The sequence below is a fragment of the Ambystoma mexicanum genome, chromosome 12 (assembly GCF_040938575.1).
Source record: "Ambystoma mexicanum isolate Mex_15411 chromosome 12, UKY_AmexF1_1, whole genome shotgun sequence".
In the NCBI taxonomy this organism is placed as follows: domain Eukaryota; kingdom Metazoa; phylum Chordata; class Amphibia; order Caudata; family Ambystomatidae; genus Ambystoma; species Ambystoma mexicanum.
Window position 1 is genome coordinate 663,291,683 of NC_090936.1, and position 288,358 is coordinate 663,580,040.

At 43.6% G+C, this 288,358-nt stretch overlaps 1 protein-coding gene across 1 annotated transcript; it reads right to left on the minus strand.

The window, feature by feature from the left end:
• Positions 1 to 73,520: 73,520 nt before the first annotated feature.
• Positions 73,521 to 183,435, minus strand: SLC26A3 (solute carrier family 26 member 3). Its single transcript, XM_069629154.1, has 21 exons — positions 183,359 to 183,435; positions 180,371 to 180,598; positions 158,947 to 159,086; positions 152,967 to 153,077; positions 152,465 to 152,634; positions 142,071 to 142,235; positions 137,697 to 137,849; positions 133,269 to 133,351; positions 130,605 to 130,752; positions 129,067 to 129,180; positions 126,392 to 126,469; positions 114,518 to 114,613; positions 108,587 to 108,693; positions 107,715 to 107,784; positions 106,797 to 106,889; positions 103,312 to 103,407; positions 100,799 to 101,038; positions 80,715 to 80,769; positions 76,274 to 76,419; positions 75,569 to 75,640; positions 73,521 to 75,039 (listed from the first exon to the last, which is right to left on the minus strand). The coding sequence occupies exons 2-21, from the start codon at positions 180,499 to 180,501 to the stop codon at positions 75,016 to 75,018; spliced, it is 2,292 nt and encodes a 763-aa protein (XP_069485255.1). The 5' UTR covers positions 180,502 to 180,598; positions 183,359 to 183,435; the 3' UTR covers positions 73,521 to 75,015.
• Positions 183,436 to 288,358: the final 104,923 nt, after the last annotated feature.

A 288,358-nucleotide genomic window follows, 5' to 3' on the forward strand; every position in this document is an offset into this window, starting at 1 on the left:
GCGAATTACAGTTTATCCATGTGCACGTGGTCAAGCTATAGTGACGACTAGGAAGGGAATCAGCACACTCGGATGAAGGGATTCAATGCAAAGAAGCCTTACAATTTTAGTGAGTAGTATAGTCTGACGTCATATGATTCAGCCCTAAGGTAGAATGAAAGCATCACACCAGTCTGTACTGGAGCTGATTGGATTCTTGAGGGTGTACCCTTGAGATATTTGGCAACATGTAAGTATATCCAAAGGTCTTGTGCTGCAAACAAGGGCAAGTATGGAAGCCCGCAGCCTTGGAATTCAAATGGATTCCCACAGATCTTTGAAAAATATTATATTATGAGCGCTCTTGCTCTGTTATGAGACATGACACATAAACCTTTCCAGAAGCCTTGTGTATTTGTTCCTACTCTACCTCATCCACCGCCCCAACAACCCTTGCTGCAAATGGGGCCCACATTTTCGTGCAATCCCTGGACACAGAGAATTATTGCCTGGCATCATGCTAAAGTCTCGTGGGTTTGCACGGAGGCAGGTAGCTTTCACTAAATCTGTCCTGCTGTCCTGGGAGTGTTCCTTAAAATGGTCCCATGCCCCCTAGGTAAACCTGCAACTGTTTGTCAGTCTGTAATCTGCCAACACCATATTTAGACTTGCAGTTAGCTACTTGCCAGCAATACATTCTAAGTTTGGGAGTCATGACAATCAAATTTAGCTCTTTTCGCCAAAGGCCTCACAAGTACCTTCTCTAACCTACTTTAAGTGGTGTTTTCATTTTATTTCTATGAAACATACTCATTTCCCACCAGAGTTATAAAGACAATGGGCCTCATTACGACCCTGGCGGTACAGAGTGAACGGCGCCGTAAAAGGTGCCGGCGCCGTTCACCCCGTACCACCGCATCACGAGTTCCCCTCGCGGGACACGGTAAGCATGCCTGGGAAAACCAGTCGTGCTTACCGGGTCCCGCGAGGTAAAGAGGGAGCAAAGAACGGGCCATCTCGTAATGGCCCGTTGTTTGCTCCCTCTCCCATTTCCATTCAGCCCTATGGGGGCTGAAATGGGAATGGGGAAGGACCGTGTCCGGCTCCTTGGAGGGAGGAATTACCAGGCCTTCCGAACTCAGAATGGCCCGGTAAGTACTCATTCCGAGGACCCGGACCCCGATGCGATTTCGGCGGCAGCCATGCCGCCAATAGCGGCATGGTTACCGCCGAACTCGTAATGAGGGCCAATGAGTACAAGAGAAAATGTCTGATTTTTTTACTTGTTTTTCTCTTATTTTTGGAATGGTTTCCAGGGAAAGGGTCCTACTGGTCCCTACTGGTCTACCCGTCTCATAACAGGTATGTAAGGTACATTTTCCATCCAGACAACTGATTGAGCACCTTGTGTAATTGTCCCTGTGACATGTTACAACGCTGCCTGGGTGTGGGAGGTGCGGTTTGTATCACACTTGTTAAAGTCGTTTGTGATACTTCCCATCAGGTATTGTACTGAACACACTTTTCTAAAGTACAACACATTTTTTATATACAGCACATTTTCTAAAAAAAAATGTCAAAGTTAGGATGAGTGTGTTTGTTGTCCATCTACACAGCTCTCACCGTGCACTCTTTGCAATCTATCCTAAGCAAAAAATGCATCCTGATTTACAGGAAAAAAAGCAGCTGTGACTAATCCAAAAAAGCGGGATTCGTGGGTAGGCAGACGAGACCATGCTGATTTTCTGGCACATGCATGAAAGGTACTGGCCATTGATATATTCCTCAGGTTGATTTTGCACATGCAGCCCCAAAATAAACAAATGAAATAGCCTTGTTGTAATCCTGGGTGCAGATGCAGGTGCAGGTGCACCATCCAACAAAAGGCAAAAGATGTACCATCTCTTCCAGCATAAAAAGAAAATGTGCAATCTACAATTCCCAAGTTACAGTGGGAAAAAAGAGTAATGTTGAGGGAGATTTTGCAATAATACACATACATTATGATCTTCCCAAAGGAATCTGTCTGCGATCCTAAATAGTAGGTAAACTAAACCCTGCATTGCAAATGATGTTACACAGGCATCCTTCAAAGTTGCTAATTATTTGATGAAAAACAAATGTACATCTATGGATGGTTCAATTGCACAGTGCGCAGTGACTCCCGTGGCTGAGTCTGCTGTAAGAGATTTTAAAAACTACCCTGAATGTATATCTGCCACGTCAGGTGCACAGTTAGGTGCAAACAGTATGGCACGGATGATATCTGCACTGTGATTGCCTATCTCTGCGAATCTGCTCTTTTCAGACATGAACTTACTAAAATCCAAACCTTGATCCTGTCTGACAGCATCTGAGTTCTGTTGCTGTTTCAAGCTACACACCAGATTACTGAACACTGGTGGATAGCGTGCAGTCTCAGCCTTCAAATTGCTTGTTCCGATTGGTTTCCTGCATTCTGATATGCTTGACAATTTCTAAGAGACAGGTACTAATAAGAATAATGAAAAAAATATTTTTGGAAGTGATGTTTATCATGGTAAATGCATGTTATTCCTTTTTTATATAAATAGCAAAAAACTTGCACAAAGGATTGCTGGTCAAAATTCTCCTATTCCTGGACATCATGAGTATACTCATGATGTCCCCGTGCGTAGCTTTCGCAGTAGCCCTCGCCTATTGACCATTAAGCAAGTCTCTCTTGATAACGTAAAGGTTGGAGACTCCTGGTCTAGACAATGCCCTGAATTTTGACATTTTATCACTATTACAAGAACTCTCAAGGATATCAGTCCAATCTATTTATATGATATGATAGTTTATTTATATAGCGCCTATACATAATGTGTTTCAAAGCGCTTCAAGGCAAGGGAAAAAACAATGACATTCTTACAAGCCATGAACAGTAAGGATGTAAAATTAACTATCGTACTCGGCCTGACGACATTTCAGATAGTGCAAGAGCTAAGACATAGATAAGGAAGGGAGGGGGAGAGTGGGAAGGAAATGGAAACAGACCGGTGACTACCGTACTAGGCCTGACGACATTTCTGGTAGAGCCAGAAAAAAACAAGAGGTGAGGGAGAGGGGTGCAGAAAGGTAGGGGAGGAACAAAACAAGCGACTATCATATTAGGCCTGACGACATTTCAGATAGTGCTGGACGGGGGCGGGGGGAGGAAAAAATCAGTAAGGGGAGGGAGGAGTTTACAGACGAGGTTGCTATCATACTAGGTCCAGGGACAATTCTGATAGAGTAAGTGCATAGAAGAAAGTAAGGGGAGGAGATAGGAAAAGGAAGAAGGGAAAGGAGGAGAGAACAGAGAGTTAGCAGTCAAAAGAGTGGAGAAGCAAGAGGGGAGAGTGAATACAATTGCAGAAGTCAGTAGTAACACATAATGTTGCAAGCCAGGATACAAGATGAAGATGGGAACAGCATGAATCAGGGCCACCATGAGTACAGGATGCAAAAGAAGTTCACCATGAGAGTTGAGAAAGGGTGACGCATCATGAATGAATGAAGTCCATAAAAGTCAAATCCAGCATTGTCCACAAGACGGTGATGGTGAAACCAGAATGTATCAGGACAGACTCCTGCAGAAGTAGGCTTGAGTGCGATGAGGGGAGAGCAGGGTAGGAGAATCAAGCAAAACAGGCAACACCTGCGTGTGAGAATGGGAGGCACAAGGGAACATCACAGGGGGACCAGAGGGAGTAACACATGTTGGTGCATGCCTACCTGCTGTCTGAGCAGGGGGTTGGGCCCTGGGTCCTCCAGGTCCAAACAGGAATTCCCCTTTTCTTCGTCTGCCCTTCGCTTAGGACGCCCGGGCGAGAGACGCCCTTGATATAATAGTTAAGAGCAGCAAGGAAGAGGCAGGGCTAAGAAGGTGGGTGGTGCTTGCTAAGTGGTGAAAAGGAGCGGCAAACAGGAAGGCACCAGGTGGGTGGGGCTAAACCCAGGTGACCTAGATCCACTTGCACCTGCTCCCCATCTGCAAAGGAAAAGAGGCTGGAGGGCTCCTTAAGTAGGGAAAAAGAGTGGCGAACAGGAAGGCACCAGGTGGGCAGGGCTTGCTAAGTGGTGAAAAAGAGCGGCAGGCAGGAAGGCACCAGGTGGGCGGGGCTTAGGCCAGGTGACCTAGATCCACTTGCACCTGTTACCCATCTGCAAATGAAAAGAGGCTGGAGGGCTCCTTAAGTAGGGAAAAGGAGCAGCAAACAGGAATAGGGCCAAATTATGGAATAAACTGAAATATATGCTTTGTCCAATCTCACCAATTAACATATTGAGGTACCTACACTCTGGCACAGAAATCCAGGTCCGTCTGAGTGCAGATGGAATGCTGTCAGATGCATTGCCATCCTACAAATGTCTTCGGCAGGGGTGTGTACTCAGCCCAGCGCTGTTTCATTTATACATTGCTCAATCTGAGACAGCTTTACCAACTCAGGGAGTTTTTCCACCAAGCCTGGATCAGCATCAAAAGAAATATTTGGCATATACTGACGATATGATATTGCTAGACCTAGCACTGATAGGCCAAAAAAAGTCAATTAACGCTGTTTACAGATACCCGAACGAGCGGGGTTTAGAAATAAATGCAACTAAAACACAAATATTGATCTTCAACCCAAATAGGAAATCTCTTGGAAATTTTAACTGGTATTTAAATAACTCACAATTAGAACGGTTAACCCAAAGCAAATATTTGGGGATTAATTACTACCAGAATCTTTCATTAGTAGCGTTGTATAAGGAATTTCAGATGAAATGCCTATCTTTTACCTCGCAGATGAAAAAAAAGAGAATACATTTGGCAAATGTTTCATTTGACCGATTATGAAATATTATAATGGGAACATTGTGCCAAGTTTAACATATGGACCTGGAAGCAAAACAATAATGCTCCTTTGGGATCAAATTGAGGGTATGTTGTGGAAAGACACCCTGAACCTATCTTAAGGGGTTCCTAATCCTTGCATCTGATATAAATTGGGTTTGAAATCCCTAGAGGTTTATATTAAGTGGAAATCGACTCTTTTATTCAATAAGCTTATCCTACCACCTGCAGGCACCTTATTTGTAAAACTACAGGAGTTATGCCATGTATTAAACATCTGGGCTGGACAATGCCTAATATACTGAACAGTGTTGATAGTTCTGCCTGTGAATTCAGAGAGTATCCACAAGTCAAAAAGATTCCACCAGAGGGACTGGATCTAAACTAGAGAGTAATGTCTCAGTTATAAACTGTATAGATCCACTCATGTTCCAGAGAAAGGCTTAGGTTTCTTAAATACTTATTGAAGCCGATCACCAAGTAAACAGTGGAGACATTATTTCTTACGCTTAAGGCTTGACCTTTTTCCTACTCATGATATTACGTGTATAGACGCGACAATAACTGACACTCCTAGTACTTGTAGGTATTGTAAAGAGGGGTCCACGGGTGAAACTTCGGAACATTTACTAGTGTTTTGTTTTGAGCTATTCCAAAAACACACTATGCACTTTTTCTAGATTTTTAAAGTCTTTCCGCCATAAAAATTCTATTGACATTTTTAATTATCTTATGGGTGGAAGTAAGATTTCTTTAAGTATAGCAATGCTGATATTTTTAATTATTTTATGGGCGGAAGTAAGATTTCTTTAAGTACAGCAATGCTGAATTTCATACGAGATATTTTAGATATGAATGAGGTCTTTTTTAAATGTGAGTTGAATTGAACTTTAAGAATGACGTTTTTATGATGTTTTAGTTTTTTTTCTCTTTTATGTAATTTGTCAATTGCTTGTGCTCTGATGTATGACTTAATTGGTTAAGAACATGTATTTGGTATTGGATTAAGATGTTCAAGGTTAATTGTAAAACCAAACACATTAATCATTTTTTAAAAAAATATTAAAGTTATAACCCAGGTACGCAGGATATCCCATCTTATGTGGGAACGAAAGACAATTAGCAAAATAAGTTGCAGAACTGAATGTAAATCTTTTGACTTTTTATCCAATTGTTCTTCCAAAATAGAGATGTAAAAAGCAATATTTTAACTATTGTTTAAATTACTTTATTCAGAGGAGGAACACACCCTAGCATCTCTGGTCAAATGCAGGCTCGCTCGTAGAAATTCAGAGAACATACTTTTGCCCTACTACTTTAACAATTACACGGCCCCCCAAAACTATTACAGAACATTTTAAGGCAGTCGCATGTGAAGCAGCAGATTAAAATAGCGTGGGAGCAATGCACCTCACTGATACCCAATACCGGGCTGTGATCTTAATTGCAATATTGGGATCAGCTACTTAAAGCAGGATGAAGGATTCTTGTGTAAATTTGACTGGTTCAATCTTCAAATCACACAAACATTAAAGCTTCTTAAACACTTGAAATATTACCACATTTTGTTAATACTAAACACTTTTTGCATCTTTTGAATTTTGTCAAATAGTAATCATTAAGCGGTGGTAGCTCGAAACGTGCCTCTGAAAACTTGAAGTATGTGAGATCGGTCTCTTAGTTGCTGGACCCATTGTGAAAATGGATCAATAATGTGATATTTTGCACCCATTCCAAGGGCTGGAACGGGTGATAACGGCCTGGTGGCCCAAGTTAAAGGCTCGAGTGAAGCGAGGGCTTTTAACGAGGCCTGCGTGCCCTTAGCACCCATTCCAGTCCTTGAAATGGGCGCTTAACGCCATTAGAACAAGTCCCATGGCTTGGACGGGGCAAATTAAAAGTATTTTCTTCCTATGAACGGGTCGCCTCGCGCCATCACTTTCACAGAAAGAAAAGACTGTTCCAAGATGGCCACCATGTAATGGGAAGGGGGGGCTGTTAGGCAGAATCCAGGGCAGTTCCCTTAGGGAGCACTACCCCAGATTAGGACTACAGGTGAGAGCAATAAATCCCCCTTGGTATCAGTCTGTACCACAAAGATTTAGTTGGTAGCTGTGGCTGAGCAGTCAGACCTATCTCAAGAGGGAGATGAGCAGTATTCAGGGTTGACACAATAGGTAGTACAGTACCATGGAGCAAGGAAAAACTGACCAAAGTTTTGTATTAAAAAGAGAATATATATTTATTTTATACCCTTCTAAGTCAACACATAGAGCATAGTTCAGCAGCAAACATGTTTATTCGGTTGTATAAAAACAGCCATTAAACGACAGAGATACACATTATTACACAGATCCAGGTTACAATTTCATAAAATGCAGTTCCATACAAGATAAGGGAACAAAAAGGAGAAACATAGGACCACATCACCCTCTGAATAACTCCCCATGCCAGGGCCTGGCCCCCAAAAAGCCTAACCGAACACGGCCCAGGGGAGTGAGGTTTGCCCCAGACAGGGGGAGGGGCCTCCTGACTGGCCTCAAGGGATATTTAGAGCCTAGATATAAGTGTGGGCTGATTACAATTCGCTCCCGGGCGTCCCTCCCGTCCCCCGCCATTGACCCAGGACCCTACTCACCAGTCTCCAGTCAGAGAAGGCCAGTTCCACTATGTCCATTGAGCTATTGCCCAAACTGGCCATTCTCCGACAGCCCACCAAGGATTCCCTGGACACAAAGGAACAACCTCTCACGGATCGTAACCAGTGAACGCTTTTATTTACGAGGGACTCCCTGGACTCCAACAAATTCCTTTCCATTTTTGGTACCCTGTGGAGATACACTGTAGCTCGGCCAGTCTGGCCTTGAACAGGAGGCTGAGATGGACCGTCTCTGTGTCGTTGACCACAGTCGATCATCCCCCCATGATGAGGGCTTATTGAACCTACTGGATTTGGGGCAGATTCTACCGCCCCACTGGGTTCACTATGCTTGGATCCCCCTACCCTGGGAGCTTTTTCAAAGACCGAATATATCATCCCAGACAACAGGCTAGGGCCAGAAGAAGTTGGGGCTATAGTCTCGGGACAAGGAGGGTCGAGGTTCTTAGGGTGTGCCAAAGAAAAGTCAGAGAGACCCTTACAAACAATTGGGGTGGAAAAAGACTCCCCCTCCCCTTTCCCCTTCCCCTGAATGGCTATTAGTGTTGTAAGCAGATTTCTAATAGCAGCCAACTCTGCCAGAACTTGATTACACTTACACCCCCCGAGTGACATGTCCACCTCAACTGATGGGTTGACAACCGGCCCTACCGCCGGGGGGGTTTCACAGTTTGGTTGTTTGGACACCTTGAGTGGGGATGTATGAAGAGAGGGGCTAGCCAATAGGCGCACCGTAGACAAAGGTACACTCCCGAAACTTATATTGCCCAGGGGGAGGTTCCATACAAGAACATCGTCAAGCGAAGGGCTGCCCCCCGCAGTTGGGCTGGCCAGAGCAGAGTTGGAAGGAGTCTTTCCCGGGCTGGCACGAATGTTAGAGCCAGATGGCGGGGTGGAGGCCCTGATCTTGCTGGTAGGAGAGGAGCAAGCTGAGGGACATCTGCTGACTAGTGCTCCAATTCCTGCAGTGACTTCCTCATTGGACTCCGACATCTCCGTTCCGGGACCAAGAATTCCAGAAAAGGATAACACCTTGGGGAGGCTGACACTCAAGGTGGAAACATGGGGAGAAAGCACAACTGCGGCGGACGGGTGGAACAGCGAGCTAGGAGGTCTTCCTCCGATGGAGTCTGTGGTAGCCTGAGGCTCAAAGGTACATTCCCTTCCTTCACAAGGATCAGACAGATTGCCAAGGTTGATAGGTATTGGGCCTTCCCTGATCCCTTGACCTGCGACTATACTGTTCCCCTGCGGTGACCGACAACCCCCTTCTTTCAACTCTAGTGGGGGTTCGGGGGAACAAGTAAAGTGCTCACCCGCATGTACTAGAACAGAGTTTTGTCCATCCAGATTTAGGGCTTTGACTGGCACTCCCTTCTGATCCCGGGCGTGGGACCTCTTCACAGCCAGGACCTTCCGCTTGGAGATAGGGCCACTCTTTTGGCGGGCGAGATGGACCTCTGAGCAAAAAGGAGGAAGGTGGAAGGGTGAGAGCGCTGGTGACGGAGGGGGGGGTTTCCTAGGGGGGCCATGGGCTTTCAAGGATCTGAGGGACTTGAGGAGTGACATTACGGGTTTGGTGGATCCACACCAGTTTTCACCAGTTTTCAGCCCCTATGTCCAGAACAGACAACAACTCCTCTTACAGTCCCTCGCCAACACTTACTTTCACCCTTTTTCTCCAGGCGGCCGGGCCTTCCTCTTCACCTCCTGAACACTGCGTCCTTGCACCGCCTTAAGGTCAGAGTGACAAAGTCCTGAAGTCCTGAAGGTACACCTCCACGGGACCGCAAACACCCTTCGCGGGACGCCAACACCCGCGCCCTTGCTCCCCCGCGGGCTTCCTGCCCTGCGGGGATGATAAGGAGAAGAAATAGGGAGGGGGCGTGGCCTCCCCTCCGGCAGTACGGTGGCCCTCCTGGGCTAATGAAACACCCTTCGCGGGACGCCAACACCCGCACCCTTGCTCCCCCGCGGGCTTCCTGCCCTGCGGGGATGATAAGGAGAAGAAATAGGGAGGGGGCGTGGCCTCCCCTCCGGCAGTACGGTGGCCCTCCTGGGCTAATGAAACACCCTTCGCGGGACGCCAACACCCGCGCCCTTGCTCCCCCGCGGGCTTCCTGCCCTGCGGGGATGATAAGGAGAAGAAATAGGGAGGGTGCGTGGCCTCCCCTCCGGCAGTACGGTGGCCCTCCTGGGCTAATGAAACACCCTTCGCGGGACGCCAACACCTGCGCCCTTGCTCCCCCGCTGGCTTCCTGCCCTGCGGGGATGATAAGGAGAAGAAATAGGGAGGGGGCGTGGCCTCCCCTCCGGCAGTACGGTGGCCCTCCTGGGCTAATGAAACACCCTTCGCGGGACGCCAACACCCGCGCCCTTGCTCCCCGCACAGTTAATAATGTAAGTTAAGTTTAGTCAAAAGAAAAGCATATACAACTCCCTATTCATTGATAGATACGTTTGCGGTAGAGTGAAAATTGAGCAAAATGGCACTGTGAAAACCAACTACAAATGGCACTCTAACAATGTACCGAAAGGGAGGGAAAGCACAAGTTACACCTAAATACCTTCAGACACCCCTTAGCAACACTTCCCTGAAGTTTTGTGAACAAGTAATGCACAGTAACACTTTAGCCAAAAGGTAAGTGAATATGGCACTCCACAAGTTAAAACAGTAGGAAGGAAGAGGGGTTTAGAAGATTTAGGTGCATCCACACATTTCTCATTGAAAACTAATTTAGTGAAAGCAGATCTGACAAATCAGCCAGAGTCAATAGGCCTGAGCCAGAGTCAGTGGTACAGGACCAGGAGCTTAGGAGCAAAAATGTTCTTGTAGCTGCAATCAAGTCTTTAGTAGAACATTATTGAAGAGGTAGATGCGAGGCAAAAGACAATGTTAAGAGAGAGGGCGGCCAACCCCACAAGTAGTTAAAGGATTTAAAACACCTTTAGGGCTACCACAGAAAAAGGGTGGCCTGGCGGAACAATGTACCTTAAACGTGAAGATGTGGCTCCTGCGGTGGCGGTTGTTCCTGGTAGTTCCTGCAGGTCGAGGGATCCAACAGAGGAAGAGAGGCTCTCGTCGTGGAGGAAGGTTCGAGTCGCTGCACTACCCAGGGATAAAACCAGCCGCGGTGCTGCCAAACAAAGTTTAAAAGGTACGCTCCTTTTAATTGCGGTCCGGGTCGATAGCTGCCTGGCTATCTGGTCTCCAAGTGCTGGGCACTGCCGATTCGACCAAGGCAGGTCCGAGGAAGCGATTAGTGAACTGGTTGACCCCACCAGCTCAAGGCAAGGGCGCGGGTGTTGGCGTCCCGCGAAGGGTGTTTCATTAGCCCAGGAGGGCCACCGTACTGCCGGAGGGGAGGCCACGCCCCCTCCCTATTTCTTCTCCTTATCATCCCCGCAGGGCAGGAAGCCCGCGGGGGAGCAAGGGCGCGGGTGTTGGCGTCCCGCGAAGGGTGTTTCATTAGCCCAGGAGGGCCACCGTACTGCCGGAGGGGAGGCCACGCCCCCTCCCTATTTCTTCTCCTTATCATCCCCGCAGGGCAGGAAGCCCGCGGGGGAGCAAGGGTGCGGGTGTTGGCGTCCCGGGAAGGGTGTTTCATTAGCCCAGGAGGGCCACCGTACTGCCGGAGGGGAGGCCACGCCCCCTCCCTATTTCTTCTCCTTATCATCCCCGCAGGGCAGGAAGCCCACGGGGGAGCAACGGCGCGGGTGTTGGCGTCCCGCGAAGGGTGTTTCATTAGCCCAGGAGGGCCACCGTACTGCCGGAGGGGACGCCACGCCCCCTCCCTATTTCTTCTCCTTATCATCCCCGCAGGGCAGGAAGCCTGTGGGGGAGCAAGGGCGCGGGTGTTGGCGTCCCGCGAAGGGTGTTTGCGGTCCCGTGGAGGTGTACCTTCAGGACTTCAGGACTTTGTCACTCTGACCTCAAGGCGGTGCAAGGACGCAGTGTTCAGGAGGTGAAGAGGAAGGCCCGGCCGCCTGGAGAAAAAGGGTGAAAGTAAGTGTTGGCGAGGGACTGTAAGAGGAGTTGTTGTCTGTTCTGGACATAGGGGCTGAAAACTGGTGAAAACTGGTGTGGATCCACCAAACCCGTAATGTCACTCCTCAAGTCCCTCAGATCCTTGAAAGCCCATGGCCCCCCTAGGAAACCCCCCCCTCCGTCACCAGCGCTCTCACCCTTCCACCTTCCTCCTCACCGCAGGGGAACAGTATAGTCGCAGGTCAAGGGATCAGGGAAGGCCCAATACCTATCAACCTTGGCAGTCTGTCTGATCCTTGTGAAGGAGGGGAATGTACCTTTGAGCCTCAGGCTACCACAGACTCCATCGGAGGAAGACCTCCTAGCTCGCTGTTCCACCCGTCCGCCGCAGTTGTGCTTTCTCCCCATGTTTCCACCTTGAGTGTCAGCCTCCCCAAGGTGTTATCCTTTTCTGGAATTCTTGGTCCCGGAACGGAGATGTCGGAGTCCAATGAGGAAGTCACTGCAGGAATTGGAGCACTAGTCAGCAGATGTCCCTCAGCTTGCTCCTCTCCTACCAGCAAGATCAGGGCCTCCACCCCGCCATCTGGCTCTAACATTCGTGCCAGCCCGGGAAAGACTCCTTCCAACTCTGCTCTGGCCAGCCCAACTGCGGGGGGCAGCCCTTCGCTTGACGATGTTCTTGTATGGAACCTCCCCCTGGGCAATATAAGTTTCGGGAGTGTACCTTTGTCTACGGTGCACCTATTGGCTAGCCCCTCTCTTCATCCATCCCCACTCAAGGTGTCCAAACAACCAAACTGTGAAACCCCCCCGGCGGTAGGGCCGGTTGTCAACCCATCAGTCGAGGTGGACATGTCACTCGGGAGGTGTAAGTGTAATCAAGTTCTGGCAGAGTTGGCTGCTATTAGAAATCTGCTTACAACACTAATAGCCATTCAGGGGAAGGGGAAAGGGGAGGGGGAGTATTTTTCCACCCCAATTGTTTGTAAGGGTCTCTCTGACTTTTCTTTGGCACACCCTAAGAACCTCGACCCTCCTTGTCCCGAGACTATAGCCCCAACTTCTTCTGGCCCTAGCCTGTTGTCTGGGATGATATATTCGGTCTTTGAAAAAGCTCCCATGGTAGGGGGATCCAAGCATAGTGAACCCAGTGGGGCGGTAGAATCTGCCCCAAATCCAGTAGGTTCAATAAGCCCTCATCATGGGGGGATGATCGACTGTGGTCAACGACACAGAGACGGTCCATCTCAGCCTCCTGTTCAAGGCCAGACTGGCCGAGCTACAGTGTATCTCCACAGGGTACCAAAAATGGAAAGGAATTTGTTGGAGTCCAGGGAGTCCCTCGTAAATAAAAGCGTTCACTGGTTACGATCCGTGAGAGGTTATTCCTTTGTGTCCAGGGAATCCTTGGTGGGCTGTCGGAGAATGGCCAGTTTGGGAAAGGAGGCTCTTTCGCTGAAGATCTCCTCTCGTCGTGTGGAAGAAAAGTGGTGAGACGATCCGGCAGGGCTTCACCGGTGGTGTAGATGCTGAAGCTGTCTCTGGCTTCTCTCCCATTTGGTTCCGTAGTTCCAGTGGCAACCTCTTGCTCTTCCAGTCCTCAGGACCCTGCTTTTATGCAGAAAGAGACCCATTCATACAGCCTAGCTGTCACTCACACGGTGGAGTGGTCATCTTGGCGGGAGACCCTCCAGCCTATCAGGTTAGAGTGCGACCTGAGTTGCTGTGGCAACTCTTTCCAGGGGTTCTACTCCCCCTCCCAAACAACAGACAACAGACCCACCCCAGACTCAGATGTGCCAAAAGGAGGGCTTCTGAGTAGAAGCCCGCCAAAAGAGCGAACAAAGGATCCCCGACCTGGGTTAGAAAAATAGAGTAAGACTCGAGAAAGAAGTTTTATCAAAGTTCTGGCAAATTAAACCTACCGGAGTAAAGTTAATAATAAAATAAACCGGAGGTATGTTAGAGGCTGTCAGTAAAAGTATTAGCCTCGAACAATGGGAAAATCCCATAGGAAAATATTCACGGTCGAATATAAAAGGTAGTAACCACTGCCACCTGCCAGAAACTTTGTAGAGGGGGACTTTAAGGAACCCTCTCGAAAATGAACATAGGGGAAAAACTATTAACCACTTCCAGTACTTCCATATTAAGATGGGGTGTACTGGTTTAGTTCAGAGGGATTGACTCGTAAGGTCAATGGGGACTTTACATGCCCTGGGAGACAGTAGTCAGTGCCAGGGAATGGAGTCTATGTTTGGGGGTCGCTACGACACCCCTGTGTCACTGCGCGGAGGGTGCTGTGTAACACATGTGCATAAAGATGGTTCCTATGGGTGAGAGAAAAGATCCCATAGGCATTAAACACAAAAAAATAGCCTAGAACACACATAGCAAAGATGCCTAAGATTGGGAAAAAGAGTCTCACCCTTAGCAGGTAAAAAGAAATAAACCCTTCAAATCCAGCAAATCTGCTGGGGCACTCGATAGGTAAGGGAAATTAGCCATAAGTGAGAATTCTCCCTAACAGGGGCTCCATATGGAGCCCCTCTTCCCTTTCCTTGGAGGCCATCATGGGCAGTGTGCAAGGAAACCTGGGGAAACCGGCGGTTTCAGCCTGCGTTCCTAGCCACCTGCTTGACTGGATTTCCCAAGCAGGGTGCTAATGTGCACTTCTTTTTCCTAATGCTTTCAATGTGAAGCGGGATAGCTCAGGAATCGTGGTAGTTTACATAAAAAAGAAAACATTAGTATAATGTCTTAATTGTGCAATTCATTGTATATAAAAGTTTATTCGTAACAGGTGCGTGAGAAACAAATCTTCGGCAATTTCCCCCTCAGTGCTGAGTGGAACTTAGCCAATGGCGAATATCCCGTCTTGAAATCACTGGGCGCACAGGCAGGTTGTGTGCAATTCCACATCATTTGTAAGGTAGCGCTTACACAGTGTTGTATGTATAGAAACTTAGAAACTGATTTGTAATGCCATTTCACTCTAGGCTCACTGTAAAGCTGCCCCTAGTGACACCATCCAGTCAAAACTATAACATCCACTGGTAATATACCCATCAATATTCCAGAATTGTGGAGGATCTACTTTTTCTGCTCATATTGTAAATTTTGGAACGTGATACTGATCTTCTGAGACTCAAACTAAAGGTAGTTCACTGGGGTATACTTTATTGTCCCTCTGTTTATTTTTGTTTTTTTTTTACTCCTTTAAGTTCTTAACTCTACTCCTGAAGGTCTGATATACCAGGTTTGATGCTTCAAGAGCAAGTACACAGTAAAAGCAACAGCAATTCAATAGGGAGTGAGTTATACGGTAGCTATTCAATAATTGTACCTGTATTTGGTTATGGGGTGTCATGGGTGCCATCCTTACACAAAAGTGTCTGCAACTTGGCTCACCCAATGTTTTGGACTAAAACTCCCATGATCCCCCACCATTCTCTATGCTGGCTAGGGCTGATGGGATCTGTCGTCCAAAACATCCGGAGAGCCTAAGGTTGCACAACCAAGGCCACCTTATGTTCGCTCGCCTGTTCTCTTAGCCTGGCCATTGGATGCTGGGTGCTAAAGGACCTGCCTCCTTGTCATGATAACTGTGAGATCCACAGTAGGGAAAATGCGCCCATCATCAGAAAGAATGATTGATGGAGAACTGCTTTGCTGTGCTGTCTTGTGTTACACTCATTTCTGTTACTGTGAATGCATGTGTGCTTTTTATATCACCAAAGTTCGACAAGGCGAAACCTTCGGGTTTTAAGAATGTTTAATTCACATTGACATCAAGAAATTAGGATTATATTGGGAACAGGCACGTTTTCAGAGTTCGCCTAAAGGTGGAATTTTAATGTGGGGGGGGAGAGAAGGAGAGAGAGTTCAATAGGTGGGGCGCCATTAAGGAGCGAGCAGACCCACCCTCCCTATTCCTCTGGAAGGGTGGGAAGCAGACAGAGAGCTAGAGAGAGCATAGTAGCATGCTTTTTCAAAGAGGAGGAGGAAGCGAGGTACACTGCATACACCCATTCCCTGCAGACTTGCATCATTGCAGACACTATAAATGATTCATTTAAATTTCCAGAAGCTGCTTGGAAAGCGTCCAAATGACTGCTGATGGTCTAACGGGACTCGGGTTGGGCGTTTCAGGAAAGGCAAACAGACCGGTGCTCATACCCCCCTTTGCCTATGCATTCCAGGTCAACAGTAACTAGGGACACACAGCTTTATCTGGGCGCCCAGGGTGGATAGCACGCAATTGTATTTTTTAAACCCTCTTCCTTGAGGTGGAGCAGCAACATTAGAATTGCTGGGCATGTCGTCATGCACACATTGCTCTGCAGTGTGTCCAGCCAAGGCTCAGTGGGCCCCGGAGGAATTCGTTTCTACAGGATATTTTCAGATGGGGAACAGTTCATGCACCATTGTGACTGTGGGCCTTATGCCACAGAGGGTATATAGTTACGCTGTCTTCTCGGGGGGGAAATAGTATCATCTGGGGGGTGCTGGCCAAGCACACAAGGGCGAGGGTCTCTGAACATACAACATGTGATGCTCATAAGTGGTTAGGATCCGTGGCCGAAGGATACAAAAAGAAGTAGTGGAATTATGCTCCCTAGCAGCCCGCGCCCCACAAACCCCATCGCCACGTCCCGTCTGACACGCAATAGAAACCTCATACCCGGGCCATGCTTTTCCTCCATTCCACCACCCACCATTAAAGCTGAAAGAAATACGGGGAAACATAATGCAAAATGCATTTTAAACGGCCCCATTACCTTTATTCATTGTCCCCAACAACATGCAGCTTTACGCACGCTCCCTATTCCAATCACCCGCCATTAACATCTCTTAAGGGGCATGCAAAGATTAAAGCCACCCCTCCCACCTACCCATTAATTGCACGTACAGCTGTGCTTGCAGTGTTTTCATGTTAAGTTGCTTAAATGCAAAAGAAAAATTCTGATTACTGCGGGAGAAGGGCTATGATGGGGCTTGGGAGTGGGCTTTGTCCCAATCAGGCCACTGAAAAAACAACAGCAACCCGGCAGTTCTACGATAGAGCACCGTGATGTGAGGCTGGAGCTGATCCAGCAGGCACCAGGTTCCAACGCAGAAAGCTAGAAACAAATGCGCCTGCTGTTTAAGGGGACGTAGTGCACGTTTCAACGTATTCCTTACTTTAAAACAAAAACCATTCCAGAACGGTTTCATTTTAAAATAAAAGTAGAGGAGCACCGCTCCTGCACACTTTGACCGCTGGTTAGGATTTGAGAGCGCCATATAGCCTATGTGTATTTGGAAGTTGTGCCCAATAGCCTCTCTGAGAAAGTTGCATTTAGAAGCTGTGCCCAATAGCCTCTCTGAGAAAAGTTGGACTTAGAAGTGTACCCAATAGCCTATGTGTATTTAGAAGTTGCGCCCAATAGCCTCTATGTATTTAGAAGTGTACCCAATAGCCGCTCTGAGAAAAGTTGCATTAAGAAGTATACCCAATAGCCTTTGTGTATTCAGAAGTTGTGCCCAATAGCCTCTCTGAGAAAGCTGCATTTAGAAGTTGTGCCCAATAGCCTCTCTGAGAAAGTGACATTTAGAAGTTGTGCCCAATAGCCTCTCTGAGAAAAATTGCATGTAGAAGTGTACCCAACAGCCTATGTGTATTTCGAAGTGTGGCTGGTTCCAGTATGGTCTGGAATGCAGGGAACGTTTGGAAGAGCATGTAACCCACCATATCACACCCCACGCTTACTCTCTCCTCTACATCACCACCCAAATAGAACACGGAGATACTATGAGACACCATTCGGTATAACTGTTCTCATACCAACACTTCTCGCTCACTCCCCATCACTCTAAGTAAACATCGCTGGTTACAAACCCCCCAGCCAGGCGTTTTCCTCAGGCCTAACGCAGCCACAGTCGGTCTGGATAAATCCTGCCAGAATGAACACATACCCCTGATATCAACCACCACACCTACCGCTAAGAAGCAGCTATTTCACGAATACCGCACCAGCTGCACACATACCCGGTGCGCACACGCGCCGTTTGACCCTACCCACTCTCTCTACTGACCTGAACTTCGGTTCCCAAGGGCGTTCAACCTACCAGCGCCTTCAGACCATACCAATAGTATATAAGGCGCTATATAAGTGCAAAATAACATAACATAACATGATTTCGTCTTCAGCCAGCAATCCCGCTGCTGCTATCCAGGCTGCGTACTGTTGATGATTTTCCTCACTGTAAGGCTATCTGCCTGCCCTCAGCTACTTAAGCCCTTTATTCCTCCACCCTAGTGGATCAGCACAGCGCCCCTGTCAGTCAAGGAGAGACCACGCGCCGCTGCTACATAACATTGGATACCCAAGGTGTTAACTTCTCATACTTTTAGAATATATGAAAGCGTATTAGAAGCAGTTCTTGTGGGAAGCAGTGGCCTGCATTCCTAAAATAGACTGGCAAATATCCAGGAATATAAAATTATTCAAAATCGAAATGAGTGTAAATAATCCCTGTGAGTTGCTGGCACTACTAGTGCAGTATACAGTATAAAACATTGAAATCTTACAAGCAGGAGCGAGCCCAACTCCCTGTGCTCAGACTTGCCAACTGGATGCAGTTATAGAGATAAGCAGTGAATGCAGTAGTTTCATTTGTGTTTCTTTTCAGAAATGTGCAGGTCTCCTAATTCTCTAAGGTGACCTGTGGATCTCTTGGGGCCCAATTGGCAGCGCAAAAGATACACTGGCCAGCCCCCTTGCATGCATTAGTATCGGGAGCACACTCCTGATGCTAATGTCAGACTGGCTCCCACTCACATACGTATTGGGAGCACATTTGTCAGTGACACCCATTAAAGGATCTGCCACTGTAAAATGTCAAGAACAAAAAAAGGATTTCCATTTCTGTTCAGGGGGACAGAAAAACAAGTGTGACAGTCACGGGTTAAACCACAACCAGAAAAGTGATGGGTGGAAGGTTTTGAATTAATCTGAACCACTGGCGCTACTCTGGGAAACCTTCCACACCAATGTTTTTTAGCCTGCCTGCACCATTGCAAAGGAGGTCCAGCCACATGCAAATCAGTCATGTACTGCCACCAATGGGAGCAGCCCTACCCAAACTGCAAGGCCAGGTGCCCTCTGCATGAAACACAAGCAACCCCAGACATGTTTCTGCTTTTTGGGGTGGGACCTGATTTGTAGATGCTCTTTCCCCTTTTGTAATGGCTTGGCAGGCGAAGATCTGTGGTCTGGAGGGTTGCCCAGAGCAATGCCAGAGATTAAGACTAATGCTAACCCTTCCAGCACTTCACCTAACTCAACGCCTAGCGTGTAATGCACAACTGAAATCCTTATTAATTGATTTGTGTCTAAAAGTTCTTTCACTCTGAACGATGTACCACTTATATCATGCCCCCCTCCCCCGCTCACACTGAACCAGGAATCAGGCTGGTTTGCAAAGTTAAAATATTTATTTATATAGTCACAATATAATCACACTATTCTTAATGGGGATACAATAATCACCAATGGGGTGATGTCACACTAAGCAATCTCTTTAATCACAAGGAGTAATAATGATCAAAAACAATGCAGCACAGCAATAATACTTTTGTGGGTGTGGGTTCAAATCAAATAGCAATGTGGTTACTTTTTCCTCCTGTACGCCCCTCTACCCCCAATATGCAATGTAGAGAGATAGGAGGAGAGAGAACAGGTTTCAGGAATGCAGAATTCAAATACAATGTCAATCACAATTTCCCCCAGCAAACACAAGAGAAAAACAGAATTGATTGGCAAACTGTCAAAATGGTTTTTAAAGTTGGCTTTGAATGGAATAGGTAAAACACTAAATATGGTTTAAATGACTGAAATTGTTTAAATTCTAATGGGAGCCGCTGTATCTGCTTGCAGACAAACACTAGCAATGATTTGACACCAATAAGCAATGTGCAAACTGAAATTTGAGGTCGGGTGCAATGAAAAGCTATTTTACACGTGTAATATTTTGCCAAAACAAAAATTTGTGGCAAACTTTTCCGTGCGCGGTAATCACACTTGCGGGAAAACTATAGGGATTTGAGATGCGGTTTTTAGTTCTATGGAAAGCTGTGGATGTTAGCTACAAGCAGACATTTTGTTTCTAGCATAACATTTGAAGGAGTTATGGACATTTTTGTGGCGGTCGTTTTTTTAAATATGCACCAAAAGGAGAGAACAGGTATGTGCTTTCAAAAGACAAACAGGATTTCTTTACACTAGGGAATGACTATGAAGAAGCAAATACTACACAGGAGCACAGCCACTAGACCATGACGCCAATGGATCAAGTTTTTGCCTGCCGAGGTGCTTGCCTTCTTCAGATGAAATATATCAGTGCAAAGATATGTTTAACAATACTATTACACAAGGAAGATAGTAGGGATGAGATAGAGAGTTCAGGAAATTCAAAATAATTCTAACAATGCAGTTCTGGATATAAGAGAGGATGGATTTGAGATAGGGATTGACTATGGATAGAACATAGGCTAGTGACAGTCCTATACTATGGATACTCACTATATAGGTTTGAATGGAACCATCAGGGATTCTGGTCAGGGATCAGACTGCTGGGCACACCGGACTGGATGGTGTCTGCAATCAGCAAGGCGCTCTGGTCACCGCATGACAGGACTGGACAGGATTGGCACAGCACAGCACAGCACAGGATTGGGTTTAATCTGCCCTTCTCAGTTCTGAAGATAATTATTTAGCAGGAAGGAAAGCAGTTATAGCACAGCCCGGCTGCTTCTTTGATTTCCCATTTAAGTTTGTGGGATTATGGTTCTAGAAGTTTAAGGCCTAGCTGAGAATGGTTCAGCTATAGAGTGGGCTTTTCTGCTTTGCAAGTTTCTGGAGTCTGGAGCAAGGAATATTGATGGATCTCCTTCAGGGTTCTTCGCCAGGATCGGGTTAGTGGATGAATCTTTGTGTCCTCTAAGTCCTCAGCTGTCTCTTTTTATGCATTTTGTAAAGGGGTGTGTGTGCTGGATTGTCCTAAGTGTGCCCCCTACGCTGGCTATAGGTTAGAATCGGTTTATAGACATAATTTCGAAATCAAAAATTTCGAAAGTCAAAAAGTCGAAAAAAAAATGTCGAAAAAATAATGTCGAATTTATTTTTTATGACGTTTTTTTTCGAAATGGGGGGGTTCCCCTCCAACCCCTGTTTTTTTTTTTTGTTTTTGTTTTTACCTTTTTTTAACTATAAACTAGAGCCCAAACAAAAATATCGAACAAAAAAATAATTCGACATTTTTTTTTTTCGACATTTTTGATTCGACTTTTTTGACATTCGAAATTTTTTTTTCGATATTATGACTGGACACCGTTAGAATCTCCCCTCTCCCTTGATTGGAGAAGAAAACAGGCTGTCACCATGATGATGTGGGTTTTATGGGTCAAAGAATCCTCCCCTTGCCTTTTGAACATGAAATCTACTTTTAGTATAGTACATATTTACAATTTTGCAAAATTGATAACAATAACATATCTAGATCACATATTTTGTGGAGCAAATGCTCTTCCAAGCCCCGTCATTGTAGGATCTTGTGTCGGCTTTTGACAGAATTCTGCCCTTTTGGGCCGGAACACAATATCTAGTTTATCCAAAAATGTGTACAACTGTGCACATTGCATATGGGCATAAGCATGTGAAGTTTCATGCTTTTGACATAATTACATTTGGTAGAAAACCACAATTTCGACAGTTACTTCCCAGAACATAGCACAGAGTTCTGGCTTCTCTTAAAATGTGCAGCCAAAAATTAGGTTCAGAAGTCCGGGGTTTCTATATTTTTTACAATTGTACACAGTAAATTATCAGTCTATTTAGAAATATGCTTTTTGTCCATTGTGGATCAACAAAAGGTTGTCTGTCCCCGCCTCCTTCTCCTTCTTGCAGCTCAGAAGCAATCTCCGCCCCCTTCCGTCTGGCAGAGGCCATTTACGATCCTTCCTGATTAGCATCTCCTTGCCTTGGATGAAGTCCATTGTGCTCTTCCTTCAGCAGCCCAAGTTCTCCTCCCCTCTTAATCAACACAAGGATGTGAGTTCCTGGTCTAGAGAGCAAAAGGGAGGTGCCTGGCCCTGTGGGGGAAGTGGTTCTACTGGTTTTGGCTTGGAGTCAGGCTTAATTTAAATATCATTTTTTTAAAACATTTTTCTTTTTCTAAAATAAACTTGCAATTTTCAAACAAGCAGCTAGAATACTGATTCCAGACTTTAAACCATGAAGTTTAAATAGTTACAACCTAGATTACTCTTGATAACAGGTCACTTAGATCTTAATGGTACAAGTTAACAGTTTTAATGCAGGCTTTTGAAACAGTCATTCAGGTGGCCGCTGGTACTGGACCCACATTTTGACAGATCCCACAGGCAGGCAAACTTGTGCTGTGGGTGTTTTGATGATAAATTCAGCTTTCCAGGATATTGCAATTTCACAATGATTTCTTGAATTCAGTAAAATGTGACACTCAGCAAGAAGATTGGATATGTGTGGGTGTTTTGGACCAGCTTCTATATTTTCAGCAGCCAAGAAAAGATTTAAAAACAAGATTCTCGATTCCTTTCAGTAAGCACTGCTTTTCATGCAGGCTCCTTTTTACTGGTTGTGCAGCCCAATGACATGTTTCAGAAGTGAGGTCTCCGTTCCACTACTGACAAAATGCATGGTAGATTTGGCAGCCATCTTTTTGTGCTTCGTAGAGTGCAATTTTCATAGCTTTTGGCGTGCATAGGGGTTTTGCGGCCATTTTGATGATTCTGGCACCACCAGGACACAGTGATGCCGCAGGGCTGAGCATAAGTGGGTTAATACATCCCACAAGGCCTCCCCTCACAACTTGAAATTTGACTGCCCGTCAAGGGGAAGTCGGGAGATTGGGATGTTTAGTTTTCCTTTTGGTCTGCTTCTCCCATCAGTGCTGTATCGACAGGTTCTCCTCGCTGGTTCCAGGTGAGGGTATGGGGCGATACCCCAGGCCCCCTTCAGTCTTTCCTTCCGGTCCCTGAGTGGTCCTCCTTGGTGCTTAGCATCCATGGTTTCAGTCCTATGATGACAAAACAGAGCATATTTGTGGACATTTCCCCACCACTATCCATGTAGTGGGGCAGACACATACATTTTACATATAAATGACAACCTTTCCTGCTTATAATTATTATTGAGTATAACAGATGGAATGGTTTTTCCAGTCAGAATTTTCTAGCAGCTGGAATGTCCCCCTCAGTGTTTCCAGATGAATCCTCTAGTTGCTGCAGCGTATGCCTAGGAAGGCAACACTTCAGCTGGTTGATTTGGGCCCACTTATCTTCCCCTTCTGCCAAACTGCCTTTGGGGATACGGATTTTGTAGGCGACTGGTGAGATTGTGTCCACAATTTCAAAAGGACCCCACCAGCTAGGAAGAAATTTGCACTGTTTGGCCTGGTTCCTTTGAAAAGTGTACATGTTGACCCGGTCCCCTACTTAGTATTGTTTTCTAGTTGTCTTCAGGTCATAGTGGGTCTTCATGCTGTCTGCAGATCTTTCTAGATTACACTGAGCAAAGCATGTTGAAGGTGTTTTCTCAGATTCTGAACATACTCATGAGTTGTGGAGGCATTTATCAAGGTCTGCTCTTGGGTTCTGTAGAGCAGATGCTGGGGAAGCACCATCCTTCGTCCAGTCATCAGCTCAAACGGCGACATTTTAGTTTCAGAAGAAGGGGTAGATCTGATGGCCATCAGGACAAAAGGTAATCGAATGTCCCAACTTGGCCCAGAATCTGCCACAAACTTTTTTAATATGCTCACAATTGCCTTGTTGTATCCCTCAGCTCCACCACTAGAGGCTAGCCGGTAGGCCATGTGTAGTTTCCTTTTGACCCCAAGTATCTCCCACATTTTTGTCATCACTTCGCTAGTGAAGTGACCACCTCGGTCTGACTCAATCCTTTGGCGTAGTCCAAAACGCGAGAAGATGTGGTTGATCATCAGGGCAGCTGCTGTTTCTGCCTTGCAATTGGGTGCCAGGAGACATTCCACCCATTTAGTGAACAAGCATGTCACGGTCAACATGTACTTGTTCCCCCTAGAGGAGTGAATCACGGGCCCGATAAAATCGACTTGTAAATCTGACCAAGGCAGTGTCATCCCCCTCTTTTGGAGAGGTGCACGGTATGTGAGTGATGTTGGCTGAAATTGGGCACACATAAGACACCCCTTCAAGTATTGGTCGAGGTCCTGCCCCATGTGTGGCCAGTATGCAACCTCTCTTAAGATTTCTAGTGTCGTATGAAACCCCCGATGACCGGCTGTGACCGCATCATGGGCGTGACTCAGCATCAGGCTTCGGAATGAGGTGGGACCACCCACTGGTCATGGCCAGCTAGGGATATCCTCACCAACAAACCGTCTTGGATTCGTAACATTTTTGGACATTTCATCAACACTCTGAGGTCCTCTTTCCCTATGTAATCGGTATCTGTCAGGGGAAAGTTCTCAGGGTCATCAATGTGTAGATAAAACTTACCAATTATTGGATCACCTTTTTGAGCCGTAATCAAATCAGCATCTGGGATCTCCTTACTCCATTGTGCAGTTGAGAGTTCATTGTGAGCATTTGTCTGGGACCTAGTGATAGCAGTGACCTGAATTTCGCCCAACAGGGACTCGATCTCAAGTAGATCCCCTTGGATGGCTCCGGTTTTGGCCAGCTAGGTCATTTCCAGTTTTGTCTGGTCCCTCTACTTTAGAATGACCCTTGATCTTTTTCCAGTAGATGGTCATCCTATTCGAGGTGACCAGATCATCAATATTTTGGATTAATTTCCCATGTTTCAATGGTTTATTATTAGCACATAGCATGCCTCTGGTTTTCCAGTTAACCAGGTGCTCCACAAACCCGTTCCGTACATAATCCAAATCAGTGATTATGACCAGTTTGTGGAGTTGGTGTTGGACAGCAGTGAGGATGGCTTGATGCACTGCCATCAGTCTGCCACTTGACTACTTCGGGGACCGATTCTGTACCCAGCAGAGGGTTCTGGGGCATCATTCACCCATGCATTCCCTACGCCGGCCACAAGTTATTTTTCCCTGTTGTTGTCAACATGGTAGTAGCACCCATACACATAGACAGTGGGCATTCCCTCACACTGGTCTTCTTCTTAGATTTTGTGTGCGGAATTAAGGTATGCCTCCATGTTGTCCTTGATTTTAAGACTTTAGTCCTCGAGACAGTTTTCTCTGGCATAATCATGCAAGTCAGCCAGACCTTGCGCGAGGGGACTCTTTTTGTTTTGGCCATATCTGACCTCCACAGGAAAGCCTTGCATTGACAGAATCCAGGAAGTAATTCGGGAATTACTCATATTTCCGGCCTGGATTCTGTCACTTTGGAGATATTGCAGAGGCTGGTGTGGAGTCTCCACTATGATGTGTTCCCCCTGGTTAAACGGGCGGTAATTCTTCAATGCCCACACCTTTGCCTGGAGTGCCTTCTCACAATTGTAGAATTTTCCCTCCACAGAGGATAACGTTTTACTCGCATAGGAGATTATTTTATTGACCTTATCATGCTTTTGATATAACACTGCAGTCAAGCATGTATTTGAGAACCCTGTCTCCAAGAAGAACTCCTTGTTTTTGACAGGATAAGCTAGGAAAGGCACTTGTAAGAGGCTTCTTTTGAGTTGTCTTACTGCCTCGGCTTGTTCTGGACCCCACTCCCACTTGACCCACCCCTTCAAAAGATGGATCAGGGGTCTTGTGATCTCTGCGTAATCCTCAATGAACTTTCTACTGTAATAATTTAGTCCAAGGAGCCTCCTTAGTTCCCATAGAGTTGTGGGTTCTTTTAATTTCTGAAGTGCATCCACTTTCTTTTCCTGGGGACAGAGACCCTGAGGAGTAATCTCATGCCCCAAGAAATTGACACGGGTTCTGCACCACAGTGCCTTTTGAAAGGAGAGTTTTGCTCCGGCCGCCCTCAACTGTGTCAGAACATGACGGATCTCCGCTATGTGTTCCTCCACAGTTGAGCTTTTGACTAGAACATCATCTACATAGGCCCTGTTACCCCTTTCACCCAAGTCGGGCATGGCCTTGTGTAGAAAAATGTTAAATTCATTGCCAGAGTTAATGTATCTGAAGGAGTCTGGGTCCATGTGTACTGCTGCCTCCCGAAGGTGAAAGCCAGCTTGTATTGGTCCTCCCTACTGACAGGTACAGTCCAGTATCCATTGGGCAGGTCTATTACAGTGAATACCTGTGACCCCTGGATCTTGGCCAGCGCTTGGTCAATGTAAGGAAGAGGCCATCGGGAAGTATGGACCCATTTGTTGAGCTCCCTAAGGTCATCACAGAGTCTCCACTGGCCGTTTGGTTTCAAAATCCCCAGCACCAGATTATTGAAAGTGCTGTGGACTGGACGAACTATCCCACAGGACTCAAGGTTCTTAATTATTTCAGTAAGGGACTCCATTGATGCGAGAGGCAAGCGATATTGCTTCACAAACACTGGAGTCATGCCAGGGTCCGTGGGAATTGTTGTTGTGTGGATGTCGGTGCGACCATAGTCATATGAGTCCACCACAAAGAGATCTTGAAAATCTAAGAAAACTTGTTTCAATTTTTGCCTTTGCTCCAGAGTCTCACAGGCATTGGCTAAGTTGACTCTCTCTTCAACCATCTGCCTGAAGCCTGGAAAGACTTCCGGTTTTGCTATTTCAGCGGCCTCCTCCAGCTGGGTAGAGAAGTCCCTGGTCAAAGTGCTGATTTGGACTGATGGCTTCAGGTGGGGAAGGCAGTCCTCACGGACTTGGAAGATCACCTCATCCCTCCTGAAGTCACAGGTTACATCTTCCTTACCATAAGGGCAGGAATTGTACACCAGGATATTCCCCTCATGCCGGGTGAAGATCCTGTCTGGTGTTGCGTCATCGTCGCTATCACTGTCAAAACAGTCCTTGGGGATTGGTCCTAACAGTTCATTACCTAAATCTATGGAAAATGTTGGTCATCAACCGCCTTTCCAATAATGATGCCTGCGGCCCGAGTGATACTCTTTAGGTCGCTGTTATCCACCTCTATTGGAATGGTGTCTGTTGACTAATGGTTGTGGGTTTACCCCCAACCCTTGCTGTTGGAAGTGAGCATTCAGATGAATATAGGCGTCAGGGTTTTTCACTTTCTGTCCTCTTTTAATTTTCACTTCCAGTGAGAATTGGCAGATCCGTTCTGGCATGGTGACCTCCTCTCCAATCTGAATTTCAACTGCATAAGGCAGCAGTTGAGCTGACCTAAATGCTTTCTTTGGGTCAACAAAGTCCATGGGATTACCCGCTAATCGGGACCAAGCTTTGAAGTTTATTAGGTCCAATCTAATGGCAAAATGATTGAGAATGTCACTGCCTAAGTAACATGCAGCAGGGACATCTCACACGACCCAACAATTATGGACTATGCTCTTGTTGCCTATGGAAATGTTGAGAATACACCTGCTAGGCAGGAGATGTTTGGAATTGGGTGTTTCAAGGTCCATTTCCCATTTGTCTATCAGTTTAAATGTTGGAATGACTGGATCTTTTCGGAGTTTGCGGAACATGGCTTCGCTGATGAAGCTCTTACCGTTGTTCACACACATTCGGGCGAGAACAGAGTCCTTCCCCTCATTTAACTGAATAGGGTTCAACAACTGCTCCTCAATTTTCTGAATATCAGCCAGGCTTTGAGCTGATTTCTCATCTGTCTGGACTATAGGAGTGGGATTTTCTGATTGTGAATTTGTAAAGAATTTCAGAGTGTTTCCTTCCAGTGTGGAATGCCACCTTAAACTTGAAGGAAGGTTGATTTTCAGAAATAGAGAGGACTCCCCATCTCCAGTTTGTTGTCCTACTGCAATTACTGTCACGCCTGGGATTTGATTATTCTGGAAGTGAAATTCTATTTGGTCAGGTTTTTGTTCAACCATGTGGCATGTGCCGTTTAAACTAACATCGTTGACACTATTTTCAATTTTATTGGTCAGTTAGTCTGGGTCCAGAGGATCTTGTTTACACAATTTCTGAGGGGAGACAACCTACGCAGAATGTCATTCCCTAGTAAACAAGGGGTGCCCTGTGGAGTCACAGCTATGACCGGGTGCTTCACCTTGTGTCGGCCAATTTTAATGTCCAAATCCGCAGTCCCCTCGACGGGAATTTCCTTCCCGTTGAAGTTCTGAAGTTGTCCAGGAAGAGGGGTGAGAGGAATTTGGTATTTCTCCCCCTTCCCGAATTCAGTTGATCAAAGGCCCTTTTTGACAGAAGGGTAGCTTGGGATCCAGTGTCCACCAGTGCCAAAATTGTGCATTGCCCCTGTATTTGGACCGGGGCATAGAATCTTCACTCATTTTCCTCAAGGGGGCAGAGATAATGTACATTTTTGGACAACTGGTTGGTTAGTTTCTTGGCTTTGGACACTGACAGGAAGGTGATTTGGGCAGAATTCTGTTCGGAGTCTTGGGAATCTGGAAGAAAAAGGTGACAGCTAGATATGGGGAAGTTTTGGGTTCCCCTGGTCTGATTCTGGGCTCCCCCCCCTTTTTGGAGGCAGTCACCAGGATGGCTTTGAACAAGGGGATTTTCGTGCTGGTGATTCTGGGGTTGATGATGGGCGGTGCTAACTCAGTCCCCACATCTACCCAGTTTGGATTTGGATCCTTTGGCACCCATTTTTCTTTGGGAGGAGTTCCCCCATATCTGAAGGCGAAGATCCTTTTCCCAGGATACTCTGAGGATCCATCTCCTTCAAACTGGAAGATTTGTACCTCCTCCTCAAAATGGATCTTTTTGTGCTCTTTATTTCTCCTTACCCCCTCTCTGCTTCTTGGGTTGCAGACTTTCGGGAGCAGGAGATTTTGGTTCCAGTTCCTGGGTTTCCAGGGGCTTTCCACAAATGGGGAAGGAAGCTTCCTCCAAGGCTTTACACCCCCCTTCCCCTTGTGCCTCCTCCCTGGGAACCGGTGGGCTGTTGGGGTTCTTCCCCCGTCATTGCTCTAGAGCACCAGATCCTGGATTTGAGGCATTCTGAGCCACTATGCTCATCTGAGGGTTCTGTTGAGCCCTCAGCATGTGACCCAGATCCTGTGCCATGTTCTGGACCTGGCGCTCTAGTTGGGACACCCGCTCTGGCTGGTATGGGGTCCTCATGCCTCCCCTGGGCTGATCCCGGGAAGGATAGCTATCCCTTCTCCCAAAATACCCTGGGTTAGGAAAGTTTGGGTACCCCTCCACCCTTGGCCTCCCCTCTCCCGGATTGGGCTGTCTGGGCTCAGGAAAGTGTGGCAAGAAGGATGGATTGTTTTGGGGGTTAAAATTTTGCGGGTACTATGGAAAGAATTTTTTTCTGGTTTTTGGGGGATTACTGCCCTCCTGGGGAAAGTGAGGAGGGAATTTCCCTGGTTTTCCTGCTGTCTTGTTCGATCCCCCCCCTTGAGCTGGAGGAGTCCACACATAACCCAGGATGGGTCTATTGCCCTTGTAGCGTGGGCTGATGTAGTCAGGGGAGTTAGGGGTCCCATTTGTGGGATTACCTCCCTGGCTCCCTGTTTGTGATTGGCCTGAGGGCCTTCTGGGGTTGGGGTTGTTTTGATTCTGTGCGGGCAGGTTTTTAGGCCCCCCATCTCTAAATCTAAACTGGGGGCAACCTTCACCTCCACCACTTTAGCAGCAGCGGGGGTGTTGGTTGTTTTGGGGCTTTTGCTATTGTTTTTATTTTCCACTGGCTTTTGCACCTCATAAATGCACGTGGCTTGTTCAATGACCCATGTCTAGTGATCTTTTCTCGTGAAAGTCCCTCACTAGCTGGGTCATGCTATACTTAGGGAGAGCATGAAAGAAAGTGTTTACAAATTCTTTGCTGTCAGTGCGCACCCTTCTAGTGGTCTGCGCAAAGGCACGTTTTAACGTTTGAACAAATTCTTGTGGGCCTGATCTTCCCCACAATGCAAGTTGTAGGCTGCCTTGCGAGCCTCCTGCAATTGCTGTGAATAGAAAATGTTTCAGTATGGCTGCCCTAAAGGTGGACCATCTGGAAAGATTCTGATCCTCCAGCCCTGCAAAGAAGCTGGAGTACTCAGGAGAAAATGTACACTTTACATATTGAATACAGCTTTGGCTGTCCTTCAAATGGAAAGTTTCCATGATTTGTTCAAATAGATCAAGGTGCTCCCACACCGAATATTTTGCATTCTTGTTTATAGGGCATGATGATGCGCCTAATGGCTTTTATTTGTTTCAGGGGATCTTGGGCAAGGCCCTCCTGACCTTGTTGGCTTTCTAAGTTTGGGTCACCCTGGTCCACTCATCCTCTGACTCAGAGGCACTGCTACCAGAGGTGCCTGTCTGGTCTTCTAGGCTCTCCCGGATTCTGCAAGCTTGGGAATGGCTGGCAGAATGTGGGGGCCTAGTTTCTTGAGTCCTGTGGCGCCTAGAAGAGTCTTCTGATTCTTCCTTGCTCCCAGGATTGGCTGAGTACCCCCCCACTGTCCTAGCTGGGAAGAGGTTTACAGGATGCCCTTAGTGGGCCTACTCTTGTGGAGTTCCCCACCAAAATTTACCATCTGGTCTCTGGGTGAATTATATTTTTGAGGATCCATTTCTCTGACCCTCCCCTCATTGGAGTCTCCCTGGTCAGAGAAGATGGCCCTAGCACTTGGGAACCCGTACATAGATTCCCGCCCATCCATTCCTGGGAGGCACTGATCTTTGAGCCCCATATTCCTCATTAGGTTGACGTCTGCCATCCCCGTGGCCCTTGGCTCCTGTGCGCCAGTGGACATGGGGGTGGCAGAGTCCATGGAGTTGAAGAGATGAAAGTCTCTGGTACCAGGGTTCCTGAGGTTATGCTCAGGTGTTTCCCTCTCCCAGCGGACCTCATCTCTCTCAGCCCCTACTCCCTGTTGCCATGCAAGAACCTGACCCTTTTGTTCTTCTATCAAGGCCTTACTAATCTCTATTAGTTGTTCCTGCATGGCTACCTTTCTGTAGAGCCTGTCATTGTTCTCACAGAGAGCCTCATTGTCTCCCTGTGCTTCCTGTGTAATTGTGGAGTATTGGGCCAATTTCTGCTGCAGGAGGGTTACCTTCTGAGTCCTGTCCTTACTGGCCTGGCCATTCTTTGCCAGAGCATCTTCCACCTTCATGGCGTGCTCTAACAGTTTTTCATAGTCTTTTTGGAGCTCACCCAGTCCTTGAAGGGCCAGGTGATTTTCTTCCATCTTAGTTTTTAAACAACTGACCTCCTGGCCAAAGTGTCCCTTTCCTGAATTAGAGTACCCCTCTGTGCAGCCAGGTCATCCCTTTGTTTTTGGAGTGCACCAGCTTTCTGGCGCTCTTCATCAAATTCAGTTTGGGAGTCAAGGTCTTTCAGAATGAATTTATTATTTTCCTCTTTTGAGGATTCTAGGCAATTTTGCAGGGTGACTATCTGCTCTGCACAGACTCTATTATAGTTCAATTGCTGCTCTAGCTTTTGTTGGCTCTCTAGTAGGGATTCCAAACTTTCTTGGCAGTCTTTTTGCAGCGCCAGTACTTTGGTATCCTGCTCTACCTTCTCTTGCTGCAGGATATCCAGATCTCCTTTTACTTTTATCAGGTACTGTCTGGTTTCATTTTCTGATTCTAGGCACTTTTGTAGCCTTTGCTCTGCAGAGTCCAAATCAGTTTGGGTTTTTTCTAGTGATTGTACTTGTCTATTTGCCAGATCTAGGTTTTTTGGCATATTTTTCCTGTATTGCTCCAATGTGGAGGTAAAGATATGCCGCTTTTTTGGCAATTTTACCTTGCTCTTCTTTTACCTTAGGGGCCATGTACAATTCACTAAGTGCCATGTGTAATGGATCCTGATCCTGCCATATATCTAATCCGGTGGAAGTGGCTTGTTCTTTGATTTCCTGCAACCAAACATTCTGATCCTGCTCTGTCTATTCATCCCTGACAAATAATTTGTGCAGTATGTATTCTTTTGCCATATTAATTTCTACTGCGGTCGCCATTCTGGAAATATTAATTTCCTTTCTGACTTACAGGAGTTATTTTATTTTTTCAAAATAGACCAACTCCTTAGAGCATTTCTATTGAGGGGTGTTTTCACAGTGTAAGTGTGGTAGCCCAACAGGGTTTATGTACCCCATCAGTTAGCACGCTGTATTAGACTGTCACAAGTGTTATGTTTAATTCAGAAATCTCGTGATGAGCCCCCAATCTGTAAGTGATTTCAATCTGGCACTTCACCTAAGTCAACGCCTAGCGTGTAATGCACAACTGAAATCCTTGTTTATTGATTTGTGTCTAAAAGTTATTTTATTCTGAACGATGTACCACTTATATCATGCCCCTCTCTTGGAACCTCCCTCCTGGTCACACTGAACCAGGAATCAGGCTAGTTTGCAAAGTTAAATATTTATTTATATATTCACAATATAATCACACTATTCTTAATGGGGATATAATAATCACCAATGGGGTGATGTTACACTAAGCAATCTCTTTAATCACAAGGAGTAATAATGATCAAAAACAATGCAGCACAGCAATAATAATTTTGTGGGTGTGGGTTCAAATCAAATAGCAATGTGGTTACTCTTTCCCCATGCACGCCCCTCAACCCCTCAATATGCAATGTAGAGAGATAGGAGGAGAGGTTTCAGGAATGCAGAATTCAAATACAATGTCAATCCCAATTTCCCCCAGCAAACACAGAGAGAAACAGAATTGATTGGCAAACTGTCAAAATGGTTTTTAAAGTTGGCTTTGAATGGAATAGGTAAAACACTAAATATCGTTTAAATGACTGAAATTGTTTAAATTCTAATAGGAGCCGCGTTATCTGGTTGCAGACAAACACTAGCATTGATTTGACACCAATAAGCAATGTGCAAACTGAAATTTGAGGTCGGGTGCAATGAAATCTATTTTACACGTGTAATATTTTGCCAAAACGAACATTTACGGCAAATTTTTCCGTGCGCGGTAAACACGATTCCGGGAAAACTATAGGGATTTGAGATGCGGTTTTTGGTTCTATGGAAATCCGTGGATGTTAGCTACAAGCAGACGTTTAAATTTTGTTTTTTAAATATGCACCAAAATGAGAAAACAGGGATGCGCTTTCAAAAGACAAACAGGATTTCCTTACACTAGGGAATGACTATGAAGAAGCAAATAATGCACGGGAGCTCAGCCACTAGACCAGGATGCCTCTGGATCAAGTGTGTGCCTGCCGAGGAGCTTGCCTTCTTCAGATGAAATATATCAGCGCAAAGATATGTTTAACAATACTATTACAGAAGGAAGATAGTAGGGATGAGATAGAGAGTTCAGGCAATTCAAATTAATTCTAACAATGCAGTTCTGGATATAAGAGAGGATGGTTTTGAGATAGGGATTGACTATGGATAGCACATAGGCTAGTGACAGTCCTATACTATGGATACTCACTATATAGGTTTGAATGGAACCGTCAGGGATTCTGGTCAGGGATCAGACTACTGGGCACACTGGACTGGACGGGGTCTGCAATCAGCAAGGCGCTCTGGTCACCGCACGACAGGACTGGACAGGATTGGCACAGCACGGCACAGCCCGGCACAGGATTGGGTTTAATCTGCCCTTCTCAGTTCTGAAGATAATTATTTAGCAGGAAAGCAGTTACAGCATAGCCCAGCTGCTTCTTTGGTTTCCCCTTTAAGTTTGTGGGATTCTGGTTCGAGAAGTTTAAGGCCTGGCTGAGAATGGTTCAGCTATAGAGTGGGCCTTTCTGCTTTGCCAAGTTTCTGGAGTGAGTCTGGAGCAAGGAATATTGATGGATTTCCTTAAGGGTGCTTCGCCAGGATCGGGGTAGTGGGTGAATCTGTGTGTCATCTAAGTCCTCAGCTGTCTCTTCTTATGCATTTGGTAAAGGGGTGTGTATGCTGGATTATCCTATGCGTGCCCCCTAGGCTGGCTATAGGTTAGAATCTCCCCTCTCCCTTGATTGGAGGATTAAACAAGGTGTCACCATGATGATGTGGGTTTTATGGGTCAGAGAATCCTCCCCTTGCCTTTTGAACATGAAATCTATTTTTAGTATAATACATATCTACAATGTATATACTTGATAACAATAACATATCTAGATCACATATTTTGTGGAGCAAATGCTCTTCCAAGCCCCGTCATTGTAGGATCTTGTGTCGGCTTTTGACAGAATTCTGCCCTTTTGGGCCGGAACACAATATCTAGTTTAACCAAAAATGTGTACAACTGTGCACATTGCATATGGGCATAAGCATGTGAAGTTTCATGCTTTTGACATAATTACATTTGGTAGAAAACCACAATTTCGACCGTTACTTCCCAGAACATAGCACAGAGTTGTGGCTCCTCTTAAAATTTGCAGCCAAAAATTAGGTTCAGAAGTCCGGGGTTTCCATATTTTTTACAATTGTACACAGTAAATTATCAGTCTTTTTAGAAATATGCTTTTTGTCCATTGTGAATCAACAAAACGCCTCCTTCTCCTTCTTGTAGCTCAGAAGCAATCTTTGCCCCCTTCCTTCTGGCAGAGGCCATTTACGATCCTTCCTGATTAGCATCTCCTTGCCTTGGAGGAAGTCCATTGTGCTCTTCCTTCAGCAGCCCAAGTTCTTCTCCCCTCTTAATCAACACAAGGGTGTGAGTTCCTGGTCTAGAGAGCAGAAGGGGGTGCCTGGCCCTGTGGGGGAAGTGGTTCTACTGGTTTTGGCTTGGAGTCAGGCTTCATTTAAATGTCATTTTGTTACATTTTTCTATGTTTAAAATAAACTTGCAATTTTCAAACAAGCAGCTAGAACACTGATTCCAGACTCTAAATCATGAAGTTTAAATAGTTACAACCTAGGTTACTCTTGATAACAGGTCATTTAGATTTCAGACATTAGATCTTAATGGAACAAGTCTACAGTTTTAATGCAGGCTTTTGAAACAGTCATTCAGGCGGCCGCTGGTACTGCGCCCAGATTTTGACAGATCCCACAGGCAGGCAAACTTGTGCTGTGGGTGTTTTGATGGTAAATCCAGCTTTCCAGGATATTGCAATTTCAGAATGATTTCTTGAATTCAGTAAAATGTGACAATTAGCAAGAAAATTGGATGTTTGTGGGTGTTTTGGACCAACTTCTGTATTTTTAGCAACCAAGAAAAGATTTAAAAACAAGATTCTGATTCCTTTCAGTAAGCACTGCTTTTCATGCAGGCTCCTTTTTACTGGTTGTGCAGCACAATGACATGTTTCAGGATTGAGGTCTCTGTTCCACCACTGACAAAATGCATGCTAGATTTGGCAGCCATCTTTTTGTGCTTTGTAAAGCGCAATTTTCATAGCTTTTGGCGTGCATAAGGGTTTTGCGGCCATTTTGATGATTTTGGCACCACCAGGACACAGTAATGCCGCAGGGCAGAGAATAAGTGGGTTAATACATCCCACAGCCATCACCCCTTTTGTTTTGCTTGTCAGGTGTATTGACCCACGTTTGAGTCATTAAGCTGCAACATTTGGTGCTGTGGGCTTAGAAAATCCAAGATGGCCAAAAAGCCCACACGTGCGCCAGAATCCAGGAGAACCGCGCAGTTTGTGCGCACACCAAAATGGCCGCCTAACCTTCCACCCACCAGTGCGAGCGTGATGGGCCAGGGGACCCATGAGTGGAATGTGTGCCAATGGAAAAACAGCAGTGCCCTTTAGCTTAAAAAGCCCTTTGAAATCACATTGGTTTCTCTGAATGCAAGCTAAAAATGCCTATGTCAAACATTGCAGGATATTCAAAAATCTCACTGAACACCAGCAGTCGTTTGGCAGAATGAAGTTTTGTGTGCATACAAAATCTGGAAGGAAAAAGAGCCCAAAACCATGTTCATAACAAAACTGGCTGAGCTGTGGAGGTCAGCAGCTTAAGTTAAACTGAACTGAAAACCACTAAAATCGAAATGTTTAAAGTAAATGAGGGACCTACTTTTGAGTATCACATAGTTTGTAACTGTTGACATGTCATAGTTTTGAACTTAGAATCAGCACTCTAGCTGCATGTGTAAAAATTGTCAGTTTGATTTGAATGTAGAAAACTGGGAACAAAAAGTGACATTTAGCTGAAACCTGGCTTAATGAAACTGGATTCTGCCTGACAAGTACCCCCGACAGGAGTTGAAACTGGATCAACAGCTGTGTTCCCAGGCCTGGCTGCATCCTGCTTCCCCACCAAAAGGAATTAAACACCTCTCTGATTGAATTACCTGGGGACTGCAGGAAACTAGACAATGGGCCTTCTTTGGCTCAGGCCGTAAAGTGGCTTCCTCTGTGGGGAAACTGGGAGGGGCAGTGCCTCTGCTAGCAGCTGAGCTTGGGGGAAGTGGATACACCAGTTATTCCACCATGTGATGTGGGAAGCCACACCCCTTTTTGACCAGGGCAATGGAAGATAGATAACTCATAGTGCGGACTGGTCAAAATTATATAATTAATATCATTGTTCTTGTGATTTTTCTGTGCACATTTTAAGTTGCGTTAGGACCCTGTGGTGTATTCTGGGGGGTTGCTAGCGGAAAATAGGGTCTTACTCCAAATGTCTGCATGTTAAGAATCTGACACTTTATCATCTGAAACCCATATCCCTGGTGCACATTTGTGTAAAATCTGGAAAGGTTTAGAGGTCGTTATCTGGATGAAAAGGGGAGAATTCTGTCATCAGTGGACACGACATTGTACAAAGACAGGGATCGGATGGTTTGGTGCTACAGAAAATATGTTAACTGGACCTATAATATGAGAAAAATGGTACATAGATAAATATGTATTTGGATCAGAAATAGATTTGTGTGCAATTTGACAAGGGGAGGTTCCTCTGACCATAAAACCTACAGCATCACTCTGACACTCCATTTCTTTCCCCCAATCAAAGGAGAGAGGAGGAACTGGCCAATGACAAGTAAAGAGGGGCAGGCTCAGTTATGCCACGCACACACCCACTTCCAAAACACATAAAAAGAGACTGCTGGGACAGGTAGGGACAGGCTATTCCATTTTCTGCGGGACGCTCTGCCGGGAGACTCCAGACTTCACATCCATCAATCTCCAAAGACCAGAACTTTACTTCAGAACTTAAAGCAAGTGCCTAAAACCCACAAACTGACATCTCTTCTCAGCAGGCCTCAGCATCCTTAAAATCATTTGCAAACTATTCCACAGCCGGGCGAGCTGTTTGAATTCTTTGCCAAGAACAATTGCCAGAGTCCAGACCAGAGATCCAGAGAGACCCAGACCGCTGTGAGCAGAACCGGTGCCTGATTGTCCCGCCGAGCAGAGAGAACCGAAGTCCAGTCCAGTTGACCAGATCCGTGACGAGGCCCATTCATTTCAAAATTAGGAGTGAGTATCCGCCAGAACTGTGCAGAACCCAATCTCTTAGTTAAAATAATCTAATTCAAGCTATTTTAACCTAATTAGAACAGCCTCCTAGAAATCGTGTCATCTATCATTTTTAAAGCTGCACAACTGTCACCTGTCAATTCTGCAGCTGCAAGCTGTCACCTGTCATTTTGAGTTTTACTTTAAATCCGAAAATCTACCTTCATTAAATCATCCATATCTCCGGAACCGTTTGTGCTAGGAGCGAGATTTACTTTTTCCGTAATCGCGAGACACGCACTCGCGAAATTTACCGCGATTTGCGATTTGGCCCGATTTCTTCATCTGTAGAAATCAGCAGCTTTTTGCTTCTCTTTGCTAAAATTCGTTTGCAATCTGCTAATCATTCATAGAGTATTGTTAAAGTGAGCCTGAACTAATATAAAGTAGCCATCACCTACCCTGAACCTCTAGAGGGAATTAAAAGCAATTTTATCACCTTTTCACTTCCTTGCAAACCACATTAAAGTAATTCGCCTGTGTTTAAAACTCATCCCTGTTTTCCCTAAGCTTGCTGGGAGAACTGGAACTGTGTATTGCATTATAAAGTGTGATTTGTTGGGATTCTTGAAGACTGTGTGCTCTCCTTCCATTTCTTGTATTGCATAGGGGGGGAGTGAATTGTCAAAAGAAAAAGTGATCATATTACCTTTTGCTAAAATCATAACAAGTTATTTCTGTACTGCATTTTATTCCACCTTGCGTTTCCTTGAACCATATAAAGCATTCTTTCCCACCTTATTCTTCTGTTCCTATTCATAAGTTACCTCTTGCTGACTACTGCTCATATTCACAAGTGTAATATCCATTATCAATTTATTTATAGAAGTGTGATATATATATATATTGTTTACATTTTCAAATAAACCTTTTAATTTGCAAAACAAACCTACTTCTTGGCTCAGTGGGGTCAGGGGGGTCTAAGAGGGGGGTGTTATACAAGGGTTGTCATCCAGAGTACTGAACTGGATATAAAAATACATCAATAAGGGTTTTCCTCAGCATCCCAGACTAGGCATTGACTTAGAGGTAGTGTTGATTGAATATCGCTTACATGCTATAGTCACCCCGAGTGTGGCGGGTATGCCCACTCGAGTGTCCTGTGCCTGCTCGGCCTAGAGACCCAAGATACTCCTCACTGGTGAGGCCCAATGAGAATGAACATGTTTTGGGATGCTTGTGGTCTTGTGCAGAAGGTTCTATGTTCATTTTTGAAAAAGTCATTTTTTTATGGATATTTTGCCAACATTTATTTTATTGAAAAAACCCATCAGAATGTTTTATTTTTATTTTTGGGGGGTTCCCCCCAAAGCTCCACTCCCCTATTAATGTAACTCTAGACCCGGCCCCCCACCCCTTATATACCCTTCCCCACAACCCCCATGTTTTCTGATGGGATTTTTCCAAAATAAAATGTTTTCGCAACATGTGCAGGGGAATGTGCCTCATTATTTGGCATTTAAAAGCGCACTGCTTTTGTAAATATGGAATGTGCTTTTAAATCTGCAGAAATGCACTCTGATTTACGCAAATGCACAAAGGGGTGAAAAAGGCTCATCTAAAATGTACTAATTCAGCTGCTCTTTGTGGTTGGGCAGCTCTTTCTTTGGCACAAGTGATGAGAATCTGGCCCAATCACTTTTAAATTTGCCGCCTCATTCCCTGCATCACTGTATAGCTGGACCAATATCACGGTAATACTTTCACCTGTTCTTTGCTCTGACCTAAGCCTGGGCAAATTGCATTGGCCAAACACTGAAACACCTGGATTTTGGGATGATTTGGGGTTCAGTAAATCCCTGGAACTTCTCACAATTTTCAGGTGGATATTTGTTTTACTTTTCCATGTTTTTTAAAAGACATGTGGTGAGGTGCCATGTGCCTCATAGGGCAGTTCATCTTTGAAAAAAATAGAATATACTCCTCGCCTCCTAGCCAGTCGTTTTTCTCGTCCAGCTACAGCAGATAGTAAGGCTCAGTTACTGGCACAACCGTGGCAGTAAAAATGGAAGAAGGACTACTTCCAAATATAGATTTATAGTCTTAACAGGAGATGTAGTCCTTTCTGCTGCTTGCTGCAGCAAGGAGATGTAAGCCTGGAGGGGAGGAAGGGGTTTACGCATGAAAGGGAATCATGCCTGATACAACCTGGTGCTGTTATGCTACCTGATCATATCCTTAACAATTATGTAAATACCTGGGTGTTAGATGGAAATGGTACCAGTATCTCAGGGTTTGGATGGCAACACAGGGTTTTGATGTAAAACCTGGAATTGGCATGTGCATCTGGTATTTTAATGGCACTAGATGGTATCTGATTGCAACACCTCCGACATTATAGGTATACCAAAGTATATCACGACACTATTGGCAAATATAAGCATCCCATGTGCACAGGATGACAATATAGGGCAAATGGTCTGGTTGACTTGGCATATGATGCAAATTCTTGCAATGCTGTAGTAACATGCGCTTGCGAGCTACGGAACACCCCGTATTCTCGCAAGATGTACGGAGCTCAGGAGCACAGAGCGTTAAAAACGGACGGATGCTTCTTGGCGCTCCTCCTATGTGAAGGACAATTAACCTCCCAGCCAGCAGAGAACTGGTACTCAGCCCGCTATATGATAAGGACATATCAGCAGAGAAGCAACACCTGCTTGTATATATGTTGATGTTGCATGGAGTGAAGAAAGGCTTGTCTACTCTGACCTCCATGTGAGATGTGTCATGAGGATGTAGAGACAGACCCAAAACAAGCATGATGCAAGGTGCGACCAACCCCCAGCATTCCTGCAGACTACAGGTAGGCCAGCAATATCATGACTTCAGTGGGAACTGTTATTTGCTATGTACGTGGACGCAGTGGGAGGTGTGGATTACACTGCTGACAGGAAGAGGGCGATGCTACTCAGTGACTTGGAAGGCCAAAGATCATTTGCCAGTTTGATGCCCAAATTGAGTGAGGAAGATACCGATAATGAATTTAAAGAGGCAGTGAGGAGAATAGTCAAGAGATTCTCCAACAAAGAGAACACTGTGCTGCATAGGATCAGGTTCTACAACCTGAAGTAAGAGCATTCTGAAGTGGTGGACGATTGTCTGATGTTACGCTCACCTGGCTCCCACAGGGGCGTTGATCGTAACTGGACAGCTGCGGTCTCCATCAACGTGACGCGTAGTGCAGAGATGACAGATTGGACTGGCCCGCCTAATTTCGTCTGCTTGATCCGTACAAGTATTTTCCTTATGTTTATAAAAGATGAGCTCTCCATCCTGCGTGGAATGCAGGGGCGCATAGATAACCAGTTACTTCACTGGTTCGAAGGAGTTGGGAGGGTTCCAGACCAATATTGACTCTGAGGTCCCTGGCGAGGAACCGTAAGTATATAGTTCGTAAGAGTTCAAAAATGTCTGATATTCACTCTTGTCCGATTCCTTTTATCTTGCAGCTTGACCCAAGAGAAGATTGCCTCGTGGCAGCTGGTAGCATTCAGGTAACAGTCTTTATTACCCAACACTGTCCGGTAAATGATACCTGTGTTTAATCTGCTGCTTTCCCTCCTTTTACAGGTGCAGCGTGAGAAATTATGACGTCTTGATGAATAATGCCTCCGGCGGTAAAATCAGGTAAGTCTATGGTGGTAAACATATTGTCTTTGTTTATTCTCTCGGCTCACCTTGCTGCTCTTTTGTTCCCCTTATGTGCTGGAGTTCGGGCAAGATGAGATGGAGACTGCGCATGACTATGGAGATGAAAAATGCCTCCAGCGGTAAAATCAGGTAAGTCTATGGTGGTAACAGAGTTTGTCTTTGTTTATTCTCTCGGCTCACCTTGCTGTTCTTTTGCCCCCATTAGGTGCCGGAGTTCAGCGAAGATGTGATGGAGACTGCGGCGGATCATGGAGGTGCTGCGAAGGCTGGTGAGAATAGCGCGGCGCTACAGCGGGCGATACGGCGCTTATAAAATGAACGTCTCTTTCCTTGTTTGAAGGCACGATGGATCCGGAATCAGGTGAGAAATAGAAGTAATGTTCTTGTTCTAATCTTTCCTCCTTCTTTCTAGGAGCTCCAGACTCGAGGCGGGCGTGGCAGAAGGCTGGATGCTGACTTGCAGGCACGGTGAGTGTTACGCTGCTGGATGCAGAATAACGCGAAGTGTGTGCTGCTCTTCGGGCATGGTTTAAAAAGCCTTCAAAGTAGTCCCAGGTAAGAAGTTCCCCCAAGACCACACCCGAGTAAGAAAATAGTCCCTGAAGTAAAGTAGTTCCCTTCAGGCTTCACGTTGGCTTGGATTCTTAGCAGCATGGTCTGCATGAGGTAAGTGTAAGCATATGAGCCTGGCACCCATGGTGCCAGGACTGACCCCTTCTATGAGCCGGGTGCCTATGGCGCCAGGACTGTACCCAGATAGCCCCTAGCAGGGGCTGCTGGGCTTTTTCTAAGCATCTGGATGCCGGCTCCCGGGACTGATGGACCTGGTCCGGATGACCGGGGGTAGGCATCATGACATGTGAAGAAGATGTGGGAACTGATGGTATTATGTGGGTTTGGAGACAATGGAGAGAATATGATATGTGACATGCTCGCGGTGCACACAAATAACAGTAAAGTCTAGGACAAGTTCATCCTTAAGAAGGAATTGCAACTGCACAAGGCATTGAAATCGCCAGAGCGGTGGAGAAGACCACATGCAGGCACAAGAAATGGGCAGGAAACCCATTGCACGTGGACGTTCATATCGTGCATTTCAGAGGACAAAGGGAGAAACCACAATTCTAAGCAAGAGAATGGGGTTAAAGTAACCCTAGAAATGCCACAGGTGCACCAGCACCTGTCACCTAGCCAATGACAGGGAGTGCCCCGCCAGGAACAAAGAATGTTAAAATTGCAGGACATTCGGCCACATCGCAGTTGCATGTAGATGGCGCAGCAGGAAAGTGACGTCAGTCAGGGCAGAAGCCGAAGACTACGATTCATCCGAAGAGGAAGGTAGACCAACCATAATAATGGTTAACCGTTCAACTGCCAGAAAAGAAAAGCCACACTGCGTCATTAAGTTGGACGGTAACGAGACAAGAGTAATGACTGACTCTGGGTCGGATCTAACCATTTTACCCATCTGCACCTATAAAGATATGGTGGGAAGAGACAAAGTGTTGAGTACCAAACACAAACCCACGATCTTTGGAAAAGCAACTGTGAATCTATTAGGTTACATCAACAGTAGCATCAAATTCAAAGGCAGGATGACAAAGGCTAGAGTACATTTTGCAGAAGAAGGCCCGCAGTACTGGGTTGGGACTACCAGGAGAAACTAAAAATTAAACTGGACCCCAGCAAAGAGGATCATGTGCGGTCAAAGCGTATAGGAGGAGTGCTGGTGTCTAAAGAGGAATTCCCCAAATTGTTCTCCGACGAACCCGGTAGAATCAACAACTACATTCCTAAGATCATGGTGAAACAGAATTAAATTCCCTTCAAGCGCAAGGTACGACCAGTGCCAGTGAGAGTGCAGAACATGTTGAAATCACAACTTGAGAAGATGGTGAATGAAGGCACAATCGAGTAGGTGTAATCATCGGAGTGGTTGAGGCCGGTGGTGTTGATTAAAAAACAGAACTTGAATTATCTGAGGGTGTGCATAGATCTACGCACTCTGAACTTAGTAGTCATCACGGATAACTACCCTCTCCCCAGTATCAAGAAGCTGATACTTATGATGAAGGAAACAAAAGTGTTCTCCAAATTGTAAATGAGAGACGCATACCACCAAATTCATTTACACTAGGAGTCAAGACCTTTAACTGCATTCATCACCCCATTTCGTACATATCAGTTCACAATGATGCCGGTCGGATTGTCATCCACAGCATCTACATTTCAGCATATGATGGACTCATTATTACGTAACATAGGGAATTTCTTAGGACGATATTCTCATTTATGCTGAAGATGGGCAGACCCACAATGCATTGCTGAGGAAAGTCCTCAACACCCTGCAATAGGCAGGAATGAGGCTGAGATAAGACAAGTGCGTGCTCAAGGCCAACGAAGTGGAGTATTTAGGATATACCATCTCCAGTGATGGAATCAGCCCGCAAAAGAACCTGCTGCGGGAAACTGTAAAGGATCCCACACCAGCTAACAAACATGAACTATGATCATTCTTGGGCCTCACTGAATACTATGCAAAATGTGTTCCCAACTTCTCTGAGACCACTGCACCATTAAAAGAGTTATTAAAAAAAGGAGCTGAGTTTGACTGGTCACAGGACCAGAAGTCTGCTTTCAAAACGAGAAAGGGAAGAATCGTGGAAGCTCCATGCCTGCAACCCTTCAATCCAGTGTGGAACACCATCAAAACTACGGGCTGTGTTAACCCAAAGAAGGGGAGATACTCAACACACAGTAAAATTTGCTTCTAAGGCACTGTGCAATGCAGAGAAGAACTACCCGACAGTGGAAAAGAAAATGTTGACATGCGCATGGGCAGTCTAATATTTCAGAACATACGTGAGGGGCATGAAATTCGTCACTGATCACAAACCATTGATTCACATGCTGAGCCCTAGAGGAACAAAACCATCTACCCCACACCTGGCAGGCATAGCAGCAACATTACAGGAGTATACATATGAGGTTGCCCACATTGCAGGGTGGAAAAATGCCAAAGCGGACTCCATGTCACGATTACACGAAAACATGGAGAACGCAACCACTTTTTTCAAGGATGAATGCTTGGTGGTGTCAATCGAAGATCTCAAGAGCAAAGAGTTCTTAGAAATGAGTGAGAGGCATTGGAGAGAGGAGTCAGTCAAAGACCCCATGATGATTAGACTCACAGAATGTGCCAGGGAAGGGTGGCCTAATGAAAGGTCAGTTCCAGAAGGGTTGAGGCCATAGTGGCCTATTGGTGGCCTTCATGGATCAGGACATACGAGTCATGATGGAGAGATTCCATGAGTAATTGCACAGTGGCAAGAGATTAAAGACCAGCAAGGCACCAGTGATACCCACAGAAATACCGGAATGAGTGTGGCACAAACTGGGGCTGTACTTCATCTGCCTTTTGGAAGCAATGTCACTAGAACACCAGTATGGCGTGGCTATGATTGACTACCTTTCAAAATGGGTGGAAGCTGAATTCGTACCTGACATTACCACACCCACAGTTATCAACATCCTCACAGGCGTATTCCAAAGAGAGGTTCTGCCCAAGGAAATAGTCACGGACAATGGCATCAAATGGTCTTCCACGAGAAGTTCATAAAGAGCGACAACATCAGCCAAATGAAAGCGTCCCTTTATAACCCCCAAGCCAATAGGCTTGTTTAAAGGGCAAATAGGTTAATTGAGGCTACAGCCTCAGGTATGGACCATTTCAAAACAGTCAAGAAGGACATAACTGTCTATCGCCTGATCCCCCCAATTGGATCACCAATGTGTCACCATTCCACATGTGGCGGGGAGGAAATCTGCATCCATGTTGGTTCCGACATGGCTGTCAAGAGTAAGAGAAGACGATACCGTGGCCATGGAGGATGTGGTGTGGAGAATAAGAAAAAGCAAAGAACAAATGAAGGAATGGAGTGATGGACGAAGAGCAACCCAAAGGAATGAGGTAAATGAAGGTGATGTAATCAAGATCAGGTTGCCACACAGGGACCGCCTTACGGGTTCCAAGTACAGTCAATTAATTAAAGTGGTTCAAAGAGGCACCAATCATATAAGCACACAGCATGGACGCAAGTCGAACATGGAAAGAGTGGAAAAGTTTGAGAGAAGGTCCAGTAGAGACAGGGAGTTTACAAGACGAGAACAGTCCAGTATTGCAAGAGAGGAAGCCATTGCACGACAAGACCCAAAGGATATCGGTCAGTATGAACCTGCTCAAGAAACACATCAAGCTCTCGACGTGAGTAGGTCCTTATGTGTTTACTTATGAGAACTACACATGTCACAATATTAGTCACTGTTAAAAAGAAATATGGATGACACTAGACTCTGATGGGTTTTTTCTGTATGTTTTTTAGATTTGAGAATGGCTTATGCAATTCCATGAAGGGCAGGACAGTTATACTTTGCCCTACCTCCTGAAGAAGGCCTTGAAAAAAGAGAAACAGCAATTTCTGTTATATGTGGACCGAAACACATGTCGACGATTATATGAACAGTCTGGCAATTAGAACCAGATGAGGTACGACACCTAAAACTAAGGACTGGGTTATAAACATTTGGAAAATCTGCATAAACATTGGTGTAGAATTAGAACATGACTACAAAATATATAGTATGTCATAATGGTTTTATGTGACAATGTATGAATGAGTGAATGTGGGATTGAGAATTGATGCTTGTGATATGAAAGAAATGTCTATGGAATGAGAGAACAGTTTTAATGAGTACATACAGTTATATGTCTATATGAATTATTGATTCAAATTTGTAATTGTTGAACGACTTGTGTCATCATAATCCACTGGTCCACTTTTCACTTTAATATTATGACTTCTTTTGCATCCAGGAATGCTGGTTTCTTGAGTCCCTGAGTATGGACGGATTCCAGCATCTGCTGAATCCGGCATACAAAGGTCCAAAGGGTAGACCAGCTTCCAGATTACTTTTTGGAATTTCGGAATGATATCCGTATAACTTCAGTTGTATATGCCACCCCAAACGCTTTCATCCAGGCAGTTCACTTGACTTGGAACAGGGACTTGTATGTTGACATGTCCCCTACTCTAGTGATTAACCTCTATTGGAATCCCAATGCAATAACAAAATAATCATTTTTTAAAGCTGTGGAAGATTTAATTTATGAGTGGCAAAAGGTTAATGATGGTATCTGTATTCTGCTGTGTGGTGACCTGAACGCACATTGGGCCTCATCACGAGCTGGGCGCGAGTTTCCCCCAGCTCAGAGCTGGGGGGAAATCTGCCAAACCTGTGATTTGGTGGACCCTTAAATGCGGCGGTAATAGCGCTACTGCCGCATTTAAGGGTTACCGCCAAACTCGTGATGAGGCCCTTTGTCTACACTGTACTGATGCAAATAGGTCGCATCAAAACGTCATGGCTAAGAAGTGTGGGAATGCATGGATAGAGTTAATGAGTGCCTGGGATTTGAATGTGTTGAATGGCATGACAGCGGGAGATATCTCGCCAAACCATACTTGGCATCGAGGTAGCTTTAGGTAGCTCCTGGACTATTATCTTGCGTCTGGTGAAATGTTGCAGTCTGTAAAATCAATGACAATAAGAAAATCAGATTTTAGTGATCATTACCCTTTATCCTTGGAGCTAAAGGTGTCAAAACAGGGAGAGTGTGGTCACTTGTATGACCACGAAGTAGAGGGCACAGCGGGAGGGAACAGAATCCGCTGGAATGCGACGGGTATAGCTAAGTTGCATGGTACATTCTATCACCTATTTCCATCTGACGAACTAGAGCAGGCCCTGCTAACCACCCCTTACAAAGACATCCTAGATAAGGTCTACAAAGCAATGCCTCGATTTGGGAATAGAGGCATAATTCTAAGAAAACATGCCTTTGACCCCACTGTTAAAGCAATGAAAAGAACTGAGACAGGCCCTTCATCAGAGAATACCCAGAGAAAATCCCTCAGGCAGAAATACAAACAATGGCTTCGCTTTTATAAGTATGATGCAATGTTCAATGACGCTCAAAATGTTTTGCAATTGGTTAATTCAAAAGATGTATCCTCCTTTTGGCGAGTAATTAACAACTCGGTGACCCCATCCTCTAACTCTATAATTAATCCTGTTGGAGAGCAAGGATGGATTGATCACTTTATGAGAGTATACAAGGGTGATGCTGGGTGGGAAAAGCCAATGTTAAAAATCTGCTAGAGAATCTTGGCACTTAGCATTCTCAGAGCGCCAAATAAGTTCTCTTATTTGTCTCAGCAAGAACCTGCAAGCTCTGGGGCCGGGTGGCCTGTCAAATGCAGTCCTAAAACTTGACCCCGACCTTTGGAGGCATTTACTGAGCATAGTTTTCAGAAGAATTACATCACCAGCAGCTATGCCAAAATCATGGACTCGGTCCATCATTGTACCAATATTTATAAAGGGGCAACATTGGATAGCCTGTAACTTTAGACCCATAGCGTTACTTGACATCCCAGCAAAAATCTATGCATCCTTAGTGTTGAAAGAACTAACCAACTGGGCGCACGGTGCGGGTAGATTGGATGCATTGCGAACAGGGTTTAGGAAAGGCACAGGAACAAATGCACACATGTTCATTTTAGGCTTAATTAAGAACGAGGTGATGGCGAGGTCGAAACCCGTCCATATGGCGCTTATTGACTTCGGAGACACACAAACCATAAGATAAAACGGTGGCGTTATTTTATCACATATTATGTCAAGGACTGCCAGAGACGGTACAAAGGCAGTTTAAGAAACAGGTGGGAATGCAAGCAAAGCCATGGCCATAAATACAATTGGAAATAGTGCATAATTGTAGAATGCTAAAAGAAAAAGACAAGAAGAAAGTTGAGGGTAGAAAGCAAGAAGAGGTGAAATTGGTGCAGAAGAAATGATCAAAGTTCGCCATAGAGGGAGCGGTATTGACAAGTAATGAGGGAAGCACGACGCAAGTAGTGCAGTTCCCACAGCAAAATAATATCGCCAATTCCCAAGACCAGATTGGGTATAATTATATGCCAAGAGGCAGAGGGAATGGGCCTCAAGGAGGGGCATTCAATACTATTGACTGAACCCGTTTGTGGACAAAGCTTAGACAAGGGGGCTGCCCGGCACACTTATTGGAGATCTTGATGGCCCTCCAATCGGACACCTCTATCAGAGTGCGATGGAATGCCTACAAAAAGCTCTCATCACCCATTTTTACTACATGTGGCTTGAAACAGGGCTGCGTATTGGCCCCTTTATTGTTCAGCCTTTTCCTATCAGATCTTGCTGAAATCTATCTATACGTAGCTTTTTGCTGAATTTAGCCCTTACTCGTCTGGATTACTTGTTTTATGCCGATGACCTTGTTGTATTTGATTACACACCAATCGGTTTGCCGCACAAGTTTGATGCCCTACCTAAATATGCTGAATCATATCTCTTAAGTATCAATGTAATAAAATCACAGATACTGACATTTAGACCAGGAATGAAGCAAAAATACACTAGCTTCCAATGGAATATTGGGGGATTGCCCCTAGCAAAGTTTTAACATTTTTGCTACTTGGGGTGTAGAATATCTGAACTTCATAAGAAAATGGAACTTCAAGGCTATCCACGGCCCAGGATGCTTAGGTTCACAACTGAAGCTGGTGCGGTAAACCAGAAATCAGGCAATTCTTCCTTCATACCGGTCCTAGAATTCTATAGGGCAAAGCTTGTGCCATCGATAACCTATGAGGGTGAGAATCGGGGCCTCCCACCCCTAGTGGATTGTAATGCCTTGGAGGGTCTGTTTTGGAGGAAGGTCTTGCACCTACCAAACAGTGTTCCTTTGGCAGTAATCCGTTACGAGTTGGGGTTGACTTCCATAAAATCTCGTCTTTATCGGAAGAACCTCTCATTGCTGAAAAATATAATTTGTGCTAAGGATGTGTCAATCTGGTGGCTATTAAACCATCTGCTACTTAAAAAATCTTGGGTTACCTTACAAAATTGGGAAATAGAGTGTGATCTGCTCTGCAAAAAGAATGACATCTCGAAAGACATGTTATGCTACAACTCAACCAAAACATAAAGGAGACTAAGGGAGGGGGACTGTTTCAACACAATCAGTAAAGTCAGAACCTTCCATCTGTATGCTGACTTGCCGATTGATGCCAGACAAGTCGGAATCTCCCCAGAATATCCATATAGATCTCCCAGCGCATCATGGCGGACAACGGAGATGAGACTAAGACTACACTAGGTCCATACAAATGAAGTTATGGTGGCACCGAGCAACGTTCCGAGAGAGCTGAGAGTATGTAGATGTTGCTCTAACTCCAAGGAGGTGGCGACGCTATGCCACATATTGCTACACTGTAAATCGCCAGAGGTGAGGCGAATGACATACTTTGGCCACTTAATCCAACCCTATGTTCAGATTCACACTGATAGAGCATGGTAGGTGATAATGAATTCCCTTTGTCCATAATAAATGGATGACTGCTGCGATTCATTTTTTAAAGGAAGTTTTAGATGTAGGTGAAAGGGCAAACTGTTTGACATAAAGTATATTTGGATTATGTTCTTTTAGTGCAGTTTAGTAATTTTGTAATTATTTTTTCTGACCGTAAAGTTTTTTTTGTTTTATTTTGTTCTTTATACGAACAATTTCTCTTAATGTATATTTTAAATTAATTATTGTATATATTTTTTTGTGTTTGTTAAAGGTTACTGGCTAACCAAATAACAATAAAAATAAAAAAATATTTAAAAAATGAAAGGACGAGCATGCCACACAGTGTGGAAGACAGTGGGTGTCCTCCCCGGAGAGATCGGAGAAGATCTACAAGATGTGATGACTTTGTGATGGGCTAGCACCAGGGGTGGACTGGCCCATAGGGAACTCTGGAGATTTCCCGGTGGGCCTCTGCACCCTGGGCCTCTTTTGTGTGGTATTTTCACATTTTCCCATAGGGAAAGGGTTGGGCTTGCTGAAATTGTGTAACATGGGGCCACTTTGAAAATGATTTCCATTGCCTCTTTTGCTTCCCAGTCCACCCCTGGCTAGCACCAACCTGCTCCTGAGGTATAGACCACCCGTATTCTCGCAAGATGTGAGGAGCGCAAGAGCGCAGAGAGTGAAAAAGACAGAGACAGCGCAGGCGGCACATCAGACGGATGGCTCCCGCCGCTCCTCTTATGCAAAGGACAATTTGACCTCCCAGCCAGCAGAGAACTGGTCCCTTGCCTGCTGTATGATAAGGACATCGTAAATGTGTTGATGTTGCATGGAGTGAATAAAGCCTTGTCTACTCCGACCTCCATTGGAGATGTGTCATTTTACAAATGCCCTTGCTTCAGCCCCACTATTGACTTTGCCAATGCTTGTATTAAATATGATTCGAGATTTATGTGGTCAGTGCTGCAAGCATGTGGGAACAGGGGCGGAGAGCTTCGGCCGCGGGCATAGGTTTCTAGCTCTGCAGATGAGCCATTGCACTGCTGCTTTTCTTTTCTCTCTCTTTTTTTGCAGCTGGGTAAAAACATAACCCGTGTAACTCAGGTCAAAGTTGTTTCCTTTTGTAGCAGAAACACATTGGGTATGGGGGTGGAATTGCACACCAGTGGGCATGGGTGAACTTGCACAAATTGCTAGGTGGATGGAAATAACGGTAATCACAACTGGCGGATTATATTGTAATCAGAAAGTTGTTTCGTCGTTATTAGAGGCAAAAACATATCTGTCATGGTGAGCTACGTGTCTATTAATGTATTTTTGAAAGTTGTGACAAACTATAACATGTGGTTTCCCAGTGTAAAATGTACTGCGACACCGCTGTAATCAGTACAATGCTACCATCTAGTGGCTATTATGGAATACTACCTTTCAAATGTTTAAATGCTAGATGGTTGAACAGCGTAGGTACACTTTTATCATTTTGAATAGCCACTTACTTCTTTCTGACTGGGCGGCGATGTGTGTGACAGACAGGCAGATGGATTGCTGATGCACGGCTAGGAGGAGTCTCTTTGTCTGCCTCTCCTCGCGCCTGTCTCCGCATCATGTGTTACAAGTGACGTATGTTATTGTTTCTTATATAGCCATTCTCATGGTCTTTTGGTGCTTTGGTACCTGCCAGAGAATGGGTTGGCTTTTGTTAGCAGGATCAGACGGAGAGTGTAAGCTCTCTTTGCTGGAATGCTTACACATTGGAGGAAACCTGGCTGTGTGTGCCGGGGAAGCTGTGAGGTTTTTTTTTTAGTGCATAGTCTTTCGCGGCACAGCATGGGTGTACCCTTCACTGGACCAGGCAAGGTGTGCTTTTGGTCAATGTCTGGTATGGTACGTTTCAGAGGCATAGTGATGTGCCATGGGAAGTGGTTTCGTGTTGTTGCTTCTAGTGTGGGCCTGTGTGGTTATGCGCATCAGTTTATGCATATTGGGTGTGTGTGTTTTGCGGTGGTTCCGGTCATCACATTCGCCATGCACTGTTAAGTGATGTGGTGTCAGTAATTGAGGCTTGCTAAAAAGGTGCATTTAAGATACCAAACATCAAAGAGAAACATAAAGACACCAGGTGCGGTCACAGGCACACAAATTAATGGAGAGAAGGAAAATACATGATGCAATAATAGATCAGTCTCTTTAAGTTGATCGGGTCACTCCAAATACATATGTCCGAGAACACTGCCTACTACCAGGGTAGTCATACAATATAAACAGAAAAGGCAATATTCTTGCAGCGGGGCCTGTTCAAATAATGTTATACACAATATTACAAAAAATACCTTTTATTTTTATACAAAAATACATATAAAAAATGTCATTAAACATTTTGCAAATTTAGAAAATGTAATTACACATTTCAAAGAAGTGTCCAAACGTCTAACAACATATATAAAAACAGGAGGTCATACAATTACATACATCAAAACATTTCACGAATATTAAGTACTACAGTCTCAAGCGGACATCATAAACTCTAGTACACCTGGCCTATATGCCTCTATTTACGCCAACCTGAATTTAATTCAGTTTTTACCCAACATGTTCAGTCCTTTCTAATCACTACCGTAAATTCTTCAGGGATGATAACATGCAAATATGTGTCTCCTTCGACCGAAAACACTAATGATGGAACACCAAAATATTGTAGTTAATCGTCAGTAATTCTTAATCCTGTTGGTCATATTTCTTGACTTGGACTGCCTCAGACTGCGGCTTCTTTCTAAATAAATCAATAACACTCAATTAAAAATAGGCACCACTCTAGACCAGCATCGTCGCTATTACATATTTTGATCCTTTCACGCGGTGTTCTAGGATGCAATGATATATGCTGTTAACACAGTTGAGACTCCCTAGGACAAGAGTTATGACTGTAAGGGCCCTGCGTGGGATGGTGAGGCAAGGCATGGTGTGTCTGATAGAGCACATGTCTAACAGGTGTCAGTTTACTCTATAATTACCACTGTCCTGGAAAATAAACAGGGTTGAGTCAGTGCGTTAAAATACCTTCCCGGTAAAAGCATGGTATAGTGTGTGAGAAATTCTGGCCCTGCATAATTCAAAGGGCATTAGCCCTACCAACACGTGCTGTTGCTTCCCTCTTAAAGGTGTGGTAGCCCTGACATTAACGGCCAGCACTGTACCATTGAAAGATTAACAATCATGCTTACATGTTCTAATACAGCAGAAGTTACATGTCATATTATGTTTTTGCTAACACTTAAATCTGAGAGGCTAGGATGATTACAAAGTAAAGTGGTGGTCAATTATAGGTTACATGAGCATAGTGCCATGAGCCATGGCCCGTGGGCCAAACGTGTGAATTTTAGGGTCTCTCTACCAATCATATTCAAAGGAATTGTTGCCCTACCTGCTGTTAATTATCAGCATTGCCTTTGAAGCTGTTCTATACACACTGAACACAGCCACATGTCCCTAAGGCTGTGTGTGTATCTTTTTGGGCCCCCTTACTGCCTTTGTTCACTGTGCTGCTCCTCACACCACACTCTCTTGACTATGCACCCTGCACTTGTGTCAGCATCTCTCCTCTCTGCCTCTAGTTCTTCTCCACACACCCATGTGCTTGTGCTCCACTGTGGCTTGAACTTCTCCTCTTCATAAGGCAAATGGGACGTCATTGCTGACCCGTGGCAGCCGCTGGTGTAAGCTTTATACAGCGGCCATGTTGGACTGTTTCATTTGCTGATTTCATCCTTATTTCCATTTCCTGCCATCTTCACTTGATATCTGGGCACATTTGACACCCGGCACGATGTCTGAATTCTAATTGCTTCAGAGCACATCAGAACTAACAATGCATAATTGTCCTTTACCCATTGCCACTAACTTGGGCTTAAGGCAATTATGGTCTTTGGTTAACCAGAAGAAGGACTTAGACTACATTGGGTCTCAGCTAAAGATATTTATTTAAATAGACAACAAAACGCCTAGTAAGCCTTATTACTGTGAGGGAGTTCCCTATCTAGAAAAACTAAAGCTAAGTGTGTACGCCATGTCCAAAATAAAGCATCCAAATCCTAACCAACTAACTGGCCCTAGCACTTTAGAAAACAGCTAACTAAAATAGCCTCGGTATGGACTTTTGCCTGGCCCAACTTCTAATTGACTTACCCTCAGTCTAAAAGTTCCTTTAGAATATAATGATAATGTCTTCACAATCTCCATTTATTGTTTTCTCAGGTTTTATTTGAAATGTCCAAATCCCTCCAGAAATTTCCTCGAAAAGATGCTTCTATGTCTCCCACCTCCGTGGCACTGGGACTTCCCAAGGAAGCCTTATGACTCTTTGGTAGGTGTCTTCATTCTCAATCACAATATTTATCTTAGGGCGTCTGCCCGCTCAGGTATTGCAAGTTCCTGTGGCCTCATGCACTTTTCTAGCCTTGTTTCAGAGCATTCCCCATCCTTTCACTATGTTGTCTGTAGGACGTATGTCCATCTGTCTTTAGTTGCCTTGTCGGCTTTTCCAGGCTTGATATGTTCCAAATATATCTCTTTCATAGCATTCTTAATAGGCTGTGTGCCCATTAGCTTCTCTTAAGTTCTCATGCTTTTGGCGGGTATTCCAGCCTTGATATACCTTGCTCGTATCTCTTTCACTCTGGTATAGCGGGGCCGTGTGCCTGTTAGCATCTCCTAAATTATCATGCTTTTGGCAGCTATTACAGCCTTGGTGTACAGTGTTCATATCTCTTTCACTCTCTTTTAGTGGGGCTGTGCCTCCTTTCCATTCTCTTTGTTTCTCGTACCTGTGTCGGTTTTGGTACTCCTGGAAAACCAGTATTCGTAGACCTCACTGGCACGCACACGTCGGTAGCGTCTGTTTCCCCATAGGTACTTCCCTAGTTCGAAAAGGTGATTGCTTGGTGGAGCTCGGGTCCCAATGCTCCTTTCCTGTCTCTGGGTTCAGCATCGGTCGGTTGGTGCCCGGCCTACCACTGCTCTTCAGGGGTCGTGCCACTAGACTATTGTCTTCCCTTCGTATCTCCTCCCCTGACTGGAGCCTCTTGCTCTCCGTCCCCCTAGAACATCGATGTTACAGAGGCTCTCGTCCCTCCATAGGAGTCTCGCCTTCATTCACCTCTCTTCTTATACATGTTATTGGAACAAAAGGAATTGTTTCGTCTTCCTTGATCATGGCAATCAGGCAACGTTCTGCATTACCTGACGCCAATAGAATGAAAGAAGGAATTTTGGTGATTATTGTCATAACAGGAGATGCCAAAGTCTTTCCAACATGCATATAGGCAGAAAGGGTGGTTTGAACTAGGAGTTCCTTGTTGCAATGTGAGTCCTTGTCCCCAAGAGGGGAGTCACTCCCAGTGAGGTCCCACTTGCCCAGACCCCTAGGGAGGGTCTTGCTTAATGGGCTCACCTCCTTACCCTCAAAGGGGGTGGCTTCCCTGTGGGGAGAAGGGAAGAATTGCCCAGGCTTGTCACAGTGCCTTCTAGGTGATCACAATTTTAGAGGCTAATGAAGGTAAACGCAGTGAAATAAACAAATTTGTACACTATCACAAAATGGGCCTCATTACAAGGTTGGAGGTAGCCTTGCCGGTAAAACCGGCAAGGCTACCTCCAAACTTGAAACAGGGTCCGGCACTCGTGGATTTACCGGGGTATTCCAGCCCCACCGGACCCAGTAATTGCCCTTTCGCGGGTGCCAGAATCGGGTGACCCCCATTCCCATTTGAGCGCCATAGGGCTCAATGGGAATGGGGATGTCTATAGCACCGGCATGGTTCATTACCGTGCCGGTGCTACAGGCAAGCTGTGCTCGCGGGTGCCTTTCATTACGCCAGGTCACACCCCAGGCACAACTCTGAGTTTGCCAGTCCGGATACAACGGTACCAGAAAACTTGTAATGAGGCCCAATGTGCCCAAGTGAGACAGCCATGATTGGGGTCCAGGTTTTCCAGAACCACAGTTTTCAATTTGGTGGTAGACTACATCTCCCCATCCCATCTTTAATTTTACACCAAAGCGCAATTATTTCTCACTGGTTTTCTTTGAATAACTAAACAACAGTAGCACTTTTTTAAATCGAGCCAGCTTCTGAATCTCCAAATCCCCTGTCTTTACCCCTAATTGAACTGTTGAAATTGCAGAATCGCAGTCAGGCCTATTTGCTACATCTCATTATGTTAAATGTATTTTATGCACTTACACTGCCTGTGCAGACTATTATCGTCTCAGATATTCAAGGGCTCCGAGTGACTGTTGTATTTTGCCCCGTGTCCCCACCCTCCTTGAGTACTTTGAAACACTTACCTGTGCTTAGGCGCTATATGAATAAACAATACAATACAATAAACGAACCTGGAAAAATATAAGATCTTTCTAAAAGAAACATGTTAGGCAAAACAAGTATGGTGCACTTTGAAAGGATGAATACGCATAAGAGAAGTTGAAACTTCACATGGCAATGAAGCAAAGTAGGTGAATTAAAATATTTTTGAAAGCATCTATGTTTTTCTCCAGAGCACGATTAAAGCAAGGAAACAAACATGCTATGCCTCCATATTTGATGTTAATGACAATTTGATATGTATAATTATTAAAGATGACGAAATAACCTATACATCCAGAGTCAATTGAGGTGGTTATGTGCTAAATTTGATAAAGAGCAACTACCAGATTATATGGTTGCAGTTAGATGATGTAGGTGTTTGCAATCAGCAATGGATGGAAGGAAATGGGCTACACCTTAGTCAGCCAGTGTCCAAAGCCCACACCGATCCACCTAGTATCAATAATTAGTCTGATAGAATGGATTATTGGATTTGCAGATATCGATATTAAGTGAGGCAAAGTGCTGTTATGCACCAGGGTCCTCCTAGCATCCCGCTGCATAGGCGACTACCTGTCAGCGATGTTCAATGTCTTGGGCCTCAGGGTTAAAGATGAATCCATGGCCATCGGAATCATGAATCAGCGGTGCAAGGCAAAATGCAGGGAAGCTGTTACAGCGGTGGCGGGCGCTACCACTGCCACAATCAGATAAGTCGGGCTGGGGACATGGGTTGAAAATATAAAAAACAAAGGAAAAGGAAGGAGGGGAGAGGATAGCTGCCTGGTGAAAAGGAGGCAGCCTGCTGGTTTCGTGGAACGCGGGCTGAGATCAGCGGGTTCACCCTGTAATCTGCGGAACCTAATTGGTTGCTCTTTCCGCCATGAGGTCTAATTTAGGTAAGTGTCCTTATTAGATGACACATTAGATGACACTCAGATAAAGCAGGTAGGAATACAAGTGTGAGCAGAGGAGGACATGAGGAATCTTCTACAGGTTCAGCACTCGAGTACAGAGTAGAAAGTCAGACAAGTGGAGCAGAGTAGGACATCCCTCACCCAGGAACGTTCACACCACCGGTGCCATCAGTAACATAAAGCACATCGATGGAATATTCATGTGAAGACCCTTCAGCATCAGATACATCTGCCACACAGATAGGGTTCCATGCACATAGGCAGGCAGGTTAGAGGTCAAGACATCATGCTTCCTTAAATGACAAAAGAAAGAAAGATGGCACCAGCGGTGGAAGTAGAAATTGGTAAAGTGGAGATGACATGCATGTAATGCAAACATCTCGAAATAGACAAAGTAGGAGGGCATCACAGGTAACACAGCCTGGCTTCTTCAATCAGCAAAAAGAAAGGCACCGGAACGTGAAGAGCAAAGGAAGCACACCACAAGGTGCACAATAAAGTGAGTTTCCTGATCATTTCCAGAGGGTGAGGATAAGCAACTGACACAAGGATATAAGACTTGAAGGCATGGCTTGGCACATTAGGGACATCACAGAGACAATGAGCCAGACAGGCAGTATACAAGTAGGCAAAAAAGATGCTAGTACGAGACAAAGCCCAAATGGAGGAAGCAGGGGTCCTGTTCTCTCCTTGGGAAGTGTAGTATGGTCAAGCAATGACACAAGTGATGCAATATAACTGTGTCTTAAACAAGTATGTTTATTTTGTATTAAGTCAGGGAAGGGTTTCGGAACAAATAGGAACTAGGGAAAGATCTGCAAATGGTAAGGACATATCTAATTAAACAGTGTCATGGATAGGACAACATAAAGTGGGGTACACTTGATGTATTCAACATCTCCAGTAGGGTTTGTTTAAAACCATAAAGTTCATATCCTACTCCTAAAGGTTGCCTGTCCCTCCATGCACCACACATACTACACATTCCAAAGTGGTGGCCCACAGAAAAATCCAAACACATTCTTGACCAATCCTTAGCCTCCTGGATAACAAGGCTTAGACTACCAAATTGTTCATGAATCCTTTTCATAAATGTCCAGCCCTAGTATAAACACAACATGCAGAAAGGTTGCCCTGGAAATGCTCCTCCAGGTGCTACTCATAGTCCTGATCTTTCCTCTGTCATTCTGATTTCACAATGCACATTTTAGGCATCTCCCAGGTCTCTGGGTTGTCAGGCTTTGTCTTCCCATCATCCAGCCTCTCCTTGTTGTTCCTCCAGGCTTCTCAATGCACCAATGAGTCTCCTTCCAACATCTGGTATGCCAGGACCAGCTAGCTCTCTTTCAGACCGGGTATTTTTTCAAAAGGTTTCTCATAGGCATACTGTTCTCAGAATATAATGTATTTATGTCTTTCCTAGACCTCTTCATAATCTGGTTAATATACCTGTGGTTTCTCAACATTCACTTGTTCAGATCGCTCACAGACCACAGGTTTATCAGTCGGCACTTGTTCAGTTCACTCGTCGACTTGTGGTTTTTCAAGCTTCAGTTTCAGGTATTTTGTAGACCTCGGGTCTCAGTCTTCCGTTTCAAGTCTCTCATAGATCTTTGGCAGGCACTCTAGTGTCAGGTTCCGGGCAGAAAGCAGGGAACCCAGCAAAGTGTACAACTAGATAGACACTCCCATCCCCTCACACCTTCCTAACTGAAATCAGTCAAATAGCAATTGAAGTAATTCATAATGCACAATGTGTCATCTACATTGGACATTAGATTATAAAGAATACTCTTTCTACAGTGTTACATTTTTTTTATTTAATCAAAACAAGAGAGAATAAAATAAAATTGTGAGGTTGACACGTTTCGGACAAGGTTCTTCCTCAGGAGCAACCTTCTCTTGCAAATGACATTTCTTCACTAAATATACAGTATTTGAAGAATACGAGTAAAATAAAAATGATATCAATATTTGTAATATCGTACACATTTAATATGTTTTGCACATTTTCTAAGGCACATACTCATGCTAGAGGACAGCAAATCTAATCACCTGATTGACATCAAGGTATTAATGAATTGGAGTCGGAGCAAGGTCCAAAAGTTCACAATAGCAACAATGGATATACACATTTAAATGTTACTGTAATTGATAGATGGCAATGTATAGACAATATGTAATACCACCACTCAAGTTGGTTCTTGATGTATTAGAGTATTGGATCACTGTTACATCATACATCTTCGTAACTGATCTATTAATTTAGTTAACCATCAACTTGGCGTGTTATGTGTTAAAACAATGTGAATCAGATAACTCTAGTTGGATCTCCATTTAACATGTTATGATTACTTATCTAACCATCTTATTGACAAGTGATTTTTGATGCTAATGTAAACAAGGCCCATACATAACCCCATCAATAACTTCTATATTATGCTAATCGCCCAACTAATTAATTAACGCAGTGAAGCACTGTCCCATTGAAAATTCTGCCAACGCTGTGAAGAATAGATCACATTTGCATTGTCAGCCGTAGCTGCTAACATAGAGATGAAACCTGCGAGCGATCGTGAGATCGCACAAATGTCAATATTTACAAAGTCACTGTGACATCATGACACTTCAACGTGAGCAGTCCGTGATGCTGTATAGATAGCAGCCATCTTTTAATCACTTGTGACATGTGAGGGGGTTCACACAGGGCCATAGACGAAATTTGGTAAGTCAAAGGCTGGATTTACAGTAAATTGTTCAGCGATACAGAATCCTTTAGGAATCTTAGACACCCATCCTGTAATGAGACACATGAGGTGTTACAAAGCACCACTACGAGATACTTCTAAGTGCTAGTAATCTTTTTCAGATTGATTTCTATGCCCTGCCTAAAGCACTTGAAAACAGTCCCATTGGGAACTATGATGTAATATTTCTCTGAGCTACCTGTGTGCAGTAGTGAACCATATACACTACTCCTCAGGAATGATTCTTCTTTATCTAACAGACACTAATACTATCTGTGGTGAGACAAGAGAGGTAATACCAGTAACTCTGCTGTCCCCTCTTTTACAGTATATCCACTGGAACCAGAGAAACATCGTTTTGGTAATTAGAATTCAGTTTATGGATAATTAAATATATAACTGCTTGTTAAGTTACCTTACAGTGACATGAATGATTTGGCCACTTCTTCTATTGTCAGTAGGATAAGATCTAAGCAGCATTTATTAAGAATTCCCCCCCCCCATTTTACGAAATCATTATTTTATTTTCAAAGTGTGGGTCACAGGTAAATTCGCAATCCTCTTGGTATGTGATGGGCCTTAACATATTGCGCCAGAGTAGACGCATGTCATTTTTGCAAGATTTCTTTACGCAATAGTGTTTCTTCATTATCTAATAGACACTAAACCCATCCATGATGGGACAAGAGAGGTAATAACAGTCTCTCTGCTGTCCCCTCGTTTACAGTATATCCACTGGAACCAGAGTAAAATCGTTTTTGAGTATCAACTGATAGATACATCTGCTATAAAAGGTACTTAGAATTCCGTTTATGGATAATTAACTATATGACTGAATATATGACTGCTCGTTAAATTACCTTACAGTGACACTTTGAATATTTGTGATAGGTAGATACTGGCCTCATGTGACTGAATCAGTGAGACTAATGGACCAGAACACACATTTGGACCTTGCTCTGACTCCAATTCATTAATACCTTGATGTCAATCAGGTGATTACATTTGCTATCCTCTAGCAGTGTGTGCCTTAGAAAATGTGTAAACATATTACATGTGGTAGATATTACAAACATTGATTTAATTTGTATTTGACACTTATTCTTCCGATACCGTATATTTAGTGAAGAAATATAATTTGCAAGAGGAAGTTGCTCCTGAGGAAGGGCCTCTCCCGAACCGTGTCGAGCTTACAATTTTATTTTATTCTCTCTTATGTTGATTAAATAATTTGTTTGATTTTTAACACTGTAGAAAGAGTATTCTTTATAATTGAATGTCCATAACAAGTACTCATTGAAGAATGAATATAGATGACACATTGTGCATTATGAATTACTACAATTACTATTTGACTGATTTCAGTTAGGAAGGTGTGCACCACTTTACGAGACTATCTAGTTATATGTTATTGGAATGGCTTTTAGTGCCAGATGTAAGGAAGGCATGCTATCAACAGTAATACAGACACAAGTGACCACAGTTCAAGGGTGGCTATTGAACTTCAAAAAGGGTTTAAAAAATGCCTATCTAATCCTAAATCTAAAGATGAGAGCAAGCTACGACCATCAAATTATAATAATGCAGTCATAGTGGTGTCTTGTCAAAATAAAAGGGCCTAGAGTAATGTACCTATTGCCAATCCTTACCTCTAAATACAAATAGTGTGGGAGACAATGTTATGTAAAAGAAACAGTGTTCAAGAAATGATGTGTCAGGATATTCAGGCCTTTGGCCTCCCTTCCCCACGTTTTCAGCACAGCACAGGGCAGTACACTCGAGCTTAGCACAGTCTCTGGCATCTCTATCATGACGGTACAGTTCAAACATTAGCATCAGGTCCTTCCATGCCCAAGTCTCTTTGGCTTTCAAAGTCTCTTCTCTCAGAGAGCCTGATGCAACAAACAAAGAATAAGTTCCTTTCCTCTTAGGATTTCACACATGCTCAATTTCTCAGGTGATTCACTATTCACCTCGGAGCCCCCTCAACCGGGCTCAGATCCCTCTTAGCACAATGCTTGTGGAATTTCCATGCATCCAATTTCTCGGGTGATTCAGATCCATTTCAACACAATGTTAACACAATGTTCAATCAGTCTCCCTCTGCCAGGCTCACACCAATATTAATTCACTTTAACACAAGCTTGCTTGTCCAAAAGCTCTCCGCTGATCTCCCTCGTTTGAGCTCGGACCAACTTGATCTACTTTATCGTCAACTATCTATACTCTATTAACATCGAAGACTTTCAATTCTGCACTTGATTTTGCTTGACCCGTTGCAGGACACTTCGATTCCCAATCCTTCGTCACTCTTTAGCTTTTGTTCACATACTATAGAGACATGTCTCAATTCTTGATGTTTTTTTTTAAATGTGTGTGAGTTCCAACAATGTTGCCCTCCAACCATTCTCACTAAGCCCTCCTGTAGTTGCTAAACCCTAGAGTGGGGTGGTGTGCTGCTTATCTAGTGTTAGGGGACAGAGGAAGAGGCTTGCCCTACCTATTTGGAGCAAAAAGAAGGCTGCTAAATATTACAAAACACATGGGAGGCGTTATAGTCCATAACCCTAAAGGGTGTTGTGAGTCATACAGGATATGCAATTAGGACTTTTATTTATCCTGTTTTGTGACTTAAGGACAAACAATTTTTAAAACAAACAATAAAAAAAAATAAAGCTAAAAAACAAGGCTCCATAGTTGGGCAGCTATGTACGCCATGTGCTGCACACTAAGGTTCCTGTCACAGGGCCTCTTAGGTATTGTGGAGGCCTGGAACCCCCTAAATATGGCCAACCAGTTTCAGTGGTGTATGTCGATATGACCACTTTCTTCCCCTTCTGGGAACCGCAATCAAGTTGAGGAGGTACTGGCATCTGCACCCCAAATGCACGGTAGTGCACCTCTCCTCAATTCACTTGAGGCGTTACTGCCTCTTCAATTCAGGGCTGTTAAATAGTCCACAAGACCTTGATTTTCAATCATCAGGTCCCGGGTGCAGTGTATGCGAACTCTTTAGCTTTTGCCACCACTCAGTTGGATACCTTACAGAGACATTCGAATAAGCATGCACGCAGTGCCAAACCACTCTGTCTAAGATATCATATCTTGGTTTCAAAGTTCAATCACTCATCTGTTGTCTAGTGTTACTTGTGTTGGTTATCATGTGTGCTTCATACACTGTTCGCTTCAGTGTTTACCATACAATGTTGCTGCTTGCAACCTTGGCTTCAACGCAAACTGGTCTGGTATCTTCCACTCCAACTCACTGGCTGTGTTGATCTCACTGGCACTGTTTCGTTGTAAGAGCCAAGGACAGTACCACAGCAGCATGTGATTCTCCCCCACCTTGATTATCGATGCGGGAGAGCCCCGGGCACCTCTGACACACAATGCAGGATTCTTCAGCCTGGTTTCCTGGTCTTACACTTTCTTTTCTCATGGTTTTGTGAAAGTAACGGTTCCTCGTTGAAAAGGTCAATGGCACGTCCCTCCTTGCGATCCCCTTCTTTTTGCCATGTTTCACCTCGTATTAAATTGCCACCTTGAAACTGCTGCTTCCTCGTGTGCTTTGCCTTGCTCCGATTGTGCTCTTGTGATCTGCCTTTTATCCGTGTGGAGAAATGTAATTAAAGTCAGGTGTGTGTGTGATGGTCAGTAATTGCCTGACCCTGCCTGACCATTGTATTGGGGCATGTCAGGTATGCAGTTCGGGTGTTAGTCCATTTTCTCTCATAGCGAGTTGTCCGTGAGAACGTGTTTGTGTTGTGAAAGGGGGTAGGGGTTGATTTCCTAAGTGTCCTACCTGGTAGGATGGGGTAAAAGTGTTACAGGGAAGGGGATACCGCTTCTCACCATCCGGTGTCCCACTCGCCAAAGAACCCTCACCCAGTTGATCCTCCCGCACTGGTCCACCCCCAGGAACTGGATCCAAAATCGACGGCCATGTCCTGGTCACCTGGATGACAGATCCCCGGGGACTAGCGGGTGAAATACCTTCAGGTTTCTCACACAGAGCTGTATTTTTCTCCCCTGCACCCATACAACAATTGAACCATTAGAACTGACTTCAACCTCCACTTTTAAACATAAGATAAACTGGTGTGCAGGGAACAGCCAACCTGAACCTAGAAAAGTGGCCATCCTGTACCAGGTAGCAATCTCTCCATTTGGCAGGGAATGGTAAGGAACACATAATTCCTGTCCAGGTCTGCTGCTGTCTCTGTATTAATAATGTGTTTATTTGCCAGCCCTTGTGATTGGTGTTTTGTCATGTTTCAGGATTGGGATTTTCCTGTTGTTCTCCTTAATTGTCTCTTTAAAGCATAACAAGCAACTTCTCTGAATTGGTTAACTCTTGGATTGCTCTTAGCTGGTTATTCTGCAGCTTTATAGCTGCAGGACAATGACAGCACCATCTTGGATTCTTGTTAGCAGCAATTCTCTGTTCCAAGGTGCCCTGTATACTCCCAGACGCAGGGCGTGTATTACTGTGGCTTTCTGCTCAACCAAGTATTTTGCGATAGCTCTACTTTCTGTTCCTCTTCTACGGGTACATACAGGACATTTTCCCTTATAAGCTAAATATCCCGGGGCATAGTGAGCGGACATGGTCCACTCCTTTGCTGTCTTCTGGCTTATACCACAAACTGTACCTGCATGCCCTGAAGGGGGGGTCGGAGCCATACTTGCAGTTGGGCTTTTAAAGCTGTGTTCATATAATCTTTTAGAGGGAGGGGCATTATCATGAGATAATGATCCACCACAAATCATGACCTAAGGCAAAGCCAAGAGCCATACATTGAGGATGGGTCATGTTGCTAAGCGATAATGACCCCTCTTGAGTTCTAGATGGCTGTTAGTTTTAATATCAGTAAAGGTTTTGCGTTGTGGTGGTGGAGTAAAATACCTTATTATTCAAATAGTAAGTAAAGTGCACAAAAATGTTAATAAATGAAATCCAGTTTTATTTTTTAAATATTGAATTAACTAAGTGGCCTTCATAATGTTGCCATTATTATTTTACACTTGGTTCAACTGAGATAGATTTAGCATGAGATTGCTTTAGGCGCATTGTTAAAGTGACTTGCTTTTCTTTACAAACAGGGAAGAATTTTCCATATAGGTTTCACTTTGACGTGTTAAATTAGGAAGAGTGCCTTGTTGAAAAAATCTTGCTGGGAAATTGCATTGCTGTTTCTTGAATGCATAGACATATTTTCGGAAGATTCCCTGGCTGCCTTTGACGTCAGTGTTTGGAATGTAGTCAATATCAGCAGATATTGACTGCATTCTGAAGATTATGATTAGTTGAGAGGAGGTCAATAATGAATTTTAAAGGTGCTAATATTGTATTTTAGAGTGTTATGTTATGTTATTGCATGTTTATAGCTCCAAGCGCTATCACAAAGGATGGAGCAGAGAGACAAACCTGCAAGATCCCACAGCGTCTACCATGTAGTCCCCAACCTATCCCAGTACCTAGTGTCTCACCACTTCACTTAAAAGGATGGAAGGTTCTGGCCACTGACCCCAGGAAGCAGCAAATACTGCTGCTATCCTCAACTAAAAAGAACTGAGGCACAAACTGATTTAAACAATTGTTCCTGCATACCATAAACAATACAGAATTTCAAAATCGTTCATACATATCCAAGTACATTTATTTATTCGTCTAAGAGTCATACAAACATTAAAAATGCATCAGGAAACCAATAATTGGTATTTCCAGTGTTTATACAGTACATATAATGGGAGTAAACATTTGACACAAAGTGCATACGTCCTACATATCACACATGGACCTCTGAAGTGTCAGTGCTTCCATCTAAAGGAAGTGCAAATCGCAAAGCTGTGAAAAACCAACAACAGCTATTAACCATGGGCACAGATTATGGTTAGCGACAGTGTACCTTTGTCACCAGATCTCAGGAATGTCACTTTAAAAAAGACTTCCCTGTTGCTAATAAGACACTTACTGTGATTTTTTCTTGTGTCTCTTTCCTTCCCTTTAGCCCCTTTCCACCTCTCTCTAGTTACCATTACCCACTTTTTGCGGATGCTCCTTAATGTTTATTTATTTTTACTCGTATCTGTTATAATTACACACAAATAGCCCAGCCTTGACAAGGACCTAGACAAGGTTGAAACATATATTGGCATTCGGGCAATTGAGCATTTGGAATTTGACAACCCACTTTTGGGGTTCTTTCTTTTTTGGGAATATGGGATAAACAACCTGAAATAAATGATCCATTGACATTCATGGGAAAGTTTACAAATCCGTTGAAACTGCTAGATCACATCATCAATAGAATCTAATAACTGGCCACAGGGCCTTAAATGTTTCGGGACAAGCTCTAGTTGGAGGTGCCACATTGCTCAAATGTGTTATGGTCATAGGTTGTGGGGACACCTTTTGGCACCTACCGGAGCAGTAGTCCATCCAGTATACATCTTTTCTTAAGTGCAGCGGAACCCAGTTCACCCAACCAACTCTTGACCTATATCCTGGGTATGATTCCCTTGTTTCCTGACAAAGAAGCATGGGGTAAGATAAATAAGCTAATACAGAATTTGATATGGGAAAATAAACCTCCACGACTGAAGCTGTGGACATTTCAGCTACGAGCTGATAAAGGAGGGTTGAACATGCCGAATTTCGCTGCATATCACCTGGCATTTGCTGCAAGACATATAATTCCTCTTTTGCAAGAGACTCCGGATGAGTAGCCATGTGCTGAAACATGTAAGATTAGCACACTGACAAATGTAAGGGTGCAGATAAAGGGAAATGACCCACAGGTGACATTTGTGGTTTACAAAATTTTTATTCAAAGTAAAAGGGGGTTGGGGAAAGACCTAACTATCCCTAACCACTAAAAAGGGGTGACCTGCCTCAACAAAATAATACTACGGATTGTGTCAGGATGTCCGTCAAGAACAAAATGTCCACCGTTCTGTGTCTAATTCTATTTCCATGCCTTAAGCTTTCTTTCTAAATAAAGGAAAACATAGGTGTCTTCTTGCTTCCAGAAGGAGGTCTCTCCCATTCTAGATGTTTACACCCAAGTGCAGTTCTTTTGCCAACAGTAGATGAAGTTCAAATGTTCCCAGTTCACAAGGTCATTTAACTTAAATGTAACCCATTTCCCCCATTCTCCTGGGAAACCTCTTCCTGGGTTCTTGGTTCCTTCTATTTGCAGAAACAACTTTCCTCAAAGTTCCTGTGGGGAATTCTTCTCCCCCCACTGCTCATAGCACAAGTCTCTTTTCAGGCCTGGTTCACTTACCTGTCAGACATCACCATGAATGTCTCCAATAGGATATCAAGACTGGTTTACTCGCCGGCCAGACTTGATTTACACAAGTTTCACTTTCCTTCATGTTTTGGACTCTAGCCCAGTGGTTATAAGTGTTTTGCTGTAGATGTGGGTTCTTGACCCTTAGGTACTGAACTGTTGGGCTTTGCCTGCTGTCCTCTGTGTCCAAGACCTCGTTCCTTTGGTTTGGCGGGACCCTTGTCCTTTTTTTACCATGATACACTTGGACAGACTTGGCATACTCTCCTGCCAGGTGCTGTCCCACCTAGGTGTAACTGCAATGTTCTTATATGACTGCATGCCTTGGTTTCTATTCTCGTGTGTCTCTTGGCACATGTTTGTCTGCTTCACACAGTTCTCAATGTATTGCAAGTTCTCGTTCTCACCTCCTTGTACTCTTCAGGATGTTGTCAGTGGGCGAATAACATTTGCAACTATTTGTATATTTCCTTTGTCATTCCCTTCTAATCTTCATGGTGTTTTCATAACGTTTGCCAAGTTTGTAGCATATTTCATGAAGTCGATTTCACCCCTTTGTGCTCTTCGGGATGTTCATATTGGATTTATAATGTTCATGTCACATTCTCCCTTTCCCATCCCCTTGTAATCTTTGTGGTGCTTTTATAAAGTTTTCAAAGTTTGTATTATGTTACATGAGGTCCCTTTCACCCCCTTGTGTTCTTAGGGATATTATCATTAGCTTCCTTAGCTCCCTTAATGCCCTGCTGACCGTCCGAACACTTTCCCTACCTTTGAGAACTCTCAGGGCAGCCTCTGGAAGATTCTTTACTCTTGCTGTGCTCGGTGCACTGATATTCAGGAACTGAGGGCGGCATTCACCAGTGGCTTTGCTCGCAGCATTTCACTGGAAGGAGACAGCCCTTTCAGAGATAGAGGGCCAGTCCGCAAAATGTGCATGTGGCAGCACAAGGAATGATACACTGTTGGAAACAATCTCTTATGCAGTTGAGCAGAGCAACATTCATGATTTAACTGGAAATTATGTTTACTTTGAAATGCGGAGCAGTATCTCTACTGTGTTTTTTAATGGTAGTCAGACCAACATTTTGGGCTTTTGTGTGGCGAAAGCAAGTCCCTGAACGCTCACACCAGAGAGAATACAACCCGCTATGGTAGAAAGGCCCAAGTCAATCTTGTAAGGATAAAAAGTTTTAATCTTGTGTGAAGATGAGAGCAACAGGCAAAGAACTCTGCTGCTAAGACGGTTCTGCCGAAAAGTAGTACAAGCAGAATCTTATAAGGAAAAAACATTGTCATATATGATCCAATACATATAGTAAAATCCTGAACGGCTGGTTGGTGTGCGTCTATACAGGATCCGCCTGCCCCATAAAGGATGCCAGGCCATTGGTTCCAGCCCAGTCCGTCTGTCTTCCATCAAGTGGGTGCTGCAGTGATCATCTTCTTCTCACGTCGAAGGTCAAAGAACAAATGAATTATACTCCTACCATACGACTACTTTATCACTCATACTGTGCACTTGGCATGCCTTAAGACGGGCACAAAGGAGGTTCTGGGGCACTCTAACCTTCACCCACACATTTCACTCCCTCCCTTCTGCACCATCCGGCTCCAAGGTCTCCACCCTCGTTTTGAACTATAATGTATCCCTCCCAGCACCTCACAATAAAACTCACACGATTGTCGCTTCAACGATGTACCATGTCCGTTCTCTTTGAAGATTTCAAGACTTGTTAATTTGGGTTGGAGGTCAAGGGGCACCTGGTGCCATGGAATTCAGGGGTCTTAAGATTTAGTCAGTTATATGGGCTATAACTTGTCGTCGCCTGGGGATGGGCCGGGTCATGCTTTGGCCAGTGTGAGATAACATGCACACCAGGCAGTGGTCTGTCATCACAGGCTTTTAGGGAACATTCCTCTGTAACATATTTGCAACACTGTTAGAACAATGAATAGGTGTTGTGTCAGTTGGGGGTGTGGGCTGTCCTCATGGGAGCTTGGGCATAGCTGGAGATTTCCCATGCCTCGCAATTTGGGCCTAGTGCATGCAATGCCACATTTGCAGCGCAGGCCTTCCCTTCTACCTATGGTCACTGATATCTACGCAAAACAGCAATGCTGCTTGAGCTCTATGCTGTACTATGTGGATAGACTATGGGCCTCATTCCGAGTACGGCGCTAACCAATGGCGCTATTAACGCGTTGGTTGACACCGTACCCGGACCGGCAGCGCCTTGGTGGATGGCGGAATCACCGCCCCATTCCAAGGTTGGCGGGGCGGTAATTCCCCATTCACCAAGGCTCTTCCCCATTCCCAAATGAGCCCCCATAGGGCTCAATGGGAATGGGGAAGATGCAAATAACGGTGACCGTTCATTACGGTCACCGTTATTGGCTTGGAGGCCCCTTTGCGCCCTCGACTTTAACACCTGCTCAAAGCAGGCGTTAAGGGCGAGGGCGCAGAGGGAACTCGGAGTATGGCGGTAAGGGAATACCGCCACCGGTCTCGTTACCGGTGGCCGCTATCCCTTACCGCCATACTCGGAATGAGGCCCTATATTTGGTTTTAGTGAAGTGGGGCCTTTTTATACCGTCCCCCTCCTCTCTGGCCTATCATAGTGCTTTGAATGCATCTCGACTCACTCCAAAACACCTAGGGGGGTGGTATTAACTGGCTATTAATGGTAGCAGGTGCACAATGGTGTGAGTACGTGGGCATCTAATAGCAGTGCCTGGCACATGCCTAATACTTATACACGAGCCAAACTGTTGGCTTTGGAAATTCTTGTTAAGCAGACCTGGTTAATATATGTTTATTATGCTAGTACATGTTTACAACCCCAATTAAGTCACTAACTCTCATAATACTGCTTTGAGAAAGCAATGGCATGCACCTCGAGTGCAATGTTTGATGGTAAGGCTTGATTAAAGCAGGCTCAAAGAGTTCCCATGATGAGGTGTTTTGTGAGGTGAAGGGGCAGGAACTGGGTGGGAATAGCCATAGGATTAGCATGGGCAAATAACCAAAAACACCTGTGCCCCCCTCATATGCCATTTGTCCCTATCTGTACTCTAATGCAATAGTTTCGGCTTATAGGAAAACATTGACCCATTGTTAGTCACTACGTGCGCATAAAAGTACAGCAAGCCTTGGACTAGCCCACTGTGATTCAAGGGGTGTTTCTCATTGCAGGTGGAGGCATTGGTATTCGTGGTAGCATACAGATCTAGAGAATAGACCCAGCAGAAATATTATCCATTCTAGCATATTATCGCTCATTTTCAGAAACCTTGATTCCATGGTGCCAGAGAACAGATTGCAAACCCTCCATGGTTATTTCCCCTATTCGCATCCATACCTTTTCTAGTTCCTTTATTTTCTCTTTTCTCAATCCGTATTCTTCTTCTCCCCCTACACTCTCTTCTCCAATAAACCACACTCGCTGTTTTCTCACTTTTCATTTCTGTCATTTCTGTCATTTCTGTCACCCTGTTAACTTTGTCTACGTCTTTCTTAATTTTTCTCCTTAGCCATTTCTCCTAATTCCTTATAATTCCTTCTTGTCTGTGCTCTTCTTTTTCATATATTCACCCTACTTTATTATCAGTCTCACCTAACTGCCACACTCCTCCTCCACAGTCCAGTCTATACAAGTGCTGACACGTGCAATATATTCTCATGTTGGCTGGTCACATGCATAGGAGCTTGGGGGGATTGCACATTTCGTGTTGCTGGCTAGAAGAAATATGATTGTACACAGCACCCAGTAGCCAATGTGCTAGGCACTTGCTCTTATGAAGACAGAGAAATATTATGCTTCTAAAAGTTACATTAGATTCAAAAAGGGTGAATAAAATTCAAACCTTCTGTTAAATACTTGATCAAAGAACAAGTTGGGTAGTTCACTACTGCTGCAAATGCTAAATAATACTACTGACATTAACACCAGCTGGATCAAAATACTATGATACCTATGACAGGATAACAACTTTAACACTTTAATGTATCAATAAACAAGAAATGCAAGGGCAGAGCAGCATTGCATTTCATCAATTACTACTTTTTAATCATGGAACTGCATCTCTAAACACGTGACCAGCCCCAGTGTGTCAGAAATGTTCCACTGTAAACAGTGTATTTTTTCAACAGCAAATACAACCTTTGTTTATTCCTCCAATGAGATATGTTTAGAAGATTTCAGTGAAATCATTATAATGCATTGAGAAATCTGTGTTGATTATACAAACATTTGTAAGTGTGATATCTTAAAATAGATAGCACATTAGTGTATAAATGTATGAGAAATCAATGACTTTGTATATGGCTTTTGTCAATGCTTGTTTTTGTTATTTCTCCTGCTGACTTGACCACAAGTTAGAACTATGTTTTAGCCCTGCTTATATGTTCAAATATACGGGGTTAAGAGTCCTATGATACTGACCTTGGTCCTCTTCAGTGGGAAGATGTATTGTTTGTTATCATGGACACACACCAGAGGTCCAGTAATACAAAGGGTCATCTGGACTAAGGCCTCCCAGTTAATGATCAAGCCCCCACCAATGTGAACTCATCTAAGAAGAAGACATTCGTATAAATACAGCTTAAAATACCAATAGAGACAGACATATGGTGTGCTGACCCGATAGGAAATGGGCCTGTTCTCCTATTCCTGATCTTCAAAGTAATATTATTGCACTTAAAGGGTTACCTTTGGACCTTGGCACCCCATCAAATCAACCAGATGGTCAGCCTAATAGAAACCTAAACAAAGTGTACCCCCGTCACTGGTTCCTCGCTAATTATTGGTTGACAGCAGGCATGGACAAGTATGCCTTTCCTTAATTTAAAAGCACATCATAATTTGCAGCTTTACATTTGAAATACAGATCATTATTTTGCCTATGAATCTGCAATAATACCACTTAGAAATAAGCAGAAAAGAGTGTAATAACCCTGAGAACAGCAGCCTTTACTAAATGAATCTGAATTTGTCATTTGTAGGCTTATTAAAAATGTGTACATCTATAAATGATCATAACTCTATGAACAATGAGCATACATATTTTTGCCACGTGTCCCAACATTTGTGATTGCCGGTATCCAAAAAATCCATATTTCATCATTGTAGCATGTTGCTATCATGAACAATTATATTACATTAAAAAATGTGAGAGCAAATAGTGTCCACCTTTTCATATTCAGAAATTAGGATCAGATTATTGAAATTGAAGGGTGTATTAGTTGGGAATGTTGCCTGTTAGGCAAGCCAATTAAAATAGTATGATGCCATCCATGAAATTGTGTGTTAATAATTCATATAAAGATGAACACTTAGGGAATAGAGGCAACTCTGGAACCAAAAGTTGCAGGGAAGGATGGATGTTCCAAATGGATGAGTGCTGAAAATGAACATTAGCTGAAGAATTGGGCCCTACCCGTGAGGAGACCATTGCCTGGAGTAGACTTTCTTTCCAACAGGAAGGAGAGGCTGGTGACTGAGAGTGTTTTGAAAACTCATGAAAGCCCATTCTGGATCAGTGCCTTAAAGAATATTTCCAAGTAAGTATTAAGATTCCCCCAAATGCAATTACAAAAATACCCTAGAATCATTGCTCTGCTAAGTTCTTGTTGTGGGAGGGAACTTAACTGAACTGAGGAGAGGGTTTCACTAGGTGGCACTCATTTCAAATAGTATATTTTGATACTTTTGCGTGAATTTGAAACCGTACATTCTCACTATATTCAAAGCCATGTGATATTTGATTTCTTGAGGAAAACATGGCATTTGTCTGCACACAAAGGAGATTATATCCTTCATTCATTGTACTGAAGTTGAGGGAAATTACATTTAAATAACAACAAAAATGCTTTTTCTGTGTGGGGGTCTCTGTATACAACAGGAAGCACTTTGCAACACTGACAGTGAAGCATTTTGAAAATGAGAGCTAAAATAAACTGACACTCATATATTCTAACACTTTGGGAAGTGATTAGGTGGCCACACTTCCTAACCTAAATATAAATAAAATCTTGATTATTTGCAATGTGTGAAAGACATGGATATGAAAACATGAATGGGGAAAATGAAAGGGAGTTTACCCATCCTAATTCTATACCCAAAGAAAATCACAGTAATATAAATTACACACTCTCTTCTCTCTTGATGTTGCACAGAAGGGAAAGGAAACTGCACCTGTGGGATGCAATGTGTTAAGTGTAGTGGGATGGGTACTCACCCTTGTATTAGAAAATATTAAAAATATTTTTTTATATTGGGTGGGTGAACTAATATACTGTGCGTTCCAAATTTGTAGCACTGTTTTTTTTACCCTAATAAGATTAAACTCATTATAGCTTGCACTCAAATTGTGTGCACATGTTAGAAACCCACAATTCCACATTCACAGCTGGGATGGGTAATGGGGGGTGAACTGATGTAAATATGTGTGCAGAAATGCCATTTTTTTAATACAATTTCTCTCTGCTATCAATACTTGTTTTTTGATATTGGAGAATACAAAATGCTTAATATGTTGTCATAAAATACAAAGTGAAATTAAATGTTTGAATTGAAGAGAACGCTTTGAATACTCTGCCCGATAAGCTGCAATGTTGAGATAGAATTGAGGATGCTTTGCAGGAGCTGGCATTCTATAATATAGGATTAGAAATGTTATAGATAGAATTCATTTATATGGTGTGCTGCACATTTGTACTCCCTCATAGCAAGGTTGTCGGAGGCATGCTAACTCATATTGTGCACATCCAATTTCAACATTTCACCAGTCATGTGTGACTTCTCCTGAATGAATTAATGTGGCCACCTTTGATTACTTTTATTTAAATAAAATCGAATTCTAACCATAAATAGAAGGTTTACTATCCCAGAAATGTGAGTTGGGACTGTATACTAGGGAGTGTTAGATCAGGGAATGCCACTTAGTGACAAAAATCAACATAGCAACAAATATCTGGAAGGAAACAAAACATATATAATGTAGAATACACATAGAGGTTTACTATTCAATAGTTAAAAAACATTTGTAACCATAGATATTTCTCACAACATTTCTTGCTTTCACAGCTTTGCTTCTTAGGCAGATGCAACCTTCAGCACAAATCTTGTAAAAATCGTTTTTATTTTGCAAATATTTACAAAAATAAATACATGTATTAAAATACAGAGGTGTGCTACTATTCTCCTACAAAATATCAAACTGACCCAAGTGAGAATAGGCAAATCTAATTTCAGTTACATTATTCACCCGTTTAAAGTTAGAACCTTTCAGATCATCTACTATTACACTGTAACAGTGTTTGTGTAGGATAGATAGCGTCTGCCTTCATCTGAACAAAAATACTGACCATTGGGGCAGGGCTTGAAGACAAGAACGCACACATATGGTCTGCCTACCTAATTATCAATGTTGAAAGCTCACAAACAATTTAGAAGTTAGAACGGATAATCGTTCAAAAATTTCACCTCAGAAATACCTCTCATTTACTTTCATCAAGGAGAAAAAAATTCAGATTTTTGCCTATTCTGCAAAATGTCAATTTGCAGACTTTTGGAGCAGCATAAACCTTCACGCAGGCAAGAATTGAAAGGAAATTAAATTCAGCAAATTAATGAAGCGCAAACATCCCTATATTTCTGTCTGCATGATGTAAACAGTTTGGATGGCGGCTGGTCCTTGTTTTAAGAAAGTTGGTGTATGGATATGAGCCTTCTCTGTGACTGGAGTGATCCTGCGGTACTCTCCGCCACCCAAAACCCAGATTTATGGTAACCTTTGATAATTCAGCTCATAACAGCAAACTTTTTTTATACCTAGAGTTTGCTGTCACAGTTTTCCTGTAAATTATATATGCTACAATTATTCAACAACACTTTTTTTTATCACTCTTTGTGGATGATAGGCTGAACTGGCATGATAGGATCTGATGACCTGCAGAGTCTGCAAAGATTTCTGCGGGAAATTAAATAATTCACTGAGATATTGTAAATGTGGAATTATTGAAAACCTGGTTGCTCCCAATGAAAATTTGCTGTGCCTGTTGAGACAGACATCATCTAAGCTGGAAATCTGCCATTTTGTGAGTAATAATAGAATGAAAATGATGGCTGCATGTTGGGCGATTGTTTTCACATTGACCATGTGTAAGGGTGTGGTGCCGCATGCACATCTCCCTCCTTGTTTCCATGTTCATATATGTATATCTGTGCATAGGCAGCATAGACCACCATGACATCTTCAGAACACCAACTTTGCACTTCAGGGAGCAGTGTTGCAGAGGAGCCAGTAAAATGTCTAGAGCACCTGTGTTCTCTATCAAAAGATGTAAATGTGCAAAACATGCAATGCTATATTGTTCTTAAAATCCAGCTTCAAAACAAAACAGGAACTACTAGATGTTATTTGAGTCAACTCTTTCAATAAAGACCGGTCACGTTGCCAGAGGACTTGGTGTGTTGCTGTCTGGTGTCCTTGTACACGATATTGCAATTACTGTCGTCTCTGCAAATACATCTTCAAACTGAGAGTCTCTCAATTCCGCATATATAGACACAGATATTTCTGAAATAGGCACCACCTTTGTTCAGAATATCTCTTTTAGAACCGTGTCTCAACTGGCACCTACAAAGAAATCAAAGATAGGTTTGGTATCCTGTGTTATAAGGAAAAATGTATTGCTTCCTTAACCAGAAATGTAACCTTCACTTTCCAGGCTAGACATCATACATGTACACATTCAACAACCTGGAAAGTATCCACAAAATGCTAATATGATTGTACAGATCCTAAAAACATGCAAGGTCAAGAATGGCAGGAGATGCATTTGTTTTTTTTTCTCCATGAAAGTATTTATGATAGAATGTTTCATCTTTGTAGCACAGTTTTCCAAACAGCAAAAAAGTAATGTTCTAAGTTGCAGTGTCAAAAAAATGACACTATCCAGAAATGCAAATTTGATTCCAAACACGTTTCAAGCTATTATGATCAATCAGATATGCCTTACTATGAATACTTAGTGCTGTGATGGTCATGCCCAAGTCATATAACAATCATTGGCAATACAATTGTTGGGTTGTCACACTTACTCAGTATCCTGCTCACAATGGAGGAAAGTGTATATGTGGAAGATGAGAAAAAAATGAAAACTTACTGCATGTTCCCTATTGCGTAGATTTCCATTTTGGAATTCATTCTGATCTGCATAGAAGTGTTTCTCTTTCTCCTGTAGAGGAAAAAATGACTTATTTTACTTTGTATTTGCCATAAAAGAACTTCAATTGTTTTCATTTTGAGAAGGGCACCACGCAAGCAGTATTTTATTCCAAAATGCTAGTGATCATCATTGTGTTTGTGCACATTGCTCTGTGGGAAGTCATCGAGCTGTCAGTGGGAGGAGCCAGAGAGTCAGAGCTCCTAAGGTAGAGCCAGAAGCAGCCAGCCATAATGGTGTGTTCTACTTCAGAGTGCAGACACAAGGGAATGGGTCTGAGGAAATTGCTTTATGTGCAGTGTCAGATACATTAGAATTATATTCATGGGTCATAAGAGGCATTCACCAATTCTATCTTAGAAAATGGAAACAAGAGTTTGGAAACATGTAACTTATACAATGAGCCATGCTGCACTTTCAGAGAAGATTTTGGTTAAAATTTCAATTGGACATAGGTTCAACCTCCCAAATACAAACTTCCTGATCATGAATTGTCGTTCCACAGTTGTAACAGTGATTAAAATTATCAAGTGGTTTACATCAATACCGATGACATTCTAGGGAGCAACATAATCCACACATAACAGACAGTGCAGTCAGCGTGTTAGCCAATACCCATTGCTAAAGAAATCATTTAAATGTTACCTTTTGGGGGCTGTACTGTGGTGGACATGCAGTGTCTCTTTTTGCCAGTATGTATAAAACTGCGTCATGAATGGTGAGGAAAAATATGGACGTGGTAATTTCTTCATCGAAGAATGCCGACCTTTGAAGTTTCTCCAGAAGATCACCTACGATTTAAATTGATAAAGAAACATCTGATAACTGTGAAGGCCAAGGTTGTGTACACAAATTCAATCTCTTCTCAAGTTTGTAAATAGAAAAATCCATGTATACATGGTATGTACATATTTTGCATGAAAATGCAAGCATTTTGTTTAGTACAACTTGATATTTCACAACGGTTTTTCATACTGATGATGACATTTAATGTTTACAATTAAAAATGATCAATTGTTGCAGGAGAAATCTGATTTTCTTCATTCTGGTTTTTATGCTGACTAACCATCAATACTATGTGCACCTCATAGTCTCGTCATGAATATCAGTATACAAATAACCCCAACAGACCAATCATAACAGTATTTGAACATACAAACACTGAATACTTTAATCTTGAGATTATTTTCAATAGAAATTACTGGAGATCCTTCATGGGTGATCTCCCGTATTTCCAATTGAGTTCATGCTCAGCATTCCTGCTGGTGGTCACTCGAACCCATAAGAATTACTGCGCAATCGGACATTGTTCTGCACTTGAGCAATCTGGAGGGACTGGTATGGACAACGACCCATTTAGAAGCTCATTGTCCACTTGGTAAAAAAACTTAGATTCTTTTTAAATATTCTTAGCTCATCACATTCATCAAAAGTAATATAATCCATGTTTCCAATTTACTATAATGGGGCTGATTAACCTTCTGTGAAGTCGGCAAATAAGGCCAGATGCCTCTGTAGTTGATTTTTCATGAAAGCAAACTTGTCAGTTTCCCAGTGATCAAACTGATTTTTACACTTTGTTTTATGATGTGATCAGATTGCCAACCATGAATCTGATATGTGAAGGCAAGGTCCTGGATTCTGCGTAGGTTATTGTAAGAGAAGGCACATAGGAATACACTGCACTGAAATAATCGGCTTTTGCTCAATGTGAAACATTTAGATCCTGCTGTCCAGTAAAGATTGAAAAATTCCCAATATATGTCCCCTGGGAAATGTAATGGAAAAAACAAATATTGATCCAATGTGTGATCCCTCAACTCAGTAATCTAAAGGAAATATGTTCTAAGCAAATTCTCTGTTGGTGAAACTCTTTTGCAAAAAACAATTTTAAAAACTGCCATTACTTGTTAAAAACTGTTACCAAACTCTCCTAAATTAAAAATGGAATTCTTTATTAGAATATATAATTTACTTATTTGTTTTACTCTGCAATACACATTTCTATGTTTTTTTTTAACTCAAGGTCAGACTTGCCTGTTCAAAAGTTAACAATATATTGTAAAAAAAAAGAATGAGTTGTTGTATCTAGAAATGTATGTTCTGTTTTGAAATGTCTTATTCATCTTTTGCAATATTGTCAAATTTAAATACTTTATTAAAAACATTTTTGCCACCACCTCCTACACATAAAAACGTCTGTAGCTTCTTGTAAGAGGGTGTGTGTGTTTGTTTCCATTGCTTGTATAACATGTATTCCTATTCTAAAAAGCCCAATTTGAATAACCCTCACAAATCACTTTGATACAATATGTCTTTAACAAACAATGATATGTTTGATTGATTGATAATCCGTTATTCATCTATAGAGTAATCCGGAAAAATACATCAAAAACATTAAATTACATGAAAATCATTATTCCACTGATCCAAAAATACAGCAGTTAAAACTCATCTTCCCATTCCTACATGAGTATCCATTGTCCGGGGTGGGCACATATGAAATTATAAAATCCATTCTTCTCCTAAATCATTAAAATCAGCATTAAAACAATGTTTCCAGTGCTATAAAGCTAGCAATTACAAAGTCCTCAGTTACATTACATAGGAAAAATATAAAACATAATCTGGGTATGACATTCTGAGGTAGACATGGTTAGCAGAAAACAATAACAATTGTGGTGCCCTTGGGTCTAAAGTGCTAATATTACTGAATATATTTATTATTATTATTATTGCTGAATATATTTAGCCACAAAATAAACTACTACTAGATCATCAGATTTTCTGACAAATTGGTTGGCATCACTTAAAGTGCGAATATCATGCAATACAAGCAGTGGTTTTAGGTATTTAATGCTTAGGTCTTTCAACCCTTTGCATATAAACAAAAAGTATGTAGTGTCTTCCTTAGATTCACCACATAGTCTGCAATTATCCCCCGTTGAATGTTTCCATTTGCTTGTGTATTCACGTACCCTCAAATATCCCATTCTAAATTCTATGTACAGGGCCCGGGCATGATTTTGGGCAATCATATCTAGTTAGGGTTCACACCCAGGGCTCTGTTTAAGAACCAAGTAATCCAAACCCAGAGAGAGAGACAAATATCCTCCTTTCATGATGTTGGATCTGAATGTTGCCCAGGCTTTTTCCATCTGAAGTTTCATGGAGTTTTTAACATGGATAAACCAACAAAGACACCTCCCTCCTTCCAGATTCATCACCTGCATGAGAGCATCACAAAATGTATCCAATGCTGGGTTCTCCCAGATTCTAAACCAATAGAAGGCAGGTCTCATGGCAAGCTCATCTTCCAGAGGGCACAGATTACATTCCATTCTGACCAGGGTTGTCAAGGCACCTCAGGGCAGTAGCAAGATGCTTTTTACAAACTTATTTTCAATTATATTGGCAGTCTTGCCCCTAAAGACCCCCAAAATCTATGAACCATAAAGTCTGGTGGCTTTTTCTTGCGCTTTGTAATTTACCAACACTGGTCCGACTGCACCACCTCCCTGAGTGAAGAAGAATTCTTTCAGTGAGCCACAATTTTTGCCCAAACCCCCGGCAACCCTGTCCCCATGGAGAGCCCAACCACCATTGGAGGAAAAGTGAATTCCAAGGTAGCCGTACCAGGAAACTTCATCTAGCTTTGTCCCTCCCACTATAACCGATAAAGGTTTGTTTGGAGAATTCTTAGGGGAGAAGACCATAGCCTTTGTTTTTCCTACATTTAATGTGAAGCCTAGCTCAACAAATTTCTTATGAAAACAAGCCAGAGACAGTTTTAAGCCAGAAGGGGTGGTAGAAAGGAGAATGGCATCATACACAAAAAATAATGCTGGGAATGTATCTTTCCCCAGCCGCGGGAAATCAAAGTTGTTAAGACAGTTGTTCTATAACGGGATTAATGTAGATGGAGAATAACAGGCTAGCCAATGGACACCCATGGCAAACCCCTCTATCCATCGGGAATGGGAGCATATTATCACCAGCCAAACTCCATCGTACAGTAGCCAAGTTGCCAGAATATATCAATCAAATTGGGGTTAATAAAGCCTCAGGAATATTCAAAGCCACTAGTACCTACCAGAGTGACTTCCTCGAGACCCTGTCAAATGCAGTTCTTAAATCGATGAATACTGCATATAGTTTTGATCTACATAGAGAGAAGTGTTTCTGGACTAGCAAATAGAGGCCAAACCCCTGGTCCACCATACTCAAGCCTGATCTAAAACCTGCTTGTAGATGGCTAAGCAGTGATTTCCTTCCCACCCATTCCTGCACTTTTTTCAGAAGGGCTTTTGCAAACATCTTCCCCATTATAGCCAAAGGGGAGATAGGGTGATAGTTGAAAGGGCTTTCCATACCTCCCTTTTTGTAAATGGGGACGAACTCTGCCATCTTCCATGAGCCTGGCACCTTTTCGTTTAGATTTGGAAACTACTATATATTTAAATACATTGTATGAATTTTGAAATAATGGCAGCCATTTAAACAAGTGATACATTTTTAGGGGATTAAAAAAGTGATTACCCTTATCGAGCCCATTTTCCCTGTTATTTAGAAGATTATTAAAGTTGGAAATGATCACTTAATGGTTATAAAAACGATTAGGGCTGTTGATCCTTTACTGCCAAAAGAAAAGCAACATCTTTGGCAGACGAAACACCTTCCTTTTGCTCCCACTGGGCATGTTTTGCCGAAATGGGAAGTTTTGGCTTTTGAGTGGGATAGTTCTATGCTCTCTTGATGTGCAACATTCTACCCACTGAAGCCTGGCTTAGCGCACATAAGACACCTCACCTCCAGTTCTAAGTTTCTACAGCATGCTGTAGACTGTTACTTGTGACTCCACGCACTGTCTCACTACACTCTCAGCACCTGATCTAGGAATGTGTGCTACCAATTGCTCATGTTGCCACTAAACACATTCTTATGCGCAACCTGCACCTCACAACAAGCACAGGCTTCTCTTTAAAGATTTTTTGATTGAAAAGTTCCTTAAATAAAACATAGGCATACAAATACAAACACAAACAACGCTGTTCATTTTAAACAACTGAATCAGTAACATACTTACTGTCTATACCAACTATGTAAATGTCAACTTCAATCCTGGTGAATTCTTTTAAAACCTGTGCAAAAGTAGAACAAAATGTTTATGGAATCATTTATCATCACAAATCCCCACATATCATTAAAAGGTTCTGCATTGAAATGCAATGTACATTTATGTTCTGAGATTTTCTTTTTGGCTATAAAAGATGACAGGATCTCAGCAACTGAATCCCCTTCCTAAAGGTAGACCTGTCCACTTGGAATTTGGTGTAGTTGGTAATGCTGCTTTTGGACACGAGCCACCGCAAGAGAGCATAAGAGATCATTATACTTCATTAGTACCAGCGGTGGGGGGTGGGGATGGGGGGCAGCCTCCGAGCCTATGTGGAGGCTCAGAATGTTGTTGTTACCAGACGTAATACTGCTGCTCCGAGCCTCCTCACGGTTGGAGGTTGCCATTTGTGCCTCTGGGAAACCAGGTAAGTGGTCCTCCTCTCCCCCCTCCTCCCCTGATCCCCAGAATTCCCTCCCCACCCGCACTTCTAACAAGGATTCTTGGTGGCCTTGAAGCATTAGTCCTTTTTTGGTTTCTATGCCATCCATGTGGTGGCGGATGCAGCGGACGGCTATCAGCTAAATGAGAAAGGTGGAAGTCAGGAGGACTGCGGTCAGAGGGAGCTGGAGGGTGCAGGGAGAGTTGGTGGCACGTGTAGTGGCTCCTGGAATCCTGAGAGCCATCAGTATCCATGATCACCCTGGAGAATAATGCCCAGAGGGTCTGGATTCTGACTGGCTGTCAAGATACTAAAGTTCTCCTTCAGGTGTTAATTATTATCACTATTTTTTATTTTTATACCATTTATGTCAATATTCTCGAATCAATGCACACTTTTTTCAATAATGACACAAGGGCTTTGAGAAAGAATTGCGAAACACGTGAGTATAATATTTGGTACATACTGAAAATTCCAGTTTCAGAGCACTTGGGAACAGGTGTTCCTAATTACCATAATCTTCACCCACATTGTGGCACTCAGTTTAATTCCCTGGAAGGATGAAGACACGATTTGGCATGAAGGAACATCAAACTCTTGTTCAAGCAGCAGAAGCTCCTCATGGGAGATGCCCACACTATGTGTGAAACTATCTGCTCCCAGCGAAGTACTAAAATTAATAATACATGGGAATACATACTTGTTTCCTTGTGTTTCCTAGTTCCTAGGTGAGGATGCATTTGTAAGAATCCATGGGTCACACACTCATCATGACCCGTTGATTCACACAAACGAAATTGCTGTCAGCACCCGGCAAATTAGCCTTGGGGTGCTAATAGCTATAATCCCCTGTTTTTGGGGCTTTAACGGTTGGAATGGTGCTGGGAGCCCAGCGCCAAGGCTCTGGTGGCCGTTACCAGCCGGTAAAGCACCCAGAATGGGGGCTTATTGCTAGAATTAAACAAATTAAAAACTAACATTCAAAATAGCTAGACAGAGAGAGTTTAGGGAACATGATCTGGGGTTGTTTAAAGAAAGAGAGAATAGAGTGAGATAAAAGTAAGTCACTAGGAAAAGTTTCAGAAAAGATTTAAAAACCCTGTTGTTCGTGTAAGCCGCTCGCTCGTCATGCCTAACAGGAAGGCATATGACCACTGGAACACTGCCTTTAAAAATGTATAACTGATGACCATTGGAACACTGCCTGTAAACAATGTATAATGTATGCGTACCCAACCCCTGTAACTAAGTCACATTCTTGAAACAGCGCCGCAATGCCTCCGGGCTGCTAGGTGCTTTACAAATATAAAAATAAATAAAATAAATAAACATAGAAACCAATTTAGTGAGACATTGGGCCTCATTATAAGGGTAGCGGTGACGGTATGAATGGTGCCGGTGCCTTACCGGCACCGTTCATACCGTCCCGCCGCATTACGAGTTCTGCTTACGGGTTCCTGACAGCCCGCCAGGTCTTACCTTGCGGCCTGTGCCACACCCGTGAGCAGAACTCGTAATTGCGCCGGCACCGTTATCAACGGTGCCGGTGCAGCCATGCTCCCCACCCCCATTCTGCTCTATTGGGCAGAATGGGGATCGGGAGCTTGGCAATACTGCCACCCGCGAATGGGCAATTACCGGGCCATTCATCTTGTAATGGTCCGGTTATTGCCCAATCGCGGGAGGCAGTGCTGGTAGCGAGCATGGCGGTAGCTGTGCCTGCCATACTGGCACGGCTACCACCATGCTCGTAATGAGGCCCATTGTGACAAACATACAGTTTGTTGGCTCTAACTCAACCGTAAAAGGAGGACATATTGAGCGGCGACCTGCTTGGAACATCGACTTTATTTATTTTACCTTTCTCCTTCCTTTTCTGGCCCCCACCTTTTTCCCCCGGCTCAGCACTCCCCCCAAGAGGGGTCCGGCCTGCAACACTACTGGTTCACAACACATCTCCTACAAATATCTCCTTGCATCCATGTCATATCTCTTCGATGAGTCTGCTGGGGCTCTTGACAGCTTGTTGCTGCTGGTCGCTTCGGTCGCTTCCTTGTTGCAGCAGTCCTCACTCTTCCAGTCACTCGGCTCCTTCTTCACCATCCATTGCCCTGCCACCATTCTGGGTCTGGGCAGGCTCCTGTTCGAGTGTTTTCTCCACATCTTGTACCAGGTGTTCCTTTCATTCTGGGCCATGACCATTGCCACGTTTATTTCTGTCACCTTCAGGGGCGTGGTCTCGTTTATGTTGTACTCTCTGCTTTACTAGTACTTCATCCCCCTCATTGAATCCTTCATTTTCGCTCCTCTTTTCCAGTCAGTTCATTCTTTCGTCAATTCCTTTCCTTGTGCTTCTCTCTCCTGTATGTCTACTTCTGTCACTTCCATTCCACCTCCTTCTATCCAACTTGCCACAGCTTGGGGCAACCTTGTCTTTGCCTGGTAAGCTACCAACAGGTCCCCAGTTGGCACTCCTGTTGCGGTGTGTGGAGTGTTTCTATACTGTCGTAGCATCCACAATGCTTGCTGGATTGGCATCCCTTCAATCATGGCCTTCTGGATCATCCTTTTTATCGAAACAATGAACCCCTCAGCCATCCCGTTGGCCTAGGGCCACAGCAGTGTGACCCTTTGGTGTACGAACACTAGATGTTTGGCAAATACGTGAAACTCATGGCCGTTGAATGGTGGTCCATTGTCTGTCTTCACTGTGTGGGGAATGCCCCACTTGCGGAAAACGTCATCAATTATCCCCACAACCTGGGTGAATGCGGTGGAGACGGTCCTTTTCACAAAGCAAACCCTTGAGAATGTGTCCATGATGGCCAGCAAGTAGTGTCCTCTGTCAAGGGGTCCATAGAAGTCCAGTGTGACTCTATGCTGCACGCTCTCTGGGATCTTAGTGTTTTGTAACAGGAGAGGCGGGTCGCTTTTGGATGTGAACTGCCATGGAAAGCACTTCTTGACTGCCTCCTCCACCATGTTGTCCATGAATGGAAACCATACGGTTTATCTGAGCAGCTACTTGATAGCTTCCACCCCTCGGCTGACCTTCATGTGCTGTCAGCACCAGGTTCCTCATGAGTGCCAAGAGTGCGACCAGGTGGCATCCTCTCAGAGGTATCCCTTGATCCGACACGCCAGCTCCGTGCAGACTTGGTTAACCATTCTATCTCTTTCCTGTCGGCTCCTTGGCGCAGGTGTATCCACTGCCTGTAGTCCTTCCACTTGTTGGCACTGGTCAGTTCGAGCGTCTAATGAGGCACTGGTCTTCTTTTGATGATAGCCCTAGCTCCTCTAACATCAACGATGGAGGCAGAACATGGGCAGTGATGCAGCAAAGGTACTCTGCATCTCCTTCCCTCTGGCACCACTGTCACAGCTCAGGGTGTCATGAGATATAGTCGGCTGGATTGTTGTCCCCTCCTGGTCTGTGAACAATGCGGTAGCCATATTCTTGGAGGCGGATGCCCCACCTTTGAATTCTTAGCTGCATCTTTGTCCATGGATTGCCAAACAGCGACAGCAGGGCCTGGTGGTACGTCACAAGTGTGAACCTCTTGCTGATGATAAAATGGTGATAGTATTCACACGCCCAGACAGCGGCCAGGCTCCCCTTCTCAGCCTGGGAGTAGACACATTTGATCTGGGACAGCACCCAGCTGGCATAAGCCACAATGTAGCTTGCCAGGGCCTCCGTGTTTTCACGTTGGGCAAGTATGGCTCCCAGCCCCACGGGGGCGGCATCCATGACAATCTCTGAGTGCCATTCTGGGTTAAAATAGGCCAGGTGGAAGGTACTGGAGAGCTCTGCCTTGATTGTGTCAAAAGCAGTCTAGCATTCACAAGACCACTTGAATGGCTAGTCCTTTCACAATTGATTCCCAAATGGTACAGTGGTGATTGCATAGCACGGGAGGTATCTGGCACTGTATCCTACCATTCCCAGGAATTACCAAACGTCTGCTAGCTGGGTCGGTGCTGGCAGCTCGTAGATGGTCAGTACCTTCTCAGGGTTGGGTTGCACGCCTTGGCTTGAGAAGGCATGTCCATAAAAATGTAGTTTCTTTTGTTAATATTGCATTTCTCATAGTTCAAAGTGAGGTCTGCCTTGTGTAACATTTTGCATACCTCCAAGAGGGCCTGATCATGTTCCTCCTGGGTGGCCCCATAGATCAGGATGTCATCAGGGTAGTTAAACACTGACTTGACTTTTAGCAGTAGTTTACGGATTGCCTCTTGAACAATCTCTGTGGCCGACGAGATCCAAAATTGAGGCATTTATAATGAACCAGATGTTTGTGAGTGGAGAACGTTGTGATCATACTTGACTCTGGGTGTAACTCCAGCTCGTGGTATCCCTGATTGACATCCATCTTGGACACCTTGATGGCACGATTCAGTTGGACGATCATGTCTTAGATTTTGGGGCCTGGCTGTCTTTTTCGCTCTGTTGCCATGTTGGCCACCCTCATGTCAATACAGAGTCAAATTTCGTCTCCCTCAGCATGACTACCAGGGGTGATATCCATGGGGTCAGCCCCACAGCGTTCTTGATGATGCTGCTGTCCATCAGCTGTTGCATTTCTCTGGACACTGCCTGATGCAGGTGAAATCCTACCCTCATGGGGGGTTGTGGTACATGTTGTATTCTTGTGTAAATATGAAGTCACACCACTGTGCCTTTCAGCTCTCCAAGCCCTTTGAATAGGTCGGGAAATGCTTTCCTGATGGGTTCCTTCCCCATGGTTATTCCTGTCATGTGGAAGATGTTTTCATTGGCTGTTGGGCCCCCGATGCACCAGACCACTTTGTTTTCCACTGTAGTGAACATCGATCAGCCCTTATTCTTTTGCTGTCTAGTAGCTGAGTAGACACTTCCCTCTGATGGGGCTTCTGAGCACATGTACAGTGGTGTCGGTCGTCTTCCCATTGACTGACAGTGGTCTCTGGAATTGTCCAAGGGACAGTAGTAGAGCACTGGCCCCCCACTGGAAGATGCGTACCTTTAGCTGTGTCAGTTCTTTCCTGTCTCCGGTCCGAACAAATTCCTGTTCTCCCATTATATTTACAGTGGCCCCTGTGTCGATCAAGAAGCATGTTGCCTCTCCTAACCTAACCATCACCTTCGGGGCCTCTGCACCTTCCAGCTTGCGGTGCATCAGGTTTATGAATTTGTCTGTGTACTCTGGGTACAAACCCTGTGTCATACTCGTGGTACAGGTCCCCAGGAAGTCATACTGTTCAGGAGAATAGCCAGTTGGGGATGGCTTGTCTTCAGCTGGTGTCTCTCCATAATCCAGCGTTAACCCATGGCCCTTATTGTTCTCCTTGACATCTGGGAATAGATGGGCGGTGGCCTCCACGGAGCCTGTGTACTCGGTCTCGCATCCCCATGGACATTGGCTTCTCGGGGTCAGGAACAGCCTCCCTTGATGGCAGATGGTGTGGAAGAGGCCTTCCCTACCACATTTCGAGCATCGTTGTCTAACAGCTGGATACATGCCCACATGCGGGAACACCTGGCCACATCAGAAACATGTCCTCTGTGGGCCAAGGCTAATCCTCATCTGCGTGTATCCATCTCTCGGGGGGGGCCTTCAGATGGTAGGGCTGTGGGCATGCCCCTTGGTATTATCTCGTGTTGTCGAAAAAGGAGCTACAGCCTCGTCTCTTTCGCTCATCTTCCTTGGCGTCTCTATAGCAATCGCTTATATTTCCCGACATATTCAAGACTCTCACAATCTCGATTACCTCATAAATGGTGAGCGGCTTCTTTAGGAGTTGTTTCCAGAGAGTGGACGACACACAGCACTCGATGACGCAAAGCCGGATGGCCTCATCATCTGAAAACTGGAAGAATTGGCAGTGGACCAGTTTCTGTCAAAGGCGCGTGATGAACTTTTCCTCTGTTTAATGCGAGGATTGAGAGCTTTGATTGAATGCATACCTCTCATAGTCTCTATTGGGCTGTATCACTAGCTTCCTGTTCTGGGCAGCAACAAGATCGTCATAACTAGCTCTCTCCACAGGTGGGATCATCTTGATAATGTCGCTCTGATGAAAGCATCTAATTCTTTAACCCAACGTCGGCCCTTGGCTTGTTGCAGTAGTCATGTAAATGGGCATGGCTTCCTTAAGAATGACACTTTCGCACTGGTCAGCGGGGCCCTCTGTATGGAATTTTGGCCTTCCATGGTGTTCTCCCAGGAAATTACAGTTACCTCTGGTGTGCCAGGCAGCCAGGTTGTTCATCCTTTCTCTGTGTGAGGGACTTCGACGAGGTCTGTGGTAGGTATCAGTGGTTCAGTCGCCCTTCCCTGATGTGGAGTATGCAAGCAGCTTGGAGGGGTGACACCCCCACCCCAAATTGCTGGTTGCGGCTGCCTCAATGTGTGTGCAGCCTCATGGGACTACGGTAGGGTGTCTTCATATGCCCTGGACCAGTCTTTTGTAGCAGCCATACTGTGCACAATCAGGGCCAGTGTTCCATAAGGGTATGGTCTCCTTACTGTGAGAAACCAGAAGGTATCTCAGGGATCTGTCATCCAGGTGGCCAGGACACATGCTTTTGGATCCAGTTCCTGGGGGTGGACCAGTGCGGGAGGATCACCTGGGTGAGGGGTCTTTCGGGGAGTGGGACACTGGATGGTGAGACATGTTATCCCCTTCCTTATAACGCTTTTACCCCATCCTACCAAGTAGGATATTTAGGCACTCCAACCCCCTTTACCCCCCTTTACAACACAAACACTTTCTCACAGACAGCCCGATGTGAGAGACAACGGACTAACACCCAAGCCATATACCTGACGTGTCCCAATACAATGGTCAGACAAGGTCAGGCAATTACTGACCATCACACACAACAGACTTCCATTAAGCTTCCCCACACAGATAAAAGGCGGAGCACGAGAGTACACTCTGAGCGAGGCAAAGCACACGAGGAAACAGGAAACAGCTGTTCCAAGATGGCAATTTACCAAGAGGAGAAAGACGGCGAAACAGAAGGGGATCGCAAGGAGGGAAGTTCCCTTGACCTTTTCAACAAGGAACCATTTCTTTCATGAACTCTCGAGATTGGAAAGCGTAAGACCAGAAAAACAGGCTGTAGAATCCTGCATTGTGTGTCGGAGATACCCAGGGCCCTCAAGTTAGGGAGAATTACCTGCTGCCGTGGTACTGCCATTGGCTCCAACAACAAAGCAGCATTAGTGAAATCAACACAGCCGGTGAGTTGGGGAGACCGATACAAGACCGGTCTATGTTGAAGGCAAGGTTGCAAGCGGCAACATTTTATAGTGAGCGCTGGAACGAACATTGTTTGAAATACATGTGATAAAAGATGCATGTGAAGTTGGCGAGTGACTGAACTTTGAAACGAACATACGATACCCTTGACAGAGTGGTCCGGCACCATGTGGTTGCTCAATCGAAGGTCTCTGTAAGGTATCCGATTGAAAATTGAAAGAGTTGTAGAGAATTGTGAATCAACGTGGTCCTGCGACGGGCCAAGCAAAACCCTGTGCACAATAGAAAGTCTTTGATGTTGATACAGTAAAGAACATTGGTGGCAAAGTTGATAAAGTTGGTCCGAGCCCGGCATATGGAGATCATTTGAAACTTTGTGTTCAAGTGGGTCTGAGCCTGACAGAGGCTGATCCGGGATGAAGCAAAAATCACCAGAGAAGGTTTTGTTTTTGAAATGGGTCTGAGCCTGGTAGAGGGGGACCCGGGATGAACAGAGAATCCCCTGAGAATCTGTACGTGTGAAACCCTGGAATAAGGAAAGGAATTTTGTTGTTTGTCATATTGCATCAGGCCCTCTGAATTAGAGAGTTTGAACAGCAAAGAAACTTTGGCACAGAAGGCCAAGGTGTTGAAGTTTTGAACTGCACCCTCATGCTATAGAAGCCAGAGACTTTGCTAAGCTCGAGTGTGCTGCCTTGTCCCTTGCTGAAAATGTGGGGAAGGGAAGCCAACAGCTTGAATATTCTGACATATCATTTCTTGAACACTTTTCTTTTGCATAACATTGTTTCCCACACTAGTTGTATTTAGAAGTAAGGATTGAGAATAGGTTTGGTTACCAGTCAAATGGTCGAAAACATTTGGTCGACAGACAATTTGGTCGACACCATTTGGTCGAATGCCAAATGGTCGAATTTTTTTTTTTTTTTTTTTTTACCCATTTTTTGGTTTTTTTTGGGGGGGTCCCCCCCCCAACCCCCGTTTTTTTCTTTTTTATTTTTTTTCCCCACACGAAAACCCACAAAACACATATATATATAAAAAAAAAAAAATTCGACCATTTGGCATTCGACCAAATTGCGTCGACCAAATTGCAGTCGACCAAATTGCAGTCGACCAGTTGACTGGACACCAATAGGTTTATCAGTATAGGAACTTTTATTTTGACAAGACACCACTAGGACTGCATTATTATTATTTGGTGGTCGTAGCTTGCTCCCATCTTTAGATTTAGGTTTAGATAGCTGTTTTTTCAAACCCAATTGAAGTTCAATAAACACCCTTGAACTGTGATCACTTGTGTCTGACTTACTGTTTGATACTATGCCTTCCTTACATTACCCTTTCTCTTGCACCTGTGGATCCTTTGTCTTGTTCCTCTTCCTCTGTATATGTAATCATGAGTATTTACAAAAAAATGTTGTCTTCTTTGCTTGCCCTTAATTTTATTTTCTGTTCCAGGTCGAGTGATCCTTTACCTTGTTCCTTGGTTTTCTGTACATATAGTTATATTTGTAATTATGTTTTTGTATCCCCTTTGCTTGTGTGAAAGTTTTTTGCAGCAAGCCTCAAGGCTGCAGGATGCTGTAGACCAGCGGGGTGACTGAATGCATCGGTCCGATGCAGTGGACCGGCAGAGTGGCCCTGGAGCGGGAAGCGTCGCACAGACGCAATCCACAGGACGCTGGTGGCAGAGATCAGAAGCTGCAGCAGCAGGAAATATTGCTGACGCCGCTTCTCTGCTGGGCGTGATACAGGAATGCCTTCAGATGGACGCCACACTCGTAGCTGATCAGGACGCTGCAGTAGCAGAGAGCAGTGTCAGGCGGTCCATCCTCTTTGACGCCAGTTGTTGGCACTCTAACACAACTTTAAAAGGAGGACACGTGGAGCCGCGACCTGCTTGGAACATCTACTTTATTTATTTCTACCTTTCTCCTTCCTTTTCCGGCCCCTGCCTTTTTCCCCTAGTGCAGTGCTCCCCTGAGAGGAGCCTGGCTTTCAACAATCCTGGCTCACAACACAGTTATGCATTTACAGGCTTCCAAAAACTGAAGGGCTATACACAGTGAAATGAGTGCACTGAGAGGTCGAGAAGAATTTGAAATGATGAAAAATCAAACTCAGGAGAAGGCAGCCTCTAACAGAACTTCGGCCAAACAATTGTATGTATGTCACAAAAAGGTATAGAGGTCATTGTGTGGGATAGAATCTGTGGGAATGTAATGGTATAAGTCATCTTCTACCTCTAGGACCAGAAGGAAGTGTCGGCCGCACTTCAGGTAAGGCCCAAGTTACTTTGACCTTGTGATCACGTGTTTGATCTCCAAAGGTTAGTTTACTGACCTCAAGCAAGTAGAAGGTACTTTTTAAAAAACAATTAAGTACCATATTCAACTTTAATTGGAGAACAATTGAAATAATAGTAATAAACCGTATCCAGCGGATGTGAGTTAAAATTAGAAAGAATCCCTGGTTGGGGGATGGTGTAACTTTCACTTTGGTGCTAAAAAGATTTCCCCAGGCCCCAATCTATCTGAAGCCTGCCCGCTCAGTGCCCTGGCAACACGCAGGGGGGATGGGGCACGTTCACGTTGCACGCACTCCACATGACACAGACCTGTCTAAATCCAGCCGAGTCAGAGAGACACCTATGGCCACAGCAGCAACGCCCGCATTTCTCCTGCTGCGCGGCCTGCCTGCAGACCAGACCCACCGTCCCGTGGCTGAGGCAAGCCATTTGAAGACTGCCGTGCCTGATCGTCGCGTGGAAACTAGAAAGGTGTTTGTTAATTGTTTATTAAGTTCTTTTGCTGCATCTTTACTATGTGTGGGGGAGAATCTGTGTTTGCACACGGCACTATAAGCAAAACTGTGCATATTCTTTACGCGGGAGAGCGATGCACGCGCGCAATGTTTCTCTTCTTAAGTGAAACGTGCACTGCTATCCATGCTGTACCTCTTCTGTGTACGAGGCTAGCTTCAGGTTTATGTGGAGGGGAGGGACTGAATGATGAACATAAAGTCAATACAAAAATCATGTGTAAATCCTCAAAGTACACATAATCCTAGCCTGTACGTTTTCCTACCCCTGCAACAAACATGACCCCTGGGATGCTGCATAATTTAAATTATAAAAATACAATACCACCATAGAACTTTCCAAGCTTTTATTTCGACATCATTTAAACCTTAACTATTGCATGCATTTACAAGGCAAGCACACAATCAGTGGCACTATAACTCTCTCGCAAACACACACAACAGGAGACACAGCATTGCACAGAGCATGTACAGTATGAGCAGTGCAAGCATCCCACATGCACATAGAATGCATGCACCACAAACATTAGACATAGACACTTCCATCAAACACACAGAATATGTCCGGCATGTCCAACAGCAAAGGGGGCTTCGCGTTCCCCCCGGGGTTATTTTGGGCGCTGCACAAGCCAGCGAGCAGGCCTGCGCAAAGTGCCTCCAGGGGTATTTAAGGGGGGTGGGAAGGTTCGGGAGCAGGCGACAGTTAGGACAAGCGTTTGTCCCCGCCCGCCCACCCCCTTTTTTCTAGGACGCCAAGGGTGCACATCTTTGGGGAGGTGGGTTTTATTTAGGTATTTTTTGGTTTTGCTTTTCCCCCTCAAGATTTTCATGGGTTTGTTATGTTTAGAGTTGAAGGGCAGGAGGGGGGGGGGCATTGTTGTTGGCAGTTTTCATGTGACAGGCTAGGGCAATAGTTGGGAAATGTATGATGTCAAGTTTCCGTTGCTGATGTGGCAGGTCAGCCTGGCTGCAGGTCATATGAAGAAGGAGTTTGGTGTTGAGGGGAGTTCTATGGTATTTAGGTTGTTGGTTGCCGGGGGCATGGCCCATTTTAGAGGATGGGGGAGTGAAGCACAATGGGGGAATGCACGGGAAATGATGGGGGTTGTGCTGTTTGCACAAACGGGCTACCCGGGGGAACAGGTATTGAAGATGGAGGGGCATGGCCCCCGGGGAGAAAGCGGGACGCCTCGAGAAGATGGTAAGGAGACGGTAGGGACCAAGGGATAGGTAGGGAGGAAGTGGAACTGATTTAATTATTTAATTGTTGGGGGAATTGAAAGTGTTTAATTATTAAATTTTGCTTGGTTGTTAAAACATCTTGTGTTAGTCTGTAAGGCCAGGGAGCCATGTTAGCAGTTATTTGTGAGCTTTGGCCTGTCACATTAAAGACCTTTTCCACTACAAGCGAGTCTGGGTGTTTCTGTGCAGTAAGCCCAAAAGTAAGCTTCTGTCACACAGAGAACAGGTACAGCATTGGCAGGTCTGGTAAAAGACGGTTTTGTGTAAGGTTTCCGACTTCCCGCCTTCTGTACTGGGGAGGGGGTGGAGGCTGTATTATTAAGAAAGTTTTTTGTGTAACTGAAGATAATAGCTTTGCATCAAATTACCTGCACTCAAACTACACCAAAGTGCCTTTCTCCAACAAAATGACTATCACGAGAGGGCACCATTAAACCAATGTGTATATCCTGGTGGAAAACACGGAAGTAAAGCACTTTTCTCTGAAAAGAAGAAATCCTGCACTTTGTAGGTTCGAATGCGGGGCAAGGCCCATTTAGACTTTTTCGTTTCAAGCACGATATATATTGAGGTCCATCAAATGGGGTGATAATAACACCAGCATTTAGAAGGTGGAGGCGTCTGCCATGTAGCGCTGCACAGGAACGCGCATTATCATGATTGTGCAGGAATCTCAGATCAGCAGAAAAGGGCAGCACGGCCATTTTCCCTGGTGTTTCGTGGAAGGCCCCAGGATGTTGCGCTTGCTAGATGATGACGTTCGACAGAAAAGAACTTCACAGGAAGGGTGGGTCAGGTTCACCATTCTCTTTTGAGAAGCGCACCCTCAACATGATCAGAAGCCGCAGAGCTAGAAACTGGCTGCAGATTTCTTCAAGGCCTGGTAAAGTGTAACGTTTTTCAAAATGGAAGGGTCCTTTTGTGCCTTCTTTAGATGGTGGCCCTAGATCTGCATGGAGAAATGCATTGGCTGTTTATGAATCACTTAAAACTGGGCCTTTGAGAAATTGGAAGGACTACAAAGCGTAAGTTTCATGGGTTTTATTTGCAGTTTAATCAGCGGGATCCAGCTGCTGGTGCATGGAAACCTAATTTATCCCTGTTTTGGCACGGTTCGGAATTCCCAGTAGTTCTGTCTGAGAAGAGATGCTAACAATAGCATTGTACTTTAATTAGCTGCTGCAATTGTTTCAGCCTAATCTCCATGATTAGCAGCGGCAATGTTCGGTCTGCCCTCTGTGCGCTTCCCTAGTAAACACAATATTCCCATTTCTGTTAAAGGGGGAATATAAAATCAATCGACGCCCAAAGGCACCCGATTGACCAGCAGCTACCATGAAAAGCAACAAGCGTTATAAAGTTGATTCTCTGACACAACCACCACGAGGTCTCTTTTGCAGTTTTAAATGCCCACAATTATTTTTAGGAGATAACTCCAAGTTACCAGTTGCTGCTTTACAAATCTCCCCCCCTCCCTCCCTCCCTCCCTCCCTCCCTCCCTCCCTCCCTCCCTCCCTCCCTCCCTCCCTCCCTCCCTCCTTCCTTCCTTCCTTCCTTCCTTCCTTCCTTCCTTCCTTCCTTCCTTCCTTCCTTCCTTCCTTCCTTCCTTCCTTCCTTCCTTCCTTCCTTCCTTCCTTCCTTCCTTCCTTCCTTCCTTCCTTCCTTCCTTCCTTCCTTCCTTCCTTCCTTCCTTCCTTCCTTCCTTCCTTCCTTCCTTCCTCCCTCCCTCCCTCCCTTCCTTCCTCCCTCTCACCCTTCCTCCCTCCCTCCCTTCCTTCCTTCCTCCCTTCCTTCCTCCCTTCCTCCATCCCTCCGGAGGTAGAGAGTCTGGGAGAGATGGTGGTAAAAGGATAAAATATTTATTGGTATCCCATTTAAATGTAAATTTCGTGCCCGATTCTTCCCAAAACTAAGTGCAGTAATAGATGATGCTATCAGCAAAATGTACTCAATCAACCACAGGGAGAGGAAGGCCTGAGCCAACCTGGCCCAGTTTTGAACCAGTGTCTTGCAGGCTGGACACTGATGTATGGGACGAGTGCTTAACATTCTCTGCTTTCCCGTCAATGTACAGCACATCACCAATAAGGCCTCCTTGCAGCACTTTACAATGGTTGTGCAAAGTAAATCAGAGCTTATGCAAGTTAAGTGCATTGAGAGTGTAAGCAGATGGGGAATGTACACACGAAGCAGCGCAGGTGTTCGTGCACAGTAAGTTAAAATGAGCAGGGATGCTTCTGCAGCGTAAATGAGAAATAACAGAAGTGCTGGTGCGAGAGAAAGAGTAGGGTGCCTGAGCCAAAGGAATATGAGGTACAGGAAAGTGAGAAAGATGGAGACAAAGGAGAGTGTAGGATATGAATGAGTAGTGTACGAGTGAGAGGCACATGTGCGAAAGAAGTGTATGTGCGAGAGGAGAGAGAGATTTAAGCAAGATTCAGAGAGATGAGGAAGAAAGGGAGGTTTTGTGTTGAGGTGGGCAAACGAGAGAGTGGAGAAAGGTGGGTGAAGGAGAGAGCTGGTGAAAGGAGGGTGTGCGAGGACTGTTGAGAAGAGCGTAGAGGTTGTGTGTGAGCAGGCAAGCAATGGGATAGTGTGAATAGATACAGTGCAGGGTAGCGGGTGTGGAAACTTTCCCTTGGAGATTAGCTGCAGATCTCGTCAGCAGGCAAATTACCCTGAGCTATTTTACTGAGAATGGAAAATGCCCAAGCTTCTCAGTCCTGCTCACTTACTCCCATACACTCCCTTGGAGACCCTCTACACTGTTCTGCACAAGCTGACCTCACCCTACAGACACGTACACCCATGTATAAACTCCTCAACCCAGCCATAACCTTTGGCTTGCTACAGCCCTTCCAGATCCTCTGCTTCTTTGCAGTCCCTGCAGAATATTGAATGGTAGCGCAGACTTGTGATCCATGGCAAACAACATTTAGGTTGATCTCCAGTGTTTTACTTGAATGTGCTACTTGACTTTTTTATGTAGCGCGTTTGCCAAAGGACTGTACATAGAACATATTTACATACTACAATTGTTATCCCAACCGAACTTGGTACTTATTTATCGACCTCGGAAGGATGAAAGGCTGAGCAGGACATGCCGGGACTCAAACCTGCAGATCACACATAGATTGCAGCAGCGAGCACTCAACCAACTAAGCTGTCTAACCGGCTTGTTGAGCACACCCTTAAATTACATGTAATGATATAAACCGTTATGGCCAGCCGCCCACAATTAACCAAATTAAAACAAAAATCGACAATATTATTCCCCTTCATGCTGCTTTTAAAAGTGAGCTTTCTGATCACGACCTTTTTGAAAAATAATAATTAAAAAAAATATTAAAAAGTCTTCCAAAGCACATGAGTAATTTGTTGGCTAAAATGTTTGCTACCTTAGCTCTTATATCTGCAGCCATCATGCATACAGTTTTCCTTGAATATTAACCATCCCAATTAGCAGTTTGGAGAGGGTGAAGGAGAAAAATAATGCTGAAACATACACATTATAATAACTGTTTTAATTTATAATTGAACGCCAACTAAATGCTGCAACATACAGACATACTGTATGAACTGTATAGCTCCCTATCAACAGTTCCGAGTTATACCTGCAAAATTAAGGAAATGGTAGTGAGCCTGACCCCTCTGACCTGACCGGCACAGCACCCCCTGAGGAACACATTGCGCCCCCTGGCATCAAAACCTGGCTCCGCCACTGGTGATAGCATATGCTAGAACAAGATCGCATGGAACAAGGAACAGAAAAGGGCACAAATGGAGATGAACAGAAATGAAACATGACCTCAGAGAAAGAGAAAAGGGAAAAAAGCAGCAGGACTAAATGCCGAACGGTGTGACAGGAAAAGAAGAGAGGAAGATAGAGGCAGTACGAAAAGGAGAGGTTTTAGGTCCAATGGAGAAAGAAAACTGAGGAGAGAGGAAGGAGAGATATAATTGCTACAAGAAGAGAGACAGAAAGAAAACCGCTGGAAATATGCTGAGTAAAAGAATATGGCACTCGGGGTTCCTGGATGAGGCCCCCAAGTTTCATAAAGGACACAATACCTCCAAACGCACATAAACATATATTGTAAGTGGCCTTGGATTTATATTACGGTATAAAGGAACTTAAAGTGCAAGATTATGCCTGTGCCTTGTCACGAAGACCCCGAGACTTGCGGTATATATTGATCAATCAGCTGTGAATACTTTATCGCATCTAGTTAGTGGAGACCATTTGCATATATCACTGCTGTAAAAGTTCCCATAAAAGAATGTATACAAGAGCAGCTGAGTGTTGTTCCAGTCAACAGATGCAGAATACCAAGCATCACTGCCACAGCGGACTTTTTCCGCTGTAAAAGGTTTATCATAGCACACTGATAACAAGGTTTTATGCCACTGTCACTGTTATTGCCAAAGCTGGTTCCCGCTTGAAAAGAAGGTCATTTGATCATAAAAGAGTACGATTGTCTACCTTTGGTCCTTCTTCAGGAAAACAACATGTCTTGCTTAGCACTAAAGGTCAGGGTGTCAATGGAAGAGCAGTGATTGTGCTCTCATAGAGGCGTGGCCCAAAAGGCAGCCCTTAGGCGTGAGCATCAGAAGCCACTGTGACATGGTATGATTGGTTATTTAATACCCAGTGGTTTATAAGCGCGGACCCAGAGATCAAACCTGTGTCATATTGCTTCCAAGGCGAGCACGTTGCCCCTGACCTATCCTCCTGAAACCATAGGTGGAGACACTATAGACGATTAATCTGGGGGAGTATCCGGAAGCCCTCTTTCTCCCCTAAAATCCAGGTCAGTGTCCTACGGTTGACAATTCTTCCTGCAAGATGTGTGTGAGAAAGAGCTACAGCGCATACATGTTAATTGCTTGCTGGCCGGTGAGTTTCAGGAGGTGCATTACTCAAATAGTGCATTGTTCAAAGCTTTGTAAAGTGAATAGACCCTGTCAGTTTCTAGGCAAAGCTAAAATTAACATACGCAAAATATGTGTTTTTATCAAGGTTGCAATGGTTTATTGCTTGCATGGAAATGTACCCTATCGCAAATTCCCAACGATGTATTGAAGAAGTGAAAAACACGAGGTAAAATTAAATATTTTGCGGCCTATGCAGAAATTAGAAACATTCAATGAAAATGAAACATAACGGCCCTCATTACGACCCTGGCGGAGAGGGGTTTACGCCAGCGTAATGCATGGCGTACCTCTCCGCCAGATTAGGACTTTCCGTAGCGCCATGGTGATTTTTACGCCCAGATTTTCCGGGCGGAAAAATCCATGGCGCTACGGGACCCCTCGTTAATTACGCCACCGTATTCTACGGTGGCGTAATTAACGCCTTCCCCACTCCCATTATACCCTATGGGGCAAAAATGGGAATGGGGAAGGGTAAATGGGGATTGGGGACTTACCGCCCCACCAAGGTCGGAATGGGGCGGTAAGTCCGCCAACCCCCATGGCGGAGTTGGCAGCTCTGCGCCATGGTCCATGGTGCAAATTGCACCATGGATCTCCGCCAGGGTCGTAATGAGGGCCAACATCACATATTTATGTCAAAAAAGCAGGCAAAGGAAGAAAATCAAGAACAAACTAAGAAGCATCTGATACGTGTAACAAAGTAACACGATCATTAAACAAAACAGAATGTGCCATTACATGATGTCCAAACGCCTGGTTCCCTTTATTTTCCTCCTAGGGTCCTCCTTCTCCTCCCAGACCTGTGGACATCTTTAAATGATTTGCTCCCAGATTCTGCTCAGTCTGTCCTTATTGAAATGTTGGCCCTGCGGCTGTGTGACAGAAACTCTGCACAGGCGTAAGGGCCATTTTGTACTATGTGAGCACTAGGACCATGAAACGACTATGGGAGGCCTGGTAGAAACTTTGCAGTGGTTCAAGTGCAATTAGCATTAGGTCGGGCTCAAATCGACCTAATGCAAAAACATATTTTTTCATGCATTTTGTCCCTCAGGCAAAGGCCTAAGTCTAGGTCAAACCTTGCCCAGGTGCAAACTGGGGTGCATTTTTGTTTATGATAGTGCTATTTGCACTTGCATCAGGTCAAGGTTTCTCTGAAAGCATCCTAGGTTTTTTGCACTAGTGTAATTGATGCCATAGTGCTAACACCAGGCAAAACTGCACTCGCACAGGTGCAGCGCTTCTATAATCTGGCCCCTGATGTCCATCACTCTAACCTGCGCTCTTCCTCCGTCCCTTTCCCTGAGAGTGACCTTTGACCTTTGACTCGCCCACACGCTTCCACCTGCCTCTTAGAACCTGTCTCTCACTGCTGAGACCTCTGAACCTTTTGTCCTCATCCCCACACTCTCGACCTGCATACAATGGCCCTTGATCAGAGGGGCCCTCCAGGACAGGTGAGTCAGAAGCTACATGTGAAGGTAAGTCCTTTACTCAAGTTCACGGTACAAGTACATGGTCAGGATATGCAGCGACGAGTGAAGCAGAACGGGTGACAACACAGGCAGACCGAGACATAACAACGCAGGCAGAACAAGACACAACAACCCTCTTCTGTGTGCTATTTGTAGTTCGCTCTTAGGCTGAAAGGTTCACTTCCGGGCAGGTTCCTACTACAGTCAAGTAAACACAAACTGTATTTCTGCCAATGTACAGGATTATTTTTCAGAGTTTCTTCAGCTTTTTTAGATAGCTGTACTTCAGTTTAAGCAATTGTGTGTAAAAAATGTGAGTGCCATTAGGACATATATAGTTTAGGGCGGCAGAAGGCATGCATTCACCCTAATTTGGGGGAGAGGGCAGTACATCCCGTGATCTCATGCCACAAGACCTGGAGATCCCCTGGCAATCTTTATATGTTTGCCCCGGCACGCTGGGCAGCTAAGAATAGGGGCACTCGAAAAGTTAAGGCGATGTCTGCCTCTGTGGGGTGAGGGATAGCCACGACTATAGCAGCCTAGCAAGTGTAAAAACAAGACAGGCAAGGAAAATAAATGTACATTCATAACATCAAGAAAAAAGAAACAGACGTGGGGCCTGCGTGACTGCTCTTCGCTGTAGCGGCTGTTGCTATCTGCTCAGATGCAAATGCCTCTACATCAATTATCTTGCATCGCCTCAAACTTGCTTTTGTTTGGCATGGATTGGGAGCAAAAAAGTGAGTGGGAGAGAGATAGAGCAAGAGGAAGACAGAGAGGGGGAGAGCAAGACAGAAAGAAAGATATAGAGAGTGAGAGTGAGAGTGAGAGTGAGAGTGAGAGTGAGAGTGAGAGTGAGAGAGAGAGAGAGAGAGAGAGAGAGAGAGAGAGAGAGAGAGAGAGAGAGAGAGAGAGAGAAAAGGAAATAAAGGGCCTGGCCGTCCCTGACAACCAAAAACATTGCCTACCTCCGCCTACAGGTACATTTTCATGGGAACTGTATCTTCTACATAAAAGACTACAAAAAGGCTCCAATCATCCGTGTCCACTTGTGACCAGTGTGTACACTGTGGAGGTGTAGAGCTCCACGGCCAGACAGAGCTTTACGATGAGACCACAACCGATGACCTACCTTTTGAACAGTAAATACATGGTAGAGGAGCTGCACCGGAAGAAGCTACAGGTGGAGTCCATGGGATACCTAACCCCCTTACATGCACTTAGGCTGCAACTCAGCATCATTACATGAGAACTTGTACTGGCACACTTTGGACTCCATCACGGAAGCATGGCTATCGCCTAGGGACCATTGAAATGTTGGGGGTGATAGGGCAAGATCGATGTGCAGAGGGTAGTGACAGCATCTATGTACCAGGCTTAACAGGGTAAAACCTATATGATGTTCAACAGTTGAGTCTGTCTCTGTCTGCAGGTGATAGAACGCAGCCGTCACACTCAGACCATCAGCAAGGTGGGTCGTTAGGTGGATCGGGTGCTCACAAAGGAAGAGGGGTACATGGGATTGGTGCGCAGGAAGGTATAGCATGTGAGACACGAGTTATGTACGAGAGGTGATCCTTGATAGGGAGGGTTTTACCCTTGGGAGGAACACTGGAGCAAGGGGAATGCCTTCAGGGGGATCATCAGGAATGCTGATGGCATGCAAGGAGGGCACCCATGTTTCTCCCACTTGTGGAAGTAGTAGGCAGATAGAAGTCCATGGTGAGAGTATGGCGATAGGATGTTTGTAGCACGCCACTGACTCAGCGCATATATAGGTTGGAATGGTTCGGTCTGCCACATTTTGCTTCTTAGTTAATGGCATTGCCTCCTCCCACCCAGCAACTGTAATTATCTTTGAGTATGATCATACGGGTACTTACGGATTTGATGCCCTTTGTGGCAGAAAGGTCCAGAAAAGATACAGCTGAGAAATCGAGGATCAGGCTGTGGATGTCAATTTTGGGAACGACCATGTTGTTTGGCAAGTCCGAGTTCCAGTCAATGTGAATGGGCAGATCGGCCGTGTATGTGGGCTGGTCCAGCTCCTCGATTTGGTTATTGTCGATTTCGTCATAATCGGAGGAAGCTTGATAGTCATAACTAGTGCAAACAATTCCTTTCTGTGTGAATAAAAGAATTAAGTCATTACACAAGAAACCAACATAGAATAAAGTCAAGAATTCTCAAACTGAACAGCCTTCAGTTACATTTTAGTCATATATCAATGGCTTAAACATGTAATAGGTGATTAAACATTAGAGGTCTGATTCATCGAGCGTATTCCAATGGGATTATGCCATTAAAAAACCAGTATGTGAATCAGCTCCCAGATCGCAACCTTTAAATGACAGCCCGGGAGGATAGCTCAGGGCCAACGCGTTTGTCTTTGAATCAAGACAACGCCGAGCAACATAGGTTCAATCCTGGAACCGGTGGTCCTCATGTGTCAAACCATCCCCCCAATATTGGAAAGTATCAATGGCTGCTCCATGGAAAGGATGGCACACTTTCCTTTTTCCGGGCATAGCACAGGCCACTCGCTTTTCCACCCATGCACTCACTTCTCCTAAACCGCCTATTTTGCATTTTATTCAGTAATTCATTTGTTCATCGTTTCTTATTGGGCCTGAACATAAAATCAGAGGACATACAATTGCAGAACACACGGAGCAAAGCATTCACTATCACAGCCACAACTAACGCTCCAACAGAACAAAGAAGCGAGCAAACGAGGAACAAAATAAGAAACAGCCATAGATATTTAAAAGAACACTTCCCCAAAACCAGGACTTTGTGCGCTTTCGAAACTGAAGCAAATGGTGGACCTTGTGAACACCTGCATTGCTTTGTGTATTAATAAACTAACACAAATAAAATAAAGCAACTCTACAGAAAGAGGTGCATTTGTCAACGTGATGTTACACTTTTAGTGCATGTTGAAAGTGTCCCGTATTTGCAAAGTGTCCAGAATGACGCTGTTCGACTCCTGCAGGGCTTGAAGAAAAGCAACCACATTCACTTGGCTTTGACGTCATTGCACTGGGAGGCAGCACTGCATTGGATTCAAGATTCTATGCCTGACCCACAATGGCATCCATGCTTAGGCCCTGCTGCATTACCAAAGTGTCTAGAGCCGTTCCCTTGCCTAAACTCAGCTTAATCAATACCTTTTGGGGTTGCATAAACCGTGACACTCCCTTTATGTGGGTACGTCTCTCCTTTGTCAAGGCCCTACCCCTCTGTAACTCTCTCCCACTGCAGCTCTGCCCTGAATCTCATCACCTGAAGTACAGAGGAGCTCGGGAAACCCACCGGTGCAACAACGAAGGCAGGACCCAGAATCATGATCTCCTTAGGATCACTTTCCTTTGCGCCCTCTCCACCCATTCCTCTGCACTTTCCTTCATACCACTCAGGAGTGGAGGTGGGCAAAATTACCACTCGAGAAGCAAAATCAGTGAAATGGGCCCACAAACTCAGTACGCCACAATTCACCACTTTTTGATGAACTTTGTTTTGCAGCCTGCAATTTTGTTTTAGACAGACATTTTGGATTATTTCCCAGAATGTCAGCCAATCGGGGGGAGCCAAAATGTTTCACAGCGCCAGAATTGTCTGAATATTTGAGCCGAATCTGACATTTTGGGTAAAAAATTGAATTTCAGACAATCATTGCCAATTTCACGAGTTGCACTGTTTTAGGAGAAAGTTATCTATCAAGTTATTCCTGGCTTTATTCCAGTTTTCCAGTGGCAGCTGGAATTCTGCTCAGTGCTTCTTCAAGTAACAGGAATTGTGACAACAAAACCAGCTGTAATAGGTTATTACAGTTTGAGTAGGGATATCATTTTCTTATAGGTATGTAGTGATGTCACTGTTATACTGTAATAAGAGCATTATTGTCATGCTTCCGGACAGATATTGCATGCTTCCATGTATTATAAACATAGATTGGAGCGGGGCAAGCGTGAAGATGCTAGAACAGCCAGGACAAGGATGGTGCATCACGTGCAGGGCGCCACAGAAGGCGCGTGCGCACTCTGAGATGTCAAACCAGCAGTGATTCCACGCTGCTCCTTCCCTAGTACACATTGCAATTGTTTCGCGACACCAGAACAGGCTTTAATGGCGTATCCATCTGCAGCACGCAATGCAATCAGGCCTCAGGTGGGACTATGTTCTGCACCCATCCGACTGTGGAGCTTCTCCATAGAAAACCATTCCCAGTGTTCCACACTGCACACTTTTAAATCATGTCTGTGTGTAGGAGTGAGTAAGCTCTTGCTCTGAAGACTAGATTATCCATGACAGTACAGGGAAAGTACAACACATTAATAACAATAACAAAGACAAATAAAGCGGTTGCTAGCAGGAAGGTTGCAAAAAAACGTACAGGAGTCAGTTGCAGGTCTCCATTCTTCAACAGCTTCCGGATCTTTCTGAGAGCTTTGTTGCGTTTGCGCAAAATCCTTAATGGATTGAACCCAACCTAAAAAAAGAATGTCATGAGAAACTCCACCACTTCACATTTTACATATCAGTACTTGCCATCACAGACACCGTGGGATTATTTAAAAGGCATACTAGCTGATGGCAGCATTATGCAATTCTATTGATAAAAGTTTTTGGGTAAAAATACTCTAAATGGCATCTTGCTTTTAGGGACTTGGATGGACCTGGGTATGTACCTGGGGCAGCTTTGTCCTGCTGGGGTGCATGGTGGGTCTGGGCAGACAAGTTTAATTCTTAATATTCCTCTCTTCAGCTAGAGAAAGCAATTAAGCGCAACATTGGCTAGTGGTCCAAGAACGAATGGTGGCACATGTGTCTATGATTCTGTCGGGTCCGAATACGCCCAAAGCCTTCGAGGAAACATCTCTCGGAAGGTTGGATTGCCAGCTCTCATGCCTTTGTGAAGTAGGCACTCGTTTTCTTAACTGTTTAGGAACTTCTGCAGGCTGGTTGGATCCCATATGTCCCCAAAAGGACATCACATCTGCTCCACTGGCCTCAGTCATTTCAAGTCCCGTAATCAGGTGTGTGGATTTGGGAGCCAACCTGGTTGAGATATTCCTGAGTTGGAGATGGAAGGAACAGGAGACTTCTCGTTCACGCAACTGAAATTTATTAACAGCAGTTTTCAAGCTGTCAAGATATTTTCATTTAACCTAAGGGCAGTTGTCACCACAACCAAAATAGTAAACCTGGTGATAAAGGCCTGTGTCAATTAACTGACGATGATAAAGCGCTGAAAGCCTTTCAGACTGTATCTTCCAGATGAGGAGTCTCCAGGTCTGATCCTCATCCCTCTGCTGATGAAACAAAGAGCTGTTCCAAAGATCTGGGCTGATTCTGAGCCCATATCTGCCCTCCCCTGAACACAGCAACGTCATTGAAAGGGAAGCTACAGGGCAAATGCAAGCTCTCTTTGCACTCAATCAGTTTATAGACTTGAGCACATGCACAGAAACCACTCAAGCATACACTGGAGAAGAACCCCTACTCATCCTTTATGAATAGCAGTAGACCACATTGATATCACTAGGCATTATTAAAGCATATGACATCATGGATTACTTGATTCTCCTCGAAGAACTTAAAGAGGAGACAGAGAAATTTGGCAAAGCCTTAGAATGGATGGGATCCTTCCTCTATAACCAGAGCCAAGAGGTTTCAAATAAATCTGCAACTTCCTACTTCCTTGTCTCACTAAATCACCTGCTGAGGACCTCAAGGACCTCTTGTGCTGTTGGGATCTATGGGTGTCTTGGCTCCAGCCCCTGGGCATTAACAGATTCACGTCCAAATGCTTTATGAAGATACACACATGTTTATAAGGCTGAAAAATGACCAATGGAGCTTGACAATAGACTTATCCAGAGCAAGTGTATGATTGACAGTTAGATAGCTAGATTTGCTAAAGGAGATATAACACCAAGGCTTTCTGCTGGGAACAGTAACTCCCAGAAGAAACTCTTTCAAATGGCCTTCTATTTTAGGGGCCACAGTAAGTTAAGACTCTGGAGGTCATTTTTGATATAGGTCTCTCTTTTGTCCCCCAGATTGACTTTGTTGTCAGGAACATCAACTGCCAGTTTATCATGTTCTGAAAAATCCTCCCATTTCCGTAATCTAAATATCAGCTCTGAATTAACTAGAGCAATGGTGATGGTTTAACTCGGCTTTTGTAGCATAATGTATACCAAACTTTCAAAGAAACCTTTAGACTGACTAAACCTTCCACCCATCACTTTTTTGGTTATAGTTTGGCTCCCTATGTGAGAGAGGGTATGCCCAGACTGGGTCCCTTGCTCGTTGCGCCACAGGGAACCAAGCTGCACCTCACTGATGAGGCCCACCAAGGCTGAAACATGTCTGAGGTTGCTTGTGTTTCTGTGCAGAGGGGACCTAACCTAGCAGATAAGGCTGGGCTGCTCCCATTGGTGGCAGTACCTGACTGATTTGCATATGGTTGAACCCCTTTTGCAATGGCGCAGACAAGCTAAAAACAGTGGATTGGGTCTGAGAGTTTGTCGTCCTCATAGGATACACATATTCTCTTGGTAGAGATCTGTAGAGAGTGTAATTGCACTTCTTCTGATGCTTACATTATATTATTATTTTGGTTTCTTTTCCAAGCTGGATTCTTAATATTGCTGTGAAGTAATATTATATGTATTAATGATAATTATGTTTTATGATGTGCCGACTGTGGTGCAATATATTTCTTGAAATCAATTCTACCTTAAAAGTTGCAAATAAGAGATCCATATGAATTGGGTTCCTTTGCCCTGTCTCATTGATACCATATTGATCTTGCTCTGAATATAACGAATGGGTGGATAAAGCATTGTATGATTATTTGTGTTTATTTTTTTGAGTCAAAAGCTGTTTGATTCTGTTTTGGTACTTTCTAAATTATGTAAGGACTGTGATGAGAAAGAAGTCCCTGGCAATAGCCCAAGCAAGCCCAACTCTCCAGCTCCTAGGCCATGAATGATTGACCTTCCTTCTCCCACAGCCCCAGCCCTTGCACTTTGCCTCCACCCTACTGCACATATATGTATAATACGCATGTATGATGTACCATCTTTGTTCTGGACCATCTACCACTGCTGACCCTAATAACTGTTTTCTGTTCCTGCATCTCAACCACTGTTCCTAAGCACCTCTTTGTCCTGCATCTCTGGTTTAAATTGTTCTGTTACTCAAATATTTACATACGCCAACACTTATTGGTAGTCACCATCATTCTGAATCCTATTTTTCCTCCTGGGGGGCCTTATGCCCCACTTTCCCTCCTGCGTGATGTGGCATTGATACTCATGCTCGGGGTGTGTGCTTTGCTAGTCTGCACAGCAAGGCGGAATGGGAGTTCATGATATGATATGATATAAGTCATTTATAATGCGCCTGTACACAAGTGTTTCTAGGCACCCTGGCAGGACGGGGCTTATCATTTAGAATCAACATGTGTTCTTTTATGGTTCACACTCTGGTGTGAAATGCTAGGCATGTGGAAGGCTATCTCAAGCATAATGACTGTGACGAAGAAGAGTGGCAATGGAAGTGATTGAGGTTTATGCCAAGTAATAGTCGCAGTACTGTGTTGCACAAGGATGTACTGCTTATAAAATATGAGTAACAATAACAAGTATAAAGACATTTGTAAATGTTATGGTCACTGATCTGTATCAACATAGTAAAGAAAGCGGACTCCAGTGTTCCAAATGGACCAGTCTCTATTGATGAATAAGCGAACAGTCTTTACCATAAAGACGTCATCGCCCAGAGTAGTGTTGCCTTTTGTATCCTTGCCTGCAGATACAAAGGACACGTGCTCATGTATTCCCCAAAATCCAACGTGAAAGTACTTACAGCCGTGGTGAGCTTGCTTCTAAACAAATCGATGTTGGCAAAGAAGATTGGGGCGGGGCACCGGAAGATCTTCACCCCTTCTGGTTCATAGATCTGCAGACCAAAACATGCATGTTACCATGTGCTATGTCACATTACGTTAAGCAGTATTTGCAACCTGTTTTGTCACCCTTCCTATGGACACTTGGTGCTAAGCGCTCTGACAGAGGCGAGGGGTTGTTCTGTCAGCGGATCTGTTGCCCTGCAGGAATATTTGCCTCAGGGAAGTGTCTGAGCTACATCACAACACCCTGGAGTTTGGCTGCAGGTGCACCAACTTTGAGGCTGAACAAAACACCTGGGTGTCAGTGTTAGTGTCAGTGTGTGTTGGTGTAATTGTGTGTGTGTGTTGAAACAATACACAGGCGAATGGAGAATAAATACCGTTCTACTCACTCTCGCAGCCACTAATGCGCAGGTTCTGTGGGAAGACGAAAGTAAGTGGAGTGGTGGGAAATCATAAATGATGGTAGGCTTCGAACTGTGGTTCATCTGGAACCAATTCCCCGTCCAGGGCAGGCGGATGTTCTCGATGCCGGCTACAGCTCTGTTGGGATGGTAACAGCATTGTTTGAAGCTGAATCCCTCTCGGGCCGAGATTGGGCCCAATGCAGTCTTTTCACCTTGCGCTGTCTATTGTCAATACCCTCTCCTGCTGGGCATTGGTTTCCACAGGGGTTTTGAGAATGCTGACTAGAAGAGGCAGGCGGTGTGTGTGCTAGATTCAGATGAACTGCTGCAAATCCTGGGGGTTCCACTTTTCAAATGACAATGTCGATGTCAGAGGTGTTTTGTGTAGCGCACAGCTGTCAGTCAGGTAATCATTTTTATGCTGGAGATTTGGTGCATAATTCCTAATTCAATGAATCATACATTTACCTCTGTGTAATCTTTTCTGTTCCTGTAGATGTCATTTCCACCGACGTTGGCCACGAGAGTGAATTTTGGACTGTGAATCAAACACATGCAAGGTCATTTACTGGCACTGTAGGGACAGGATCTAACAGTCAGACAGGCTAGAAACATACCTTGAAACCGCAAAATCAGAACATCAGAAACAAAGCAAAATAAAGGGCTCCAAATCGCTTAATATTTCTGATCGGTTATCTAGGAGTGCCTTCCCCTCCCCTATATTACAGTAAATCTTGCTAACCATCTTTTACAAAGAACATGACAGCCTTAGGCCATTTCAGATGTGCAAAATAAATGCCTCAGATCTGATCATTTACTGTATTACAGTAAATCTTGTTAACCATCTAAGTGCGGTATATATAAACACTGGAATACCAATTTGAACTATTTATCAAAACATTTTTCTCAATTACTATGGAAGCATTATGCAATATTGCTTTTTCCAGTTTCTGAGTCTGCAACCGACAGGCAGCAAAATACCCGTGCCTCATGGGTTTGCATCTACAGCACTTCACATTCATTTCTGTATTTACAAAATGCCTCTGTTGCTGCATTGTCTATTTTTTGAAAATTAAATTCCCAACATTAAAATGATCAGAGCAAAGCACATTGATGTAGGAAATATTCCCTGCAAACGTGCTAAAATCACAGTTGGAGAATGAGCAGTATGAGGAAAAATATTATCCCATTAGCTGTCAATTTTTAATATGTTTTGTTAAATGCTTGGAGTTATATGGTAGCCATGTCTTCATTTCAGATCCATTCAATAAATAGTCAATTTATTCTTCAAGGATTCAAATGCTAACTATATGGAGCTGTCACAAGCAGGTTTTACTTACAACTGTGCACGAAACACGACGGTCAGGAGCTCGAATCCTACACCAGCGGCAAGTCCAAGATCAAGGCCGAGAATAACTGCAGAGATAAAGGTCACCACCCAGACGATCTGCATAAAAAATGCATGAGCTGAGGATTTGGCATAGGGTGGGAAAGCAATCCTCACCATAAGAAGCATATATCTACTAATAACAAAGGAAACTTACATATATTAGCTCACAATGCTTTTGCATTTTAAAAGGAAACCTAATTAGATCAAGATCAGTAAACAATTGTATTCATACAACATATTATTCCTTTTCAATATATACCAAAATTCATTACATAAACAATATGTAAAACAAATCATACAAACATATCCAAAAATGTTAAAACATTGAAAACATCTACAATGGGCTGTATCCTTTCTCAATTCCCAAATTATCAATTTTTACAGATCATCTCAATAGTTTGATTATGCTTTTATACATTAATATAGGAATGTATATGTTAATGACAACATGTTTATAGTGTAAAGAAATACCTCAACATGTTTCTGTCCCTCGTTAATAGTCTAGGACATTCATCTAGAAGCTTTATTTTCACAGCACATTGAATAGCACACATAAAATCAATCTTCATTACTTTCATCATCTATGCTGAGCGAACACTTCATATATGTATCATTATTTATATCAGAAAGCAAGAAATAATATTTGTCACTCCTTATCTGAATGGCTTGCCTTTTACTAATATTTTCGTGGTGTCTAAATGTATATTTATCTTCCATTACAAATGGATCACTCTTCTAGTTGGAGTATAAACAAGCATTACTGGTAATAAATAGCTAAACGCAGATTCTTTCTGTCAAATGCTGAACAGAACAAAATAATCATATTGTTGTGTGGTGAAAATAGAGAGCCAATGTGAGCACTATGACAACATATATATATAGTGACCCTGTCTCTGGAGATATTATGCAGACACTTAGCTGTAGTGATTCAGCCTACTCCTGCATGGTTTAATATGTAACATAATGCTCTTGTAATGATTTGCCTACATTTATACGGCCGGATCTATAAAGTTATACAGAGGAACTCTTAGTAACTCATGCAAATCTGTAGCAAAAACATGTTGAAACAGACAACTTATTTTCTCCTCCAAACTGCCCGATCTTCCATAGAAGCCATTTTAATCAGCCTTTCATTATTAAACACGTGGAGTCCTGCTATTCTGACTTTTTTGTCATTGCGCTCTTTCGAGGTAGTTTTTAAATGAGTAATCTCCTTCCATAAGGATGCTTGGGATAGCATGTGCGGGTGCCATTTTTAAAACTGCATAAAGCATGGCAATATCTATATTATGGCTGGCTACAATAGGGGAACTATAATGTAATGCTTTTTATCTATGAATCTAAATGAATTAACTAACATTTCATTTGCCTTTGGTTATTTATGTTGCATTCAAATATGAGAACATTTTCACCTTGGTGAATTGCGAATATCTATTTATTTATTTTCCCAATAGAATGGAACATTATTAACCCCAGGATAGGATATAGCTCTCATCCTCTTAAGTTGTGCCATTTAATACCTTCATTAAAACCAAGTTCATGACTTTTAGGGGGTAATTGTAAGTTTGGCAGTGCAGGAAAAGTGGTGGTAAAAAGTTCCCTTAAGGGTCATTAGGAGTTTGCCAGTATCCCACTGGTAATTTCGGTGGTATACCAGCAAATTAACCTACCATTGCCGGTGCCTGATATCTCAGAATTTCTAGGATATTAAAGGTGCTGGCAACGGAACTCATTCCCCATTCCATAGAGTCCCATAGGACTGCATGGCAAGAGTTGCCGGTTTTACCGGCACCGATATTACTGGCGCCGGTAATACCAGCTATTTTATGCTGGTGGCTGTCTGATTTACTTCAGGCTCTTGGCTGAAGGTAAATCATTTAGCCCCCCCACCGGCAAAATTGCAGTTTGGCAGTGTGAAAAAGCGGAAAGTAATGGAAATGCCGCCACTTATTCTGCCTTTTTTCCCACACTGCCAAACCAATAACGACTCCCTTAGTCTTGAAAATAAACTTTTGTTCCAGCATAAGTGTTTTGCAAATATCAAATTTACCTAATCCTTTGATCATTTGTGCTACAGTCCAATTAAAATCGTCATTTTTTTTTACTTTTCATCAAAAATATCTTTAAACAAAGGGACATTTTCATTGCTTCTTTTGAGACAGCTGCGATGTTCTATAACAGTTTTTATTTTGCATGTTGTTTTACCAAAATACTGTTTAAAAAACCTTTTATTTTAAGTTTGCAAACTGAATACTTGTCACAAGGACATTGGGCTTGTATTTGTTTAATAGCACACATTTCTGTTAATCTAGGATTATAAGGATTGTTATTGTTAATATCATTTTATAACCATATCTCAAACAGAGGTGCTTTTTTTGAAGGCAAACGGAGAGGGAATACATTCTTTATTATGTTTGCCAAAGAGTTTTTACAGTCTTTCCTTACAATATTTTTGATCTTACAAGGTAAATTGGTGAAAGTATTTACACAATTTAAACCACCAATGTGTTGCTCATTCTTTTTTTTACCTCAGAGAGGCGTTCACAGTTGTTAGTAAAACCTCTTTAAGCTTCGTATATCAGTATTTTGTTTGGGTATCCTCTCTATTGTAATTTGTCAATTAGGGTCCTTGACCTATTTTTGTAATACCCATCACTGCTATTTCTGTTGAGACATACAAATGTACCAAATGGTATATGTATTTAATTTGATTAGCATGATGACTTTTACAGTGCAAACGTACATTATTATCTGTGGATGTATGATAAGGCATCACTGCAAATTCTCCTTCTTTCTGTTAAATAGTGAGGTCCAAATAGTTGATTTCCACATTAGTCATATTAGATGGAAATGCAGATTCTGTATATTAATACATTGTACAAAGGTGTGTGTTGAGTGTTCATCTTGTGTCCAAATGAGAATAATATCATCCGTATAATTTAGTCAGACTCCTACATTTCTTAGCGTGTATAGTTGTTATTTCAAATTTGTCAACATATACATTTGCACAATGGGGTGACATTTCTGCACCTATCACTGTCCTTTCAATTTGGGCATAAACTTTGCCCATAAAATGGAAATAATGTTTAGTAAGTGCTAATTCTATACACAACATAATTAAAGACTTTGGGTCTACAAGACAATCTTGTCTCTGACACAGTTTTTCTCTCTCTAGTTTTACGGTTTCCTTTTCCAGTATTCTAGTATATAAGGATTCTATCCAAACTAACTAATCTTTCTTTTTGGGGATTAAGCCTTTTTCCTTCAAGATTTAAGAGAACAATAGTGGAATTGTGTAGCTTATGATTTAATCTGTTTCACAAGTGGATTCAAATAATAATCATCAAATGTAAGCAACAGTTCAAATATTTAGGAGATTCCTGCCTTTATGAGACATCCAGGTGAGTTAACCAAGGACCTATGTGTTTGAGGAATGATATAGAACATGGGAATTGTAGATGTTGCATTAATCAGAAAACCTGCTTCATTGTTATTGATCCATCCCCATTCATATGCTTTTGCCACTTTGTGCTTACATTTCATAAGTAATTTCACTGTTGAATCCACTGTAAAGAATGTGGTGGCTAAAACTGTCTGAGAGCAATCATAGACATTCATTGATATACATGTCATTGTCTAAAATAATTATAGCTCCACCCTTGTCTTCCTTGCAGATGTCAAAATCTTGATTGTTACCTCAATTATGGGGCACTATCCAATCTTTACTGCTAATATTGTAGTGTATCCTGTGTTGTTTTGAGTCACCTTAAATTATGTCTTGTAACACATTTTTCTCAAAGACATTTCACTCAAGAGTATAAAACTAATGAGAGGGTCACAATGTACAGGGATTACTGAAATCTCTTCCTGAATGATTTTCTTCAGACACTTTACTTTTGAAGAATTTCTTTAATCAGTTTTTGCTCAAAAATGGTTGGAATTGAATTCTTAAGGTAAAGGAATAAATAATGTTTTCAGTCACTACAAAACCCCACCCCTTGTTTAAGGCATAAACCACAAGATCTAGACACCACAAATGTAGTACTAAAACACAAATCATTTACATAAAGAGGGAACCATTGTCTTGCTTGCTTTCAGACATAAGAAATGATACATATATGAGGTGTTCACTCAACATAGATGATGGAAACAATGAAGATTGTGTTATTAAATCGGTTGTGAAAGGAAAGTCCTCCTAAGGAGTTGCTTTACATTATGAACATATTTCCATAAACATATAAAAGCCTACATTAAATTATAAATGCATAATAAAAGTACATAGGAGCTTTGTAAAAAAAATGTATAACTTTGGAATTGAGAACGGATACAGCCCATGGTAGATGTTTTTAATGTTTAAAAATGTTTGTATATTTTTGTATGATGATTTCTTTTTTAATATATTGTTTACTTCATGTGTTTTTGGTATAGTGTGATGGAATCATTTTTGTTTGAATACAATTGTTTACAGAGCTTGATCTAATTGGTTGTCCTTTTAGAATCCAATTGCAATGTGGGCTAATATATATACAGTTCCCTCTTTATAAGTAGCTATAGTAATTTTTCCAGGAACAGGACAATGACATATATTCTTCGCTTTCCTAACATAGATGAAATTGTACTACAAGCACACCACATGCATCAAAAATAAGTATGATTATATCATATGGTTTATATGATATGGTAAACATGGTCTGCTGTACTTGGGGATGTGTATCAAACTAAGACATGTAAGCTTCATAACCTGGCAGTAAACCCTGGAAGTTCACCTCCAGTTAATACCAACTGAGCAATGAATTGTAGTTATGAATATTAGCTCAAAAGCATGCTTTTTGGTCCAAAGAATTGCCTTATTCTTGTAGGGCAGCAGTATTCTATCAATCCAATAATGGAGCTCTCAAGGATCCAAATAACCTCCTGCGTGTTTCAGAAGAGTATGGTTGGACCTCCTTGAGGTTGGAGTATTGGGTTAAGTTGTTAGGGATAAGTAATTAGGGATATCAAGACGCCAGCAGCAGAAGAGCATGATAGGTTCAAAGGTCTCAGTATGGATCCTGTGCATTTTAGAATGGTGCTTCAGTTAACTCTTTGGTAATGATTTGATATGATATGATATGGCATTCATAACATGCCTATACACAGGTGTTTAAAGGAAGTATATAATATTAAGGCCCTCATTAAAAGCTTCCGGTATCCTGTTTTTACCGTTAGGGTACCAGCAAACAAATTAACCGAAATTACTGGCAGATTACAAGTGCCAGTAAGAGCATGGAAATCCCCATTCCATGGAGTCTTGTAGGAATCCATGGGGGGATGGCCGGTATTACTAATAATGGTAAACTAATAATGAAGCCCTAAGCCTTTGCATACGAAAGTCATTCCGTGTTTTTGGTAGCCAAAATACTTCCATGCTTCCAACATTGGAAGTTATTGACTGCCATGACAAAAACGGGGAAGTCCAATTGTTCAGTAAAAAAGGACAAGCATAATTTTTGTATATTCTGTTATTTCTAATTTGAGAAAGCAATTATAGAAAATGAGTAATTAAGTTTGTAAATGTCACAATCTGGTCCTGTGAATTAGTGTGCAGAATTTGGGAGATTATGAAGGAATATAAAAACACCATAGGCATATTTGCAAACATTTCTGTGGCTACGAAACAGGACATCATATTTTAAATATATGCAATGTATTAAACGCTGCAACGTCCTGCAACCTACTTTCCAGAGGTTTTGTCGGTATTTCTGTACATAATGAAGTTCATCAAGGGCTAAGCTGAAGCCATGGTTCCAAAAACTTGTATTTGGAGGGACACATGTTTTTTTACGTATGTAAAATATGCTCAGCGCATTGTAATGAAATGAAAAGTAAGCATGGTACTTACGCAGTCAAATCTGTCCTTTCTCCATAATATGGGAATTTCATTGAACTGCATCAGCATTCCCTTCAGGTTGACGAGAACTAAGGCCGACAGCACTGACTAAAAAAAACAAGGAAACCTTCAGACTGTATTGTTAGTGTTGCATATACCAATATGTGTTCACTATAAAAAGAAACTGTGAGGGCAATTGTGTTTCATTTTCTTTCTAACCAGTGTTGGGATGCAAGTACAGCATCCCAGCTGGGCAAAAAGGTACAGGCTGAGAAAAACCCATTAACACAAACTATCATGGGAGCAGACTGAGGTTTGCACAGCAAAAGGAGCACGTATTGTTTTTAGTTAGGTTTGACACATATTAGATACTCACATATAGCAGCACAGAAGGAGCAACAAAATGTATTACTGTTGGGGTTGCAGAGGTTATAGATAGGGCAGTATTATAGGCCCTGTGTTTAGTAGTTTTATCCAAAGGTATGGCCCAAAGTAAGGTGTGGGAAGAGTTGAGGTAGGTGGAAGATGTTGTCAGAAAGGTGCTGTGGTAGAAGTGAGGTCAGTGTGTTAACTTGGCAGAAGTGTCACCATTTTGGAAGTTGAGACAGAGTTCATTATGAACAGAATACAACACAGGTCCTGATCTGGAGCTGCAGCTTTGTGTAGCTTAGTCAACAAAACAACCCCCATTCTCCATTCCCCAGGAGAGAAGCCGAGGTCAGAGGCATCTTTTGTGTATAGATAAACACTCATTGAATCCAGCTTCAGGCCCTGGACGTTGTGGGAATGGAATGTATGTGGTAGGGATGCACCCTTTTGAAGGACAAACTCATGCAAACAGGGCATATGGTTATGTGATGCCAAGGGGGCAAATACAGATTTAGAGCACTACTGCCCTCCCCTATGAACAATCATCCCATATGAATTAGACACACAACTTTAACAAATAAATCCCTTAAATATAGACCCAAAGAATGGTACCCCAGTTACGCCATTACTGGGTGCCTAGGGTTTGAAGGAGATAAGGGGAGAACTATGTCTGGAGCACCCTGTGATTTTAGGTAGAAGGAGCAGAGGTGATGCCAGTAAATTACGTACAAGGTAGGGAGGCAGCTTGTGTATGCTACTGCATCTGGTATGAGGCCTATTGTCTTATCAAAGCAGAGATGGCCCACCAGTTTACTTCGATCACATCTGGAATGGGCGGGGAGGTGCACATCATGTTACAGGCTTGATTCATTATTGTATCAATACGTTTTGAACAACCAATCCCATGCGAAGGTGTTAAGGTAGTGTGTGGCCAATCGGTCCAGGTACTATAGGGCGTATATTAGCATTTTCCATAGGCAGTAGCCAATGAGAGTGGTAGGATAACATTGTAACCTATATAACCACATTTTGTAATTTCCCACACTTTGTGGGATGTGACGAGCTCCGTGTCAGTTGAATTTACTGGGACACCCTGAGACGTGTTGCATGCAATAACACTTATTTTCCCTTGCAAAAAGGAACAGTGATATTTGACCTTTTTGGATTATTTTTATCATTCAGTTTTTGAGCTGCTATTTGTTTACACAAGGTTGTATGGAGAGCTGTCCACATTTGTCTTCTGTACTTCATAAATCTTAATATAGCGTATGAGGATTTAACAGTAAAGAATTAATTCTAATTTGCAGAATCTGTGGATATGTAAAATAAACGATGATTGGTATTATTATTAATAGTAGTAATAATAATACTAGTAATAACAATAATAAAGAAGATATTATTATTATTGCCATTTTCATTGGTGTACGCCTCAATAATAACAGCAAGTTACATTAACATCATTCAAACTTTACTTTTTTACGATGGCATATGCAAAGCTCGGGCAGGCTTGAGGAGAATTTTCATGTTTTAGTTAATGCCCATGTCGACAAGTTAAGACACAACATCGTCGGCTCCTCGCTGGCCTCCTCGGCTCAATTATGGAGCGTGACGACAGACTCCAAGACAAGCTCTACGTATATACTTCATAGAAAGACTACCAAGAGCAGCATTCCAAGCCCTTGCAGTGATTCGTCAGTATATTTGGATTTTAATACATTATCTGATTATTATGCTTCTTGCATCTCTCCATCTGAATCTGTTCTTCATTTACAAGATGTTCTGTTTAAAATATGTATACGAATATGCAATAATGTTCTCCAATTTATTTACAATGCTTTGCTAAAATCTTAATTTTAAAACGATTTTTTAGTGTTTGGAATTTTTACAAAACTATAATGTTAACACGAAGCTTAAACAGTCTGTGGGGGAGATATGTTTCATTGTGCCTCAGATGTGTCACTTGATGTTAAATCGTGTTTTTGATGTGATATGATATGATATGGCATTTATAACGCGCCTATACACACGTGTTTCAAGGCGATACGAGGCAAGGGGGTGACAAAGGGAGGACAGACAACAATCCTACTAAGCCAGGTGTCATTCAAATCGCGCAAGTGCATGGGAAGGGGGGAAAGGAAAAGTGCGCGGGTGGAAGGGAGAGGGGAAAAGTGCAGTACATGGGAAGTGGAATAAATAAGATAAATAAAACACATAAAACAGCCAGCTGGTGGCAAGTGCAAGGAAGTGCAGACATAAGTGCTGGAAGGGGGACTGAAGGGATACAGAAAAAACGGTCCCCAAGTGCAGGGGTTGCCAGGGAGGCAGTGCAGGTGGGCAGTTGACAGGGCCTGGGCCAGAGATCAGAGAAGGGTGGCCAGGTAACCAGTGCAATTTCAGTCAGGAATTCAGCAAGGAAGGGGAGGAGAGAAAGCAGAAGCAAAGAGGAAGGTTTTGAGGATGTGGAGACATTCAGTTGTATATATTCATACTCATACATATAAAGGCCCTCATTCCGAGTTTGGAGGCAGCCATGGCGCTATTAGGTCCAGTGTGGCTGAATGGGTATTTACCGGGTCATTCCGACCTTGGAGGACCCGGTAAGTCCCCATTCAGTACAGCATTCCCCATTCCCATTTGAGCCCCCATAGGGCTCAATGGGAATGGGGAAGGCTCTAATTACGGGCCCGCAAATAGCAGGCCCGTTATTAGTGCCCTGGTCCCTTAGCGGGACCCGTAAAGGACGTGTGGTCAGACCACACGTCCTTTACGGTTCCTGCTATGGGACCTCGGAATTGGGCGGTAAGGGTTTAACGGCACTGGTCTCCTTACCGGTGACCGTGAACCCTTACCACCCAACTCAGAATGAGGCCCAAAGTATGTTTACGAGCATGTTTTATCAACTGATTAGGCAGGCGAGGCAGTAAAAGGGCACCGTTCTAAGTACTGAGGAGCATAAAGTCTCCTATTACTGCAGCGAGTTTGTTTAGGTATTGACACTCAGATAGCAATTCACAAAAGTATTTTGCAATTAGCAATGCAAAGGGCGCACGCAGGTCAGAAATGATGCATATTTTAGGCATGCAGCGATTATGTAAGTTAATATGTGTATACCAAATTTGCACAATGTGGAGCCAAGCCCAATTTGTAAGAGGGATACGGTCGGTGGTGTTCTTCCACTGTCACAGGCTTCTTTAATACCTCCTTTTACGACGCACATGCCAGACACAATGACATGGGGGTAGGACGTCCTTTCATCGCCTGCATGCTCATCCATAGGCATTATAACGTGCACATTCCATCGAATGTGCTCACCGAGTTTTTAAGGGGGGGTGGGAAAGGGCAGATAAGGGTTTGGGGGGGTAGGCAATACCAAAAATAAGTGTGGGAGGAGGGTTTGGGGGGAACCCCCCACCCCAAAAAAAAGAAAAAAAAACGATGAGCATTTTCGATGGAATGTGCACGTTAAAATGACAGGGGATGAGATTACAGGCCATGAAATGACATGGAACCGAAATGGGCATGTGAAAGAGGGGTACTTTCTGGCCGCTGCCTATCTTCCACTTATCCCCAATGAAAAGCAAGGCATCATGATATCTATACTGTTGAATATTCCACACAATATTACGGAAGGAAATGCAAGTGGGGTGACGCTGTCTGCTTGGACTCCTGGCTCTGCATTCGTACACTGAGGAAAGGTTCCATTATTTATTTGCCGAAGTGTGCTCACTGTGAGTCTTTACAATGGATACAATGATGTTAACGATAATAAAGAAGTCTAGTAACAACCAGGATAAATTATGTCAAAACACCTGTGATAAGGACGTTGCAAACCAATGTGAGGCCGAGATCTTTTTTAGGTTCACAGAACTGCAACGTACAGTATCCCCTTTAGGTACGGTAGAGGGTATTTTTTCCCAATCAGTACATAGTCACACCATCTTCCCCTATGATGGGTCTTTTGGCCACTCTAATGTAAGCTGTCTGCCAATTGATGGCATGGAAAATTGCTACTGTACGAAAGAAAATAAACATGCCAGTATGGTATTCAACTTGCAGGGTGATGAAAACAAATATCTGAACCTATTTAATAATATCTCTTTTAAAAGCCAGCTTTGTAGTTTAAAAGAAGTGGTAGCATGTACATAGATTCCTGCTATCTACATGAAACTCAACAGTGCATTAAATAAACCATCATCTATACATTTATCTTTTATCTTCTAATGAATGGTCAGAGAAAGAGATTTTAGAGAGAAATGAATCAGAAAGGTTTTACATCTGAACTCCAACAGGAGTTGACTTGAGACTAGGCTTCATCATGGAAATAATGTACATGTTTTATACAGATATTGCAGGCACCATGTAACAACAACAACAATAATAATAATAATTATTATTATTATTATTTTTATTATTATTATTATGATAGTACTAATGATAGTATTAAATAACATGTATTTTCATACAGTGCTTGCTAGCACAGTTTTGGGTTTTTGGTGCACTGTAAATAACAAGCTCACTATTTCCCAATTGAATGCTACTCAATTTATCAACTTTCTAAGAATGAAAGTCTGAGCCAATCCTGTATGGATTGAACCTCTGAAGTGCAAGGTGACCCAAACCTACAGAGCCATCTGACCTTAACACCCTGCTGTAACCAGTAGACATCCATCCTCTGATTACATACAAAGTCTTCTAAAACGCTGCACAAAAGAATTCATATTTCTGATACCCTAACATATAAGCTAAGGGAAATCGAAGACCACATGCAATTGGGCCAAGGCAATTTAAAAACACCTTTTAATCTATTTAGTCGTAAACATCTATATGTATAAAATGCTTAGATATTTTTCCATACTCAGCCGATGCAATTAGCAGTGTTAGGTTGCTCTCCAATTGGCAAAGTGCACCGACAACTATCATTTCAACATACGGATTCAATGTATCATTGTTAGGTTGCCCTCTGCTATCCAAATTGAAATGTGCACCCAATTCAACAACAGCTACCATTTCAACAAACAGAATGAGCACGGTTCTATGAGGTCACCTTCACCTTCCACTATCATAAAACATTTTGAAGTTAATTCTTTCCACCCCCACTTCTCTTCACACAGGGTCCAGCGGTTCCAGTGTCAATGACCAATTAATTACTGGCTCAACGCTTCAGTCTCTAAAGAGCAAAACGCTGTAGCACAAATGCCTCCTCGAGAGCTGAAACTGAAAGTAGCTGCTGTAATTATGGTACTACGCAATCTAATGCCATCACAGGGTCTCTGCAATGGAATAAGGTTGACAATTACGCGTCTACAAAGACACATCATAGAGGCCTGTGTGATCGATGGAACTTAGATACTGATCTTAAACCGTGCATACCTCTCATTCCATCTGATACGTTTAGCCAGTTAAATGGCAAAGTCCACCCACTTCAGCAACAGCTACCATTGCAACAAACAGAATGGCATGGTTCAACATGGTCACCTTCACCTTCCACTATTGCAAACATTCTGAAGTTACTTCTTTCTACCCCCACTTCTCTTCACACAGGGCACAGCGGTTCCAGTGTCAATGAACAGTTAATTACCGGCTGAACGTTTCAGTCTCTAAAGAGTAAAACGTTGTAGGACGAATGCCTCCTCACAAGCTACAACTGAAAGTGGGTGATGTTATTTTGCTACTACACAATCGTATCCCATCACAGGGACTCTGCAATGGAACACGGTTGACAATTATACATCTAATAAGACACATAGTAGACGCCTGTGTGATCGATGTAACAGATACTGTTCTTATACCGTGCATACCTCTCATTTCATCTGATATGTTTAGCCTTTTAAATGACCATTAATAAGTCACAGGCATATACGCCCCTTCCTGGAACCGATAAGTGATGATTCCAATATTTAAGAAGGGGGACAGAGGTGACCCTATATCGATCAATATCGATCTTTAAGATATGCTAGAACAGCATATTTTAGCCAAGAACAGCTAGTTATACTGATTTTTAGAAGATTTAAGGAGGCCAAAATGTATTTAGACAGGGATAACACATAACATTAATAATCCATATTTATAAAGCAGATATCACAGACTGTACTAACTATAGATGATTGTGTTATTCAGCACAAAAGCACTCTGTTTATTAACCTCAAAGGGTGATAGGCTTAGTCGTCTGTGATGAGGGTGAAATCTTAAACTGCAGGACTCTAGCTGGGGCACTTAGATTATTCATTTAAAATACTCATCATTTAACTCGGCTTTTGGGAAAAACTTCTTATATTGTGCATAGGGGATGTACCAGCTCAATCTGTGTCATTGAATGCATGCATGCATGTTTGTTGTATTCTACAGCACAAATATAGCTGGCAAGTGGTGGAGCACTGTGCACAGAATGAAGGAGAGGACTAGGTGTGGTAAAGGGTTAGTTCTTCCAGGATGCAGGGAGAAAGGTGTTCTTTGAGTGTTAGGGTGAGTTATTCAACTAGGTAGGATGTCACCTTTGTTGTCACTTTTCTGAATGTGATGCAGACCATCTTATAGGTGATGTGGGATTATAACATCAGCCCATGGAGCTCCTTGAGGAGCAAGGGTGCAAGGTGGTCACCTGTTTTATGTGTATTGGATAAGACATACTGCAGCATGCTGAATGGCTTCCAGCTGTGTTGAGGGAGAGGTTGGCAAAACTGTGAGGAGGGAATTATCCCCCTCTAGATGGTTCAATGTGTTAATATTCCCGCAAAAATATTGCCATACAAAAATATCGCCATATTTTTCCGGTGATATTAAGGCATGGTACCTGCGGGGGACACCCCCACTACCCCTCTATTATTTCAAAAGGGGCTAGGGCACCCCCACAACGCCTGCTCCCAAAAAACCCTAATGTTATCCCCACTAAAAATATCACCTATGGCCGTTTCCCATGACCATATATATGGTGATATTTTTGGTGGGGGTAATATTACCTGATACACTCTAGGTGGAAGAGAATGAGGGCTTGGACCACAATCCTGAAGTTTGAGGGTGGGATCAAGGGCTTGATCTTGAATAAAAAAGCCTTGAAGCAGCGGCTTGGTGACCTGGTGGATAAAATCAGTCAAGCTTTGATTCTGTCAGCCAGTTTTGTACTTGGGAATGTCTGAATAAGGTCCCAAGCAGGGGGGATGTGCTCTTTGTGAGGTTCAATTTCTGGTAAGCACTTGACATTCAAGTCTGAATGAGGGATAGCAGACTTTTAAATGGTGGATGACACTGAAGTAGTTGACCTTCAAATAGATCTAGGTGTTATCAGCATATTGGTGGATCTTCAAGTGGTTGGCCAGGCGTTCCCCCAGTGGCCCCATGTATAGGTTGTAGATGACTGGGGAGAGGGTGGACTCATGTGGGCCTCCACAGGTTATGTGTTGTCAGAGCAATATTTGGCTCGTATTTGGATGTGCAGAAGTCTGTTATCTAGGTAAGGTGTAAACATGTTCTGGACAGATTGAAAGAAATGCAAGCAAAAGTTCAGAATGTTGACTAGGGCTTGGTGGTCTAATATTTCCAAGACAGCTGAGAGGTCTTGTTGGACTTGGGTCTCCTTTGTCAAGGGTACTGAGAGCATCATTTATGACCTGAATGGGCCGGTCTCAGTGCTGGATCTCAGTAGGAAGCTGCATTGGCATCCCTACAGGACGTTGTTCTCTGAGATCCTTTGATTTACCTGGAGGGGGACAGTTTGAATTACCTTTTTGATGAATCATACATGTGTGATGGACCAATTGTTAGCCAGGTCTTCTGGGTCATATCTGGGCTTCATCCTTATTGGCAGAACCTAGGCAGTCTACAAGGTATTGGAGGATGCCTTTTGTGAGGCAGGGTTTTGCTATTGTGTAGGAGTGGGGTGAGTGCTTCTCCTTTGTTCACTTTTACTATGGATGGGAGGAGGATGTAGTAGTTTTGAGGGAAGTAAGTATGTTGGATGGGCCTTAATTAATTGTCCTATGGTTGTAGGCCAAGGAAACTCACTGAGTCTTTAGAAAGAGACCTGTAAAGGTTTCCTGACTGTGCATCGTGAGTCACTGAAATTGGAAATGTAATAGATCCTTCTTAGGAAACCTACAACTGATAAACAAATCGGGTCCATGGGTTAGAAAAAGATTGGATCTTCTGGCAAGGGAAAACATATTAAAAAACAAGAGGCAAATGAAATGGAAACTGGATTTAAGAAAGTGCTCCGTTACTGAAAAGCACTCCATTATGCATCTGTAATGTTGTACAGGTCTGTAAAGTGCTCCGTTATGTATCTGTATTGGTGTATACCTCTGTAAAGTGCTCCGTTGTGTATCTGTATTGGTGTATACCTATTCAAGCACTCTGTTGCTTCTCGAACCTAGGTCCACGCTCATTAAATACAATAATAATAATAATAATAATAATAATAATAATAATAATAATAATAATAATAATAATAGAAGAGTGAAAGCATGAATAATAATTTCCAAAATAACAAAAGAGTTGATGTGATACAGAGATGAATCCTTCACAAAACAATACTCGGCTTTAATTCATAAATTCAGAGAAGACCTTCAATGTTTATCATTTTAGCTGCGGGCTCACTGAGTCCACAAAAAAGTGGGTTGACTCCGTTCACCCACGTGTACCCTCAACTTGAGCCCTGCTCCCCAGATGTTTTGGACTGCGACACCAGTGATCCCTCACAGTTGACTATGATGGCTATGGCTGATGGGAGTTGTAGTCCAAAACATCTGGAGAGTCAAACGATGCAGGCTCCTGACGTATACAGACTGAGCACTAGCTTCTATGGGCCTCATCACGACTTTGGCGGTAACCCTTAAATCGGGCAGTCGCGCTATTACTGCCAGATTTAAGGGTCCGCCAAATCAGGACTTCAGCGGATCTCGCCCCAGCTCTTGGCTGGGGGGAAATCCACCGAAAATTTGCGCTATTAATGCCGGCGGGAAATCCACCGGCGGTAAGAGCGCAAATTTTCCCCATTGAGCCCAAAGGGGAATGGGGCATTCACGAATGGGCTCAAAGGGGAATGGGGAATTACATTACCGCCGAACTCGTGATCCGGCGCTATTAGCGCCGGGGAGTTCGGTGGTAGGGCTAATACCGCCAGCGGTAATACCACCAGAGTTATCGCCAAAGTCGTGATCAGGCCCATATGCTCAAAGATGGAGAGGGTATGAAGTGGAACCATTCCAGCACTGCCTAGATACCTGCCAAGTTTTTCAGAAGAATTTTGTGTCTATGCTTTGCTCGGCGATGAGCTCATGTTTAATTTGGCAACCGTAATATATGACCTGAGTTTTGCAAAATGCAAAGGCGAAGCTGATAACTTATTTTCTTATTAGGTAGGCCCCATCACCCATTCTGCAACTTCCGCTCTGACCCTATGCTTTCACATACATTTGCCCACAACCCATATATGGAGGATATGAGCCGTAGTAATTGCTGCTCACCCAACTAACGCCTTGTGCTAGCCCTCATAGCCCAGCTTGCACAGTATATATTAAAGGTTTGTTGACAGTTACAATATCAGCTAAAGGCCACTTCAGAGCACTAATAACATGGAAATAGGATCCTAGGTGAAGACCATTGCTCCAAATAACATAGTGCTTATTCGTAACATCTGCACATAGGCTCAAATGATGTGCTTTGTGCCACAGTGCTGTTTGAAACTTTGAAAGCTTGCTCAAAGAGTGGAGTTTTAAAATCTTTACGAAAGTGGGGATGCTGGCCCTGTAACTCTGAGGGATCTGGCTTTGAGGATTTTCAATGTTTACTGGCCTTGGTAGACAAGGCAGTTATGGCTGCAGCCCAGGTTCCTATAGGAAATGTAATGAATAGGGTATTGTGCAGGAAGATTGAATTGTGTACCACTTTTTCCCTGCAATGACTGTCATCTGCTAAAACAAAGTAATAATAATATTATTTTATATAGTGCTTCATGTTAGATTTCTCCAGTCTCTAAGCGCTGTGATATTATTATTATTATCATTGTCATTTTCCTACTCATTGTTACTCAAATGATCAACCATGAAAGGATGAAGCACTACGTTGGCCCCATCGGGATTCAAGCCTCTGACTGCAGGTTACACAGAGAAATCTGAGACACACCTGCCTCAAATTGCTAAGTGTTGTGATTTCATATCCATTAAGAATCAAATTATAGCCAGGCTAAGTCATGTTAGAGAAACAAGCTACCCATGAGAAACACAGCCTCATTACGGGTCTAGCGGCAGCTGTGCCTGTAACAAAGACACGGCTGCCGCCGGACCCGTGATTTTACTGGCACACGCGAATGGGCAATTACCGGGTCATGCTGAGGTCAGCGGACCCGGTAATTGCCCATTCGCGAGTGCCGGCAGTAAGGGACTCCCCATCCCTATTCGGCCCCATAGGGCTGAATGGGAAAGGGGAGCTTGGATGCACCGGCACCGTTCATAGCGGTGCCGGTGCATCCATGAGTTGTGCACGCGGGTGCCGCACTGCCCGCCGGGTCAGACCTGGCGAGCAGAGTGAGACCCACGAGCACATCTCGTAGTATGGTGGTACGGTAGCAACGGTGCCGGTAGCAATACCGGCGACGTTGTTGCTTTACCGCCATACTTGTAATGAGGCCCAGTACCCTTTTTTCCCAGATCATCTGGCAGGGAAGCTATCATTGGGACATCTGTTCTCTACATGACAAGCAGGATTTATTCAACATGATTGAGATGGGGGTCAAGGGTGAAAAACAAACATAAGCCCTGCAGAGTTACAGATGATTTTGAAAGATGAAGAGTAAGTGTTAATGGAAAGTTCATTCTGGTTTTAGAATCCGGGGAATGCAACCTTTGGCTCTCCAGCGGTCTCCAACCTTTGGCTCTCCAGGGGTCTGCAACCTTTGGCTCGCCAGCGGTCTCCAACCTTTGGCTCTCCAGGGGTCTCCAACCTTTGGCTCTCCAGGGGTCTGCAACCTTTGGCTCTCCAGGGGTCTGCAACCTTTGGCTCTGCTCTCCAGGGGTCTGCAACCCTTGGCTTGCCAGATGTTTGGGATTACAACTCTCATCAGCCTTAGCCAACATAGTCAATGGGGAATGATTACGGGGATCATAGTCCTAAATATCTGGAGAGCTGTAGGTTGCAGACCGCATTTAAAAAAAAGAAAACCATCACAGGATGAGATTATGATTTCATTTTTTGGACTGCCAGCTTTCGGGATGTCATACATCCCATCCAGTGGCGTAGGAGGCGCCTAATAGTGCTAGATTGTTAGGAAGTACATTATGAATGAATGGATATTGCCTTTTATTATGTTTAAGTTTAGTGATGAGACAACGAATACAACCCTACAATCCTCACGGAAATGTTGTACAGGCCTAAAAAACATGTTGGTCTGGAATAAATCCAGTCTATTCAATTTATTAGTGTTTTTTAGATTGGAAATGCATCCCCCTTTTCTTTCCATATCACAGGCAATACAGAGAAAAAGGTACAGAAAGTAACGTTTAAAAGAATAAGTCAAAGGAGAATTACCTTTTGAAGTGGTCCAATGAGAAACCCAAGAGCCAACGTAACAATCATCACTATTAAAGCAGAGATGAGACCAGCAATCTGTAACAATACCAACAAAAAATTAAACAGGTTGATTGGTACTGTTGTACTCTTAAAAGATGATACCATTAAGATATTAAAAAATAAAGGGTTCTCTTTATCTAAATGTGCCCAACCTTCGCAAATTCATGTTCCCCACAGCAACTCAAAGCTGGCTTCAATTATACCACCCTGGAGGAACTCAACCAACTTTGCTAACTCACAGTGAGATATGCAATAGAGGAAGAACTCATCCAGGGGTGGACTGCGAAGCAAAAGAGACATTGGAAATAATTTTTAAAGTTGCCCCATGTTACACATTTTCAGTAAGCCCAACCCTTTTCATATGGGAAAATTTGGAAATACCACACAAAAGAGGACCAGGGTGCAGAGACCCACTGGGAAATCTCCAGAGTTCCCTATGGGCCAGTCCACCCCTGAACTCAACTAACTCTGCTAACTCACACTAGGATATGCAATAGAGGAGGAACTCAACCAACTCTGCTAACTCACACTAAGATATGCAATAGAGGAGGAACTCAGCCAACTCTGCTAACTCACACATAACTCACACTAAGATATGCAATAGAGGAGGAACTCAACGAACTCTGCTAACTCACACTAATATATGCAATAGAGGAGGAACTCAGCCAACTCTGCTAACTCACACATAACTCACACTAAGATATGCAATAGAGGAGGAACTCAGCCAACTCTGCTAACTCGCACATAACTCACACTAAGATGTGCAATAGAGGAGGAACTCAGCCAACTATGCTAACTCACACATAACTCACACTAAGATATGCAATAGAGGAGGAACTCAACCAACTCTGCTAACTCACACTAAGATATGAAATAGAGGAGGAACTCAACCAACTTTGCTAACTCACACTAAGATATGCAATATAATCCTGGAGCTTGCGAGGGAAGAAAGGTTAAAACTAAGGCCCCGCTTTCTGGTGCATGCAGGATACAACCAGTCAAAGAGGTTGGGCCTTCAGTTCAAAGTAGAGTGCCCTGCTTCCCCATCACACCTCGCCCTGGCCTGATTCTTCCAGGTAACTGCTAGAACTTTAAGCATACATTTTGAACTTAAAACCAGTGTTGGACAAGCATCTTCTGCACTTCGGGCCTTGCATCAAGCTGCTCCATATAACAGTTAAGAGATGCGATAGGGAAACAGTTACTGCTCTGGAGTCATGCTGAAAGGAGGAGCCCATTCTTCTACAGAAGATGATGGTGCGGCCTCTGCAAGCTACTGCAGTGACGTTTCACGTGCACATGTGACATGGCAGAGTGCAGCACACGCAATGGGGAATGCCTGCTTTGGATGCGATAGGGAAACAGTTACTGCTCTGGAGTCATGCTGAAAGGAGGAGCCCATTCTTCTACAGAAGATGATGGTGCTGCCTCTGCAAGCTACTGCAGTGACGTTTCACGTGCACATGTGACAGCACACGCAATGGGGAATGCCTGCTTTGGGGACCATTCTTCACTTAAGAGCCACATAGAGTGACTGGCCAAAAGCTGCTGACTGCAGAGGTGGTCTACACGGCCAGCTTTGGCACGTGCTGCACGGCTCCAGAGCAGCAACCAGTGCACCTGGATATGGCAGAGATGTACGGTGCTGCAATACCCTTTGCACTTATAGTGCGGCCGTGCACCCACTTGCTGAACCCAGCCGGCATTACCCTTCATGCACTCACCCTGAGAAATTCCCAGGTAAAGGGCAAGTGGGTCAAGGAACAAACCTCCCCGATTCCATGTCTGCATTTCAGGTCATCACTAGCAGATGCCATCGGCTAGGATCTACTTGTCATTTCGACATTAATCCTTTACGAGTTGGCCTGTGCAGAAATAACATCCCGTAATTCTGTTTACCGGCACGTTACAGCACTAGCCAACTCCCAGTTTCATGGTGGGGTGGCTGGAATTACCAGCAACTCAGAACTCCTGGTAATTCCGGCACCCCACAATCAAAAACTGCCAGTATTGCTGGCACCGCTTTTACCAGTCCGGTAAGACGGGCAAATCCCCACATGGAGTCCTACTAGACTCCATAGAATGGGGATTTACCACCCTTTACGGTACTTATAATCTGGCGGTCATTAAGCCAGACCAAGAGCCGATAACAGTAATACCATTTGGTGTTATGCCGCTGGATTTACCAGCGGCACGCCGCCAAACTGGTAATGAGGCTCATTTTGTGTCCCTTTTCTCTTGTATTTTGCATGCTCGTCAAAGGATACATCAGTACATGTAGACCTTTATACAGCATGCTCCCACTGACCAAATATAACTGGAGATATTGTATGTGTGTCTGCTTTTATATCATGGAAACCTAGCTATGAAGTAGCGGATAGTTGTACAACAAGGGGGCTGAGTAACAGGGTACAAAGGCATGGATACAAGTCGAACCATCGAGTATTAATGGTGTTCTTGGAAGCTCAATACAGGTAAGTGGTGAAAGGAAACCTAGTTTGGTGGGTCTACAACTGTGCTCCCCTTAATGCTATATTCCTATTCGTGTCACATGATCTGCCCTTTCTAACTGCACTGTGATAACATAGTATACAAATAAATCATTACATAAAACACCTTTATGCTTTTTTCACCTGTGTTTTCCCTCCTGTGCTTTCCTGCACAGCGGACCTGGACAGTGAAGTGGCTGCAGCAAATCCCCTGAAGCCGCCGCAAAATATGTTGCTGACGCCAAATGCGATTAGCTCCTGAAATACATAGGTTGCACACTTATCTTTAAAAACAATAGGAAATAATACCACAAATAAATAACTAGAACATTTATACATTCGCATCTGCACTGCCAGAATCCCCTGTGGAACTGAAGCTTGGTGTTTTGTGCGGAGAAGCCGCCTTACACGCCACCTTCCAAATCTAACACATTGAGCTTCACTAGACAAACGAATAGGGAGGAGATTCCACCAAAATGTGGCAGTGAAGTGGAAGTCACCGGCCCCTTTACAACAAATGTACCACACAACCGTACTGTGCGCTTCCGCGGTGAGGTGGAGCAAGCGCCTTGCCACCAAAAATGGTCTGCATTACCACAGCAGAATTGCTGCTTGCAACCATTTTGAAAAGTTCCCCATGGAGCCCTGTGCAGGAACGGGCACTAACACCACCGTGCCCACAATAATGATCTTATTGTAAACCCACGACACCACGGTAATCGGTTTTGGCAGCAAAATGGGTCATGTATTTTGAATTTGCCACACTGTATGCAAGCCAGGAAACTATTGTGAAGCTTGAGGCACACGGTTGGTGACTTTGGAGGCAGCTAAACCTAGCGAACATATTTTGTAGTGTTGCAATGTATAACAGCCAGGAAACCGTAGCAGCTGCATTGAAATCACTACAGTGGTCTGACACCACCTAGAGGCTGCAAGAACACATTTTTAGAGACTGTGTGGGGAAAAAAACAACACTGACCCTGTTTTTTAATTATGTGTTTTTAATCTGTCCTTTCAAAGCGCCCTTTAAAATAAAATCAGTATTTTTTAAGGAAACCACTGGGGCCTACTTTTACACTGCCTGACCTAAAATTAACAGTTAGATGTAAAAAGGATTTGTTTTCCTTTGCTGTTAAATGTAACTTTCAGATAGGAATGCGTACAGCTTTCATACCCCCGTGTGTTCCCTGTTTCCAGGACATTTTTGTAACCTTTTAAGATAAGACAGCAGTTTCCAGACCCACACTCCTGGCTTTCTGTGCCTTGCGCCAATGAAGTTTAAAAGGCTATTTGTGTCTTCACTTTGTGAACAAGCTGCAGTGCGGCTTTATTTTTACGAATCATTTCACACTGCACCATCTGACGAAGACGTCTCGAAAGCTAAGGGCTCATTCCAACCCTGCATAGCATTTTCAGTTAGTCCAATAAAAGGAATCAAAACCTGCATCCCATCTGATTTTAAAACTGCACTACCACAGCATGTACCTTTTGTCTTGTCACTATTGCCTGTAGAACGTGGGAAAGACATCTTTAATTGGTGGATGCATGCAATGAGATTGCAACAGAACGTTTTAGGAAAATCAAGAACATCCTAAATGATATTTATCGGCTGATAAACTTTTACGCTGTTGTATTACATAATGAATGTACTGTTTTGATCACACTGCAATTCCTGTACATACCTGATTCCCATCTATGACGTAATCGTGTTTGATTGAATATACTTTTGCAACAGAATAGGCCACTGCAAATCCAACAATTCCAATTGAGAATCCGTCTCCCACACACTCGGAGAACACTTTTATACTTGGTGTGATGGGCGGTTGATACCTGCAAAGGCATTAAGAGCGATGTGAGTAGACACTGTGGCCTCTGTCCATGAAATATGTGCAAGATACTGGTCTACCAATGCCCCTCTCTACCGGCATTAACGAGAAGTCTTCTATTGGACAAGATTGGAAGTGGGTCATGACTTTTATCCACTGCCTTGAGCCTGCCGTCACATTTTGCTAAACATACATATGTTCAATATAAGAAGTTACAGCACACCTGTAAGATTTCAGGATGGCGTGTCAACCCAGAGCAATAGATTCCATGCACCTGTCACATATAGATTATGCTTCATTACAACATATTGCAACAAATCTGCAAGAGTGCAGAATAGCGTGTCAGCCCAAAGCAATAGATTCTGTGTACCTGGCACATGTAGATTATGTTTCATTACAAGATGTTGCAACAAATCTGTAAGAGTGCAGAATAGCGTGTCAGCCCAAAGCAATAGATTCTGTGTACCTGGCACATATAGATTATGTTTCATTACAAGATGTTGCAACAAATCTGCAAGAGTGCAGAATAGCGTGTCAGCCCAAAGCAATAGATTCTATGCACTTGTCACATTCAGATTATGCAGATTATGCTTCATTACAAACAATTGCAAAAAACCTGCAAGAGTGCAGAATAGTGTGTCAACCCAAAGAATAGATTCCATGCACCTGTCACATATACATGATAGATTATGTTTCATTACAAGATGTTGCAACAAATCTGTAAGAGTGCAGAATAGCGTGTCAGCCCAAAGCAATAGATTCTATGCACCTGTCACATTCAGATTATGCAGATTATGCTTCATTACAAACAATTGCAAAAAACCTGCAAGAGTGCAGAATAGTGTGTCAACCCAAAGAATAGATTCCATGCACCTGTCACATATACATGATAGATTATGTTTCATTACAAGATGTTGCAACAAATCTGCAAGAGTGCAGAATAGCGTGTCAGCCCAAAGCACTAGATTCTGTGTACCTGGCACATATAGATTATGTTTCATTACAAGATGTTGCAACAAATCTGTAAGAGTGCAGAATAGCGTGTCAGCCCAAAGCAATAGATTCTATGCACCTGTCACATTCAGATTATGCAGATTATGCTTCATTACAAACAATTGCAAAAAACCTGCAAGAGTGCAGAATAGTGTGTCAACCCAAAGAATAGATTCCATGCACCTGTCACATATACATGATAGATTATGCTTCATTACAAGATCTTGCAACACATCTGTAAGAGTGCAGAATAGCGTGTCAGCCCAAAGCAATAGATTCAGTGCACCTGGCACATATAGATTATGCTTCATTACAAGATCCTGCAACACATCTGCAAGAGTGCAGAATAGTGTGTCAGCCCAAAGCAATAGATTCTATGCACTTGTCACATTCAGATTATGCAGATTATGCTTCATTACAAACAATTGCAAAAAACCTGCAAGAGTGCAGAATAGTGTGTCAACCCAAAGAATAGATTCCATGCACCTGTCACATATACATGATAGATTATGCTTCATTACAAGATCTTGCAACACATCTGTAAGAGTGCAGAATAGCGTGTCAGCCCAAAGCAATAGATTCAGTGCACCTGTCACATTCAGATTATGCTTCATTACAAGATCTTGCAACACATCTGCAAGAGTGCAGAACAGTGTGTCAGCCCAAAGCAATAGATTATTTTGACCTGTCACATATAAATCAAGCTATGCTAAAATGCAAGTGTCCGCTCTGTTCATCTGGCTGTGTAGAAACTGTGTTATAAAGGGCAGGACCATGTACTCCATAGTGGGAGTGGCTTAGAATTGACTGTGCGAAACCCTGGAACAATCAAACAAATTAAGAAATGTATTGTGAAAACACTTGAACAGACTTGAGAGAAAAAATGCTACACATCCTCTAATGTGGGTGAATACATGTACATTTGTTTTAAAAAATGGATGCAGCTCTTTGTAACATCTCCCATGGGGGACATGGCTCCTCGTGCCTCTGTGTGCAACAGAGAATGACATGCATTGTCCCATGCACCGTTGACAAGTTGCAAAGACCACACGCGTAGGGTGTCTTCAGAAGCTGCCACACCACTTTTCCCACTCTTGAAATCTGAGGTTCAGGCGGCCGCCAGAAACCTGAACTACCCAACTGATGGGGGGAACGCAAGCTGCACAGCTATGGAGGTGTGGCACCCGATTATGATGCACTACAACAATAGCAACACAAAATGATTTGTCAAGTCTCCCCTACCTTATAAAAACTCAGAAGAAGACCTTCTTCAAAGAATGCAGCACCCTCATTGGGCTGGGAGGAAGCAAGCCCACACAAAATCTACCATGGCTAATTCATTACCCAGAGAAGCGGACTCCGTCTTTGCAACATCTGTCTGGCACACACATACTTTGATGAGACTGCAAGACTGCATGCTATTTTTCAATAAAACCATGCACTAAATATATATAATGAACCCTAAGGAATAATACGTAAAATTATTCAAAACATGTATACAGAGAACCAAAGTGGTGGAGTACGTACCCTCTTTCTATTGTTCCCACGATATCTACTCCATATTTTTCTTGAAAGTTAACAGCGTACGATATTCCGGTAGCAATGACTGTCTGTAAGGTAAGAAATATGCACACTTAACTTTTGCAGACACTTTCTACATGCTTAACTGTGCTTCAGCTGTGCTCATTCCCTGAGGATTTCTTTAAGAAAGGCAGATATGTGGAAACATTGCCTGGTTGGCAAAGTGGCCTCATTTATTTATTTATTTGTGTATAATTGTATTAAGTATTTTGACATGGGCCGAGACCACCATCACAGCATTACATTATCATTCAGCTGTACGCAATACATGTGTAACTGTGGCTGAAGGAAAAGGCTGTATTTTAGCAATCTTTTCTGAGTGCCGCGAATGCCGTAAACACCTATTCTTATATCAAGCCTCCGGGAAAAGTTTAAGTATAAGGAGAAGAGAGAGGAAAGGCCACGCTGTGAGGGATGAAAGAGGAATGAAAGGGGATGACACCCGGTGAAGCCATTACCTTGCTCAGTTAATAATAGATGATACATTTTACTGCAAGGAGCAGTTCAAATACTTGCACCAGATCAGTTGGAGCGTGTCTTAGCTGTACTCCTTTACTTAATGTTTGCTAGAGTACATATAGCTTCTAGCCAAGACGCAAAGGCCAGACAGAGTCTTTCCAATTCCTGAGGGCCTGTCATTTCCCACATGAAATTCCTCTAAGAAAGGAGCAGTTATCTCCTCTGTCAACATCCTTGTAGATTAATAGAATTGTTGAGTGCCACAAAATATTCTCCCCTTTTTTTTCTTTTTTTCTTTGTTTCCATTTTCTTTTACTAAATTTATTGGTTCATGTTATTTTGAAAAACTTTGGTATTTGAACAAAAACATGTATAAAACAAAGCTGTTGGAAATCTGTTTCCATTCAAATTCTCGCTAATGCACGAAAAACCTTTTTTATTTTCCTTAGAAACCTTTCTGAAGATCCCTTTTAAAGGAAAAAAGGTGAAACACGTGTAGAGAGACTGCATACACTGTGACACTATGAAAACTGTAAATAAATATGTGTTTAAGCAAGCAAAGATAGGTGTGGTGAGCATTGATCTGGCCCTCACCTTTTCAAATTGGAGATTACGTTTAGTTTGGCGCAAGTGGGAACGTGTTTGAGTATAAAGTGTCCTTGTAGATGTAGGCACCGCCAAGAACATTGCTCGGGTGGTGAATTTGCAATCTTGGCCACAATATAAAATGTATCATATCTGAAATCTCATTGCAAAAGCGCAACAACTTTTCACAGGAGCAAAGCATTTGTCTGAGGATGTTCTACACTCCCAACCTGTACCACAGTCTGCTAATTCCAGTTGCCATTTCTTCACTGGTGAAAAGGTCTCCTTAGCAAATCTATTTGACTTTTAAGTCTCTTTGGGATAGTCTTTCAATGCGGCTGGGTCAGCCATTTCATAGACAGCAAATGCCCATTCTGATCATTGAGCGTGTTAAGCTGGAGGTGGAGATCATTTAGCTTGTATATATGCCTTAACCATTTCGAGCAGAGAGATTCTGAGTGATGTTTTTCTCATCTTCCAACTCTTTGTGTAGGGCTCTCCTTTCTTCGCTGAGGATACATTCATCTAGCACTTCTTGGAACCTTTTTGTCGAACTGTCCTGCCAGGATCTCCTGTCCCTCATAAGCCAGGCTTTCTTTCTGCAGCTCCACCTTATAAAGGTTTACACAACAGATATTCAGTGTAGTTTCTCTGCCTGACTAAGAGGCAACCATTCCTTTCCTTTCTGCGAGAGGGGAGATGTGCACGGTCGGTGCCCTGAGGGTTTCCTCTGTGTTTGGAATCATCTGTGGGTTTAGCAGCGTCATAAGGCTCTTCTCCAGTTTGACCCATCTCAGCATCTCCTCATCCACTGGCTTGTCCCAGTTGTTGTCTTGGTGTAGCATTACAGAAGGATGATACCTTGTCGGATTTTGAATATTGATGCCACATGCTATTGTTGTCCTAAACAATTTCTTGCCAGATATGACCAGCTTCTTTCCAACCTACCAAATGAATATCTGATGATATGATATATGATATGATATGATAGGTTATTTATAACGCACGTAATACCCGCAGGTTTTGAAGCACGGGCCCGGGGATGGAAACTGTGTTGCTCCGTGTCGTCTTGCTTCCAAGGCGAGCATGTTGCCCCTGAGCTATCCATCCCGAGATGTAGATCGCTCATCATCTTCCAATAGGTTTAGGGGATAGTAACAGGCAGAAGTCTCAGCTTGGATGGGACTCTTAACACATGTGCCCATCACTGCAAATATATTTGTATTTCTACTCCGTTGGAGTGGTGAAAAGGTTAAATATAAATACAAATGTTCATGCCAAGTAAAGGTTTTCCTTTGTGTGACCAGAACATGCCACCATGGGTCAGCACGTCCCCTGGAAGCATGGCACAGTTGCCTGAAGGGTTCCATGTCTTAAAATTGCAGCAAGAATGGTTGTGTATACAAAATATCCCGGCAAAAATGCTGTGGTTTTGCCGGCACAATCATGTAAAGGATGCGGGGAACACCCCCGCAATCCCTGGACCCATTATACCATTTAAGGGGTGCGGAGCGCACCCCCGCAACCCTTGCTCCCCTTAAATGGTATAATGGGGTACACTTTTACCGAGTCAAACCATGGCATTTTTGACGCAATTTATTTTACCGGCAACATTTTTGCCGCAATTTTATTACCTGATACCCTGCAGCGGGATGAGAGCAGAGACTGCCACAGTTGAGAGCACATCATTCTGTGTATCGGGGTTGCAATTTCACCTGTGGCACTCTCTCTTCCAACATGCCTATCTGCATTATGCCGCAGTGCATCTGAATGCTCAGGCAAAAATGGAGCAGAGCAAGGATGCTTTGTTTCAGGACTTGTTCGAGGTTAGTACTCTTGGCAACTCTATTGATGATCTGGCGAGAAAACGTAAGATTGAGAATCAAAAAGATTGGCCACATTTTATTTGTCCTGTGAGAGGGTCACAGGGGAATAACCATGGGCTGTGCAACAGGAAGTAACTCCTCATTCTTGGCACTAAGAACTAGCATCTCAGTTTTGGATGAATATCACCTTCATACAATAGAAAATGAGATTTGGACATTCAGAGGCCATTATCAGCCAATCAGGTGGCTGGAAAAGTGGGCAAGAACACACTGTTTAGCGGCAGCTTCTTCCCACCACCCAAGGCACTTTGCCAGGTGGCACCATCTTGATTGTGAGGTGGCAACAGGGGTCCCAAACCCCGCACACAAACACATCCGGCACTCTTCATCCACTCCCTCTCTCCCTCCCCACTTACCTTCCGGACTGGAGCGTTGTGCCCCGATCCCTGTGCTACTTCCCAACTGTGGCCGCCACCATCAAAATAGAAAAGTAACTACGTTCCTTTTCTATTTACTACGGCTGTGGCCATCTTGCTTTTTTTACGTTAGATTTGGTTCGGCCAATATGCGCAGTGCCTGTCTCTGTTAAAAAAAAAATATTTGTATCCTGGATGTATCCCAGGGTGCGAATAATAGTCACCCCCTTGGTGGGGTGCTTCGCTCGGGCATAGCTGGTGTCAGGCTGGTGGGCTGTTACTACCCATGTAGGACCCCCAATGCGGGGGTGATAGCTAGAATCTTAACTGATGTTCCGCTGTAGATTATTGTGATTGCATGTTTCTCATTCTTTACTTAAAATATATCCGTGCAACTCTGAATGAGTAGCCTACTATTGTTTTCATTTTGGAACCATAATGTCCAATATAAAATGCTTACTTAGATAAATGAAAATAGAAAAGTCTTGTTCAATGGTCCTTACAGTATATAACTGGGTTAGGAGCTGTGAACAAGTTTGCATTGTAATGGCCTTCTTAAGGTATGCACCAGAGGTGCAGGACTCAACAAAATATCCCAATACAATGTTCCCAAAAATGGTCAGAATTTCTGATTTGCCTTTTGGAGGCTTTCCAGGAAACCACAGATCTGCAACATTTGGCTTACCCTATGTTTTGGACTACGGCTCCCGTCAGACCTAGCCAGCATAGTCAATGGTAAGGATCTTGGGAGTCGTAGTCCAAAATATCTGGAGAGCTGGAGGTTACACTCTCCTTCTCTAAACCCTGGTAATGTGGTAATGTAGCAAAACCCAAATATTGACGGTGCACCTGCTGTGCCCCATGTGTGAGACCACAGTTTGCTTCTCAAGTACACTGACACAAAACGATGTGGACAATCTAGCCAGTTGTTTTATCACTTTTCAATTCAATGTATTAATATACTTATAGCCGACAAGGCTTTGTATATACAACACAAAACACGAAATAGACGAAAGCACTTTTGTTGACACCATGGCGGATCATTAAAAATAAAGTGAAGAACGTGACTGAGATCAAATGCAACTTACCATAATAACTTCAATAGGTATTGGCACCGGAAGCTTAGATTTGAAGCGGTCATTAATTTCCTTCACTGCAAACACAACGACCGCTATGACAATTGATGAAACGAGGTCGCAAATATTTGTTGTAGTGATTTTATTAAATATGCTTTCCAAAGTCTGCAAATTGAAAACAAAAATCAATGTTAGAAACAATGCCTTATGTCAACCTTGGAAAAAGGAACATAGCCTGTGGTTGTTACTAGTTAACCATTGAAGGAGCCCGTGCCGTGTGACGCCTCTAACATTTGACACGGGTGTTAACTTGTGAGTGTAGGACAGCAACACCTTATATTGCATCCACATGAGGGTGCATAGTGCCGAAATGCATAGAAATGACTTTGTGAGAAAGACTCAATGGGGATTCTGCACCCAAATGAATGAGGAAGTGACTCATCGGGTGACTAATCGAGCGAGTGTGGGAGCAAGTGGGTAAGTGGGTGAGTGGAACCCCCTGAAGGAGTGTGGGAGAATGTGGCATGTCAATGTTCACCTGCTTCAAGCTTTTGTCAATGTGCAGGTGAATGTATTTGTCCTTGAGCTTGTCCAGCCCCAGAAAGACTGATGGAAATAGTTTGACCATCATGTCTGTTTGCATTTGAAGTATAGGTTGCTATGAGTTGGTACAGAATGTTGATCAGTCTTGGCTCTATTGTTGACTTGAACCTGATAAGGCACCCTTGTGGAACGTCCATGACATAAGCATCAAGTTGTGCAGCCTTGTCTTTAGATAAACAGGTAGTAGAGAGAATTTGTATGCTTGGAAGGGTGGAGGTGGACCATAGGTCTGTATGTCCATTGACGCTGGATGGAGTTTGGGTACTCTGGGGAGTGATGTGTATTCTTTTTTGCCAAACACATTCACTGCTGCAGCTGTGTCGATAAGGAATTTGACAAATAGGTTTCACAGTTGTGGGGTTTCGCATGGAAACTCATAACCCAGTTTTCTTTCATCATCGGACTGCGACTCCGATTCATGATGTGAGTGTGGCTAGGCATCGGCATGGGCTAGCTTTCCATGTGATTGTCGAGATTGAACTCGACCGGGAGACTGACCGTTGGTGTGTGAACATCATTCATGTATGGACAAGGTATCGTTTTTGACAGAAATTTGGCAATGACTATACTCTGAGGTTTAACTTCTTATCATTAAAGGTGGAGTTCCCCTCCTACAGGAGCCCATATGCCATATTGAACAAACAAGAATGAAAAAGAGTTCTAAAGAACTTGCGCACCGGCCCTTACACCAAGTGTGAAAAACTTTTCAGAGTGTGGTTCTGAACACAGTGTTAAGTACCAAAAACATTGTAGAAAGGGTTCCCAACATTTTCGGTACCTAACACCTCTTCTAAAGGTGGCGCATTGCCACTTTTGCAATATGTACGCCGGTTGCTAGGATGGCTTGCAAACCAACCTAGCAACCAGCACTTTCGGTATCAGTTATTTACCCAACTATTCTCGTGGCACTCCTCCACAATAGCGTCAGCCCAAAATGGCGCACATACACAGTACCTCTTGGGTGGCGGCGTGGGTTCAGTGGTGTGGAGGAGTGGCATGAGAATAGACAGGAATGCACAGTAAATGCCTTTCTGGTACATCAAATTGTGTAGGGTGCTATCAATAATACTAGGATGTTGCTCAACTATTCCAGAAGGCTGTCAATATTATGATGCTGTTCTGAAAGTGCTGCTGCTTCAATATGCCACAGTGCTCTCAATCATGCCAGGCCATTGTGTCAGTTTGTCAGCTTCCATATTGCCATAATCGTTTGACACGGCCCATTTAAGCGCATTTTTTTGCAACCTCAGTCTCCCTCGTGCCACCGAGGTATTCTCGGCACCACTTTCGTTAAATTGTGATTAACTTGCTATTTTACGAAAATGCTGCCGAAACTAGCAATCCACCCGTTATCTTTGAAAACAGGCGGGTTGCAGACAGTGCACTGTCGTGCACTGACGCCCAGGCCCACTTCAGAATAAGCGTGGTGCCCGGCCGTCAGGAAAAGACGCAGTGAAGCACGCTATTTGGCGGGCTCAATGCGCCTCGTTGAGAATCGGGCCCTCAGTCAGTGAAAAATTTACCGAATTAGTAATAAATATTACATAAAAGATATATATGGAATCATTTATAATACTTGCGATCACTTATTTTTTAATGAAGATCAAAAGGGATCAGTGACATTTTGAAAACCTATTTTTTTGCTTCAGTTAACATTGAAATCCTTTCAGCTGACTTAAACACACTCTCAGACTTATATAGGAAATCATGTTTAAGTTTGTGTGGACCAATCACAAGCAGGATATAATCCTGAGAGCCTCAGGCCACGGAGCTAAGCAGATACCTGTACCTGTCCAGGTTGTGTGGCCTACTTACTGCAATAGTACATTGATGGTGTGATTTGTCTGTTCATGATAATCCCTTGTGAGGTTTAGTAATCTTAAAAAAAATAATTGTTTACAAAAGAGGTTGAGGCATGCACAATAACTAGAAATGGGATTTATTTTGGGTACTATGGTAGATTAAAAACTCAACCTTCGCAACCTGTATTCCCAATTATGCACACTTTTTGGACTTTTGCTAGCAATAAAGATCAAACTTAAATACTCTTTAATGAGCTGGATGATTTTAAATTAATTGAACAAGGTGTTGCAAAACATAAAAGGCATACACCTAATCAATATGTGTGCATCTACGTTTAATGACAATGTATATGCTTATATTTTTGATAAAATAAAATAAAAGCCTTTTAGGAAGCACTGTCAGGTTGCTCAGGGTCTGCTGTGTGGATAACGGGCGTCCAATGTGCTAGAATCCACAAGCAAGTGTTACACTGGTTCCATGTGTTAATATCCCCACAAAAATATTGCGATACAAAAATATCGCCATATTTTGGTGGTGATATTGAGCCATGAACCCTGCGGGGGACACCCTCACAACCCCTGCATTATTTTTAAATGTGCGGGGGACACCCCCACAACCCCTGCTCCCACAAATTATCCCGCCCAAAAATATTGCCTATGGCGAGACAAACGACCATATGTATGGCTATGTTTTTGGTGGGGATAATATCTAGGGATACCGTGTTACACGTGAGTAGGTTAACTCACCTGTTACTTGCATTGCGCTGTAACCTGAGGAACACAGGTTCGAATCCTGGTAAGTGCTACAAAAGGATCATTTTATGACATTTTCACTAATTCAGGAATACAGATATGCTAAAATTTTAATATATTTGTGTATTTGATCACAAATCACTATATCCATGTTTTGCTATCCTTCAAAAGAATGATTTATGTTAAGAGTGACTTTAGAACGCTACCAAAAATGTGTCTGGTAATGTCAATGGTGTTATGGTGCTTACATTATGTTAGTGGAGTATATCGTACCAGGGGGAGAGCCATGCTGTTCTGTGTATATTAGTACAGAACGGCATGTTATTACGAATATCTCCCTTTCTCTCTCTCTCTCTCTCTCTCTCTCTCTCTCTCTCTCTCTCTCTCTCTCTCTCTCTTTCTCTCTCTCTTTCTCTCTCTCTCTATCTCTCTCTATATATTTATAATACTAGTGTGAAAGCCTGTGTACACGGGCCAAAGTGTGTAAAGTAATAAATGTTCAGAGTGTTCATAATGTGGTATATTTTAATGTCATCTCATACAGTAGGTTTTAATAAACACAGTAGGACCACTAAATATCCTAAGGCAACAGCTCCCTCTAGCAGTAACAGTAGGCAAAGCGGGCAGTCTCTACTGCTCATGACTGCATCGGACAAACATACATTTAGCCTTTTATTATATAGGATATCTGTGTGCGTGTGTGTAAAATAAAAAAAAAAAAAAATAAAAAAAAAAATATATATATATATATATACATATATATATATATATATATATATATATATATATATATGTATATATATATATATATATAAATATATATATATATATATATGTTTATTTCACTGACCAGTAAGAGAAAATGATTCGGTAACAAAAGTGCCTATTGCTGGCACTTGCATGCAGCTTGCAATTCACAAGTTTGAGTCCCAGCATGGCCTGCAGGGACGTAAATTAGGCTGCGAAATAATCACACGTATTATGCGCAATTATGACACTCAACTTGGGAACTAAGAAGTAGTAAGACTGCCCTGGCAAGGTTTCAAACATCTGCTCCACCACACGGCACGCACACAGATGTGAGACCTATCCATCAGCCCCATGATCTTTATTTGTGCAATATGTTCAGAACTCTCCCCATCTTGACTTGCGTGCGTCATGTATACGTTTGGCATGTGCACAGATGTCATTGTTCACTTAAAATACAAAAAAGTAGCTTGATACTCACATAGAAACATGACAGGGGTCCGCTGAAGCTTTCTATCTGGAGGCCTAATATGAACTTGAGCTGGGATATCAGCACGAGGATGGCCGCAGCAGTGGTGAAGCCACTGATTAAGGATTCCGATAAATAGACAACAATGAATCCAACCTGTAGCAATCCCAGGGCCAGCTGAAAACAAGCAGAAGGACCAATGAGAAGGCATCTTCCGTATCCAGCTACGATCTGGCATCTCTCAAGAGTTAACATTCACAGGTGAAGCAGCAGCTGCCTGGGTGAAGGTGGTGATCAAGTATCTAAGGCCTTTGCCCAGTGGTGCTCTACAATAGATGTGCCATGAGTTCACTTGCATGTTAGTGATAGAATGGCGTGACGCAGCCATTACATTATCTGGCAGAAGTAGCATATCTCACATGGGTCAGGAGCGTTGTAATTAGCAAACAGGAAGTTCTAGTCACACATTGTTTGTTTTTTCCTGTTCTCTCTGCACTGAGGGAGATGGTGCATATTGCAAATATGGAGTGTAGGTGAACGACATATTGGACAAGATGTTCATACATCTACAGTCCATATCTGATTTTTGACACCACAGTTTGGTTTCCACCATCGAACGGGTTCTACGTGTTTTCATAGCCTTCTTTTTTTAAGTCTGCACTTTGTTTGTACAGTTTTTGGTCGCCATGAATGCAATCCTTTTTTTTAAATGTGGGGTCTTCCCCCATGACCGTCCCCAACCAAAAAACATTGCCCTGTAAGACGCCTGCTATCTGCCTACAAACATTGCCTTGTCACCCCAAGATTTAACTGCAAACAATTGGGGGGGGGTCCAGCTTCCCGGTCCGGTCCTCCACTCTCTGGAACATCCTCCCTGCGCACCTGTGAGATGAACCTTCCTACAACATCTTCAGGAAAAAAGCTGAAAACCCACCTTTTCAACTAACACTCCCCTACCCCTATTGTCTGCAACTGTCCATTGTCTTGTTTCCGCTTTCTGCCTTAGTCTCACCAGCGCCCAGATGCCTATGGCATGGGCTTGCTGTGCTTTTATAAATGGAATAAATAAAGCCATGCATCCCTTCAGTCCCCCGCATACACATATACTTATGCATGCACAGGTATATGTAATTGGTCGAATTTGACGAAAGCTGCACATAATGTATGGAGAGGAAATCAGAAAACAGTGGCAGTCACTTTGGCACGTGATACCCCACAAACATCCCCTATTGTCCTTTCTCAATATAGCACCAGAATAAAGGGGTAAGGGTCCCTTCAAAATGCATAAGATGTTTGTTTTTGGATATTAAAAATATATGCAGGCGCCATCTTTGTAAAGCAACTTGCAATTTACATGGCAAAAGGGTATCAATATGACATGCTGGTGCCACTGTTCTCGCCAACACAAACTACGTTCCAAAGGGGAGCGAGGGCAGCGCCGATTTAGATGTTGATAACAACGAGGAACTTATGCAGTGTGCGACATGTGACAGTGATTAAAGCATGATCAAGGCCAGCTGATTTAATGCAGGCCGCACAGTTGCAAGCAGTGTATGCTGTGTCTTCCCTTCGTTTTTGTTAGAGGTGGCGACTCGGAGTAGGCCTGGTTAGAGCCGAGCCCCTGGCTCCAGTAGCCAAAAGCGAGCCAAGCTGGCAGGATAAAGGCTGCGGCAATCCCCGCATCCATGCCTCCCCAGCGCCGCCAGGCTTGGCCCATCAGAGAATGTGGCGATATGGGCTGGTTCTCAGATTTCCATGGCCTTGTGCGCATGCACTCACATCTCGGGGAACCTCATCCACCTTTCATACTCACGTGCATCTCAGAATGAGACATTCCAAGAAGTTTGGAATGTCTACTGTAATGCCCTGTATTGTGGAACCAACAAATATATCACCGATAAACTCCAAAGACTACAGAATAATGCCCTGAGAGCAGCACTAAATATCCCCTACAGAGAGCACATCACTAATTCCAGGAAAGAGGCTAACTGGTTAAAAATAACAGACAGAATCCTACTTAAAACAGCATCCCTCACATCTAAATGTCTAAACAGCCTAGCACCCCGTATCGTATGGAAAAAATCAACAGGAAAATTTCCACGCGGCCCACGAGATCTGCTAACACCTCCAAACTTGACATTCCAAGGTTTAAACGCTCCACCGCGGGAGGATCCAGCTTTCCTGTCAAAGCTGTTCACTGCTGGAACAAACTACCACTTGAACTCAGAACGGAACAACCGTACCCGAAATTCAGGCACAAGATAATCAACTGGCTGCGTGCCAATGACACATAACTTTCACCTAGCCTCCTACCGAGCCATCCTACCCATTGCCTGGACACCCCAAGACACGCCCCGCCTCCGGGTACATGCTTGTATATATTCGTGTATATATCTGCTTTTTGCAGCTGTGTTTTATATGTTTATGATTGTATATAGTCTCACATATATTTGCTCTCTTTTGCCACTGTGTTGTATATACTAATGCCAAACATTGTAACAAGCTTAAGTCTTCATGTAAACTGTTGCGCCCGGCTACCCATGGGTTTGGCGCGCATTAACAAATAAATAAACAAAAACAAAAACAAAGTTCCCATCAGTGTGCCAAGCAGACAAATCCCCGGTGAGCAATACATGAGGCCTCACTACCCTTCTTACCACCAGTCAGACTCCTCCACCATGGGGCAATCCCTTGACTCATGTCTACCTCCGCCCCCACCACCATCTTCCACTGAACTCTTGCCTCCAGGGAGTGGCTTCCCTCGCTGCACTGCCTCCGTGCACTTACATTGGACTATCGCCTTATGCTCTTCTACCGCCATATAATGAATGGCCTCTCGACTGTGGACTGCCGCCTTGCACTTTAGGCAGAGCTGGTTATGGGTCATTTGAGCCATCAGTCACCCCTCCATCACATCGCAAGGTGCTTGTGTGAATCCAGGAATATCAAGGATGGGACATTCCAGAACAGAGGTGCCAAAACGAGATGCTGCCAATGTTGCCTCCTGGCACAGGCCAAGCGTGTAACTGGGTGCTTCAGGCCTTACCCAAGTCGAATCCTACATTCAGTATTAAGCTTGTCTTTTCATAGTATTGAAAGGCTATATTTAGCCTTGTGTATGATTCAGTAGTATTCTTTTTGTGAAGACTAGTGTATGAAGACTATTCAAAAGGCTGAAAACGCGTCGATTACTAACCGAATACTAACACATGCTTGTTTTGTTGTCTTTTAGTCTTCATTATGTATTGAATACAACATTACTGACACTGGCCACTACTAAGAAAACAAAAGAAGATCTCCAATTTTAGTGAGGGAAATCCAGTCCAATTGTACACCTTTAATGATCTGGTGTTGATGCTTTATTTGAATGAGGCTGTGTAATTGCGCGGCATCCTGTCTTTGCTTCCGCTGTTAGTTTTTGGAACTGCAGCGGTTTACTACTAAGCGGTGTTCATTTGAGGGGCCCTTCTGTCAGTTACTTGCAGTTGTGTTGAGAGTTCTAAACGCCTGCAAATACTTGAAGGGTTTGTTGACTTAGGGCTATTGTGTGTCACTGCTAAACGCCTGCAGACATCCAGCATGTCATGGGCTAGGCCTTCGTAGGGCTGTATTCTACTTTGGCAGTGGAGACTTGCTGCTAGATCGGGGTTGTTCAACACCAATTCAAGGACTCTCCAGGATTTGATAGGTAGTTACTTTCGTCATAGGAACTTTAGCAGAGGCTGCATCGGTGTTGGAGGAAGATATGTATGCATTGATATGATATGATAAGTTATTTATAACACGCTTAATACCCAGAGGTTTCTAAGCGCGGACCCGGGGATCGAACCTGTGTTGCTCCGGGTCGTCTTGCTTCCAAGGCGAGCATGTGGCCCCTGAGATATCCTCCCGAGACAATTGCTCTGTACAAACATTTTGGGCTGCCCAGTTATTGGACATTGGAAAAATGTGCAGGCAAAAAGAAGGGGAACCAGGAGATATTGATTAGGGATCACATCCCGGTACCAATAATCACCTCTGACATACAGGCTTGGCATCTGTTGTGAACGTTACATGAATGTGTTCGTCTACAGCAGCATTTGATCTTCAAGTAAACTAATGGACTGCTGAAAATTATTCTTAATTTAAGAAAATATCTACTTTTTGAGTTTTCTGTACAACTGTCTATTGAAATGTAACAACACGATTTGAAAGTGCATTTAATGATGAAAATTGATGAGGTGTAGGTCAGGAAACGACCATAGTGCAAATGTGTAATCCATACCTACTGCTCAAATCTGATAGGGACAATAATCCCCTTGCTGCAATGTGTTTCACCCAAACTAATGACCTTCCCAACCTTTGCCCTGACAGAAAACTAACAAAAAGAATTCTTGACGAACTAGGGGGCTCTGGGCACTCATAAACATAAGAGGGAAGCAATCGAACTCACAAAACCCTTAAATTGTGACGCAATCGGTCATCTCGTCACCTGTGGGCCCCCAGGTATACCTAATCAGAAGTCCGTTCTCAAATAGATAGGTTTCATGTGTCATGGCTATGCTTTAACTATCAGGACTAAGACGCACGATTCAACGAGCAGCTCAGCCCTAATATCGGACCTGGGCCAGGGCTGTGCGCCTTCTGCTCTAACATACCAAGTCGCCTGTTCCACCTTCTGTTCTTTTGTAAAGAATATGATTCTTTAAGACAAACATTATTTTATCAAATTTTTAGGAAACGTAACCCGAGACAATGCCGGCCAGGATTTGTATATTTATTACTGTCAATGGATCAGATGGATTTTGGGATCCACATTTATCAGACAGGCTCTACATATCAGAGAAGGCTGCCCAAGGCTATGTAATGCATAGACGACGTGAGCTCTCTGGAATTATTATTGTGTGCCAGTCATTTACCTTTTTTTTTTAATCAAATCGAATTTCTTTTATATTTATTAATATCAACATTTTAATAACTTTCCCGTTGGATGAAATTGTGTTTATGTGTGTATTAATGTTGCTTGTATTTATAATCATCTAAATATCCGGATAAAAGCATATTTATTCATTCACATAATGATGTCACACAACACATGAAAACAAGCCTTTGATTATCTATGAGTTTAAACAGCTGTTGGCTAATGAACAATGTGGCAACCAAGAGCCTCTATTGTTACAACAACTCTATTTTGTGTGTATGGCTGATGGTTCACCCTGGGGGTGCACACACATGTACTTACATTGTTCAATTGGAAACCGCCATACAGTGACCCATGTCTCCTCCTGGCAGAACAGGATTTGAACACAGAGCCTTCATCTGGACAGAACTGCTTAAAATGCCTGTCAATACGGCTTTTTGTCAACGTTGTGAGAGGTCAGTTGTCTTTTTTGAGAAACCAACTTCTTATATTTTGTTTTGTGCAAATGTTTTATGGTTTCCTGAGGATTTATTCACAAAGGTTTAAAAGAAGGCAGGCCCATTCTCTTTATGCAAGAACTCGAGGTAAGGACATCATATCCATAGTTAATCTTCCAGGTGTTGGTGGGAAAACATGGCCTGGCAGGCAGCCCATTTTACCAGGTCGAGTTGTGCGCATGGGTCATTGGCACCTAACATTGATGACGTCATGAAGTCATTGTCATGATTTTGAAAGGTTTGATTCAAGATGCTTGTAGCAATTGATTTATCATTTGGTTGTGATGGAAGTGAAAATTACATTCCAGCATTGCAGAAAAGGGGTGTATCTGACTTTTTTACCCCATAAACATCGGCAAGGACTCCCAAAAACGAGGGAGCAGAATATTACCAACAACAAATAGGAAACAGACACACAGGACCCTGTGCCCCTTCTTTCACCCACACGACTTCTTGGAAGTAGTGGATGTAGTGTTACACAAAGAAGCCGCTGTTATTACTGCCTCATCTGAAGAGGTGAACGCGTGTATTTTAATGTGCTTGAATAACTAGGTGCAAAGAATAACATGAATAGGAAAAACATGTCCCTTGTCTGTCAGTGAAAACCTTTTTACTCAATTATAAAAGACTTCCATTCCATTGGGAATGGTACTCAGTTGTCTTTCTCCCTAAAACATTATTTTACTCCCAACTTTAATAAATAGGGAGTAAAATGCTACAAACTAATTCAGTACCATCCCATTGTTCCATTCATGCAGTCCTTATTCCAAGGAAAATATGTTCAAAGCAATGGAATATTGAGGGTAAATGATGCAGAGCCTTTCCCGTTTTAGTTTTGGCTCATAGAGGGGGCATTAGCCAACTATATGAGGAAAAGGTGAATGGTGTAGACAGTATATGTGGGATTGGCCCTATGCCTGGCATTCGTGTGAGAAAGCAATGACACCAGTAGCTTAACCAGTAGCAGATCAAAGTCATTCCTGGACTCTGGTGATTTAGAACACCAATTGCTCCCTGCACAGCAACTGCCTGAAAGGTAATGGGTTGATTTGCAGCAATTCATCTTCCGTTATCTGCTTCCTTGTCACATTTAAGGTAATTTAGGACAGCCAACTCTTCCAACTAAAACACTTGAATGAAACGGTATGTGTTATTGTGGCTACTAAGAGCTGATTTTGGTGTAATGAAAATATTGAAACCAATAGTGCCTTTCACAGCTGATTTATAAGCAATATAGCATCCCAGCACACAACCCATAATTACATTATTGAACTTTTATCATAACATAATAATATTCGGATATACAATCATGTTTGCTTTCTAGTTTTTTGATTAATTTAAACTTTGCTTCCATAGAATCATGCAGAAATGAAAAACACATAGTTCATCTGTTTCGTATGAAAAACATATTTTTCCCTCATGTCTTTAAGGGTGGTAGTATGTTACAAAATCACAATGCATAATCTCCTGCGCGCTGCAGCACAGGCATGTTATCGGATAACTGACTCAAGCCCAGCTGATGCAATGAAATACATTACCTAAAATGGCGAACTGAAAATATTCAGAAGTGGTCCAATGTGATCAAAGGGGATCTGAAGTTATATGTAGTAATCCGTTGGAATGTGAAGCAACCCAAATCAATCCGAAAGTATTCTGGGGAAATCTAAAAGTAGTCACAAACAATATGAAAGTGATCTCAAGTCATCTGAAGAAACCCAAAACTAATCTCAACTAATATGAAGTTATCCAAAGTAACCTGAAAGGAATTTGAAATAACCTGCATCGATCTGAAGTAATCCGAAGTAATCCCAGAGTAAACTAAAGTTTCATTAAGGAAACTGGAAGTAATACAAAGGTTGTGAGCCATCCAAAGTAATCTGGTGTACTGTGAAAGTACTTGGGCGTTATCTGAAAGTAATTGGTGGTAGTCTGGAGTTGAAATAATCAAAAATGTTCTGTTATCAGAATGCAATCTATGTAATCAGAATTAATGGGGATTCACATTTTAATGTGAAAATGTTTGGTCTTTCTCACAATACATTTTACCATACTTGACCATCTAATGACGCAGACCTGTAAATAGTGACAAGCATTGCTAAAGCCAATACTCTTGCTTGTGGCACAGGTTGTTATCTAAATGGCAGGAGAAGGTGATTGTGTTTCATCTTTTGTGTATAAAAGGTAGTATTGACAGTAGTAGCATGTTATTATTATTCATTGTGTTATGAAAAGGTAACAACGTTTAGTAACATGATATTAATTTTTGAATGATTTGTAAGAAATATATATACATTTTATTGTTAAAAAACGAATGCTTGTCTTTACATTTAAAAGCGAATCCCATGTGAATTCTACCAGTGCTTTAAGGGAATCGACCCACTTCAAAAGTAGACAGAGTAACCGCGCAATTAACTTAATTTTATTTAAAGAAAATGTTACACTATAGTTCCACAGAAGGATTCATATGTGAAAAACTAAACTCGCAATGGACACATACTAGCAATATCCACCAAAAAAGGGGGAGGAGGGCATTTTTACCTTCATGAACACTTCCTCAAATCATTAGCTCCAGGTCATGCAGGTACCCACAATGCAGAATCTGGTTCTTTTCATGTGGGAAAATACTAATCATCAACGTGGGCAAATGAGCTAAAACAGAACAATTCCCTAATCATCAACGTGGGGAAACGAGCTAAAACAGAGCAATTTCCTAATCATCAACATGGGGAAACGAGCTAAACAGAGCAATTCCCTAATCATCAACGCAGGAAAACGAGCTAAAACAGAACATTTCCCTAATCATCAATGTGGGAAAACAAGCTAAAATAGAGCAATTCCCTAATCATCAATGTGGGAAAACAAGCTAAAATAGAGCAATACCCTAAACATCAACGTGGGGAAACGAGCTAAAATAGAACAATTCCCTAATCATCAATGTGGGAAAACAAGCTAAAATAGAGCAATTCCCTAATCATCAACGTGGGGGAAACGAGCTAAAACAGAGCAATTTCCTAATCATCAACATGGGGAAACGAGCTAAACAGAGCAATTCCCTAATCATCAATGTGGGAAAACAAGCTAAAATAGAGCAATACCCTAAACATCAACGTGGGGAAACGAGCTAAAATAGAACAATTCCCTAATCATCAATGTGGGAAAACAAGCTAAAATAGAGCAATTCCCTAATCATCAACGTGGGGGAAACGAGCTAAAACAGAGCAATTTCCTAATCATCAACATGGGGAAACGAGCTAAACAGAGCAATTCCCTAATCATCAACGCGGGAAAACGAGCTAAAACAGAACAATTCCCTAATCATCAACGTGGGAAAACAAGCTAAAATAGAGCAATACCCTAAACATCAACGTGGGGAAACGAGCTAAAATAGAACAATTCCCTAATCATCAATGTGGGGAAACAAGCTAAAATAGAGCAATTCCCTAATTATCAATGTGGGAAAACAAGCTAAAACAGAGCAAATACCTAATCATCAATGTGGGGAAATGAGCTAAAACAGAGCAATTCCCTAATCATCAATGTGGGGAAACGAGCTAAAACAGAGCAATTCCCTAATCATCAACATGGGGAAACAAGCTAAAATAGAACAATTCCCTAATCATCAACATGGGGAAACAAGCTAAACAGAGCAGTTCCCTAATCATCAACGCGGGAAAAAGAGCTAAAACAAAGCAATTCCCTGATCATCAACCTCTAAAACAGACAGATCTCCTAATCAACAACGTGAGGAAATGAGCTAAAAAAGGAGAGCAATTCCAAGTATTCTATAGTCCAGGTGGTACTGTTGCTACAAGAAGGACAAGCAATATTCAGTTACAGGCATGTCCTTATGTTTTCCATTTGTGATGGCATTTGTGATCTCATGTGTGTGAGTATGAGCAGTGCATACTGGGAGTGCGAGTTGTGGTTGTATAGCTTACATTGACTCTCAAATGTCTATGCTTTTAGATTTTGCACTTTATCTATAGTGTCCATTTAACAAAGTTTGTCACTGAATTTAGGTTTATTTGACGGCACCTTAATGATAACATCCCCATAACGGCTCAGTGGGACACTGCCTTATTCCCCAGTGCATGTCCTTTGGCCATACCCCATGCCTCACTTTTCCACCCACAGTAGCCAAGGACCGTATAATGGGTGAATAGGGGACAGATTCCCAGAACATGGCCTTTGGCCATGCACCGGCCAATCTGACCAAGTTATAAGCCACCCAAAATTAGCTTCTCGCCTATGGAATTGGTTTGTGTTCCACTGGGCATTACCTTCAGTCATGGCCAGTGGCCACATTCCATGGGGAATGTCCTTTGGCCATACCCGCGCCCACCTAGCCACTCACAGAAGCAAAGATCCCCATTATGGGTCCAGAGGTCACCGGCTATAGGCAGTGGGAGGATGACCGGGTTTGTAATCTGATCACACCAAAAACGCCTGTGTTCCTCACTGAGAAATGTTCCTCGATTTTACATTATAATACAAATGAAGAATTTGAAGCCCTTCGAGTTTTGCCATTGCCTGGTCTTCTAATTCAGTTGCAGCCATAGCGATGGCTGATGTTTGGTGCTACAGCGAAGCTGATGCAGTGGGCTATGTGGGTTGAGGGGTCAGTATTGAGAAGAATGGGATAATGGTACTTGTTTGTAATGGATACAAATTATGATGAACATTCTGGTCCCTTTTGTGCCCCTCTATTATAACTTGTTTGTTATTGTGTGCAGATTGCACCCCGACTGTGCGATGGAGCGGAACATTCTTCTGCAGCGGTGCGTGTTTCCTGGGCTCTAGCGTCAGAGCTACATTTAAAGTCCTAACAATTTCTCCTGCTTCCAAGTACCATGATTGGGCAATTGTTCCAGAATGTGACAGTAGATTAGAACCTTTTTCCACTGATATTAGGAACTTACCTAATTGTGGATCACTTCAAACAACCAAAAATCACTATCGGCATAATAATGCAAATTATACTACATTCGCTGTGTAGATCCTGTCCCCACCTGGAAAATCCCAGCCAGCATTGTTATCGATGCTGCCGCAATCACTTTCTGTTCTTCGTATGATAATGTTCCATTCTCAGTACTGTTGTTGCCCATGGCAACCGAATCAGGACTCGGGACCATCCTCGCAACCACTGACCCCACCATCAGACTCAGCACAGGGAATGGACCTATTGATCAATAAAAGGTGGGTTAATGATTGCTTATACAAAAAAGGCAGGAATAGGAAAAACACAGCTGTTTCTATTGATGCTATTCTGTCGTGTCACCATCAAAATATAGAGGTCCATTACAGATGACGTCACATAACACAATGGGCCTGATGCTTGGCCCAGTCGTCTACTGATAAGATCATGCCATTCAAGATGATTGGCAACATGCTAGTAGCTATAGCAACACCCAAATGGATTTAGTGCAAGCGTCTATTGTGCTTCTAAACCAAACTCAAAATAGTAACAGTAATGCCTTACTCATTTCTTTTCCTTATCTTTGTTAAACTTACCAACTGATATGTGTTTGGAAGTTCCAAGGAAAAAGTAGATTAGTACTGGGAAAAATGCTGCATACAGTCCATAGCCCGGAGAAATGTCCACCAGCAGCGCGAATGATAGCCCTGCAAATCAGCAAATGAGTTCCCGATTATTATTTATACAATACAGTAGATGGGTCAGTAATGCCTGACCCCAGTAGTATCATCCTTTCAGTGTGCATGTGTTGGAAAGGGTGGCCCATACTTGCATTCCGAAGAGAAGTCCAACCAATGCCCATAAATAACCCCACAGTGTTTTGCTACTTAGCATCCTAGATGAACTGTTGGCCTACTGTAGTATGTTGCCCTAGATTAAATGTTGCCCCTCGTAATACTTGATCAAAATACGTGAATTGTTTGCCCTAGTTGAATTGTTCATGCACTTATTTTTCTCCTCAGCATCTTAAATTAACTGTTGCTCCACTGTATGAATCGTTTGCCCTAGTTAATGTGTGTCCCGCTGTATTTTACTCCTAAGGATCCTAGATTCACTGTTAGCCCCCTCTATGACTTATTTGCCCTAGTTAAATTTTTGTCCCACTGTACATTCCTCCTTAGCATCCTAGATTCACTGTTGACCCACTGTATGACTTGTTTGCCTAGTTTCATTTTACTCCTTTACACCCTAGATTAACCGTTGCCAGAGCATCTAGAGACCATGCAAATGACAGTGGTGCGCGGTATAAATCCCAGTAACGTAAAATAATATTTATTTATCCTAAAGATTCCCTTTATATGCCTTTGACCATCTCAGATTTGCACCTGGTGGCTTTTACCTGATTCACAAAGCCTGAAAGTGAGGCAAATCTGGAGCTGTCAGGAGAATTTGTCCAGGTGTGTCTAATTAAGGGAATTCCAGCCTAGCGAATTGGCCAACCTAGGCCCTGAATGCATTGGGATGCTCTATTTGGCCACTCTGCTCTCCTGTAGACTGTAGTCAGTTGCACAATGGAGCACGTGCTACACTGACACAGTAATTAAAATATCCTCTGACTGTTGCCACTTCCACATTACTGTTTAGCACCCTCAACACCACCGCAGGAAATAGGCAATCTTTACACTGGGAAGACCCCTTTTGTGCCCGTGGGGGGTTGTCAGAATGACGTGGTTTGGGCAAAGGGGGGGGGCAGCCCAGGTCGAGGAGTGACTATCTCCTCTGGAGATTTGCATTAAAACAAATAGCATTTTGGGAACTTAAGAATGACGTGAGAAATATATATTCTTTTTTAAAAAAATGCCTGCGAAATCATTCGTGACAATACTCACCCCAACAGAAAACGTCTGTAAACAACAAGACATATATGCTTCTGTGGAAAATGTCCGTTTATGAATGTGCGAGGCGGGCTGTTTGTATACTGATCACTCGGTTCCTATAGTGCTGCTTACAGGGATTCTTAAGGCTGATAGAGGGAGACCTGGGAGCAGATCTTGGGCACGGCTGGGGTTCTGGGCCTTGTTCCCACACAGAACAGTGGTCCGTCAAAAGAGATTTCTGGAGCTCAGCTCCTTCTTGTTCAGGCCTGATCCCCTCCTTGCTGACAACCATAGCGCATTATATTGCCCTCTGGAAGTACAGCCAGGGCTTTACGTGGTGCAGGGCTAGCTGGGGCCGAGCCCCGGCAGGCTCAGAAATCTTAATCTGGGGGGAGGGTCCCTGTCGGAGCTCACTAATCTCCCCTGGTAGCCCAAGCCGCTACAGGACAAGGATTTTTTTTCTAAAGCATAAAGCTCTCACTCATGTGTGAGAGCTCAAGGCTTCAGAAAAAAATACCTTTAATTCATAATGGTGGCGCTACAAAAACAAGCCATTCCTTGAAGCAAAATATTTTTCTAAAGCCTGAAGCTCACGCTCATTTGTGGGAGTTTCAGGCTGTAGGAAAAAAGGCCTTGATTTCCAGTGGCCTCACTTTTTAAGCCTTCATAGTGACACTGTCCCTCGAGGGACAGTACCACCAGCAAGGCTGAATAGGTGAGGCACTGTCCCCTGCCAGGCAAACCTTTAGCAAATAAATGCAGAGATCAGCACCCCCTCCCCTATTGGGAAAGGGTGCTGATCTCTACACAAGGCTATCTGGCGGGGGTGCCTGTAGCCCATTGAGCTGCAGCTCGTCAAGGGGGCGTGGCCTAACGATCTGGCAGATGGCCTCCAGCCGCCAGGCCATGCACCATGATGAACCCTGGCTCATTTTCCAGTGCCACTTAAGGCACTGGGTACAGTCATATGTGATTGCTATGCATTCAGTGTTTTTAGCATGGGACTGCTCTTAGCCACACATTATGTTGAAATAACAATACCAACCAGCCAAAGTGGTCTTAAGTCACCAAAGTGCGCATCCATTGTGAGGTGTCACCTACAGTATCTATCATCAAACACCCATTTCTGGTACTCATGTTCTCTCTCCCCTGAACCTGTTCCAACCTTGTCCTGTTTAGTGAAAGCATTAAGTCCTGACTGTTTCACATTGGATGACACTGGCCCACAGCATTGTGTCTGGACCAATAGCCCTGTAGACAAACTTCCACAGAATATTATCTGTTTCCATTTCTGGGTGAGAGCGAGGGCGTGCAGGCATTTCGTTGGCTATGTTCACTAGCTCATCACACACAGCACTCCAGCAACTCTCGACCCATGCTTGCTCTTAGGGCAAACCTTTCAGTATCAGGCAGCGCAAGGTACCAACTGGGGATCCTTTGGGGGTACACATATCCTAAGTGCATGCACTGCAGATCCCCCAGAAACATAGCAACACTCACACTGCGAATGTTTTCGCTATCTCTGCAAACATCAATACTTCAGATTACCCATCCTGCCGCTCTCTCTATGCTTCCACTAACTCCTCTCACCCTCTCTTACAGGATTTAACACCAAGAGGCAGCAGAAAGTGTGCTATACAAAACCACGTTATGTTATATATAAAACCCAAAATGTTCACCCAGGGAAAGGTGCTCAGCCAAGCAGGTTGCTGGAACAGCAGGCATGAGCACACTGTGCACCGCCTGCTTTTTCCAGCCAGCCGAGGCCCTTCCCTGGGTGATTCATCTGGATTGTGAGCCTCACCCTGCTGCCTCCTCACATCCCCACCCACCGCATCCCCAAATACATCCCTCACCCTTTCAGCATCCCCCCTAACACCTCCGCTTACCTGCTGGACCGGAGCTTTGTGCTCCAGACCCAGCACTCCACCATCCTGCCTGACATGGAAATGGAAAAGGGACTAAGTCCCTTTCCGTGTGGTGGCACCCATCTTGTTTTGGGCCTGTGCAATATGTGCACAGCCAAACTCCCTTAAAAAGAAAAATACAACTATTTGCACCATGGGCAAACCAGGGGTGCAAATAGCTATTACCCTCTTGTGGGGGTGCGTACATGGCCGGTAATGGCTCACATCCTTCGCTGAGGCCCTCGCTAAGCTGGGACCAGCCTAGGCTGGGGCTGGCAGGCCATTACCGGCCATGTACGGCCCCTCACATGGGGGCAAGGGGGGATTGCAACAATGAATACATACATAAACTAAAACAATATATAAATACGGGAATAAATAGCACATAATGTATGATTTAGCTGTCCCGGGCAAACTTATCATCACCTGACTTTTGGGTGATTTGACATTTTTAGGATAAGTGAACTTTTATGTTGATCATGAAAAAAGGTTTGTCCACTAGGGATTTGCATGGGAGAACATATTGCACACTAGAAGTGTTGTGTGTGCTGGTGGCTTGGCATGAGCACATTTCCTACAAATAATTTTTCATTTCCAGCATGAGTGCCCACCATGGAAATTTAAAAATATATATATAATTACTAGTTCATTCCGGACAACGCAAGAAATCCTCACAAGTACAAAAGGGAAACGAATCACGCCACTCTACTGATCTTTAAAAGGTTGCTGGGTTTAATGGATTCTCTTCATTGTTGAATCACAAAACCATGGCAAAGAAACAAAACTTCATGAGCAAAACCATCACGCCTTCCACCCCTGCCGGGGCTTCGTCAGGCTGCTGTTACATTGTGATTAGCAAGCGTTCCTTTTTTAACCTCGTGATGTCAAAGTGCGTGTAAGATTCTATCCAACATAAAGAAAGGACTGGCACATTACACTGGTTCATAGCACCAACACGAGTGCCATTTTAACCTAGTGTTCGATATACACGGTACATATTATCATGATGCAAATCAGCTGTTCATCGGAAAGTGTAACCCGGTCGACTTCATGCACAAAGACTTTCACCAACATTCCAAACTACATAACGCTTTAATGTGCTATATATTGCAAAAAGATCTAAAATCTAGGTTTCGTCTCATACAATACGAGTCAAACCATAGTAAAAGCCCAATAAGGTTTCCAGAGAACAAACTGACAAACGACAGCAGCAAAATCCTAATTTCACTCTTCACATTTGTCTGAGCAAATAGATTTTGTTTCAGATTATCACCTACAAAATAAATTATCCCGCGAATAAAAGAACTGTGGAAACCATAGCTCTCAACTCACACGCTTTTGGCGGGTGTCACCCGCCTTTAAAAGGGCTGACTCACCAGCCAAGCCTCATGCACGCCCATTCAATTCAATTGGCGTCTCACCCGCCAAAAACAAAATCGGGTGATTTCACCCGCTTTGGCAACACAAATGGTTGAGAGCTATGGTGGAAACCCTGGTAACACAGAAAAACAACTGCAAAAAATTGCACACATATTCAAGTATACAACATAAAGAGGCAATTCTGTAAGCGATCTAAAGTGCAAGAAGTATACCAACTTATTCTCAGCAATGCAAATGTGCAACACGCAATAATAGCAGCTGATATTTAGAACTGTATAACATGCATTGTTGTGGGCAAGCAACGCTGTATAAACTCGGCTGCCCCGGGGTTCGATAAATTGCTAGTGCATCTCTAAAGCCCACATAGTAAGCACAAGTGTCCAAGCGCACAAAAAGTCTTGGGAATATATATAAAGGGTCAACGTGCTCGCCTTGGAAGCAAGACGACACGGAGCAACACAGGTTCGATCCCGGGTATTAAGCGCGTTATGAATAACCTGTCCTATCATATCAAACAGCAATAATAGCAGCTAGTATTCAAGATGATTTCAAGTGCAGAAAGGCAGGCAAGCAGAACTAATTCGACTCTAGCAAGGGACATTTCTTTTATGTGAAGCCCCTTCAGGCAAGAACATTTTTAAAGGATTTAACAAAGACTTCTATTTCTGCAAGCTCTGTTTCAGGCATTAGTCAGGCTCAAAGTACCCTGTTAACATTCATGGGTCACTCAGTTTTGGACGCGGTCATATTTTTGGAATGTTTGCCCAGGACTATCCAGTAGCCCAGAAATGTAAATCTGTAGACTTCTATGTCTAGAGAATGTGTATGATTTGGTTATCTATAGGAGTAAGGGTTGTTGAGGCAAGCAGTTGCTAGCCCCATCATTGTACAGAGATCAGGATGCTTCAAAGTATTATGATATGACATGATAGGTTATTTATAATGCGCTTAATACCTAGAGGTTTCTAAGCGCAGACCCGATGTTCGAACCTGTGTTGCCCTGTGTCATCTTGCTTGTTGCCCCTGAGATATTCTCCCAAGACAATCATGTTCAATCCTCAGAACATTGAACTCCAATACTCAAGGCAACCCAGTGAAAATTCTCTCAGGGTCCTCTACACTGAGCAGATTATAGTTGTGGGTGATGCCCTGAATTAAGTTCCATTTGCTGTCAATACTCATTCTACTCTTTTTACCCGTGAGCGGCCCTTCGCATCACTTTCATGACCACTTGATTTGTATTGCTCGCTAGCAGCTGCCCACTCCCAGCTGTGTTGGATCACATAAACTGCACGATGTACATAACATAAGAATCTAAATTCGCCCCACCCAGCGCAACACATGTGGCATGCCTGATGAGTTGAGAATGATCTTGCTTGCTGAAACAGACATGATTGACTGGAAGACATTACCTTGCAGGACGGCCACAAGCCCGGTACTGACCCCAGAGACAATATCACTGACGAGCCACTCCTTGAAGCGATACATGGGAAGCCAGGAGGCGATCGGGAGAAAGGTGTAGGCGATTTTCTTGGCCTTCTCAGGGGAGCAGCTGAAACGGAATCAAAGAGAATATGGAGTGGATACATGTTTCAAAGATACCCCTCATCTAGACTGTGTATGTTGCATAGGAAAGGAGAAACACAATATCTTGCCACGCCACATTGACCAAAATACATTAATGAAAACTGCTTGATATCTCTTGCAAATTGCAGAAGGTTTGGGGGAAACCAGGCTTTGCAGTTGTTAGACTAAACAAACCCCTTGCACATTTTGGGGTCCATTCACAATGGTACTCTATGATGTTGCACATACAATATGGTATGTATTTCTAACAGCCATACATTGATTATGTCTCGGCATGTTATTCACAAACGTATCCAACATATGTGAATCCTATGTGACGCTTACGTGGTCATATTCCCAAAGGATCTTCACTAACGGCTAAAATGTGGGCTTCTGTGTGGTTAATGCACACATTAAATGCGCACATTTAGAACATGCAATGTATGCAATACTCAATGTATACAGGCGACTTTTGAATTCTGTTTTCATGTAAGCATATGTGTGTTCTCTGCACCTTACCCATGTGAGTTGAGTGCAACTGCTTTGTGAATCGTGCATAGCCCACATGCACACCAAATCATGCTGATTTTTAATGTGCAGAACTCTACGTAATGTCCTGATAGTTTACTTGACAGGGTGGAAAAAAGTCACGGAGTCCAGAAGGTCGCAGTTTGCCATGATTTATTTGCTCACTTAGCTGAAAATAAGCAGTAATTCCAATCGGTATGCAATGATCACATTGAATACAAAACAACAAATTAAAAATAACGAATGAAAAAACAACTAATATCAAAATAACTAATTCTGGAAAAAACGAAAAATGGGGGTGTGAGAGAGAATAGTGGTTTTGGGGGTGGGGAAAAGTATTATTCAAAAAGGGGGGGGGGGAATTGAGGGAAATCCCTCCCCCCCAAAACAAGGAAAAAGGAATTTATTATTTTGGAATTGGTTGTTTTTGATTTGTTATGTTTTCATTAGTTATTATTTCATTAGTTATTATTGCATGTAACCATTCCGATCACACTGCACACGTATGGCAACCGGCATTGCAATGAAACCCCATGGATTCTTCTGGCTTTTTTGAAAGCAGAAGGAATGCATGGGATTCAAGTAGCCTCGTATACATCTAAATTAAATGCTCAAGAAGACACTGGTGAATATTCTGGGTGGAGTAGGGATGCATAAGGATTGCATTTTATGCTCCATGTTGCCACTCTGGGCCAGATTCAGAGCCCGTGATAAGAAACGGGTGGAAATACAACACTCTCCCCTCCAGTTTCCAGCACCATGAGAGGGGAAATGTCGTGCTTTCCATCAGCAAAAGCTGATAAAATCTCTCTTTGTGGGGGAAACATCTGCTCCAGTGGCATTGCGAGCCTTTCTCAAAACACAGCCACTTTTCTATTTTTTTTCAAACGTTCATTAAACTAGAAAGGTGGTACTGCAGTCTGAGAAGTGCTATGTACATAATGGGAAAAAGTGTGCTGTGGAGTTCAAGGGCAATCCCCCAGGGTACCGTTAATGAGTGCCTCATTAGGCTTGTGCAGGAAGGCTGTTCGTGCCTCTGAATGCAGTCCGTGCCAGCCCCTTACATGTGAGGTGGTTGGCAAGGCTGTTGCCATGCCGTAAATCATGGCTTTGCAGGAGGGGCGGCTACTCCTGTATTGCTTCAGAATAGATGTCTTCATGGAAAAGTGTCTCACGACCCTTTTCCATTATAACACACAACTCCCTCTCTAGAAAAACCATTCCAAAATTAGGCAAATGGTAAAAACGGATAGAGAACTTGTATCTACCTATTTTTTTGCATCCATGACATTTAACACATCTTTCAAACTGAGGGAAATTACTTTTACTAGGCGTAGGTCACACTGATGCATGACAACAGCTTTGTGGAACGACTCATATATGTTCAGGCTTCTATTCCTGTGCTCAAAGAAACAGCACTGCCTAACTCATGGTAACTGAATACCGTCCCTGACAGTGCTACATATGTACAAAACATGAAATGTGCCTTGAAGGTGGCCTCAAGGAGGTCCAGACTTTTTTTTAAACCAACACAATGAAAAGTAATTTATCTGCAAACAGCAGATCCATCAGTCAGCACCGTGAGTACCCGTTTGGCTCCTCCATCTTCTAAAGGTGATGGCTCAGTGGAAGCTGGGAATCAGCTCCCGGGAGTAGGAGTAAGACAAATGTCTTACAAATCAGCCACTTCATTTTTCAGCAACATCTTCCTACAATTAATGTAACCTTCAGAAGCAGCGCTGACACAATATTTTGCAATCTCATCCATTGCTAACCACTCTCTTTAGAGGTGATAGGTAGTGAACACCTTAGGCTTTGTCAAACATTTTCGTGTCTTTAGCAACTTGACACAAAAAACTGTGAAGAACAGTCTCTGGAAAGTAATGGAGGTGGAACTGTTTAGCACACCTCCTACACCCGTGATACACCTGTGACACTAATGTCATGTATAGGTTCATAAATGTCTTTAATATAACTGTATTGTGTATGACACATGTTTTATGTTTTATGTTTTTTACATAGAAAATAATGTTTTTGTGAAAAAATAGGCACTAAAGATGAGCAAAGAATAAAAATAATATGTTTTCCAATTTTTCAAATCGTTTTGATGTCTGGTCAAGAAGAAGTTGATATGTTTGAAAACTTCGAGGTGTACATTTGGTTGTGATAATTGACGAATCACTTGTGATGCAGGAGGTAGTCTGTGTTCCCCCCCTTTTGTTGTATACATGATCACTACCCTGTTGCAACACAGACCCCTTATTAAATAAAAAATATAGGGTACAGCCTGTTGTATAGGTAGAACTTCAGAAGCCTCCAATGTTCAGTTGGTGGGGCGCGCTGCGGGCCAGTGATACAGCATAGATCATGCATTGGCATTCATAGGAACCAGGGTCATGCTATATTCCAGCACAAAACAATAGTATTTTCCATAGTGCAGTGAGATTTCCTCAGCACAGCTTAATGCATGAATTTCAATTTTGCATCACTATCAAACATGTAATGTACCTGTAGAGCTACTTCCTTCCTCTTTCACTGAGAATTCAGTGGTTACGTAAATACATTTCAGTCAAGGACACAAGAAGCAACTTCAGAACATCTTTGTGAACTGCTGCACAATGTTCATCATCCACACTTCTTATTAGTGCCTCTTGCTCTTGCCTAAATGTATGTGATTGCGCTGTGCATTTAGACGTCCTGTTTCGGATGTGCGCTTACTTGAGCGTGACACACATGGAAAGTTCACTAATGTCTACCTCAATTTTACAAGGTTCTAAATCTGTAGGTATGTCTTATTTTTCCACAACACCAAATCACCTCATTTTGTAGAAAGGACATGTTTGGCAAAGTGACACAGCTTCAAAGTAGCCACGCTCTAGTCATTCCTTACCCCTTCTTATTCCTTATTCCTAAACCATCCATTTGCATTCAGGGCCTTGAAGCAGAATTGTCCTTGAAATAATTACTCACCTGCATCCAGCTTGTAAAACACTGCTGGCAAAAAACATAGGACGTAAAAGCCATCGACAATATGAAAAGCTGTTATTTTTGTTTTGGTGATACAATGCTACTCAAGCCTTTATTTATTTACGAATTCACCATTGTTACTGGTTCCATACAGCTGTTCTGTTTTTATCTGGCATTTAACAAAGCGAAAACATGTTCCTTTGTATCATTGTAACCTGGCTTATTTCTTTTTTTGTTCGTTTGCAGCTCATTTATTTATTTATTTATTTATTTAATGTGTTATAGTTTTAAATTAAAACTTTACACATATACAGTCATTACTTATCATGCAACTTACTTAACATGTGGTTTACAACATCTTAAAAGAGTAGAGTACAATTCAGAGCAATTAATTCGGTTCATTCGTTCATTCAAATTACAAAATATCCTACATACTTCAATGAAATACCACAGAATGTCATAAAATATCATAAGAGCCATCAAGGCTCATATACCATACAAGTACAAGTAAAACAGATACATGTGCATCAGTGTAGATATCAATATCAGTTTCAAGGGCATAAATGCCTAACAGGGTTTATTCATATTCACTGCAACGCACTTCCGTATTATTAGTACTCCCTGATTGTGTTATTGGGTAACTGCTTAATCAGGTGTTACGATGGTTAGTTAAGGGTCTGATCCAAATTTAGGTGGGTCTCCACTACCTTCCAAACCCTATAAAGTGCCATATGCTTACTCCCATTCTGTGTGTTTGGACAGTTCTTCCAGAAAGTAGAATCTTTTATCGATTCCTGGCGATGGACAAACCTACTGAGATGTTTCTGGTATACCTTCTCCATACTGCTACAATTGGTGAGGACGTGTCTGGCCGTCTCCTGCAGTGCACTATTCCCGAAAAATGCGGCAAGTGCGATCTTAAGCAGGGATGGCCCTAATAGGGCCCACTACGTCCAACCTCGGTAGCCTATTAATTCGTAGTCGGAGAATAAATCCCCTCAGGCTTTAGAGGGACAAAGGGCCACGTAGGATTGGAGGATCTTTTCATAGTTATAAAGAACATCTATTACAAAGCTATAGCTTTTTTTTTTACCTAGGGACCTACTCTATCACTGTTCAAATGAAATACGATTCTGCTCCTATAGAATCATTGTAGTGTGCCTATAGATTTATTTTCCATACTCTCCTGCAGCCTTGTCTCTGTGCTAGACACATTCTTCCTTCTCCTGCCATCTCAGCCTCTTTTTCTTTGTCATTTACCAGCTTCTCCGTCTAGCCTCCTACCTCTCCCAACACAGCTGTGTCTGCTTGGGCCCCGCTTCTCTCCCCCTAAACCCTCATTTATGTGTGCCACTTTAATGTCAGAAAGGCATTTTTCTGGTTAATAAAACATGTATAATTGTTGGCTTGTTTAGCTCCGTTACATTTTACTTTAAAAGGCAGGCCTCCATAAAAGTTACTGGGTTGTGGAGGCATAGCTCTAATAAGAGAATCTGGCATGTCCATAATGTCAGATAGTTTACTGTTGTAACACACATTTCACCAGCTGTTACAATGTTTACACTTTCTCTCTTCTGCAGACTCAAAGCTGATTATGTTCCATTTGATATGTGTCTAAAGAATGTGCTCCTTCCTTTTCCATTGAGAACTCTGTGTTTAGTTGATCAAAAGTATATTCCCAGGGTTCAGTCAAGGAAGCAAGAAGCAACTTAAGAACAACAATGTTAATTGCTTGTGACTCCTTAATCATCCACACGTGTTTATTAGTGTTTGTAGCCCCCGGCTAAATGACTCCAGGGTCGAGCATGAAACCTAGAGATGTCTTCATTTCTTTTCTTAATGTTGCTGAGTTCCACATATGTAAGCATTTAACACCAAACCCACTTGTTTTGTAAAGCAAATAAGTGGCAGGTGATCATCAAAGCTGCAAACTGGCAAACCTTGAGTACGCTCTGGCTTTTCTGTCAACAGCTATGTCTATTCTGGGACTTGTAGGTCGCTTGTGGTCATTACAAGTAGTATGCACCCACAGTGGGTTAAAACATCTACTGTGGAGATGTGTGTGCCAGCAGTGGTCATAACCTTGAGTGTTTCTTGTGCATACAAGAGTAGAAACAATGAATTTGATTGGCTTGAATACAAGTGGCACATGCACAATAGGACTAAATAGAATTCCAATGGGTGGGGGAAAACAATGTGTGGAGGCAGCCTGATTTTGGGCTGCAATGGACTGCTGTTTGGTTTCTTTAATCCGCCTGTCCTCCCATGTGTCCTTTGCATTGAGTGCCTGTTTAAAGCACTCCTAAGCAAAACCAACAGATTTGGCTAATGTACAGGCACCAGAAAGACTGTTTGCCAGACACTGCCCTCACATGTCTATGTACTCATACGAAGTACTATTATGGCAATGCTTTGCAAATGCCTATAACATGCCCACACGAAAGTGAACACTGTTGGCTTTGAAAAGGTTTATGAATGGAATGTATGCCTAATAAGGGCCAGCTGTCGCATTTTAAAGATTTTTGCATTGCATTAAAAAAAAAAACCTTTGAAGAAACGAAACTGCAAATGCAACGAAACAGCATCTAATGAGAGTGTGCAATATGTCTCGGGAGGATAGCTAAGGGGCAAGGTGTTCGCCTTAAAGCAAGACAACACAAAGCGACAAAGGTTCGATCACCACGTCCGCGCTTAGAAACCTCTGGGTATTAAGTGTGTTATTAATAACCAAGTGTGGCGCTGCCCGATGACAGGCGCGCACGCGGCGGCGTGACGTTGCACGCCGTCGCGTGCAGTATAAATAAACGGGGCGTTTCCCGGCCGCGTTAGAGTGACCGGGAAGCCCGAACCAAGACGGACGTGTGGGTCTGAGTTCTTGGGGCCGGGGCTTACGGCGAAGCACGCGGGGGGCGCCTGTCACCCTCAACAGTGGCGACGAGTGGGGGAAATGATGCCCGGGCCCGGCGGTGATCATCGGAACAATTTTTCACCGGAACGAGGTCGAAGGACAGACTTCGTTTCATGCCGCGGGTAGTGCGTTGCCCAAGCGGCTGGCGGCCATTTTGTGCAATGGCTGTGGGATTTCAAGGAGCTCCGGTTTGGGCCCTGAAACGACCCCAGGCCTAATTTTTGGACACGGAGGTATGCCCATTTAGTGCATCGACTCAATTTTGGGTTTCCTACGTCGAGTGGAAGCTAGGAGAAGGCCTATCATGACTGGGCCTGCTGAATCCAGTTACTATTTTGGCTACCAATTTTTGGAACACACAAAGGCATTCTGCTTGTTCATCCCCTTCATCATCATCCTGGTGACTCCATCTATCTTCATCCTCTTCATCAACACAGAGGTGGCAGGAGTCACTGCATCCAGGGGTGGTCCAGGCTGAGAATCACCTTGGGCTGAATGTTTGAGTTGCGGCCCCAATCAGCATTATGGGGGTGCCTGTGCGCTCAATCTCATGAGTGACACCGAGGAACAGGACGGAGCACACGGTGTGGCGGCGCACTTTCATCCTCGTGCACCAGTGGCCCCGCAGGGTCTTCTACCTCCAATGCAGCAACCAGCAGCTCCAGTAGATGGTCAGGCAGCGGTTCCCGCCCTTCAACCCCCAGTTCAACCTGCTGCTGCTCCTGGTGTTCAGCAGGCAGCGCCTGCCATGGCGCAGGTACGTCCGCATGCTGCCCTGCAGCCCATCCCCGAATTCGATGTGTCGGGCCCGCCATCCAGCCTGGGGCCCCGATGGAGAAGGTGGGTGGACCGCCTGGACATGTATTTCAGGGCTGCGCAAGTGGTCGATGATGACGCCAGGCTGGCCACAATGTTGTACTCGGCAGGGCCCTCTGTCCAGGAGATTTTTGAATCCTTGCCACAAGGGAATGGAACCTACGACCTTGCAAAGGCCGCCCTCCAGGCATATTTTCTGCCCTTAGCCAACGCGGACTATGAGCGATTCGTGATGCTCTCTGCCAAACAAAAAGATGACGAGACCTTGGACACGTTCTATGGGCGCCTAAGGCGTCTGTCGCTCGCCTGCGCCTGGGGTGATGCAGAGGACATGATCAGGACCATGCTTATCCAGGCGTGCTCATCAGGCAAGCTCAGGCGCCAAGTGCTGAGGGAGCCGGGGATAACGCTCCAGCGCATCCTTGAGCTAGGAAGGAGCCACGAGGTGTCAGACGCGAGAGCGGCAAGAATGGAGGCCGGGTCGCGCCCCATTAAAACTGAAGAGATCTGCGCGATGTGGCAAGGGGGGAGAGGTGCTAGGAGATATGGCGGCGGCACACGGGACAGAGCTGGGAGGGCAGGCGAGATTTGCCAAAAATGCGGATACGACCTGCCTCACCCAGCGGAGTGCCCTGCAGCTGGAAAGACATGTGGACGGTGCGGGTTGCCAGACCACTTCTCAAGGGTGTGTAGGGCGGCCTTGCCCGTACTGGTGCCAAGGGGCCAGGGCCGAGCGGTCTCCACTGTCAAGGTCGGCCGTCCAATGTCGCCCAGGTGGACCAGGGCGAGGAGGAGGCTCAGGCGGAAGAAGCAGAAGAAGAAGATGAAGAGAACATATTCTTTGTCTCAAGTGTGGAGCTTCTAAGAGGCAGGAATCGACGTCAACCAAGGTGCGTGGTCGAAGTGAACCAGTCTCCGGTCCCTGTACTCGTGGACACAGGGGCATCGGTGAACGTCATGGCCGAGAACATTACAACGCCATGGATCAGCCGCCCAGGCTGGTCACGACAAAGGCCTGCATCTTCGCGTTCGGTGGTGTGGAGCCCATCCCTCTGGACGGGGCCTTTGTGGCAAAAGTGGAACACGATGGCTCCCACATCACAGCCCGCTTCTACGTGACACCAGTGAGTAAGAACACTTTGTTGAGTTGTGCAGCAGCGGAGGCTCTTGGCATCGTAAGCTTCGCGTACTCCGTCTACCTGGAGGACATTAATGACTTGCTGAAGAAGCATCATGCCCTATTCAAGGGGATTGGGCAGATGGCCGGGGAGCCGGTGCGGCTGCACATTGATGAGTCGGTACAGCCGGTGGCCCTCAAACATCGGAGGGTACCTTTCCACCTCCGTGAGCAGGTAGACAAAGAACTGGACAGCCTCGTCGATCTAGACATTATCGAGAAGGTGGAGGGACTGAATCCCTGGGTGTCCCCCATAGTGGTGGCAAGGAAACGGAAACAACCGGGCGCAGTCAGGATCTGCGTAGACATGAGAATCCCCAACAAGGCCATCAAGAGAGAGAGGCACCTCACACCGACGCTGGATGACATCATTGCGGAGGTGCAGGGTGCTCGGTTCTTCTCGAAGCTCGACCTCAGGGCCGGATATCATCAGGTCGTCCTCCACCCCGACTCAAGGTACATTACCACCTTCACCACGCACCGGGGACTATATCACTACAAGAGGTTGAGTTTTGGGGTGTCCTCGGCCGCGGAAGTATTCCAGAACATCATTCGGGGTGCCCTAGCCGACCTCGAGGGCGTCCTAAACATAAGCGATGACATTCTGGTCTTCGCAAGGACAGAGGTGGACCACCTGAGGCGTCTGGCGAAAACATTCGAGAGGCTGCAGTCGCTGGGACTCACACTACATAAGGAGAAGTGCGAATTTCTGCGCCCCTCCCTGGAGTTCTTCGGGTTTGTGTTCAGGTCGGGGGGGTGTCTCTTGACCCAAAAAAGGTACTGGACATACAGAAGGCCCAACCACCGGAATCTGTGTCGGAGGTGCGAAGCTTTTTGGGCATGGTCACGTACTGTGGCCGGTTCATCAAGAACCTGGCATCCAGGTCTGAGCCCCTCCGGGCCCTGACAAGAAAGGGCACTGTCTGGAATTGGGGTCCGCTGGAACAGGCGGCTTTTGATGACATTAGGGGCGCCCTCACGGCCGAGGACACAATGTCATTCTTTGATCCCGCCCTACCATCGGAGATCATCGTTGATGCTAGCCCATTCGGCCTGGGTGCGGTGTTGACACAGATTGACCGTGATGGCGGCGTCCGGCCAGTAGCATATGCCAGCAAAGCGCTGTCAGACGCCGAACAACGCTACTCGCAGATTGAGCGCGAGGCTCTGGCGGTGCTGTGGGGATGTCGCCATTTCTGGCTCTATGTACTCGGACGCCCGGTGACGGTGGTTACTGACCATAAACCTCTGCTGCCCATCCTAGCGGGTTCATCATCCAAACCGCCGGCACGCATTGAGAGGTGGATGCTGGCTCTCTTGGAGTATGGGGTGACCCTGGTTTACCGGCCAGGGGTAAACAACGCAGCTGACTACCTATCCAGACACACCAGAGCACCTGGAGAAGGAGATTGTGACATCTGTGAGCAAGAAGCTGAGGAGCATGTCCAAGTCGTGGTAGAGGCAGCCACGCCGAATGCCATGCCTCTCCAGGAGCTAGAGGCTGCGGCGGCACAGGATGAGTGCTTCAAAGTATTGAGGCAGTCCATGCAGTAAGGCTCCTGGAAGTCAGCGCTCGAGGCCCTGGCGGGACGCACTCATGAGGCCCGGACTGGTCTAGAACAACTATGGAAGGTTCGTGAGGAACTGTCCTTCTCGGCGTCGGGCCTGCTACTTCGGGGTGATCGGATTGTAGTTCCCCAGTCAAAGGTGGGTGAGGAGATCGCGCTGGCACACCGGGGCCACCAAGGGGCCGCCAAGACCAAGGCCCGCCTCCGGATGAAGGTGTGGTTCCTGGAGCTGGAACGCAAGGTGGACGAATTTGTGACGACTTGTGTCTGGTGTCAGGCAGCCTCGCCCTTACAGCGGGAGCCGGTCATCGAGGCGATGCCGAGGGGGACCCATCCGTGGGAGGTGGTTCATGCCGATTTTGGGTCCACCACCATGGACACCCACTTCCTGGTCCTGGTGGACGAGTACTCCCGGTACCCCGAGGTGGAGTTTGTGGAGTCCGTGGCATTTGAACATGTGGTAGTGGCGGTGGAGAAGTTGTTCGCGGCTCACGGATTCCCTCACATGCTGTGTTCGGACAATGGTGCGCCCTTTCAGGGTGAACGATTTGCTGAACTGATGGTGAGCTGCGGGGTGGTGCACCGGAAGATCATGCCTCTGTGGCCTCGAGCGAATGGGGAGGCAGAACGCCTGATGAGGACCCTCAATAAGACATTTAGAATTGCCCAAGGACAGGGGCAGTCCCTACAGAGAGCTCTGTACCAATTCTTGAGGGTATACCGCACCACGCCACATGCGTCCACGGGGGTGGCTCCGGCAGAGGCAATGTTCAGAAGGTGTCCGCGAGGGCTGTTGCCGGAGGTCGGAGAGCGAGAACCTGCGGTGATTGACGACCAACCTGTCGAGATGGACCGGCAAGCAAGAACTGAGCAAGAAAACGTGCGGAGGGGGCTTCGCCCACAACAGCTGGAGCCGGACGATGAGGTTCTCATTCGCAATCGACACCCGCATGGAAAACTCTCCTTGCCGTACGAGCCTGAGCCACTGGATGTCGTGGCCGTCCGGGGCTCCATGGTGACTGCGTCGGATGGACGGTCGGAAGTGACGCGCAACGTGAGCTTCTTCAAAAAGATCAGAGACCCTAGAACTGACCCACCTCCTGACCCGGACCTGGGAGGAGTCCTGGAGAACGAGGGAGACCCACCCTGCATGCCGGAGTCCCCAGTTCGGGGTCCGTCGGCGGACAGATCACCCGTGCCGGAGGCGAGCAGGAGGTACCCCCAGAGGACTGGGCGAGGGAAACCAGCTCGCCTCACCAATTACGTGCTGGGACAATTGGCTGAAGATCCAGAGGGTGAGAAAGTCTAGCTAAGGGGACCCGGGTGGATGCCAATAAAGTGGTGTTCATGGAACAGGGGTTGTGTGATTTGTTTTCGTTGTCCCATTGTTCTCATGACTTGTTTCAATTGCAGTGTTGTATAGTTTGTAGTGTATAGTTCAATGATAGTTGTTGGTTCTCCCTGAAAAAGGAGGAGTGTGGCGCTGCCCGATGACTGGCGCGCACGCGGCGGCGTGACGTTGCACGCCGTTGCGTGCAGTATAAATAAACGGGGCGTTTCCCGGTCGCGTTAGAGCGACCGGGAAGCCCGAACCAAGACGGAAGTGTGGGTCTGAGTTCTTGGGGCCGGGGCTTACGGCGAAGCGCGCGGGGGCGCCAGTCACCCTCAACACCAATCATATCATTTTAAGACAAACTTGGAAACTGACTTAATTTCCTTTCACTCGCTACACATTCCTCTATTTTTTTTACACATTTTCAGATGTAGCCGAAATTGCCGGGCATTGTATAAAAGGGTGCAGAAAAATCACATTTTTGTTGGGATGTAGACAACTGTACAATATGGACAGTGAAATGTCACAGCATAAGTTATGTTTAACATGTGTTATGTCATATGCAGACATGATGCTGTCAATTTCTCCCCACAAAAGTGTACACTACAAAGTTGATACAATAGACACAATAGTAATTTGTGAAACAACCTCTATGTTTCAGTCAAAGAGAAAGCAATAATACCCGACTAACAATTGAAAGCCTGAAACAACCTACTGTGCCCAATTCACTAGACCTCCACACTCTTGGCAACCTGCAGATGGGCCAGTTTTTCAGACATTACACTTTATTTGTGTTGGCACTTTGATGTTGTATGCTGCATCAAAGCACCTGCACAGCTTCCAAATATTTCCTTCCAAAAACTGTGTCAACTGCCAGATCCCAGAGACCTCCAATAAGAAGGAAAGGGTGACCTGGTCATAGACTATGCGACAGGGTATGAGGACGATGGGAGCACAAAGGTATTTAATACAAGATTTACCACTGTTGGTAAGCATAAGTATTTATGACTGGTCTTGTCACTGATGATATGTTTAATTTGGAACTAGTTTACATAATTTGCATAATGTACAGCGGGCTACCATCAAGGATTTTTGATCTGTCATGCAATTAAGTCAAAAGGTTTTCACTGCACAAATATTTGTGAAAAGTATTAATGAACAGAGATGAATAGGTTTAGCTTGTGTAAGACCCCCTTTGTTCATGCCTCATGTTGCGATGTGCACTGTGCACAGGCACAGAGGCAGTAGTCAAGGCTTCCTTGTGGCATGGCACTCAGCAGGTGGGTGTGGGTTCAGCAGGTGTTCCCTGTTGTGAGGGAACAGGCTGTAGTTGGTGAAGAAGTGGCCCCTTTCCTTGCTAGTGTGCCAGTGAGCAGTGGGATCCACTTGCAGGGCAGCCCAGGCCTGCAAGGGAAGACTATGCCAGGGATGGTCAAGGCATAGCAACATTATAATGCTGTGTGAGGAACCTGCTTCAAGGGGATTCTTTCTCCACAGTGACATTCCAATATGCAGCAACTGGCCGATGTGCGAGAGGTGGTCTGCACAGGACAGTAAGCCTACAGAGAGTGGTGTTTCACAAGAGTGGGCTGAGAAGGTGTTCCAGGTGTCGGTCGTGTTTCAGCCCACTGTACTCACAGACCTCTCCGTGAGACTTGTGACGTCCATCTGGAACTCGCAGCAGTACCGGGTGTGGTGGCGGGAAGGGAAAACCCTCAAGGAGAAGAATGCTGCGGAAATGAATATTGTGGTCAGTTACTGGTGGATAGACACCCCTGCCTATCTAGGAGTTTAGATGTTCCAGTAAAAACTGAAGTAGAATAATGAGTGATACAATGTTGCCATGGTGAGTGGGAACACAGAGCCTAAACCACAGGCCACCATCCCAAGGCGCTTGAAGGGGTCTTACCTTTAGCATTGGTTCCTTAGTGACAATGGGTGCACATGCTGAGCCCAGATGAATACCGGAGCAGCTGTAAGTGCCGGAAGCGGATGAGCTCTCCCATTAGAAAGGGACAAGGAACTGCTCCCCAATGTTCAGGTGCTCTTAACTAGGGATGCAAGACAGTTTTCACAGGATCCCATTGGATTTGTCCTTCTCAATGAATGCACCAGGGTTTCACGAGGCACATCGGTTTAGCTGCTAGAGGTGGAGTTACATCTGTGAAGTCTCGCCTTGTGAGGTCTAGAGCTTGAGCACTCACCTTATGAGTTGTGAGACGTGGGGTGGATGCTGGGCGTTTATTTGTCATGACAGATTTTGGCACGGGGTCATGTCATATTTGCTGTCCTACAAAGGAGAGAGGTTTTAGAGCTGAAGAATTTGCTGTTGAAATTGGCCCAGACTTACACGACTTATTGAACTCAGCCTCCAATCATCCAGCTGCCATATCCATGCCCACTCCTTGAAATTCAACAAATCCTTATATGTAAACGTATTAGGTAGTTTTCACGTACCCATGCCCTATAGGGGCCGGTCAAGTGGCACAGCGAGTAGAGCGCTCGCTTTGACATCAGTGCAGAGCCTGCTGACGCAGGTTCGAATCCCAGCAGCGCCAAACTCAGCGTTTCATCCTTCCGAGGTCGATAAATGAGCACCACACACCGTGGGTAATAATAAGCAGCGCTCAGATACCTGAGGGTTTGTAGCGCTATATAAATGCCAAATTATTATTATTATTAATTATAGGTACTAGGTACCATCTGGCCTTGACCTATCATACCATTAGTCTAATGACTAACACAGTGTACAAAGACTTGAGCAAGCCATGTTACGCAATGTGTTTGACGCACTGAGAAACTCACTTATTTGAATCGTGTGCAGCCCACTGCCTTGTTCGGCTCTCAGGACTCTGAGTTGCCAAATGGAGAGTGGTGCATGGACGCCAGTGTTTCAGCTGCTTTGCACCAATCTCCTCCAGTCAGGTCCATGAAACACTTGTGTATAGGCGCGTTATAAATGCCATATCATATCATATCATGCGGTTGTGTGCACCCCACAGATGGCCAAACGAGTAGAGTGCTGCAGTGAGGCCAAAGTTGCCTGCTTCCCCCTTACACTGCCGGACTCCAGGGCTATGCAGCATTGTGCAACCCGGGCCAGAATTACACCAGAAGAACTTCAGCAGTATTTCCAAATGCAGGACTTCATGGGGGCGGGGAGCACAGGATGATGAGGAGAACAATATGTGCATTCCAGCTTTCACTGTACCACCACATTGTTCTAAGATCGGGCAGTTTCAAACACTCATTAGTATTGCATGCAATTATCTCCCATCCACCACCATCAGCCACCAACCCTAACCAAAATTCACTGTAAGTCATGAAACACAGAAAACACAACTGATGTAACACAAGAAAAAGCCTTACCCTTGTTATGCCTTAGCCTTGTTATGTGAGGCGGGGCTAGGGTGGGGTGGGGTCTTCATGGGGGATGTGGTGTTTTGGGACAGGAAGTCCCCAGTCCAGTAAAGTTTGGAGTTCAGACCAGACTTCCTCTGTGTGGGCCTCCACTCATTTAGTGTGACCTCACCTTCATACATATGCTCCGCCATAGGAGCCCAGCACTGCTGGCCGCCTGCTGACATTGCAAATGAGGTATCATCACCCACTGCCTTAACCATAGCGATGACATTTTGATCTTTGGCGAAACACGACAAGAACATGATGACAGTCTACACTGGGTCTGTTTGGCTCTTGCGACCGCCGGGGTAACATTCAACAAAAATAAATGGGATTTCAGGCAGAAAACACAAAAATTCTTCGCCACATATTCTCCATATGAACCAGGCAAAGTTAACGCTCTGAACGGAACTCTGCGGCCAACTAACATATCTGACCTGAGGTCCTTCCCGGGCCTCGCCAGCTACTGTTCACGATACCTGGAGAACTATGCGACAGTGAGTGCTCCGCTCCGAGAACTTACCAGAGACAAGCAGGAGTTCCTCTGGACTCTGAAGTGTGAAGTAAGCTTCGAGACAATATGGGCAAACATTACATCTGCCACTGACATGGCCTACTTCAGCTCATCCAGGGAGACGGAAGTGACAGTGGCTGCCAGCCCGGCAGGCTTAGGCGCCATCTTGGCACAATATGATGAAAGGACACCTAACATCAAGAGAGTTGTGTCCTATGCCAGCTGCAGTATATAGCCCAGAGAAAAGAAGTGTTCACAAGCAGAAAAGGAGCGTTTGGCTGTGGTCTGGGCCTGTGAGTATTTTCATCCCTTTTTGTTTGGGAAAGCATCCACGATCGTCACAGATCACCAGGCACTCCTCACCAGCTATGGGAACCCCAAATACAGAATGCCTCCTCGCACTGCGAGATGAGGGCTACGCCTTCAAGACTACAAATTTCCCATCTGCCACCAGCCAGGGAAAGACAAGAACCCTGCCGACTACTTGTCCCGCCAACCAACGGGGCCTGCCCGGCCAGAGCATTTCATCGCGGATGTATACCTAGACTATGTCATTCACCAGATGAAGCCGTTCCCCTTGGCCTGGCACTCTTCAGCAAGAATCAACAGCCGACAAGGCTCTTGCCATCATTGCACACTGTGCCACTCAAGGCAAGATGAAACATGCAAGAGACATGGCACAACACCTTCACCCCGCCTTGCAGGCTAATGTCAGGACACAGACCCTGGTGCTGGAAGAACTCACAGTCACAGAAGACCAGGTCGTGATGAAGGGTTGCAAGGTTGTTTTGCTCAAATGTCTGCATCGGCAGCTTGTAGATTTGGCACATGAGGGTCACCAGGAGGGTGGTCTCTACAAAAAAACTGCTTTGGGAAAAGATATAGTTCCCAGGTATGTAAATCATGGTTGAAGACACACTGAAACAGTGCCCCCATATGCTGCCGCTACAGATGTCCCAGTTGCTGACAGTGTTTGGGAACAACTGGTGATTGATTTCTTTGGTCCGATCAGAGATGGGTTCTATGCGCTTATCATAATGGATGACTACTCAAGGTTCCTTGAAGTCCAGTTCATCCCTTCCATGGCTGTAACAGTGGTCATACCAGCATTGGACCGCATATTCACAGCCTACAGCATCCCAAAACCATCAAGTCCGATAATGTCCCATAATTTACCAGCTTAGACTTTGCGAACTTTGCACAGTACATGGGGTTTAAACATTGGAAGACCACGTCCCTCTGGCCCCAGATCAAGGGCATGGTTGAGTGCTTCATGGGCAACCTCAAGAGGGTGCTGCAAGTCACCCATGTGTCAAGGAAACCTTTGAGCAAATCCTCTATCAGCTGCTGAGAGACTAACGGCACACACCCCACAGCACCACGTGTGAATACCCGGCAGACCTCATGTTTGGCAGGCGGGTGAGGACTTGCATCCCATAAGGGCCTCAGCTGAAAAGGCCAACGCCCTTGAACTGACGACTGCGAGACAGAGATGTGCTGGAATAGAGGAAAATGAAGGAGGTGGCTGATGCCAGGAGGGCTGCAAGGGAAATAACTCTTGTCAAAGTAGGCGTGGTGGTGGTGTGACAGTTTCAAGGCAGGAAAGAGGACCCCAGGTTTGACCCGGGGTTCCTTACAGTCACGTAGATGGTGGGTTCCATTGTCACAGCGGCGGACAATGAAGAAAATACAGTCACACGCAACATTTCCCACTTCAGAGAATGCCTGTGGAAGAACCATGAAGGTTTTGTCTCTCCAACTGAGTGGTCTGCTGAGGATTCGGAAGACCCATACCTAGGGGATGGTGAGGCATCTGTTGGAGAGTGGAGAAACCCAGAGCCTAGCCCGACAGGATGAGATCCGGTCCGTCCTGCCAAGGGAAAGGCGGCCCGTCCAGACCAAGTTCAAACCTGTAAGACTTATTGAAGAAAAGGGTTAACGTATATTGTTTTTAGTTTAAGAAGGGGGGAGGTGTCACGTTGTGCAGTTAGCCTCATTATGTGAGGTAAGGATAGGGGGCATTATGGGGGGTGTGACGTTTTGGGACAGGATGTCCCCCCAGTCCAGTAAAGTTTGGAGTTGAGAGCTGATGTCCTCTGTGTGGGCCTCCAGTTATTTAGTGTGCACGGCACCGTTATGCATCTGGTCCGCTACCTGCTGACAGTTAAGATGAGCAACTGCACGTGGAGCAACCCACCATGAACTCACATCAGGTCAGTGCATCATAGCTCTTGCAAAATGAAAAACAAAACCAAGAGCAGGGAGTGTTCCAGGGTCAAGGCCTCCCTGCTAAAGCCATAGTCATTAAGAGAACTGCCTCTTGCTTCTGCACAGTTCATTGAGCACACTGCCGGTCTTCTTTGCATTTCTAACAAACCTGACACCTGAGGGAGGTGTATATTAAATGAGAGGAGGACACAAATTAAGTTTTAATTTGATCTGTTGGGCCATGTTCCTTCAATCTGCTAAACCCTCTTGCTCTGTAGTTCTTCTTTTGTGAGATTGTGGTTTCCCTTCCAGTTAATCATTTTTGTTTTTATTGTTTCTTTGATGACTCCTTTTCTGCGCAAAATCTTCATGAATTAGACCAGTAGCTTCCTGGTATATTGCTGAAAAGTCGCAAGGATCTTGCCAACTCCGTAACATTTATCCAATTCAAGGTATTTGGAATGGTTAGGAAGACAATATCTCTCAGAAGGAGCAGAACCAAAAATTAAATTCTAGCTTCTCTGACTCCAGGCTGGAACTTGAGTGTTCTTTGTCTGAACTTCATCGCCATGGAAGATGTCTTTCCTGTGGATCTTTTGCTTTCCACTTTCAAACCATTGTACACACTTTGAGAATAGATGATCCATTTGTGCGTCCGCTTAAGTAGTTAATTTCCCTGCAAGCGACACTGAGGACGTTTTAACCATACTCATCTCTGTCATTAGCTGGTTTTGTAGGTCAACACATCATTAAGGTTCACTCTCTGGGGATGGTCTGTTGTCCATGGGCAATCCAAGATTTTCTTCACTAATCCAGATGTTTTTAGACATTGGTAGAGGGTCATTCTTTCTAGGTTTGGCTATACCTTTAATTCAAGATCAAGTTAGGTATGTGGCAGCAGGCCTTGGGAGGGAGCTTAGCTCTTACACATCCATGCTCTTCTTGGAACCCAGGGATCCGGAAACCATATAAGAGATTTCTATGACGAATGGTTCACTCAAAGCCATTTATAAACTGCATAATACAGTGGGTGAAATGTTATGTGCCAACCATTTGTCCAGCAATATGATGCCCTCTTTTTGTTTGATGGTGTTGAGCAGAAATAGAGTTATCAATAGCTGAACTTATCTCCAATGAAAAGGGAGGTACTTGTTAACTATTACCATAATAAATGAATACACTGTGTGGACCTTCCTGTGTGTGCTTATGTACTTTGACACACTGTATTAATTGTGTTAACTATTAATGAAGCTCCTTAAAGCTTAAACCCATTAGCTTTTCATGAACCTCACTTAGCTCCTACATGAGCCCCCTCACTCAAATGCCATCTCACTGCCAACCAACTTCACAAATTCAATCCACCTCACCTCTTGGAGAGACCAAGCTTTTCCAGCAACTTCCATCCCCTGAAAGACCTTGCCCCACAAAGACACCCATCGCCTTTCAGATACTCAGGCTCCCCCATTCATCCACTCCTACTTGCGCTACTTCTATCCCAAGCATGCCTCTTTGCATCAACACTGCGGCTCACCTCGTGTTTCCTCAGAGAGACATCCCTCCTCACTTAGGTAGCCTTTCTAAGACAGCACCCCCACACAGACTCCTCATCACATGTATACCCATCCTGAGGCAGACACATGCAAACAGTGATGCCAGCTTGTGTCCGAGAGCTGAGAGATACCCTTCATCGTGGACCATTGTCCCTTCAGGAGGCGGCACCCAATGTCATCCCCTGTCCTAACCTGGCTCTATGAACTGACCTAGATGGGAAAATGAAGTGGGAAATGAGGTTTGGCCTGAAGGAGGCTCTAGAAAATCCTCCTCATAGTTCAGGATGCGATACTTTGGAAGTGATACTGTACCCATGTACCCATATGAGGAACGTACTAAGTGCTGTTCTCTTCCTACCATCTAACGGGGCAAAGGAAATAATGAGAAATCTAGTACAAGTTAAAAAGTTATTTCTCTATACCACTGTAATTATTAAAAGCACCTAAACGGATCATTGTATGATGAATGATATATGATTGGTCCCTTATATAATTGTATTGACTATTATTCTTGAGATATGAAATATACTGGATCATTTTAATCATGGAATGATATTAACATATATATTTTAATGATGATTGATATTGACAAATGCTGTAAATATGTGTTAAATGTGATTTGTGTTTAAAGGTTTAATTTGTAACCAACATAACACATTCAATAAAAAATTAAATTGAAAAAGCACATAAGTGAAAAATGTTGCTTCTTTGTACACTCAGGTTTGTTTACTGCTGACATGGGGGCTACAGATCAAACCGATGCACCTTGTGTTGCCTTGAGGAAAAAGGCATAGCTTTTAGCAGATTCAATTATCTGAGAATAAGTGGGTACACCATGTGGAAAAGCAGGGAGAGGTGCAGTGTCCCCAGGCCAATCTTCAGTAGGGATCGGCAAAAAAACAGGATCTTACTGGAGAATACTAATCCAGCACTCCTTTTTTTATTCAAGGGGTTCCTACCTGAAAAGGGGATCCCCCATATTTTCGATCATATTATCTGATCAAGAACTCCCATGGATTAAATTAGAAGAAATACCTGTCATCAAAACAACTTCAAATTTAGCAATATTTCAATTTTTCCTCCACATTTATTTAAGTGATGAAACACATGTAGAGGATCACAATTTGAGGAATATTATATTAAGAAGTTGACAACGTTAACAAATACTACAATTGAGAATCTATTTGAACCACATACCATTTGGAATTTAGGATCAAGCATTAATAAAATATCATTTTTGAACAAAATTGACCATAATCTGAAGCATTTTCTCGATTATATGATCAAGCCAACCCATGTAGACAAGTATGACAGCTGGCACAGAGGTTTGACTCCATTCTTTCTTTAAACAATCTTCAGTAAGACTTCATAGCCATAATAACATATGCATTATCGGAGGCCAGATCCCCACAAAGGTACGGATTGAATGGAAAAGGTCTACAGACGGGACCAAGGAAGCCCGTCTGGATGTCACTCGTTAGCACTGGAAGGGAAGGTGGTAGGGCCTGAATATCAAGGGGATGGTGCATGGTGGCAAGGTTGTACCAGAATGAAAAGGTGTTGTTCGAATTCCGCAAGAGAACAAACTTAGTAGCATGTTGTCCATCTAACTTGGAGCGCCAGAAGCCAGCATCAAACATCTATATCGATTTGGAAACGTTTCATCCCTGTACAATTCAGTGTCTTGATGGATGCATGAATGAATGCATAGTGGATAACAGCCTGGGCACCAAGTCAATTGACCGAAGGAGCCCTGTCATTCTGCAGAATGGGTGCGTGGAATGTACCCATAGAACATTTAAAATTCTGCTTCTTCAGGTCCACGAGTGCCACCACATGTGTCAGGAACATTTAACCCAACAATTTGGCAGGCATCCTCTGCTTTTACATCATATCTTGTCAAGGCAGGCAGTGCAGATGCCGAATGCAAGTGCATTATAAGACTTGATGTCTCACATGTGGGTCCGCCGTTGAAATGCTACTGGGCATGTGCGTTGATGTGCACCTACATCACTCTTCATGGTGTTATTTTTTTATATTCATGGTCGCATAATGAACTTCCATTGTCTGATCTTTCTATGCATAATCTTTTTTTAGTGATTGTTCATGAAAAAGCTTGAAGATTATTAGCAAGCTCTGAATCTACCATCTGATTTCCTGTGTACAGTTTCACAGACCCTGCCTTTTGGTTCCATACTAACTCATGGGGGAAGGGTCCATGTGTGAAATGGGCGAGCATCGGAAAAGAAGATGAAATGGAAGCGTTCTCCTTGGGACACCCTAAAATACAGTTTCTTACCTAAAGCAGATCCTGAGGTGATCCACAAAGCTCTTATGGTGCCTCTCCACCTTTGGGTGCTGCTCATTGAAGGAGTTTTCTGAATAGAGTGGCCGGGCCACCACATACTGGTTCCCAACTGGTTCGATCATTGTGTGCAGCGGCAGAGAGCAGAGGGTCCGGTAACCTTGTTCTTGTCTTGGATAATCTTCTTATTATGGGTTGATCAGGGGTTGAGCAGCCAATGATCTAAAAAATACAAACTGATATGCAACTTAAGCTATACAACCACCAGTTCCTGCCTACACATGAATATAAAAACAAAGACCCATATCATGAAGTGTGGGATTTTTCTATTTACCCAAATGTTCTTGCACAACGCAAGTATAAACTCGTGATTCTAGTTCTGTGTTTTGTTATTCATATTTGTATTGGGATGTTTCCAAAATAATACAATCTTTCCATAACCATTCAAGTAAACAATGTTAAACTGTAAACATGAGAAAAGAAAGGGCAATCAAGGATTTGCAGTTTCATCACATCATGAGAAATCTGCATATCTCATAAGACTTTACAATTTTGAATACGCCTCTAACTACTTCTTAAGCATGATTACCTTCGACCGAAATATGCTCTATGGAGGAATATCGTGTCAAGGCTACAAGTCGAATAAGCTCTTCCCAACCAAACCATACTCATGACAATGTATACCGATATGGGGTGCTCCCAACACAGCTATAACTATTAACTACAATTATAACTTTATATCCCTCGCTTTCCTTTGAACCTCATATCGCTTCTATTGCTCGCTCCTTTCGCTATGCCCTTTTTAACATCCGTCGTGCTCGCCCCTATCTCTAATTTCCTGCTACTAAACTTCTTCTGTTCTGCCTGGTCTTTCCTCGTAATAATTACAGCTCTTCTTTTCTTCTTGGCCTTCCTGCCTCACATCGTCTTCCTCTCCGATCTGTTTATTATTCTTCAGTTCATCTTCTCTTCTCTTCACCTTTTTCACTCCTGTATCACATCTTCTTTACTGTCTTTTTCACTGCTTCCCTTTGAATCACGTCTTCGCTACTATTTTCTTTCTATTGTTTTTAAATGTACTGACAGCTTGGCTCCTCCTTATCTTTCTTCGCTAGTCTCATTCTATTCTCCCCCTCTGACCCCGATCACATAATCTGCTTCTTCTCAATGTCCCCAACCCCCCCGGTACATCTTCCCGTTTCTGATCTTTTGCCCTCTAATCCCCTAAACACTGGAATTCTCTCCCTCTCTCCATCCACTCTTCTCCATCTCTTTGTATTCTTAAATCTAAACTGAAAGCTCATCCTCTCTCCCTTCTTTCTGTTTCTCTTCCCCACCTTATGTTCTTAGTTGTTTTTTGCCTTATCATGTAAATTGGACCGCTTTCTTTTATGTTGTAGTAGTGCTTTTGGCCAAAAGCTCTTTATAAATTCAATAAATGAAATTAAATTAAACAATACTATTATATCGTTCCAACAAGGTCTTGCTGATTCGCCTTAGGCTCTGTGCCCAAACACCAGTCTTTCTGCTGAACACAATTGTGGTCATTCTGTTTTCCATTTACTAGCCAAACGAGCTCCATCACATGTCCATTGCAACAGAATTGATTTTCTGGCTGCGGATAAGACCAAGTGTATCACTTTTCGGCCAACCCATCAAATTCTTGAAAAGTGATAGCTGTCCTAAATATGTTAACTATAACATGATCTAATGTCTAAGTTGGTAGCTGTGACCAGGGGTGGACTGGGGACCAAAGAAGTTCTGGAAATAATGTTCAAAGTGGTCCCGTATTAAACATTTTCAGCAAGCCCAACACTTTTCCTATGAGAAAATCTGGAAATAAAATAGGTTCCCGCACAAAGACGCCCAGGGTGCACAGGCCTACTGGGAAATCTCCAGAGTTCCCTATCGGCCAGTCCACCCCTGGATGTGACTCCTGAAAAACATAGGTTGTAAATCCTAACTGCCTCAATTGACCAGGTCATGGGATCCTGAGCAAATCACTTTCTCATCTCAGACACTTCTGCCAAAATGGGAAAGTTTAAAAATAGACTAGCATTCTTGCATAGCTCCCTGATGCCTCTGGGATAGTTTGGCGCTATACAAGTATTACATAAATAAATAAATACATCTGCAGCCAGGCACCTCATTGGTGATTTCTTATATTTTGTGTACATTGAATTGTACCGAAGACTATGGCACTGTGAGTAACATGTTGGTATCACAAAAGTGAAGAATATTCCTTTCGACACGTTCCGAAGGAAAACCGCATTTCTCAAAGTGTATGAATGTAAACCTGCAAAAATGTTTACATCAGGTGCATTAACATATTAAACTATCCCTAACACCTTGGTCAAGCAAAATCATTCTGTTCTATGCAGACCGCGTTGGAGAGACTATCATTATATAAAATACAAATGAAACTTGCCTTGTGATTTACATAATAGAACATACAACACTAAAATACATGTGTAAAGCAAGCTATTCTGTCAAGTCAATTTCACACTTTAATTTGGGCACGTGGGCAGACATGTGGACACATGGAAAGCAGACTACTAATTGTTTGAGCTTGTAATTCCAAGCACGTTTTCGACAAGACTTTGGTGATATGCCCCCCGACCAGGATTGTACAAATATTCCAATAATACATATTTGATAGAACATGATTTTAAAGCTTTATATTTTTCCGTCCCCTCTCATTCCCGAGGCTAAATCCTGAGATCAGTGCCCCAGTCTGACAAACACCACTGCTTGAGGGCTTTTGCACTGTACGTGATTTAATATCTGGCAAAATGTATGATGTACGGTTAACATGAAATTGCGTGTATCCGGCCATTGTATGCCTGTGTGGTAAGGTATCTCGCCTGTGCTTGCAGTCTGTTTGCGTTTCTATATTCATGAATGCAGCTCATCCTGGCTGGCTGACCACGTCTCGCCTGCTTATGCTGTTTCTTGGCTTATATAAATGAGTGCTGCACCTACCTGTGTCTCTCAGGAAGGGGTCGGGGATTCCATTCCAGGCGGCCCCCGAGAAGGTGTCAGAGAAGCCACAGCTCTGCCAGCCAGGCACCGTCTCCGCCTTCTATATATGCCCGCGGGAAATGTTATCATGGCTCCAGCTGTAATAATTAACTTTGATTAACTTTTACAAGTACATCAGGTTTCCACGTGTAGCCTTGACCATTGAGACCCGAATCAATGCGCGTGATAACGGCGCTTCCTTAGGTCGTTCGCAAGATTGCTTCACTTTTACGCACCCTCGCAATCTATTTTTTATTTTAAATGATGCCGCCATAAAAGCGTGCTTGTTTAACACACAAATCTGCAGTATTTAATATGAGATACCAGAGCAATTCCGCGACATTCTTTTGTGAATTGGATCCGCACAGGTGGCAGAGTGGGGCAGGGGGCGCTCACAGGAATGCCTCACTATAAAGGGAGGTGAACAGCGTCACCGCGCGGGAGGGGCGAGCCACCCCATACCCCCCGGCCTTCCTCTGCCTAGTCTGCTCTTTCCATCCTCCTGTTGCTTAATTCGTCTCCTTTTCCTCCCTCACACTTGAGCAAGACACCAAGTCATCACAAATAACTGGAAGGCTCCCGGGCTAATGGTGGCTGATCCGAGACTCTGGGCTTGTCTGAGGTTTACAGCGATCTCTATGGTTCGGCCGGCTCCCATTGTGCTGCAATGGAGGAGATCCATAGAAGGAGGCCTTTTCCCTCAGTGATGGACAGAGCGTGACTAGCGCACGGACCATCATTCCTTGTGATGAAGAGCTAGAAGGTAAGGTCATGGAGTGTTCTCTTAATGGTTCCACTTCCAGGGTTACTTTCCTATTGTTGATCCAGATGTCCGTCCTACTTACTTTTACTACTGGGGGGTCTATGCCTTGCATCTCATCTGCTTTCTTACTCCTTTCACACTACTTAGCTTTACTCTCCATTGCCCCTTCTATTACGCTCCCCTGCTCTACATCTCTCTAGCAGCCTTTTTTTTAAAACTGACCCTAAACTTTACAGTTTTATCAGCTGTGTTGAGTGTAGGTTACAAACCTACCTCTCCCCCTCTAAGTCACTCCCTTGTGGAACTCTGCACCACAACCTTTCCATTCCTCCCTCCCATTGTGCTTCTCCTCGCTTCCCCTCTTGCTCTCTGCTTGTCCCCCTCTGCTGGAATGCTCTTGACCAAGACATTAAAAGACAGCCCATTGGTTGTCCAACTCCAGGCCTTGAGGGCCGGATCCATGTCGGGTTTTCAGGATACCCTTCATTAATATTCATGAGATACATTTGCATACAATGATTCTAAATGTATGTGAATTTTTCCTCATGAATATTAATGAGGGATATCCTAAAATCCTGTCAGGATTCGGGCCCTCAAGGCTGGATTTGAACAACATGTTAGCCTGTGGAGAGTCATCTCCCGCTCCCCCTCTAGAGCTCACTAATTCACCCCAGTGAACCCCTCTGGAAAACATCACACACGTATGTAAATATGTATAGTGTTTGTATGTTCAGGTACTAGATACACAGTGTACATCTTGTTTATGTCTGTTCCTTAGTCACTGTCCCCGTCTAGGTCTGATTATACCACCCCTTCATCAACTGGTCTTGCCTTTATCCAGGCATGCATCCCCTGTTGCAAATACGCATCACTCAGGGACTGTCCTGCTTAAATGCACTGTCTCTTACGTGCATCATTTCTGAAATTCTTAATGTTGAAAGATTTTTTATTTATTTTATTTATCTATATATTTGTAATGCGGTAAAAGCCTGCAGGCATTGGGGCGCAACAAAAACACAAAAGGACAACAGAAGAACTGGACAGTGATCATCTGTGAGAGATTTCAGATACAGATAAGATACAGAAAACCCTTAGACTCAACCTTTGAGAGGTGCGCCTTGTCCTCTTGTACTTTGATGGACCTTGGAGAGGTGCGCCTTGTCCTCTTGTACTTTGATGGACCTTCGAGAGGTGCGCCTTGTCCTCTTGTACTTTGATGGACCTTGGAGAGGTTTGCCTTGTCCTCTTGTACTTTGATGGACCTTGGAGAGGTGCATCTTGTCCTCTTGTACTTTGATGGACCTTCGAGAGGCGCGCCTTGTCCTCTTGTACTTTGATGGACCTTCGAGAGGCGCTCCTTGTCCTCTTGTACTTTGATGGACTTTGGAGAGGTGCGCCTTGTCCTCTTGTACGTTGATGGACCTTGGAGAGGTGCGCCTTGTCCTCTTGTACTTTGATGGACCTTCGAGAGGTGCGCCTTGTCCTCTTGTACTTTGATGGACCTTGGAGAGGTGTGCCTTGTCCTCTTGTACTTTGATGGACCTTGGAGAGGTGCACCTTGTCCTCTTGTACTTTGATGGACCTTCGAGAGGCGCGCCTTGTCCTCTTGTACTTTGATGGACCTTGGAGAGGTGCGCCTTGTCCTCTTGTACTTTGATGGACCTTCGAGAGGTGCGCCTTGTCCTCTTGTACTTTGATGGACTTTGGAGAGGTGCGCCTTGTCCTCTTGTACTTTGATGGACCTTGGAGAGGTGCACCTTGTCCTCTTGTACTTTGATGGACCTCGGCTAGAGGCTACAGCCGCATCCTTGCCGCCACGTCTACTCTTTTCCCATGGACAGCGAGCTGTGTTCATAACCATGGCTTCAGAGTTCCAGGCTACCACTTCCGGATCTGATGTCCTGCGAAGCTGATGTGGGTTTGGCAGAATCTCTGCACCTTTTCTGCTCGCTTTCAGAGGCTAGGGGGGATGCTTTTCTAGCTGCTAACTGTTGGTTACCTACACCAGCACTCTGGTACTTAGGTATTATTGGGGCATGTTGCCTGAGTTAATCAAAGCAAATTACATCCCTAAGTACATATGAGGCCCAACCTTTACGCAATGAGCTTAGAGAAGGCAATTGAACTGAACCTTGATTTGTCGCAGAATTAGGTGGTCACTTTCTGAGCCCCCCTAAGGCCAAAACATCATTTTCATACTTGTGGAACCTTTCCTATTGTGCCTCATTTAATTGTAATGTCAGAGGAATTTTCCCGAGTGTCATTCTCTCAAATCTGATATGCCTCAATGCAAGTTTCGAGATGATTTGGTTGAGTTTTTTGCGTCGAATTAGAATTCATCACGTTTTTTTTTTGTATTCAGTTTGGCCGCAAATATAAGCGGGGGTAGACCCAGCATTCCCGCACAGCCACCCCTATATTTATTATTACGATTAACCGCCCAAACCCTCCACATATATGTGCGGCCAAATTCGGCCTAAAAAATTTGACGAATTCTAATTCATATGAAAAAGGGCGAGAGGATATGATAAGTAGGAGTAGAAAGACACATGGAAAAGTGCATGGAAGGTCAAGGGGAGGTTGTGTGCCTGTGTACCTCCTCTCTCTCCCCATAACATATCATATCATATCACCCATTGTCTTCCTCACCAGTGCCTTTCTCATTGTCCTGCCCTTGTGTGGATATGTTTAAGTTTGGATGTTCTCAGCATAAGGCGTACCTTAAAAACTTGGTTCTGATGAGAAAACCATGCACACTCATGTGAGTGTAAGGAAGAGGGAGAACCGGTGGTTTAAGCGGCCCGGGAACTTCAGGGCACAAGACATAACGAGTGAGGACTGAGGAGAGCTGAACTCCAAGGCCTAAGATCTGAGGTGTCAAGCACTCCAATGTCTTCTCAGAATGAGAGCTCTGGGGGCACTGCGGTTCAGCCATTGTAACTTGGAAAATCTAGTAGTGTTTACTGTGTTGCTGTGTCAGCAAAGCTGGATTCCTGAACTGGCTCTCAACCCAACTCAGGTCAATCCAGAGTGTCAATGTCAACTCATTGGTCAATGGCTTAATGGATGAAGTATGCCCCTCTCCCCCTCACCAGAAATTGACTGGAAAACTATTTCTCCCTTTATAGTTCATAGTCCTATTTACTTATTTTATATATTTCGTCAGTTCTCGTCATCGAGATGAGTTCAGCTGGTGGTTTTAATCTCTATATTTGTGTGGTCAGCATCACTTGAGGGCCTAAGCACCCATACACGACAGACATTTCAGCGTCTACCCTAAGGCAGAAACACAATAAGCATAGCCTACACACTTCCCTGCAGTGCCCTGAGTGAGCAGCTGCCAGGGCTTCAGAGGTGAGTGGGGGTTCAGAAGCAACAGGGGTGCCATGGGCTCATTCAAAGGCATGCGGCGAGGCCCCAGCTTTGCCAGCCTTTGAGAGATACCAACATGCTGGAAGTCGTCCGATCACCCATATCCACAAACACATTAGCAAGGTAGCTCAGAAGTTAAGTGTTCGCCGCTGACATCTGTGTTAGAGACTGCAGGGCAGAAGTGCAGATTCGATCATGGCATAATGAGATTTTCATCCTTACCAGGTTGGTACATTGAGTAACATTCATTTGTGGAGCAATATAACTTATTATTGCAGTGCTGAGAAACTGGAGGGACTTGGCATGAAGCACTATATAAATCTGAAAGCACGGAACAGCCTCAAACAAGTAATCAGGACAACGTGACTGAGGAGGCACCCAACCAACAGGATGAACCTGGCGAATCTACGGAACCAAAAGTCGTATCTGCAAGCGTCCAACGAGGATACTTTTTTAGACCAAATAAGGAAATACAAAAAAGGAAACAAACCCGCCAATACCAAACAGGTGAGGTTCAAGGACCCCTTAGAAACAAATACGGGAGTAGCAAGGCCAAATACAGAAGAAGCAGGGGCGGGATCAAAAAAACCACACCTCCGAGAGAGAAGGCATCCTAAGGCTAACAAGAACCAGGACGCAATTAGGGCTAGAAGAAACTGCAGCACAAATGACTCCTACAAAGAAGAGTGTGAATTACTCCGCGATAGATTCCTGCAAAGAGGATACAAGTCATCCAACATCTCACAGCCATTGATCAAGCATCAACGATCCCCGGGAATGAGCTGTTACAGACAAAACAAAGAGGGAACGCCACAGAACAGATGAATGACATCTGATTTATAACAAAATACAACAGGGATAGCTCAAAGATTCAGAAGATACTCACTAGACATTGGCATATCCTAGGAGTAGATCAAGATATAAAGGACTGGATATCAGAGAAACCGAAAAAGACCTACTGCAGAGTGCCAACACTTAAGAGCATGCTCCGTCCCTCATTCATGGAACCCCAGACAGGACCAGGTGAGAACTGGCTGACCCAACATACTGGGTCTGGATTCCATAAATGCGGAACCTGCACAATGTGTCCCCAAGCCACCACAACCGATGGAGTGCACTTTGATAATCTTTGTGAAAAAAATATTGAACAATCATCAAACGTCATACTAAATTTGTTGTTTATGTAATAATATGCATATGTGGACTGAAATATATCGGCATCACTATACGGGAACTAAGGACAAGGATAAGGGAACACCTACATTCCCTGAAAACCACTGAAGCAAGATATCCACTGGCTACCCACTGGCAAGAGAAACACCAAATGGACAACCAGAAAAATATCAGATTTGTTGGTCTCGAGACAATCAAGCCAAACTCCAGAGGAGGGAATCGAGCCCTGAGACTATGGCAAAATGAAGCTAGAAGAAACTGCAGCACACATGACTCCTACAAAGAAGAGTGTGAATTACTCCGCGATAGATTCCTGCAAAGAGGATACAAGTCATCCAACATCTCACAGGCCATTGATCAAGCATCAATGATCCCCACTCATTGTCTTCTTGTAAAATGTAACTGTTACCTGATTTATGCTAACCCCACTGTACAACCAGAGCAAAGATAGTAATCCAGACATTGGTCCACCTTTCTCGGCACTATATCCCAGGGCCCCCATTACCTGACATTTCCATTGGACCCCTACATGGACGAACTAGTACAATCTTGGTGACCCAACTGACACCAAGACGCCAATATGGCACCATGAGAACAGCTTCACGCCCCTGGCAGGGCAGACATACCACAACCAACAGTGACATACGACAATGCGCAGCTTAGTACTGCAACCCTAGGAGACCCTGAATGAACCAGGAACACCTGCCCTTGGGTGCAGCCCATGACTTTGATTTGATTTTATCACAAGGGGCACTGTCCCCATACCGCAGCCCAGCACATAATCCAACGCGGTACCACCCACAAGGACTAAGACTAAACTGACCAATGCCACGCTTAATGCGCATCCATACATACTGAATGAACCATAAATACATGCATGCATCAGAATACTGTAATTACAAATATATGTAATCACTGGCACAATGCTGCCAGGTCGCAAAGCACAGCTATATCATGATTGCCTCACAGGAACCCCCACCAATAGTTAGGCTCCTTTAGCCCAATTCTGCCCAATGCGCACCAGGACCTCACAGCCGCATTCAGCGCTGTTAGCAACCAATCAGAAGACACACCCTAACAACCAATAGGGTTGCCGGCCACGGACCAATGGACACTAGTTTGACAAACCATATAATGCAAGTCATTACACTCCCCAGTTGTACCTGAACCCGGAGGCAGAAAGATACAACACGAGAGGTAAAATGCTCCCCTAGCTCGCGCTCCGCGCCTTTTGCTTAATTTAGCTTCACTTTGATTTAAATGCAGGTGCACCACGCAACTCAGTCACCACCTATTTGTAACCCTGTTGTCATTTCTGACCCAGTGGGAGCCCTGTCAAGCCACAGTGGCTACCTCTCAATTAGCTAAGAGACAGTGGGTGGGTATAGATCCAGATACCCACGGCACCTCCCTCCACCAACCTGACAAAATACAAACCCGCACTGCTAAAAGCACTTGGGACCTTTCCTATACTTACCACCTCCTGGGGCACCTGTAGGAAAGGACACCGGGCACCAATGCCTTTACTAATTAATACTCAACTGAAACGCCGGCAATTAATAGAACAGACACTGTGTAAAAACGCAGTTTGCTTAATATCATATGTATTCACGCACCGGTGCTCCCATGGTCAGAGCACACTCAACCAAAGCCCAACACGGCATAGATCTAGATCCCGGCCATCACAATATGGGTCAGCACTAAGTATACTAAATGCATCCTCGGCACAATAATCACCAAGACCCTTCCCACGGAAGCCACTCCAGGCCAGTGAGGGAAGGGTCCCAGGGCACCAGTCCCCTAATTATGATAATCACCTTGTAAACTGAAACCCAACTGGGCACTTCCCCACTGTCGGGACCGCACAATGGAAACAACTGATACCACACATGAACTGAACCACGGAATCAAGTCTCTTAACTATTCCTAGTAGCTCAGCCCTTGGGCACCAAATATTCACACTAGTTTACCTTAATTCTTTATTCGTAGGTATTGACCTCTGCTAAACCAGGCATTGGGCAGACTGAGCCCTTGCTATTACCACTACCCAGTAACTAACTGACCTACCTGCAACAAGCAGGAACCAGGACAATCCCTCTATTTTACCTACCAGGTGAGACCCCTTGCAAATGAGTCAATCATTGCCAATCATTACCAAACACTCTAAACCAATCAGGACCATTGCCAACCAAACTTACAGAAATCTCTTCTTTTCTCCCCCTTAACATGTACGCAATACTGTCTATTGATAATTGTTTTTGACTGCAAAATATATGAACCAATCTGCAAATCACTATGAATCTGTATATATATCATGATCACTGGGAATGAAATCACCCACACATAATATGTCCAAACACAAACGTCACATGATATACACCCAATCACGAATGGTGAATGCCCGATCTTGGCACCACATTGGCACCAAATATGTATCGAATCCATTGTTATTAAAAATTATGAACGGTAGCCTAGACAAAGACCTGTTAGGTCAAAACACGTGTCGGCACCACCTGTTATATCATCAATTGATGAATTTGAGACAATAAAAGATTGGAAAAAATGAAAATCGCAAACCTTGTGGAACTACATTTTTCAAACGCAGCAAAAGACAATGGGGTAAATCCCAGCATAAGAAATTGCACACGTGCCGAATGAGTGGAAACTATAACAATTCTCTCTGGATACACACAATAGGCACCACGAGCACAGGCCTTTTTACAAGTTTCCACCAACTGGCTGCTAGTGCACCGATAACAAAGATGGAGGGCGCGGCAACCCATTGTCCCTGGTGCTCTTAACACAACTATATAAAATGTGTTGTTCTATTAATAATAATTATAATTATTACTGAAGGGCACCCCAAGAAATGCATAAAGAATGCTATGACAGCAAATATGAAGACATATTTTACTAAGCATTCTGCGGATCTCTGTAATGTATTTTATTTATTTATTTATTTATTTATAGGTGAGGAACAATGCTCTTTTGATCACAGAAGAATGTACAATACATACGAAATCAGACTTGATGGGTAGCAGTAAGCTTCTTACAATGGGGTGAGTTTGAGGGACATTCTGACCAGGTTGTGGAGGGGAGTAAATGGAACAGTCACCAGGGACAATACACAAGTGGACATACATAGATTGAGGGCTATAGGAAGGGCCACTATCCAGATCAAGCAAAGCCTGCTCATTGGCCACCTGTTTTTTAATCCGAAACACTGCGGCTCTGGTGCCACCCTTTGTTGTAATCCCTGGGGTGGGGAGAGTGGGGAGGGAGAGTGTTTATGTCGACGTTTACATTAGGGAAAATAACATCTGTCCACGAGGACAAAATGCAGAGGTCAAAGTGAGCAGGAACTAAGTTCAACTACTTTTTATTTTTTATTGTTAACAGCTCCAATACTTTTTACAATCAATTTCGCAACTTCGGAACTTTACAAGTTAAAGCATACCTCTTCATTACACCACCCTATGGCATTTACAGCTACACTGAAATCTGTTTGATAGCACATTCTCGAAACCTGATGGCGTCTCAGTCTGGATGGCTCTAGCTGGATTCATTTTAGCCACGGGGAGATGGAGGAGGTCCTGCTAACACTAAAAAATAATATCTCCTCATCGCCCCCCAAATTTTCGGAAAGCATGTGAGTTTGTGTTCTCAGGTTAAATGCTTCTCTGTTATAATTGGAAAAGATCCAGGAATGTAAATGTAATATCTGGTGGCTATATGAGATGTGTCCCTTCATGCCACTAGACAGATGCACAGTTGTAGCTGGAATCTGTGGACCCTCTGGTATATTTGGGCTTTATAATCCAGGCTAGCCCAGGTCGCACCAAGCTGAACGTTTGGGTAAGAGAATGAATCCTCCCTCTAATAAATCAACTGGTGCGGGTGGATAGCCGATACGGTATTTACGCCTTAAAATCTGCCCTTAAATATTACGAAGGGAAATGAGTTCCCAAAATCACATATGGGATGGAAGTATACTCATTGGCCTCATTAGATATCCTTCCCAGCTTGGAAGCCTTGGTTTGGCATGGGGTGCTGAGGGTGCCTAATGCAGTTCCTAATGATGCAATTTGGTACGAATTAGGCATAACCTCCTTGACAGCACGTGTAGAGCGGACATTTTTGTCACTTGAGGAAAATATTGACATCATGGCGGGACTCTTTGTTTGAAGATCTAAAAAGCATCCTGGAGAGCAGGACCAGCTCTTGGGTTAATGAGGTGCACGACCACTGTGTCTTGGTACTGGGGAATGTGACTAATTCGCTGAGGGACTTGTGCGAGAATCCAGAACTTGTTAAGAAACGCTTATTTGAACTAGACTGGACTTGCACTTTAGAAAAATTGCATGCATACCCTTCTATCTCTCACCTAAAGCATGCTCACAAGAAACGGAGAAGTTTGGCCCTAGTGTTGGCTTAATATCCTGCAAAGCGGGTCAGTCGTTCATTTTTAAGTTTTAGAAGAAACCTGTGTCTGACTAAGGAAATTCTGTTCAGAAGGGGTCCTACGAGTTTGACCTGTTGGGTTGTCGCTTCTGTAAAAACCCTGAAATATTTATTTGGTGCGTGTCAGCATTGGGCCCTCAAATAATGAAATATTTACAAATGTTTGTGTTCTCCTTGATTTTAGTGGACAGTGAGGGGATGTGGTCATCCTATTATCAGGTCCCACAACTTCCACTGTAATAGCTTTGGTTACCTATCTAAAAGTCCTTTGGTTGGAGGGAAATGGAGAGGGGAATTAACTAGATGGAGTTCCTGTGGGTTTTACCCACCTTGTTGTTGTCTGGGTTATCCTTTATTTGATTTAATTGGAGTTAGCCCTGAGTTATGCAAAGAGTCTTTTATATATAATTTTTTGTGTGCCTATGATAATTCTTGTAATATTGTGATTTAAACTGTATCTGACATATCATGTATTTTAATGTATTGTGTTCTATATTCTGCTTTATCTTTTCTTTTTTTTTTTACTTGGTTTGTTTGTTAAAGGTTAACTTTGTTTAGCCATAAAAATAATTAAAAAAACTAAAATAAAAATTACTAATGGGGCACCCCAAGAAATGCATAAACAATGGCATGACAGCAAATATGAAGACGTATTTTACTAAGCATTCTCCGGGTCTCTCTATTTACATATTTATTTTATTTATTCATATAGAGGAGGAACAATGCTCTTTTGATCACAAAAGAACGTACATTAAATACGAAATCAGATTTGATGGGTAGCAGTAAGCTTCTTAAATGGGGTGAGTTTGAGGGACATTCTGACCATGTTGTGGAGGGAAGTAAATGGAACAGTCACTGGGGACAATATACAAGTGGACATACATAGAATGAGGACTATAGGCAGGGTCACTATCAATCAAGCCTGCTCATTGGCTAACCTGTATTTTAATCTAAAACCCTGCGGGTATGCTGCCACCCTTTGTTGTAATCCCTGGGGCGGGGGAGTGGGCATGAGTGTTTTTGTTGATGTTTATGAGTGTTTTTGTTGACGCTTACACTATGGAAAATAACATCTGTCCACGAGGACACAATACAGAGGTCAAAGTGAGCAGGAACTGAGTTTGACTAGTTTTATTTTTTATTGTTAATAGCTCCACTACTTTTTACAACCATTTTCACAACTCCAGAACTGTACAAGTTAAAGCATACCTCTTCATTATACCACCCTATGGCATTTACAGCTCCATTGGAATGTGTTTGATAGCACAATCTCGAAGCCTGATGGCGTCTCAGTCTGGATGGCTCTAGCTGGATTCATCTTAGCCACGGGTAGATGGAGGAGGTCCTCCTAACACTAAAAAATAATCTGTCCTTAACGCCCCCCTGATTTTTGGAAAGCATGTGAGGTTGTTATCTCAGGTTAAATGCTTTGCTGTTATAATTGGAAAAGATCCGGGCCATTTGCAAGGAATGTAAATTTAATATCAGGTGGCTATGTGAGATTTTTCCCCCCAGGCCACTAGACACATGCAGAGTTGTAGTTGGAATCTGTCGACCCGTTGGTATATTTGGACTTCATAATCCAGGCTACCCCAGGTCGCACCAAGCTGAAAGTTTGGGTAAGAGATTCAATCCTCCCTCTAATAAATCAACTGGTGCGGGTGGATAGCCGATACGGTAGTTACACCTTAAAATCTTCCATTAAATATTACAAAGGGAAATGAGTTCCCAATATCACATACAGGATGGAAGTATACTTATTGGCCTTATTAGATATCCTGCCCAGCTTGGAAGCCTTGGTTTGGTGTGGGGTGCTGAGGGTACCTAATGCAGTTCCTATTGATGCAATCCGGTACGAATTAGGCATAACCTCCTTGACAGCATGTGTAGGGTGGACATCTTTGTCAATTGAGGAAAACATTGACATCATGGATGGACTCTTTGTTTGAAGATCTAAAAAGCATCCTAGAGAGGAGGACCAGCTCTTGGGTTAATGAGGTGCAGGACCACTGTGTCTTGGTATGGGGAATGTGACTAGTTTGTTGAGGGACTCCAGAGCTTGTTAAGAAATGCTTATTTGAACTAGACTGGACTTGCACTTTAGAAATATTGCATGCATACCCTTCTATCTCTCACCTAAAGCATGATCACAAGACACTGAGAAGTTTGGCCCTAGTGTTGGCTTAATATCCTGCAAAGCGGGTCAGTTGTTCATTTTTACGTTTTTTATGAAACCTGTGTCTTACTAAGGAAATTCTGTTCAGAAGGGGTCCTACGATTTTGACCAGTTGGGTTGTCGCTTCTGCAAAAACCCTGAAACACTTTTTTGGTGCTTGTCCAGCATTGGGCCCTCAAATAATGAAATATTTACAAACGTTTGTGTTCTCCTTGATTTTAGGGGACAGTGAGGGGATGTGGTCATCCTATTATCAGGTCACACAACCTCCACTGTGATAGCTTTGGTTACCTATCGAAAAGCCCTTTGGTTGGAGTAACATGGAGAGGCGAATTAACTAGATGAATTTCCTGTGGGCTTTACCCACCTTGTTGTTGTCTGGGTTATCCTTTATTTGATTTAATTGGAGTTAGCCCTGTATTATATATAAAGAGTATTTTATATATTATTTTATGTGCCTATGATAATCCTTTTAATATTGTGTTTTAAACTGTATTTGACATATCATGTATTTTAATGTATTGTGTTCTATATTCTGCTGTATCTTTTATTTTATTTTTTACTTGGTTTGTTTGTTAAAGGTTAACTTTGTTTAGCCATAAAAACAATTAAAAAAACTAAAATAAAAATTACTAATGGGGCACCCCAAGAAATGCATAAACAATGCCATGACAGCAAATATTAAGACGTATTTTACTAAGCATTCTCCAGGTCTCTCTATTTTCTTATTTATTTTATTTATTTATTTATAGGTGAGGAACAATGCTCTTTTGATCACAGAAGAACGTACAATAAATACGAAATCAGACTTGATGGGTAGCAGTAAGCTTCTTACAATGGGGTGAGTTTGAGGGACATTCTGACCAGGTTGGGGAGGGGAGTAAATGGAACAGTCACCCGGGACAATACACAAGTGGATATACATAGATTGAGGACTATAGGCAGGGCCACTATCCAGATCAAGAAAAGCCTGCTCATTGGCTAACTTGTATTTTAATCTAAAACCCTGCGGGTCTGCTGCCACCCTTTGTTGTAATCCCTGCAGTGGGGGATGTGGGGGGTTAGTGTTTTTGTTGACGTGTACATTAGGGAAAATAACATCTGTCCACGAGGACACAATGCAGAGGTCAAAGTGAGCAGGAACTGAGTTCAACTACTTTTTATTTTTTATTGTTAACAGCTCCACTACTTTTTACAATCAATTTCACAACTTCGGAACTTTACAAGTTAAAGCACACCTCTTCAATACACCACCCTAAGGCATTTACAGCTACACTGAAATCTGTTTGATAGCACATTCTCGAAGCCTGGTGACGTCTCAGTCTGGATGGCTCCAGCTCGATTCATCTCAGCCACAGGGAGATGGAGGAGGTCCTTCTTCCACACTAAAAAATAATACCTCCTCATCACCCCTCAGATTTTTGGAAAGCATGTGAGTTTGTGATCTCAGGTTAAATGCTTTGCTGTTATAATTGTAAATGATCATGGCCATTTGCAAGGAGTTTTAATTTAATATCAGGCGGCTATGTGAGATTTGTTGCTCCAGGCCAATGGACACATACACAATTGTAGTTGGAACCTCAGTGACTACTTGCTTTGGCTACTGCAATGCACTCCCGGTGGGGGCAAAGGGGGCAGAGAGGGTACTTTAATGGAACGTATTATCAGACTCCAGGTGGCCCACAACTGATTCGTTTCTGGATATTGGAAAAGTGTTCATGTGTAAGCTGCTCGCATTAAACTGCTGTGGCTTCCAGTCCAGTAGAGAATTCAGCTTAACATTCTCTGCATCACCTTCAAGTGTATCCATGTGGCTGCTTCTGTCTACCTTAAGGATAGCACCACGCGGTACTACCAAGATGCAACGTTTGGTTTGTTGAAGATAGGACTACTCATTCTAGGACTCTCTGTCAGATCAGCGGAGATAAAAGACTTTCAGTTTTGGGACCTAGGTTTTGGAATAAATGACCAAATTCTATTTATGAGAGCAACCATTTTTCTAGTGTCAGGCCCCTGTTGAAGCATCATCTGACGAGGGAGATGTTAGTTACGTATGTGCTTTAATGGATTTAAGGTCAGCAAGTGGAGGAAATATATAAATGTTCCAGCTGATTGGCCAACTGTGAGACAGTATGAGGAAGCGCCTTCTATGACCGACTCCACCCACTTAGCTGTCAACCTGTCCCAGCAGCAACCCCATGACACATGTGTTGCCCTATGCTTCATCCTACCCGTCCCCTTTATGGTTATGGTAACACTACTCTTTTTTGATAGCCTTATAACGCTAACACATTGAGATATTTACAAGACATGACATCAGATGTCCAGGATGTACTGCACTGACATATTCAATGCTTGGCCATGAGTTTCTGGCAGGCTAGTGACCACCCTTATAATTGCTAAATACTTTCAAAAGGCCTTCTGACAGGTAAAATGTTTTGGCGCACAGAGATGATTTGGTTTCACGGGAGGGAGGTTGGTTGTTGTGGGATCAGTGCATTCATTGTGGTATAGGCTGCCTTCCTCTGTGCTTTAACAGGGGTTTGAGCATATTCACATCTGTGGAGAAGGGATGTGATGGTGCAGAGGGTGCTGGTTATTGTTGAGAGGGATGGATGAGGGGCAACTAGTGGTGCATTATCAGTGGCTAGTTTTGCCCCGCTGGCAAAGTTCTGGGCAGTTTGTGGAGTGAAACATACGTTGTGGAAGGGGATTTGGGATGAACTGGTATCAGTAGCTGAGGTGGGAAGGAGGGTGTTCAAGTGACGGAGGGACTAGATCATGGGTGATCCATCCATGTACAGTTGTACGTTGGAGGACCGTTGGTTCTCAGCGGGTGCATCTAGGCATCTCTGGTGCTGCAGGGAGGCAGTGGGCAAGGCTGCAGATCAATAGTGCAGAGGGAAACTAACTGGTGTGAGTGTGGGTCCTTCCATGCGTAAATTATGCCATCTTCCAGATCCACTGCAGGTCTTCAGAATGGCACTAGACACACACAGCACACCAGGAATTACCAGAGCATGGGAACTGTACTTCATCAATTCTATTAGTAATACATTTCTATAAAGGATGCAAAGGGCCTGCGGCCCCAGCATGAATGAGAATGAGCAGGCACCGTGTTATGACGAGTTTCCAAAGTCTCTACCTGGGATAGGACTTGGAAAAGCCAACCTAGGGTTAGCAAGTTTTCATTTTTTTTTTATTTAATTGTAATACAATTAAAAAAAGAAAAAAAAAATCCAATCGTCAGAAAAACAAGTTCTCTTTCGGTGTCCATAAATGATTTAGCGTTCAGCTGTGCTTAACTTCCATAGATGGTCTTGAGTCCCTTCCATGACCGTTTTGTATTCCTGTACCAGACCAATTTGTTTGAAGAAGAGGACCACGGCCACCGCCCGGTTTTCTCTCCACCCATCAAACGGAACCACCATTCATCTTCCTCAACTGTGATTGAGGTTCCCAAGAATTTCATTAGATAAGTTTATCTTGCTTCTTTGGTACCTTTACATATCAGCAAAAGATGACAAATTGATTCCAGCTGGTGAGTATCGCAGAAACGACACTGGTCCGTTTCGGAGAAGCCTCTTCTGAACTGAATCTCGTTGGTCTTTAACAGGTTCAGTCTAATTCTGAGGAAAGTGTGGCGCAAAAGTTTGTCTGGAATTTTTTTCAGATATCCTCTGACGTCATTGATTCTTGTAGGGACATAAGGGAAGTTCTGAGTTAATTTTTAGGACTTTGCCTTGTCTTGTGTTTTGATCCAGTCCAATTCAATCAGTTTTTTCGCCACCTTCGTTGGATTTTGTATTAATGTGTCCCTCATCAGGGCCACCTCTTCAAGGAGGTTTGCACAGCCGTCAGCACGTTTTCATATAACCCTAGTTGAGCAAAGCCACTCACTGTAGTAGCATGACCAAGCAGCAAGGCGGAACTAAAGAGGAAGTGGACACTGTTTTGTAGTACAATTAACACTTATCAGAAAAGGTAAGTAAAAGACCCACACTGCTAGGTTATCAATATACTATTTTATCACAATACTACATAAGGCCAACTTTCAATATTAAACGGTAGCTAAAAATATTTTAGTACATATATACAATTTACAGTTGGTCACCTATGTGGGTTACACACTACCTTCAAAGTACTTTAGCATAGAACATAGAGAGTTAATGCAAACATTTAAAGTCGGGAGCATGTGATGTTATTCCACAGGTAGGCACAATAGCATATAATAAACTTTAGGGCGCACATTTAGAAAGTTATACAAATCTGGGGCATGAGGGATAGAACCTATTTAGCCTGCCATCAGCAGTTACTGATAAGTCACAGATGCCAAGTACAACTCTAGCATGCACGATGAGAAGGACGGATGCTTGCACAAGAGAACAGAAACTAACAGAGAACAGCGCACAACCGTTTGCCTTTCCGAGAGTATGGATAGAGCAAGCATACCCGGATTCCTGACCTCTATCTCCTTTCTATTCCTGATCCTGACTATATACATTTCCCATACGAAAACTGTACAAATATTGTAGAAGTCAACCTAAAATCTAGAGTGGAAGTCATCGTGTTATTGTCAGCAGTGGAGTAATTTCATACATTGGTATATGAAATAGCTAGTCACATTGCCGAAAAAAGTGGAAAGCCCTATATTAAAACAGAAAAAGTGGGTGGGGACCACATGAACCAACTGAGGCTGGTTCACTTATCGGGAAATAAAGATATGATCATGAGAGGAATTGGGAAGTGGGGGCAATCCACTCAGTTCAGGCAGATACAGTGCAAAGTTTAGTCAATGCTGGACATAGTAATCAATGGGAGATAGGGACTTAAGAAGCCTTAAGTCCAGTTCTAGTTTGAAGATGAGCAACCACCACCCCTGGGAGTCTTGAGGAGCAATAGAAGTGCTGACCCGGACAACATCACCCTGGTTCAGCCCCAGATAGCGCTAAGATAAGCAGGACTTTGCACCCAATGCAAATCCTATGGGAAGGGAGGAAGGTCAATAGATATAAGCAATATCCGCCCTCCAAACTCCCCAGGTCCAGACAATAGCAAATCACTGGAAGAAGCAAGGCTTACTGTTGAAGTCATCAGACAGGGTCGTCTGGTTGCGGGTTCAAGGTCAGTAATCCCTGGTTATCTTTAGAAGTCTTTGGTGGCCTCAGACGTTAGGCAGAATGCCTGCATTCAGTTCAACAATGAAGAGGGGACCCTTGAAGAGATCCTCACAGATGCACTTCTTGCATTGACCACGGACAGGGTCAGGGGACACTTGGCAACTCAGTGGTCGAACCCTGGTTGTCCTGCAGGCACTTCTCCTGGTGGAGGGTAACAAAGTGGATTTCTAGAGTCCCACCAGAGCTTTGAAGATGTCCACATTGAGTTCCAGTCGTTTGGAAAGCCGGAAGTCCATGCAACAAAAGCTGGATAGTTCCGGGCTTGCAGGGCCAATGCAGTGGTGCGCGCTCCAGCAACGGAAAACTAGCATTCAACCTCGAGCATGACAGGTGATTAGTTGGTTCCACTAGTCTTAGGGAGGAAGGCACCTCACAGAGGTCTTCCCTGTCACTCAGAAGGTTAAGGTGTGCAACTCAGTGGTTCCTACTGGTCCAGTACTAGTCACTGGTGCAGTCCTCTGGTGTCCCTCAGTCTTCTTCGCATCTCTTCTGGTCCAGTGGTCGACTCGTGTTTCTGGATCTAGCTCATCTCCTTACATCCAGAGCAGGGGCTATGGGTGAACGCTGCCCTCCAACAGGGACACAAGCAACTTTCAGACTTGAAAGGGGCTGTCCAATTCGGGACAGCCAGCCTTCCAGAATCTTACCCAGCAACAGTCTCCTGGAGAAATGTGTATTGTGGTCTGGGGAACCCTCCCCATTTCCTGCCAGCACACACACAAAGGGGAACCTTTGCAGGATTTTTACAAGAAACCTGCAAAGGTGCATAAAAGTAAAGGGCCCACCCCCACCCGGGAAGGAAGATGGACGGAAAACAAAGGACAGGATACCTTGAACAGGACTTGAAATGACAAGGGGAGCCATTTTGAGCATATGGTCCCATTTAGTGCATTATCGCGGTTGCAGCAGCAGCCTTGATAAATGCATTTGCAAAAAGAGTAAAATGTAACAACTGCCACCAGCCTGTTCAGGAGATGCAGAGGAAGTAGCAATATTGTCACTTCCCCAAAAGTTATGGGGATACAAAGTGTCCCCACAGCACTCCTCCAAGATGGCTTGTGCTGCAAAGGGTAAATAACAGCAATCACAAAAAGGAGGTGACTACTCCTGCACTGGAAAGCCTGTGGGCAGCCCAGTGAACCCAAAATGATATTGCAATAGAGACCCTACGGTGCCAGGCAGCATACCACTTATGGTGGGGGTACTGGTATAGAAAAGCATGAGGCTCAAAAAGCATTGGGGGGGTCTCTCCCCTTCTTTGGGTCCCTTCAAGAGGGGTCCAGTGAACCCAAAACCAAAGTACATGCAGGAGGTGGGTGAGACAAACTCACCTCTGGAGTCAGAGAAATATCCTAGAGAGTCCAGCAGTAGTGCTGGGAGGCTCAGTACTGAGAGGCAAAGATTTGCAAAAGACAAATCTCCCTAACATGCTGCCATCGGCAACAGGGCATTTCTGAGCTGCTGCTCTCCTAGCCCAGGGCACCGACTCCAGCACTACTCCCTCAATGCCCAGTGGAAGTGCTGGATTCTACAGACTAGCCTAGACAATAGCTACCCCTAGCCCGACCATCCACCATACTTGCTTTCAAGCATCCAGACCATCCACATGTCTCCAAGCACATGTGTAGTTTAATTCAAGTTGTGTGCACTGAGATGGCCTGTGCAACCTGCACCCCCCAAGTAAGCATTCTACTATTTAAAGCAACACACAAAGAAGGCAGAGACTTTTCTGCATGAGCTTCTCAAATGTGAAATTATTTCTCTCCATGTAACAGATTTATCAAAAACCTGACGAATCCCTCAAATGCTTTTTTGAAGTCAGGCTCATAGGTGGCACTTTAGGAGCACTCCCCACAGTTTAAATTTCTCATTTTAAAACAAAAAAGCCCACTGACTTCAACAAATTGTCAAGTACCTGTTCAAGGAATCCTTCCTTGCATTAAGAACCATCTAATACGGACGATTCTTGTACACCCAATCTTCAGCTAAAACTGGACTTATAATTGCTTTAAATGAACACACAACCTAGGCCAGCCAGGTAGCATGGCTATCTGCCACCCTTGTCCACATCGCACACATCTCACAAGTGGTCCTGCCTCGATGACTTTATTATTGTGTGAGCTATTTTGTGGACCTGAGGTTGTGTGTGTCATGAAAATGTCTTGTGAAATGCTTTGTGTTGTCGACCTGCCATCTATTAGATTGTTTCACACTTCAGAACCAACTGTAAATTGTATGGCTTTTTAGCATTTTATTTCTCCATAATTGTAATGTAAAACCCATTATTTTAAAAATGTTTATGGGGAAATCTCCCTCATCCCCCTTGCTATTTTTGGCAGCTCGTATGAAACATGGGGGAATATCAACCGACCTTCATAACCCGCCACTGCCCATACATTATTTATAATGAAAATGACCCTTAGGTGCCCTTGGCATCCCCCGTCCCCCAGCATTAAAGGATGTCTCTGCCACTGTCTCTGGCCCATGTGATTTCTCTGCATGCTCCCTTTGGCAGGCACCCTGTGACCTTAATTGGGTACATTTGGATTTTTTTACTGTCACTCTGTTCCAACTTCCTCCTGTCACCTTTAGGGAGGACACAACTCGTGACATTCTAGCCAACACATTGGGCCTCATTACGACCCTGCCAGTCCGGTAACAACGGTTACCAGACCGGTAGAGTACAAGTTTGCAGGCCTGATGCCCTCCCGCCCACCAGGTCTGACCTGGCGGCTGGAAAGGCACCCGTTTGCAGACTTTGACGGAAGCACCGGCACCATTATGAATGCTACCGTCTTCCCCATTCCCATTGAGTCCTGTTGGACTCAATGGGAATGGGGCGTTACATTTGCGCCACCTGGCTTCACGGACCGCCAGGGCTGTAATGCCCCGGTGATTCCCTAAAGTCAGGTGCCAGAAAAAAACACAACTCTAGCGGCAGCCTGCCGTTTTTACCAGCACGGCTACCGCCGGGGTTGTAATGAGTCGCGTTTCATAGATTAGGATTATGTCTGTTATGGATTTACACTTTCTATTACATATATAAAGTTTATTTTTCCTTTTTGTCCCATATACACTTTTTTTTCAAAATATTTTTCACCACTAAGCCTTTCTTTTACTTTTGGGATATACATTTCTCTCCACTTTTGAATACAGTCTTTTTTCTCTTGCTCGTGGAATTTCTGGCATTTCCAATGCATTTCAGATACTTGAGGATGTGTACTTTCACCTTGGTAAAGAGCCTGTGTACGTAGCGTATTGGGATTAAAGCGCTTTTCTGCCTATACAGTCAGACATGTCATTGTGTGTGTGTGGACTTTAGAAAACATGGTTGATGTGATCCCTTTGTGTTGGTTGTGAGATGTTTATTTTAAGTTATGTGCCTGTTTGTTATCAGTAAGTAGGTATTAGGTTTTGTATGCCAGACTTCAAATGTTTAATAATGTGTAACGTGTTTTATTTCTTAGGAATGGAATACTTTTTGGAAATGTGCAACGGAGGTGGTGTGAAAGTGTCAAAAACTACCAAGACATTGATTTTGGGACGGTGAGTAGTGGTGTGTGAGTATCATTTAATTTTGCAAGGGTTACATGTGCATAGGTAGCGTTGATTTGGTTGCATAAGGAATGGTTAGCCATGGTTTGAGGGACTGGCCAAGATGGTTGATCATCACCAGTGAACTACAGCAGACCACCACACCACAACCCACCACAACAGAGTTCACAGCGGCTGATGGTCACAGTCTTCTAAACATTAACCGGTGTGTAGGCGGAAGACCCTTGATGCCCTATACTGACACGAACAACTGGTCTGTTACGTTTGATCCTATATTTAGAAGTACCCGCACGGCATGTGCTGCCGCACTGACAGATCAGGACACTATTGTCCCTCCTTTACGGCCTACGAATTTTAGCAAAACCAATAAACATCCAGATATTACCATGATTTCAAGTGACCTCCACCCTATTTCTTACCACCTTCAGAGTAATGAGAGGGCAACCTTAGGCTAAGAAGGTTCAACTTTCGTTTCTGACTTAATTGCGTCCATTTATTTGACACTCAATTCACCCACCAGGCACCTTTAAAGATAAACAGCTTGGTTGGAGAGAGTTATATTGCTCGGTTATGGTGTGTTGTATTACATGAAACTTAAAATAAATGAGAAAAAAAAGATAAACAACTTAACTGGGGAAATGATATGATATGATATTTTATTTATATCGCGCTCGTACACAGGTGTTTCAGAGCGCGACCAGGCGAAGGGAGGGAAACATGGGAGAACAAAAACCACGATGTTACCAGGCCCAACGACATTGAGAATGTGCAAGTGCACGGGGAAGGGAAAAAGGGGGGAAGTGCATGGAAGGGGGGAGAAATTGGATAGTGCGGAAAATAGGAGAGAGCAAAATAAATAATAATCAGTCAAATAAAAATAATAAATAAAGGTGGTACACAGTAGCAGTGCAGCTGGAAAGTGGCAAAGTGCTAGGTAAGTCAGATAGGGTGTATTTGATAAGTGCAGAAAAAGCGTGGGTGGGGGACTGTATGGGTACAGATACAGGCCCCAGTGCAAGGGGTGACCCAGAAGCAGTGCAGAGGTGTGGCAGGGTGAGCAGGTACCTGGGCCCGAAGGACAGAGGGTGGCTAGGTGCACAGTGCCGAGAGAGAAAGCAAGTCAGCAGGGGAGAAAAGGAGCAAAGACAGAAGCGAGGAGGGAGGTCTTGAGGTGCTTCCAGAACCGTAGATGGTTCTCCTCAAGTTTCAAGGTGGCAGGGAGGCTGTTCCAAAGGGAGGCCCCAGCCGAAGATAGAGATCTACCCCAGCTCGTTTCCTTCAAAAACCATGACCTTAACCATGCCCATAAATTGCCAGTTGTTTCAAATATATACAGGAATGACACCAGAAAGCTATCTTTACTGAACACAAAGTCTATGAATAAACATGCCTTTGACATATACGATTGCACACTAGGAAATTACATTGACATACTTAGTATTATGGAAACATGGTTTAAGGATTTCAATGGGCCTACAATTTACTTTGCTACACCTCCAGGTTATGGGCCTCATTGCACAGTAGGCGGAGAACCATGGCGCCACTAGCGCCATGGTTCATGCCGGTAAAATACCGGCACCGCCTTGGCGGAAAGGGGAATTACCGCCCCATTCCAAGGTTGGAGGGGCGGTAATTCCCCCTTCCACCATTGCCCTTCCCCATTCCCATTTTTGCCCCATAGGGCATAATGGGAATGGGGAAGGCGCTAATTACGGCACCGCAAATTGCGGTACCGTAATTAGCTCCCTGGGTCCCTTTGTGGGTTGGTTTTTAACGCCTGCAAAAAGCGGGCGTTAAATACCCCAACCCGCAAAGGGACCTCGTAGTAAGGCAGTAAGGATTTACCGGTACCGGTAAAATACCGGTACCGGTAAACCCTTACCGCCTACCGTGTAATGAGGCCCTATGTCTTTTTCTCCCACAACCAAATTCAAGGCAAGGGTGGGGGACTTGCAGTATTAGCTAAAAGGAACCCTTCACTATTTGCAGCACCATGCATATGTAATGGCTGTGAAATTATGCATCTTATCTTCACCCGAATCATAACACCTGCATTAATTTCAGTTTGCTCTACCATCCTCTTGAGGACATGCCCACCTTTAATCATGCAGATCTTAGGTCAGTTGGACAAACCTAATTGCTCAATGGTTTTATTAACCGACCTAAACCGATGGCGTGGAGACATCAGGGATGGGGAAGCTTTATCATTAGAATCCAACTTGAACAACATTGAATTCTGTGTTCACAACAAGGATGCCGGTCCATTCTGGTATGGCAGCTCCTGGCTTACACATCATGTTTTATAAGAAACATGTTTCCGGTTCCTTGCTGACAACGAGGACCTTCAGATTCACTGCCACTGTGCTTTTTGATTACGATAACAAAGGATCCTTCACGTACACCACGTTTTCCGTCCTGATGAAGGCCGTCCCACTGACAGCTACCTAAAGATAGCTCCAAGGCCGAAACATAGTTGTGTTGACCCATACTTCTTGTGTTTTAAATACTCCACCACTGTACACATTTTCACACACTTGTCAAAATTGTACCCCAATTACACCTCCAGTACTCTGATTCTTCGGCCCTAGTTGGGAACACAGAACGTGTAATTTTTTGGAAAAATTTAAACCCAAAATCTGTTTTTGGGTCATGAAACTCATGTATCATGCCATGTTTGTTTTCATGTATTTTGTTGAGTATCCGTTGTTTATCTAAATGTGTATATGACACTTGCTGCTTATATATTAAATAAGAATCGAAGTAGCAGTCATCTTAATCCGTTTGGTTTTTTGACTATCAGGACTGAATGTTGTTTCTTCTTTGGGCTTGTATATGACCTTACTCAATTGTGTCTGATAAACGTTTACCTACCTGGGTAGAGCAAGGCATCATCCAGGTGCCCTTTGTTAAATACTTGCTGGATTCAGTCATTTCTGAGCAACAGATGGTCTGCCATGCGATGCGGAAAGGCTGCTTCTACTCCAGCTCCAAATGTTTACAATGTTCCGCAAGGTGCGAGTTTGTCACATGCACTATTTAACATCTAAATCAAAGCACTTTGAGACATACTGGCTGACAGGTGTGTGACCTTTACGAACTTTGCCAACGAAACAAAGCTACTGTTGGATCTTGAAGGGATATATAAAACAGGTACGGAAAATCTTGAGTCCATTTACGTTACCATCAAGAAGTAACATTTGTCTTTCTTCAATCCAGGTCAAAGCTCTCTGCGAACTACCCCACTTTCACGATCAAGGACAGTGTGATTCCAGTTCTTAACAAAGTGAAACCTCTGGGGGAATTCTCCTGGAAGTATCACTAGGTGCTGAGTCTCAGGTGATCACCTCTCAAAACCTGGACATGCTAGCCATTACTGAAACCTGGCTACATCAAGCCTACGGGCCAGCCCTAACCCTAGCAATACCTGACGGCTGTAGCATCCTCAGAAGCAACCGGACCGACGCTAGAGGCAGCAGGGTTGCCCTCATTTTTAAAGATACCCTACAAATAAGACCCTGTATTATGCCTAGGACTGAGAATTGCGAGCTTCTCCCAGCTAAACTATCATCCTCACCCACAGACTCCCTCTGAATCCATATCATCTACCACCAACCCTGTTCCTCAGCTTACTTACTCCAAGCAGCGAGATCAACATTAAGCCAACCTCTAGAACTATACTACCAGGGGATCTGAATCTAGATCTCTATTACCACCTCAGACCTCAACGCCACTTCCCTAGCAAACACCCTTGCAGCCCTTGGCTTCAAACACTGTGTGACAGCCCATACGCACAATAAAGGCAGGACCCTGGATTGGGTCGCAGACCTCAATAGCGAGATCACTATCTATTCCAACACCCCTTGCCCTTGGTCGGCTCGCCATAACCTGTCCTTCACATTCCCACCCTGTAAAACTCACTTGTGCGTACCACCGCCGCTGCCCTCGACTTGGTCACATAACGCCTGGAAGATGACCAAAGAAACCATCTCCTCTCATCTCACTCTCCTCCTACTGGAGCACACAGACTCGGCAGACCAAGCGTACTAGCAGACATCCACCTGAATACCACGACCAAGGCAGTGAACTCAGTGGGCTCTCCTGCTCCACGGAAGATCAAGCCGGTGGGTGCATCAATGGTTCACCCCTGACGTCCGGGCCTTATGTACAACCAAACGGCTAGCAGAAGCCACTCGGAAAAAGTCCCCAGCCAATACTCCTAAAGTCACCTTTAGCGAGATTGCCAGAGAATACAAACTTGCCATTATCACAGCCAAACCTACTGACTACAATACTAGAATGAAAAAAAAATGCCTGCTCAAACTCCCAGGGATTCTTCCGAATACTCAGAGAGTTGGAAACGCCAGCTGCCTCACCTACAACCATCACGAAAGAGTGGTGTTCCATCATTCAGACTAATATGAAGAACAGAATACTCTCGATACAGTAGAACACACCCCTGAAACAAGAGCTAATAAAAGCTAACATCTCCCCCTCCCCTGTTCCTCCGATACCACTAGTCCACTTCCAAACTTTCACTTTAGAGAAGTCTCGGAGGAAGAAACTGCTAACATTCTCAGAAATGTAAAACCCTCTAGACGCAAAGGCGATATCTGCCCAGCATCTGTTATCAAAGACTGCTCAGCTGCCCTAGTCCTGTTCATCACCGGATTAATCAACGCCTCTTTCACTTCAAGCCTGGTACTCTCCAGACTGAAAGAATCTTGGGTCCTCCCATTAATAAAAAATACCCTCCCTAGACCCTTCGGCACCTAACAACTACCACCTGATTACAACAGCACTGTTCCTACTAAAGATCCTGGACAGGGCAGCATACAACCAAATACAACCCTTCATGGAATCCAACCACATTTTTGGAAAACAACAATCTGGCTTCTGGCCAGGGCATGGCACAGAATCAGCATTGCTAGATTAAAAAAAACAGCTTGCCAATTTTAGGGATGAAGGAAAGACAGCCCTTCTCCTTCTCTACGACTTATCAGCCGCCTTTGAACTGGTGAACCATAACATGCTGCGCCACCACCTCACAGCTGCTGCCAACTTCTCTCAAGAAGCCATGACTTGGGCTGCCTCATTCGTCGAAGGAAGATCAATGAGAGTGAATTTCAGAATCGGCCAGTGCCCCCCGCTCTCATTCCCTGTGGCGTCCTGCAAGGATCTTGTGTATCCCCCACCCTCTATAATATATTCACCAAACCTCTTGGATAGGGGTGTTGCTAGGTCTGGAAAAGATCAGGGGCTAAGCTAATGTCAGGACTGGCGGGATTCGGGGCAGGCTATAGCCTTTTGGTTGTAGTCCCTGAGCTTCTATCCGGGGCTACAACCAAAATACTCAGGGCTATAGACCCCTCAGCTCCGCCCCGCACCCGGCCTAGCAACACCTCTGCTCTAGGACCCTATCGGCATAACCTACACCAACTATGCCGATGACAGCCAAATTCTCCTCCCCTTGTCAGGTACTTATGAAGAGGACACCAGTACTATCAGCTAAATCTACCTGACAATCCAGGCTTGGATGGCCATGAACCATCTCTGTCTGAATGATGAAAAAGCTTACCCCCCAAAACTCACCCTTCCTGATTGATGGCATAAAGATCCCATTTTCAGACCGTCCTTCTCAAAGCAATTCTCCCTTTTCTCACTTTACCCCAGAGGCTCAGTGTTACCCGAGCCCTGGTTCTCTCTAGGCTTGACTATTGCAATAGCCTCCTCCTGAATCTACCTTCTTTCACTCTGCGACACCTCCAGCTAATCGAGAATAGGGCAGCAAGACGTTTCCTTAGCCTTAAGCCCAGGGACCGCAACTGTTCTACCCTAAAAAGTTTTCCCTTGGTCCCGGTTGCTGCACGGATTAAATTCAAATCCCTCTGCATCATTCACAAGGCTGTCTGGGACCCAGGGACCACACTATCTTCAACTTTATCTTACTAAATACTCTCACTCTAGACCACCACGTTCCTCTGGCAGCATTTCTTTGTGTGTAAAGCGCTTTGCTAAACAGAGGGTAGGTGGTCGATCGCTTTCTTCAGCTTGCTCCCTCCTATGGAACAGCCTCCCCCTGCCTCTGCGCCTTGAGCAGGACTTTCTTAAATTTAGGAAGCTCCTCAAGACTTTCTTCTTTACCCCCTCCTTCCCTTCTTCTCTCCTCTGCTAATACCACAGTTGCTGTGATTGGTGTCTGGGGCCATTATGCATCCTCAGGGCCCCTGACCACCCACAGCCAATCGGCCCAGCTCCTGTCTACCCTCAGTACTTGCCTTGGCACACCCTCATCCCTGGAGGTTCGCACTTAAACCTAATCTGGCTCCAGGCCATGTAGCACTCAGCCCAAGCACTTCACCTGTGGCTCACACATGAGCTTAAAATCCCCAGCACTTACTCTCTCTACCCTCCCTCTACCCGCTTCCTTACTGCACTTGCACGTTCTGAATGCTCACAAAGCATAGTAGGTTTGTCCTTTCTTCCTTTTTCCCCCTCCACTGATCTTATTAAATATTGTGTTTTGTAATGCTTTTCACTTCCTTGTTCCCTCCCCTCATCCTGTGGGTGATTTGAAACAGTATTTTACTTGCTGTATAAGCGCCTAACAAGCAAACAGTAAATAAGTAAATAAATCCAGGTCTCAACTTCAGTGAAAACTCTTGGAGTGAACTTGGATGCCACCCTGTCCCTTACAGAATAAGTCAACGCAATCGCCTTGTCAGCAACCTATAACTCTAATATTCCTTAATGGAGCCAAACAATTCCTTACACCTGCAAGCTGCCTCACCATCATCAATGCTGTGACTGGATCAAGACTCGATTACTGCAACGCCCTCTTTGCAGGCACTTCTAAACAGAACATTTGCAAAATGCTGGTAATCCAAAACAATGCTCTACATCCTGCACTCAACATCGAATACGGCGCTGGAGTACCTGGTGCAAAAAACCATAGGGTCCAACTCTCTCAGACCAGTAAGACCAGTCCATGCGCACCACATCGCCCATCCCAAATTCAAAAGAGCCAGAGAAGGGGGCAACATCTTCCCTACAGTAACTGCGAATCACTGGAATTCCCTTCCTCCTTTACTAAGAGCAGAGGAATCTCACTAGACATTCAGAAAAGCCAGAAAAATCTGGCTGTTTCCCTAAAACAGTCACCATTTGGATCACGCAAAAACTTGAACTATGCGCTTGCGAAAAATTGTTCTCCACTTACTTTGCTTCTAATTGTATTTCATCAAGTCTACTCATTGTGTAACTGGTACGCAACAGCGCCTTGATGCCCGTGGGCTTAAGAACTTTACAAATGCAAATAAATAAAAGAAATAAATGCATTTTGAATGGTTAAGCCAACTGGAGTATGTTCCTATGTGGGTATACTGCCATATATTGGCAGAACAAGCTTGGACATGTTTTCCGATGGTATCATTACTGGCATTCTGCGCAAAGCAAACATGAGTATGTTCTTATATGGGAATACTAGGGTATGGTGCATTCAGCATCGAAATGTATGGGCACAGCCAGTGTGAACATGTTTTATGCTGGCAACATATTGGGGGCAAAGGCATCATGAAAATGTGTTGTACAACTGCTCCTGTGCACTGTTGGTGAATTGCATCTATTGGATTTTTTCATGAGTTACCCTACAAAACCAATTGCAACATGTTTGGGTTTTTACCCAATTGTTTTTTAAAGTGTGCTCTAAAATGTACCATTTTAATACATAAAAAATATATATTGTTGAGGGCAGTAGCCCCTAGAACCATGCTTGATTGATTTGGGATCCCTCGTTACACTCGGTTGCTACGGCATATCTGGGAGAAATAGTTACACCGCCCCACATAAAAAAATCATCAGCCTTCACTGGTCCCCACCCAGGGATCTCCAGACGTCAGTCCATTAACTGCAGCATTAAATGTGATACTGGTTTAATAAAAGAATCTTAACCAAGGGGTGTCTTCGGTCACATGATATTTAAGACATAGTTATGTACCCCAGTTCTGTTAAAACAAGCATTGGTTCTTGTACAAGCATTACATTGCTATTTGCCAGGCACTGCTATCATATGCCGTGGAACACGCACCAGTTTCCAGCTGCTCCCACCTTATGGCCATGCACTACCATTATGTAAGTGCATGGCATATGCCTATGACATGAGTACGCAAAAGCCAATCTCTGCCAATGCTTGTTTATTTTGGCATGTCCTTTTACAATCAGAAATGGTTTATCAGTAGGTATTCGAATGAAATAATGACCTCTGTGTAGCATGGTGTAATGTCTTGTTATGCCAGGTTATGTTGTAAGACTTTTAACTCTACCAAATTACAACTGCAGTCGTCCTGGAGTACCTGGCTTGCCTTGATTGGCATTTTGTACCCCCAGTAGGGGTATCCAGACTTTAGTCTGTGGAGAAAAAAGGGTAGAAAGTAGATGATAGGACAGGAAAGTGGGTGAAATGGCAAAGACATACGGATGGAGTGATATAGAAGGGAAAAGGAATGTGTTGCGATAGTTTGGGTGTGTGTGGATCTATTAAGGTGGACTATAAATCAGCATTATAGAAAGGAAGGTGTGCTCTAAATGTGTGTGGCATCAAATGGACTGTCTATGTGTAAAAGTTTAGAAGGGCAATAGGGGATCTATGAAAATTGTCCCCAAGCCACTTTTGCTGAGGCGTAATTTCCTGCATTCAATGTTGGCACTGCAGGCAATTTGTATTCCTCTGCTGCTCCCCACTACACTCAACTTGTATGGAGGACACCACAGCAGCCCCCACCCATCAGCCCCTTCCCACCACACGGCACCCCCAGCAATCCACAATCTGCTCCTAGGCCCAGCTCCTTTCCCACCCTAAACCCACCAATTTGTTACCCGCCGAACTGTCCCTGTGCCCTCCCCATAAGAAACCCCACCACCCTCCAGCTGTTCCTATGCCTTACCTCACTGCTCTGGCTTCCTTCCTGTCTCTCCCCGAGACATGCACGAAAGCACTTTCAGCAATAACTGCCAAGCCGTGGTTTGAAGAAAGTGGCCTGTCAGGAAATTGCCATCGTCAAAAGTGGGAACTCCCACAACATGCAGTAGATAACATGTGCTGTTGTGCTGCAAGATGAGCTTGAGGTGTGCTTCAACTGCCTCATCACATTGTGATGGATATTGGACCCTGGATTACTTTTCAAATTTTTCCATGGGGCAAACACCAGAATAGTAATTCAGGTTGCTAAGGCAGGAGGCCAAATGAGGCCAGGTCCAAATAGGCTGTGTGAAAGGTGAATGTAGTTGGAGAACTAAAGAGTAGGATAGGCTGCCATGGAACCCTGGATGCATTCAAGGTTATGCTGCAAGCCTGGCATTCAGAAAGAGGGGGGAATGATGAGATACTCTAATAATACATTGTCTGCGAGTGCAGTCGTTGCACATCTCCAGGTTCCTGTTCTGGGGCTGTTTTCACACATGGCTGTACCACATAAAGGTATGGCACACTTGCATGATATGATCAGTCATTTATAACGCGCCTGTACGGAAGTGTTTCTAGGCATGACAAGACAAGGAATTGAAGACAGAAGGAGGACAAAAAAATGATCTTACTAGGCCTTGTGTCATTTAGATTGTGCAAGTATGGGGAGGGAGTGGGAGAAGTGCCAAAGGGTGGAGGGGGTGGGAAGAGTGCAAAGGAACGCCTAAGTGCTGCCAGGGAGTCAGGGGACTGTAGGGTTACAGATACTGTCCATATGTCGTTGGTAGGGCCGGAGGCAGTGCAAGTGCAACTGGTTGTGCAGGAGCCTATTCCTGTAGGTTCAGTGGGTGCATACAAAATAAATGAGAGTGACTATCCCTCTCTAAATCTGCTTTGTTTCGGAAAAATGCACCACTTTCTCTATTGTAACAATTGTAAATAGATATCACATGCTCTCTCCAACATTTCACATAGAACACATTTCATTCATGATTTTATACATCATCATAAAAACAATTGTGATTTTTTTCAACTCCTCAAGAAATAATTTTGCCCTGAAGATGGCTAGGGATAGCACCTAATAGGTTTGAAAAGGCCGAAACATATGAACATATGTAGACAATCCTTGCGGTTTGAAACACAAAACCTAAACAAAAAGAGACCATAGCAACGGCCTCTCAGAAAATAATAAGTTGGATGATTTTGACCGTTTGAAAGGAATAACTGTGTGAGACAATCAATCCAGTTCACATAATAACTGTGTCAGAGGTAGAGCAGTCTTTGCAGCCCACCCTGCCTCTGTGCTCCAGTCTGTCTACTGTTGCTGCCGATTTGTTGGAGGACCCATAAATTCTACCTGAGACCGTGGAGCAGTCGCTGAACTTGAGCAGAGGTTGACCAGTCTTTGCAGTCCACCCTGCCTCTGTGCTCCAGTCTGTCTACTGTTGCAGCCGATTTGTGGGAGGACCCATAAATTATACCTGAGACCCCGGAGCGGTCACGGAGCTTGAGCACAGATAGAGCAGTCTTTGCAGTCCACCCTTCCTCTGTGCTCCAGTCTGTCTACTGTTGCTGTCGATTTGTGGGAGGGCCCATAAATTCAACCTGAGACCGCAGAGCGGTCACAGGCTTGAGCAGAGGTAGAGCAGTCTTTGCAATGCTTGTCAGGACTGAAAGGCTGCAAGTAAAAGGGACCCGGACGTCCAACAAACATCATTACAATACTCACCCGCGAAACGGATGAATGAGACAGAAGATGCTGAGAAAAGACGTCTAAGGAGTTCACGGACAACGCACTTAATTTGCGAGCCAGTACCCCCCAGGCAAACTGCCAGATCACGCTTCCCGGCAGCTCCACCAAGCTTTAGTATGGCGCTAGCCCATCAAGATACACTTAGCGCATCGGGCGGGCAACTCCGCCTCGCTAAATTGCCAGCGAATGCAAGGGAAAAATGTCAGGGAGGACGCACAATCAGAAGCACACCCAGCATTAAATCAGCCAGCCCAGCCAAACATGATGAAGAAACATGGAAAGAGCACCTTACAATCATCAAAAGTGAAGCTCTGGGACTGGGAGCAAACCGACCTAACGGCTGCCACAGCCACACGAAATCAGCTCCCTGCTGGAAGAGACCCAGTGAAGCCGGTCGAAGGACGGACTGCGAGGGCAACCACTCCTGCAGGCTCAGCTGGCGAACGTGAGGCTGAGGCGCAACACAAAATACTAATCCAATCACAGGAGGAACAGAAGGAGGTTCAGAAACAACTGAAGTCTCGCTTACCTTGGTTGAGCAGACAGAGTGCCCCGCAGCAAACGAGGCAAAATACTGCGTTGAGTCGCTGGAGCCAAGCCGGCAGGAGGAACTCCATGGGCCGCCGGAAAGCCCTTGCGAAATGGAGCTCGGGTCAAGACCACTCCCCCAGGTCTTGCTGGAACTGCAATGTGCACAAGCGCCAGCCAGGCTGCCCATGCCTGTGGTGGTCGACGTGCAGGTGCACGCAGCCCAAAACACTGAAATGCCAGCGCTTCCAAAAAATTGTCTCCAGCCCGTAGATCAGCACAGCGTTCATTCTACCCCTGCATCGAAAAAGTGTACGGATGCAGGAGCACCCCTAGAGGAGCCTGAAAAGCTGTTCTAAACACATGCCACAGAAAATACATCACTGGGGGAAAATTCAAAATGCACACCAATTGTGTTGGGGAAAAAAAAGCTGGGTAGTAAACAACTACCACCATGATAAAGAATAAAAGAGCGACCAATCCCACAGTGCGGAATCAAAGAGTGCCTCAATCAAACATTCCCTCAGAAAAAACAAAAAACAAGCCCCGGGGACAACTAAAGACAAAAAAAGACAAACCTGACTTAACAAAGGAATCTTTATTAAAAACAACATTTCAGCAATTCCTTAAAGGACTTCTCCTCAAGACAGGGGAAAAGAAAACATGACGTTCTTGCAGAATTAATGGACGACGAGATCCTGGAAGTGTCAATGGATTCCCCGCCAGCCCCTAAATCTCGCAAAACAGCGGCTAAAACATGCAAAAACACAAATTAGCTACATAATAATTCTTTCGGACCCCTCCTACCTCCGCATCCCAATAAAGATTCCTCACGAAGGTCCCCACTAAATGAGAATCAGAAATCGGACCCAGAGGTGGCCCCAAACATGAACACTCAAAAACCAATAGTAAACGCTGAAGATTTTGTGCCTTCTGGTGAAACCACGCTGCCGCTCGACGATGTATCACCAGCTTCATCAGATGATCCATCAGAGGCCCAAAAAAAGGAGACTTCACCTTACACCTGAAAGAGGGGTGAGCAAGAAAGCGTCTGAAAATGAGCCAGAATTAGCCCGGACAATCGGAAGAAAACCGGCACCCATAAAATGCAGAGGAAATAGCTCACATACGCCTCCACCACAACCATGGGAGAGCTCAAGAACCCCAAGAGGACCAGTACACACCAAAAGACAAGAAACAGGCTCATCCTCTCAGCAGCCTCGATCGGAGACAAGATTAGGAACCAGAACTGTGGACAGAAGGAACAGCTATTCTAACCACTCACCGGGAAGAAATCCCCCAGCAAGGGATGAGGAGCCTAAATAGACAGGCCAAAAAAACTTGCAACATTCCCCTCCCCATCGTCAAAGGACCTCGACCTGGACTAGCAAAAAATCAGACCCTCAACTGCGAATGAAAAAGCGGTATCGACAAAAATCTTAAAGTTAGAACAAATCCCAAAAAATTTAGAAGTGCTAACATTAAATCGAGGAACAGTCATGAAGATCCTAAAAAACATCAGGGACTTCAGACATCTAAGATCAGATGACATCACCCTTGTGGAGCCTTATCACAAGGCTCAGAAAGCGAAAGCTTTCTTACATATAAAAGAGGCTACAATAGCCACACCGTCTAAGGAGGGCCCGGATGACCTACTCCAAAGAGGATATCTCCTAACAGAGCTCCAACCAAAAACATCCAACACTGATCAGCAAACCTCACAAAATCAGCAAGATCACACAGGGTACATTGCAGGTCTAAAACCGAATTGAACCACTGGTCAGGCAGCAGAGTGCAAAAACTAAACAAAAACGATCCCCCAAGCTCCCAAGATCAAAAGCATGGAAGTAGAAGCCCAGACAAGCACTCTACGGAGCCAATCCAAAAGTCCAGACTACAACCCAGAGAAGTTCCAAACCAGTTAAATGACAACAAACGTGTGAAAGAAACAGAAACAAAAAGATCGCCTAAAAAAATAATAAAAACACAGCAAAAAGTTCTATCATTTGCCCCAATCAAACAGCTTTGGGCATGGCTACCGAAATCAACACCATCAATAGTAAACAAATAGCAACTAGCGATGAGACAAGACAAGAAGAAAAATCTGAGGAGCACAGCGGGAACCAAACTAACAGCAACAACATTAAAAATGGCATTGTGGAACACCCGTGGCTATAAGTACTTGATGAAAACAGGTGGAACCAACTTGGAAGATTTTGACATCTTAGCTCTCCAAGAGACCTGGCTGACAACTACACCATCAATGGATGGATTTGCAATAGAAGCATTACCGGCGACAAGGGGCCAGCAAGGCCGCCCATCTGCAGGTCTCCTGATTGCAGGTCGCTCGGGTAGCAGGCTGTCTATCCAAAAACAGTTGTCCTCCTCACAAAGCCACTTATCAGTTCTGGTGAAGTAGGACCAACATGAATCAAAGACAGGGAAAATCCAGGAAACTTTAATCATCATAATTACGACGTACTGGAACCCAAATGCTATCACAGACTACAGATTTCTAAGGACAATAGAATCAGAATTTGATGGGATATGTGCCAACTCTGAGTATCACTAATAGCCATCTGTGACTACCTAAATGCCAAGCGCTCGAGACCGAAACATCCTTCCTCAATGAATAATCCAAAACTCTTGGGTTATTCCAGAGGCCAAAAATGGCAGAAACTAATGGACTTGAGAAACTTCCACAATACCAAAGAGATCACCCCAAAAGCGCCTCCAATGCCAACATTGGAAAGAAGTAGCCAAAAGGCAACCATCGATTACATCTTTGTCTCTGAGGCAATGCTCAAGCTTGTGACATCTTTCGAGATAATAAGATCTGATGCCAGCGACCACAACATTCTCCAAATAACATGGGACTCTCAAAGACCTTTAGACTCAACAATGGCCGACAAAGTTGAACCCACAAACCAAGGAAATCGGCTGAGATTGACACCTGAAAAACAGAAGAACTGACATCAAATTATAAAACTAAGCTTGCTTGAAGTAACAACATGGGACCACCAAAAATGGATTACCAGCCCCTACTGAAACCATACCAGGCCAGCCCTTCAAAACATCATCGAGACACACAGTCGACTGCTCATCTCTACAACAAACTACTTGTGGAGAAACGTCGAGACTTACATAAACTAAAGCGTCAAGCCACCAAATCTAAATCAGCTCCACTAAAAAAAAAGTTCTTAGAGGAGTCAAAGAAGTATGCATCGTGGGTCAAATCATACCAAATAACACTTTATCAACATGACTCAGAGGAGATGTTAAGGAAGGTCGCAGGAAGAAACTCTAGAGAATTTTGGTCTCTTGTAAAAACAGCTGACAAGCAACTAGACCCCATGCTGCCAAACACTGTGAGCGACGAAAGATGGAAGACCCACTTCTCTGCCTTATTCCAAATCCCCGCTCAGGTACATACACCTTACAAGCCTTCTCGCATCACCCCCTGGGAAGACCTTTCAAAGATGGACAACATAGAAAGAGCGATCCGAAAGCTAAAGTCTTCTAGAGCCCCGGGCCCGGATGAGGTAACAAATATTGACTCAAGAAACTATCCAGTCAAATGGGCATCATTCATTAGCCTGGTCTTTAAATAATTTTTTCAAACAAAGACAATACCAAGATCTTGGACCTCTGCCGTAGTTGTACCAATATATAAAAAAGGGGACAGATCCGACCCTTGTAACTTTCGCCCAGTAGCGTTGCTGGACACAATTGGGAAAATATATGGCTCACTCCTACTGGAAAGTTTTCAACACTGGCAAAAACTTCCCCTAGCGCTGACCTGCTCCAAGTTGGTTTCACGAAAAATATCGGAACAGCGGTGAACATCATGCTGTTGAGCATCATAAAAACCAAGCTACGGGCCCAATAAATCAAGGTCTTTATGGCCTTTGTCGACCTAACACAAGCCTTTGACAAGATCGATCACGCTTTGTTGTGGTCCAAACTCGCAAACTAGAACTGTCCGAACCAAATCCTGGACCCAATCATAGCACTCCACTCGGCAACCACGATGAGAGTCAAGTTGAACCAAAAAGGTGCCCTGTCAGAAGAAATCTCAATCAACAGAGGAGTAAAACGAGGTTGACCCCTTGCACCCGCCTTGTTTACTGCCTTCCTCGGAGACTACAAAGACTCATGCAAAGAGATTAGAACTTTTCCACCAAAAGTCGGAGAGTCTCCGGTTCCAAGGCTCCTTTATGCCAACGACATTATCCTCCTGGATCAGACTCCGATTGGCTTACAACGCCAATTGAACAATTTGGCAAGTTATATCTCAAAAAACAATATTGAGATAAACAAAGAAAAAACCAAGATAATGATTCTTGAAAAAACAGCAACAAGAAAAAAAACTCACCAATGGAACCTCGAAAACACCAAAATCGAATTAGTCCAAGATTTCAAATATCTAGGGGTAATGCTGGACAGCACAGGTCGCGAAGCAAAAATGCAGAGCTATTTATGGGAAAAGACTCAAAAACTCACCTCCCAAGCCAGCGCCATGGACAGAAAATTTGGACGGTTCTCACTGATCCCAGTGCTAAATTTCTACAAGGCTAAAGTGATCCCATCGCTGACATATGGAGGAGAAGCTTTTCCCACAATTCCATCGGGCATCTGGGCAAAGCTGGAAGGCCACTTCTGGCGAGAGGTGTTGCGCTTCCCAAAGTCAACTGCTATTCCTGTAATTAGGTGGGAACTAGGCTTACTGTCATTGAAAGCAGCAGTGGACTCGAACGAAATGGCGCTCTACAGGAAAGTGATCATCCCAGACTCAGCCCCTCAATACAACCTGATAAAACAAGAATTGCAAAAAGGAGGCTATAAAATGTTATCAGCTTGGACAGCAAAGATAAAATACCAACTGGAACAAATTGCATGCTCCGAAGAGGAATTATATCTAAACCCAACAAAAATCAAGAAACAAATTGACCAATGTGACTGGATTGAAACCCAAGACCTGGCAGATTCCAACAAATTACTTAATCACCTGCCATCGCACAGCAAAAAACTCAACAAAACAGAACAAGTCATTAAGAGGTTCCCGAATAAAACATTGAGACAAACATTTCTAAGGGCCAGGCTAAATCTCCTCCCAATCAATGAAATTCGAGCACTAAGGGGAATATCGCTGACCTCTGTTTGCAGACTCTGTAAGGATTCCTCCACAACTGAATCAGTTTGACATTTGCTTATGAGCTGCCCGGAAACCTTACCCATAAGAAAAGCGTGTCTTAGTCCACTTCTAGAACCATTCACCCTGCGTGAAGAAGAAACTTGGTGGAGTCGCCTAGTGAGTGGAAAAAAAACAGCTAGACAATTCCTGAAGATCCCTTAGCAGAATGCTCCAAAGCTGAGAACCAACCAGCTTTGCCTGAAAATGAGCTAGAAGAGCATGCGGCAGCATGAAACACCGGACTAGCAAAAGGAGCCTAATTTCTGAAAACGCGAACATTTTCTGGAAACTCCGGAAGTTGCTCAAAAGGAAAACATTTTGTAAAATCACTAAAATTGCTGAACATGAAAAAAAATTAAAATAAAAAATAAAACTAACTGTGTCATATACTAATCTCACTCCTTGCCAAATATTTTTATGAAGTCATCATAGACTTATCTTGTATACAAGTGTCTGTAACAAAGAACACAAGCAATCTTAATTGTTTTTATGTTGATGTATAAAATCATGAATAACATGTGTTCTACGTGAAATGTTGGAGAGAACATGTGATATCTATTTACAATTGTTATAATAAAGAAAGTGGGGCATTTTTGATAAATAAAGCGGATTTATAGAGGGATAGTCGCTCTCAGTCGCTTATTTTGTATAAATTCATACTCTACGTTAGATTGATCACTCGTAAACAAAAAATATGGATAAACCCATATAGTATCACTGGTTCAGTGGGTGGCCAGGTAAATAGTTTGCACAGCAGAAGCAAAAAGGAAGGTCTTGAGTTGCTTCTGATACCCTAGGTGGTCCTGTTCAAGTTTGAGGGAGGCAGAGATGCTCTTCCAGAGGGAGGCCCCAGCCGAGGACAGAGATATACCCCCCACTCTCTGCCTAGAGAAGCATCTGACCCTCACAGAGTTGGAGGTGGATGAGCGGAGTGCTCGAGAAGGAAGATGCTTAGGAAGAGAAAGTTGGGTGTAGTGTGGTCCCCGGCCCCAGAAAGACTTGTGGACGATGCCGAGGGTCTTGAACTTGATCCTTGAAGCCACAGGGAGCCGTTGTAGAGATTTCAGGGATGGAAAGATACAATCCTTGTGCTTGAGGCCAAGGACAAGTGTTGCAGTCCTGTTCTGGATTAGTTGTAGAGGGCGAAGAGTAGAGGCAGGCAGATCTAGAAAGAGGCTGGTGCAGTAGTCCAGCCTAGAGAGGGCCAGAGCTCTGGAGACAGTGAGCTTCTGGGGGAAAGTGAGAAAGTGAGGAGGTGCAGCTGATAGTGTGCCTTTTTAGAGACGTGAGAGAAGTGAGGAGAGAACGAGAGGGTGGGCCTGAAGAGAACACCAAGGTTGTTAGCCTCACAGGAAGGTGGAGGTAGAGGGCCCAGGTTGGGCGGCCAGAGTGAGAGAGGGAATGGTGGGAGCAGTGTCTCAATGAGGAAGTTCTCAGTCTTTCTGGCATTAAGGCAGAAATCATTTGAGGCACACCATCCCTGAATTGTGAACAGACAGTTAGGTAAGAGTGAAGAAGCATAAGAGGCTGAGGGGAGCCTGAAGGAGAGATGAGTGTCATCTGCATAACACTGAAAATTAGAACAGAAGGTAGAGATGCAGTGGGCCAGAGGTACCAGGTGGTGGTTAAAAAGCCAAGGAGAGAGGTTAGACTCCTGGGGAACACCACATGTGGAGAGAGAGATAGAACAGAGGAAAGACCCAAATTGGACCTGAGAGGGTCAATCTGAGAGAAAGGAGGTCAACCAGGTAGGGTCTGATCATAGGTACCCAGGTTGTCACAGAGCCGATTGAGCAGGATGGCGTGGTTGAACGTGTTGAAAGCTGAGGATAGATCAAGGAGAATGAGGTCAACCAGGTTAGAGTCTAGAATAGCGAGCATGTCTTCATGGGTGTTCAGGAGAACAGTTTCTGTGCTTATGGCTGCTCTGAAGCCAGACTGGTGGTCATGGAGACAACCAACAGATTCAGTATGTAGATTAATCTGGGAGATGGCCAGCTTTTCCAGGAGATTGTCCGGGAAAGGAGTGATGGAGATCGGGCAGTAGTTTGCTGGAGTGGAAGGATCGGCAGAGGGCTTCTTGAGGGGGGGGGTGCACAAGGGAGTGTTTAAGGGGGAGAGGAAGGTTCCAGTGGCAAAAGAGTGATTGCAGAAATCGGCCAAGGCTGTAGCAAGGGTGTCGATGTGGTCCTTAATGGTTCTGGAGGAGCAGGGGAGCACCTGCTTTGATGAGACTTTCATCGATCAGACTTGTCTAGAAACATCATTGGGAGTGAACAGGGAGAAGGAGGAGAAAGGAAGAGGAGATACAGCTGGACAGGGGCCTGGAGTGGTAGGGGAGAGGAAGAGGAGGTAGTGGAAGAGGAGAGAGTGGACATGATGTCCTGTGTTTTAGTGGTGAAATTAGATGCCAGAGCAATCCAAAAGGGCCTTTGGGGGAACAGGAGAGGTGGAGATAGCACTTTATGTCACACCAAGGCCATGTTACAGCACTGAGGAGTGGGGAGGGGCTCTTTCAGTCAACAACGTAAATACCTGTGACTCTAATGAACAGCACCGAACAGCCTCATAGTCTTGCATGGCCACCAATGGACAATTATACAATAGTGGAAAGTTGGTGATCATGAAAAAACTTCCAGATTAATGTGGCTTTCACTATGAAGGTTCCCTGTTCAGGATACAGCTTTGACGAGGCTGATTGAGCAGTCATGGGTACCTGCCAGCAAATCTTTATGGATTACTGGGACGTTGTGTACCTGGTCCCCTCGTAGGCGGTTGCTGGGATTATCTAGGAATAATCTACATATAAACCAGCCCTTTACAACCAATGCCCTGAGTGGCAGTTGCCTGCTTAGGTTAACATGTGGCAGGAGGGTCAAGTGGAAAACTTTAACACTTACTGGACAACCTGTTCTTTGTACAGCACTGAACATTCTTCAGGCCCATGCAACACCTTTTAATAAAACCAGGAAGGATTGATTTTATGTCACGAATGCAAATTGGTGATTTTTGCAACTACATGAAAAATTAGCAAAATATTGGTGTGTTGGTTCTTTCTGATGGGGTTCCACGCCCATACAGCCCTTTATCCCACCCATTTCTCCTTTCTCTCCCCTCACCTTTCCTCCTTTATTTCTCACATGTGTTCCCACCTTTCCATACCAACCATACATATCTATAGCCAGTATGGAAAACCATGATGAAGAATTCAGCTATGGAAGATAATGGATAATGATGATTTTTTAAATGAATGTGAGTTTTATTAGGGGTACATTTCACTGTAGGTTTTTTAATGTTTTGTGTTAATGTGTGGATTTAGTTCATGCTTTGAAATTAAAGACATTACCTAAACAACTGCACTGTCCAGTGAACTGTCTTCATGGGGGTCGCAGGGGACTTGGAGCAGCACCTAAAGCACATGGTGACCCTTCTACTTTTGAGACACTTCTTCATCACATTGACGTTGCTATTAGAAAGTGTAGTTCAATTGCAGGAACTGAACCTCGGCTCAATTGTACATGATGATACTTTTACCTCTTTCTTCATAATAGACAATTGTTGAATATCTGTATACAGCATTGTGTTCATGGTTGTTAAGCAAAATTCTAAGTTATAGGAAGTGTTTGTTGTCGTATTCCCCATGTTTTTTGCTACAACTATATACAATTGTATACAGGATATTTATTATATCTCATTCTCCTTTCCGTGTTGTTGCAATTCATGTTGCTGCATTTTCTATTGCTGCATCTCCATGTTGACTTCAACAAGCCAGGGTATGGTCAAGTTGGGGTTGGGGCTTTTGTAGGGAGTATGGCTCACAAACATAGCATGGGACAGTATTGTGTGTGTACGTTTGTCTCAGTATGTTGCAGGGAGTGTGTTGCGTGAGATGTTTTATTTAGAGAATGTTTTTAGGCCTGCATATGTGGTTATGGTAATGTGGTTTAGGGAAAATTCACTTGTTAGAGTTGTAGTGTGTGTTGTTCAGTTCTGCATGTGAGTTGTAGTATCTTTAGTTCATTTAGACCAGAATAGAAGTTGTCCCCAATCTGCACTTATGGGTTTGCCTCACTATAAATTGGTTGTTTACGGGGAAAATAACTGCTTTGTCACATACACACAAGAGTACACGTTTCTGATAGGTGCAGGCCTGGTGGCACTTGTAGTCATGCATGTTGTGATCTTTGTGTTTCTGCTGATGGTGGATGTATCAGTTATATGAATGTGTGTTGTGGTGCTCTTAGTGGGGTGGAGGTTTCATTGTGATTCAGCAGTGGTAGTGAGTTTTGGGGCATCCTGTCATTTTGAGTTTATTTGTGCTCATCGTATTAGCTGTAGTTTCGGTAATCATTGTGGTGATTGTGGTGGTGATTGTTGTTGGTATGGTCGTGTTTGTGTGTCATGTGTATGCCATGGTGTCTGTGTTCATGAAGGTTGTGGGGAGGTTTCAGGGGTATTGGAGGGTCCCCTTGCCCAAGACCATCTGCAAAACTGAAAATAGTGGATTAGGTTTTATTATCATGCTGTTTGTTGTTTTTGTTTGTATATTTTAGTTTAAAGTAATAACTTGTTGTACTTACCAGATTCATAGTGCAACAGGGATGATTCCTCCACTGCAGCGTGCCAGCTCATAGTAACCTCAAGGACCTTGTTTTTCTCAGTGTTCCAATCACTCTGAGGTGCACATCAACATGTATCTGGTATGAGATGTGTACATTCTTTTATTAAATTCTTCCTGTTCACATTTTGTATGTTTTTAACACTTTTGTAAAGATTAATAGTTTGTTTAGATCTTACTAATCCTGGTTTAGCTAGCAATATTATTTTCCTTAAGTATAGTTGTTGATATGGTAACCTCTGTTCTTTAGTGATTTTCATGCTACAGATATGTAGATTATTTTCTTTTGTGGTTTACAACCTGCTACATTTGTCGCCAATGCTGCAGCCTTTTTTGCCGCCTTTTTCATCAGCTGTGTTCTGACTGTGGCATACTTGTGAAGCAGATCATGTGAATAGATGGTGATATGTAGCTAACATTTAGTGATGCAGCTGTACGTTATTTGTAGTGTTGCACAATTTTACTGACATAGTAAAGAATGAGAACATTTATAAGGCTTAGGTTAAAGGTTTTTACTAATCACACAAAATTCAGGTTGTGATACCTTTTATTTGTCTAACTAGAAATATTATGCAGAGGTGGAACAATGATTTAGTTTTTAAAGCCTTATAGACTTGTTCATTACACAGTACAGAGTGAAATTATGGTGCTGCCAACCACTGGAGCTGAGACACCCAGGATTTACATTGTCAATGTCCTGTGTCCTCAACCCATCAGATGTTCTAAACAGTAGTATCCAACAGCTTTTGGTGTAAGGTAATGCGGGCGGGTTGTCTTCTGGCTTTGTTGATGTGATTGCGTTGCTATTCCTGGACCCAAAATTGGGCATAGGGTGTCAAACAACCTATATCTATGTTCAGACCTCAGTATTTTTGGTTGAGCAACTTCAAGTACTTGCCCTGCCACGTGTGTGCTATTAGAGAGGTCACCTTTAAAAACAATGACCAACATGTCCTACATGTCCTACAGTGTGTGCACATTCTGTGTGAAGAGGCAACTAACTGGTGTTTCTGTTTGGTTCTTTTAGATAGTGTATATATGTTAGTTCATCCTTTCATGCAGCTCTGGGTTGAACTGACTTATATACCTTCATTGGTATCCCTACATATTATTCCCACCAAAAATATTGCCGTATATATGGTTGCCTGGTTGTCTGTCTCGCCATAGGTGATATTTTTGAGGGGGGATAATTTGTGGGAGCGAGGGTTGCGGGGCTGTCCCCCAACATTTAAAAATAATGCAGGGGTTGCGGGGGTGTCCCCCGCAGGGTCCATGCCTCAATATCACCGCAAAAATATGGCGATATTTTTGTATCGCAATATTTTTGCAGGGATATTAACATATGGAACCCCTTCATTGTAGGCATTTCTTGCGTTGGATGAGGCACAAGTCATTGGATGATCTGCAGTTGTATGTCCCTTGTTTATGTACTGCTCTTTTCTGTGGAGCTGCTATTGCAGATGAGGCACAGATGTGTGGGCATGCTTTGTATTTGCATATCCCGAGACTACATCCTTACTTTCTAAGTATTCTTAGTCCTTTTTCTAGTGGAAATGCACTTTTAGTCAGAAACCATACACAGTCTCTCGGTTGCTTCTATGCAAATGTAGCCCTGCCCAATATTAGGTGTAGTCACTTACTGGATACGAACACGGGGGACAACGGTAGTCACCAGGAAGGATGTTGAGGCGAACCAACGCAGCGAACGATCATACGCTGTGAAGGGTCAACAAGTCACAAGCCAGACGAGGAGGCGAATCGAACGGAGCTTGGAATATCCAGGATACGGTGTTAGACCCATATAGAGTGTTGACGCTCTCCGATGCTCCAACGTAATGGGGATACGTTTGACCCCAAACAAGTCGCATTCTAGACCTCGGGTCAATTCGGCTGTGCGAATTCCGGCTACCAAACAGCAATAGTGGAAGATAATGGTTCAGCTTCCGCTGTAGGACGAATTATTCACCCTCTACAGGATCTATTATCTTGTTGACGTCCAGCGAGTTTGACACGTATAAGGAAGGTTGTGACTATCAACAAAGACAGCGTTAATTTGCTTAGGATAACGTGCCCCACCCGTGGGTGAAAACTATCTCGTGAAACTATCGACGAGCAATTCCGTGAATGCAAAGATTGGGATTGCCAGTCATCAAAGTATTTGGACTTTGAGGAGAATTTTCGAGTTCATTTAAAACCAATCACTGTCAGTATGCAATGATTCTGATTTTTAGTCTGCCCCTTATGAATTTCCTAGAATAACCTGTATAAGGAAAGAAACATGTTGGGCCTGTTTTTATCATTGTTTAAAAGTTTTTTTGGTGTGTATCTGTATGAATGAGTCATAAGTTCTGTATGAGATTGTATGGTACGAATGGTGAGGAGTGGGTAAATGAATTAGTGAACTGTGATCACATATTATCACTATGTATAAGCCACTTTGTCATCTCGGCTCCCATTTACGGATAGCCATTATGGTATTACGTTGCATCAGTGATATGGAGTGATTCTTTTTTGTTTATGCTCTTGTTCTTTTTACTCTCTTTTGTACTGTCGTGATTAATTCAATGAGAGCATTTCTTAATTAGAATTTCTTAACTAACATTTTGAAATGATCTTTTGTATTGGAGATATATTAAATATGTATATGAAATTTTCAAATAAAATATGTAATTGTTTTATAATGTTCAATCTTGTGGTTGTGCAATATTGATGAACGCTGCACCTTTTGTTGACATGAGATAGTTTTTTTCCTTTCAATTTAAGAGAGCTGTACTTTTGCGGGTCACGAGCCTTTTAATTATATGCCAAGGGTTCCACCCTTAATGTAAGTGTCTGCTTGTGATGCATAACTTTTCCCTCAAACCTCTCAGTGTTTTCTTGTAGTCACTTACCAATCCTATTAATTTGTATATGTGCTGGATGAAAGGTGGCAACCAAGCGTATTCGTAGCATGTTGTGTGGCATGATGGAGTAAGGAGGTAGACGAGGCATTATCATTTTGACTATAGAGTTTTATTCAAAATAAAGCAAAGAACCTGTCTCTGCCTATTCCTAGAGGGGATTTCCCTATTTCAACATAGAATAACTCAGGTACTCGTCAGGATGTAAGTCAAAAACCAAAATACTGTCCTCTCTCCAAACAAACTACTCTATCCCTGTCACTAAGAAATACACCAAAAAGATTCAATGAAATTCTTATCAAAGTCACTAGGAGAATGGCTCCCTTTTCCTGGTGAAACAGTCCAACCTCAGGCTGACTTAACAGCAGTCTCTTGCAATAGGGTCTGATTTACCAAATACACTTAGACCAGGAAGATGAGTCCCTTATTCGGCTCTATCTGGAAGAGTTCTGGCGACTATTCCTTGAAAGTCCTTCAAAAGTCTCTTTATTTTCTCCCAAGGATTTGAAAACAACAGAGTTAAGGCTTAGTCCACTCTTTTTCGTATTGCTGACCCCTTATCAGCAGGATGCTGGAAATCTCTGTTGGAAAAACGGGCCTCCTAGTCCTTGTTCTACAACTTCTCTGTGTATGTTTTCTGTATGTTTTCTGCCACTCATGTCCAGCCTGGACCTCTATCAGTCCAGCTATTAATTTTTACTTTGGTGAACAACACCACTACGATACCCTTATGGCACCCATGGGTGGGGCTACACACTTGTAACCATTGGTGTGCTTTTGGGCACCTGAGTGTTGCCCACAGAGCAGAGTATGGGCTGGCGGCAGCTACATGCTGACTTGACAGTGGCTCTGAGTGTCCTCCATTTTTGGGACACCCAAGCCCTGCCATGGGAATCAAGGGATTCCTAAACAAAAGGAAGATGCCCACTGTAGCCTCTTGGTTTCTATTGCCTTTACCTCTTGTTTCCCAAAGTCATGGGAAGCCCTGACTCTGTTCCCTTCCTCCTGAATGGCTGTTGGATGGAAGGAGCATATGTGGCTCTGGGGCTCCCCCCTGCCAGACTGGCTGGAGCCTTCCCATGGACTGTGTGTTGTGAGTACACCCTTGGAGTGGCAACAGTATGGATGAAGTAGGAAATCAACTCACATTCCGTGTTGTCGGTATCTGGTTTTGGTTGTGTGACACAATGCCTGGGCTAGCCCTGACTGAAACTGGAGTGAAAGCAGTGTAGTGATATAAAAGTATGGGTGCTTACTCCAATCCACATTCTGTGTTATGGGTGTGAATGGGGAACAAATGTGTATAACTAGAGACCTCTCATTCACCAATTCGTTCAGAAATTCTAGTCAAAGCTGGAGCTAGAAGCTGAAGTAAGAAACTATTCCGTGGAGCCCAGCTGGAGGAAGAGGTCTGAGGTTGCTACTCTTAATCAAAATCCAAAATCTGCTGTGTTCTTCGAAGGACCAGTGGCATCACTGGAAATCAGTATTAGGCGGGCAAAGCAAGGGGGGAAAGTACAACATGGTGCGGCGGGGTTGGGGCACACCAAATAAGGGTCAACAAGTCAAACTGGTTTAAGTATACCTATATTTTACCAATCTGGAATAAAAACGTGTCATTAAGCATGTTCAGAGTAGGCTTAATGCAATAAAAGTTTTGTATCAAGTTAATATGTATCCTCAAAAGTTACCTTATGTCCAACAGTTGGAACAGTGCCTTTGCAGTCAGCAAGAGACTGTATTATTTTACTTCAAGCACATATCACTCCCAACACAGCTTCAAATAAACTATAGTTTGAGGTGGTATTAAGCAGAAGAGATATCACTTCCGGCTCAGCTTTATATTATAGCTAGTCAAAAATAGTCAGTTTAACTTAAGTGATATCGCCCATACCTCAGGTGCGAAGTACAGGGGGGAAAGGAGACAATTGTGGCTATGGTTCTTTAGCAATGGTTGCAGGAATCTCATTTTGCCCCTGCAGAACTGTTCACAGTTTTCAGTTTCTGGCTGTACCCCCCAATGGCAGCTGGTGAATTTTTTAATTGGAGGGGCATAAATATTTCCCCCAAATATGCCAAAAATGCCGATGTGACAGAGCGTAGCGAGGGAGCCTGAACCAATTAAGAGGTGTTGGGTGCATTTCCCATTCAGAGAATTTGTTCAAATAATGTCTTAAAACGGTGCAAAAATTGGGTAAAATGCCAAACAGTTTGCAATTGGTTTTGTACGGTAACACTTGAAACAATCCAATAGATGCAAGTTACCATGCAGAGGAGCATTTCACTCACGTATTTTCAGGTTGCTTTTGCCCACAATATATGCCAGTATAAAAAAATTTCTTGCTGGCTGCACCCACACATTTCCATGCTGGCTGCCCCAATATATGCCAGTATTCCCATTTAAGGACATATTCATGTCCGCTTTATGCATAATGCCTGTAATGCTACCATATGAAATCATGCCCATGCTTGTTCTCCCAAAATATGGCAGTATCCCCACGTAAGAACATACTCCAGTTGGCTTTACCATTAAAAGTGCCCTGCCACAGTATGAAATATGTCCAAACTGGCTACATTAAAATGTCATTCTAGCTATTTAATAAAAACATATCATGCTTGCTTTATCAAAGATACCTAATACAAAATCTCATGCAACAGTAAGAAATGGCTAGGCTAGTTGCACCAAAATTCCAGCCTAACCACATAACCACATAATAACACTTATCATGCTTTCTTTATCAAAGAGGCCCAATTCAAAATATCATGCCACAGAAAGAAATGGCTAGTCTTGGTTCATTCAAATGCCAGTTTAGCTACATAATCACATTTACCATGCTTGCTTTATCATAGATGCTCAGTAAAAAATGCCTTGCCTGCCCTCTGGGTCCCCCAGTGCCTCGCACACACACAATGTGATTATGTGTGCATGCAAGGTCCTAGGGGGCCCAAGGAGTAGGCATGGTATTTTTTTACTTTGCATCTATCATAGATGGCCAGTAAAAATAAATACCATGCCTGCCCCCTGGGCATCTCTAGAGCCTCGTAAGGGATGCGATTCTGGCTGATGCACACCCCCACAGACAAAATAAGCTCTGTGTCCCTGTACAAACACATGTGCCCCCCACATTCACACAACCTTCACACACAGCATGCAGTCGCTCATTCACATGGACACCCATTATCATACACTCACTCATTACTCACAACACATGCATATACACATACATACACACACTTTTAAATTAAAATACCTTCTGCCCCGGTCCTGATGGTCTCTCTCAGTGCTCCAGCTTCCGCGTAGCATGAACAGGAAGCAGGAAGCAAAGAGCGCTTCCTGGCTCATGCACATGCGTGCAAGAGCTGGAGTGGTGATGACGAAGTGGCCACTCTGTTTGTATGTGTGAGGAGGCACAATAGCTCTTCCCACCGCACAAACATGCAGTTCCTCAGCTAGCATCCCCAATGGGCCATGCAATGTCGGGGAAGCAAAACGCCCCGGCTTTGCATGGCTCATTGGATATGCAAGGCTGAGGAACAGAACTGTCAAAAGGCAAACCGTATTTTCCTTTGACAGTTCAAGCCATCCGAGGAGCGCTCCGTCAGCTGCAAAAAGCAGCTGAGGGAGTGCTCAGTGTTTACACTGGGCTGGATCCTTGGCTGCTCTATAATGGGGGAGTGTGCCCGTGGGTCGGCGCCCTTCATCCATTATGGAGAAGCCGCTACTGGTACACCATCAATGAATCTATGCACAGGGAGAGTGTAGCTGGAGATTAAATACTGTTGACTTTGAAATCATGTACATGAACTGCACTGTTGTTAATGTAGCAATTCTGAACACATTAAGAGATCCACAGACATGTCCTACAGTAGAAGGCTACTACGGTGGCTCAGCAGGTTGAGCGACTGTTGCTAAAATGTTATATATATATATAAAACTGGCTGTAAATCTTCTGATTTTTTTTAATTCTTTTGAAAAAAAACAAGTGCTATCGGCCAGGGGATGGGTTGGGGTGGATGTTTGCTTATATTCAGGGTGAGGGTGGGGGAATTTCTGCCCCCATAGTGATAATCAAAAGCTGGCACCATGAACCCACAGTTTAATTACCTAATAACTGCTGTCGACACAATAGAAGCACTTATTTGTGATTAAGCAGGTTAACAAGCACATAACAGCTTTAGAAATGTATCCTGTGATAAAATACAAAGGAAGGGGCACAGAAATCATAGGCTATTTGTGTGGTAGCCTGACAAAAAAAAACACATTTTAAAGAAAACTAGTGAATGTAAATTTAAGAGCATGTTTCAATTTGGAAACTTGTTTTTTTGTTTTTTTCTCCAGAAAAGTGCAAGGTGCACAGTTAGAAAATAGTAGTGTGCCCAGCATGTATGTAACCTGCTTTGAACAGTGTTAGGCCCTACCCCAGTGATATTCATGGCCCATTTATTCCTGCAGTGTCCCTTTCCGGAAAGAAGAAAGAAACAGGCTAAGCAAATAAAGCCTGAAAATGCGTGAATGATGGCTGAGCAAAGAAGGATTCACCTTTAAGGCCCCTGGAAACAGTTCTTTGCCGGGCCGGGGGGCAGGTCACCAATTAGGGGGGGCAAAGCAGCCAATAGGGAGGACAAATGCCCCTCTATATCCCCCTCTATCAACGCCTATGCGCCTATGCTCAGGACTGAATGAAGGGAGGACCTGGATAGGCACCTTCTTCCTGAACTACGAGGGATCATCGTGCACCTGCTGCTCTTCTTCCGAAGTACCCTGCAAGCCAGTCCTGTGTGCCTGGCGTCCAGAGAAGGAGTATTTGTGAGTCCAGAAGAGGAGTGCCTGGACATATGGATCCAAAGAAGTCCAGTTGTGTCACCCAAGGTCCGGAGGAGTGCTCATGACCCCTGGAAGCCAAATTGCTGCATATTGCCCAGAAGAGGGGGGCCAGACACAGTGCTGCTTGACACCCAGAGCGGTGAAAGTTCCATTTGATTGAACAATCCTTCAAGGTACATTCTTGCCACAACATCTGACCACTTTGTCCACACCGGATGTCTAGGGTTGCTGTGTGAAGAGAAGAGTCTACCAGTGAATTTCCCGCTACCAAAATACGAAGATGTCCCGAGGGTTCAAACTTGGTGAGGGTCCCCAGCCCAGTCCAGTGGTCCAGTCCAGGTCACTGGAAGCCATCCTGCCATCTGTGCTATGGCTGCAGCACCAAATAACCAAAAGTCAGTAAACCGCAAAATCCCAAAACCTGACACCTACTTCTGCCACTGCACCTGTCTCGACTGAAAGTCATCCAAGGTCTGCAAAGGTCTTATCTTCTTTGTTTGTCCAGGCCTTGTCGGGGTCCACAGCAAGTTGTACCTTCGTGGGACCTCCACAGCCAGAGTAACAACGAACCAACAGAGACCACATCAAAGACCGAAAGTGCTGCCCTTCTGACACTGCTTGGTTCCTTCTTTTCTCTTGACCTTGACATCCCAGCGACTCCTTCTTCCAAAAGGGTTCATCCACGAGGCGTCCCATCGAGTAAAGCCAAGAAACTCCACCACTTCGCCTGCCAAGGTACCAAAGGTACTGTGACAAGGAAGAGCGTCTTCCAGCATCTGGAATCATCGAGGGGTCCCATAGTCGTTTGGATCCTGTTCCCTTGTGGCATCTCAGGTACTTTAGGGTAGTCAGACCTACAAAAAGAAAAACAGAAGAAAAACAGAGCATTAGTTAACATTTATTCTCTGGGCTGTAATAGACAAGATAAAGTACACCGTACCCTTTGCTTTACCGATTGCCCAGTTTCAGAGGTTCTTCACACAGAATTGACTGTCTACTTTAAAGAAAGCATTTAGACAATGTTCCTAAACTAATCTGTCCCTCTACATTGATCTATGAAGTTACACCTTGCTTAGTAATTCTCATGCTTGTTAAAAACTGTCAGCAGTTGGTGCGTTTTTAATGAATCTAAGTATAGTGTGGTACTAGATAAAGTATATATATTGTTGCCATTATTAGATTAGTGATGCCCGAGTACGAAGTGTGGTATTTATTATTTGGACTCCAACTCCCCAGCTATCCTCATTCTACTTGATCTCTCTTCTGCCTTTGACACTGTCAACCATTCCATCCTCATAGAATGGCTCCATAATACCCTTGGTATCTTGGAACAGGCACTGGAATGGCTGACTTCTTTCCTAACTGACTGCTCTTCCCATGTCATCCTGGGCACCTTTTCCTCTCCTACTTCCTTCTCCACATGTGGTGTTCCCCAGGGATCTACCCTCTCCCCCTGGCTCTTTAACATCGAGCTTGCTCAGCTGGCATGCCTCATCTCCTCCCTCTTCGCAACTTCCAGTTTTATGTAGATAACATTATACTCTTTTTCAGACTTCCTGCTGACTCACTCGCCCCTTTCTTCATCCCTGATTGTCTGTATGCCACCCAGGCTTGGTGCTCTTCCAATGATCTCTGCATCAATGCCAGCAAAACTGAGATCCTTCCCAATGGGACCCCTGATCCATCCTTCTTCCGTTCTATTTGGCCTCCCACCTTGGACTTTCCCGTTGCTCCTTCTTCTGAAGCCAGAAACCTTGGAGTCATCTTTTAATCCTCTTTATTCTTCCTTCCTCACAAGCAGAACACTGCCAAGAAGTCCCACTTCCAACTTTCCAACTCTTCCTTCTCAAAGGAATTCTCCCATTTATCACTTTCCCCCAGAAGCTCAATGTTTCCAGAGCCCTGGTTCTCGCTAGACTTGACTATTGCAACAGCCTCCTCCTCAATCTACCTTCTTACACTCTGTGACCTCTTCAGCTAATCCAGAATAGAGCAGCAAGACTTATCCTTGACCTTAAACCCAGGGGTGGCATCTCTCCTGCCCTATAAAGCCTCCACTCGCTCCCGGTTGTTGCACGGATCAAATTCAAATCCCTCTGCATCATCCATAAGGCGGTCTGAGGCCGGGGACCACACTATCTGCAACTCACTCTTACCAAATATACTCCTTCTAGACCTATACGCTCCTCTGACACCAACTCTCTGTGTGTAAAGTGTTCACTAAACAGAGAGCAGGAGGCACTAGCTTTCCTCAGCTGGATCCATCCTCTCGAAAAACAGCCTCCCACACCCCTCTGCGTCTTGAGCAGGACTTTCTGAAGTTCCAAAAGCACCTCTAGACTCTCCTCTTTTCCTCCTCCTTCCTTTCTTCCTTCCTCTGCTAATCCCACAGTTGCTGTGATTGGTGTATTGGACCCTTCGGCATCCTCTGGGCCTCTGACCATTCACACCCAATCTCCCCAGCATCTGTCTTCCTCAGCACTTACCTTGGTACACCCTGCACACTGAAGATTTGCACTTTACTCCCAATGCAGCTCCTGGCTTACTTTGCACTTCATTTGTAGCTCACCCTCGAGCAGGGACACCACAGCGCCTACCCCACTGCCCTCTTCCTTCCTGCACTTGCACATTTTGAATACTCACAAGGCATAGTAGGTTTGGCCGCCCCTTCCCCCTCTGTATTTATTGTATTTAATTGTACTGCCATCCCATGTTCCCTCCTGCTGCCATGTGGGCGCTTTGAAACAGAATGCATTTCCTGTATGAGTGCCTACCAAGCAGAAAATAAATAAATAAATGTATATCTATATAGTTATCTGAACCTTATTTTATATAAAGGTGAATGGTAGCCACTGACATATTGTGTGTACATTCCTTTGTGGGGGTTTGGGGATTCACTGCTTAAGCACCACCCTGCATCACCTCCTGAGAGTTTCAACTTTGGTTGCTTGCCCCGTTTACCAATTGAGAGACTTGGCTGGGGTGCTCAATGCCTCTACGCCAATCATATAGTGGGCAGAAGTCCAGATACCCCCTCCAGTGTTTACAATCAGGATTTTTTATATTTTGAATATTAGGGATATTATTCCCTGACAGTTGTTTGTCTTTTTGGTATCTTTCACATGTGTTGGTTTTCCCACTGTGACAAGGGAGTTCACTCCAGAGGCACACTTGAGATTTATGTTTTTTTGTATCACCACTGTGACGAGGGAGATTACTCCTGAGGAATACTTGACTCTTGGGTCTCTGGATATCACTACTATGATAAGGGAGTTCACTCCTGAGGACAAATTGACTATTGATTCTCTGGGTATCACTACTGTGTTGAGGGAGATCACTTGTGAGGAATACCTGACTCTTGGTCTCTGAGTATCACTACTTTGATGAGGGAGATCACTCCTGAGGGATACTTGGCTCTTGGCTCTCTTGGTATCACTACTGTGACAAGGGAATTCACTCCCAAGGAATATTTGACTCTTAGGGCTCCCTGGACCCCACCCGGTTTTCTCTCAACTCCCTTTACCTGTATCTTCACTGGGGAGCGCTACTGGTACTTCCCAACGTCTGAGGTTGCTGGTCGTTCTGCATGAGAACAGCGCATATTCCTGCTTTCCTGCTCTTTGGTATATGCAGCTCCATGGAGTCATTGTTGCAGCAGTCTCAGCGTGTTTTATGGACCACACAGTCAACCTCAGGGAGGCCACCCCACCTCTAAATTCTTCCTGCTTCTGCAGCAAGTCGGGTTTACCCTGGCTTGTGTGGTTCCTTTCGGTTTCTCCTTCCAAGACCGACTGTCTCAATGCTTTGGGCAGCACTGGTTTGAAATTCTGAGGCCCTGCAGGGCAAACGCCAGCTTCCATCACTGCTCCTCCTACTATCGAGAACGTCTAGTCCTTCCTCAATCTCTACTTTATGTTGCTAGAACGTCTAGTCCTTCCTCAATCTCTACTTTATGTTGCTAGGACCGCCCCAGCGTAGACACAATGTATGTTGTCAATGCCTCAGAACTTAACTTCATGCCTCCTAGTCGCCACCTTGTCACAGTTCTTAGGCAATTCCTTCTACTGTTGGTCTGTATGTTTCTTTGGTTCTTCTGCTTCTCAGTCTTACCTGATCCTACAGATGAGTAAGTCAAGTCTTTACAATAACACACAGTAGTAGTTTCAGGTTGGGAGGGAGAAGGAGTTAATAGGCCCATATCCTCTGGGAACAGGGGTTTAGGGAGGTTTTTCATGGGGTGGGAGTCCTTATCCTGATGAGGGGAGTCTTTCCCCATGAGGCCATCCTGCTTTTTACCACCCCTAGGGGGACTAATGAGTAGCAACCTACCTCCCTTGCCTCATAGGGGAGGGCTCTGGAGAGAAGTGACAAGATCCAGTGAATCATCACAGATGGCTTTAGGCATTTTCAATCCATGATCAAATTCCTTGTCAATCTGCCTTTCCTTAGTGACACTCGTTCAAGAAAGATGAGTGGATTGTGTGGAGTTGATTGTCCCTGGTCATCCTTTTGCAACGTATGCTTTGGTACCAGATGGCTTTGCTGTAGATAATAGATGGTTTTGTGTGGCTTGGATGGAACCTTGTATTATGCACATATGTGTTTCTTTTCATTTGTTTGCAGATGTTGCTGTTAAGTATTTCAATCAGGCGATAAACCCTGGTCTCAGCCTAGTATGCAGCACACAATCGGAATGTTTATTTTATTAAATATATAGGATCAATATTTTGAGTAATACACCACTCATATCACACCCCTTTTCAAATCCACCGGGTCACAATGGACCAGGAATCAGGCTGGTTGGTAAAGGTAATATTTATTTATTTATTTAAAATTCAAATCAAACATATACTTTGTAATAGGGAGCAGCAATCACCCATCCATGTGGTGACAATAACAGATAAGAAGGTATCTAATGCACTTAAATTCACTCATTAGCAACACAGATGGAAAACACCATAGAATAGAACACTTTTGGCTTGTTTGGAAAGATAGCACTTAAGCTAGGATTTCCCCCTGCAATATTCCTCAACCTACAAATAAGCAATTCTAAATAGATATAAATAAGGAAGTAGCAGGTAATCAGGAATAAGGAATAGAAAACAGAATTTGAATCCACCCTTCCTTTCCCAAACAAGTGAGAAAAACGGATTTGAAACCCTACTGTTTAAAATGACATTTGAAAATGGCTGAATAAAACAATGAATGTGTGAAAAAATCCCTAAATAAGTACACATTTCTGTGGGGGCAACATTGGAAATATACTAACATTCATAAGCAATAGTTTGTGCAGAAGTAGACAATTTGAATTTGAATGGAAGGTTGAAAATAATTTAGAAGAAAAATCACACGTGTAAAACTTTGCAAAAATGTTAATTCCCGCCTAAAATTAACCAAACGGTTTTTAATAAAAATGGGTGAAATACACTGAGTGTGGTTCTTGGGTTGGGATGTAGCTATAGGTCTCAGGTATAATCCAGAGTTGAAATGATGTCTCTAGCTGTTAAACTGAGGGAGATATGCAATGTAGAATAAGAGGCGTTTTTAGAAAAATCGGGTGGTGAAAACAGAAAAGAAACCCAGTTTGGACAAGAAAATATTTACTATCATTTTATTCTAGACTAGAGCATTCCGGCTAGAATGCCAAAGAGGGACACAGTAAGCTCTGGAGTTGATTCATGACTTCAACCCCAGATCCCCAGCGCCCGCCCCGGCAGAACCAATCGGATCACTCGAAATAGGATTGATAGATTAGGATTGACACAAAATAAAAATGACTAAAGAAATGGCGCTTAGCAGAACAATCAAGGAAAGGATTGCAATAAGAATTCTGATAATGTTACAAGTTCTTAAGGTAAGGATAGGATGGTTTAGAGATTGGGATTGAACAAGGCAAGGCAAGGTATGCTATGGTTTTCTATGATTCCTATTAATACTTACAGTCCACTTTAATTTAGGATTTTGGACCGTCAAGGGTTCAGGATCACCACACAGATCTGGACTAACACAGGACAGCTGGGCAAATCTGGTGGGACAGGATCAGCTGGGCGGTTTTGGTCACCGGACTGCAATGGACTGGCACTTCTGGTTACTGAATATTACAGAGCAGTGAGATAGCGAGTCTGGAGCAGGCATGCATCTAGTAGCAGCAAGCCAGGCTGGATCAGGATGCTTCCCTTGGGTTTTTGGGATTTTTTTAATTTGAGGTCTAGCTGAAAAGGGGTGCAGCAATGCATAGGCCCTGGCTTTGCAATGAAAATCTGGAAACAGGATGAAGAATTCGGGAACAGGAAGCCACGCAGGAATTCAGGAAAAAAGTCAGGAATCTGTGTCTCCCCTGTGTGCTGTCAAGTGCCCTTATTTATCATGCCAGATGACATCACTACAGTATATGGCAGTGGTAGGCTTACTACCCACACACATAATGCTAGGATTGGGCCAGAGCATAGTTTCTGCCTTGCCCATAGCTGAATGGATCAGAGAAAATGGGTGTCATGTTTATGGGTTGACTTTTACAATGTCTAGAAACCTCCCCTAGCCACTGGAACCAAAATCTAATTTTGCCACAAATACATATTTATGCAGTTATAACCTCTGAGAAAATCAGATACACAGGTTACATATTTTGTGCGTCATATTTCAATCCAAACCCCAAGTCTGTGGGACCTGGTTTTGCCTTTCTGCTACATTTTGGCAATTTTACCATGAAAGATTTGGCCTAAAATTCCCCAATTTTGTACACAGATGCACATGTACCCTTGGGATGTGTGTACAAAATGTTATGTTCGCAACATCAATACTTTCCCCGCAATCTGTCAATTTTTACAACTTCTGTTCCGTATGCAGTAATGAGTTCTACCAAGTTTTCAAAGAAAGAGCATAACATTAGATTTAGAACTACAAATTTTGATATTTTTCCTCATTCTTGCTGCAAAGTTAAATGTCTTTTAAAGTTCAGTTACAAAATAGTCTTTAAAACCAAATGTCACTTGATCAGTTTTTTTTTCTTTCCCCTAACTGCAAGTAGCTGTCAATTTCTTTGAAGCAGGATGAGGTGCCTCTCTCTTGAGTGAAGTTGTTATTGCCCCTCACACTTGACAGGTGAGAGTCCCAGCCTGCTATTGTCCCAGCATGGAGCAAAGACGAATGCCTGATGAGCTGGGGAAGTTCCTTTGTCCCGGTGCATTCAAAGTCTTCCAGCTAGCAATTAGCGTTTTCCTGTGCCAGAAATGTATGAGGTGTCACCCTTTCTCAGGGCTAGCAACTGGCAGAGCAAGTTTTTTTTTATAGAGTTTGCCAATTTAGCCTGAGTTTTAACTTTTATTTTCTAATTTTACCTCTTGATTTAAACCTATGGAATCAAAACAGTTTACAGATGTACTTTTACCAGCAACAAATCCTTTACATTTCTAAGCAATCAGACCTTTACCCAACAATTTACTTTTAAATAGGCGATTTTCTATCTTCAGTCAGAAAAGCACATTTTACTATTTCTTTAAATTCAGTTTTCATCTGCAGCAAATACACACTTTCTACAGCTATAGTTCGTTTCTTGATTGCTGGAGTTGTTTGTAGCATGGATACGTTTAACAGGCATCTATTTAGAGTCTTTCTCTGAACAGCTGATTCTTGATATTTTTGCAAAGAAAATAGTCACTTTTCCTCTGTAAAATGAAAATAAAGCCCCTGGTTGATTCTTCAAAGATACTTTTGACAGGAGCTGTCATTAAAATGAGGCCCGGTTCCTCTGAGACTCAATGGATGATCCAGGGCATTGCAGGGCCTTTTTAATCACAGTGGTTCATGGTAAATGGATGGATTTAGCTCCAAGCAGCACTTTTAAAGGTTGAACAATGTCATTTTAAAGAGGCATTTTGGGTTTTCAGCAAAGTAATTCACTCCATGTTAAATGTTGCAGAGCACACTGGAACATTCCTGCAGTGAGTACTCTGTTCCACCCCACCTGAAATGTGGGAGGCAGGGTGGTGAAGCCATTTTGTGTTTGTTGCAAAAACACAGTTTAGAGATCTTGGTGCGCACAAGAGTCATGGCAGCCATTTTGCTGTTTTTTGCCCCAATGCAGAAAAGGGATATAGCATAGCACAGCTGAGTGGGTCAAAATATCCCACATTGGTATGTGGCTATTCTGTCCAACAGAGACAGCTGTATCAAGGCACTGTAAGATACTCTTCAAATATTCCATGGGAACCTATTTTATTGGTGAAAGTCGTTCAGTGCTCCATGGAATTGTTTAGGAGAATTTTTATCTTCTGTTCAAATCAAAAAGATATCACCAATGTATTACAGATATCTTTGTGGTTTTTGGGATTGTTTTTGTGAGAACTCTTGCTCAAGATCTGCCGGATGATCATAACGAGGTACCATTTTTGTGGCCATAGCCATTGTGCTTTTTTGTAGGAAATGTCTTCCATTGAAGGTATTAGTAACTTGGTTCATTTTTATTTGGCCGTATGGTACATTTGACTGAATTTGGCCTGTACCATTTGACTGAATACAAATGTTCAAATATGCTAATACATACCGAACATGTGGAGCAGGGGTTGCGGGGGTATACCCCGCTCCTATGATCGGTATGTATTAGCCTTGGCTGGTGCAGGGGTGTCCCCCACTTCCTCAAACATGGTTGGGGTGTCAATTTTGGTGTTTACATTTTGTAGGAATCTCCAACAATTAACAATTCCATATTAATGTGAATGAGTGGAATATAGGTGACATCCTACATGGCTAGGAATGCATTTTGTGGTATACAGTCTTTCTCTTAAATTTTCCCAAGGAAGTGTTTTTTTGTCCTGTACAAAGCTTTCTGCATCCCTCCATCACCAGGGGATTTACAATGGTTAGGGTTTTTACAAACAAAGTTAAGGTTTCCTAGTAAGACAGATTTATTTAGTGCTTGTTCATTCGTATCAGTGTATGTTTATCATTTTTCATTTTTTGGCATAGGTAAAGTTTTTTAAGTAGTGAAATGGTTCACTTACTGGAATAATGGCCATGCTATGTCTCTGACCTGTGGCTATGGTTCGTCTCAAGCTGCTTTTTTTGCACTGTCGACATTCCTTTTCTGCGGCTGTGTTCTGATATTGTTTCTGTAATTAATGGACAAAGGAATAATTATTTCATCACATTTAAGTGGTGTGCTTTTTTTTACCAGATTTTTCTTCTGATTAAACTGGTCTTTTACATTTATTTTATTGTGATTGGTTTATTACAAACCTCTCACAATTTTATAAAAAGTACAAAAGTGGAAAATGAAAAAGAAAATTGACAAAAAAATGAAAAATAATCATAAACTATAAATATAACAAAAAAACAACAATTAATTAATTAAAAGATAGCAATCTGCTAACTAGTCCAACTGTTGCTATCATATGAGAAATATGATTTCCAGAGAGTATTCTAAGCCAGAATTCATATGACATTAAGCAACTGGGATCATGTACGAATATCCCTAAATATAGACATTGGAGTTCAAAGGTGCCCCTGCAGTCATGGAATAGATGTTGGCAGGATTCTACATGTTCCAGATAGTCAGAATTGGCACTTTCAGTTTTGATGCTAAGTATTTAAGTGCATATTCCCAATATTGCCTATTAATATTGTGTTTACTCAAACTTGTATAACTATATGCCTGTAAAAGGCACTATGAAATGGATACAAGTACATAGGTAAAATGCCCAAATTCTTAGGAACCCTTAAAGATTCCAAAGTACCAATCTAATCAGAAGAATTTTCTTTACCCATGTAGGATGGTCTAAAGGTTATTTTGATCAGTTTCTAGTTTGTTAAGAAGGCAATTACACGTGTCCGACTATTAATTAAATAGAACACAAGAACCAGAATACACACATGCCTTTAAATCTACAAACATCGAATTAGATGGCGGTTACAGTTTTTTGGAATATAATAAAAGCATGTTCCACTGAACGCGTACATTTAGAGAATGTAATCCTAGTTCAAATCTAATAGCAGCAACATGTGTACAATTAGGTAATGATAAAATCTTTCTCCATAAAATATCTTCCAACAAAATAAGGACTTTCCAGTCATCCAAATGCCAAAGCTCCAAACCGTAAATAATTGGGATATTACCGTACCAATGCTATTTTTGACTACGGAAATAAAAAAGAGTGACACTACCTCATCTTTAGTTGCTTCAATTTTGCAGAAATATATGAGTATTTTCTTCATAAGAAGAACCAAAAGTGAGAGACAATATGGTCTATTAATAATCCAGAATCCTAAATAGGTTACTTGTCAAATTAACTCTATTTTAGTATAGGATGCACCCAATTGAATTCAGAAGATTTTTTCAAACATGTGGACTGAATTATTTTGGTCTTTTTGGTGTTTAGAATTAGATAATTTTCAACAAGATAATATTTAGGGATGTGAGTGTGTATCATAACCCAGTGGGTATATATAAAAGCAAGATCATATAATCTGGATATGCAGGCCAATGAACATGATTCTTGCCTAGTTAACGAAGGACACATTTACAATTTCCAAAGGCTAAACTTAGATCAGAAATGTACAGATCAAAGTTACAGGGAACCAAAACTCATCTCTGTCTCAACCATCTGTCAGTAGGTATCTTAGCTGTCAGCGCACTGTTCTGATTCGGCCTTATCCAAATTGTTGTAGAGGTATGAATATATATAAGGATATTTAAAAGACCTTTCAGAAGGCTCCACGCCTTCAACTTGACCAAAGTATGAGCAATTACCAAAATCAAATGCAGACGACAAGTCAATGCTCGCTACACAAATGTCAGGGGAATGTTTCTGACAGAAGGCCACGACATAGCCATTCAGTTGAGTTCTGACAACTTTCTTGAAGCCCATCTGTTATCTCTTTATTCTGCATGAGTCAGAAGCTCATTTTCCCAGCTGTTACAGAATTATTGCCTCAAAGACCTTACTTGTTGGTTCGGATAGGGCAATATGTTGATAGTCTGAAGGGAGTGCCCTGCTTCCTTTTTTTAAATAGTAAGAGTAAGGGCCTCATGCCAGGAAGAAGGGAGAGATTGGGTCGAGATTATCTGTTTAAACAAGATGGTGAGAATTTTGACCCACAGTGTCAGTGAATGTTTTAAGATATAATTTGATATAGACTGTTGGGTCCTAGCATGCGAGAATTGTAAGATCTTAGTATGATGATATGCTCTATTTCCTTTGATATGCCTTGAGGGCCCATGCCACCGATGACCAGGTTAGTCAGACATTCTCTGCTATCAGCTTAAGTTGCATTTGCAATGAAATTTGATTATCAGGATGCCTAGTTGTCAAACTCCAAAAATGTTCTGATTGATTTGTTAAGATAGTTTTCAGCATGCATTGACTGCCTCTGTTTATCATAGACAATGTATGGAACTTGAGCCAGTTGATGTACTTTTGTTTGAGTAGAGATACCTGTGAGAAACCAGAATGTGTCTCACCCACTAGTACCCAGAGATCTGTCATCCAGGTGGCCAGGACACGGCCATCACTTTTGGATCCAGTTCCTGGGGTTGGACCAGTGCGGGAGGATCACCTGGGTGAAGGGGTATTCATGGAGGTGGAGTGGGACACCGGATGATGAGACGCGGTATACCCTTCCTTGTAACACCTTTAACCCATCCTACCAGGTAGGATATTTAGGAACTGTACCCCCTGACACCCTTTTACAACACAAACACTTTCTTGCTGACAGCCCGATATGAGAGAAAACAGACTAACACCCCAGAAGTATACCTGACGTGTCCCAATACAATGGTCAGGCAATTACTGATCATCACACACGGTGTGCAGTCATAATGTCGACATCAATAATGTCGACAGTCAAAATGTCGACAAATTAATGTCGAAAAACAATAATGTCGACAAACAAAAATGTCGACATTTTTCGATATTTTTTCGAAATTTAATTTAGTGTATGCATAAATAAATAAATAAATATATATATGATGTGTTGAGTATGAGGGGTGGTTGGGGGGGTGTGGGGGGGGTGGCAGGGGGGTGTTGGGTGAGGGGGGGTTGGGGGGGGACCCCCCCATAGTAAATACAATTTTTATTTATTTAATTATTGAATAAATAAATAAATAAATAAATAATTGGTATGTGTTGAGTATGAGGGGTGAAAGGGTGGTTGGGGGGGTGTGGGGGGGTGGCAGGGGGTGTTGGGTGAGGGGGGGTTGGGGGGGACCCCCCCCATAGTAAATGATCCTTTTTTAGGTTATTTATTTATTGAATACATAAATAAATAAATAAATAAATAAATAAATAAATAAATAAATAATTGGTATGTGGTGAGTATGAGGGGTGAAAGGGTGGTTGGGGGGTGTGGGGGGGTGGCAGGGGGGTGTTGGGTGAGGTGTTGATAGTTTTAAGGGTTTATAGTCATAATGTCAAAAAAAAAAATGTCGACATTTTTTTTTCGAAAAAATGACTTTTTACATTATAAGTATAGGATGTCGACATTATTATTTTCGACATTTTTTTTTCGACATTTTTGTCTGTCGACATTTTTTTTTCGACATTATGACTATAAACCATCACACACACCTGATTTCCATTACACTTCCCCACATGGATAAGAGGCAGAGCACAAGAGCACACTCTGAGCGAGACAAAAACATTTGAGGAAAAAGCAGTTTCGAGATGATAGCTGAACAAGAGAAGAAAGAAGGCAAAACCAAACGGGATCGCAAGGAGGGAAATTCCCTTGACCTTTTCAACAAGGAACCATTACTTTCCTGAGACATTGAGAATGGAAAGCGTAAAACCAGGAAACTAGGTTGAAGAATCCTGTATTGTGTGTCAGAGACACCCAGTGTCCTCCTGCATCAATAATCAAGGTGGGGAGAATCACCAGCCTCCTTAGTACTGTGCTTGGCTCCAAAAACAAAGCAGGTCCATTGAGATCAACACAGCTGGTGAGGTGGCAGACCGATACAAGACCGGTCTGTGCTGAAGCCAAGGTTGCAAGCAGCAACATTGTATGGTGAGGGCTGGAACGGACATTGTTAAAACACATATGATAAGAGATGCAAGTGAAATTGAACTGCTGATGAGTGATTGAACTTTAAAACAAGCTACAATACCTTTGACAGAGTGATCTGGCACCGCAAGGGTGCTCAATCAAAGGTCTCTGTAAGGTATCCAGCTGAGATGTGACAAAGGTAGATCCATTTGGACCGAGCCCGGGAGAGGGGACCAATTGAAAAAGATTGAATACATGTGAATCAAAGTGGTCCTGTGACGGGTCAAGCTAAATCCTGTGCACAATCGAACGTCTTCGATTTTGATGAAGTAGATAAAGCTTGGAAAAATACATGAATTTGGTCTGAGCCTGGCAGAGGGAGACCAATTGAAGGTTTTCTGTTAAAGTGGGTCTGAGCCCGGCGGAGTGGGACCCGGGGTGAACAGTATATCATCCAAGAAGTTGTATGAGTGAAAATCTTAAGAAGAAAGGAACTGTAATGTTTTGTCCTGTTGCATCAGGCCCTCTGAAATAAGAGACTTTGGGCCTCATTACGACTCTGGCAGTAGGGGGTTAATGGTGCCGGTAGAGCTTGCAGCACCGTTAACCCCCTACCACCTCGTTACGAGGTCTGCTCGCGGGTGCCGCTAAGGACCTTAGCCAGGTGACCTTAGCGGGTGCCACGAGCAGACCAGGATGCTAACAACGGGCCCATGATTAACGGGCCCATTGTTAGCACCCTCCCCATTCCCATTGAGCCCTATGGGGTCTCAAATGGGAATGGGGATGTACTGGGTCTGAGTTTCCTGAATGGGGAAATACTGGGCCCTCCAAGGTCGGAATGGCCCGGAATTTCCCCATTCAGGGAATCCGGACCCGGTACCCGGTATGGGGGTAGCCATGCCACTAAAAGCGGCATGGCTACCCCCGTTGTCATAATGAGGCCCTTTGAATGACAAAGAGACTTTGGCACAGAAGGCCCTGATGTGGATGTCGTGAACTGCATCCTTGTGCTAGAGAAGCTACAGAGTGTGCTAAGCTCAATTGTGCCGCCTTGTCCCATGCTGAAAATGTGGGGAAGGGAAGCCAACGGCTTGAATATCCTGACATATTTCTTGAACTCTTTTCTTTTGCATAAAATCTTTTCCCACATTATTTTTATTTAGTGGTAAGGATTGCCAATAGGTTTATTAACATAGAGCCTTTTTATTTTGACAGACACGACTAGGACTGCGTTATTATAATTTGAGGGTTGTAGCTTGCTACCATGTTAAGATTTAGGACTAGATAGGCGTTTTTCAAACCCAATTGAAGTTGAATAAACACCTTTGAACTGTGATCACGTGTGTCTTTCTTACTGTTTAATACCATGCCTTCCTTACATACCTCTCTTGTGTAGCCTTCTCTCGTTGCATGAGTTTTGGCTGTCAATCTTAATTTTGCGGATAATTCTTTTTTTTCTGCAAGCCACAAGATGGTCATTATAGTGACCTCTTTCAAATACATTTATTATGGCGTATAGCACCAACCTGAAACTCACACAAAGAAAGAGTAGTTGTGCTAATAAATGTATTAAAATAAAAGGGGAGAACATATTAGACATCTCGGATGAAGTGAAGACATTTATGAAATCGTTAATCATGAGGTTGAATTTATTAGTTGGTTTTTCAAGCCAATAATTTTGATTGGCTTTAGAGGAAACTGTATATCGAAAGGGGCAGATGTGACCCCATTCCCAAGAGAGCCCAACCCAAAAGTGGCACTGAGCCAGTTGTGATCATGTGTCGACTACTTGAAAGCGACTACAGCATTCAAAGAACTTAGTAGAAGTCAACATGTAGTCAATTTAAAAAGAGAGGGATCCATTATGCCAGGTGGCCAACGGAGGACAACCTCCTATTGAATTCCCATTGTGTTTCACTAAACCTGAGGAATCAAAAAAAATGAGCCCTTTGAAGGCTTTGAGATTTTGTAGAAGGGCCCCGAGGAGAAGATTGTAGCATGCCGATTATTTTGTCTAGATCAGGGCAGTGAGTACTAAAATGATCACCTAATATTATATAATCAAGATGTCATTGTTCAAATCTGGAGGTCAAAATATAAGCCAGGTGGCCTAAAAAAAGTCTCTTAATAAAGTTACCTTTTGCAGTTATGTGTGGCTGCTCTTACGGTTTCATTATATCCCGTGAGAAACACAATGGCTGGAAGCTGTGAATACATGGATAATGATGTTATAGTTGGGAATATTATATTTGTTGTTACATGTACTGTTTGTTTTACTCTTAACATACAGTTGTTATGCCATGAACTTTAGTTATTAAGTAGCATAGGAGGTTTTTATAATAAAACTGTTGTTTTGATTTTTCATTTCTATGCAAGAATTTTTTGACAGTTCTCCATTGATTGTGTTGTTTCTCATGTGTTCCCAACTTCTTATTATTTCAGAGTTCAATTCCGGTTTCCTTGTGCTGTCATTCCTCACTGCTCTTCTTGCCCCATTTTCTGAGGGTCAAACCACGTCGCAGGAGTAGCAAGCAGCCAAGCTCCCCTCCAGAGGTCCTGCGGGCTGATGGTAGGTAACACCAGGCTGCTCTTCTTGCCCCATTTTCTGAGGGTCAAACCACGTCGCAGGAGTAGCAAGCAGCCAAGCTCCCCTCCAGAGGTCCTGCGGGCTGATGGTAGGTAACACCAGGCTGCTCTTCTTGCCCCATTTTCTGAGGGTCAAACCACGTTGCAGGAGTAGCAAGCAGCCAAGCTCCCCTCCAGAGGTCCTGCGGGCTGATGGTAGGTAACACCAGGCTGCTCTTCTTGACCCATTTTCTGAGGGTCAAACCACGTCGCAGGAGTAGCAAGCAGCCAAGCTCCCCTCCAGAGGTCCTGCGGGCTGATGGTAGGTAACACCAGGCTGCTCTTCTTGCCCCATTTTCTGAGGGTCAAACCACGTCGCAGGAGTAGCAAGCAGCCAAGCTCCCCTCCAGAGGTCCTGCGGGCTGATGGTAGGTAACACCAGGCTGCTCTTCTTGCCCCATTTTCTGAGGGTCAAACCACGTTGCAGGAGTAGCAAGCAGCCAAGCTCCCCTCCAGAGGTCCTGCGGGCTGATGGTAGGTAACACCAGGCTGCTCTTCTTGACCCATTTTCTGAGGGTCAAACCACGTCGCAGGAGTAGCAAGCAGCCAAGCTCCCCTCCAGAGGTCCTGCGGGCTGATGGTAGGTAACACCAGGCTGCTCTTCTTGACCCATTTTCTGAGGGTCAAACCATGTCGCAGGAGTAGCAAGCAGCCAAGCTCCCCTCCAGAGGTCCTGCGGGCTGATGGTAGGTAGCACCAGGCTGCTCTTCTTGACACATTTTCTGATATGTCAAACAAAGTGACAGGCGTACCAAGCAGCCAAGCTCCCCTCCAGAGGTCCTGCGGGCTGATGGTAGGTAGCACCAGGCTGCTCTTCTTGACCCATTTTCTGATATGTCAAACAAAGTGGCAGGCGTACCAAGCAGCCAAGCTCCCCTCCAGAGTTCCTGCAGGCTGATGGTAGTTAACACCAGGCACCGCAAACCCTGGGGGGAATGTGCTGATAGGTCACAGTTGGGACACCGGGAAGAGATTTAGGTGCTGATTCATGGAATTATTTGCGCCGAAAAACGGGGATTGGTCTGCCATTCTGCCTGCAAATCACTGTTTAACAAATGGGGTCTTTTTTTTTTTATAGTGAACTGGGTAAGGGGTAGTAGGGAAACAAAATAAGATGCTCCTCAACACGGTTGGAAATTCCCTGCAGTTCGAGAGCTACAGGGGCTCTCTCAATCATGAAAGAGACACATAGTTACATTATGCTCAGCATGCTACGCATAAGCCTATTGTTTCTAGTAGACAACTCTGTGCCACCCTTCACAGCCCTATCTTTGTCACTCTGGTGCTCACACATCATGGGGCCTGACACACTTACAGATACCAATACACATTCACATACGATGTTTGTTCACCACTAAGGCATTGTCTTGCTACACTCCACACTGTTCCCTCACAGTGATCTGAGCCTGGGTTTCAAGGAGCATGAAACTTCATGGGCCGGATCTGAATCCTTACACTGATAGTATGAATTTGCAAAATTAGGAATTTGCACTTTGACAATTAAGGGTGCATCACAGTCATGTCCTGCATGCAGTGCTACAGCAGTGCAGGTTATGCACAATGTTCACAGTGAAACGAGGCTGGCACTTTCCTTTGCTTACAGCGTCTCTGTGGCCTTATTGCAGATTGGCGTAGTCTCTTTCCTCCAGATGATGCACCACTCTGTGTGTTCAGGGATCTGACTTGGCCGGGTGAAGAAGCTCCTGCTGCCAGTCTCGGTCTCTGCTGGCAAGAGGGAATGTTAGTGCATGGAGGCGACCCTGCTCACTCGCGGAGACTCCAGAAGAACAAATGAAGCTGCATGACCAAGACGGCCACTCTTTTCTCCTTATTACCTAGGCATGCTGGTAATTGTGGAGTCAACTGCATTTTGAGTCATTTGAAGCCTTTTGGATGATTTTCTGGTTAGAAACCTGGATAAAAACCTGAATCTGTTGAGCAGGAGGAATGCACAGAGATGTACCCCTGCTCCTGGGGTTATACTGTGCAGTATGATCAGGCACTCTAGGGGCACAATATAGATTCATGATCAGGTTCTTAGTGAAAGTTGTTAAAATATGTATAATGATATTATAGTTGGGAATATTGTATTTGTGGTTTCATGTCCTAATCACAATAGTTGTTTGTTTTACTACAAATCTACAGATCTGGTATGCAACTACATTTAGTTCATGTTGTTAACTAGGTAGTTATTATTTACTAATATTGTAGGTTTTTGGTATCATAGGAGTTATTAATACATTGTTGCATTGATTTTTTCTACTTACAAGAATGTTGTCAATCTTTTTTTAATGAGACTTGTAGCCTTTTGTGCTGTCTCTTCGTCTCTGGTGCCCTGCTTCCCTTTTAATCTCTTCTCAGTATAATGAAAGAAAAAATTTCAATTTTCAGAGTTGCATGAATTCCTTATTGTGTGGATGCTATATTTGTAAACCTGGACCTTACCAGAGTCTCCTGCAGTACTACCGGAAGTGGCTTAGGCCATTTCAATGGAAGGACTCTAGTGTAGGGTCTGGCAATCTGTTCCTTCAGTGGTTAGCAGGAGTTATTGTTGCCTTTAGGCATTAAGGATGGTGCTTATTTAAATTATTAGTTAATAAGCATGCAAGCTATAACTTAGTTGTTGATTGCTTAATGTTTTTTTCTGGTGGTTCGCCATTGGAATGAGCAGTGCTATAATGTTTCAGATGCTTTTTTGGGGCGCTATAACACTGTGAAGTATTTTTGTTGGATATTATGTGGAATGTTTACGGTATTTCCATTCCGGTTTCCAACATGGGTAATTTTTCCTCCATGATGTTATGCCTCTGTGCTTTGGATGTTTTGGATCATATTTTGGTGGGGTATGAACATATGATGTATGTGTATTAGGTTATGTTCAGGATATTGCGTCTGTCTCGTTAACTATTACTACATATTGCAAACAACATTTTGTTGTATAATGTTGTGTTTTTGGTGGTAGGTGAGGCAGTGCTGAGAAGTATCCATAAGGATTCCCTGTCACAATGCAACAAGTCTTGTGATGTCTCAGTTTGTTTCATTCCATGAAACTGTGACAAATGTGTGTTTGTGAGTTTTGTTTGTGATTCCCTTGAAATTGCAGACCAGTCCAAAATGTTAGCTTTACATTTTAATATGTTGTGTTTGAGTGGGATTACCAGTGACTGCTGGAAGTGTGTCTCTGTGAATTGATTGTCATTGGGAAATTAGTTTTGTGATGAATTGACTAATTTGTAAATGCACTGTGATGTAAATGTGGTGACTAGTAAGATTCTAATACCTTTCATGAGGCTCATGTATCCTGCAAGTTGTATTTGAGATATTGCAATCATGATGTTATAACTAGTCAGTGATAGGCCTGTATATTTGTCTTGTGTGTATACATGACTGTAGCGGAGGGGTCATTTTTACATGTAGTTTGCTTGTGATCAGGTGCATGTGTGATGTTTGAAAATGGAGTTGTGGGGGCTGCACATTGGTTACAGTTTGCGCATGTGCAATGTTTGCGGGTTTTCAATGAGTTTGCATTACATGAGTTTGATTTTCCAGCATGTTTGGCTGTATTGGAGTAATGATGGAGCCCGCTCCCAAGGATAGACATTCTGTGAAATAAACAGAATGTTTTCATGTGAGATTTTTGTGTGTTATGATATGATATGATATGGCATTTATAACGCGCCTATAAACAAGTGTTTCAAGGTGTGACGAGGCAAGGGAGGGGGAACAAAGGGAAGACAGAGACAATGATCATGCCTGAAACGAAGTTACTGAGGTCGGTTTGATGTAATGTGAACACTGATAGCGGTTCTCTCTACGGTGCCCCCAGCATGCACGGACACGGAGTACTTCTGACCATCGAGCCGTAGTTTTTAATTGGACTCATATGCTGCTTGCATAATCTTCAAGCCTGAGCATTCAATGCAGGTCGGTTTCACCACTGAATCTCCTACAGGGTCGGTCTCACACACTAAACTATTGTCGCTCAGCAGGAGCAATTTGAGAAATTAAGGGTAAGCCATTTTGTGTTTTATAAATGTCTAACTATTGCTGTTATTTTCTAACCCAACAACGGGTCAATGTAGGTTCAAACACTTGATATTTTCTGTTATATGTGAGATGACGCCAATGATGCTTGAATTATTCAATTTCTAGAAAGGATAACCTTCCTAATCCTGAAAAATGTCTCTCTAACTCCATTTAGAAACAATTCCTAATCATTCTGTCAACTTCATCAATTACACCATAGGTGAGTCAGTGAGTACGGCATTACATCTTTTACATACTGATTGAAACTTACCTTTGCATTCAAAAATGTCCTTTATTTAGATTCAAAGGCAGTTTTGTTGTGCACTAGTACCTTTATGGGTTACTGTCTTCAGTTTACAGGTAAATGTTCACCTCATTCAAACATGAAATTCAACCATTTTAGGTCATGTAGTGAATGCTAGAGTCTGCATTAATTGACACATTGCATGAATGGCATGTATACCCAGGTTTTCAACCATTGAAATCTTACTCATGGTTTTGCGGTCAATTGCTGTTTTGAGCACGTCCTTGGGTTCTGGACTTTCACCATGTGATGCCGGGATTGTTTGACTTCACTACTTTTCTGGCCTTTCTAGGCATTGATTCAATTTAAGTATGCCTAGATTCATTAGTTTGTGGTTTAGTCTGTTTACTTGATGCATGATGAGTTGTGATTGCGTGTATATGTTTTAGGTTGTTTTCATTTTTCACCTGATGAAGACATGAAAATAGTGTAAATACGCCGAAACCGGTTGTTCATCAGGTCCTTTAAGGCATCCCAGGTCTGGATAATAGCCAGAAGACAAAAAAATGAATTTGGGATTCCGTCATGATCATAGGCTCTTTACATATTCAAGTACTTTCGAATGTATATATTTTTTTTAATGTGTTTATGTATATTGAATGTCATTATATTTATGGTTACGAATGAAATGTGGCGTGAGTGTCTATGAATGCTATTAATTAATTCGCATTTTTGACTTATACCATTGCCCATCTGTTTGAAATGATCACTTTTGTTTTATCTATATGATTAAATGTATATTTGTGTATGAACTAATAAATAATTTTGTCAATTTGAAATTGTTTTCTCTGGATTTATTTTTCTGCTTTTACTGCCAGTGAACTCAGCACAGAAAGCAGTGCTTCCACAGCTGTAGGAGATCTTGCCTCACTCACACCCCTAAGTGACTCATTCACAAAAAGCTGTCCAGATACACCCGATCTAACTTTGGGTTAACAAACCAGCCAATAGGAGGACTCTAAAATGTGCATGTGCCACTTCTGGTCATCCACGGCAGTTGTTTAAAACACAGCCCTTAACACAACCCCATGCATGGTGCTCTTATCTTCATTGAACATAAAATCATTGTGGTCCAAGCTCATTAACAGGTAGCATAAGAGAGCGAAGACTGTAAAGACAGATCAAGTGCATAACGAAGGTTGTTTGTTTATTTGGTTCTAAGAGTGTGCATAGACTATTGATGCTGGCAGGATCATACTTAGCGTTTTAGACAGCATAGTGCACATGCTCTGCAATTAGGCACTACATTTTCTCTCTGCTTTCTTTGAAAAGAGAAGGGTCACATTCTTAATAGTTGCACACGTATTCTTTTGGGTCATACTGTGTGATCTGTGAACTGTCGATATTGGCATTAGACACTGTTATTGATCTGATCTGTCTCCTTTGCAGGGTGTGCCGTAGAAGGATAAGGGCCCAAATACCTGAGGACAGCACCTTCCACCCAGTGGCAAAATCCTGCTGGAGGGACTTTCTAAGGGTGACAGTGTGAGGGGGCAGCAGCTGAGAAGATACAATGAGGCAGCTGCAACTGGTCACCTCTGCAAGAACAAACACCCTACATCATAGGGAGTGGCCTGCCAGAAGGCATGTAAGGCTGTCAGAAGATGAGAATCCCCTCGGTCTCAGTCGGATAGAGAGATCAAAAGGAGATCAGAGGATGCTCAGCGAGTTGAGCTGATCATACGCTGATCAGCTATTCAAACTTCATGCATGCTAGTTTATGTTACTGAATCCATGTCCCTATTTATTAGCTGGGCGGTGTTGGACAAACTGATGTCCCCTAATACGCAAAAAGGAGGGAAGATGAGATGACCTAATCACATGAATATAAATACATACACATAATGCAAATGGGTAGATTTAAAATAACTGAGTGCCAGTTGACTTATTGTGTAACAGCCGAACAGAGGATATGATAAATGAACGACATTTAAAACAGCTCAAAGCATTGATGAATTCCACTCAGATGTCTGTATTTGTACATTGATCGTCAAACATCTCGATTTATTGCTATTGACAAACCAAGACTTTTTGCACTGATGCTTGCTACTGCGCAGAAAGAACTAGAATCTTCTTCATATTTTGAAAGAAAACAAATCCCATTATTTTTGATTGATTGATTTAGGAACATGTCATTCCTGGGCATCAGATCTGGCAGAGTATCCTGGGATGTTTGAACCAGCATGTAATCAGTGGCCATTGGTCCAGTATTACAGCTGGATCAGTTTGATCCTGGGATGTTCTCAGGATCTCCATATCAGTGTTGGGATGCAGTTCCTTAGCAACAGAACAATGGAACTGGTTGTGGCTCTGCATCAGAATGATTCGTTATAGAGGAAGGAGCATAATGTTATTTAGGTTCTTAGAAGTCTTTGAAGTTTCATTCCTGTTATTGTTTCAGTGTGGCTGGCCTGGTAAAGATTATTCATGATCACCTGTTTAGTATCGATGCATCATTGGCAACTCCCTCCTCCTTCCTTTGACCAGTGTTGACTGTATAAGTGACCTTTGAAGGGATGGGGTGTGTTGCAACAAGTCTGCCCCTCTGCTGGAAGGCAGTTCTTTATTACTCAAATACAGATCGATTTGCATTAAACTCCGGATGGACTCTATTTAAGTCAAATACTTATTTTTCTAATATGGCTTTCACCCCCTTAGCGGGGGGCGGATATGGGCGGTATTGGCTCGCCAACCTGAGCCAAGGTGATGAAAGCCATTCCCACCCCAGGGGTTTTCCAGGGTACACATTGTTTTTTCCTCCTCAGGAGATTTGCGCTGCTTGTGCAGCCAATTTCCCAAGTGGAAATAAAAATACAAAATGAAAAAAAGATGGCCACCACCATAGGAAAAAGGGACTAAGTCCCTTTTCCATTTCTATGGTGGTGGCCGGGATCGGAAGGAGAACACGAATCGGAGCTCAAAGCTCTGGTCCCGCAGGTAAATTGGGAGGAGGTGGAGGGGGGATAGGCACCTCACCGAATAAAAAAAGAAAAATGCTGCCACCTGGGTAAGGGCCTCGGATGGCTGGAACAGCAGGCAGAGAATGTATATTCTAGATCCTAATAGAAAACGAAACACATGAACTTGACAAAATCGATTGTCTTGTCACCACATTAACTTTGCCCCCTACTGTCATCAACAAAGTAACATAATGAATTCCTACTTTCTATACTCATGAACCTTTCAGTAAATTGCTGGAACCTTGTTATTTAGTGGCAACTTTGCTGGCTCTGCCTTTTGCCATAGTCATCACAAGAGCTTCAACATTAAGTTCTTAAATTTATTCAGACACTTATCCTCTGCAAACCGATTTGTAAAAACTCTTAACCACCAAATGTTGAAAGTGATTTGGGTCAATGGGTTTGCCCAGCAGGCCGCTCTTACATCTCCCAAAGGGCTCTACCAACCACACTGTTGTTTGGTGGGGATAGAGAGGACCTCACGTTTTATTTGTCTACACTACCAACACTAGGCATAAAAGAAGACATTTTGATATTTCTAGCAGGTGCTGAGAATATGAAATAAAATGTGTCTGGCTTGGGTTGGGTCAGTGCTGAAGTATTCTGTGTCAGAAGTAGTTGTTTTAAAGCTCCTACGCAGTCAGATTTACATGCTGCAAAGATGCTTTTTCTCATGCATGGCATTTTGGACTTGCACAGCAATGGAACTGTACAGAAAGAACATTGTGCAGAATTTAGAAAGGACATCTAAAGATCTGACTCGTGGAGTCACACACTCAGTGGCCTATTTCAACCTTTTGCAAAACACCTCAAATTAGGAAGCGTTCCTTTACGTGTCCAATTCACAAATGGGACTCAGTGAAAAATGCCCAAAAACATCGGCAATAACCTGTGCCTTATTGGAAGAAGTGCAGATGGGTGTACAATCCATGAGTAGGTTATCCTTCTCCAGTGGGACAGCAGAGGTATGAACTGCTGCTCCCCCGTAAACAGGGATGTAAGTGCGTTTTTCCTTTTCGATCTATGTGAAAAATCAGCTGCCCAAAAAAACGAGTCTCAATGGAATACTTTTTTTTTTACATTTGTCCCCTGCTTTTAGTCAGGGACGTCATTTCGTCAAAATGTCAGGGGTAGCAGAAGTGACATCACACGACCCTTGGCCCCCTGATGACATCAAGTGATGTCATTTGACCTCACCCCGAAGTGATATCGCGGGAAGCGATGGAACACGACCTTTCACCCGTTGACAAAACAGGAAGTGGCATCACAAAGCATTGTACACTACGAAAGATATGGTTACGATATCACAATAATGTGTGTACATTTCATACAAGTAGGGATCACCATATGTATAGTTAAGATCAGTGTGAATAAGCCCATATTACCAAATTACTGTAAATGCAAGCAGACGTTCATGACCAAATGATTATGATGTGTTATTATATAGCTCTTACGCTTAATATAGAAAAATACACATACAATATCACCCAACCTGTGTTGGTACTCATTTATCAGGATGAAAGGCTGAGTTGAGGCGTTTAAGAACAGACGACATCAGTGACTCAACCCTTGAAGTGTGCCTGAAATAAACCTTTAATGAGTCTAGCAATTATTGTATAGAATTACAGAAAGACACATTATTTGGTATTCCTATTCTTTATTATTTAGGGTCAGTGCTGAAAGTGTTAGACTTGTGGCACTCCTGTTTTATTTTTTTTATTTTTTAAAGGGGCCTGAACAAGAAAGCCAGACACTCCAGAAGTAAAGAGCCACATGGTGCTGTCCACAGCCCAGAAGCTTGCATTAAAAAAAAGGAAAAACATCTTTTTTTTGTAGTTTTTTTTTAGAGGTTGCAAGGGAGACCACAGAGGTCACAAGGGAGACCTCAGAGGTCACAGATGTCCCTGCTTTTTGCAGGGGTCACCCACCGCAAACCTCAAAGCCCATAATGCCCAACTAGAGGAGCGGGGTACACAACCGCATCCCCCTCCCCCTGTGTTCCTCATTATGGAATTCAAACTTTTCTACTGTGCCGAAGGAACACAAACGCGCATTCGGCATTTACTTTCCCGTTCTTTCTGGGCATTATACTCCTTTTTACAGATAGATGTTAAATCAGTTGATGCGCGGATACCGTACTGGGAGCATGTCAAACATTAGTGTCAGGCGCGTGTTCCCAACACTTAGGCATGCAAAGGTGCTGACATGCACCTGCAAATGCATAGTTCACCTTTGTGTATAAGGTGGCCTGCACATTTCCGAAAACCGTCCCACCAAAGTGCACCCATTTTGATTGTCAATTTTCTGTGAATTTTGACTGCTCTTTTTACTATTTCTATTGCCGGGTTAGGTTGGGCTACTGAATCCCACCACATGTGTGTTAGAGGAAACAAAGCCCAAAACACCCTAAGAGTATTCATTGCTCTTCCGAATTGTAGATGCACCGACTATTGAATATTCATGGGTCACTTTTTGTGAAGCTCAGCCAGGACCAACTGTTGCACTTGTATGGTCTTTCAGGAATCCTTTATGTTCACACAGAGGGCTGACTGAGAGGTGTTTCATACAATGTCTATATTGCTACTTTGGTTGTTTATTCATCTAGCTAGTTAATCCTTTTTGATCACACGGGTAAATTGATAGATATAGAATTAATTCATGTTTACATGTCTTTGCCATTTAATTTCATAGCATGCATGGGTTGCAAAGTTGATCCCCTGTATTTCATTGTCACCCGTATGACTTTGGTTAATAGTTTATTGTGTTTGCTTTTGTTCGCTATGGTTTCTAGAGTGGTGCCCCCTTATTAATATTTGTATTTACCCATCATTTTCTCAGTAACCTAGGGTGTCTTCCTAGGTGAAAGAACAGACTGTACTTCTGTTTTGAAGGTGAGCAATCAACCATTTCATAATGTGTTCTCATTTGCCATGTCATTCCTATGTTGAATGTAATAACATTGGGTGGGCCTTGATTGGCAGAGAGAATAAAGTGAAAGAGAAAAACACTTCATGGGAAAGGGTGGACCAACAGCCACTGAGCTTTGCTCGTAACTAAAAAAAAAATATTCAGGACTCCCATGTGATTCCACAGTACCCGCAAGCAGTCCATAATGGTGCCTGCACTGATCCTGGTGGTTCGGCTGGACGGGTTTGTTTTCATCTCGCCAAGCAGTCACAGAATAACCTGGTGATATTTGTTGTTAAGTCAGAATTTTGGAAGCCAAATATATGTAGGGTCGAATCACTTTTAGTTTTTCTTTGCAGGTTTCGCTAGGCACATTTTGCTGAGAACACTTTGTTTTACTGAAGTTTTGTTAGATTTTGCTGAGGTTTGTTGATCTTCCATGACAATACATTACATTTGAGTGCTGTGTGGCCTCTTTTTGAGTGCTTATTACTGACTGCGTCTTTATTAGGCACCTTTTGCTGTCTTTCCTTTTCACCATTACATCTTTGTCCTTTCCCCTGTTCCTTTTCCCCTTTGTTCAACCCAAAAATGTGACTTGATCCATCTGTTTCCCTTACGTTGCCTTTAACCCTGAGCAAATGAAAATAAATGAAAAAACCTGCCCCGTTTCCTTTGGGTGTCCGAGATCCCCTGTGAAACTATTTATTTGGAATATGGAGGAGGAAAAGTAGGCTGACCTTACCTAGGATGATATAACCATACGGGGCAACAGACTGGAACCCTATGTGCTTGTTAGGGAAAAAGCCACTTTGTAGATCAGGTCCAAACTATGGAAGATCCGAATGTGTAGCTGCTGCGGATGGTTGTGTATAGGAGGAACCTATGCCCAAGGTGTTCAAAAGATAATGTAGTACAAAAATGGACACAACCACACTGCGCAATTACAATAGTGATTTATATTTGATTAACTAATATGAATACAGCTGACAAGTGTTTCGACCTTTAGGTCTTCTTGCAGGCTGAAAAAAGATAACTATTTTGCCAGCTCAAATATAGCCCAGGTGTTGTTTAAATTTTTCTCAAAAGTTTGCTCTCCAAAAGCTCTTAGTAGTTCTATTACCCTGTCTCAGGCTATTTTGTAAAACCTAATTTCCTACACAGGATTATCTTCTTCAAGTATTCAATACACTCTACACAATGGAAGCATGAAATAGATGTAAAAAGGTCTGCCTGTAATAGTCACAAGAAAAAAAGAAAAAACACTGTATGAACCATATATTTACTAAATGCTGATATAATAAAGATAAATGCTCAATGAAAACATCCACTTACAATAGAGTTTACACTGATCTAACTGTTTGGAAAAATAATAGAATACTTTGATCAAAGACAAATAACATTGTGGAAAACATATAGGGAAATCGCAAAAGCAAGACAGTCCTAATTCACACAGAAAATCAAATAACGCCCATAAGGATTTACAAAAAATGCCTTTGGACAATGGTGTCAAACTTGGGTCTCAATCTTGATGTAGTATTAAAAACGTCACTAATATGTTGACATCCCTCAGGGTTGGACAATTGTTCATCTGTATGTTTACTGTGGTGCTGAACATCAGTGGTACTCCATATGCCAACATATTTCATTCGTAATGGTCATTCTACGAACTTCGTCAAGGGCTGTAACATTGCAGGGACTGTCAGAAACAAATTATGTGTCCAATTTATTTAAGGTGGTCCCAGCCTGTATGAATCAGGGGATAGTCAGTGCTCCTGTAGTCCCCCAAAGAAATATATGTTGAGGAAAAACCTCTGAATATGTGTTTGGCAATTGCAGTAGAGCATCGATGTGCTCTACTTCAATTTCTGAATAATGTGGTCACTGATAAGCAAGGAGAAACTAGGAACACAAGCTATTCTGATCTTCACAAATTTGAAAACTACAGGCTTTTCTTCAAGATATACTTCTTTGAGTGACTACAGGAGCACTGTCTACCCACTGATTCATACTGGCTGGGATCTCTGTAAATAAATTCGGACACCAAATTCATTTCTGACAGTTCCTGCAATGTAAACATTTACCACCCTTGATGAAGTTCCTAGAATGCCCTTTGGGAATAAAACATGTTGGCATATCGAGTACCAATGATGTTTAACACCACAACACGAGAATAGACACACGGATGAACAATTCTCCAATCCAGTGGGATATCAATGTATTATTTTTGTATTTGTATTTATTGCGCATTTGGTTATAAATACAACAAACCTTTCCACAGTTTATAAACAAAGCAATAATACATTGTATTGACAAAAATGTATAATCTATATGAATTATTATTTACAAACATATAAACGAATTAAAACAGATTCAAATAGAAAATCAGATTAAAATCAGGTTAACAGTTTACTTAACATATTTTGTTAGACAATTAAAAGCAAAACTGTAAACGATAACACTTCATGTATTTGTTCAAATATTAATATGAATATTCCTCAATATATATGTTAAATTCATGAGAGAGACACCCATAGGGATTCTCTGGATGAAGGAATGGCATAGAGCGACTGTAATGACAATTGACTCTGCCCCAAAGATTGAGCTCGAAACTGATCATTTTCAATTGAATCGACATTGATAACAAGACAGGAATAACTCTTTAAATAACAAGACTTCAGTTTGGGGCACTGTGAAAAGAGACGTGCAGACTCTATAGCCAAATTACAGGGTCGACAAATCCTCTAATTACAAGTTAAATTGATCCAGAAACCTTTATGCTCTTGAGTGGGTAAGATGTTAAAACATTAATAAATAATAAATCTACGTATTTTTTAGGGAGCATAATTTGGTAAAATAAGGATATGGTAGATTACGACGAAAACCCTGAGAACTGTATGCTGCATATTCTTCTTTACAAGTAAATCAATGATGGTAATAGTTTCAAAGTCTCTAGTTTTGTTTTTGAAAATAACTGACGCCTTAAGTGCCTGAACCAAGTCCTCAAGCACATTATCGACATGCTCTAGATGATTTAATACAGTGTAACGTAATTGCACCAGAACATTATTACCACATTCTTCAGAGTTTTGGCACTATTCAAGGTATTAGAAGAAGGTGGCGATGTATAGATAGTAAGAAAAATGTTTCAATGCTGGACAAGCCATAGAGCACGAATAGATGAATCTCCCAGCTCACAGTGGAGAGCCTCGACTGGCACGGAACTAGGCACTCCCAAGATCGAAGCAGAAGCTTATTCTCAAATTTTTCCACCAGAGTCGTCATGGGTTCTGGTAAGGCAGCAAGACCGTAAAGTATCCCCAGTAGTATGCTTTTACGATAGATCAAAATGAGGCCCTCGATTTTATGACCACATTTTTTGCAAATAAAACGTTTAAGCAACAACCACTTCTTTAATATTTTAGATCTAATAAAATTACCATAAAAATCATGGGGAGGAAAGTGGCAAATAGGAGCTCCCAGATAAATATATCTGTCTACGATTTCTAAGGGAGGATCATTAAATAATCAGCAAAAACTATGTTTTTTTAATTTTCTACCAATAATCAGAATTTTGTTTCTTGAAGCATTAACTTTAAGGACATTTTTATCAGCATAAAAGGATAGGGCATCTAACAAGTGCTGCAGGCCAAACAGGGTTTTGTCCAGTATGATGGTGTCATCATGTCAGTCTAGAAAAATTAGACACACCTCGAACGGAAGGCAATGCAGGATAATTGGTTGGCCCAAGACCAACCGCCTCATTTAAAGTGTTAAGAATATATGCTCATTAGTCATTACAGAGTCACTAGCTCAACTAGAGTGCGGCCATTTTAAGATGACCAGAATCGCCATTTTGTTTTCTGTCTTTTCTCTCTAACGCTGCTACTTTGCCTCATGTAAAACTGCTTTGCTGTAGATATTATTCCGCTTCAATGGTCCAAGGTTACTAAAGACATGTTGAAACATTACGCTGGAGAGCCAGACAGAAATGCCCGGTTCTCTCCCTTACATATCCTTGAAGGCAACGAGCAAGGCATTTTAATCAGTACACGGATGCCAGCGAGTCTCCTTAAAAGAATAGCAATGTACGAAACTAAGATTAAAGGGTTTGAATTATGTTCTTCTTTACGGCCCCCCTTCTGAGCACTGTGAGGCCCCAGAGAGCAAGCTGACCTCTAGAGCGTGAATCGAAACCAGGAGATAGTAAGGCCTGGAATGTGCCAGTCGCCTACGCGCAGCTTGCCCATGAAAACAGAAGGGCTGTGTTCTCTCAAATAAAGAATGGTGTCTGTAAATTCGAGATTTCAAACTGTTACTAAATATGGTGGTCTAAGGTGTCATATTCGTCACCATATTCAATCATCGCCTCCAATTCAAAGGGAATGAATTAGGGGCAGCATCGAATGTGTCATTACTGATTGTAAAATGCTCATTTTGTGCATATGTAACTGATGTACGATTTTCGCTCTCTTGCGTCCCCCGAGGTCTGTTAGACACACGTTGCGGGGCGTGGGACCATTTGGCCAAATGGGACTATTTGTTTTGCAATAAACCCTAGATTTTGGGAATACAACCTTGTGTCTGGCGTATCAGTTTGTGTGTGGTTATTGTGCCTTGTTTCCACATCCGAGGGTCCCTCAGGGGCCCCTTCAAGATGGGGCCCAAATAGGGACCCTCCCCTACTTGTTCCATCATGTACGTTGCAAAATAAGGAAGGCGGTAAGAATGGCGAGGATGGGAGCGATCGAGCCGGGATCAAGAGGTGTTCGGGGCACCCTGCGTAAGTGATGAGATTCCTTTCTACAGATCTGCACAGAGCTGATCCCTGATCGACATCCCCGGCCAGCGAACAAGGGGGCGAGGGACCCGAAACAAAGCCGGGCCAACATACACAGACACAACATCATTGGTTGCATCAGTATACGGATGAATTGTGTCTTGAAAAGACAAATTGACTAATCAGGTGAGTCGTGCCCCGATTTGTAAGTGATCCTGATATTGGTTGAGAGTTGATTTTGCAAAATCAAACACCCAGAGTAAGTTTGATTAGCCAAGGGTAAGGTTAAAACATGCCTGGGGTATTGTCCACCTTAGCAGGGTTTTTCCGCTGCAGCGAACAATCTTTGGAAACTGGCCAGGTCGCGCCTCTGGGGGGAACGCCGGCTTATGATATGTATGTGAAGTATGGTGTGGGAGCAATAATGTTTTGTGAAATTTGGCATTAGCAAACCAGAAAGCAGGAAGATCTTCAGTGGCCGAGTAATGGTAGTTTTGAGATGGATCAGATAGATAACCTGGAAAAGGTTTTGATAAGTAAGAAAGCACGCCCTGTGGCATTTGATATCCTTAGGGACTGGAGGAGGGAAGCAATGCTCCGATCTAGAAGTAGAGAGAAACATGCGCGCAGGCATAAGTCAAAAGCGGAGAAAGCTGAGGAAAAGGAGGAGGAGGAGTGGAGTAATAGTTTGAGGAAGGCAAATAGACACGATCAATTGAATATTGAAAAAATATATCCACAAAGAGAGCTACACTCATCAGACGAATTAATAAACAAAATATTAACTGAAAAAAAACAAGGCCCGAGGGGAGAGACTAAAAACACTACGTCAGTAGCTGCCGCTCAACCCCCTCCCGTTGCTCAGCCCCTCCCAACCCCAGCACATCCACAGGCTGCATCAGTAACTGCACTGCCCACTAGTCAGCCAGCCCCGAGTGTTTCGCAATTACCACAGTCCCAACAGACATCTCCCACTCTCACTGCCCCTCCGCACCTCCCACCCAAGAGGGTGCCTCTGTCCCGACTGCCCCCCCAATGAGCGAATTTGAACAAAGTGAATGTATGAGAGTGACCTGCAGCGCGATCAGCAAGGAGAGAAAGCGTGAGCTGCAAGAGCAGTCGGAAATGTATATAAACGAGAATGATGGGGCATCCACGCTAGCGTCACTGTATGACTTCAGAAGGAACAATGAGAGACAGGTATTGTAGGAATGCATGGGGGAATATTTGTTGGCACAATGGAAAAAGTTAATTGGAAAGTTACCACCACAACGATTGTTGGATTTGAATGCATTAGCCCGTTGTAGAGAGAGAGATGAAGAAATAAAAGAGCATGTGAGCAGACTGACTGTTTGAGTTTAAGAATGAACTTGATGAGGAATATTCAGAAGTACTTGCCACACCGGGGTAAAAGAGGAAGGATATTGAGGGAGGTAGGAAGAAATCGGCGGGACCTTATATGCAGCAGAAATCTTTGCCACCACCGGGGCAGACAGGTGATAGACATAGACTGCAAGTGAGTATGCGGGAGACAATGAGATGGATGTCAAGCCCTAGGACTTCCGTGGGGGAAATAAATGAGATATGTGATGAGTACCCATTGCAAATAAGAATAGAAGCCCTGCGAACGATAGTAGGGGTGTTACTTCAGGAAGTATCAGGACACAACAGGGGAAGGGGAAAAGCACAGGGCAGGAATAATTTAAACATGCATGGAGGGCCTTCGGGATTAAATCAATGTGCGTATTGCAGAGAGGAAGGACTCTGGCGAGCGCAATGTCCACACTTGCAAAATAGAGGCGGGTATGGTCAGAGAAGGCAGCACAGAGGGCACCCAGGAACAAATGGCCACAACAGAAACCATATGCAGCTGCACCAGAATAATCAAGGGAATGGTGCACAGAATCAAGGCCAGGCTCCGAATGAAACTACTTTTACCCAGAGTCAAAATCAGCAGGTTATACAAAATGGAAATAGAGGAAGAGGCGGGAACATTTTTGATACTCAATCGGGTATATATTACAATAATAGCAGTGACTACACTTCGGATGATGTGTTGTTACCGCAATAGGACAGCCCACGACAGGGGTCAGAACCGCTGTCCATTCCCGTGAATCAGAAAGGATCCTATGTAGAGATGAAAGTCGGGAATGAAGAGCATAGATTCCTCGTAGATACGGGGGCACAGAAGTGCTCGATAGTCCATGACTTGGTTCCAGATATACCTCTGTCAGGGCAACAAAATATCTCAGTACGGTTAGCAGGTACCCCAGTAATAAACCTTTCACTGAACATTGTCCATTTCTTTTAACAGAGAATTGTGGGGAAAATCTCCTGGGATTGAATTTATTGAAAAAAACTAAGGGCAGTTATCCACTGTACACCAGATGGGGTATTCTTGACTATTTCTCCTCAGAATATGCCAACATCTGAATTTGTGACTAAACCTTTAACAGGGGAATTGAGTGAGGTGCCAACTTGTATTTGGGCATTGAATAACAATGATGTGGGATGCTTGAAGATAGAGCCAGTGAAAATTGTTTTAAAAGAAGGAGTAACGTTACCGCGCATCCCGCAGTATAATATTTCAGCAGAAGGAGAGAAAGGGTTGAAAAATATTGTTTCGGATTTGTTGAAATCGGGAGTGATTGAAGAAATGACAGGCAGCACATGCAACAGCCCCATTCTTCCAGTGTATAAGAAAGGGGATAATGAGGTACCATACCGTTTTATAATTGATTTGCGTGCTTTAAACAAAGTAGTAGATCCCCAATTCCCGTTAGTTCCAGATGTTACCACAATTTTGACCATGATTCCTGCTTTGGCAGAATACTTTAGTGTTATTCATTTGAAGAATGCTTTCTTCAGCATTCCAGTACACAAGGAAAGCAGATATTTGTTCGCCTTCACGTTAGGAGGACGATCATTCACATTCACACGTATTCCACAAGGCTACACTGAAAGTCCAAGTATATACAGTAGAGCATTAAAAGAACAGCTAGACATGCTAGAACTTACGACAGGCTGTGTATTGCTCCAGTATATTGACAACCTATTAATTGCTGCTGACACGGAAGAGATTTGTAAAAAAGGTACTGTCTCGTTATTGACTCATCTAGCTGCGCATGGTCATAAAGCAAGCTTAAAGAAGTTTCAGTATTGTCAGAAGGAGGTAGCTTATTTGGGTTACCTACTCTCAAAAGAAGGGAGAAGACTAACGCCGGAGAGAATAGAGAGCATTTCTGGTATACCTGTTGCAAAGACACAGAAAGGAGTCAGAGCTATAATTGGCATGGGTTCTTATTGTCGTCAGTGGATTGTGAATTTTGTGTTGTGAAGCCAATGGTGGAGTTGACAAAGAAGTATGTAGTGATGCCGTTGCAGTGGAATGAAGAATGTCAGAAAGCATTTGATTTGCTCAAAACTGTATTGTGTTCTGCTCCAGTTTTGGGCATGCCAAATTATGGAAAAGTTTTCAGGTTGTTTGTGCATGAGAATGAAGGCTGCGCGTTATCTGTTTTAACACAGGAACAAGGTGGAAGAAATAGGCCATGCGGTTATTTTTCTTCTGCGCTGGACCCTGTAGCGCGTGCACTACCACGATGTTTGCGAGCTGTTGCAGCGGCTGCTGCGTCAGTGAAACAAACAGAAGGGATGGTATTGGGCCACACTTTAATTTTGATGGTGCCACATGCCATAGACGTTCTACTCAATAGAACGCAGACGCAACACCTCAACTCTGCTAGATTAACTCGATATGAAATAGTGTTGGTCGCACCCCACATCCAAATTATGAGGTGTAGCGCTTTGAATCCAGCAGAATTGATGCCAATGCCCGAGGAAGACCTTGGTGGAAATGAATCACCCCCACATGATTGCTTAATGGTTACTGAGGAAGAAACAAAAGGGAGAATTGATTTGAGTGATACTCCACTAAAAGAACCAGATGGAGAACTGTTTTATGACGGTTCCTGCTTTAAATACCTGACGGCACATCAACTGCCATCATCACGTTAAAAAGCATTGTAGAGAGTAAAAGAATTCCTTATAACTCCGCCCAAGCAGCGGAAATACTTGCCTTGACGAGAGCCTGTGAAATTTCTGAAAATCTAAGCGTGAACATATACACTTACAGCCAATACGCCTTTGGCGTGGTTCATAATTTTGGCTGACTGTGGGCCGAGAGAGGTTTTCTAACATCACACGGGGCTAGAATCCAACATGGCCCTTTGTACGATTGCTGTCTGCACTTACGTATCCAAAGCACTTGGCAGTAGTAAAATGTGAAGCACATAAAAAGATGACATGCACGGTGGGAGAGGGAAACGCATTTGCAGACAGAATTGAGAAACAAACTGCCACTGATTTGAATACAAAAATCTTAACAGTACGGTCGGAGGAAGTACCCTGTATGATAGAGAATGGAATTGCCACTGTCAAAGAGATGCAGGCGGAAGCCACTGTCGATGAAATACAAGGGTGGGCTGAGGGCTCTGCAGAATTGGATCTGGAGGGTTGTTGGGTGGACAAGAAGAGCGGGAATTGGATGTTGCCAAATGCCTATGTAAATGCAATGGTTACAATGGCTCACAGTCCCACCCATATTTGTGCAAAGAAAATAATTCAACATCTAGCTACAGTCTGGGAAAATCCACTCATAAAAAAGAATGCCGAGAGATTGGAACAAATTTGTATCACGTGCCTACAACACAATGTGGGAAAGGGAACAATGACTCCAACAGGCAGTTTTGGCCCTCCCTCTATGCCATTTGAGGTGATCCATTTTAATTTCATAGAAATGGAGAGATGCCAAAACTTGAAGTATGTTCTGGTGGTCATATGTGCGTTCAGCAAGTGGGTGGAAGCATACCCATTAAAAGACTGCACTGCCATGAGCACGGCGAAAGTAATGCTGAAGGAGTATTTCTCTTGCTTTGGTCTGCCCCTTGTCATATGGTCGGACAACGGTCTGCATTTCGTAGGTGCAGTGATACTGCAGATTTGTGCAGGCCTCGAAATCGATAAGGGATTTCATTGTTAGAGACATCTGATGTCGGCCGGTCTCATTGAACGCCACAACGGAATCTTGAAGTCCAAGATTAGTAAGATCTGGTCAGGTGAGAACTGGGCTCTCCCCGTACGAAATTATCATGGGGAGACCAGCGAATGTTGGGTGTGGCCCTCAGCCGAAAAGGCTGAGGGAAGTGGAACATCCTGTACTCAGCATTTATTGTAATCTGTTAATGCAAAAACTGCGTTTGATTCATCATCAGGTGCAGAAGGCGCTGCCCACAAGATACACTGGCCCAGGACACGCATTGGAGCCAGGAAACTGGGTGCTAGTGAAACATTTTGAGCGGAAAACAGCGTTAGTACCCAGGTGGTGGGGGCCCTACCAGATCCTCCTGACTACGCAGACAGCGATACGGGTGGATGGACGAAAGGCGTGGATACATACCACGTCCGCCCAGAAAGTCCCACCACCAGTTTACAGTTTGACTGATCGGGAGAACGACCAGAAAGAGACAGTGGTTCAGGAAACGAAAAATACAATTGCCAGTTACTTGCCACAGAAACTGCCCGATCATGAAACAAAGTTTGATGAAATTGCCATAAAAGAGGAAGGGCAAAGAATGCCCCAACGTTGTCGAGCAGATTCTGCATCACTGCTGGCCGACACCAAGCATATACCTCTGTGGTGCCCACCATCTTCTGTTGCGCCACAGCCTGCATCGTCGCCTGGGCGCCCATCATCTCTGCCATTGCACCCCAGGCTGACTCCAAGCTTGAGACCGGAAGTGCACCCGCACTATTTGTTTACCACACGATACCGGGAGCAAATCGGTATAACATGCGGAGCAGAAAAAAGGAGTGATCACACCTTCATCTTTTTGTGATTTTATTGCCTCTGTTTCCTATTCTTGGATGAAGTAGGAACCGGAGGCCTAGAGGAGAGCGGCATGAGGGTTGTGCAAACCAGACAGCTCAACAAAGGCAACTGCTCTGTGTTAAATCCATGTGTCCGGAACCCGAGCGGACAAGTGGGGCGCACATGGTACAAGGGCAACTGCTCTGAAACTCTAGAGCAATGTGCGAATGCACAGAGATCTTGCCAAACCTCTAAGCAATCCAGGCTGATAAGAACTGGCATGGAAAGACTGTAGACATTTATCAAACTCTCTAACATTCCAACAAGCGCATCGACAGGAGAATATTCACGACGAACACGACGGAAGAAGAACAACAACGAGAGAAGATGCCGGAACCAGCAAACGTCCCCTCCTGCACCAATGCTGATAATGAGTTAAACGCAGTACATAGAAAGATGAAAAAAGGACATGGTCGGAAGAATTGTATGCTGGGTCTAACAATAATAATGTGTATAATGAGTATATTAGCCCCAATATTGACTGTATCAGTATTGTGGAACCTAGAGGAAATGCACCCTCTAGAGGTACTTTTGCCTGTTGTGAACATTTCCACGACGGAAAGCCCAGTTCATGGGATTTCCAATACCTTGTCACAAATGGAAGAGAGACATAGGGAAGGGTATGGGAACAACACATTACTATTGATAATGAACATGACACTCTCAATACAAAAAAAATACAACTGTTGGTTTTGTGCCCACTTGCCCCAGCATGGTGTTAAGGGAATAGGATGGTATGTACAGCCCCTGCCATTGACCTCTGCATGCTGTGCCTCTCTGAGTGCCTTATATTATGGGAAATGGAACGACAGTGAAACTGGTCAACTAGACAAAACAAACATGAATGAATTCGAGGAAGTGTTTATGAAACGGTGGGTTGCTCCTTATTCCATAAAACACGATTAATTACACCAGCAATAATGCCACAGGATAGATTGTCTGTGCCTTATAAATCATCTGTGATCACGTTTCATATGAACCCAGAAGGAAACAAGGATGCAAAGCCCCCTTCCTATACAGTAAATTATAATCCACGTTCGGTCCCTTTTTGTTTACAGAAAAAGGGCTCTTTTCAGGTAGGGACATTCACTAGATGCAAAAACATAGCATTCCTTGATAAAGAAGTGGAACCAATATATGTGGGAGATCCTGTGTACTTCATATGTGGAGATAAAGCATATCCTTTGTTACCTAGAAACTGGGGAGGTACTTGCTATTGAGGCTTTCTGTTTTCTGGGGTGTTTCTTTCAAAAACAGCAGATATAGCCAAATTGACCAGGTCACGACCTCGCCGGAATATTGAAGACGGGTTGATTGTAGAAGACATAGCAAAATAATTTTTACCAATTTGGGGCCAAGCAATAAACTCTTATAATATAAGATGACTGTCCAGAATATTAGAAGAGACAATAAATGGAACAACCGACATATTATATAACATGACTCTTGAGGAAAAAGGAATTAGATTGATGTCACTACAAAATAGAATGGCCCTTGATATAATCTTAGTTGATTGCACCGGTGTTTGCAAAATCGTGGGATCAGCGTGTCGCGTATTTGTAAGTGACTCCTCCCCCACGATTTTCGAAGCGATAAGAAAATTGCATGTATTGAGCTCTGATCTTCACCCCCCTGAAGGAGGCAGGGAATTGAACATAAGTTGCAAAAAACACAGTTTAGAGATCTTGGTGCGCACAAGAGTCATGGCAGCCATTTTGCTGTTTCTTGCCCCAATGCAGAAAAGGGATATAGCATAGCACAGCTGAGTGGGTCAAAATATCCCACATTGCTATGTGGCTATTCTGTCCAACAGAGACAGCTGTATCAAGGCACTGTAAGCTACTCTTCAAATATTCCATTGGAACCTATTGTATTGGTGAAAGTCGTTCAGTGCTCCATGGAATTGTTTAGGAGAATTTTTATCTTCTGTTCAAATCAAAAAGATATCACCAATGTATTACAGATATCTTTGTGGTTTTTGGGATTGTTTTTGTGAGAACTCTTGCTCAAGATCTTCCGGATGATCATAACGAGGTACCATTTGTGTGGCCATAGCCATTGTGCTTTTTTGTAGGAAATGTCTTCCATTGAAGGTATTAGTAACTTGGTTTGTTTTTATTTGGCCGTATGGTACATTTGACTGAACTTGGCCTGTACCATTTGACTGAATACAAATGTTCAAATATGCTAATACATACCGAACATGTGGAGCAGGGGTTGCGGGGGTATACCCCGCTTCTATGATCGGTATGTATAAGCCTTGGCTGGTGCAGGGGTGTCCCCCACTTCCTCAATATTGGGTGGGGGGCCAAAAAAAAAAGAAAAAGGGACCCTGAGTCATCGGATCTGACCCGCAATTGAGGGACGGATCTGACGCCACAGGGCTGCAGTCAACCAGGAGGTGAACGAACAGGTAAGTAGGGAAGGGGGTTTGGAGGTGGGGGATTGGTGTGAGTGCGTTTGATCCTCTGAGAACTGATCAGATGCAGGCAGTTTTTTTTCTTACAGTTTGGCACGATCAGTTCTCCGACGGTCAAACACACCTAAACCCCATTGAACAACCAAAAAATAAAATCTTTGATGGCCATGGTTGGGGTGTCAATTTTGGTGTTTACATTTTGTAGGAATCTCCAACAATTAACAATTCCATATTAATGTGAATGAGTGGAATATAGGTGACATCCTACATGGCTAGGAATGCATTTTGTGGTATACAGTCTTTCTCTTGAATTTTCCCAAGGAAGTGTTTTTTTGTCCTGTACAAAGCTTTCTGCATCCCTCCATCACCAGGGGATTTACAATGGTTAGGGTTTTTACAAACAAAGTTAAGGTTTCCTAGTAAGACAGATTTATTTAGTGCTTGTTCATTCGTAGCAGTGTATGTTTATCATTTTTCATTTTTTGGCATAGGTAAAGTTTTTTAAGTAGTGAAATGGTTCACTTACTGGAATAATGGCCATGCTGTGTCTCTGACCGGTGGCTATGGTTCGTCTCAAGCTGCTTTTTCTGCACTGTCAACATTCCTTTTCTGCGGCTGTGTTCTGACATTGTTTCTGTAATTAATGGACAAAGGAATAATTATTTCATCACATTTAAGTGGTGTGCTTTTTTTTACCAGATTTTTCTTCTGATTAAACTGGTCTTTTACATTTATTTTATTGTGATTGGTTTATTACAAACCTCTCACAATTTTATAAAAAGTACAAAAGTGGAAAATGAAAAAGAAAATTGACAAAAAAATGAAAAATAATCATAAACTTTAAATATAACAAAAAAACAACAATTAATTAATTAAAAGATAACAATCTGCTAACTAGTCCAACTGTTGCTATCATATGAGAAATATGATTTCCAGAGAGTATTCTAAGCCAGAATTCATTTGACATTAAGCAACTGTACGAAGCATTCATGTACGAATATCCCTAAATATAGACATTGGAGTTCAAAGGTGCCCCTGCAGTCATGGAATAGATGTTGGCAGGATTCTACATGTTCCAGATAGTCAGAATTGGCACTTTCAGTTTTGAGGCTAAGTATTTAAGTGCATATTCCCAATATTGCCTATTAATATTGTGTTTACTCAAACTTGTATAACTATATGCCTGTAAAAGGCACTATGAAATGGATACAAGTACATAGGTAAAATGCCCAAATTCTTAGGAACCCTTAAAGATTCCAAAGTACCAATCTAATCAGAAGAATTTTCTTTACCCATGTAGGATGGTCTTAAAGGTTATTGTGATCAGTTTCTAGTTTGTTAAGAAGGCAATTACACGTGTCTGACTATTGATTAAATAGAACACAAGAACCAGAATACACACATGCCTTTAAATCTACAACATCGAATTAGATGGCGGTTACAGTTTTTTGGAATATAATAAAAGCATGTTCCACTGAACGCGTACTTTTAGAGAATGTAATCCTAGTTCAAATCTAATAGCAGCAACATGTGTACAATTAGGTAATGATAAAATCTTTCTCCATAAAATATCTTCCAACAAAATAAGGACTTTCCAGTCATCCAAATGCCAAAGCTCCAAACCGTAAATAATTGGGATATTACCGTACCAATGCTATTTTTGACTACGGAAATAACAAAGAGTGACACTACCTCATCTTTAGTTGCTTCAATTCTGCAGAAATATATGAGTATTTTCTTCATAAGAAGAACCAAAAGTGAGAGACAATATGGTCTATTAATAATCCAGAATCCTAAATAGGTTACTTGTCAAATTAACTCTATTTTAGTATAGGATGCACCCAATTGAATTCAGAAGATTTTTTCAAACATGTGGACTGAATTATTTTGGTCTTTTTGGTGTTTAGAATTAGATAATTTTCAACAAGATAATATTTAGGGATGTGAGTGCGTATCATAACCCAGTGGGTGTATATAAAAGCAAGATCATATAATCTGTATATGCAGGCCAATGAACATGATTCTTGCCTAGTTAATGAAGGACACATTTACAATTTACAAAGGCTAAACTTAGATCAGAAATGTACAGATCAAAGTTACAGGGAACCAAAACTCATCTCTGTCTCAACCATCTGTCAGTAGGTATCTTAGCTGTCAGCGCACTGTTCTGATTCGGCTTTATCCAAATTGTTGTAGAGGTATGAATATATATAAGGATATTTAGAAGACCTTTCAGAAGGCTCCAAGCCTTCAACTTGACCAAAGTTTGAGCAATTACCAAAATCAAATGCAGACGACAAGTCAATGCTCGCTACACAAATGTCAGGGGAATGTTTCTGACAGAAGGCCACGACATAGCCATTCAGTTGAGTTCTGACAACTTTCTTGAAGCCCATCTGTTATCTCTTTATTCTGCATGAGTCAGAAGCCCATTTTCCCAGCTGTTACAGAATTATTGCCTCAAAGACCTTACTTGTTGGTTCGGATAGGGCAATATGTTGATAGTCTGAAGGGAGTGCCCTGCTTCCTTTTTTTAAATAGTAAGACTAAGGGCCTCATGCCAGGAAGAAGGGAGAGATTGGGTCGAGATTATCTGTTTAAACAAGATGGTGAGAATTTTGACCGACAGTGTCAGTGAATGTTTTAAGATATAATTTGATATAGACTGTTGGGTCCTAGCATGCGAGAATTGTAAGATCTTAGTATGATGATATGCTCTATTTCCTTTGATATGCCTTGAGGGCCCATGCCACCGATGACCAGGTTAGTCAGACATTCTCTGTTATCAGCTTAACTTGCATTTGCAATGAAATTTGATTATCAGGATGCCTAGTTGTCAAACTCCAAAAATGTTCTGATTGATTTGTTAAGATAGTTTTCAGCATGCATTGACTGCCTCTGTTTATCATAGACAATGTATGGAACTTGAGCCAGTTGATGTACTTTTGTTTGAGTAGAGATACCTGTGGGAAACCAGAAGGTGTCTCACCCACTAGTACCCAGAGCTTTGTCATCCAGGTGGCCAGGACACGGCCATCACTTTTGGATCCAGTTCCTGGAGTTGGACCAGTGCGGGAGGATCACCTGGGTGAAGGGGTATTCATGGAGGTGGAGTGGGACACCGGATGATGAGACGCGGTATACCCTTCCTTGTAACACCTTTATCCCACCCTACCAGGTAGGATATTTAGGAACTGTACCCCCTGACACCCTTTTACAACACAAACACTTTCTTACGGACAGCCCGATATGAGAGAAAACAGACTAACACCCCAGAAGTATACCTACGTGTCCCAATACAATGGTCAGGCAATTACTGATCATCACACACACCTGACTTCCATTACACTTCCCCACATGGATAAGAGGCAGAGCACAAGAGCACACTCTGAGCGAGACAAAAACATTTGAGGAAACAGCAGTTTCGAGATGATAGCTGAACAAGAGAAGAAAGAAGGCAAAACCAAACGGGATCGCAAGGAGGGAAATTCCCTTGACCTTTTCAACAAGGAACCATTACTTTCCTGAGACATTGAGAATGGAAAGCGTAAAACCAGGAAACTAGGTTGAAGAATCCTGTATTGTGTGTCAGAGACACCCAGTGTCCTCCTGCATCAATAATCAAGGTGGGGAGAATCACCAGCCTCCGTAGTACTGTCCTTGGCTCCAAAAACAAAGCAGGTCCATTGAGATCAACACAGCTGGTGAGTTGGCAGACCGATACAAGACCGGTCTGTGCTGAAGCCAAGGTTGCAAGCAGCAACATTGTATGGTGAGGGCTGGAACGGACATTGTTAAAACACATATGATAAGAGATGCAAGTGAAATTGAACTGCTGATGAGTGATTGAACTTTAAAACAAGCTACAATACCTTTGACAGAGTGATCTGGCACCACAAGGGTGCTCAATCAAAGGTCTCTGTAAGGTATCCAGCTGAGATGTGACAAAGGTAGATCCATTTGGACCGAGCCCGGGAGAGGGGACCAATTGAAAAAGATTGAATACATGTGAATCAAAGTGGTCCTGTGACGGGTCAAGCTAAATCCTGTGCACAATCGAACGTATTCGATTTTGATGAAGTAGATAAAGCTTGGAAAAATACATGAATTTGGTCTGAGCCTGGCAGAGGGAGACCAATTGAAGGATTTGAGTTAAAGTGGGTCTGAGCCCGGCGAAGTGGGACCCGGGGTGAACAGTATACCATCCAAGAAGTTGTATGAGTGAAAATCTTAAGAAGAAAGGAACTGTAATGTTTTGTCGTGTTGCATCAGGCCCTCTGAAATAAGAGACTTTGAGCCTCATTACGACTCTGGCGGTAGGGGGTTAATGGTGCCGGTAGAGCTTGCAGCACCGTTAACCCCCTACCACCTCGTTACGAGGTCTGCTCGTGGGTCCCGCTAAGGACGCCAGGTGACCTTAGCGGGTGCCACGAGCAGACCAGGATGCTAACAACGGGCCCATGATTAACGGGCCCGTTGTTAGCACCCTCCCCATTCCCATTGAGCCCTATGGGGTCTCAAATGGGAATGGGGATGTACTGGGTCTGAGTTTCCTTAATGGGGAAATACTGGGCCCTCCAAGGTCGGAATGGCCCGGAATTTCCCCATTCAGGGAATCCGGACCCGGTACACGGTATGGGGGTAGCCATGCCACTAAAAGCGGCATGGCTACCCCCATTGTCATAATGAGGCCCTTTGAATGACAAAGAGACTTTGGCACAGAAGGCCCTGATGTGGATGTTGTGAACTGCATCCTTGTGCTAGAGAAGCTACAGAGTGTGCTAAGCTCAATTGTGCCGCCTTGTCCCATGCTGAAAATGTGGGGAAGGGAAGCCAACGGCTTGAATATCCTGACATATTTCTTGAACTCTTTTCTTTTGCATAAAATCTTTTCCCACATTATTTGTATTTAGTGGTAAGGATTGCCAATAGGTTTATTAACATAGAGCCTTTTTATTTTGACAGACACGACTAGGACTGCGTTATTATAATTTGAGGGTTGTAGCTTGCTACCATGTTAAGATTTAGGATTAGATAGGCGTTTTTCAAACCCAATTGAAGTTCAATAAACACCTTTGAACTGTGATCACGTGTGTCTTTCTTACTGTTTAATACCATACCTTTTGTGTAGCCTTCTCTCGTTGCATGAGTTTTGGCTGTCAATCTTAATTTTGCGGATAATTCTTTTTTTTCTGCAAGCCACAAGATGGTCATTATAGTTACCTCTTTCAAATACATTTACTATGGCGTATAGCACCAACCTGAAACTCACACAAAGAAAGAGTAGTTGTGCTAATAAATGTATTAAAATAAAAGGGGAGAACATATTAGACATCTCGGATGAAGTGAAGACATTTATGAAATCGTTAATCATGAGGTTGAATTTATTAGTTGGTTTTTCAGGCCAATAATTTTGATTGGCTTTAGAGGAAACTGTATATCGAAAGGGGCAGATGTGACCCCATTCCCAAGAGAGCCCAACCCAAAAGTGGCACTGAGCCAGTTGTGATCATGTGTCGACTACTTGAAAGCGACTACAGCATTCAAAGAACTTAGTAGAAGTCAACATGTAGTCAATTTAAAAAGAGAGGGATCCATTATGCCAGGTGGCCAACGGAGGACAACCTCCTATTGAATTCCCATTGTGTTTCACTAAACCTGAGGAATCAAAAAAAATGAGCCCTTTGAAGGCTTTGAGATTTTGTAGAAGGGCCCCGAGGAGAAGATTGTAGCATGCCGATTATTTTGTCTAGATCAGGGCAGTGAGTACTAAAATGATCACCTAATATTATATAATCAAGATGTCATTGTTCAAATCTGGAGGTCAAAATATAAGCCAGGTGGCCTAAAAAAAGTCTCTTAATAAAGTTACCTTTTGCAGTTATGTGTGGCTGCTCTTACGGTTTCATTATATCCCATGAGAAACACAATGGCTGGAAGCTGTGAATACATGGATAATGATGTTATAGTTGGGAATATTATATTTGTTGTTACATGTACTGTTTGTTTTACTCTTAACATACAGTTGCTATGCCATGAACTTTAGTTATTAAGTAGCATAGGAGGTTTTTATAATAAAACTGTTGTTTTGATTTTTCATTTCTATGCAAGAATTTTTTGACAGTTCTCCATTGATTGTGTTGTTTCTCATGTGTTCCCAACTTCTTATTATTTCAGAGTTCAATTCCGGTTTCCTTGTGCTGTCATTCCTCACTGCTCTTCTTGCCCCATTTTCTGAGGGTCAAACCACGTCGCAGGAGTAGCAAGCAGCCAAGCTCCCCTCCAGAGGTCCTGCGGGCTGATGGTAGGTAACACCAGGCTGCTCTTCTTGCCCCATTTTCTGAGGGTCAAACCACGTCGCAGGAATAGCAAGCAGCCAAGCTCCCCTCCAGAGGTCCTGCGGGCTGATGGTAGGTAACACCAGGCTGCTCTTCTTGCCCCATTTTCTGAGGGTCAAACCACGTTGCAGGAGTAGCAAGCAGCCAAGCTCCCCTCCAGAGGTCCTGCGGGCTGATGGTAGGTAACACCAGGCTGCTCTTCTTGACCCATTTTCTGAGGGTCAAACCACGTCGCAGGAGTAGCAAGCAGCCAAGCTCCCCTCCAGAGGTCCTGCGGGCTGATGGTAGGTAACACCAGGCTGCTCTTCTTGACCCATTTTCTGAGGGTCAAACCATGTCGCAGGAGTAGCAAGCAGCCAAGCTCCCCTCCAGAGGTCCTGCGGGCTGATGGTAGGTAGCACCAGGCTGCTCTTCTTGACACATTTTCTGATATGTCAAACAAAGTGACAGGCGTACCAAGCAGCCAAGCTCCCCTCCAGAGGTCCTGCGGGCTGATGGTAGGTAGCACCAGGCTGCTCTTCTTGACCCATTTTCTGATATGTCAAACAAAGTGGCAGGCGTACCAAGCAGCCAAGCTCCCCTCCAGAGTTCCTGCAGGCTGATGGTAGTTAACACCAGGCACCGCAAACCCTGGGGGGAATGTGCTGATAGGTCACAGTTGGGACACCGGGAAGAGATTTAGGTGCTGATTCATGGAATTATTTGCGCCGAAAAACGGGGATTGGTCTGCCATTCTGCCTGCAAATCACTGTTTAACAAATGGGGTCTTTTTTTTTTATAGTGAACTGGGTAAGGGGTAGTAGGGAAACAAAATAAGATGCTCCTCAACACGGTTGGAAATTCCCTGCAGTTCGAGAGCTACAGGGGCTCTCTCAATCATGAAAGAGACACATAGTTACATTATGCTCAGCATGCTACGCATAAGCCTATTGTTTCTAGTAGACAACTCTGTGCCACCCTTCACAGCCCTATCTTTGTCACTCTGGTGCTCACACATCATGGGGCCTGACACACTTACAGATACCAATACACATTCACATACGATGTTTGTTCACCACTAAGGCATTGTCTTGCTACACTCCACACTGTTCCCTCACAGTGATCTGAGCCTGGGTTTCAAGGAGCATGAAACTTCATGGGCCGGATCTGAATCCTTACACTGATAGTATGAATTTGCAAAATTAGGAATTTGCACTTTGACAATTAAGGGTGCATCACAGTCATGTCCTGCATGCAGTGCTACAGCAGTGCAGGTTATGCACAATGTTCACAGTGAAACGAGGCTGGCACTTTCCTTTGCTTACAGCGTCTCTGTGGCCTTATTGCAGATTGGCGTAGTCTCTTTCCTCCAGATGATGCACCACTCTGTGTGTTCAGGGATCTGACTTGGCCGGGTGAAGAAGCTCCTGCTGCCAGTCTCGGTCTCTGCTGGCAAGAGGGAATGTTAGTGCATGGAGGCGACCCTGCTCACTCGCGGAGACTCCAGAAGAACAAATGAAGCTGCATGACCAAGACGGCCACTCTTTTCTCCTTATTACCTAGGCATGCTGGTAATTGTGGAGTCAACTGCATTTTGAGTCATTTGAAGCCTTTTGGATGATTTTCTGGTTAGAAACCTGGATAAAAACCTGAATCTGTTGAGCAGGAGGAATGCACAGAGATGTACCCCTGCTCCTGGGGTTATACTGTGCAGTATGATCAGGCACTCTAGGGGCACAATATAGATTCATGATCAGGTTCTTAGTGAAAGTTGTTAAAATATGTATAATGATATTATAGTTGGGAATATTGTATTTGTGGTTTCATGTCCTAATCACAATAGTTGTTTGTTTTACTACAAATCTACAGATCTGGTATGCAACTACATTTAGTTCATGTTGTTAACTAGGTAGTTATTATTTACTAATATTGTAGGTTTTTGGTATCATAGGAGTTATTAATACATTGTTGCATTGATTTTTTCTACTTACAAGAATGTTGTCAATCTTTTTTTAATGAGACTTGTTGCCTTTTGTGCTCTCTCTTCGTCTCTGGTGCCCTGCTTCCCTTTTAATCTCTTCTCAGTATAATGAAAGAAAAAATTTCAATTTTCAGAGTTGCATGAATTCCTTATTGTGTGGATGCTATATTTGTAAACCTGGACCTTACCAGAGTCTCCTGCAGTACTACCGGAAGTGGCTTAGGCCATTTCAATGGAAGGACTCTAGTGTAGGGTCTGGCAATCTGTTCCTTCAGTGGTTAGCAGGAGTGATTGTTGCCTTTAGGCATTAAGGAGGGTGCTTATTTAAATTATTAGTTAATAAGCATGCAAGCTATAACTTAGTTGTTGATTGCTTAATGTTTTTTTCTGGTGGTTCGCCATTGGAATGAGCAGTGCTATAATGTTTCAGATGCTTTTTTGGGGCGCTATAACACTGTGAAGTATTTTTGTTGGATATTATGTGGAATGTTTACGGTATTTCCATTCCGGTTTCCAACATGGGTAATTTTGCCTCCATGATGTTATGCCTCTGTGCTGTGGATGTTTTGGATCATATTTTGGTGGGGTATGAACATATGATGTATGTGTATTAGGTTATGTTCAGGATATTGCGTCTGTCTCGTTAACTATTACTACATATTGCAAACAACATTTTGTTGTATAATGTTGTGTTTTGGTGGTAGGTGAGGCAGTGCTGAGAAGTATCCATAAGGATTCCCTGTCACAATGCAACAAGTCTTGTGATGTCTCAGTTTGTTTCATTCCATGAAACTGTGACAAATGTGTGTTTGTGAGTTTTGTTTGTGATTCCCTTGAAATTGCAGACCAGTCCAAAATGTTAGCTTTACATTTTAATATGTTGTGTTTGAGTGGGATTACCAGTGACTGCTGGAAGTGTGTCTCTGTGGATTGATTGTCATTGGGAAATTAGTCTTGTGATGAATTGACTAATTTGTAAATGCACTGTGATGTAAATGTGGTGACTAGTAAGATTCTAATACCTTTCATGAGGTTAATGTAAACTGCAAGTTGTATTTGAGATATTGCAATCATGATGTTATAACTAGTCAGTGGTAGGCCTGTATATTTGTCTTATGTGTATACATGACTGTAGCGGAGGGGTCATTTTTACATGTAGTTTGCTTGTGATCAGGTGCATGTGTGATGTTTGAAAATGGAGTTGTGGGGGCTGTACATTGGTTACAGTTTGCGCATGTGCAATGTTTGTGGGTTTCCAATGAGTTTGCATTACATGAGTTTGATTTTCCAGCATGTTTGGCTTTATTGGAGTAATGATGGAGCCCGCTCCCAAGGATAGACATTCTGTGAAATAAACAGAATGTTTTCATGTGAGATTTTTGTGTGTTATGATATGATATGATATGGCATTTATAACGCGCCAATACACAAGTGTTTCAAGGTGTGACGAGGCAAGGGAGGGGGAACAAAGGAAAGACAGAGACAATGATCATGCCTGAAACTAAGTTACTGAGGTCGGTTTGATGTAATGTGAACACTGATAGCGGTTCTCTCTACGGTGCCCCCAGCATGCACGGACAGGGAGTACTTCTGACCATCGAGCCGTAGTTTTTAATTGGACTCATATGCTGCTTGCATAATCTTCAAGCCTGAGCATTCAATGCAGGTCGGTTTCACCACTGAATCTCCTACAGGGTCGGTCTCACACACTAAACTATTGTCGCTCAGCAGGAGCAATTTGAGAAATTAAGGGTAAGCCATTTTGTGTTTTATAAATGTCTGACTATTGCTGTTATTTTCTAACCCAACAACGGGTCACTGTAGGTTCAAACACTTGATATTTTCTGTTATATGTGAGATGATGCCAATGATGCTTGAATTATTCAATTTCTAGAAAGGATAACCTTCCTAATCCTGAAAAATGTCTCTCTAAGTCCATTTAGAAACAATTCCTAATCATTCTGTCACCTTCATCAATTACACCATAGGTGAGTCAGTGAGAACGGCGTTACATCTTTTACATACTGGTTGGAAACTCACCTTTGCATTCAAAAATGTCCTTTATTTAGATTCAAAGGCAGTTTTGTTGTGCATTAGTACCTTTATGGGTTACTGTCTTCGGTTTACAGGTAAATGTTCACCTCATTCAAACATGAAATTCAACCATTTTAGGTCATGTAGTGAATGCTAGAGTCTGCATTAATTGACACATTGCATGAATGGCATGTATACCCAGGTTTTCAACCACTGAAATCTTACTCATGGTTTTGCGGTCAATTGCTGTTTTGAGCACGTCCTTGGGTTCTGGACTTTCACCATGTGATGCCAGGATTGTTAGACTTCGCTACTTTTCTGGCCTTTCTAGGCATTGATTCAATTTAAGTATGCCTAGATTCATTAGTTTGTGGTTTAGTCTGTTTACTTGATGCATGATGAGTTGTGATTGCGTGCATATGTTTTAGGTTGTTTTCATTTTTCCCCTGATGAAGACATGAAAATAGTGTAAATACGTCGAAACCGGTCGTTCATCAGGTCCTTTAAGGCATCCCAGGTCTGGATAATAGCCAGAAGACAAAAAAATTAATTTGTGATTCCGTCATGATCATAGGCTCTTTACATATTCAAGTACTTTCGAATGTATATATTTTTTTTAATGTGTTTATGTATATTGAATGTCATTATATTTATGGTTACGAATGAAATGTGGCGTGGGTGTCTATGAATGCTATTAATTAATTCGCATTTTTGATTTATAACATTGCCCATCTGTTTGAAATGATCACTTTTGTTTTATCTATATGATTAAATGTATATTTGTGTATGAACTAATAAATAATTTTGTCAATTTGAAATTGTTTTCTCTGGATTTATTTTTCTGCTTTTACTTCCAGTGAACTCAGCACAGAAAGCAGTGCTTCCACAGCTGTGGAGATCTTGCCTCACTCACACCCCTAAGTGACTCATTCACAAAAAGCTGAACCAAGTCCTTAAGCACATTATCGACATGCTCTAGATGATTTAATACAGTGTAACGTAATTGCACCAGAACATTATTACCACATTCTTCAGAGTTTTGGCACTATTTAAGGTATTAGAAGAAGGTGGCGATGTATAGATAGTAAGAAAAATGTTGCAATGCTGGACAAGCCATAGAGCATGAATAGATGAAACTCCCAGCTCACAGTGGAGAGCCTCGACTGGCACGGAACTAGGCACACCCAAGATCGAAGCAGAAGCTTGTTCTCAAATTTTTCCACCAGAGTCGTCATGGGTTCTGGTAAGGCAGCAAGACCGTAAAGTATCCCCAGTAGTATGCTTTTACGATAGATCAAAATGAGGCCCTCGATTTTATAACCACATTTTTTGCAAATAAAACGTTTAAGCAACAACCACTTCTTTAATATTTTAGATCTAATAAAATTACCATAAAAATCATGGGGAGGAAAGTGGCAAATAGGAGCTCCCAGATAAATATATCTGTCTACGATTTCTAAGGGAGGATGATTAAATAATCAGCGAAAACTATGTTTTTTTAATTTTCTACCAATAATCAGATTTTTGTTTCTTGAAGCATTAACTTTAAGGACATTTTTATCAGCATAAAAGGATAGGGCATCTAACAGGGTTTTGTCCAGTATGATGGTGTCATCATGTTAGTCTAGAAAAATTAGACACACCTCGAACGGAAGGCAATGCAGGATAATTGGTTGGCCCAAGACCAACCGCCTCATTTAAAGTGTTAAGAATATATGCTCATTAGTCATTACATAGTTACTAGCTCAACTAGAGTGCAGCCATTTTAAGATGACCAGAATCGCCATTTTGTTTTCTCTCTCTGTTCTCTCTAACGCTGCCACTTTTGCCTCGTGTAAAACTGCTTTGCTGTAGATATTATTCCGCTGCAATGGTCCAAGGTTACTAAAGACATGTAGAAACATTACGCTGGAGAGCCAGACAGAAATGCCCAGTTCTCTCCCTTACATATCCTTGAAAGCAAGGAGCAAGGCATTTTAATCAGTACACGGATGCCAGCGAGTCTCCTTAAAAGAATAGCAATGTACGAAACTAAGATTAAAGGGTTTGAATTATGTTCTTCTTTACGGCCCCCCTTCTGAGCACTGTGAGGCCACAGAGAGCAAGCTGACCTCTAGAGCGTGAATCGAAACCAGGAGATAGTAAGGCCTGGAATGTGCCAGTCCCCTACGCGCAGCTTGCCCATGAAAACAGAAGCGCTGTGTTCTCTCAAATAAAGAATGGTGTCTGGAAATTCGAGATTTCAAACTGTTACTAAATATGGTGGTCTAAGGTGTCATATTCGTCACCATATTCAATCATCGCCTCCAATTCAAAGGGAATGAATTAGGGGCAGCATCGAATGTGTCATTACTCATTGTAAAATGCTCATTTTGTACATATGTAACTGATGTACTCTTTTCGCTCTCTTGCGTCCCCCGAGGTCTGTTAGACACACGTTGCGGGGCGTGGGAGCATTTGGCCAACTGGGACTATTTGTTTTGTAATAAACCCTAGATTTTGGGAATACAACCTTGTGTCTGGCGTATCAGTTTGTGTGTGGTGATTGTGCCTTGTTTCCACATCCGAGGGTCCCTCAGGGGCCCCTTCAAGATGGTGCCCAAATAGGGACCCTCCCCTACTTGTTCCATCATGTACGTTGCAAAATAAGGAAGGCGGTAAGAATGGCGAGGATGGGAGCGATCGAGCCGGGATCAAGAGGTGTTCGGGGCACCCTGCGTAAGTGATGAGATTCCTTTCTACAGATCTGCACAGAGCTGATCCCTGATCGACATCCCCGGCCAGCGAACAAGGGGGCGAGGGTCCCGAAACAAAGCCGGGCCAACATACGCAGACACAACGTCATTGGTTGCGTCAGTTTACGGACGAATTGTGTCTTGAAAAGACAAATTGACTAATCAGGTGAGTCGTTCCCCGATTTGTAAGTGATCCTGATATTGGTTGAGAGTTGATTTTGCAAAATCAAACACCCAGAGTAAGTTTGATTAGCCAAGGCTAAGGTTAAAACATGCCTGGGGTATTGTCCACCTTAGCAGGGTTTTTCCGCTGCAGCGAACAATCTTTGGAAACTGGCCAGGTCGCGCCTCTGGGGGGAACGCCGGCTTATGATATGTATGTGAAGTATGGTGTGGGAGCAATAATGTTTTGTGAAATTTGGCATAAGCAAACCAGAAAGCAGGAAGATCTTCAGTGGCCGAGTAATGGTAGTTTTGAGATGGATCAGATAGATAACCTGGAAAAAGTTTTGATAAGAAAGCACGTCGTGTGGCATTTGATATCCTTAGGGACTGGAGGAGGAAAGCAATGCTCCGATCTAGAAGTAGAGAGAAACATGCGCGCAGGCATAAGTCAAAAGCGGAGAAAGCTGAGGAAAAGGAGGAGGAGGAGTGGAGTAATAGTTTGAGGAAGGCAAATAGACACGATCAATTGAATATTGAAAAAATATATCCACAAAGAGAGCTACACTCATCAGACGAATTAATAAACAAAATATTAACTGAAAAAAAACAAGGCCCGAGGGGAGAGACTAAAAACACTACGTCAGTAGCTGTCGCTCAACCCCCTCCCGTTGCTCAGCCCCACCCAACCCCAGCACAGCCACAGGCTGCATCAGTAACTGCACTGCCCACTAGTCAGCCAGCCCTGAGTGTTTCGCAATTACCACAGCCGCAACAGACATCTCCCACTCTCACTGCCCCCTCTGCACCTCCCACCCAAGAGGGTGCCTCTGTCCCGACTGCCCCCCCAATGAGCGAATTTGAACAAAGTGAATGTATGAGAATGACTGCAGTGCGATCAGCAAGGAGAGAAAGCGTGAGCTGCAAGAGCATTCGGAAATGTATATAGACGAGAATGATGGGGCATCCACGCTAGCGTCACTGTATGACTTCAGAAGGAACAATGAGAGACAGGTATTGTAGGAATGCATGGGGGAATATTTGTTGGCACAATGGAAAAAGTTAATTGGAAAGTTACCACCACAACGATTGTTGGATTTGAATGCATTAGCCCGTTGTAGAGAGAGAGATGAAGAAATAAAAGAGCATGTGAGCAGACTGACTGTTTGAGTTTAAGAATGAACTTGATGAGGAATATTCAGAAGTACTTGCCACACCGGGGTAAAAGAGGAAGGATATTGAGGGAGGTAGGAAGAAAGCGGCGGGACCTTATATGCAGCAGAAATCTTTGCCACCACCGGGGCAGACAGGTGATAGACATAGACTGCAAGTGAGTATGCGGGAGACAATGAGATGGATGTCAAGCCCTAGGACTTCCGTGGGGGAAATAAATGAGATATGTAATGAGTACCCATTGCAAATAAGAATAGAAGCCCTGCAAACGATAGTAGGGGTGTTACTCCAGGAAGTATCAGGACACAACAGGGGAAGGGGAAAAGCACAGGGCAGGAATAATTTAAACATGCATGCAGGGCCTTCGGGATTAAATCAATGTGCGTATTGCAGAGAGGAAGGACTCTGGCGAGCGCAATGTCCACACTTGCAAAATAGAGGCGGGTATGGTCAGAGAAGGCAGCACAGAGGGCACCCAGGAACAAATGGCCACAACAGAAACCATATGCAGCTGCACCAGAATAATCAAGGGAATGGTGCACAGAATCAAGGCCAGGCTCTGAATGAAACTACTTTTACCCAGAGTCAAAATCAGCACGGTATACAAAATGGAAATAGAGGAAGAGGCGGGAACATTTTTGATACTCAATCGGGTACATATTACAATAATAGCAGTGACTACACTTCGGATGATGTGTTGTTACCGCAATAGGACAGCCCACGACAGGGGTCAGAACCGCTGTCCATTCCCGTGAATCAGAAAGGACCCTACGTAGAGATGAAAGTCGGGAATGAAGAGCATAGATTCCTCGTAGATACGGGGGCACAGAAGTGCTCGATAGTCCATGACTTGGTTCCAGATATACCTCTGTCAGGGCAACAAAATATCTCAGTAGGGTTAGCAGGTACCCCAGTAATAAACCTTTCACTGAACATTGTCCATTTTTTTTAACAGAGAATTGTGGGGAAAATCTCCTAGGATTGAATTTATTGAAAAAAACTAAGGGCAGTTATCCACTGTACACCAGATGGGGTATTCTTGACTATTTCTCCTCAGAATATGCCAACATCTGAATTTGTGACTAAACCTTTAACAGGGGAATTGAGTGAGGTGCCAACTTGTATTTGGGCATTGAATAACAATGGTGTGGGATGCTTGAAGATAGAGCCAGTGAAAATTGTTTTAAAAGAAGGAGTAACATTACCGCGCATCCCGCAGTATAATATTTCAGCAGAAGGAGAGAAAGGGTTGAAAAATATTGTTTCTGATTTGTTGAAATCGGGAGTGATTAAAGAGATTACCGGCAGCACATGCAACAGCCCCATTCTTCCAGTGTATAAGAAAGGGGATAATGAGGTACCATACCGTTTTATAATTGATTTGCGTGCTTTAAACAAAGTAGTAGATCCCCAATTCCCGTTAGTTCCAGATGTTACCACAATTTTGACCATGATTCCTGCTTTGGCAGAATACTTTAGTGTTATTCATTTGAAGAATGCTTTCTTCAGCATTCCAGTACACAAGGAAAGCAGATATTTGTTCGCCTTCACGTTAGGAGGACGATCATTCACATTCACACGTATTCCACAAGGCTACACTGAAAGTCCAAGTTTATACAGTAGAGCATTAAAAGAACAGCTAGACATGCTAGAACTTACGACAGGCTGTGTATTGCTACAGTATATTGACAACCTATTAATTGCTGCTGACACGGAAGAGATTTGTAAAAAAGGTACTGTGTCGTTATTGACTCATCTAGCTGCGCATGGTCATAAAGCAAGCTTAAAGAAATTCCAGTATTGTCAGAAGTAGGTAGCTTATTTGGGTTACCTACTCTCAAAAGAAGGGAGAAGACTAACACCGGCGGGAATAGAGAGCATTTCTGGTATACCTGTTGCAAAGATACAGAAAGGAGTCAGAGCTATAATTGGCATGGCTTCTTATTGTCGTCAGTGGATTGTGAATTTTGCGTTGTGAAGCCAATGGTGGAGTTGACAAAGAAGTATGTAGTGATGCCGTTACAGTGGAATGAAGAATGTCAGAAAGCATTTGATTTTCTCAAAACTGTATTGTGTTCTGCTCCAGTTTTGGGCATGCCAAATTATGGAAAAGTTTTTAGGTTGTTTGTGCATGAGAATGAAGGCTGCGCGTTCTCTGTTTTAACACAGGAACA

What these genes read in the sequence shown, in the direction of transcription:
- SLC26A3 (XM_069629154.1), bottom strand. Translation starts at nt 180,501, where the DNA reads ATGATCGAACCAGTTGGGAACCAGTATGTGGTGGCCCGGCCACTCTAT. An exon ending in ACAGAAAAGATTACACAGAG is followed by an intron (nt 106,890 to 107,714) that starts GTAAATGTATGA and finishes TTTGGTCTGCAG; the next exon opens with ATCTATGAACCAGAAGGGGT. An exon ending in TACGCAATAGGGAACATGCA is followed by an intron (nt 75,040 to 75,568) that starts GTAAGTTTTCAT and finishes ATTTCTTTGTAG; the next exon opens with GTGCCAGTTGAGACACGGTT.